The 253062-nt window shown below is 45.9% G+C and overlaps 1 protein-coding gene across 6 annotated transcripts; it reads left to right on the forward strand.

Annotated features, from left to right (window-relative positions):
• The first annotated feature begins 15543 nt into the window (after positions 1-15543).
• On the forward strand, positions 15544-230906 carry SAMD4A (sterile alpha motif domain containing 4A). 6 transcript variants are annotated; one of them, XM_036307654.1, is made up of 14 exons: positions 15548-15830; positions 17015-17110; positions 17204-17645; positions 146954-147472; positions 179231-179494; positions 190731-190840; positions 193471-193557; positions 200045-200378; positions 203100-203185; positions 208613-208731; positions 212892-213174; positions 214458-214584; positions 221149-221232; positions 226591-226795. In XM_036307654.1, the coding sequence occupies exons 3-14, from the start codon at positions 17450-17452 to the stop codon at positions 226617-226619; spliced, it is 2238 nt and encodes a 745-aa protein (XP_036163547.1). In that variant the 5' UTR covers positions 15548-15830; positions 17015-17110; positions 17204-17449; the 3' UTR covers positions 226620-226795. The 6 variants fall into 6 exon arrangements, with proteins under 6 accessions (XP_036163556.1, XP_036163547.1, XP_036163537.1 ...); XM_036307663.1 differs by lacking the exon at positions 226591-226795 and adding an exon at positions 230381-230906 and having other exon boundaries at positions 15544-15830; positions 17015-17645; XM_036307644.1 differs by having other exon boundaries at positions 17015-17645.
• Positions 230907-253062: the final 22156 nt, after the last annotated feature.

The following is a 253062-nucleotide window of genomic DNA, read 5'->3' on the forward strand; positions in this document are numbered from 1 at the left end:
GTTTGTTTTTATTACAAACTAGGGGCCCAGTGCATGAATTCGTGCACTTTGAAAGGAACTGTGGGCCGCGAGGCTGCTGTGGGCACAGGGTGAGGTCTCAGCCTATCCTTCATGCCCCCGCCCAGCCCCTCCTGCCACAGCTCTCAGTCCCCTGTCTGCCGGCAGCCCTGCTCCTGCCACCCCTGCTCCCGCCACCACCGCTCACACGCGCTGATGGCACTGGGCCCACTCACACCTGCTGATGGCGCGGAGCTACTAGGGCCAGTGCCAGCAGCAGTGCGAGCGGTGGCTGCTGCCCCAATTGCCCCTCAGGAGCAGGGAGCGGTGCAGAAGCCCTCAGGGGCAATCGGGGCCAGCAGCCACTGCTCGTACCCGCTGACAGCGCTGAGCAATCGGGACCGGGACAGCCGGGTGCTGGCAGCAGGTGCGAGTGGCAGCTCCGGCTGCGGGTATGAGTGGGGCCGGCGCTGGCAGTGGGTGTGAGAAGGGCCGTTGCTGGCAGCAGGTGCAAGAGGTGGCTGCCGGCCCCAGTTGCCCCTTAGGAGCAGGGGGAGGTGGAGAATGGTAAATTACTTTGTTTATTCTTTGTTATATTCTTGGAAGAGTTGAGGAACCTGATGGGCAAAAAGGCCCATCCCCCACTCTTTCTAAGATGACTAAGAAGAAAAAGGTAAATCAGGTGTCTTCAGCAGAAATTGCATTCAACTCACCAAGAAATCAGATCATAGCAAATAAACTGTGACATTCAGGGAGAATTTTAAGTCTTTTTCATCTTGCTTGTATTAAGAATAATGCCTTATCGTTGTGTTAGCGTTTTTACATAACATCATTTCATTCTAATCAAATATAGCACTCTCAAAAAGACATTACCTAATCTCCATTCTATAAACCAAATCAAACTTTTATCTGCATTCAACAGCTATGTAATAAATACCTTCTTGGGGCCAGATACCTTTGAGGAATCTGGGCTACAAAGAATCAGGAAAACTCCTGGCCTTAAAGTATTTGTGCCTAAAAGGAGCATTGGTAGCTTATTAGGAGCACATCCCACCTCAGATATTCCTAAGGCCTGTTCTGACCCTGCCACCGGAAGCAGGGCGGTCAGAAGCCACAGCCCCTCTGTGATTAGCGACCAGTATAACCGTTCATCTGAGAAACTCACTTTCTGGTGTAAATTGGGGAATATTCAGAGATCACTTCCTCCATCCCAGCCATCCTGCTTCCCTTTACAGATCTGTTTTTACCTAAACTGTCCACCTGTGCTCTTACTCCATTTTTCAAAACTTTTTATTGTGGTAAAGTATAGCATAAAATTTACCATTTTAACCATTCTGAAGTGTACAATTCAATATGAGGTACATTCATATTGGCGTACAACCATCACCATTATCCATCTTCAGAATTTTTTCATCAGCCCAAACTGAAACTCTATACCCATCAAATAATAACTCCTCACTACCCCTCCCTTTCCCCTGGTAACCACCAGTATTCTGTATTTATGAACTTGACTCTTCTAGGTACCTCATTTACATGGAATCATACAGTATTAGTCCTTTTCTCTCTGGCTTATTTTGCTGAGTATAATGTTTTCAAGGTTTATGCTGTAGTATGTATCAGAATTTCTTTTTAAGGCTGAATATTATTCTATTGTGTAAATATAGCACATTTTGTTTATTCACCCATCATTTTTCATAACTTAAAAATGACTCGCCCTTAGCTTCTCTTGCTGCAGTTGAAAGAATTATTTTTCCTGCCCTTGGAAATCTGAGGGATTTGGTAGGTAGTCAAGTAAAAACAAGCAAACTGACTCTTAGAGGCTTATGCCAGAATTTTCCAATAACAATGAATAGCGACTTTGTGCAAGAATGTCAACAAAAACATTGCATTTGAATGTATTATTAGACAAAATAGTTGGTTTATATCGATTAGTTGTTACTTTCCAAAAATACAAGCAGGAATGCCAAATAAACAGGTGAATATAGTAATCTGAGGTTCAGGGGAGAGGTCTGGCTGAAGTTATACATTTGGGAGTCGTCATTGTGGTATTTAAAGCCATAAGTCTGCATGAGATTGCCAAGGGAGTGAGCACAGACCGGGGAAGACCAACATTCAGGGAGACTGGGAGAAACCAGTAGATTGAGAAGACTGAGATAGGAAGAAAACCAGAAGAGTGGCCTTTACAAACCTTCTCAAAACGGAGTGGTATAAAACAACCACTTTTATTTTGCTCACAGAATCTGTGTTCAGATATTGGGATAGGATGTAGCGGGGTCGGGCCTACCTGGGATTCAAATGACAGATTGACTCAGAGGGCTAAAGGCTTCTTCACTCATGTATTTGGTGTGTGGGCTGTGGAGACTCAAAAGCTGGGCTGAGCTAGGACAACACGTGGCCTCTCCATGTGGCTTGGTCTTTGTCACAGCCTGATGGTCTCAGGTTAGTCAGTTTCTTACTAGTAAGTGGAGGCTCAGGATTCCAAGAGCAAGTGTTCTAGGGAACAAGGCAACAGCCGCATGGCCTTTTTTTGTTTTGTCTTTTTCTTTTTACCAGCTTAATGGAGATGCAGTTTACATACCATACAATTTCCCATTCAAAATGTACCACTCAATAGTTTTAATGTACTCAGGGTCTTTCAGCCACCACTATAGTCAACTTCAGAATGTTTTAATTACTCTTAAAAAGAAATTGTGCACATTAGCAGGTACCCCCAACCCCCACCATGTTCCCCAACCCCAGGCAACCACCAATCTACTTCCTGTCTCTATAGCGTTGCCTGTTCTGGACATTTCATGGAATGAAATCACATGTAGAATCACAAATGGGATCACACAATGCAGCCTTTTGTATCTGTCCACAAACATCACTTAGCACAATATTTTTAAGGTTCATCCATGTTATAGCGTGAATCAGTTTTTTTTCTTTTTATTGCCCCAAAATATTCCATTGTATAAGGTATACCAATACCACATTGTGTTTACCATTGATGGACATTTGGGTTTGTCTGCTTTTTGGTTATTATGAATAAGGCTGCTGTGAACATTGGTTGCAAGGGTTCAGTTTTAGGCATTTCAAGTTTGGGATGTGATGTTAAGCCTGCCTTGTTTGTTTTATTTTTAGTTGAACCTCCAGGCATTTAATCTCTTCTGTCTGTTTCATAGTCATTCCTACAGAAATTCTGCAAACATATGCCAAGCACAGGACTGAGTCGGTCAGGTTAGGAAGAGGACTAGCTGCCCTACACTTTTTGCACTCTAAACTCTTTGTATTTGTGCCAGCGATCAAGCCGTTGTCTCCCAGCTCCGAACCCACCCTTCTATACTCTGCTTTGCAATGCTGGGGTAGACTCTGCAAACACACTTATGCTTTACCAGCCCACTCCCTATGAGGCTTTGCAAATCAGAGCAATAGAAGGAGAGAGGAAGATAGGAGGAAGAAGAGATCTGCTCCTTCCTGTCTCCTGTGGCTTTTCTGTTCCAGTGAACATCACCCCAACCTGCCTTCTTTACCTTGGCAGTGGCGGTTGATTCCAGGAGCAAAGATTGAATCCAGAGTGGAACCTGCTTCCTCACCCCCACCCGCCTCAGGACACCAGCAGCACCCCATCCTCAGAGGTCCGAGTATTCCAGCTCTGTAGAGCCCCTCCTCCAGACTTCTAAATTTTTATGATTGGAACTTCTTCACTTTGTCTCCCCAGCCCTGTGGATGGTAGTTGCTTCCTGCATTGCTGCCTATGAGATACCCTCATGTTCCTCTTTCCACTTTTCAGTAAACAACTCTATTAATATCTCGGATAAAATAATCATCGTCTTTTCAGTCTCCTGACTACCCTAAATTGATCCAATTGAATGTTATCTCCTGTAATCCTGGCTCACTTTACTGAGGTAGACAGAAAACTGAGACCAATTTTGGTTAAATAGCCCATATTGTACAGCTCTGAGGCGGTAGAGTTGGGATTTGAATCCATTTTGCTTTGCTTTATTTTGCCTGAAGCTTGTGTTCTTCTTAATCACTAGTCACCTTCCTACAGAAAAACACATAGTTTTTCAACATCGAACTGTAGGTACAATTTTAAAATTCTTTCATCATTTGTATTGCTTCTCTCCAGCCTATTATCAGACCCAGCATTTCCCAACACACATCCCAGGCAGCAGTATATACTCCAAGACCTGCCTGGAGCCTGCCCGTATCCTGTATTCACCAGAAAAGGCATCGTGAACATTAGCATAACAAAGGCTCTGAGAAATTTTGCAGTTTCTCGTGATTTTTTTGACTAGGAGCATTTCCAAGGATGAGCCAAATGTAGGATTAATCAGTATCTGACCTAATGTATCCTGTGCAACAGTAGTGCCTGCTTAGGATAAAAATGTCAGTGCCAGCAGTTGTGGGCACATACGGAGGTGGCTCTAAACAATATTGGGGAAGGCGGTTCTGATCTTTGTTTAGTTTACTAAAATATGACCGTAGACTTGTAAACCTGTGGACACATTGCAATTGCACTTTCAGTTGAAAAAGAGATTTGAAGGTTTGGTGACTTCTAGAACAAGTAAGTTTTACTTTGTTTCTCTCATGCCAATCTGGGTCAAGTTATCTCTCCAAAGGCCTACGGGGTACCACTCTTGTAATCCTGACCCACATAAGGCCTGCAACTAGGAGTAGTTTTGCAATGCTTACATTTAACCTTCTTTGGATTTATTTGAAATCTTATCTATGACACCTTGTAAGATGTTTTACTGTAAAAAACCATAATTAATGCTTAACATATTTGTTTCTTTTTAAGAAGTGTGAACTCATCTGCACTGTGTTTGAAATTGTGAATCATTAGCTTGTGTTTAAAGTATATTTAAATAACTGTACCAGTTAATTGGTTTGGATTATACTGTTTAGAAATCAGATAAAAATACAGTGTACCCGACTAGGTGTTCTAAAAACTAGAGTTAACCCTTCTTACCTAACTCCATTCTGGAGAAAGCTGTCCCAAAAGTTTTCTTCATGGAATATTCATCCTTCAAAAGGAAGGAAATTTCAGCACATGCCACAACATGGATGAACCTTGAAAACATTATGCTAATTGAAAGAAGCCAGACAGAAATGGACAGTATTATATGATTCATGTATGTAAGGTACCGAGAATTAAGGCAAATTCCTGGAGACCGAGAGTAGAATAGGGGGTAGTAGGGACTGAGGGGATGGGGAAATGGGGAGTTATTGTTAATGGACACAGAATTTCAAATTGGGATGATGAAAAAGTTCTGGATATGGTTAGTGTTCATGGTTGCACAAACAATGTGAATGTACTTAATACTACTGAGTCTCAGACTTAAAAATGGTTAAAGGGTAAATTTAATGTTAATTATGTATATTTTACCCCAATTAAAAACAAACAAACACAGTTTCTTCAGCGATTCAGCAGCCTTGTCCAATTGGCATTCCAGTTTGACTCTGGACAAATAATCCTAACTGCTCATGGCATTTGGATAGTGGTATTCTATGTACCTAAAACTGGGGTTTAGAAGTCTTTTTTTTTTTTTTTATGGAAGAATTCTCTAAACTGAGGAACTGAAGAAAATTTGAAAACTCTCCTGAGTGTGGTAAGAACTTTAGTGCAAAGTGAGAGCAGAGTCCTCAAGAGTCCTCCAGTTCCACCTGACGCTCGCCTGGCCGCTTCACCCTGCACCAGCTTCTGGCTCAGCCTCGGCCGTGATTCCATCCGTGTAAAAATGTGCTAGGGGTAGAGAGAATTGGCCAGGCAGTTACCAGGCTGCCCTGGCGAACAGATGCCAGCTTGCTATCTGAATGTGTGCCCCTGCCAACACAGATATTTCTGAGCTGCTTCTAATGAGATCTGAACTCAAGTTTAGTCTCTGTAAGCCACGGCTCCGGGGCCTTACCCAGCTTGCCTTTCACGGTTGCTATCTTAACAGACCTGAATCCTGATTTAGCCTTCCCACAGTCCATCTGTCATCAGTTCTTCAGTTCCTTCCTCCACATCTCTTTCTTCATCCCCTTGAATCCTGACTCAAGCCCTGGCAATCCTGTCCCAGACCTTATTACAAGGCTTTTGAGAAAGCATGTCTTTGAAGAGTGAATAAAGCATGTTTCTATGTGAGATGTACCCAAGATGTAAATTAGCCAAGGTGACACACTCTAACCTGTGCATAAAAAGAAGGAAAATTATTATTTGTCAAGTTCCTACTATGTGTCAAGTGTCTAACAAGCGTACGAGAGCCAGCATTGCAATTATTTTTAAATAATATTTTTAATCCAGAGGCTACTTTGCCGTAGCTGTGCCTACTCTTCAGGAAGCACACTAGATCCTAGTGGCAAATATAGAGTTCTAGCTGATGTACATGCCAACTTGGCCCACTTTAAATCAGTCTTCACGTTCCCTCCATCCTGGGCACCTCTGTTCAGCCACTAAGTCTCATCTTTTAATAGTCAGGTCCTTCTCCACAACTTGACCTGAATAGCCTGCGCTCGCCTGGATGCACACTCGTGGTTCTGCACCTTTCCTGAGGACAGGACACAACCATCTGGGGTCTCCTTCAGCCAGGAAGGTTTCCCCGCCTGCCAGCCATGTTGGTAGCTCACCTCAACCATTTCTCCCAGCTTACTGCCTAATCATCTGCTCTTTGGAACTCAAAATTTACACTGAAACTCATTTTACATTAGATTGTCCGATATTACACATTGATAACCCTAGGAGGCCTTCAGGCCCTTTAAGATATGCAACTTTCAAAAAATCTATGCTTTTGTTTAATTTTTCTTTGAACCTATTAAATATTTTCTTTTTTATGAATCAGAACAGCTTTTTTTTTTTTTTTTTTTTTTTAATATTTGTATTGATTTCAGAGAGGAAGGGAGAGGGAGAGAGAGATAGAAACATCAATGATGAGAGAGAATCCTTGATGGGCTGCCTCCTGCAGTTCCCCACAATGGGGAGCCTGCAACCCGGGCATGTGCCCTGGCTGGGAATCAAACCATGACCTCCTGGTTCATAGGTCAACACTCAACCACTGAGCCACTGTGGACAGGGCAGAACAGCTTTTGAACAGACATTTCAGCTTTCTCACAGTGGTGATGGGTGGGAGATAGATTACTACCATTTATTGAGTGTCAGGCACTGTAAGGCATGTCACAAGTTACTCCCTCAAGTCTCACACAACCCTGAGATGCGTAGGAGTATCTCCATTTTATAAATGGTGAAATAGATTACATTACCTATCCGTGGTTGCATAGCTGCTTCGATCACACTTGGAATGCCTTGTCCAATTCCCAGGGTCATTTTAAGCCAGTGGGTCGTATGTCTGGTCAAGAAAATACTCCAAGAATGGATACCAAGACAAGAGTAGATGTGCAAGGCATTTATTGGGGGAAATATCTGTGAAGGTTAAGTGCGGGGGGGAGCAGACCCAGGCAGGGAGAGCCTTCAAACTAGGACCTGTGAAAGGAGAGAGGGAAGGATTGGGTAAAAAGAGCCTAGGACCACAACACAATTTGGAGCACAGAGGCGGTAGCCGGAGCTGGCACCACCACACTGTAGCAGACTCTTGGAGGAGAGCTGCTCAATATGCTTCCATGGCTGCCATGGGCGGAAGCTACAGAGAGACAGACCAGAGGCTTTTTGAAGAAAGCACGTTTTAATCACCAGTGCCAACCAGGGATGCAATGGCCACTCCAGCACCATCTACACAGCCTCTTAGAGGGATGGATGTGACCTGTGACTTCCAGACTTCTGAATTTCATGGGCTGGGAAAAACAGGAAACCCACTCAAGTTGCCAAGTTTTAATTTTAATTTTTCCAAATAAGGACATTAATAGCCAGAGAGCACTTATATCACCGTAATTTAATATGGATACCTTACTATCCCCAAACAGGAAGAGCATAGTCTCCAAGCGAAGTCCTTCAGGTTGAATAAATTCAGAACAATGAAACAGCATTGTTCACTCTAGTCTTGTTTTGCTGCACTTTATTTTTTAAAATATATATATATATATATATTTTATTGCCGATAGTATTACAAATGTCTCCCATTTGCTGCACTTTAGGTGAAAAACACGCAGGCCCTGGATTGGGTCTAAACATTGTATGAGGGTGTTTAAGTACAGGATGGGGTGTTGGATCTGGGCTCTTCTGAGGTACCTTCCGATCTTGAGATTCTTTCATTCAACTCACAGATATTTACTGCGCATGCCTATGTGGAAGGCCCTAGCAAGACACTGAGGGTCTTAAGCATGAATGACACAGGCCCAATCCCTGCACTTGTGGAGCTTAAAATCTGGGGAAGGGAGAGAGATAACGAAGAGATAAACGGATGAATAAGCAATACAATTTCTGCTTATGGTAAGTGCTACCGCGTGGAAAGGGCCACTACTTTAGGTAGTGCGGTCAAAACAAGCATTTCTAAGAAGGTGACATTTGAGCTAAGACCTGAGGGAGGAGTCAGCCTTTTGGAGCGCTGGATGAGGAGCTGGAAAGACGTAATTTTCCCGGAATAGTAAGTGTAAAGGCTTCGAGAAGGGAATGAATTTGGCACATTTGAGAAACCGAACGCAGGCCAGGGGGCAGCAGCTTGCTTAATGAGGCAGGGAGGCACTGCAGGCGAGGTCAGGCAAGGCCTATTTCCAGTGTCTGGCTGAGAGTCCACTATTCCGCTACAACAACCTTATTTCAGTGACAGATAATTCTCTTTGTCTGAAGAGGATGTCTGGGTATTTCTGCCAAAACATACAAAGGGACATACTATCCTTAGCAAATTCGCCAAGACTCTCCTTTCTGCACCAAAATAAATAAATAAATAAATAGATAAATAGATAAATAGATAAATAAATAAAATAAAAAATAAATAAATAAAAGAATTGGTCCATCTTTCAGGGGTGGACACATATTCAGCAAACTTGTGAGATGTTGGCATACATCCAGCATGACAGAATATTAATTGACAGTGAGAACTCTAACTTCCCAGGACACCAAAACCCTGTACACCACGCTAGCACACTTCCATCTGTAGGTACTCCATGTGGGAAGACAGCTTCCGATCAGATTCTCGGGACTAGGACACTCACAGATGGACATGAGTGCCACCTAGAAGAGAAAGGTGCTGTCTCTCATCTAGAGAGAGCTTGATGGGCACTGCCTGGGCATCCTCCTTCTGTTAATGATGTGCTAACTAATATTGCCCAATATCAGCTCATTCCCAGTCTATTTTCAAAATGTCCCCAAATGTCCTTTATAGCTATTTTTTCAAACCTGGATGCAATCAAGGATAACACATTGCATATGGTTGTTATGTGCCTTTTTGTCTCTTTTAATCTAGAAGTCTTTCCATCAGTTTTTCCAGGCCAGTTGTCTTGGAGAATGTCCCTCTATCTGGAGTTGTCTGATTGTTTCCTGATGGGGTTATACTGAACATTCAAACAAGCAAAGATTTCCATATATATATATTGATTTCAGAGAAGAAGGGAGCGGGAGAGATCGAAACATCAATGATGAGAGTATCACTGATCGGCTGCCTCCTGCACACTCCCCACTGGGGATTGAGTCTGCAACCTAGGCATGTACCCTGAACGAGGAATCGGACCCTGACCTCCTGGTTCATAGGTCGATGCTCAACCACTTAGCCACACTGGCCGGGCTAAATGTATATATTTATAGAGAGAGAGGTTTGTTCGCTCTTTCCCATCCACATAACCTTTCCCCCTCTCAGACAATCATAGTTAATCATAACATTTATTGGACACATTATATGCCTGGCATTGTTTTAAGAAATGTAAATGTATTAACTTATTTATTCTTTTTTAAAAAAATATATTTTATTGATTTTTTATAGAGAGGAAGGGAGAGAGATAGAGAGCTAGAAACATCGATGAGAGAGAAACATCGATCAGCTGCCTCCTGCACACCCCCCACTGGGGATGTGCCCGCAACCCAGGTACATGCCCTTGACCGGAATCGAACCCGGGACCCTTCAGTCCGCAGGCCGACGCTCTATCCACTGAGCCAAACCGGTTTCGGCAACTTATTTATTCTTCATAACAGTGAGGTATGTTTGTTGCCAGTGAAACTGAGGCACAGAGTGGGAAGTACTTGTGAAAGGTCAAAGGGCTAGCAAATGATGGGGCTGGGTCCCAAGATTCAGGAGCTGGCTTTCTTATCCACAATAATGGAATCATAGCATAGACATTATTCTACATCTTTAAAAAAATATATTTCTAGGCCAGTATGTACATATAAATTTGACTCATCGTTTTTATTGCCAACAACTTTTTATAAATGTTAGCATACAGAAGTTGGAAGAACTGAATGGTGAATACCTACTCATCATCTAGATTCTACATTAACATTTTGCTGTACTTATGTTATCATATATTAACCTATGTATCCACCCATCAGTCTATCATGTTCTGATGCATTTTTCCAAGTACAACTCATTTTTAAAAATAGGTGTTTAAGATTTATAGAAAGGAAGTTTCATAATTTATTCATGCATTCCTCTTAGAGATAAGTATTCTAGTGTTTTGCTATTACCAACAATGCTGAAATTAACATTCTCATATTTATTCTTATACCTTAGTAAACTTTATTTTATAGTAATGATGCTTCTACTTCAGTAGGATAGATTCCTAAATATGAAATTACCTTAAAAGATATGCCTAATTTAGTGGATACTGTTGGATCTCTTTCCACTAGTGTATCGCCACTAGAGAAATCTGGGAAGGCCTGTAGGGTGCGGCTATGGAGTTAAGCCTCAGACAAGTCCCAGCTTAGAGGGCACAGCCCTCTTAGCATAATTAGGCTTGACCTTATGATGCTCCCTAGATCTTATCTGGGTAGCTAATGGGCTGAGGGAGATGCAGCAAGTGCTGCCAAAACAAGTGAAACTCACAAGAACATTGTAACTACGGTTACCACTACCTTATTTACCTCTGGCTATAAAATAAAGGCTAAGCTTGCCTCTGGATCTCTCTCTGTGGCCTCAGCCAGGCACAGTAAGATCCACCTAGACCAGGGGTGGACAAACTTTTTGACTCAAGGGCTACAATGGGTTCTTAAACTGGACCGGAGGGCCGGAACAAAAGCATGGATGGAGTGTTTGTGTGAACTAATATAAATTCAAAGTAAACATCATTACATAAAAGGGAACGGTCTTTTTTTCTTTTTTAGTTTTATTCATTTCAAACAGGCCGGATCCGGCCCGTGGGCCGTAGTTTGCCCACGGCTGACCTAGACCCAGCTTATTCTCTTTGTCTGTCATTTCTTCATCCATTCGCCGGCCTCACTCAGGCGTTCGAACCCTTGGCTGAGCTGGCTCAGCACAAAGGCCTGTATTTCTTCTCCTGTTTTATCTTCCTACTGCTAGAAGAAATATGAACTGAAAAATATAAACATGGAGTTCTTAGGATGCTTTATTGAGACAAACACGTATACTTCTATACATCCTGGCCTCCTGGATGCTATCTGTGTTTAAATTTTGTGCACCTGTTGAAACTTTTCATCTAATGAGTGCCAATTCAAAATGTATTCTATCTTTCTGAATTTTCTGGCAGAATTTTTGTTTCCTCTGATTTTTCTTGACTTTGTGTGTGGCCTCCCCCTCGACCCATTGCTTATTGTACCTTTTAGTGAAGTGTGTGTGTGACAAGCATACTTTGCACTCTCCAATAGAGGTTGCAGAGACCATGCCTCCTCTTCTACCTTTGTATCTCCTATTTGCCTAGCACAGTGATTTATACTGAATAAATACTTCTTATTGCATGAGTTAGTAAATAAAATGTGTGACAGAGAAGTCGAGAGCAGCAGGTCGTGGCCAAATGATGGACTGTATGTATTTCAGGTCAAAGTGCTGGGAGTGTATTTAATGTTGAGTCAGAAACCACAGAAAGGTCTGAGCTGGGGAGTGGTTAGGCTAGAGCTGAGGCAGAGAGACACAGTAGGAGGTGAGGACAAGACCCAGGTAGGGAGCAAAACAGACTCATAAGCAATTCTTGGTAGTCACAGACCTAAGTTTTATAGTGCAGTTTCTTTATGATACTTTCTAAATTTAATTTTAATCAGTGGTCCTGAGCACATGCAGTGTTTTGTTTTGTTTTAACTTTTTAATTTTTGGTAGAAAAGTTAGAAAATATAAAGAAAAAAGATAATAATCCTCAATAATTCTACCATACAGGAAAAGCACCAGAAGTTACCATTTTGGTATGTATTTTCATACCTTTGCCTGTGCATAAACATATAATAAAAAATATATTTTAATATATGCTTCTATGAAATTTTATTTATAATTTTATTTTATATATTAAATTTAAGGAAAATAAATATTAAATGTAACATTAAAATTTTTTTATAAGTTAAATATATTATATTTAGATATTATATCAAAAGTATATATATATAGTGTATAGGCTTTTATGTTAAATAAAACCACTTATCTTCAACATGGTAAAATATATAGACAAGGGCTCCTTGCGGTGCCTTTTTGATACAAGCAACACTTAGACATCTTCTTAAGCAGTGGTTATAAACAAAACATTTTTATCTGAAATGAGTCATCTTTGAAACATTTGAACATTTGAGTTATTTGACCAAAAGTGTTATTCACTGAGCAAACACCAATTTCTCTCCTTCCCAGATTCTAGAAAGGAGAAAAGCACAAAAATGTTTTGAATGTTAATTTGTTTGATAATCTGATCTATTGGTTGGTAGACCATTGTGGACTCAGTACTGTACTCAGTGTACTCACTGTCTAACCCAGTGCCAGGCACAACATAGGTGAACAATAGGCATTTTTAACCCTTTGAGTGCCAACCAATATCCTAGGAACTATGCTAAAATTGCCAAGGCATTTTTGCTGATTTTACAGCAGTTTAGGAAAAAAATTATGAATAGCAAGTAAATGAAGTTACATATTCAAAAACTTAAGGGAACCTTTATACATTGACATATTTAGCAATATCATCATCACTAATAAAAGCAGACTTAGAACTGGACGCCATTTCGAAGCTTTGATAGCGCTCCCGGCACTTTTGGCGAAAGATCCGAGGAGCGCGATCGCGCTCCCCGGCACTCTAGGGGTTAAAATGAGCAATTAGGAATATAGTGAACATAGACTTATTAATAATCTTCTTTATCCCTTCTTCTCATTCCTTTTCCAAGTGGTGTGGATATTTAGCACTTGTTAGCTACTTCTTCATTATCCATAAAAATGGGGTACAAGTTCACATAGGAAAAACTCACATTTGATACAAACACATATATTTTGTATTCCTTCAGAGTCCTGACTTCACTTTCTATGAGAAACGGAGCAGTGTCACTGGATTTTATCTGCACTCCCTCTCCCATCAGGGACAAAACCAAGAGGCAAGAGACATCACCAGTATTATGAACACACAAACAAAGAGGACTGGCAACTCATGTCAGCCTCATAATTGTATTTCTCAAAAATAATTGAAAGCTTGGCCGGTGTTGCTCAGTGGTTGGGCATCAACATATGAGCCAGGAGGTCACAGTTCCATTCTTGGTCAGGGCACATGCCTGGATTTTGGGCTCCATCCCCAGTGGAGGGCACGCAGGAGGCAGCCAATCAATGATTCTCTCTCATCATTGATGTTTCCCTCTCTCTCTCTCTCTCCCTCTCCCTTCCTCTCTGAAATCAATAAAAAAATATTTTTTAAAAATAGCTAAACATTGAGCTAAACCAAGATCTTTTCCTAGGTCAAAGGCCTCTGTAAAGACTACATTTTCCCAGTAGGTGGCAGTATTTTCTTTCTTCAGCATACGTAGAATGCTTGAAGATTTGCCTCAAGGTTTGTTGCATTTGTTTTTGTTTTACTATTTGTTCAGTAAACTGCAGGTGACAATAAACAAGTTAATAAAACTTACATTTCTTTCACTTTCTTTAAAAGAAATCGCTCTTGGAGGTTTGCAAACGCCCCAGGTGGGGAAATTTATGCTTTGGCTACATTCAGTAGCAAGGTGTATGCGGAGGGAGACCGTGCTGTAACCCTCCTCCCCATTTCCTGATAGAAGTTACTTCTAAAGACTGGCTAATTGATAGTAATGTCTTGGAGAAAACATGTCATGTTTTTCTGCCTCTATAATGGTAAAATAATACATAGACTCTAGAATTCTTGTTTGTAGGGCAAACTATTCATTAAACTATGAAGATGTCTTTCCTAGGTGGTCACTAATGAACTTCAAAAATTATCCGCACACCCTATTTTAATGGTAACACCTACATTTTTGCAACTGTTCAAGACCTCTCAGTACCCCAACAGATGGTTAGGTGCTGTCACACGTCTGACATGAATTAAATGCCAAAACTAGGTTTGAGGAAGAAAGGATTTAAAGTCCACGGACATATGTTGGAGTTGAAAGACGGAGGTGTTCGTTAGTGGAATCATATCTCAGGCACTTTATCTTCAAAAAAAAAATACTGTGTTAGAAAGAATGGGGAAGGCTGCGTTGGAAGCATGCGTTGCGCTGGTTTCTCAGAAGTACTTTTCCATAAACAACGTTGCTATGTTCAAGAGCTCAGTGTTTTCACTGGAAATAAGGAGCTAGTCCGAATTTTCTCATCCACTCCATCTGAGAATATTCAACTAATATCAGAAGGTAGGTTTTACGGTATTTTTAAACAATTCTCTGCTTTCGAGAGGAGCCACCTCGTGCTGCTCCTCCCCTCTTCAGCGCCACCAGGACCTCGGGAGCCCCTGCCGGGCCTCGGCCTCGCACAATCGCCAGGTCCAGGTGAGGCTGCCCAGCCCGGCGACTCCGACGCGCTGACAGGTGGCGTCGCCCTCCTCCCAGCCGCTCAGGGCGACGCTGGCCTCCGCTCCAGGCCCGCAGCCGCAGCCCGCGCCCCAGGCATAGCTCCCAGGCTGGCCGCTTCCCCAGGGAAGAGGGAGGCCCGAGAGGGGCGCGGGGCCGGGCGCGGGGCTGCCGACAGGAGCAGAGGTCCTCCAAAGCCCGACCCGGCGAGGGATGATCGGACCAGGCGTTCTTTGGGCTCCTCCAACAAGGGACCCACCGAGCCTGGCGCCCGGGCACGTCCAGCTCTGCGTACCGCCCCTCGGCCTCCTCCGCCCTTCGCGTCTGCGACCCCCGAACCCGTCCACGCCCCCAGCCGCAGTGGCCTCAGGTCTCCACCGCCGGCGGACCCAGCCGCTCTGCCACCCCGGGCCCCAGGCAGGCCGAGGGGTCACTAGGGTAGGCGAACCACATTCCCCAGGACGAGCAGCCAGTGACAGGACCGCCCCTACCCGCGCTCAGGCGACTCCAGCGCCCCAACCCCCCCGAACCCAGAACCCGCAGGCGGCCGCGGTGAGGAATTTATTCGTCCCCCTCCCCTTCCCCAAACTTCTTCCGTCCGCGCGGCGGTTCTCCCAACTCGACCCCTGCGCGCCATCTGGCTCCTCCCACTGCGCTCCCCTCCCCTTTCCTGGTCCCCACTTAGGAATCCGCTCCCCCCCGGCTGTCCCCCCCTCCCGCGGCGGGCCGGGTCCGGGATCCTCCCCCGACTCCCCCTGCCTGCCGCCGCCGCCGCCCGGGTTCCTCTCCCCCCGCGGGCGCTCCCTGCCAAGCCCATGATGTAATGGTGTATGTTAATCAGTAGCATGTGGGGAGCTCCGGCTTGGGCGGCTCAGTCCTCCGCGAGCCGACACTGGAGGCAGCGGTGGCGGCAGCGGCCCGGACTCGCAGCGCCGCACTCTCCCAGCGCCGCCCGCCCCGACGGCATGGCCCGCAGCCCGGGCTCCGGGCGCCCCCAACCTCGCTGACAGCCGCCGCGGGCCCGGACCCGCGCGCGGGGCCCCGAGCCGCCGGGATGAGCCGCGCCGAGGTGAGCGCCCCTTTCCTTCCGCCCCCCGCAGGGGACCCGCGGGCCACTGGGTCCCCTTCCCGGGGGACGTCCCTCTCCGCTAGATAAGTTCTGGGGCCCGGGAAGCGGGATGCTGGGAGAGAGCCGCCTCTTCGAGGGCTGAGCCGCTGGGCTCCCCTCTTTGCCCGCGGCGGCCACCCCGACAGTGAGAGGCCGGGGGAGCCCCAGAAGCCGAACTTTGTTTGAGGTCCTGGGGAGGGGGGGCGGCGTGTGCCGAGGCCTCGGAGCCGCCCTGCCCGCCGGGTAAGAAGTGCTGTGGACCCGCGCGGTCTCCACGCTCGGCGTGCGCTCGGGGCCGTGCCGCCCGGGACGCGCGGACCAGGCGCTGGGCCGGACAGACCCGCCCGTAGGAGGCGGCGGAGCAGGATGCCTAAAGCACACACGCGCGTGCACACATTTACACACGCACACAGGCACGCACACATCTGATCGCTCTGGGCACCGCAGGCCCCGGAGACCTCCCTGTGGGCTGGAGCGGCGAGGCGCGGGGGAGCCGGGCTCCGGCTGCGCCTCCGCCCGCTGGGCGAGGAGCTTTGGGTGGGGAGAGTTTATTTTTGTCTCGAGCTGCTGCCTTGGCTGCTCACGGCCTAAATCCAGAGGGGCGCCTGGCGGTGGAGATGCTGGCTGTTGCTGTAGATGGAGCTGCAGCCGCTCGGCTGCTTCTCTGGGAGGAGGAGGAGGAGGAGGAGGAGGAGGAGGAGGAGGAGGAGGAGGAGGAGGAGGAGGAGGAGGAGGAAGGAACTCGGGCTGCGGCTGCCTCCGCCTCTGCTTTGCATTAGCCCCCACCCCCGCGCCCCTCGCAGCCGCATTGCAAGTTTTCTGCGCGAGGAAAATCTGTTGCTGGTGCTGGCGTTCGCACCAGCCCCGAGGCCACCCCGGGTGGGGTGTGTGGGGAGCACCAGCCGTTCGCAGCGGCAGCAACAGGAAGCCGTGGGGTCTCCTCCCGCACCTGGGAAGGAGGCTTCTTGCCCTTCCCAGAGCGGGAATAGCTCGTCTCCCGCATCCGGGTGCGGAGGGGGCGGCCGGATTTGGGGGGACCGAACCCCTCGCGGGGCGCCCCCCGTCCCCACCCCCTGATGCACTCGTTTCCCAGGCGTGCTCCCTCGCCGGCCGAGGTCTCACTGCAGCCCTTTCTCTCCTTCCAGTGGTGATCGCCGCTCGGGAATGCGGGTGTAAAGGGTCCGAGCTGCCGCCCAGCGGGAAAGAGACCCCGGGACGCCGGAAATCACCATCCTGAAGCCGTGAGAAGGGGGAGGGAAGAGAGCATTCTTCATTCAGTTTGTGTGCCTTGTGGGGATTTTTTTTTAAATCGTTATATTTTTTTTTAAAAAAAGAAACATTTCCGTGCTACTGTCTGTCATCATCTCTGGGGAAATCAGCCAGAACCACCGGAACGTAACTGAAACCAGACGAGAAAGGCAGCCGCCGAGGCAGTACCTGCAGCGTCCGAGCGCCAGAGCCACCTTGGAACCGGAACGCGCCTCCGGCGGCCGCGGGGCTGCGGCTCCGCCAAACTTTGGGGCGGGAGGGCCGGGCTGGGGCTCCGAGGGGCTTCGTAGACAGAGGGCCGCCCCCTAACCATGATGTTTCGCGACCAGGTCGGGGTGCTGGCGGGTTGGTTTAAGGGCTGGAACGAGTGCGAGCAGACTGTTGCGCTGCTGTCGCTGCTCAAGCGCGTGAGCCAGACCCAGGCCCGCTTCCTCCAGCTCTGCCTGGAGCACTCGCTGGCCGACTGCGCGGAGCTGCACGTCCTGGAGGGCGAGGCCAACAGCCCGGGTAAGTGCGGGGCCGCCCGCGTCCCGCCGGTCCCCCCCCCCTCCGCCCCCTTCCCAGCCTCGGGCCCAGGCCCCGCCCCCGGCCGCGGTTCCGCGGGGACACGGTCCGCGCTGTCCCCCGGGCCCTTGGCCTCTCCACCTCTTCCGCGTCCCCGCCCCTGCCGCCCACTCACCTCCGCTGGCCGCTTAGGGTTGGTGGCCACGGTCAACTCCTTCAGTCCATTCCGTGTGGTAGCCACGGTAGCATGAATGATTGATTTTTCCCTCATGCAGTTTCCTGGGAAATAAGTAAGTCAGGTCACGTAGAGTCTGGATTTTCTGGGCTTTTTTTCTTCTTGGTTTGGGCAACGTGGCTCTCTGGGTTTCAGCAACACACGAGGCAGCCCGGGACCCCTGCCCTTTGGAAGTCAAGCTTTGATTAGGCTGTCTGAGCAATCCATGAAAATCTAATGCTGTTATTAATTCCCCCCCCCCCCCACGGGGAGTACAGTTTTAGAGCTCCGTCTTCTGAATAATATGTAGGTGATGCTACAGACTATTAAAATAATACTTGCAGTTTATATGCTATTTGGGTCTGCTCCTCTATGCTGACGCTATCCATATGGATATGCATCTTGTAGATGCCTGACAGCAGGCATGAATCAGAGTTCTTGCTGCTTTTTCTTAGGAAACTTTACTGAATAGAACAGAATTGCTTCGTATTACCCTGCTAGTATTTTACAGGCACCTCAACTAGTATAGAAAGTGAATGTACACGAAGGGTCCAGCGATTTGCTGTTTGCTAGCATGGGTGGTGACAGAATGAAATGATATCCTGGGGTGTGTGTGTGGGGGGGGGGGGGAGGCGGTGGTGGTGAGGATGGGGGATGGGGAAAAGGTCTGTTGCTTATAATTTTGGATAGGGGAAATTCTTTAGTTCATGCTGCAGCAGGAGGGTGAACAGAGCCCCCAGTGTTTATGCAGAGAAAAGAATGCAGGGTCCTCTTCCAGCTGTTCCATGTTAGGGCCGCTAGCCTGCCCGCCTCAGCAGAGGTCTGGGCTGCCATTTGATGACAAGGTCCAGTCCAGGACAGCAGGGCCTGGGAGACACGAAAATGAGTGTGTTGGGGCAGTAAGAGGGGAGCTGGCCTCCACCTTACTTCTCCTCCCTGGTGTGGTGCTCATGATGCTGCAAACACCAGGATGGGATGTTTCCATATATAGAATCACAGGCTGGAAGTGACCACTGGAAATCCTCACAGTCCCTTTCCTGAGCAGACAGGACTGCACCCCGAGGATCTCCTGTTGCCAAGGATGGGGGGCAAACTGAGAGGGATCCCACAGGCCTTCTGGGATTCGCTGGAGCCCAACAGCCCGCCATGTTAGGCACAGGGTCGTGGTGGCAGGGTCCCTTTGCCCAGCCCCACATTTATAAATAGCTAAAAGGCCAGCCTCCTTCATAAGGGTGTGGGAGCATAACTAGATTAAGTGATGTCCACTGTCTTTATTCCCGTCCTTAATGTGACAGGGTAGCCTGGTTCACCTGCTTGAGTTTGCTTTCTCGGTTTGACAAACAAGGTTATATAAACTTTAGCGTCTGGTGGAATGCACAGGATTGATGTACAATCATTTCTGTTGAACGCTTGACTCCAGTGCTTGTAGGGACTGTTCAAAAATGGTAATTAATCTTTCGGTTACTCAAATATTAGAGCAACATTTTTTCCTTCTGAGTAAAGAAGACTTTTCCCAATAGAGCAGCGGTTTAGAAAGGGAGGTATTTAAAACATATGGTATTAAAAGAAGTTGCTTACTTAACAATCTTGTAATTTAATAAGCCAAGAAAATGTTGACCTTCTGTGAATCAGTATGTCATTTAGTGGTTTTTTTCCCCTCAAAAAATTTCCCCCATACTTATTTGTGTAAGACACCTACCTGTTCATGCTGCTAAGTGCTATAGACCTACAGCCTCTAGACCTGTTATGTAAGATAGGGACCATTTTCCAGTTTCCGGATTAACCTTTCAACCTGGACAGTTTGCTTCCTTGGAAACCTTTGTACTTGGTATGTTGTGTGGCCAGCGCATAAATCATTAGTGAGGTCGTGTGATGGTTTGCTCTACTTCTGCAGCGTGGGGACCACAAAGAGCATCAAGATGTGTTATACATACCGGAGTGTGGAGTGCTGCTCTCTTACCGACATTGGAACCTCGCCAAGAACGAGGAAAGGGGCAAAAATGCCCACTCAGCAACCAGAATAGATGGCATCATGTCCGGGAGAATAGTTCAGACCCCGTCTAGGAACATAATTACTCTTATTTTAGACAACAATCCTAACATTAAAAATTTTTGAATAATAATCCATTGCATATTATGGTTAGCACATTGAGAACGAGGTGAGCGTGAGCAGCTGCTGTAACCAGGAGTGAAAAGTGATCCCTGACAGCTTGACAACCAGGGAAGAGACAAAAATTTTCAGGGCAAAAGCCCCGAAAGTTTTGGGAATGTTAGAGTAGGACCCTGCGGGCATTACTCTATAATAACTTAAATCAGTAATTGCTGTTTACCATTAATGAGAGTGAACTACCAAAGGGATACATTTTTAAATGCGCTCTTTGAGAAGGGAAGAAAATAGAAGGTCATAAACTTTGGAAATATTGACACTCAAGATAATTGACCTCCCGAGCTGTTTCATTCTGTAAAGCTCTTAGCCATTCAGAAAACTAGGCTTGTGTATAATGACTCATTCATTGGCTGGCTGAGGTGTCCTATACCAAAGTCATCGTGTATTACTTTATGTTGTAATCATCAATTCAACAAGCACACGTATTTCTTCTGGTAATGAGAGATTTTAAAATGTGGTGAATGGGGATCAAATTCATATCGGGCTTGATTGCGGGATAATTAAAAAAATAGTAATAGGTAGTAATAGTATGAACTTGGCTCTGTTTTCTCCAGGACTGACTTTAAATAGAGCTTTTCACATTGAACCTAGTTGATTTTAAATCTGCGGGATGTATTTTGATATTAACTTCTCATTCTCTTAAATTTAGCATTTATTGAGAATCTAGTGCTTCACTGGTTCAGTCTTTGCCTCAGATTCATGGCCATCTGAGACTTAAAAAAAAAGGTTGAGTCCGTTCCTGTGGATTTATGAGTGTCACGATCAGCTCTTTACGTAGAGGTTTGTTTCCAGAAGCCTCATGCCCTTAGATAAGTACCCTTCAGCCACCAGCCCAGGTTAACATTGAGACTTCTAGCCAGTCTCAGTTTGTAGATGACTGTTTCTGGAGCTGATATTTCATTCAATACTTCAAAATGGCAAAAATGGAACCCACAGGCGTTACCTGCCATTTCCCAAAGAAAAAAATAGGTTGTGTGGCATTGTTTATTTCTGACTTTTATCATTTGGATTTGAAATATATTTTCCAGTGGAAATAGTGTAATAAATGGAGATTTGCAAGTGAATCCACAGCGACTTATTAACTCACAAAACAGTGTATGTTTTGTGGAGATATTGCATATGTTTGCAGTAAGTAAGGGGCAAAAAGATGGTCGCTTTACTTACAAGTAAATACAGGAGAAAGTATTATCTGAAATGGTGGTGCTTGAAAATTACAAAGGACTTGTGGGCGTATTTACTCTCATTAGAGGGTGAAGATGTTGGCTCTATAATTTTTATGGTTTTTAATTTTCATAGTGTAAGTATGCCATACCCTGAGTTGCATTTTTAAATCACAAAGGAATAAAAGGAAAGCAGAAGAATAGAGATTTTCCTAATGATGCTGGGTAAGATGTTGTTTGTAGTACTTACTTTGATTTATTCATTCCACATGCATTTTCTAACTATTTTCCTAGCCCTGTGTTAGGAAGTGGGAATACAAAGGTAACTTACTATATAGTCCAGTGTCTGGTACACAATATCATGGGTGCTCAAGCATAGATATGGGTGGGGGCAGTGGTTCTACACACCCACTGTGAACCTAGACTAGAAGCTAATTGCCTGGCAGAGTCAAGGAAGACTTCATTGAAGAAGACGTATGTTTGAGTTGAGTTTTGAAGGGTGAGTAGGAGTTGGTTCAATATGTAAAAAGGATTATAGAGAACAGTCATGAAGGTGTTTTATAAGCAGAAAGGATCATATTTATAAAAATACTGCTTTATGAAAAGGCCCAGTTGTGTGCAGGAAATGGTGAGTTTAGGGTACCTAGAAAGAGTGTAGAATGAGCTCGAAGAGGCAGAAGTTATAACAGAAGCTATGGGTATGCAGGACTTCGTCTTTGGATTTAACCCTGCAGAGATGATAGAAAACCCAAGAAGACTTTTTGAAAAGAAGTTTAAAGATGAAGTGTGTGTGTGTGTGTGTGTGTGTGTGTGTGTACACTCTGGAGAAAGAGAATTCCTGTATATATATGCATGATCTTCTGAGAGGCAAAAAATGGAAGAAGTAAGGCAATTTGGGTCAGACAGGTTCCATTTTGGCCACCTGGTGGCATCATGAGCTCAGGGTAGCTTTGTTACGGTCAGCATTGACGTGTGGGGGAAGAAGAAAGGATTGAGATGGAGAGGAAAAGAAAATAATTGTCCAGGTGGCCACTTATTTATATCTACAGGAGTCACTTTCTGAGCCTCCGTTTTGCCATCTGTAAAATGGAGCTAATCGAACGGCGTTATTGTCCAGAAGTTACTTATTAATCATCAAATGAAGACCTATTCTATTCCCCAGGTTTAACATTGCCTCTGATGGATCTAGAATTTATATTAAAATGTTTGCTTAAATCAGGGGTCCTCAAACTACGGCCCGCCGAAAACTTTTATCCGGCCCGCCGGGTGTTTTTGCCGCCGCCGCCTGTCCTGCTGAGCAGCCGACTGTCCGGGCCCGCAGGGCGCATGTGTGGAATGTCTGAGGGACAGTGAACTGGCCCCCTGTTTAAAAAGTTTGAGGACCTCTGGCTTAAATGGTAGGAGATCTTTTTCTTTAAAGATTATCAAAGAGAGATGGGGGAGGGCTTGAACCCTGAAAAGGTATGAACCTACTTTGCTCCACCTTCTGCATTGTAGCTTTGCTGTTCTCTATCATTTCGGGTTCTAAAAAAATGCAGCATTGACCCAGTTTTCCTAAATTACCTGTCAACATTTTTCCCCCCTTCAGTTGGTGAAAGTGAAAAGAGGAAATTTTGTTGAATGAAATATATTGGGACTTTGTACCTGAAACACTTTTTACTTAGGGTGAGGTAATTTTCTTTGGGTTGGTCAAACACATCCATACTCTTTGTTGCAAATAACTTGGATTTGATTGTTTAGCTTGGGTGTTCAAGGGCTTCAGCAACTGAGTGTGTTATAAGCAGGTCCCATCAAAGCAAGTACACGGCAGACAAACTTAACAGCAGTCAGATTGGTTTATTTATGTTTAAACAAACAAATGAGGGTGAAATGAGAGTCGGAAGGGCTGAGAAATAACTGAAGACTCCAAAGCATATCCTGTAGAAGTGCAATTCTAAAGAGAATTGGCAACACGAGAGAAGAGAAAATATTTCTCCTTCTTAACCTGGAGAAATTGGGAGGTTTTCATCCATGAGCAAAGTGCCTTGTGTAACTCATTTTCTAGGAAAGGTGTGGTGCTCATATAAATCTTTTTTCTTTTAAAAATATAATTACTTCTTGAAGTTTTTCGCTCATTCCTTTCTTTCCATCCCTTGTAATCATTCCAAGGCCTTACTGAGTTCATCCAATTCATGTAGATTAAGATGCAGAATTAGATGTCTCCTCTAAGCTATTTTTTGCTTCCAAGGAAGCTGTGTGAGGCAGGAATCTCCCAACAAAGCAGAATTTCCAGAACAGGAGTCAAGCGTTCTTTCTCAGCATGACTTGGGCTTTACTCTGAAGGTTGTAGCCCAAGAGCCAGCTTGGAGTTCTGAGGAACTAGCCTGGTGCAGAACATGTCATTCCTTGGGACTCATAAGCTAGCTCTAGGGTTTTGTTCCCACTCTGTGTATCAATATTTTAATACGCTGCTCCTTGTCTTGGTTTACTAGGGAAAAAATCAGTCAAATGATTCAGTGGTTTCTTTTACACAGTAGATAATACATACCATTAAATTGTACCTGGCACAGAGTATGTAGTACGAAACTGTGGGACCAAGTTCATATTCGCCAAGTACACCAGCAGAGAGCTGGGTACTGTGTCCGTAGGTGAAGCTGGTGCAATGATTCTTCTCAAGGAGCTTGCACTCGAGCTGTAGAGGTAAAACAAACCACCCCCACCCCTACCCCATATGTGTGTTTGTGTGTGTGTGTGTGTGTGTGTGTGTGTGTGTGAGAGAGAGAGAGAGAGAGAGAGAGAGAGAGAGATTCGACCATAAGTAGTTGCTAAATGCTATGGTTTTGATGAGAGAACAATACTGGAGTGAGGGGAAGGGAGAGAACAGGATGGGTTGGGTAGTTCAAGAAGTAATGCATGGTAGAAGTAAACTTGAGTGTGTCATTTGAAATGGTGCTTTATGACTTGCAAGTTCTTGCCTTTTTTAGCACTTTTAAAGTGAGTTTCACTAAGGAAACCACACATACAGGGGGCTTGGTGCATGGACCGTGTTAGGGGCAGGTTTCCTGGACCTCTGAAGGATGAGTTTGAGTATGTTAGAGTGAGGGGAGCATGATGCATGTTGTCCATAAGGAATGATTTCTTGAATGGAAGAAGGAAACATTTAAACACTCCTTTGATTTCTAATATTTAAAGGTAGGAACACAAAAATTTTTGCTTACCCAATATTTTGAGTCCTCGTAAGTATCCATAAAATTAGGAGACTTAGTAATAGTTCTCTTTACTCACAGTAAAATACTTTTGTATTAGAACTAGTGTTAACCAGGAAAATCTAAAACACAGGGAAAGATAAAAGTGTTTTAGACTAGTTCTCAACATTTTCTGTATATGTAATCACTTGGGGATCTTGCTTAACCTAGAACTCATATAGAGAAGATCTGGGTAGGGGAGGCCGGAGCGCCTGCACTGGTAATAAACTCCCAGGTGGTGCTGTGCCGTCTGTGGACCACACTTTGAGTAGAAAGATCATGGACTACTAGGGAGGAAGGTAATCTGGAGGTCATTGGTGCACCACGTTTCAAGTTTTATGAATGCATATCAGAAGATTTTTGTTTGCAAATGAAAACTCACCTGAAAGCTTACTGGAAGTGGATGGAAGCCGCCCCTCACCCCCACCCCATTTCCACCTCCCAACCCTAACTCCAGGGAGAGCAGTTTGAAAATCTCTGGCCTAAGTCTGTGGTTTCCTCAGGCCCAGAGACATTCAAACTGTCTCTCACAGCTTCTCCTAGCCTGAATGGAGTCTGGGTTGGAGGAAAGCAGAGCTGGCTCCTGTTGCAGCATTTCCCCAAGCTTTTTGGACGTGTCCCTGCTGGAATTTCCAGGCATTCTAATGGTCAGCCTCCCACGGAAAATCAGGCTCCAGGAAAATTTATTTTTATTTTATTTTACTTTTTGCTGATGCTATGGACTGTAAAGTTGAGCTGGAAAGAGCAGGAATGTTCATTCCAGAGGCCGGATGGGAGAGATCTCTTCCTACTTCCCCAGCACACTCCCATAGGCACAATCATCGGAATTTCTGAAGCGGCGTATCCATCTTCCAGTGGAATGCCAGTGCTTGTGTGTGCAGCTCAGATACACAGAGAGCGTTGACTTTGCCTGTACACGCTGATCTGTGTGAGTGCAGGCACCAACGATGTGACTTACATGTGTGACTAGAATGATAGTGCTGATCCACTTCTGAATTTCTGAGGAGTCATAAAGGAACAGGGGCGCCCCCTGAAGCCTCCAGAGAGAACATTGTCTCAGTATGAAAAAGAAAAAAGGAGGGGAAAGTAGGTCTGTACCTAGTAGGGACCCGGGAGGTTAACACCGTCCTGGGTAAGATACCAGAAGAGTTTTTAAAACTGCATTTGCTAGTATTTGGACAAGGAAATAGGAAGAAGCCGGGTTTTCCTAAGAATAGGAAGGATGGGTCATAGAGAACGAATGTCACTTCTTTGTTGATGTGGGAAGGAAGGGAGACAGCATGCACAGAGAGGCTTCTGTTTGTGGGCAGACCACGGAAATTCAGATAGGCATCCCCTATTTCCTGATGAGTAAAATGGAGACATGGGGGCTGCAGGAGAGTCTAGTTCCATGGTGTTCCATGGCATTAGAGTGGTTTTGGTGACTGACAGGCCCAGCTTTGGCGACTGTCAGCCCTGAGGAAGGTCTTTGGTGCTTTGCTCGGGGCTCACGTGTTCGACATCATCATTCATATTGATGTGTGACAGCCTGGAGTCTCCAAGAAATCAGAGTCTGAGGCAAGGCCTGACATGCAGGTAGTTTACCTTGGGCACTGACCCAGGGGATAGGAAGGGGGCAGGGAGGAGAGAAACGAAGGAGCCTGTGGACTGTGGCGAGGGACAGGCGAGGTGACGTTTATCCACAGGCTCCCTCTGACCTTGGCAAAGGGTTTCCCAGGATGCTCAGGCCCTGCACTTGCAGGTTTGCAAGGCTGAGCCTTTCCACTGTGTCCCGCACTGTGGAAGGCAGAAAGCTAGAGAGACGTGGGACAACCGAGGCAGGATGCTGTCAGGTTATACCTGCTGGAAGCCAGTGGCCACAGCAAGGGCTGCAGTGTGAGCTGGGCTGAGAAGGTGTAGCTGAGGGCTGATGACAGAGTTACGATCCAAAATAGTATTTTTAATATGACAAGATGACTAGTAAACCACTATTGCATCCCTTAGACCTCACTTAGCAGAGACATGGTTCAGTAGGAGCATGCATGAACAGGACTTCTGGCTTTTGGTAGACTCAGAGCTTAGTATGAATCATGTCACAATGTGGTTGCCCCCAAAGCCACTCAAACCTTTAATAATACATTAGATAGATGATACACTATATAATAATATATTCAGAACAGGTCTCCTGCTGCAAATAATAATACAATACAGGGTCTGGCCTTTGAGTCTGGGTACGCGCTTTGAGGAAGATGGACAAGCCAGGATGTGGCAGGAGGAAAGAGCATGGTGGTCCACTTGAGGACCAGGGAGACATTTTGGCGGGAGAAAAAGATGGAGAACAGGACAGCTGTCATTGGTCCCTTGGGAAGGTTGGCTTGGAGTTGAGGGGTTCAATTCTGTATCCATGTAGAGGGCAGCGTGTGGAAGCTGCAATACTAGCTGAAGATAAAGAAAAACTTCAGTGATTAGAGTTCCTAAACAATGGCATAAGCTGTTTTGCAGCAGTGGCTTGGGGTTCACCAGAGGCGGGTGGGCATTTAGCACTGTGCAGGGCCCAGACTGCTCCTTCCAAACAAGTCTGGCTCCTGTTCACTGAGCACCTGCTTTGTGGCAGGCAGCTTCGTGAATTCTTTGCATACATTATCCCATTTACTCATCCCAATCACCCTGTGATGAGGTGGTCAGGGAGGAAACAAGCAGTCTCACCCGAGAACCACTCCACGTGCCTCTCCACTGGGGGAATTCAGTGTGAGTTCCTTTGGAAGAGAAGCTGTGACGTCTTGGATGACCTCCAAAGTACCTCCTAACCTTAAGATTCTATGACTTCTCTGAAACAGGAATCTATACTAATAGAAGACAAAGATGCTAATTGACCATACCTTCACTACGCCCATCAGCCAATCAGAAGAGTATGCAAATTAACCCAACAAAGATGGCCGTTAAATTTGCATACTGCAGGCGGGGCGGGACAGCGCGATCCACCACCTGTCTGCCGCCATCCGGGCCTGCCGTGGGCGACCCGGGTAGGCGGGGCAGGCACCCCGGGATCAGGCCTGCCATCTGCCACCCGGGAGCGGGCCTAAGCCAGCAGGTGGTTATCTCCCGAGGGGTCCCAGACTGTGAGAGGGCACAGGTCGGGCTGAGGGACATCTGTCCCCCCCACCAGTGCACAAATTTTTGTGTACTGGGCCTCTAGTGAAGATAATAAAACAGAACTTTTGGGGACAGTGTGAGTGAATGAATAAGGGTGGTCTTAAAAGTGTTCTTCAAATTATTTCCAGTGTATTCCTCCTGTATGTCATGGCCTGTTTGGGCACAGGTTTTAAGAAATACACTTTACTGGTAGAGTGATTTTCTGTACTTTTTTGAAGTAGACAGTGAGGTGAGGCTAAGTGAACATGATGAGTAGGGGCCAGCACGTTTAAGAAAAGATGTAGCCCTAGCTGGTTTGGGCTCAGTGGATAGAGCATCGGCCTGCGGACTGAAGGGTCCTGGGTTCAATTCCAGTCAAGGGCACATGCCCAGGTTGTGGGCTAGATCCCCAGTAGGGGGCGTGCAGGGGGTAGCAGATCAAAGATTCTCTCTCATCATTGATGTTTCTCTCTCTCTTTCCCTCTCCCTTCCTCTCTGAAATAAAAATCAAAGAAACAAACAAAACACACACACACACACACACACACACACACAGATATTAAAGAAAAGATGTAAACTGAATCTTGCTTCTTTTGGTCATCCAACAGCAGTGATAAGCCCTGAGTATCAGTCATTTATTAGCAAAGGCAACTCATAATTGCAGTCTATATCTCTGAATCCTTTTGTTCCCTCCATGTAGTTCTAAAAGTGGCCATGGGATATTCTTTGTATGGTAGTAACTGCCTTTTCTTTCTTTCTTTAGCACGTTATGAGTGTCAGTCCCTGTGCTGATACCTGCACATACACACAACTGTTATCTCCAGTTATTAAATAGGTGAATGACACAAAGAAGCAGAACGAATGGTTGTGAACATTAAATACAATAATTAGAAAATGTGCTTATTACTACTCAGACTTTTGCACATAGTAAATGCTTCATAACTGGTTTCTAAATTATATAAACCCCACAAGTAGATATTATCTCCATTTTACAGATGAGCAGACTTAGGTTGAGAGTGGTTGGAAATGTGCTAAGCTCACCAGGGTGTCTCTGTGTTGAACCCTTACCACCATATGAATGCTGCAGATCGCTTCCAGCTCTTAGGTAAATGAAAATGTTGGCATTTAAAAGTCCTTATGGATATTTAATGGCAGTTTTAATATGTTTCACTCTAACATTTTATAAAGTTGGTCTTGGAAGAACTCTTTGCAGCTTGTCCATTTTAATGTGCGTCTTATTTATCAGATTTTAATCCCGTGAAGCTCGATGTGGCTTGGCCTCTTTCTTATCCTGGCTTCTTTTTCTTCTTCTTCTTTTTTTTAAATTAAGTGAAAGCATGGATTCAAACATTTCCCTTCCTGTGAGGGAGACTCAAGGAACGGAGGCTTCTGCTGCCTCTGCATGATCGGGCAGGACTTGGGGAAGGAAACAGGCTTTACAACCTGTAGAGAGGAAAGAATGAGGAATGTGTTACCCAATAGCTCATGGTATCCTTGACGTGGACACACTAGCGATCGATGTCAGGGTCAGGATCTCCTTAGGATCTAGAATTGGGCAAAGCCCCAACTTGAGGGCTGCAGATGAAAACAAGCTTTCCCATTGTTTGTAAATGGAGGGGCGGGGGATTATGAAGATTGGTTGTAGCTGGCGTAAGAGTAAAGAGTGAATTCTTCTAATTTCATTTTCTAGCAGCATGAAATTAAGGAGGTGGAGGAGACCTTACCTACTACAGCCCCTCTGTTGAAGATTTGAGAAGACTGGGGTCAGCTAGGGTACCTGCTTGTAGGGAAAGGGCTGGTGTTATACCCTCAGTCGCTTCCCAACCATCTGTGACATAGGTGTGTTAATGCTTCCATGGTTGACTTGGCCAACTCGGTCACCATATTGAATGCTTATTAGTGCTGGGCATGAGTGAAGCTGTACTTTCCTGAACGTCAAAGGCAGGATTCATCAGGATGATCTCAAAGGGTTTTCCAGACCACCCCCTCCTTTTTGTGTGATTCTTCACGCACACTAAAGTGCAGATTTGTTTTTATTGGAAGATGATTACCGCTTATATTTTGAAATTGTCGTGTAGTGGAGGGAGGCTTGACTTTATTTTGGCAGGTTTTAATCACAGTTCCAGTAACGGCCTCTTGATTTATGCGGAATCTGACTCAGCCACTCTGGAGTTACCCTGAACCCCAGCGGAGAACTAGGAGTCATTCATGACTGCCCCGGGCTGGTGGGAGGGACTTCACTCTCAGGCTGTTGAAGCGGTTCCTTCCCGGGTGTTCATCTGCCTGGTGTGGTGGGCCAACTGCAACTCCTCCAGAGGGTGACCTGACCCCGCAGGCTCGGTGGCGCCCTACAGACACGGTTAGAGTGCCAGGCGCCGTCATCCTTTGCCTTCCAGACTAGTCTATGTCCTCATCACTTTGGTCCTCCAGAACTTCATATTGTTCCTGGCTCATAGGTGATCTCAGCATGCTCTCTTTGAAAGAATGGATGAATGAGTACAGAGAAATTTAACTCATCACCCTAATCCACAAGGGGTTTACATCTTGGTTGTGAAAAAACAAAACAAAACACCTCAGTGCATAAAGATTTCATAGTAGAACAGGACAAGATGATAATCCTAGTGCTGTTACCAACAGGTGTGTGATAAAGGCCAGATGTGAGAAATAGATTCTGTTACTTTTCAGTGCCGTATGGAAGAGCGGGGCTGGGGTCTTGGCATCCTCACTTAGAAGTGTCACCTTGTAAAAATTATTTAAACTCTCAAGAGCCTCCGTTTCCTCATCTGTGAAATGGAGTCACCCTGCAAAAGTCACAGAGCTGTTACCAGGACGAAGTGGGATCCTGTATATGTGTAAAGTACTTTGTAAGCTGCATCATGTGGTATAAATGCAGGGTGACATTATTCTCGAATGAACAACTGAAACAGTGTGTGTGGGGGAAACATTCAGGGATGTGGGTGTTTAAAAGGTCCAGGAAAAGATAACCATGGCTTCTTTTTCAGAGCTTTCTGCTCATTCACAAGAGCTGAAATAGCACTTGGTTCTCTGGGCCTGGACCGAGGCCTGGATCTGATGAGTCAGCCGGGACTTGCAGCTGTGGGGTGGAGAGTCCCCACAGGCTGGCTTGGCTGTAATTTGTCAAAGTTCATTTTGTGTCCACTTTCATCCTTTTAATTGATTAGATCACTGAGGGCACTTTCTTTGGGTAGGAAGAACTCAGATGTCAGTGCTAAAGAATTCCTTTGGGGAAAGTGACACAAAATTCTGTGTTGCGACCACTGTACCCCCCTGCCTGCAAATGCTCCAGTATGAGTGTTCATGGAGCCAGTGAAAGCATGCCATAGGGGTTCCCTACATAAACGGGCAGGTCTGGATTCTTTAAAAAATGTGTGATAATGAAGTCTTTAAACTTTTATTATTAAAGAGGTAACTTCATAAACGTTATTATCCAGCTTAAGACCATTCAGTGGGAAACCTTTGAGTATTTTTGCATGCCTCAGCTAAACAAGAAAGTAATTATGCTTTGCTTTTTATTCTTCAATATTATTTCCACCTTTACGTTTCATTGAATAAGTTGGAAAAGGAGAATGGTTTTTCGTCATTGTTCTTGCTTGTTTGTTTGTCTTTAACAAAACCTCCCTATTTTCACATTTTCTTTTTGTGGTTGAATTTGCAGATTTTCCACTTTATTGTGGTATTTGCAGATGATCTGAGCACAGTTAAAATATTGAAAGTGTGAACTGGAAGGTCAAACTTGAACCTCATGTGTGATTCTGATATTAAGCTGCTGGTGGGTTACATGGAAATAATTGCGGTGTGTATCTGTTTAGTTTGCAGTATTTTAGAGAGGAATAATTAGGACAGAATCGCTGTGGCTGGTTTTCTTTAAGACTTTCCCCACTTCTCACTGAGAGAGGGAAAAACCCCCAGAGTTAAGACAGGAAATGCTTGCCTCGCCGGTTTGCTTCAGTGGTTAGAGCGTTGGGTAGACTGAAGGGTCGCAGGTTAGATTGTGGTCAAAGACATGGCAGGTACCTTGGTTGCAGGCTCAGTCCCAGGCCCGGTCCAGCACATGCAGGAGGCAACCGATTGGTTTGTCTCTCTCACATCGAAGTTTTTCTCTCTCTGTCTCCCTCCCTTTCACATTCTCTACAAAGAGAAAAAGTCAGCCTGGCTGGTGTGGCTCAGTGGTTGAGCATCAACCTATGAACCAGGAGGTCATGGTTTGTTTCCTGGTCAGGGCACATGCCTGGGTTGCGGGCTAGGGACATGCAGGAGGCAGCCAATCAATGATTCTCTCTCATCATTGATGTTTCTGTCTCTCTCTTTCTCTTCCTCTCTGAAATAAATACGAATATATTAAAAGGAAAAAAGAAAGGAAAAGTCAATGGGTGAGGATTAACAAACAAAAACACACACCAGGAAGTACTTGGGTATTTTGTTGAACACCTCAATAGTTAAGATGGTGAGTAGTGTTCACCAGCTGGTGTTCAGTCCTCGGGCAGAAGATACAGAAGGAGGTGCCTCGTCCACACCCCTCTGCACTCCACCAGCTCAGCATTTAGCACACTGGGTTGTAATCACCGTGTTAGCCGAGCAAAGGAAACTACAGAGGTGACAGCCTAGTGGAGCATGGTGTTTGGGACTGGATCCAGTATTGGGACAGCTGGTGAAATTTAAATGTGGACTATATCCATTATAGGGGATAATATTATAGCATTTTTAAGTTTCCTTAATGTTATCATTATACATTGGTCATGTCAGAAAATATTCTTATTATTAAGCGATGCATACTGAAGTCTTTTGGGGTGAAGGGACATGATGTCTGCAACTAATTCAGTGTAAGGTGGCAAAGATTAAGAATTGGTAAATCTTGGTGAAATGTATATGAGAGTGCATTTTTTAAAAATAAAAAGTTCAAAATGTTTATTTTTTAACATCGATATCCTGTACTGGAACGTTAGCTCCAAGAGGGAAGGGCCTTGAGTAGGTAGGTTGCCAGACAAAATATAGGATGCACAGTTAACTGTGAATTGCAGATGCACTATGAATAATAGGGATACTGGTATCATTACAAGAACTATTTGTGTGTATCCACAATCAGAGTTAACGGGGGGTTCTATACTTTTATTCTCTGATCTGGCAACCCTGCTCTGAACGACGGAGTGCCCCTAGTCCCAGTAGAGAGAGTGACACCTAGGGGGTGTTCCGCTGCTATGGGAATGAATGACATGGCTTCCCAGGAGTTTGTTCTGTAGCTCCTATTAGACAAAACCCATTGTGTCTGAGCTCGGAGCTGGGACTTACCTGTCCTTGGACACGATCTCCTCCTTGTCCTTCTCCCTTTGGTTATCTTTTCTCTTTGAGCTGATTCCCGCTTTCTTCATTTCTCTGTAGTAGGTGGAGTCAGCTGGGCTACATGTAATACTAAGTTACCCGCATCCTGACTCTCCTGGCAGTTTAAAGATCTTCTTCTAACGCAGTTGGGTAAAATGGATACTGGAATCTATTTTGACAGCTGTTGAAAATCTCCACTGTTGCGACAGCAGGTTAAAGAGGTTATTTGTAACTCTGGTATTATTCAGTGAACCTTTTGAAAAGATGTGCACGCTGTTCCGTCAAATAGTATTTTATAGAATTTAAATGATTTTGGTGTTCACAGTGAAATTATCAAATAAAATGCTCTTAGGGATTAAGTGTATTACACTTAGTAATATTTCCCCACCAATGTAGTAATAGTAGTACATTACAATTTTCTCAATTACCAGTGCCTTTTAAAATGCAGGTGTAGAGTCTAAATTCAGCTAGTCGATGCCAGCTGTCCCATTGATAACCTTCCCTTTAAAAGTGACCTTTGAGCAATTTCATAAAGAATGAATATTTATACTGTTTTGTTGTTGAGCTGCTAAAAGAGGGGTCTGTGCAAGGAACAGGTGGCTTTGGTTGGCCTGCTTTACGGAAATTGATGCAAAGAAAGCATTGCATTATTTTATCATTGGAATTATGAGTGTGAGACTGACTTCATTTTTGGAATTGCATTTCCGTGTTGAGGTTTGGGATTAGGGTGGAGTCTATTGCATGTACATGAGTTGGAGAGCTTACAGATAAGACATAGCAGCTGAAGGATCAAACGTCCAGGCGCATCTCTATGCGGCAGAGGAATTTTTACCAGAGGATCTGTTGTTCTACTGGGCTTGAGGTTTGGGGGGCAACTGTTCAGATTAACTCTTCAGACTTGAATTTTTCCTTTTATCTCAGGTCCAAAGCATGGAAGAGGACCCTGGCAAATTAATTATCAGTACAGTGCTTAGCACAGAGTAGGCACTCACAGTAAAGTTTGTTCAGTAGAATGAACGTGATAATTATGTTTGGATTATTATTTCACTTTTAATATGATTTAATTACTTGAAATAGAAGATCTTTTAGTCACTGTCCTTTACCCAATTGCTTGGCAACACAACTATTAACATGTTTTCTGATTAAAATAAATGTTCCCATCTAAGTTTACACTCGATAAGATTATAATATAAAGAATTGGGAGCATTAAATGGATGAGATAGAATTTGACACAAAAGCTATTTCTGAGAAGTCTCTTTTATTAAACATAATTTCTCCTGTGTCTGAAAGGATTTATCAAATTGTGTAAATTAGGTCCTAGCAAATAGGGTAAAAGAGTTTTTTGAAAGACAACATTTTTATAAAAAGAATTATATTTCTATTGTAGAAAAATTGAAAGAAAAATCACATAAGTGAGACCTATAATCCTATTTCTCATTTTTACTGAATATATTTAGAGTCTTCTTTCCTAACATAAATACACAAATAATTTTTTACACAAATACACAAAATTAGGACCATATGAACATGTTATACACCGGTACATATATGTTTATATGTTGTTTTGTGAAAAATATATTTAAACTGCCTTAGTAAACTTAATTTAGTCATTCATATTTTAGTGCATCACCACTAATTATTTTTGTAACAGTATTTTTCAAAACACACTTTTATTGATTTTAGAGAGAGGAAAGGAGAAGGTTAGAGAGATAGAAACATTCATGAGAAACATCGATCGGCTGCCTCTTGCATGCCCCCCACTGGGGATGGAGCCCACAACCCGGGCATGTGCCCTGACTGGGAATCGAACCGTGACCTCCTGGCTCATGGGCCGATGCTTAATCACTGAGCCTCACTGGCTGGGCTATAACAGTATGTTTAATGGCTGTGTTACATTTATGTTATGGCTGTGCTATAATTGCTTAAATCAAACTCTTACACTTGGTCACGTAGATTATTTCCAGTTTCTTACAATGCTGTGGTAAACACCTTTTAAAGCATGGTTATTGCTTTGGGATCTGTGCCTGCAAGTGCAATTTCTGGGTCACACATCCTTAAAATCTCGTGGAAAGTATGTTAACCATATTGTCCCGAAAGGTTGGACCAATGAATGCTCCTGTGCACATAAATGTTACTTTTTGTACACTCTTTTCTACATTGGGTATTAATAACAAACAAAAGAGCCTGGCCGGCATGGCTCCGTGGTTGAGCATCAACCTATGAACCAGGAGGTCACAGTTTGATACCCGGTCAGGGCACATGCCCAGATTGCAGACTCAATCCCCATGGTGGGGCATGCAGGAGGCAGCAGATCAATGATTCTCTCTCATCATTGATGTTTCTCTCTCTCTCTCTCCCTCTTCCTTCCTCTCTGAAATCAATAAAAATATACTTAAAAACAAACACACAAACAAAAGAAACCTTCATTTGATAGGTTCTTATTATTTTCAGGTGCATTTCTTTGGTGGCACTCTTTCCTGTATTTACGGCCCTGCTGTCGTTTTTATCCTTTCTTTCTGTCTCCTTTCCCATTAGGGCATTTATTTTTACTTACTAATTCATGTTTTAATTTCCATTTTTGTATGGTGTGATTTGATGTCTGGAAGTTTTAAATTTTGATTCTATTGGCAGGAAAAGGGCTTTTGAGAGCAAGTGTATTTCTGTCAAAAGCTTACTTTCTCCCCCTCTGGGGGACATTTAGTGTTCAGCAGGAAGGAAGAGGTTGCTGCTCAGTTTTATTTAATCATCTCAGAAGAGTTTTAAGTTATTAAAGCTTATACAATGTATTAAGAAGCAAGACATTTCCGTATTTGCATTAGCTGTTGGAACAGTATGCCAAAAAGCTCAAATTAGTACTTTTATCCTAGAAAGTTTTCATTTTGGAGTTTGGTCTGTTTTACACTAAAACACATTAGAGGTGAGACAAGAGTTAAAATGGAGAAATGATTCATTATGTGTGAAATTTTTTGAAGACGGAGTAATTTGCATCCTCATCTATGAGGCATGCCTAGAGCTGGGGATGGAAACAATGACTGCTTATAGGTCTAGGAAAGCTGATGGTTTTCTGATTCACAGACACCTACTGGATCAAAAAGCCTTATGTTTTCACTGCAGTGTGTTGAAATTTCTTAGCCATATGTGGTATGGATACTTTGTTTGGATTCTCCATGCTGATATTTTTCTGGTACATGCTGCATTAAATTTATGTTATCAATATAAGTAGCAAGATTCAACTCCAAGCAAAGCTATTTCAGAAGCCAAGCAATGCTAACATCATTAGAGCCAGTGATTCTCAATATGGGGAGGGTGTATATCTTTCCCGGAAGGAATAAGGTGGCTCCCATCATCCATTCATTCACAAATTTTTATTTTGTGCTTATTCGGAACTGTGTTTTTGTAGAAAGGAACGCAAACGACATTAGAAGTTGAAGATACAGCTGTATACAAGACATAACCCCTTCCTTCATTTGAAAGCAAAGTCCATTGCTCTGACTTGTTTTCATCATGGTATCTTAACTTTGACTTTCATATAAGGCAGGAGTTCCCTCTGATTGCTCTTTTTCTCGGTGTCTGTGTGGCTCACTTCTTCACCTGCTTCATTCAGGTCTCACTCAGCTCATTGTCTCCCCAGAGAAGCCTTCCCAACCATCTTCTCCGAACCCCTTACCCTGACTTATTTTAGTTTATTCATGGCGTCCATCACTGTGAGGCATGTTACATTGCGTGTCTATTTGTCGTCTGAACCCCCTCACTAGAATGTAGGGTCCATGAAAAAAGGGTGATGCCAGTTTGGTTGATTGCTTCCCCCTCCATAGGAAACAGAACATGGGATTAGCAGGAATGCAGTACGTATCTGTTAATTCACTGAGCATTCGCATGCCTACGATGGAGCTGGCATTGTAGGTGGTGATAAGTGCTATGAAGAGAAATAAAGCAGATTAAAGAGTTCTTAAAAATGTCCATCTTCAGAGGGCTTGGGTTACAGAAGGTGGAAAGACACTGATTAGGCAGCCTGTCTCCCCTTTCTCTCTCCTGAGTGTCTTTGAGTCCTTCCCTGTCCTCTCTCTTCCAGCCGTGCCGTAGCCACTCTGTCAGCTGTGCTGGGACTTTGTAAGGAGGGACAGTGCATTCTTTTCATGCCTCACTCCATGTGACCTTCCCACTTGAGTGCATGGACGCCCAGATGTGGTCAACGCTTGAGCTTTGTATTTCCCAGACTCCCCGGTAACACGCCTTGGAGTGGCCTGCTCCTTCCAGGAGTAGCCAAAGGCTGCCTGAGGGTTTGAGAGAGAGTCAAAGGTCAGTGAGAGTTCCAGGGTGCTTTTCTCATAGTTTTCATTTTCTGCTTTAATGATCACATGATTCTGAGCTTAAATTCTTCGAGAGATGCCTCATAGAAAGATGAAACAGTGTTTTTTTTTAAATTAGAGTGCTTTATGTCAGACCTTCTTTTCCCTCAGTTGCCTCCATGGCTTGACATTCAAACCTTCCAGGCTCTTGGCCAGTGTCTCTCAAAGCGGGAGTGGGAGGGGTAGCTCCTGAACAGGATAGATGAGGGGCTGCTGATGGTTGTCACCATGCCTGGACTTGAGCACCTGCTGATAGGGATTCCCACATCCTGCAGTACAGGAGGCGGCTGTGTCCACGGTGGATCGCCCTGCCCGAATGCCCCAGTGTTGCTCCCATGCGTGGCCCCTGGAGGTACTTTAGAAACTTGTGGGATGTTGTCAGTTTTCACAGCGTTAGGGGTGCTTTGCTGCTGGCAGTTTGTGGGCGGGGCCAAGGATGCCGGGAGTCCTGCAGTTGCCCACCATGGAGAATTGCCCCACATCCCACTCACCCTTCCAATGTCCACCAGGCAACAAAAGTGAAAAACCCCATTGATAATTATCAGAGCCTCCAACCAACTCTGTGATCAAAAGGTGTTTTCGACACAATTTAAATGAATAGGGGTCAGTATTTTGTTTTCCTCTGGACTTTACCAGAAGTCGCTGCCCACATTGGCACCATTCCTTGTGTTTTGTAACTGGCGTACCCGTCTCCATGTTGGCTTCGTAGTGACTGCAGTGTAGGGGCAAGGATCTGACCACTTCATTGTCTTCTACAGATCTTGTGCCTGAAAATGTACATATTGTAATGTATATTATGCCATTATAAATGATTTCCCTTTTATTTCTCCTTTATACTGAAGCTTGTTCACAACTTTAATTTAGAACAATTATATGTAGATTAGGTTATATTATCTGTGATTTTCATGACAGGATTCTAAAGGGGGCATGGAGTTTGTGAGGTTGAAAATCTTCACTCTAACCTAACTTGACAGACGCATTTCTCACCAGTTTTCTACATGAACCCTGTTTCAACCAAAGTGATTTGTTCTGTGTCTCACAGTTTCTTTTCATCCAGGTGTGCCTTCAACTTAAATTGCCCCTGGTCCCCCAAGTCCCTTCCATCTCCACCTCTACAAATCCCCCCTTTGGAACCCCATTCCCCCGGCAGCCTTGTGTGTGAGGTCATCATTCCTCCACCACTGCTGTTCTGTGACTCCCTTCCCTCCCTTCCTCCTTCCCTCCCTCCCTCCCTTTCTCCCTCACTCCCTCCTTTCCTTTCTTTCTTTTTGAACTATTATGGCACTTGTAAGAACTTCTCATTCAACTCTTGTCTACAGCCTGGTAGTATTAGATATCTTTTTTTGGGTCAAAGTTATCTCCTCGAATAGCTTGTAAGCTCCTTTCAGATGGTCAACTTGATTTAGTCTCCCCCCACCCCCCCAGCAGTGTCTAGGAATGTATATATAGCCAGCTCTCTCTCATGAGTAGGCGTTCTTGTTTTCTTACTTTCTCAAACAGGAATCCTTTCCTGCCTGTCCTGTCATGTTGCTGATTACAAAAGTAAAACATAGTTTTTGTTAAGACATTTTTAGATATGGAAAAGTAAAAGAAGAAAAGATTCATCATCATTGATCTATTACCCAGAGCCACGCATGGCTTATCATTTTATTTATTTTTTATTTTTTTCAAAAGACATTTTTATTGATCTCAAAGATGAAAGGAAAGGGAGAGATAGAAACATCAATGATGAGAGAGAATCATTGACCGGCTGCCTCCTGCATACCCCACACTGGGGATGGAGCCCGCAACCCGGGCATGTGCCCTGACTGGGAATTGAATCGTGACCTCCTAGTTCATAGGTCAATGCTCAACCACTGAGCCACACTGGCCGAGCCATTGCTTATCATTTTAGAGCATTTCCTCCCAGCTGTCTTCTCTGTGTACATATGCGTGGTTAACAAAATCAGAACTTGTCCTTATTATAGTTTGTACTTTGCTCCCCCACCCCACTTCACTTAATGTTTTATGATGAGCATTTTCCTGTGTTACTAATTTTAGAAAACATATTTATGTAAAACATGTTTTTTGGAAAATTCTAGACATACAAAAATTAGAATAATATAATAAACTCCTAGATACCCAACATTTCTTTAATTTCAGTAATTATCAGTATTCTGCCATTCTGAATATGTGGTTTATAATGGATGCATACTATTCTGTTCTTTGGATACATAATTTATTTAACCATTTTTCTGTTATTGAAAATTTAGATGATGTCTAGTTTTCTATAATGAAATATGCTTATGTATTTATCCTTCTGGTCATAATTATTATTCTTGCTTCCTGGAGAACCCAATTAATTTCTTCATGATTAAGTAATTCTGATTATTAGTTTTATATTCTAGGAGTTTTACTGTAGTTCATATCTGTGGCTGGTTTCACTGTCATTTTTGTTTTCTTCATCCATCAAGTATTTCTCGTATTAGCCAGAATGGGTCTCAAATGAATTGCAGTAACAAGTTATGCTTTTCTATTCATTTTTTTAAGAGAAAATAACCAACCCCTGAAAAACTGGCAATGTAAGAGGATGGTGTTTGCTCTCTAGATAACTGAAGGGGCAATCACAAGAAGGAAAGAGAAAAGGATTTCAGGAGAAACACTATCTGGTAAATTATAATCTTTGCCCAATGGAAACTATTTCACGAATGCTTAATTTTGATTGAAAATGGCCTCTTCTTAAAGGCTGAAGGAGACCATCTCAAGTAAGGGGAACTTGAACCATCAGCATGTACATGTTTTTCTCCAGCTGAATAAAGTTTATATTTTAATAAACACATTTGCTATTTAAAACCAAAACCCAGCATCTTTAAGTGAAGAGTTCCTGTATGCAGCCTCCCTTTTAAAGAGGTATCTCAGGCAATAGAGAGAGATGGTTTGCTTCTAGCTGGCCCTGTGAGCCATAGGAGGATGAGCGAGGGGGAGACTCAGATGGGCAGTGACATTATGGGTTCTCTGTGAAAACGAAGTGAGGATTACTGTGCCTCTGTTCTGCTAGGATTTCTTCTGCAGTATCTGCTGAGATTTCTCGACCAGATCCTGTACAGGAAGATGACTCATGTGCTACCTACTCTAAGAATATGTCTTTGTTTCTTCTCTTACAAAGTAAAATATGGTTGCCATAGATTTTCAGAGATGTATAATAGAGATTCATAACATAGAAAGCAAAAGTCTCCCGTAACCCACACCCATCCCACTAGGCGACTGCTGTTGCTGTGCTCTGTATGCCCATCTTGGTTTTCTCTATGCCCATATTAGCATATGTTAGCTGAATAATGTACAGAACAAAAATGTTACCTTTCCAAGTGCTAGTGTAATCAGTTTCTCCTGGTTAAAGGTAAAATGATAAGTACAGACAACAGGACAGAACTGGCAGGTACGGGAAAGGGCAGCAGGAGGGAAAGCTGAAGGAGAGGAAGGAGTAAGAGCCCCAATTTTTATTATTCAGAGGTTAGATTTTTATCACTGAATCAGATTTAATTGATGGTTGTACTTTTTCCCTGGGGAACACATTAAAATAGTCATTATGACAAGATGACTAAGTCATGAATGAATTTAAAATACGTAACTAGTCTCAGCCCCTACTAACATACCAGCAGCTTGTGGGAGCCTACTTTTTGCATTGGAATTTAAGGGACAGGAGTGTGCGTTGCTAATGTGAGGACATTTTTCTTTTCATTTTGGGAACACTACAAATCATGCATTTTATAAGGCCTACGATTTCCAGTAACCATGAATGATTACTTGTGTTGCTTACAATAACAGGTACTTAAATAATGAAGACAGTAGAATTTTTCCGTGTGAAATCCCACTTTGTTCATTAAAACGCCTACTGTAGGGCATGAACTATACTCAGTATCAGAGGCACAAACTTGTAAAATTTCTGCTGTCGCTCCCTGGTGTTTGGCACATGCTTTCCCATCCATCTGGAATGCCTCCTTCTCTCCCATCTAACCACACATCTCTCATCCTCTGTAGACTGACTTAGCAGATCCCTCACTGATGTGCTTCTCGCATTTGAACTATCTTCACTGAAGTGTCATCTCATTGTCTTAAGTACACAATAGCATAGATGTGGAGTTGCTTGAGGTTAGAGTCCTCATATTGTCATAGTCACAGAGTAAAAATGGGTACCTGGCTGGTGCTAAATATCTAGAGAGGTATAGATATGTAGATAGACATTTGTTGAATAAGTGATTACATGAACTAATCATTTAGTAATGATTAAAATCGTTACATTTCTCACTACAATACAAGGAGTCAAGAACAGTCTTAAGAGGCGTACAGGTGTAGTGTAATGTCCCTCCTAATGTAGACTGTTAGTGCCAGATAATTGGATATTTAGGTATTTGGATTAAGCAGGGCATCTAAAAGTGTTTAGTGGGGTTAAATGGGAGGAAAAGTTTTAATATAACATCTTAATGGCCCATCTCATTCAAAATTATTAAAAATGTGTTAACTGTCTTATGAGGGCATTTCAGGAAAATATAAGATAAAGGTCTTTGCCTCATGGAGCACACATATTTACCAAATTGTATTTTTAGTGGGAGGATACTGGTTTTTTGCTTTCCATGTTAGCCGTTCCAGTGTGGGACTGCTAAACTACGGATTTTAGTCATTCAGAACTGTGATTTAGAAATTAGAGTTCATGTAAGGTTCAAGAAATAGTATCTTTTCAACCTAGAAAAAAATAGGGTCATGGGAGCCTCACCTAGCAGATCTCTTTCCTAGTGGAATTAGGCTCCCAGGTCTAGAAGGGAGGGATCATGATCGTGCCTATTTAGGATCAGGATTAGATCATGGTATGTGATGTGGGAAGATGTATCAATTCGATCCTGGCAGGAGAGAGAGGGGTAATGGGGGAAAGAAAAGGACTGTTAACAAAGCTGAGGACAGGGGTCAGAGAAATAAACAAGACTTGGCAGAGTTAACTACAGAAAGCCATTACCACTCCTTAGTCCTAAGGAGACAGGGAAAGGGAGAGTCTCTTGGAACCTTGAAAGGGGTTTAGCTGCAGGAAAGGGCCACCTGATGGGAGCTGAGGCCTTTGGGGGAATAGTGCAGTCACCTGGCAAAGCAGCCTGGCAGGGCAGGAGCCAAGGGGATAAACACCCCAACCTTTCTCTCTGCCCTCTCCTCAGTTTCCTGCAGGCCATTGATTGGATGACTCCAATGAACCCCAGAGAGCAGGATACTAAGAGATGTAGTCTGAGGAGGCTGGCCTTCTGGGACCCAGAGCAGAGTGAGGAGGGGAGAGAGTGGCTCTGAGGAGCAATTGGACAATATTCAGCCAAAAAGGACACTCTTGGTTATGAAAAGTAGCCTTCCTGTTCATAGTATTCCTGTGTCCATTGAGGGGTTAAGTGGTTACCTCATTCGTTAGGATTGACTTCTAAATCAGATACCCTGAAAGGGAGCCCCATGCAGAAGTGTTTTGCTTGGCTTACACAGCCTTTTTGTAAACAAACCAACTAAACAACAGCAACAAAAATACTCCTATCTTGTCTTTGGGGAGATTGACTTCAAAAATCTGAGTTTCATACCTCTTTTAACAAATGGAAATTGGCAGCACTGAACATGTACCGTATTACTATGTGAGAACAATCTGCTGAACTTAGTAGGAGCTGCTCCTTTAAACAGATAGGAACTCTTCACTTTGCCTCAATCCCCACCACTCCCTCCTGACCCACACTGCTTCTGCCTGATCCCTTTAGATATTCGGGTTTGTGGCCTCAACAAAGCACTTTAGAGGAGGAAGGACAGATGAGTCACACTTAATCTAGAAAGAGAATGAGTTCTTTCTTGGAAGGTGTACCTCTCCACAAAGGGAATAGAGACTAATCTGGTCCCTGGGGCCACAGCCTGAGTGTTTGTTAGACTAGAGAGGAGAAAGCTTCGCATAGATAAGTGAAGTTCAGTTTGAATCTTTAGGTCAGTCTCTAAGTTTACCTTTAAACTTTTCGTTCTTGTCCACAGAGCAAAGATTGTTGGATGGATTATGTTCCCAGCTTATTCCTTATTTCAGTGCAAGGGCATGCTAGGGAGAGAGGAAGGCTGAAGCGGGTCAGAGCGGACTTTGAGCAAGAAGGAAGATGAGGATGTGCAAATGGGGAGAGCAGCCTTTTCACTCTTTGGCCCCCTCTTTCTCTAATGAGAGAGAGGACATTTTCTAACTTGTTGCCTTGTCCCTTCACGAGAGCTGAGTCTCAGAATTCTCCTGTCCTTAAGCCCAAAGGTTGTCTAGCTATGTTATTTTTAAAAATTGTGTAACTATCTATAATAATAAAAGTGTAATATGCTAATTAGACCGGACAGCCGAACGACCTTCTGGATGTCATTCCGGATGTCCTTCTGGATGAAGCTGCCACGGCAAAGTCTGAGGCAGAGGTGGTTAGGGGGCAATCAGGCAGGCAGGTGAGCAGTTAGGGGTGATCAGGCAGGCAGGCGAGTGGTTAGGGGCGATCAAGCAGGCAAGCAGTTAGGAGTCACTGGTCCTGGATGTCCGAGAGGGATGTCCGACTGCCAGTTTAGGCCTGATCCTGCAGGGATCCGGCAGTCGGACATCCGCCCGAGAGGTCCAGGATTGCAAGATGGTGCAGGCCAGGCTGAGGGACCCCACCACCCCCCATGCATGAATTTCATGCACCGGGGCTCTAGTACATAATATAAAATTTACCATTTTCTCCATTTTTAAATGTACAGTTCAGTGGCATTAAGTGTATTCACAATATTGTGCAGCCATCACCACCATTCATCCATCTCCAGAACGCTTCATCTTCCCAAACGGAAACTGTATGCGATGACCATGTACTTCCTTCCCATTCGCCTCCACCCCAGCCCTAGGCAACCAGCATTCTACTGCCTGTCTCTATGAATTTGACCACTCTAGGCACCTCATATAGCTGGAATCATGCGATATTTGTTCTTTTGTGTCTGGTTTATTTCATCTGGCACATTGTCTTCAAGGTGTATCTATGTTGTAGCAGATACCAGGATTGCCTTCCTTTTTAAGACTGAACAATATTCCATTGTTTGTAGTATATCCCAGTTTGTTCATTCTTCATTCATCTATCAGAATTTGGGTTGTTTCCACCTTTTGGCAATTGTGAGTCATGCTGCTGTGAACATAGGTACACAAATATCCATTCAAGTCTCTGCTATCAGTTACTTTCAAATATTACATAACTAGTCCCACACAGACTGTAGAAAACTTGGAAGATACAGGTTAAAACAAGCAAGCAAGCAAGGAAGCAAACAAACAAGCAAGCTATGGATGACCCTAGCATCAAGGACGATGGTAATGACAATAGCATGTGTGTGGCCCTCACTATGTGTCAGTCACTCTGCTGAATAAGTGCTTTACCTGTTTATACGTAATAATGGCTCTATGAGGTGGGCACTATTGTTCTCCTCATTGCATATGAGAAAAGGGAAGCACAAACAAGGTTGAAAGCTAGAGAGTGCCGCCATCAGGGTTTGAACTCAGGCAGTCCAGTTTCAGAGTCATTGCCTCGCATGACTGTTATCTTACCCTGTTCACCAAGGCTAATCCCAGTATAGCCATAGCCTTCTAAAGCTTTTTCCTCTGCAAATACATATATAACTATATGTACATATACAGTGAGGTAATACTATATATACATCATATTTTATCATTTGCTTCCTTTATTCAGTAATAAAAGCAAGTATCAACAGTTTAAATAACCATAGTGGTCAATTTTATGATGATATAAATGTTAATATTGTGATGATAGAAAAAAATTAGTTTTGCCCAGTTTTTCACTATTATAAAATACTGTGCTATACATACACATTCCTTGGAACACTCATCTGAATCTTTTCTTTAGGAAAAAAATAGATTTGCTGTGTCAAAATTTATTTTTTCCTCTCATTCCCTTTATTAAAAACTGCTTTGTTTTTTTGATTTTTAAAAGAAATACCAGCTTATGGCAAAACAAAGTAGAGAAGATAGTAGATGACCTGTAATTTATTAATATAAACAGCACTGTCAGGAACATCCTGTTACTTACATTTTTGGGCAGTGGTCCTGATTCTTTAGCATAAACTTCTAGAAGGGGAATTGCTGGGGTAATGCACATTTATATATTTGATAGACATTTCCAAATAGTATGCCTGCTTTTACAACCTTTAATTCCTGTTATCAAATTGCCCTGCATATTTGAAGCAATAGCTATTGTTTGAAGGAGTAAGGACTGAAATCAGGACATTTTTTTAACTTAACATAAAGGCAACTTGTTAGATGTTTATGACAGAAAGAGATTACATTTTTATCTGCTAGTGCCATCCATTGAATATAATCTAAGCACCTTAACTTGTTTTACTAAACTATAAATAGGATAGTTAGAGCCCACAAGTTTTGCATGAAAATTTTTTTTCTCTGCATTATGAGAACATTAAAAAAAACCCCACCTCTACTGCTTGGATTGTGTCAAGACAAATGAGCTCTAATTTCTATGATAAAAGATTTATGAGTTAGAAGTGCTGAGTTCTAATTCTGTCCCCAGTGTTTCTTTGTCTATATGATCTCGGAAGGTTACTTGTCTTGTTTTAATCTTCTCATCTATTCAGTGGGCAGGGGGTGGGGGGCAGAATAGCATTCACAATATTTTTGTAAAAAAAAAAAGACTCAGTATTATTTTAAGAATTAAATGGGATAACCTCACACCTATGAGAATGGCTATTATATAAAACACAGGAAGAAATAATAAGTATTGGAGAAGATGTAAGGAAAAGAACCTTTGTGCACTGTTGGTGGGATTATCAATTGGTACAACCACTATGGAAAACAGTATGGAGGTACCTTATAAAATTAAGAATAGACCCACCATATGATCCAGTAATTCTTTTTCTGGGTATTTATCCGAAGAATAAAAAAACACTAATTCAGAATGATACATGTACCTCTCTGTTCATTGCAGCATTATGTACAGTAATTGAGCTATAGAAACAACCTAAGTGTCCATCAGTAGATGAATGGATAGAAAAGAATGTGAACACACAGTGGAATACTGTACTACTTAGCCATAAAAAGGTGAAATACTGCCATTGTGACAACATGGATGAATCTTAAGGGTATTATGCCAGTGAAAAAAGTCCGATGGAAAAGGACAAAAAGCCATATCATTCCATTCATATGGGGAGATGTAAAACAAAAAGCAACCGGCAAACGAAAACAGACTTATGGATACAAACGATGGAGTGGTGGTTACCACTGGGAATGGGAGATGGGAGGAGGGTGGATTGGGTAAAGGAGGCTCATATATATGGTAATGGAAGGAAATTAGACTTCAGGTGGTAAGCACCCAATACAGATGTTGAATTATAATGTTGTATATCTGAAATTTATATGTTATTAACCAATGTTACCTCAATAAATGAATAAAAAGAAATTAAATATGATAACAACATAGGTGAAAATGTAGAGTGCTTATTAAAGACAAAGTGATATACAAAGGTGTTATCATTAGTGACAGTAGTAATCCTTTTCCTACAATTTTCAGGTATAGTTCCTTCTGATCACTCCTCAAATTATAGATCAATTACTCAGGTGGGCAGCTCCTTAAAACTCAGTGCCTCTTCTTAAAACACTGGGAGTTCTCTATGGAAAGAAACTCAGGAGGATTTATGGACTTGTAGTCTTGGGTCTTGGAGAGAAGAGCCATATTTCTGCAGACTCCCAGAGTACTCATTCTACTTTTAATTCTACTCCAAACCTCGTACCACATCACTCCTAATGCCAGACCGGGGTGACTAATAACCTTTTGGCAGATCAAATTTCAGTGTTAAAATCCAGGAAGCAGAGCTCTGTCCTGGCCGTTTCTTCTTTTAAAATTACAGCTAGAAATCTCCTTTCTGTTTTTAGGCAAGCTGGATGCCTGGTTTCTGCCAGAGCAAAGGGCAGCCAGGCCCCTCATTTGTGCACATCACTGTCATAAACCCAGGCAGTCTGGTGAGGCAGCTCCTTAGGAAACGATATTTCAGCGTTAAATGGCCCACACCTGAAAACAGGCTCTTTGGAAGACATTTCCCAGGGTTTTACGGTTGTTACTGGTTTTGTTTTTCTTTTTATGTTTTGTTCCTAAAAGATCTTTATTAATGTTTATCCAGTACTTCCATTGACCCAGCTGCTTCCATTGACCCAATCTGGTGAACTGTCAACAGGATATAATTTCTCTCAGAATTTGTTATTCTGCTGAAACCGTGCAGCAGTGTTTTTGTGATTGAGTCAACCACCAGATAACCTCTGCCCTTAACTTTCTAGACTAAAATGGTTTGTCTCTGTTTTCCGGAACTTTGGGTTGGTATCGCTCGAGTAATAGTTTAGCATGTAAAGCTTATTAAAAGCTTGTGACTGGCTCGGCTGGCGTGCTCAGTGGGTGAGCGTTGACCTACAAACCGGGAGGTCACGGTTTGATTCCTGATCAGGGCATATGACTGGGTTGCAGGCTCGATCTCCAGTGAGGGGTGTGCAGGAAGCAGCCAATCAATGATTCTTTCTCATCATTGATGTTTCTATCCTTCCTTCTTCCTTCCTCTCTGAAATCAATAAAAAATATATTAAAAATTTTTTTTAAAAAAGAGCTTGCTACTAACAGCATAGATGGACTTGGAGACCGTGATGCTAAGCAAAATAAGCCATTCGGAGAAAGATAAATATCACATGATCTCACTCATTTTGTGGAATATAATGAACAAAAATAGATCCAGAGACACAGAAGCATGGAACAGACTGTCAACCTCAGAGGGAAGGCAGTGGTGGTGGTGGTGGGGTGGTAAGAGATCAACCAAAGGACTTGTATGCATGCACATGACCAAAACCAATGGACATAGACAGTAGGGGGATGCGGGCATGTGCTGGGGGGTGGGAGTGGCCGGGGAGAGGTCAATGGGGGAAAAAAGGAGACTCATGTAATACTTTAAAGTGGTTCTCAACCTTCTGGCTCTTTAAATACAGTTCCTCATGTTGTGACCCAACCATAAAATTATTTTCGTTGCTACTTCATAACTGTAATGTTGCTACTGTTATGAATCATAATGTAAATATCTGATATGCAGGATGGTCTTAGACGACCCCTGTGAAAGGGTTGTTCGACTGCCAAAGGGGTCGCGACCCACAGGTTGAGAACCGCTGCTTTAAACAATAAAGATTTAAATTTAAAAAAAAAGCTTGCTAATGAAAAATAACAGGGGTTTTGCCTATAGGAGTCATCGTGGAGCCCCTTTCGTGGTAGGATTTCAAGGCAGGGTCCTTTGTTTTGCTAACAGAACATCAGCCAACAGTATCTATAGGCAGTGCTGCAGATGCCCACCAGCAACCTTAATTCTTCCGTGAGGAAGACAGTGTGCAGGGCAGGTGAGTCACAAGTTCCTCCAGGTTCTCTAGAAGCTACCATTTTATCAGAGCGGCGCCAGGAAACAGCTCGCTCAGACTATGTTCACTCAGCTATGCACAGGCTGCCTTCTCTGAGCTGCATTTCAGCAACTGGGCTTTGCCTGCTACCAACAGTTGAAGGAAGAAATGGCCACCTGGCTTCAAATGAAATCTCCATTTCTTATTTCTCAGTTTATTTTGTGGAGGGACTGTGCCATAAATTCCTCCTGGAGCTCAGCAGTAGAAAATGGATGGTCTCTTCTGACAAACCCATCTGCTTCCACATTTATGAAATTGAGAATTTGTAACCTATCATGTTTCCCTTTTCGCTTTGGTTTCCTAAGCTCAGAGCCAAAATTAGTGCTTCGTTACAATAACTTTCATCTGTATTTCCTGGTAGTTATCTCCCCTTTCTTCCATGTGGATTAGCTCGTCTCTTTATTTCAGTGATCCTGCACACGTGTTTATTTTAAGCAATTTTAAATCCTTTATGGAAGTAGGTAGGGTTCAGCTTATAAATAAAATGGTAGCGCTTGTATTATTGTCACAGTCACATTATTGATTTGTCTGTGGTGTTAGTCTCCTGCTTCCCTCTGAACTTCTCCTTTACCCTTTTTGATTCATTCATATTTGGCTGGGAATGAAAAACAGGAATATGAGCAAAAGAGGAAGATGATCCTAACAGAAACCCAGCAACATTTTTATAGTTTAAAGTTATAGAGCCTTCTGTACAAATATTTTCATTTTCTTGTAAATCACAAGAGACATCGCTTATCCTAAACACAGTATAAGAAAGAGAGTAATTGGTTAGTGAACTTGGTTGAGGTTAAATAGTGGACTGTCAGTGTTAGAATTTATAAAGTACATTTTAGTTGAATCTCATGTCTGGGTGAGGTGTTGCTGTTTGAGCCAGAACGTAGGCTAATGACTTGGAGAAAAGATGCTCACTTCTCAGACACTCTTACGTCAGTATCCATAAAAACTGATAAGGACACTGGGGTTGTAAAGCCATAGTCTGTCTGGAGTGACTTCAAGACTTTAGGATAAGGTGATGGTTCTGGGTCATTGGAGTAGAAAGAAAACTCTGAAGGTATTTGGAATTAATGGTGGAGAGACTATCAAGGAAAACAATATAGAAACAGAGACAGTGGGATGCTGGGAAGCAGGTGGTACCAGAGACTTTCCTTCTTCTCTCACTGAGTCTCAGCTGGACCCAGAGAGGGCTAGTGGAGTTTTCCCTTCGGATTAAGTGGAAAGTTACTGTTCAAAGGGGAAGCACATCTATTTGCTGCTGCTTTATTTTAAACCTATAATAATGCATTTGCTTATTGCTAGAAGACCGACCCCACACCCCTTTTAAAAATGAATGAAGCTGGTTGTAGTGCCATTACTTTTCTTCCCATTATGCCATCTTTAAATTTTTTTTTTAAATTTCTTATTTATAGTTGGCATTCAATATGGTATTAGCTTCAGGTGTACAGCATAGTGGTTAGACATTTATATAACTTACAAAGTGATCCATTCAGTAAGTCTAGTTCCACCTGGCACCATTAGTTATAATTATTAAAATATTATTGACTATATTCCCTGTGCTGTACTTTACATCCCCGTGACTATTTTGTAACTGTCAATTTGTACTTCTTAATCTCTTCACCTTTTTCACCCAGCCTCCCAAACCCTTCCATCTGGCAACCATCAATTTGTTCTCTGTATCTATGAGTCTGTTTCTGTTTTGCTTATTTATTTTGTTTTTTAGATTCCTCATATAAGTGAAATCATATGATCTTTGTCTTTTTCTGTCTGACTTATTTCACTTAGTGTAATACCCTTCAGCTTCATCTATGTTGTTGAAAATGGTAAGATTTCATTCTTTTTTTATGACTGAGTAATATTCCATTATATATGTACCACGTCTATTTTATCCACTCTTCTATCAATGAACACAAGTACAATATCTTGATTATTGTAAATAATGCAATGAATATAGGAATGGACATATATTTTCAAAAAGTTTTTACACAGTGAAGGAAACCAACAAAATGAAAAGACAACCTACTGAATGGGAGAAAATATTCACCACTGATACATCTTAATGGGGTTAATATCCAAAATTTATAAAGAAGTCATACAACTTAGCACCAAAAAGCACAAATAATCCAATTAAAAAATGGACAGAGGACCTGAATAGACATTTCTCCAGAGGAATTACAGATGGCCATTAGACATGAAAACATGCTCAATGTCGCTAATCAGAAAGATGCAAATTAAAACCACAAGGAGATAATACCTCACACCTGTCAGAGTGGCTGTCATCAATAAGTCAACAAACAAGTGTTAGGGAGGATGTGGAGAAAGGGACCTCTTGTGTACTGTTGGTAGGGCTGCAAATTGGGGCAGTCACTGTGGAAAACAGTATAGAGGCTCCTCAAAAAATTAAAAATAGAACTATCAGATGACCCACCAAGCCCACCTCTGGGCATTTACCCGAACAAGTGCCATTGCTATTTTAAATGTCATTGTTTTGTTTGTATCTTACTTTTCAGTAGCCCAGAAATAATTAAACCTGAAAATACTGCAGAATACGTACAATTTAGGCAATTGTATGAATATGAGTTTTTAACTCTGAGATAAATGAGCTGTCTGGTGACTTAACAATAGCGACCTCTCGCTTGAAGCAGAAACTGATCAGTGCTAGCCTTTACAAAGCTTGTGGTGACCAACTCTGTCTGGAGTCCAGTGTGCATAGCTCTGGCTCCCATCATGTCCATTAGCCTGTGAAATTGATTTGTTTTTAATGGTTGTACAGGCATTTGGCTTGTAGCTAACTGCACGATTGCGCAAGGGAGCCCTGTTTTCCGTACTGTTCTGTGAGTAAGCAGTGAGACCATTCAAGGACTGGTGTGCCTGGACTAGTCATTCCCCGGGACACTTACAGTTCTTTTACAACTTGTTCCATTCCACATCCTAGAAGGCATTTAAAAACCAGGGGGGGGGGGCTTTTCTACTTTCATTATTTTATTTTAAAGAATTTCTTGTCCTACTTTTAAAAACTTCATTTTTATGTTTTATTTTGACCATTTTTAGAGCAGTTTAAAATTCACAGGAAAATTGAGGGGAAGGTACAAAGATTTCCCCTATATTCTACCCCCACACTATTATTTTATTTGAATATTTCATTCCTGAGCTGGCCCTTGGTAACCATAGTTGTTTAAAGTATGGTTAGCTGTTTGCTCTTTGCTTGGCTGTTCTAGTTTTTGGTATTTCAGGTGCTGATTTATTCCTGCTTAAGTAACTGTTCCAGCAAGAATGGCGTATTTCCACAATGCCATTTGCTTATTTAATTTTTTTAAAAATGTAATATATTTTTATTTATTTCAGAGAGGAAGAGAGAGGGAGCGAGAGATAGAAACACCAGTGGTGAGAATCATTGATTGGCTGCCTCCTACAGATCCTTCATTAGGGATTGAGCCTGCACCCTGGGGAATGTGCCCTGACTGGGAATGGAATCGTGACCTCCTGATTCATAGGTCGATGCTCAACCACTGAACTACACTGTCCGGGTATATTCAATTTATTAATTAAAGTAGAGTTGGCATACAATAGTATATTAGTTTCAGGTGTACAACATGGCAGTTTGACATTTATATACATTAGGAGGTGATCACCACACTACGTCTAATAACCATCTGTTATGCCAAGTTATTATGCCATTATTGACTTTATTCCCTGTGCTATACACTACATCTCCGTGGCTTTCTGTTCTATAAGTGGGAGTTTGTACCTCTTATTTCCCTTCACCATTTTGCCCATCCTCCCACTCCCTCCCCTCTGGTAGTCATCAGTTTGTTCTGTTTCTATGAGTCTGTTTTTGTTTGGTTTGGTTTGGTCATTTGTTTTTTTTAGTTTCCATGTGTAAGTGAAATCACATGGTATTGTTTGTCTTTCTCTGACTTACTTCACTTAGCAAAATATCCTCTAAGTCCTTGTCACAAATGGCAAGACTTCTTTCTTTTTTATTGCTGAGTAATATTCCATTGTGTGTGTGTGCTTGTGTGTATGACATATCTTTTAACCCACTCATCTGTTGGTGGACACCAAGGTTGTTTCCATAACTTGGCTATTATAAATAATGCTGCAATGAACATAGGGGCGTATATGTCTTTTCAAATTGGTGTTTTTGATTTCTTCAGCCAACACATGCCTTTTATACAGAATTTTTCTCCTTAAGGCATATTGTACATTTCTCTCTGAATTTATTGAAGACACACGATTAAATCTGTATCGTTATTGAAGCAATTCAGGTGTGGGAAAGAGACTCTCAGATCAAGAAGGAAAGGAAGCACCAGGGGTGATGTCAAATGCAGAGAGACTTAGGGCCACTCCAGTGGCATTCAAAGTGAGCTGCCAGTGGATGAAAACTCCCCGTTCTGAATAAGGAGTCAATGGGCCTCTGTGCAAGATGGAACTTTATTTCAGGGGCTTCATTGGAAACCCATTAGATTAGATGGTCTTCAGTCTTTTGTAGTCTGAAATTTTATGAACTCTCATAAAAGTTGTTTATAAATCCTAAATGAAGAGAAAAAGGGCTCCCTGGTTTAAGTTTAGTTTCTATCTAATATGCACCTTTAAAGGTTGAGTTCCCATTGCACTTCTGATCTTTTTTTAAGCAATGAAATCTATCACACATACAAAAGAGTATGTCACGTTTTATGTACCGTGAAAGATTAAGACGATGTTGAACACTCCTGTGCCTACCACTCAGCCTAAGAACTAGAACATTCCGAGTGGCTTTGAAGACGTCTGTTAATGTGCATTTCTGGGTTGCTTTAAAGTGTTAGATTTGTACACCAGTGTTGTATGTGTAAGCACTAATATTAGTGAGTATCAAGTGAGAGTGGCTCAGCCATTTTTATCTCCAAACTCTTTTTAGATTTCCAATCTCTCTGATATTGGACTGAAGAACAGTTAAATTTTCCACTTAGAAGCTCATCTTTAACAAGCTAATTATCCTGCTTAAAAATAATAGCATTGTTCATGATTTTAGTTTTCCTGTTCACATGATGATCACAGCAGTGGGAGCTTCCCTGAGCACAGGATGAGTATATGTCAGTTTGAGCTTCCGCTGTGGAGAAGGCCAGGTGTCTGTACATTGAAAATTTACTCAGCCCCGAAGGACGTGGGAGACCAGGGAGCATAACTATGGGAAACTGTCTTTAAGTCACCAACATTAAATCCAGACAAGGTGGCATTATTTCCTAGGTGCCTGATAGAGGCATTTCTGATATGGATTTTTTTTTTTTTGGTTGCCATCTTCAATTCCCAAGAGCCAAGATTGGATGCATACATTTAAAAAATCAGTGCTTTGGTGAAAATGGGAGTTTTGAAGAAGTAACAGTGAAGGACATTGAGTAGCCAACAAATTGCGTCCTTTAAAAATGGGCAGGGAACCTCACAGTGATGCAGATGCCTAACATGACAATTCTCAGGAGGCCCCATGGAATGCCCGTCCTGCTGGGAGTTTGGGCTCATGGCCAGAGGCCCTGGTTCTCTTTTAGAAATGGCCCTATCTGACACTGAGGGCTTACCCTGTGTCAGGCCTTGTGTTAAGCACTTTGTCCACAGGTGCCATCACACAATAACTCCACCGAGTGGGGAGTGGGTACTACCATAAACGAGGAAACTGAGGCCCACACGAGCTGGCATTACTTTAATCAGCATTTGTGTTGAGTCCTGTAGAGAGAGCGTTGCACAGTGGTCAAGAGGATGAGCTGTGGGGCAGACCATTTGGGTTCACGTTACACTCAGCTACTTAACGAGCTCTGTGATCTTGGGCAAGTTTACGTAACCTCTGTGTGCCTGTTTCCTCATCTGTGAAACGGGGATAATAGTTTTGCCCTCCATTTAGGAAGGTGCTTAGGATTAAGAAGTAATGACTGCAAAATACTTGGTCCAGTGCCTGGCACATAGTAAACGCTTAGGAAAGTCTAGCTGATTGTCAGAAAAAGGAGAGCCAGTGTTGAGCATTTCTCTAAGTCTGGGACTACTTAAATATTTTAGAAATAATTCACTTTTTATACAAGCAATAATTTTTGTTTTAAAGCTGTTGGAAAATGAATAAAAAATAAAACAGGTAAAAACTTTATTCCATTCTCCAAAAAGAATTTTTATTAATTTATGTTCTATTTTCTTCTGTGCTGTTTTTAATATCATTGTAATCATAATCATACTATTATAAATAACTTTGCATCCTTTTACACTTAAAATGATCATGTAATGATTGTTTGAGCCTTATCATTGTACTGTCTTCATAAATATCATTTTAATGGCTCTAATGATTTCTATATTGCTCCATTGCTTGATATTTGACTATTAAAATTAATGTTTTCATAAACATCTTTGGGAATTAAATGTATTTTCTTAAAATAGATTGGGGCATTGAGCACACACACATATGTATATATAACTTTAAAAAACTATTTTACAGAATCACCACTTTCCACAGCGACTAACTTTTAAAGGAATCCATGCCTTTACAACAACTTTGTTAAGCAGTTAAAAGCGACTCATTCCTCTGGCTACTCTGGTGGAGAAAGACTAGAGCTTAACTTACAATAAAACAGTATTGAACTCATTTCCATAGGTATTTATCAGGTGCCGATGTTTACCTTAGGACTGTTCTAAGTACTAGAAGGGTGAGGAAATGGTAAACAGAAGTTTAAGGATCAGCCCCACCGTTTTAGGAAATATGAAGCATGTCCTTTCTGCTGAAAGGAAAAGAGCCAGACCTCCATATGCTTTAATTACGGTGTGTGTGCGTGCGTGTGCGCGTGCATGCGTGTGCGTGCATGTGTGCGTGCGTGTGCGTGCGTGTTTATGAATGCTCTTGTTGCTTCCATGCCACGGGCTCTCACTTCATGTGGTTTCCAATAGTGAGAGTTCAAGATTGGAGAGCACCCTGCCATCCTGCTTGGCCATCACAGATTCGTATGTCATTCGTGTTTACAAGCTGTTTGCAAAATGTTGCTTGGTGCTGCTTAATCTGTGGCATGTGCCTGCTTCTAATTCATCCCTTTGCGGGAGGCAGCGCTGAGCCAGGGGAGGGCGTGTGCCCTGCACAGTCAGGCCGGGCATGAGGCTGCTTCTCTGAGCAGGCACAGTAACCTCAAAAGATGAAGGGCACAGGCCCTGTTTGGTCTCCGTGTTCCAGAAATCATCACTAGGCTGTCAGCATTCACTCAGCACATTTCTTTGGGGTTTTCGGCGAAATGTCTTGTCAGAATGTCTGTTTGAAAGGTTTAGTTTTCAAAGTCTGGGGAGATTTAGCCACGCAGAGAGTCTTCATCCAGGAAGCTGCATGGTCCTTGGCACCGTGTTTCTGATGCTCCCCACCTCCCTCGTTTAGACTTTTAGTTTGGTGGCTGCAGGCAATCTGTGGGTTGGCTATTTCCTTCCCTGTGGCAATGCTGTGGCAGGTGTGTGGGTGGTTAGCCCACCTTCACTTATTTGCCAACACTGTCTTTGGTGCTATCCAAGAATACAGAGGACCCGGGTCTACGTTAGAAGGAAATTCCTCTCAGGGCCGTGCAATCCTTCCTGCCTGGGGAGGAGGCAGAGGTGGCTGCGAGGGCTGGGTGTCCCTGCCCAGTAGCGATTCCACAAAGAATGTGGGCAGCCTTTGGAAGCTGGAAAAGGCCTGAAATGAGAACTGTCCCCTAGAGCCTCCGGAAGGAATGCAGCCCTGTCAACACCTTGATTGCAGCCCAGCAAAGCCCATTTTGAACTGACCTCCAGAGCTATAAAATCAGAAGTGTGTGTTGTTCAAACCACGAAGTTTATGGTTATTTGTTACAGCAGCCGACAGGAAACTCATACAGTCCCAATATGGTCACCAAAGGCAGGCTCTGTCTGCTCCTCGGAAAACCACCAGGAGCGGATAGTCAGTGATATAATAGTTGGACTCTGACACAACCTTACAGTAGCTCAGCTCCATGCTCTTTGGGACCCCAATGCTTTCGTGGGGGGCTAATTTATGCATCTGGAGAGGGAGGTGCATTTAAAAGGACCCAGGTTTGAAAGAGGTAGCTGTAATTGACTAGTACATCATTACAGGTTCCTTTTGCCACACTGTACTTCTAGTCCATGCCACATGATTATTTTAAGTGAAAAATGTCAAAGAAAGCGAAGCTAGTTAAGTCCTCCCTGCGTCAGAGTGACAGCAGTCGTTAGTAGAATCACTCAGAATACCTTGTTGGAGGATCGAAGGCATTATTTAGTCTTTGAAATAAAAGTAAAATCGCCATCTCTTTGTGGTTTTCTTTTCCCAGGAAGGAATTTATTTGCTCTCTTGAAAATAGGGGCCCTTGAGGACCTTTGCAAGGTTCTCCCTTAGCTAGGACTGCTGACATTAAGTTGCAGTATCTCCAATGGTGACTCCACAGGGTGTGTGTGTGTGTGTGTGTGTGTGTGTGTGTTTCTAACTTTCAACTCATTAGTTAATTCCTTTTGTCTTTTGATCTTTCTGCAACCTGGTTTCTGTTTTTAACTGTAAGCATGCCCCGTCCCTTCTAGAACTAGATCACTTTCATTTCGTTCTGAATATGAAATAAGAATTTCAAAAGGAAACCAGAGCCCTTGGTCGCATTTTCTCTTCCAAACAAGCTAGGACACATTTCTTCCGATGAGAATGAAATGGAAATGGGGCTGAATCTGCATCTTCTTTGGGAATGATGACAATGTATTTCTACAAAAATATAAATTGAACTTTACAATGTAAAGAAGGAACAAAGTCATCTATAGAAAAGCAAGGCCTGGCCCCAGAGCTCACAGAGTACCCATTATAGTCGGTCCAGAAAAGCGTTTTCTTTACCGGAGAACTTACAGCCAGCCCGGCCTGGCACTGCGGCTGGCTGACACCAGTCCTTACTATTCTCTCTCCTCGGCATCTGAAAAGTATTTCTTTTTGAGCACGTTTTTCTGATTTTTGGTTCTGTGCCTCTGCAGCTGGATAGTGCTCACAGCTAAATGTTTTCTGTGATAAGGTTAATTTACGAAGCTTTCGATATTTTTTTGAGCGAAGTCACTGTTGATAACGTCCTACAACTATAAAAGTCCATTCTGATTTTTTAAAAAAGTCAGTTCAGTTCTCCTGTGAAATAGCTGATAGTCAGTGATATAATAGTTTGACTCTGACGAAATCTTACAATAGTTCAGCTCCAGTGCATTTTTTAGGGGTGAGTGTGAAAAAAATAAGCTATGAAAGGCACTTGTGGCCAGATGGGAAAAGAGACAGTTCTTCTCTCTCTCTTCTAGCCTCTCATCTACAAGCTACTCATCTCTCTCTACCCTCTCCTCTCTACCTCGCCTCCCCTCTCCCCTCTCCATCTCCCTCTCCCTCCCTCCCCTCCTCCCCTCTCCCCCTCTCCCCTCCTCCCCTCTCCCCCCTCTCCCCCTCTCCCCTCTCCCTCTCCCCTCTCCTCTCTCCTCCCTCTCACCTCTTCCTCTTCCTTTCTCCTCTCTCCCTCTCTCCTTCTCCTTCTCCTTCTCCTTCTCCTTCTCCTTCTCCTTCTCCTTCTCCTCTCCTTCTCCTTCTCCTTCTCCTTCTCTTCCTTCTCTTCTTCTCTTCTTCTTCTTCTTTCTCTCTCTCTCTCTCTCTCTCTCTCTCTCTCTCTCTCTCTCTCTTTCCCCTCCCTCTCTCTTTTTCCCATTCTCTCAACAGCAGATATGCCCCAAACTGTAGAATTAAAATAAGAATCTGTTTGGGTCCATGATAATGTTTTTAAAAAATATTTTTATTGATTTCAGAGAGGAAAGGAAAGGGAGAGAGAGATAGATACAGAAATGATGAGGGAGAATCATTGATCGGCTGCCTCCTGCACACCCCCTACTGGGGATCTAGCCTGCAACCCGGGCATGTGCCCTTGACCTGAATCCCTGTGAGACCCTTCATTCCTCAAGCTGATGCTCTATCCACTGAGCCAAACCAGCCAGGGCGGTTTAATTTTTTCTGATGTTTCACATAATAATAATGAATAAAAATCAGTATGGTGATAGCTAGAATTTATAGCACATTTCATTTGTGCATTAAGAATCTTATAAAAAGAATCTTATTATAATTGTGATTACTCAAGGCTATATATAATAATGGCATAGAAAAATAGTGTACTTTAGTTTATAAGAGGAAGCCTTTGAATCTAGGTGCTGGGCATATGGGCCTTAAAGAAAAAGAAATTAAAAAATTCAAAGAGGAATTATGAATGAGTTAATAGTCATAGCTCACTTCCCTTTTTATCCACAAAGCCCCATTTATTAATAGTAACAGCATCAACAATAATGAGCACATTCCTTCTTTACCCTACAAGCAGCTCTCCATGCTGGGTGGTGCGCAGAATACCAGTTGCCTTGCAGACTGGGCAAAAATTCCCTGGGTAGCTCCTGGCCCCAGCAAACCACTTGGCCAACCTTTACATGGAAATTATAGCTTTAGAGGAGGCATTTGAAGATCCTTCCTTATGCTAACCTTTTCCTCTCTGGTTTTGACCTCTGGGTTCCTTTGTGGTTAAGAAGAGACTGGTTGATGGGAAATAAACCAGCAATAACTGTTGTCATAGGTAACACAAATCTATTCCATCTGTGGTTAGGAGCCCTGGAACCTCACTTTCCCTGGTTGACCCTGAAGTGCAGACCCCTTTGCTGAGGTGAGCAGGGTGGGTGGTAGCAGGTACCTTGACCACTGGAGCAGGGTTTTGATTGGTTTCCAAATTACATTTCTGAGTAACACAGGATTTAAATGAAATCATTACTTTAAAAGTTGGTTATTTATGTCTGGAAAATAACAACTAAAATTTACCTGGAAAAATCGTTCTATGTGCTTCACTTGCGTATAGTTAGCCAGTGCTAATGTTTCCACTTACGTTAGCCTATCAGTTATTGTCCATATTCTCATGATAGGATGCCATTATTGTATTCACTTCAATATGATGGACTCTGCATGTCTCCAAGCCTTCTCTGAGTCACCAGAAGGTCTTTCCTGCTCAGTAGAGTTTGGGCTGCTATTAATTTTTTTTTTTACCTCTTATTTAAAATTGGTATCTTTCTCTGAATGCGAATGTCTTTATTTCCCCTAATGCTTATTCAGTAGTCAACTCTAATTGCTGTTTCTTCAGTCTAGGGGCATCTTCATTAGTTTAATTACTGTGGGAGCCTGTTTCCTCAATGTGCTAATAGCGTGAAAATGACTTATTTCCATGTTCTCTGTTGTGCTGTGCTACAAAACAGACAAAAAGAAAAATTTGTACAAGAAAACCGAAATGCACCCGTTTTCTCTAACTCCCCCATTCAGAGGAGCTGCACCCACCCTCATCTACCTGGGTGTCAGGGGCTCAAACTGGGATAGAGGGTGGGGTGGGGGGTGTGTCCCTGAGGCGGCAGGAGCAGAAAGAGCAACAACCCTCATAAAGAGTGAAAGCCAAGGGAAGCAAATATTCTCGCCAGCTCTAACAACAAGAGCAGGGATGCATACGGGAGCAGAAGGCCTGGGTCAGGAGATGGGTGGAGAGCCTAAGTGGGAGCAGATTGGGATGGAGGGAAGCAGGCAGCAGGCATTGCCAGGACCCAAACTGGGTGATCGTGATGGCCCCTGCTGGTAGGTAGGCGCGATGTGTGTGCATGCTAGGCTGGGTTAAAGAGCTAGGGCTGGTTGTTACCAGTCATGATGCAATAAAAAATGTCTTTACAATGTACCCAAGGGTATGCACATATTGCTGAAAAAGTCACCCTGTCTGAAATATTTGGGTCATTATGGTGCAGCTACTATTGCTAGGGTCCAGCTGGGGCCATTTCTCTCTGTGCTCGTGCCTCACAGTGCCTGTATCAGCTCCCATGTCCTGATGAAGATGGACCATGGAGTGAATGGTGTGTTTGCACTTGCTCTTTCTTCCACTTCTTTGTGAGGTTACTTCCCCCTGTGTCTTTTTTTTTTTTAAAATATATTTTATTGATTTTTTACAGAGAGGAAGGGAGAGAGATAGATAGTTAGAAACATCGATGAGAGAGAAACATCGATCAGCTGCCTCCTGCACACCTCCTATTGGGGATGTGCCCGCAACCCAGGTACATGCCCTTGACCGGAATCGAACCTGGGACCTTTCAGTCCGCAAGCCGACGCTCTGTCCACTGAGCCAAACCGGTTTCGGCCCCCCTGTGTCTTAATTTCACACAGTATCTCCCTCACGCCACCAATTGTACATCACAGGATGATTAGTATCTTTAAAGCAGAGGTTGGCGAAGTGTGATCTGGGCAACCCAAAGGTCCCAAGGCCCTTTCAGAGGATATGCAAGGTGAAATGTATTTTCACAATAATACTGAAGTTATTTGCCTTTTCTGTTCATGTTATCTCATCAATATACAGAGTACAAGTTTGTCAACAAGGATTCAGATTTTCCATGTTGCAAGTAACCTTTAAAGAAACAAGTAGTTGTCGAGTTTTCGTGTATATCGAAGAATATTGCAATTTTTAATTACTATTAAAACACTCCTTTCTTTTCCAACTTCATTTCTGCGAGGTTAGGTTTTCTTCATATCTTTAACTGAAAGAGTGTATCACCACAGACTGAGGTCTGAGAATTTGGCTGACCTCCATGAAGACAGACATGAAAGAGATTTGCGAAAATGTAAAACCTGTGGCTCTTCTCACTAAAGTTTTTTTTTCTGGAAAAATTACTTTTCATAAAAATATATTATTTATGTTAACATAGAATGGGTTAGTTATTTAAAAATAAATTAATGAATAAATATTTTCAAAGTCTCTTTAATTTGTAGTACGGTTAATCTGGATAAATATGCTCTATATAAAAGTTCTTTGGGGTTCTCAGTAATTTTTAAGAGTGGACTGGACCTTCAGACTAAGAAGTTGAGAGCCACAGCTTTAAATTAAGCATTCATTTGGGTAATGCAGAAATTCAGGTGTTCAATGACATGAGTGTATACCATAATGTCAGGTACCAGTGACAACAGGGACTGTTAGAGAGTCCTTGGTCAGGGTCTGTCCTGTTTTCAGTGTCATTTCTCTTCTTTCCTCCCCTTACATACCAGTCAAAAGCCCATAAACGTAAAACCTAATGTAAACCTCGGATAAATGTGTGGGAAACATTTAGTTACTATTTATTCTCTTTTCATAAAATACTTCAAGTTGCCAATAATACTTTAATAAAAGCAAGCAGTTTTGCCCTTTTTGCCTAAGGGACACAGCGCTTTACAGCAAATTTCATTGATTTTCCGTTATTTATTCAATAACACAAAACCCAAAGAACAGAAGAGGACTGGAGGAGCCACAGTATTTCTCCCAATTCAAAGAGAGAGAAAGCCTGTGAAATGGAAAGTGACTCTGTGATTGTCTAATAAAGTCCTAGAGTCAGAGGTGAGGTCAGGGTTGGGACCTTGTTCTTCTGAGTTCAGCTTTGTCATCTAAAATTGTACCATTATTACTGTCACCTTTTTTTTGGTACTCTGCCCAGTGTGTGTTCAATAAAGATTAACTACCTAAGAGTGTGTTAGATACCACATCTAGTGCAGAGGGAGGTAGACCAGAAGTCCAATGCCCTGGCTTCTCATGAGCTCGCATTGCAACCTTGGACAAGTCACCAAACTTCCCCATTGCTCTGGGTCATCTGTCCCTTGAAGACTTACCCACCTGGAGAGGAGTGAGGCACCTTTATAGTTTATAATGCAATTTATTTGTACTCTATCTGTGTACTGTATTTAATGCTCAGAGCAAACCTCTGAAGTAACTAGGGCAGCTGTCATACTTCTCTTTTTATTTTTTAAATATATTTTATTGATTTTTTCACAGAGAGGAAGGGAGAGGGATAGAGAATTAGAAACATCGAGGAGAGAGAAACATCGATCAGCTGCCTCCCGCACACTCCCCACTGGGGATGTGCCCGAAACCAAGGTACATGCCCTTGACTGGAATCGAACCTGGGACCCTTTAGTCCGCAGGCCTGCCCTCTATCCACTGAGCCAAACCGGCTAGGGCATGCTTCTCTTTTGCAGTTGAGGAAATACCTGAGATTATGTGATTAGTGAGTGATGACAATTCTGTTCCTAACAATACACAATCTCTGCCAAGATTCTTAGGCCTGAATACTGTAAGTACTATGTTTTAGGAACATTGTGGGCTAAATGGATATCTGTGGGTTGACAGATACCCCTAATCACCTCTGATAACATTGTTTCTTAAAAAAGGTGTCTCAAGTCCATACAACTTATTCAGAAATGAGCTTTTAGAACACAAAGCATTCTACAGTTGAGTACTGTCTGTACTCTATTTTAATGTTTATCATTTTCATTTTGTGACTTATTTGAAAATTTTATCTGAAAGTAATAGTTTTAAAAGTATAATATTTTAAAAAGCTTTACTTTATTTTATTACATAGAGGAAGCCACCCCTTCCCCATAAAAGGCGGATTTAATTATATAAGAGAGGGCAGAATTTCTCTTATCAGAAATTTCTTATGTAAAGGTAAAATTTTGTTGTAATCCATCCTCTTTTAAATGAAATTTACTTGTATTAATTAATTAACTAATTAATTATTATTTTTAATCCTCACCCAAGGATACTTTTCCATTGATTTTTAGAGAGAGTGGAAGGGAGTGGGAGAGACAGAGAGAAACATCAATGTGAGGGAGACACATCGATTGGTTGCCTCCTGCATGCACCCCGACCAGGGCCAGGGAACCTGCAACCAAGGTACGTGCCCTTGACCGGGATTGAACTGGGGACTCTTCAATCCGAAGGCTGATGCTCTATCCACTGAACCAAACCAGCTAGGGCTGAAATTTACTTGTATTTATAAGTGGCTCTGTAATTTGTGCTATACTTCATGTGACTGTATACAGCCACACACAATTTCTAGAGAAAATAACGACAGTCAGATAGCTGCCTCTGTTTAAGTGTATGCTAAATAGAGAATGAAAATATAAACCATTCCACAGGAAAGATTATAAATTGCCTTGATCCCTCTGCTCATGCACATTTCATATATGTCTTTATTATTCTCTTGAAAACTCTTCAGTTACTCCATGCTTTCTTATATTCTGTGGAAAATATTTTCATAACTCTCTATTGAATTATGGGACAATGCCTATGTTTTGTTTTTGATTCTTTAGAGCTTCATAAGTCTTTATCAACAGGCACAGCCCCCCAAAAGATCACATACTAATATATCACTTTTATTTGCTTTTCTTATTACATTAGAAGCTTTTTCTGCTCATTGTTGCTTTGTGTCATTGTGTGACGCTGTGTACATCTTAGTGGTTGTGTCAATACTCTTTAAAGCATGAGATCTGAGCCTGGGAAGGCTCCCTCTGGGGTGAGGCCCCAAGCTCTTGGCAAGGTGATACCCTAAGTCATCCAAAACAAATCGCTCTGTCTTTAGATAACCAGATATAGTCAACATAATCTCTTTTACTAGCTCGTTCCAGATTTTAATAATATGCAACTTTACTGTTGTGAATTCCTTTGGTTCCTAAGCTTTTAGAGAATTAAACTTACCATCAATGTAGTATTGCTAAATTGATGTAATTATTTTGTTTTGACAAATTCAGAGCCTTTAAATGCCTATCTTGTACCAGCCTTGCCATTGTTGTTTTCTGAAGTAACAATGCATATACCAAGAATTCTGAATTTTTTTTAAAAAAAGTAGAATTTTATTTTATAATGTAGCATCAGAGAAATGATGTTCTTTAACTACAAAAAAAAATAGTTTTGAATGTGAGCAAGTGAAAGTTGGAGCCAGAACTGGTATTTGTTTTCACCTTTTCAATTCACCTTTGAATAAAAATTTTCCTTGTTTCATTTAGGTGTCAAACAATTTATTAAAAACCCTGAAGAATAGCAAATATATATTTATAAACCAAAGGATTTTTAAAGATACTGATATTAAATACTTGTAAATGTGGAGATGTTTAGATGTGTTACTATTCTTTGCAATTCTATGAGAATAAGGGAGGGGAGATGAAAGGGTCATTCATTTTTTTGAGATAATACGTTCCCTAGGATGTATAGGGTATTTCTTTCTCAACTGTACATGGAAAGATTGTGCCCGCGCGTCCTCCCGCCCCCCCCCCCCAACACAACAGGCTCTTTCAACAAAAAATAAATATAACTGCACTGTCGTACATAAGCAACTGATAAGTTGAGTATAAGAACATGCAAACACGAATTAGCATGTCAGTCATTTCCTTGAAAGCACTCAACCATCTTCTTCATGCAAGTGGTTTGCTAAAATTATGTGAGGAAGAACCTGACAATTCGGAGGAAAGTGGTGTAGGAAGATATTTTAGGTTTGTCTGGTTCCCTGGTGGCTTCACATTTTGTCTTCTTTAAAGCTGAGAAAATGAACAAGCGTCTGGTATTCCATGTACTGTAACTGCATGCAGTCATTCTAATGAGTCATTAGATTTCATGATTAATTTTAAGAAGTCATCCAACCTTTTTTTCTGTCAGAGTTCTGACTACTACTGCTCCCACATTATCTACAGAATTAATAGTCAGGTCCTACTGATGATAGCTTTCAACAACCAGAATCACCATTCAGCCAGTGTACTGAGGACAATTCTTTTTTCTGCCGCTCATAACGATGCCTGCCTAGCTCATACATTTCTTGAAAATTGGGTACCTTATTTTAACCACCATGTAAACTATGTTTTCACAAGTTTATTAATGACTACATTGTGTGGGAAAGACCCAAAGCCTTTCTGACATCACTATGGATGATGATACCTTTCAGGCCTGGCCCTGCGTTATTGGAGGTTAGGATGATAGGATTTGTTCTTTAAGGAGCCATTCCATTCCTTACCCTGTTTTTTCTTCAAGGGGAATGCAATTGATTGTGCCCAAACATTATCAGTCTTTGGCTGAAAGACATTATAAGAATAAAAAATTAAAATTTTTCAACTTGGGTGAAGTGGTTTCTAGTGTAACTCAAATTAAAACTGGCCTAGAGCTGTATGGTATTGCTGATACAGTAATTATTTCCAGTGGTGTGCTGAAGCCAGCTCAGACCAGCTGCAACAGGGCACAGCTCTTTCCAGCTACACTTTCAATGATGTCACCTAGGTAGCCTGAAATCAGCCATGTTGGGTGTATTTACACCAAGGAAATTGGCACATGCTATTAACCCTCCCCTCCACACATCATCTGCTCACTGAATTGTTAATACAGGTACCAATACATTGCTGCTTCAAAACTAAGAAATACAAAACTTATAGTTTGATATCTTATTTTTAATTAAATTTTTTAAAAATTACAGTTAACATTCAATATTATATTATTTCCAGCATAGTATTTTTATAACTTACAAAGTGATCCCCTCGTAAGTCTAGTACACACCTGGCACCACACATAGTTACTGCAATATTGTTGACTGTATTCCCTATACTGAACTTACATTCCTATGACTATCTTGTAACTGCTTTTTTTTTTTGGAAGTCTTTTTGTTGTTGTTAATCGTCACCCAAGGATATTTTCCCATTGATTTTTAGAGAAATTGGAAGGGAGGGGGAGAGACAGGAGAGAGAAACATCAACGTGAAAGAGACACATCAATTGGTTGCCTCCCACACGGGGCGGATCAGGGCTAGGGGTGGAGCCTGCAACTGAGGTACATGCCCTTGACCAGGATCAAACTGGGACCCTTCAGTCTGAGGGCCGACACTATCCACTGAGCCAAACAGGCTAGGGCTGAAGTCTTCTTCTTTTTTAAAAAAATAACTATTGATTTTAGAGAGAGGAAGTGGGAGAGAAAGACATGGATCCGTTGCCTCCTGAATGCTCCCCTGCTGGGTATCAAACCCACACCTGGGCATGTACCCTGACAGAATGGAACCCACCACCTTTTGGTATATGGAAGGGCACTCCAACCAACTGAGCCATACCCGCCAGGGTTGTAACTGCTGCATTTTTTTGAGATCAGAAACAGTATCTACCAAGGTTCCATCACAAAAGGAATATCAAATAAGGCTTTTGCCATAGAAATCACAGTGTTAGCCAAACTACCTCCACTCAAGCCCTTATCAAGCTTACCTCCCTTCACACCTGAAAATGAATAAGAGAATTTAAGCCTAGGTTAGAATAGGTAAGTATGTCTTCCCGTTTATTTTTAAATGTTTGATGTAATAGAGCCTTCTTGGGGCAGGTCTTTTTCCAGTTTGGAGAGAGCCAGCTACAGTTACTAAAGTATATTTCCTCAGGGAGCTAGTCTTGCCTGGTATTCAGAGAAGTTGGCCAATCACTGATAAGATGCTTTCCTTTCCTTCCTCCACCCTTTGTTTGTTTTCTTTTTAAGCTAACACTTGTCCTTTGGAAAATTACTGAAAGATATATTGGGCAGGAAAGAAAAGTGTTTTACTTCACTCTTTATGGTATTGGATCTCTATAAAGCAAGGTACTTTTTCCCAAGGCTAACTATATCATAGGGCTAGAATCCTATAAAACAGTCATGTCTTTGAAAAAATATGTAGTTTTTATATAGAAAGATAAGAAAGACCCCCTTTATGGATCAATATATCTCTTTAATATGTTTGGAGAGTAGATCCGTAGAATCATTTACATGAATACTACTGCCATCAAATAAGTGCTTAACAAGATTTAAAATAGAATGAATTATAGATGAAAAAATTGCTAAGAATGATAATCCACTTATTGGTGTAATTAATAGGTAATTATTTCAAGTCAAAATGTTAATTAGCCAAGATCAGTTTCTGGTATTCAGATATAGTTGTAATCAAGATTTTCAAAATGATAACTTTCTTCTCACTGTATCCTGAACTGCATTAAAGATGATTTTCTCTCTCAGGGGGCAGGAGGAGGAATCTTGAGCTCCTACTTTCTCACTTGTATTTTTCTTTTCTGGCTGTGTCTATAAGCTGCATCTTAGCACTTGGTGCATTACATAGCAGGTGTTCCTCCCCTATGTCTATAAGATGCATCTTAGCACTCAGTGCATTTCACACAACAGGTGTGCTTTCCCAACGTAACATATACTAGGAGAAATGACTAGATCAGGTTTAATATAGAACACGTTAAGAAATCAGGAGGGGGATCATGTTTGTGACTAGGGATACCCTTTTTCTTCTAGCTGGAAGACAAAAACAAAGCAGGCAAGTCAGTTAATTTTCACAAATATTGTTCTTTGGACTTGGGAGATGTTTTTACTTTTTTCATTGATCTGCAGAGAATTTCTATCACCTGAATGATCTTAAGTTTAGCCTCACTAATCACTCCCAGCATCTCCCTAATTCAGCCTCAGCTGTGATGTGAGGTGATACTTAGCTGTTGAGAGAGGGGTGAGCACCCCTTTGCACCAGGCATTCAACTAATACTGCTGGCACTACCCTTTGGTGGGCAATACATAATGGTTTGTGCCAGGCTGTGTGGAGAGCCTTGCTATATCATCTCATGAGGTTGGCATCATCATAATCCTTGTTTCAGATGTCGAAATGAAGGGTTTGGAAGGTTGACTGACTTGCCCTCGATCTTACAGCTGCAGAGCCTAAATTCATTTGCAAAGGGACCTAACCCATTCCATGGCATTGTTCTGAGGATTAAAAGAATTAGCAAATGGAAACTGACTAGAACAGTGCCTGAAACAAAAATAGGCACCGAGTAAGGGTTAGCTACCACCACATCATCATCCAAACTAATCTGATCCCCAAATCAGTGCAAACAGCCCTGCCTAAAATGCCAGGTGAATAGAAGCCTCATTCCCTCCTCTTCACAGGACTGTGGTCTGCCCAGAGGATTCCCAAATGAGGCAACTGCTGATAAATGGTGCAGATGTACATGGCACCGACCCTACCTTCCCAGTTCAGAAACGGCTTCTCTTAGGCAGAGTGATTTTGGTTGTTTTTAGGTCTGGACTCTTTCTCTTTAAACTGGCATTTCAACCAGGTAGGAAAGATGTCTTGAGGAATATGTATGTGCCAAAGCTACGGTGTTTTCTGAGCAAACTTAGGTGTACTTTTAAAACGGAACCTAAAGGGAAAAAATCATTGTTCCATTTCTTTTTCCTTATGTGCAACTGAAGTTTCATGTCAGATCAGGTGACAAAGGGAGAAAGAAAGAACTGACATCTGAAAGCTCATTGGAAGGCCTGACCTCTCGCCGAAGGTTTGGTGCATTGCAACCCCCAGGTTTCCTGTTTGAATGTTTAAAATAGCAGCTCTTGAACTCAAGCGGCATAATCACAGAATAGCTTGCCCTCGCCACAGCCAGCCCAAGAAGGCCATGGTGAAGCAAACCTGTGTGGTCAGAAATGCCTGAGACTGTTCAGTCCGTGTTTATTTTCAGAATGCCTTTCTGAAGTACAGAGCATTCTTAGGCTCTACTCCAGATTCTTTCTTTCTAGTCTCCTCTACCCAAAGAAATCAGATCTGTCCCCTAAAACTTACAGGACATCCATGCTTCCTAATGCATTGTCTAAAACAGTGGTTCTCAACCTTCTGGCCCTTTAAATACAGTTCCTCACGTTGTGACCCAACCATAAAATTATTTTCGTTGCTACTTCATAACTGTCATGTTGCTACTGTTATGAACCGTAATGTAAATATCTGATATGCAGGATGGTCTTAGGCGACCCCTGTGAAAGGGTCGTTTGACCGCCAAAGGGGTCGCGGCCCACAGGTTGAGAGCCGCTGGTCTAAAAGACGAAAAAGGAAATCTCCTGATTTTGAAAGTGTCCAACCAAGTACAACTAGACTCACTTCTGATATGCCAGTTGAGCAGAGAACAGTTTTGGGGGAAGAAGCAATTAATCTTTAAAAAATGATTTTTATTCGCAAGTGCTCCAAGCGTGGACACAGTGGACCTTACAGTGAGGAGCTCGGCTGCCACGGGCAGCGCTTGTCTCCCTGCAGGGGAGTCATAACCAGACAGGTCCCCATGGGTATGGGATCAGAACAAGGGGAGCTGGGTGAATGGGAAGGGTTAGACTCTAGGATTGGGGTGTTTTCTGTGCGGACAGAAACCTCTTCACGGCTCTTCTTCCACTTGCACGTCTCTAGCAGCTCTTCCCCAAGGACGTCTCCGGCTCTAGCCCCCTCGGCAGGCCGACTTCTTTTCTTTTGAGGTCTGATGGCCCTGCTCTTTAGTCCCAGTCCAAGTCGTTGCTGTTCTGCGCATCTACCGCAGGTATCGCTCCTGTGTTTTCTCTCTCAGAAAACCTCTGACTTCTGTTTCCAGCTTCTTGGCAGAACGTCCGTGTAGTCCTTGTATAGTTTCCAAATTGTTTTTAGTACCGCAAAGCCCACTTCCATGCTTTAAAGAACCTGAGTAGGTGGGAAAGCATTTATGTCAGTGAATTTTGGAGCATGGGTGGGGGCCCAATCTGTTGATATAACTGCTAACTATGATGACAGCTCTGTTAAGAAATAGCCTGGTCACTGGTGAAAAGGAGGATTCCAAAGTATTAATCCTTGACCACTAGCAAAATGATGGATAATTCCATTGGAGAAATAGAGAAACCAAGGTAGGGCTCAATTTTGGGGGAGGGAGGGGGTAGAGATTGATTTGGACTTGCTGAATTTAAGGTAAGGGGTGAGTATCAATGTAGAAATGTAATGAAGACAGTTGGGGGTAACAGCATGAGAAGCCCTTGTTATTACAGCCACACCTCCTTTAGAATCTCTTGACCTGGAATGTTCTTGTTTTTTTCCACTATCCCTGAAACATTGGAAGGAAATGGATTATGGCTGCCCAGGGGGCCTTCTTCTCTAGCTTCACAACCAGGAAGAAAATGAGAAGGATATTTCATAATCACCAGGTTTTCATAAGAACTTGGTGTGAGGAGACCATCTACTGGGTGGTACTGAGAGGAACTGGTTTGATTTCATCCACTCCTACTTAATTTCCGTTGTGTCCTCTCCAAGGACATGCTGACTTCCATGTCGGTGTGCGATGTGGGGAGGAAAAGGACATCAAACATTGCTGAATGTACTGTACTTCTCTTCTGGAACCACTTCCATGGACTCATTACACAGACTCTCACTGAGCCGGGGAGCCCAAGCATTACTGAACTCAGAGCTTTTGGATACCACCTGCCTTGACATCGATTTCAATGCTAGCGGGACATTTCAGAAACAATTTAACTGAGTGCAAATGATGTGATCACCAAGGTTTGGTAAAAAGCCTACAGTTGAGACCTAGAAAGTAAATGCCCTCTTCCTCTGAGTCACTTGACATTTTTCGGTAGACTGAGAACTGACAGAATTCCCAAGAAAGCAAATAGTTTTATTCATATGACAAAACAGTTATTCTCAATAAGATCAACTGATGGGCACCACAAGAACTTTGTAATATAAAAGACAACCTGCGAAAAGAGATTGGAAAATGACCATAAATGACTAAAACATTAAGGACACAGATGTGCAGTAATTTTTAAAAAAAATATATTTCTTTATTGATTTCAGAGAGGAAGGGAGAGGGAGCGAGAGATAGAAACATCAATGATGAGAGAATCATTAATCGGCTGCCTCCTGCACATCCCCTACTGGGGATTGAGCCCACAACCCAGGCATGTGCCTTTGGCCGGAATCGAACCTGGGACCCTTCAGTCCGCAGGCTGACGCTCTATCCACTGAGCAAAACCGGCTAGGACGTGCAGTAATTTTTTTAAAAAAGTATCAGAAAAATAAATATAACCTTCCCAGGTGCCTTCCATTGTAAGAATTTTGATGGCTAATGGGAGTTCTTGGGTCACATGTCTGAAGTTGACAGCAATAGGCAGTCTGCTTCTTCTTTGAGACGAATTATGACATGGGTTTGGTTTCCCATGCTTTCTTTAAGCATTGCACTACTACAGCAAAAAGCACAATCATTTCTTTTTTGCTCTTAGCATCTTGGTGGCTGGCTTCCCTTGTTCCTCCTTCCCACCTCCCCAACAAAGGCTTAAAATGCTTTCAGGAAATTGGGCAACCCAAAGAAACTGCCAGTGATAGTGTTTTGTTAATTCTATAAATATCTCTGTAAACTTGACTCCACTGAGGCATAATTTCAGCAATTGGAGTAATGGGCTTTCCTGCTGTTGCATACATCCAGACTGCCAGTGCTCCGACTGGCTCAGCAGTTACTCCCACGGATCTGCTCGCAACACTGTCATTAGTCTCCCCTGCCCTAGGTGTGAGGTTGGAGGGGATGTGAGGTAAACATTGCCTTTCTGAAATTGGCTGCCCCAACCGATCAGCAGTGAAAATAGCAAGAAAATGTTCCCTTCCAGACCTGGAAAATGTTCCCTTCCAGGCCTGTTTTGATTTGTTTGTGAACCCAGGTGGGGCTTGTTTGTTGACAAACTGTTCTTCTTCTGATCAGCAGGTGATGTTTACACAAGATGTTAAATCCCTTCACACCTCTTTAAAAATCTGTTCCTATCATTGCAAGTCTTCTTGGAGCAAGGGTCCTGTAGTTAAGTGGTTGCAAGAAGTACCTAAGGAATAGAATTCTATAACAATAATTTAAATTTTTTATTTATTGACTGATTTTAGAGCGAGAGAGGAAAGGAGAAACATTGATTTGTTGTTCCATCTATTTATGCGCTCACTGGTTGATTCTTACTTGTGTCCTGACTGGGGCTTGAACCTGCAACCTTGGAGCATTGGGACCAAGCTCTCACCAACTGAGCTACCTGGCCAGGGCACACAATTGAAAAAAAAGTTCTCAAAATCACCCAGTTCAGCTTTGTTTATTGGGCATGTTCAGCTCATGATTAATGATCTCCTTTGCCTTATTTTTCCTTTCTTCCCTCTTCAACTTTCCATACAATGCACCTCTAAATGATCCCACTAACATTTGATATATCTTTGACTTTATGCTAAGTGAAGTCTGTGTTTCACGCCTGACCAAGATTTGGTAGTGACTGTGTGTTATACTGGGTAGCAGCTCTACTGCTAGGTGTGTGTGTGTGTGTGTGTGTGTGTGTGTGTGTGTCTGAGTCACCTTGATCTTTTATATCCTAGGTCCAGGCGGTCAGGAAAGGTAGTTAGCACCTGATACAGAGGATCACTAGTGCACTAAATGTTAGATGTTAGAGTTGATCTCCTTCCCATCAGAATTTCACTTTCCAAGGATACTGTATTTCTTTCATGCTAATCTATATTTTAACAGCTTGTAATTGTCGATTGAGAGGGTAATTAGTTCTAATTTAGTGCTAATGCTCTGAACATAGAGTAAGAAGCTAATTGACATGGCATGCTACCAACTTAAATTTTATGAACTAAAACTTTTTATCTCTTGGGCAGCAGTGAGTGATTTCAGTATGGCGATGTCATTTAGGGGGAAGAGCTGCTTTGCCCATGGGTGTTCTGTGCCTTGTGGGTGCATCACAGATTGTTGGCGATGGCCGATTTCCTTGATTTTCCAAGTTGGACAGCTCTTCCTTAAACCTGCTTTTGGGAAATTGGTCTAAACACCTATACGCATATTTCGTTAGCACATTTTTGGTTTCAATTGCATTTTTTTCCCTACTGGATATAAGGAACTCCTGTGGAGGCCGAAGCATATGCAAAGCAGGAGAACATCCATTCCCTGCATCCAATAAATCTAGATTTTAGCGGAATTAGCAACACATTCACAGAGCAGTACTTAACAGTCTATAAAAGGCTTTCATGTATATGATTTCATACACACACACACACACACACACACACACACAGTCATTGAGGTCAGGGCAAGTATTGTGATACCTATTTTGTAGCTAAAACAACCACAATTGAAGGAGTTTCAGCAACTTGTCTGCAGTCATGCGGCAGGTGAAGTGGTGGAGCCAAGCCAAGGACTCAAACCTCTGACTCCTGCTCCGGAGTTGTTTTTCCCACTCTCCGACCTGTTTACCCAGATCCAGTTTATATTCTTATTGTGTAATTCTGAGCAATTGCTATTATTCCCTTAAAAATTCAGAAAAATTACACAATCATAACCCAACTAACTCATCACCTTTTTACTTCCCAACCCTACTCTGTCCTCGCACAAGCTAGGAAAACCGCCTTGGAAAAGGAGGTAAAAATGCCAGAAAGTAAAGGGGATCAGGCAGAGGGTACTTCTGACTTTGTTTTTCCTTAAAAAAATTTCAATTCTTGTCCTAAGATGTCAGTTCTCAGTTTAACCTTGAGTAGTTTTTCAAAGATGAAGCCGGTCAGTGACACTTGCTGCCTCCTGGCTGGTCCTATCCTGGGGTAGCGAACCTACCAGAATTTTCTTTGGTTCATTTGAGATTATTTAGCGCCTGCATACCAGGTACACAATCTTCATCCATGGTTTGTGTTCAGGTGTTGGTTTGACTGTGATTTGCCTTTTGGATAATTTACTGTCCCTTAGGATCCCCTCCAGAATGTAGACAGGAAGACAAAGGCGTGGAGACGGCTGTGCTGTGTGTGAGCAGCTCCCTGGCGGTGTGGGCAGCAGCCACTGAGGTCTCTGGGTTAGCAAGGCAGTTCTTTCATCTTCTCTCCCCTCCTCCTGCTCCTCTAAACCCCTGGGAGATGAGAGGGCCCAAGTTCTGTTTGTGTCCCTCTGTTAGTTTATTTGTAAACTGCAGGTCAAAAAGTAATATTATGTATAAAATCCAGACTGGACAATTGCTCGTTTCATGCAGGGAGAGAGCGAGAGCTTTAAAGGAAATCAGCTGACTTCCTGACTTGCTGAATGAAGTGTGAGTTTTAGTTTCTATTCTGCTAGGAAATGACATGTGAATAGAATACTTGTATAAGCAGGCCTTTATTTTTGCCATTGGCTGGAAACTTGTAAAAAGAGAAGAGGGGTCTGTTTATTGTAGCATTTCAAGATTCGTTTCTGTGAAACAAGGCAGAAATGGGTGTTTCTGAATCCTTTGGTGGTCTCAATCCTGAAATTCCATTTCTTCTGTCCTCCGGCCCAGAGTTGTTAGGTTGCCATAGCAGCATGACTCCTCCACCACAACCCTGAAAGATTAACTGGATACAGATATAGCAGCAAGTGAGGCCAAGATTAAAATCCAAATTTAGGGCGCTGATCACAGAAAGCGGGAGGTCTGGGCAGAGGACTGCTCTGCGTCCCTCTAGGGGCTGCATGTGAAGCAATGGGCGTTTTGCCCTGATGGTTTTGGTGGCCCTGCTCAGAGACGGGGTCACTGAAGAGATTGATGGCCACACTGCAGACTGCCCCCAGGAGGTGGGTGGATCACTGCATGGATGAAGAATATTTAGAGCAGCAGGGTAACCCTCTATCGGATGAAATTGCTGGTGTTCTGAAAGTCAAGCATGAGACTGTTGGGCAAGGACTATAGAGAAAGGCATTGAGTAGGCGCTGCAAAAATAAAGGCTCTTTGTCCCCAAGAATGCTTTCTAGGGGAGTCTTTGGGATCCTGTAAAGAGTGATCATCATAACACAATTACTCATGTTAATTGAGCACTTAACTACATTCTAAGCACTTGGTAATTCATAATAACAATGTAATTCTCCTCCTTTGAGCTAGGTGCAGTTATTTTAAAGATAAGGAAACTGAGGCAAGGAGAAGTGAATGGACTTCCCCAAGGTTACATAGTTTGTAAGTGACTGACTGGGATTTGAACCTTTGCAGTGTGGCTCTTAAATCCAGTCTCTTGATTCTCACAGATTGCCTCTAAAGGATATTTATTTTCTTCTCTTGAGGGTGCACAAGTGGAGTGTTCTAAGAATCTTAATTGTAATTTTAAAAAATACAAATATCACCCTAGGTTGAATAGTGTTCCTTCAAAAATGTTGAAGTCCTAACCACTAGAGGCTATTAAATGTGATCTTATTTGAAAATAGGATCTTTGCAGATGGAACCAAGTTATGATGAGGTCCTTAAGGTGGGCCCTAATCTAATATGCCTGGCATCCTTATAAAAAGAAGGAAATGCCAAGTGAAGAGAGACCCACAGGGAGAAAACATGTGATGACAGAGGCAGAGGCTGGAGTGATGCAGCTGTGAGCCAAGGAATGCCAAGCTAGGATTGCTGGCCACCACTGGAAGGGAGGATTCTACTCAGAGACTCGGGAGTGTGGCCCTGCTGGCCCCTTGATTTCAGACCTCTAATCTCCAGAACTGGGAGAGAATAAATTTCTGTTTTTTAAACCACTCAGTCATTGGTACTTTGTTACAGTGCCTCTAGGCTTCCTCTTGATCTGCCTCAGGCAATTGTCCACAGGTGTGGCAAGAGTTTTTTTTCAACAGGGTTGGGTAATTGTTTCTGCCTGCAGGCTAATTGTTATTCTCAGTCTTGTAAGAGTCAAGGAGTTTTCCAATAGGGTGGGTCAACTGTCTTCCCTCCAGGCAGAGCTGCCTGTATAGCAATTGTCTGCGGGAGAACGATAACCTCTGCAGTGTGAGGGAAGGGCTCAGCTCCGGAAACCCGGGCGTCTGTCTTCTGAGCTCTAACCCCAGAGCCTTTGATCCTGGCTTCTGCTCACCCAGCTCCAGTCCACTCTGCTGTTCCTCTGCCAGAGCACAAGGTGGGTAGCTCCACAGGGAATTTTATGTGTTGGCCCTTTAAGAGGGTGTCTGAATTTCCAGCCGTCTCCCCCATCTTCCACCACAGAAAGCAACCCGCTGCTTTTCACAGCCGATGTATGTGGGTGCCCTCCTCAGTTTTGGTGCTCTCTGCTGGGGGCCCCAGCTTGGGAATTAGATCCCAGAGTTCTCAGTGGCAACCCCCCACAGCTGAGACCTGGGAGCATGTCTGTGCAGCATCCACTTACTCCGCCGCCATTTTTGTTACAGTGCCTTTAAAAGCAAATACAAATATGTTGTTCTTGTACCAGGTTCACTCAATACAGAGGCACACGGTGTGATAGGTGAATGTGCCCATTCTGCTTTATCTCCCCTTCCCATTGTACTGCTAGTGATTTCTATGCATATATATTTACAGCATTTTTTACATAATGGGCCTGTATTACTTGCATTTTGTTGCAACTTAAAAAAAATGTACTCATGTATCTTGGCGATCTCTAAGCCTTTAACTTTGTTTTTAAATAGTAAAATACATGTAGCATGAAATTTACCATCTTAACCATTTTTAAGTTTACAGTTCAGTGGTATTAAGTACATTCATACTGTGGTGCAGCCATTACCACTATCCATCTGCAGAACTCCTTTTATCTTATAAAACTGAAACTTCATATTTATTAAACAAAATCCCCTAACTCCCCATCCTCCCCTCCCTCGCTCTGGGCAACTACAATTTTAATTTTTATCACCATCAACTTAACTACTCTAGGTACCTCATATACGTGGAGTCATACAGCATTGGTCTTTTTGTGTCTGGATTATTTCACTTAACATGCCCTCAAGGTTTATCTGTGTTGTAGCATGTATCAGGATTTCCTTCCTTTTAAAGGCTGAATAATATTCCATTGTATGTCTATATTACATTTCATTTATTTATTCATCTGTCGATGGGTACTTGGGTTACTTCCAACTTTTGGCCATTGTAAATAATGCTGCTATAAACATGGGTGTACAAATATCTCTTCAAGATCCTGCTTTCAGTTCTTTTGGGTAGGTACCCAGAAGTGGAATTGCTAGATCATCTGGTAATTCTATTTTTAATTTCTTGAGGACTTGCCATACTGTTTTCCATAGCAGCTACATCATTTTACATTTCCCACCAGCCGGCCACAAGGATTCCAATATCTCCACATCCTTGCCATCTTAATGGGTATGAGATGATATCTCATGGTGGTTTCGATTTGTATTTTCCTAATGATTAATGATGTTGAACGTATTTTCATGTGCCTATTAGCCATTTGTATGTATTTGGAGAAATGTCTGTTCAAATCCTTTGCCCATTTTTATAATTGGGTTGTTTGTTTGTCCTTTTGTTGTTGTTGAATTGTAGTCGTTCTTTATATATTCTGGATATCAGTTCCGTATCAGGTATATGAGTATAACTCTTTAGTTTTTAGACTCAAAGCTCTTTTGATTCTCTCTTCACCAGCTGAAAATGTGCTCATGCACTCTCATGAATGGGGTGTGTGTGGGGAAACATTGCATTCCCATCTCAGGCTTCTAGTGATGGTGATACCAAGCAAGGGTATTTCACTCTGGCAAGTTTCCAAACAGAGGAAGCAATATGTATTAGTTGGGTTTATCCAGAAACAGAACACACACACACACAATATTATAATATATTTATTATAAAGAATTGGTTCACATGAATATGGAAGTCCCAAGACCTGCAGGGGAGTAGACAGCTTGAGATCCAAGAGAGCCCTAATGATATAGTTCCAAGGCCAAAGGCCTGAGAACCAGAAGAGCTTGTGTTTTAGTTTGAGCCCAGAAGCAGAAAAAAGCTGATGTTCCAGCTCCAAAGCAGTCAGGCAAGAGGAATCCTCAGTTAGGGAGGGTTCAACCTTTTGTTTGAGTCACGGTCTTCAGCTGCTTGGAAGAGGCCCACCCCCATTAAGGAGAGCAATCTGCTGTAGTCAGTCTACTGATTTAAATGTTAATCTCTTCCAGAAACACCCTCACCCACCACTCAGAATAATGTTTGACCAAATATCTGGGCACCACCTGGTCCAGTCAAGTTGACACATAAAATGCAATATCTCACAACATTAATAAACGATCCTCTCCTCCTCTGCCTTGTGAATTAGTTTGACAATGAAGAACAGCCTCAGGATCATAATTTTCCTGTAGGGTTTGTGCTTTGGGTCTGTTAGTGAGCTTGTTCCTTCGCATATGAAGCCATAACCAGACAGGCCATCTCCGAAGGGCTCCTGGAGGCTGTTTCTAGGGCAGATGTTCTCCCCAGCATTGTGCAGCTTCTAAAACTCTTAGAGGGAGTTTTCCCTTTACTGAATCAACAATTTTTATGACCTAAAATTGCTTAAATAGTGACTGAAGCTTTGTAGTTGTATGTGTGACTTCTAAATTATTCCTGTTTTTAAGGTTTGAGCTATTTTCCTTTTCTTTTGTAACCTCATCACATGCTCATTATCAGCATTTTCTCACCCTACAGGAGCACCAGTGAAATCCCATGAGAACTAGGGCTTATCTTTGTGAGTATTGCTTATTTAGGACCTCTTTGTTGAGTGTTAATAGTATCGTAGATTCTTTGAAGATCTTCATATTTCAGGAAACTTGTTGATCTAGGCAGGGGTGGAGAACCTTTTGGTGCCAAGGGCTATTTGGATATTTATAACATCATTCATGGGCCATACAAAATTATCAACTTGAAAATTAGCCTGCTATATTTAATCAAACATTGAATTAACTCACCCCTAATGCCATGGAAGGGCCAGACCAAATGATTTTGAGGGCCTTATATGGCTCGTGGGCTGGACATTCCCTACCCAAAACTTCTGTGCAACCCAGGCCAGTGTGGCTCAGTTGGTTGGGCATTGTCCTGTGCACCAAAAGGTTGCTGGTTCAGTTCCTGATCAAGGTACATGCCTGGGGTTGTGAGCTCGATCCCCAATAAGGGGCAAGCAAGAGGCAGCTGATTGATGTTTTGCTATCACATTGATGTCCCTCTCTCCCCCCGCCCCCTTCTCCCTTCCTCTCTCTCTCTAAAAATAAAAAAGAAATCTTTAACACACACACACACACACAACTTCTGTGCATTTTTGGTAAAGGAGGTTCTTACTATTTGACTCTAATTACTTAAGCCCTAGACCAGCGATGGCGGACCTATGACACGCGTGTCAGAGGTAACACGCGAACTCATTTTTTTGGTTGATTTTTCTTTGTTAAATGACATTTAAATATATAAACTAAATATCAAAAATATAAATCTTTGTTTTACTATGGTTGCAAATATCAAAAAATTTCTATATGTGACACAGCACCAGAGTTAGGGTTTTTTTCAAAATGCCAACACGCCAAGCTCAAAAGGTTCGCCATCACTGCCCTAGACTCTTCGGCACTAATTGTCAATTCATTCACTCATTCATTTATATATATATATGATAGTATGCTAAATGTTGGGGCTCTGGCACGGAACTGTACACGCATAGTTCTTGGTTTCATAGAGCTTACATCCTAATGGGGCCTAGTGAGCTTTTATACCTAGTACAATAAACATGCAACTGTTCCCCCTGCCATACTGCAAAGAAGAACCAAATAATCTTAGGTCATAAGATAATCTTGTATTAAAAAATAAATCACTTAATAGTAGATACATAAAAAAATACAACAGGTGATACTATAAAGAGTGACTTGGGTGTCCTATATTTTTTATTTGGAAACATATCAACCTAACAGTCTGTTTGTTTTTAATTATTTAGTTCTTTGATTCAATGGGCAGTGTGCATATGTTTGTGCATATCCAACAAAAATAAAAAGGCAAGAAAGAGTATGCAGTGAAATGTAATCCACCTAGCTCCTCTCTGCAGAGTAGCTGTTATTTCTTACATATTTTTCCATGGCTTCTTATTAGTCTTTGTATAGAAATATGCAAATACATATATTTGCATTATTTGAAAAAACCTCTAAGAGATTAAACTCTACCTGCTATTCTACACTTTTTTTCACCCAACAGCGTGTCTTGGAGATCAGTCCATATCAGTACGTTCATAATGTCTTGTTCCTTTTGATGGTTGCATAGTATTTCACCATGGGAATGTGTGTGGGGAAGCATTATAGTACAGAGACGAAGAATCCCTACTTTACCACTTACTAGCTGTGCATCTTGGGTTAGTTAACTAAACTTTCTACGCCTTAGATTTCTTCCTTAATATAGGGTTTATAACGGTATACCTCACTTTACTGTGCTTCGCTTAATTGTACATTGTAGATATTTTTCATCAACATCAAGGCAGGAGCCTCTACTAGCAAAAAGATTATGATTTACTGAAGGCTCTAATGATGGTTAACATTTTTTTAACAATGGAGTATTTTAAAATTAAGCTATGTACATGTTTTTTTCCCAATATCAGGTTATTGAACACTTAAAAAACTATAGTATAGTGTAAATATAACTTTTATATGCACTGGGAAACCAAAAAATTCACATGACCCACCTTATTGCAATATTTGCTTTATTGCGGTGGTCTGGAACAAAATCCATAGTATCTCTGAGGTATGCCTGTAACAGTGTTTAGCTCATAAGACTGTAGTTAGGTACCAATGCATTTTATCTATTACTTTGTACGATAATTTATTTAAGGAGTTCCTATTGGTGACATTTAGATTGTTGTCAGCATTTTGCTATCAGAAGCAACACAGCAATAAATAATCCTGTAATATATATCATTTCACATTTGTACAAGTTTATATTTGGAATGAATTCTTAGAAGTAGAATTGCTGGGTCAAATGGCTACATATGTTGATGGATATTGCCAACTGGCTGTCTGAAGAGGTTGTACTAATCTACAGTTCTAGCTAGAGTGTGTAAGATTGGGTATGTGGGGTAGAGACAAGGCTTACTTCAGATTGGGTGGTTGAGGAAGGCCACTCTATAGACATGAAATTGAAATTGAACCACAGATGATGAGACAGAGCCAGCCATAAAGATCTGGGGTCACAACAGCTGGGGCTTAAGCTACAAGGCAGAATTGGCCCTGGTGTGTTCAAGGCCCTGAAAGCAAACCAGGTGAGTGAGGAGGAGGGTGCCTGGCTGTGAGTTGGACAGAAAGGCAGAGCTCCTATAGACTGTGCTTAGGAGTGTGTTATGAGCAATGGAAACCATGGGTTCTAAAGGCTGGTTTTGTAAGATCACTCTGGTGGTAGGGTAGAGAGTAGAGAGGGGCAAGTGAAGGAAGCAGAGAGATTAGTTAGGAGCTATTGCACTGACGAGAGAGAGAGAGAGAGAGAGAGAGAGGGAGAGAGAGAGAGAGAGAGAGAGAGAGAGAGAGAGAGAGAGAGAGAGGGAGAGAGAGAGAGATGGGTGCCTGGGGTAGAAATCGAGGAGGTGGAACCTGTAGGCTTTACTGATGGCTGGGTGGGAGGAGAAGGGAAGACACGGGGGGTGGGGGGGGGAACTCAAGGATAGTGGATATGTTGACTAAGCAGTTGGATATACAAGTCTCGAATTCAAGAGAGTGCTCCAAGGTGGGGATATTATACATTTGGGAATTGTTTCCTTTAAATACCATCTGTAGAGCATGAGATCATGTAGGGAGTGAGGGCAGATAGAGAGGAGACAGGGACTAAGAACTGAGAGTCCAGGAGAAGTATAGGAACTAGCAAATCAGATGAGTAGGAGCCACCAGTGAGGTAGGCTGGAAGCCAGGAGAGCGTGGAGCCCTTGAAGCCAAGTGAAGAGGACTCAGGACTCAAGGAGCGTCACGGAGGAGAAAATGATGAACAGTGTCCAAAGCTGATGAAAGGCCAAGTAAAAGTCTTCCCCCTTTCACATGGAGAAGAGGTAGCACTCCGCCCTGGGCGTCCACACAGAGCAGCAGTGGAAGAGTTCTAGCGGATGCAGAGCTGTCAGCAGCATCCTCACAGGAAAAGCATCTTCCTCCATCGGTTCTGGCTTTTCCAGAAGGAGAGAGATGAAGAGGGGCAGAGGGTAGCTTTGAATGTGACACAGTGATGCACTTCTTCACCCTTTTTGGACACTGGTTATATTTAATTGATTCAGATGGCCTTTTAAGATCCCCAGCAGATGAAATGTCTTTCCCTTTTATTTTACATATCACTCAGGATCTCCTGAATTCTTGACATTTTTATTAAGACTTCCTTATCCACCTACAAATAGTGCCCAGACTCCATAACCTTTCTGGTAAGACATGACTTTTATGTTTAAGGAAAGTCTCAGGCTTCAAAACTGGTCAGTTAGTGCACCAAGGCCCAACCTTGGTAGCTTTTTGCCAAATGGTCACCATGCATACAACCTTCCTTCCGGGAAGCGATATAAACCCATAAGGCTATTTTTGCTACGAGGAGATTATGGCACAACATATGGAATTTTCACTGCCCAGGAGCAGAAGAAAAGTCTTGTCTTTGCTTGAGCAAGCCACCTGGTGAATGCCTCAGGCTTAGGGCAACTGTGAATGGTTGTGATTCATGAGGAGTGTACCAGGAGCTGCAGCTGGTCCCAGGAGCGTACCAACCTGATGTTTCCCAGGACGTTGTGTGTGGAATTTGCCCCATTTGTCAAGCCGAGTGGGCACTGATAATCCTCTACAAATCTCTGTGCACATTAATATTTTACCTTGAACCAAAGGAAATAGAATTCTAAAATATTGGCATTTTGAGGGCGAATATTTAGTGATGGGTATTATAAACTCTAGTATTGTAGATATTCTGTCTTGACCAGAATAAACATGAAAGAAAAAGGGGAGTTATAATAAGTTACCAGCGAATTGTTCAATTCCCTGACTTAAAAGCATATTCATCTTTAAGTCCTTGTTAAAAGCAGATTTGCCTGTAAGTAAAACCATTGAGCAACAAGAGAGGATCCTCTAGGACAGTGGTTCTCAACCTTCTGGCCCTTTAAATACAGTTCCTCATGTTGTGACCCAACCATAAAATTACTTTCGTTGCTACTTCATAACTGTAATGTCGCTACTGTTATGAATCGTAATGTAAATATCTGATATGCAGGATGGTCTTAGGCGACCCCTGTGAAAGGATCGTTCGACCACCAAAGGGGTTGCGACCCACAGGTTGAGAACCGCTGCTCTAGGAGATTAAGCCAGTCAGTTATTGTATTGTTTCAGGACAGATTATACTCTCAGTTCTAATAGGATCCTGAAATTAATTTCTGTTATCATGGAAAGTATTTATAATAATTTCTAGCCAGGCTAGAAATTGAGAAGTTAGTTTTATTATCTGGATCTTGTGTCCCCCGGTGTTCCAGGAGAATGGACATATGGCAGGCCTATTTTAAATGCTGTTGTTGAAAAAAACACCCTTCCCCAAATTAAACAGGGTTGATTTTGCCTTTTGGCATTTATTATTGTTTTAATCAGACTAAGTTTAGGCTTATTAACCTTAGGGCACAAAATCCCATTTGTCTTCCTGGATGCTTGAGCACGGTTGGCGAGCGAGAGGGTGGGGACATGGTTTAGCAGGTCTGCGGACCAAGCCACTTGGTACTTACTGACCGCAGCGAGTTAATCTTTCCAAGCCTCTGTCTCTTCATCGCTGTTTTGGGGGAAATAAGTTGCATCGCGGAGTTACTGTGACAGTCACATCACCTATTTTATGTAAGGTCTTAGCACAAGGATGCGTGGGGGCGCGGAGTAAGTGGCAGTTCTTGTTTTTGTTGTTATTGCTGCTGTGGTCTCCCCCAGCGCGCAGTCTTGAAGATGGAAGAAACATGGTGGTCGAGCCTTGGTGAGATATCTCAGCATCTTTGCTCTCACTTGTGTGCTGCACCTTGTCTGAAACATCTTGCCCTCACCTCACCCTGCCTTCCGTTTCAGCTGAGGCACCAGGGTTGGGGGTGAGGGGGTGAAGGAGGCCACCCCTCACAGCCACCACCAGTCAGGCCACAGGAAGCAGGGCTGCGAGGGGGACCTGTGAGGGTGGGATCCGTGGTTCCCTCTCCTTCAGGGCTCTTGTCTTGCTCAGCCTCTCAGCACTTCTGTGCAGACCTGCTTTCCCCCCGTCCAAGGGGTTATGAGGTGGCTCCTCCTTTGTGTTGGGGTTTCACATAGGCCACTCACATCCCACTGCTTCCATTTGCCCTGGGTGCGACTTGATTAGATGTTTTGAATGTCAAGTGGGTGGTGAATAACACATACACACACACGCGCACCCTTCCATGCTCCCAGTTGCTAGGTCTAGCACACATGGCTCACAGATGAGGGTATAAAGAGGTCTAACATTCTGCTATTGACAAACTACTCTCTTACAAAATGCCAAATCCTTGCAATTCTGTTTATTTTCAATAGGACCCGTTTGGCCAAGAAGTCATGAATTGGTCAATTAAAGTGAAATATATTTGTGTTTGATAAAAAAAAATTAACTTTGGTATTTTGTTTTCCATGTGCCTTCAAATTACCATATGCAAACCTGTCACCCCACGCAAGTCAAGGAAGAGAGAGTGACTTCTGTTGGCCTTTCCCCGATTAAACAAAACAAACATAATATAACCACAGCCTTTCCTTTTTCCTTGGAAATGTTTTCTCTTCCTCTCTCTCTTTTTCTCCCTCCCTCTCTCTCTACCTCTTTTGGTCTCTCTGTGTGTTTTTCTCTCTCTTTCTCAGAACAGTACCTGGCAGTTTTGGGGCCGTGGGATTTCTGTGTTTTCCTTTGCTTTTATACATTTGTTTTATGATCATAAAGATCTGTAGCTAATCTCTGAAATCTCCTACCAAGAGGTTCCCACTGGCACAGAATCAATTATTTATTGATTCAGAAGAAGAAAAATACAGAATGGCAAAGACATTGTCAGGCTTTCTGTATCTCATTTTGGTTGATCGTCTCTCAAACAAACCTCGGTAGGGACTCGCCGCTGAGGAAACCTGCTCCCAGTGGAATAGTATACATTTTCGAATTTCTGCTCTCCTGGGTGGTCATTGGATGGTGAAGACGCTGGCAGTTTTTGCTTGCAGACGCCCTGGTTTTCATTAGCAGTCTGGTGGTGACAGCTTGCTCTAGCTGCTTCCTCCTGTCGTTGCTCACAGGAATGGTGCCGAATGCTCAGAGGTGGCACGGGCTTCGGGGATGGCAGCGGCTTCATCAACACGCCCTCGCCCCGGCCCTCAATTGTCACAGCGGCAGGTCGTGCCTCTGAGAAGGAGAACATTGCTGATTAGTGTGCCTGGCGCATTGGGCAGGCTGTGAGGAAAATGCCACAGTATGATTTCTGTTGATTTCCCAAACAATTACATTCTCCTGGCTCCCTGCTGGCCTCCCCCTTCCGCACAGACCTCGCTTTTGTCTTCCACGATAAAGATTGTCCTTTTGGTCTTTCCCACTAGGCCTCTTGCAGGCTTCTTCTCTGTGTCTATGACTTCATTCCACCCCTGCTCGTGGCTTCACCCTTTCAATCCTGCTGCAGAAAAGGTTGGCTTTTATTTCCTGGCGCGTTTACCCTCTCAATCAACAGTCTATTGAAAAGAAAAGTACGCATCTAATGATGAATTAAACTCTCTGGGCCTTAGTTGGTTTTCTGATCTGTGAAATGGGGGTAAGCGTGTTACTTACCTCAGAGCGTTATTGTCAGGTTGAAGAAGAAAAGCATGCAAAGTGCTCAGAATATGCTCAGTGTATGGTCATCACTCAACACAGGTGGCATCGTCGTCTCCTTCATCACCGGCACCCTAGGAACACGCTGGGTCTACCAGCAGGGACCACTTGTACTCTTTTTATTTTTAAATATATTTCTTTATTGATTTCAGAGAGGAAGGAAGAGGGAGAGAGAGATAGAAACATCAATGATAAGAGAGAATCATTGATTGGCTGCCTCCTGCATGCCCCCTACTGGGGATCGAGCCCACAACCCAGGCATATGCCCTTGGCCGGACTCGAACCTGGGACCCTTCAGTCCGCAGGCCAATGCTCTATCCACTGAGCCAAAACCAGCTAGGGCCACTTGTACTCTTGATACCATGATTACATGTTAGGTCCTGCAGATCACAACCCACATCTCTTCTAAACTCATTTCATATGGTACCAGTTGCCTTTTCTAGCTTATGTTCTGCATCTTCAAGGAATAGTCTTCTTGTCCCTTCTTTTCTGCCTGTTTCACTACACTCCTTCATTTACTGCATTAGCACCGGCAAAGCAGTATTACAATGTCATTGCATTTAATCCCCATGGCAGCACTATGCTCTCTGTTTTACAGAGGATATCATTTCAGATCACAGAAGTAGGTACTTGTTTGGCTTAAGATAACCAGCCAATAGGCAGACCAAAGACTCACACCTGAGTCTTCTGACTCCAAGTCCAGTGTAGTTTCCCTGGGGAGCCATTTTGTGTGTGTGTGGAGGAGCAGTGACTTTTCATTTTCTATCTGGAGTTTATCAAGAAGTCAGTACATTTAACTTGGAAGGTAGCTAAGTCTCTCGCTAAGAGGCATCCATCTCATCTTCTCCCAGCACCATGGCTTGATCTTATTTACCAGGTTTCTTTTCCAGTGTTCACTGAGGGCAGAAGACTTAAGGACAAGATAATATGGATGCAGCTTTGTCTAGGCTGGAAAAGGGGTCCTAGAATGAGTACAACACAAGGAGACTTTGTTCAACGAGGAGGGCACAGTTATCCCTGGGCAAGTAGAGGCAACAGCAACATTAAAGCAAGAGCTAGTTTTGCAAACCTGACAGACACTGCTGTGGATGGCATTGGATGTCTGTAGAATAATTCTGATTGAATCCATCTGGCCCTGTCTTTGGCCCCAAGTCCAGGCAAATCTTTGCTCTACTACTTGGGTAGAGTAGCAATGGGCATCAGGTCCGTCCATCCGTCCGTCCATCCATCCATCCATCCATCCATCCATCCATCCATCCGACACTCAATACCAGCTGTGTGCCTGGTGCTGTGTTAGGCACTGAAGTAACGGGGATGGAAGATCCTGTGCTGTGGATAATCCAGCTTCCTGGTTCCTGGGAGGTAGGGGAGGAGGGAAAGAAATGGGCAACAGTTAGAAAGTCATATGAAGAGAAAAGCATTCTCAATCAAAGGGAAGCAAGTCTACTTTAGCCAAACCTACCACCCCTGCATTTTTGAACATGGTGTCATAAGCCTGTGAGCATTAGTGAATATTAGGAGATGCATCACACAGTGTACTGGCCCACAGAGCCCCTGAACGATGGAGAACCCAGCAGTGAGCCCCACATGTGGTTGGGAAGCCCTGGACTATGAAGGAAAATAACTCCCTTTCTTGCACGGTCTCAAGGAGATTAACTGATTCAACTGCATCTTTAGTTCCTTTAACATCTGGATAGGAAGGCAAATATTTAGTAAGAATAAAGCATTGAGCCCTAACCGGTTTGGCTCAGTGGATAGAGCATCGGCCTGCGGACTGAAGGGTCCCGGGTTCGATTCCGGTCAAGGGCATGCACCTTGGTTGTGGGCACATCCCAGTAGGAGGTGTGCAGGAGACAGCTGATTGATGTTTCTCTCTCATAGATGTTTCTAACTCTATATCCCTCTCCCTTCCTCTCTGTAAAAAATCAATAAAATATATTTTTTTAAAAAGAATAAAGCATTGAATCAGCAAGGAACTTGGTAAAAATTATTAAGACAACAGGCAGGGGAGTTAGAATCCTGCTCCAAGAACTCCATCCCTTAAAGAAGATATGGTAGATATAAACATGTTTCAGCCCTAAGACAGGGAATCCTGCCATTTGCTACAATATGGATAAAAATGGAGGGTATTATGCTAAGTGAAATAAGTGAGACAGAGAGACTAATATTGTGTGATCTCACTTATATGTGGAACCTAAAACAACAACAACACACACAACTGAACATATAGACACACAGGACAGATTGGTGGTTGCCAGATTGAGGGCTGGGAGGAATGGGTGAAGGTGATCAAAAGGTATAAACTTCATTGTAAGATAAATAAGTTTTTATTATAGATTTAATGTAATGTACAGCACAGTGACTTAGTTAATAATATTGTATATTGGAAAGATGTTAAAAGAATAGATCTTAAAAGTTCTCAAAATAAATTCTAAGTATTTGGTGGTAATGGATGTTGATTAAATTTATCGTGGCGATCACTTCACAGTATATATTTATATCAAGTCATTGTTACACACCTAAAACTAATTAATTTTCTATCCCCTGTTCTACTCCCGTTCCTTCTGCTCCCCCTCAGCAGATCTGATTTTGAAAAAGAAGAATGAGAGGAAAGGGCAAAAAAAGGAATACACCCTTTAGAATTGTTTGCCCTAATTGTGAAACTCACTGAGTAAGCTCATTGTTGGTCTGACTCCATGCAAATGAATGGACTGTGAACCTTCTCAATCCCGTTGTTGGTAACAGCAAGTGCAGGCCTCACACTCTTAATTGTTTGGTTTAAAAATCCAAAGCTGTTCTTTTGACTTTGTCACTAAACCAGACGTTGGCAAATGTCTGCCCTTTTATAGAAGTACCAGCCTCGAGCTAGGCAGTCTCCTATGTCCAAAGATTTACAGGGTGTGCTTTCAATAGATCCTCCTTATCATTCCCAGTAAGCATTTGAAAATATCCTCGAAATGCCTTGACAATGGGCTAAGATCATTTAATTTCCATTTAAGCCAGTAGGCAGGGGTTGGTATGCTGCTTGAAGTTTTGTGGTGTTATAAGACACTCCAGAAATATGTGTGGGGAAGTATCCCAGGTATGTTTAAATTGTCAGTTATTGCTTATTCTGTCGTGCCTTCAAAGAATGTTTTTGTTAAGGAGGTCACAGGGATTTGACTTCTTTCCTCTTTACGGAAGAGAATAGTGGAAAACTACCTACTCCAGATTTGAAAATAAATTAGTCACAGGGTGTGTTTTTTGTGTGTGTTTGCCCCCCGCCCCCCACTCCCTTTTGGCTTAGAGAAGAGAGGCCTCTCCACCAGTGGAAAGGGGAAGGCCCAACGGAGAGGCAGGCCCGGGAGAGGGCCCGGGAGAGACCCATTAGAACAAGCCCTCATGGCGGGCAGCTAGCTGGGCAAAGAGTCGAAGGTCATTTGGGTGATGGGAGATTTGAGAACAAATGACTATCAGCTATAATTCAGAGTAAGCGACCAGCAAAGCATATCATTTGTTTAGGAAACTTGGCCATTCCACAGTGTTTCCACACACATTTATGTAATCCGCTTTCTGGCCCTCCCTGCTGGGGAGAACGAGGTGAGGAGGTGTGTGTTTCCTAAGGTTACTAACGTGCAGTAAATGCAGATCTTCTCAAAGATGAGCCCTTATAATCAAATTTGGGGGAGGACACTGTGATTCTCATAGATTAAAATCAGCCAGGCATTAGTGAGGGAGGATCTGAATTGTATCTAGTTTGTGTGGTTTTTTTTAATTTAAATTTGGATTGGTACTAGCTAACTTTTATTGACCACTTACTATGTACCAGGCATTTGGCTATGTACTTGGCATATATTACTTCATTTAACCCTCACAGTTCTATTAAGTATCGCTTTTAATTGCAGTATTACAGACGAGAAAAAGAAGGTAGAAAGAGGTTACATGCAATTAGCCACACAATTAGTAAGTGGAGGACTCACATTCAGGAAGAAAACCGCGGACTGCCTGACCGCCAGCCCTCCCACCACTCTGCCTTCATACAGGTAGGTCCTTGGCAAGGACTGCCGTGAGGTGCAGGGTTTCATTAGTTCTGATGGAGTTACGTTTTTGTAACACTGTCGTAACGTCATGACTGTGATTCGGATCTTAGGTTAACACATGAGTGGTGTTGTGGAACATGTGATGGGCAACATGAGATGATTGTTGTTCAAAAACACAGCATAAACCAAGCAGCCCAGGAGCCGAGGCGAGCCTGGCCCCCAGTGTCAGTGAGTTTGGTGGCACGGGCAGATTATTGTTCAACCTCTCTAGGCTCCCAGTCCTTCCTTTGCAGTTTGCCCCACTGTCACCTGGGACAGCTACTCCAACGTGGAGAAAGGCAGCAGAAACTGTACCGACGTTAGTAAGTGACATGCAATGAAGTGGATGCCAAAGGCTCACGCTCCAATAATGTGGCTTTATGATTTTTAAGTTAATGATTTTATCTCTAACGAGTACAGTTAAGAGAATGATACAAAATGTGTACGAAAATAAACAGGACTCAAGGCTTTACAGTGAAAAAGTAGACGTCTCATTTTTCTGTCTCTCCTCCAGCCCCCCCGCCCACACATAACTCCTGTGAGGCTTTCCCTTTTCAGAAATGGGCTGTACATATACAGCTATGCAATATATCTTTAGGAAAGACTGCTAGTTTCTTTAAATGATCTGAATGGCAAAAACAATATGTGACTGTGTACATCTTGTTTTAAAAAATCTTCAAATAAAAAAGCACGAGACTGCCCTGGCTGATGTTGCTTATGATGGCCCACGCACTGAAGGGCCTCGGGTTTGATCCCCGAACCCAGTCGGGGCCTGTGCAGGAGGCAACCAATTTGATGTGTCTCTCTCACATCAGTGTTTCTCTCTCTCTCCCTCTCTCTCTCTCCCCCTCCCTCCCCCTCCCTCCCTTTCTCCTCCCACTTTTTCTAAAAGGCAATGGAAAAAAGATCCCCAGGTTGAGGATTAGCAAAAGAAAACAAAACAAAACAAAACAAAGAAAAGAAAGAAAGCACAAGACTTTAAATTTATGCACATTTTCTTTCTTTCCACTGGAAACTGAATGAGGTGCTCTGCTAGAGAATGTATTTGAATTGTGAAAATATAACTGTCAACATTATGGAAGCATCAAAGCATTAAAACAAGCTTTCATTTTTTTGTTTTCAGATCTTTAAAAAAATGACAACAAAAGTCATTTAAGGCATTCTTGCTTCTAAGTTCTTTCACATGATGATTCAAGCTTCTGAGATCCAGAATACTTCTCCATTTCCCTCTAAAAGCGGTTTGACTCTTAAGAAGTGCTATGTTTTGAAAACCTCTGGGGAGGGTTTCCTGTATCTTTCCTTTTGTTTGTTTTTCATATATTATATAATTCTGTGATTCTTTTGTTTTCCAAAATGAATTTAAACAAGAAGTGCGAGGGGATTTCCTAGATTAGCTGCTGCAGTACTCCATCCTCTGTCTTGGTAGTCCGGGTCTCACTGCAGACCAGTGACTCTTCCTACAGAGGCCAAGTAAAGTACGCTGTGTGATTTTGATTCCGTTCTACGGGGCAAGACAAAATGTGTGGCTCCAGGTTTAGCTTGCTCCGCATGACCCAGCCTCTTGGTCCCTTAGAGCTAAGGGACACCCCCCTTCCTGGGCTCTGCTTAGCAAATTATTAATGATTCATTACTTTTCCTATCAGGGAACCAAGTCTTAGCGAGGGAGGTGGAACCCACATCATGTTTCCATACAGGTGGGAGCCGGTTAAAGATATTTTTGATACTACCTGTCTAAGAGGAGGCTTAAGGGCTCTGGCTGGAGCTGCCCCAAATGGAGGGCCCAGGTGCAGCCCAGGTGTACTTCCCAGCCTCTGGCCCTACAAACATCTGGAGAGCTTGTTCAGACACACATGTGTGGGTCCCAACCCTAGAGTTTCTGATGCAGTAGGTCCAGGGTGGGGCCCAATAATTTGCATGTTCCCAGGTGATGCTACGGCTATTGGTCCAGGAGACACACTTTGACAGTCCCTGGCCTAGCACCTTCAGAAGCCGTAGCAAGACAAGACTGGATGACTGGTTTGGCAAAATGAATGTAATGGCTTTGGTTATTGAGTACCCACAGCTACTTCTGAATTTCAGCCACTGAGGGCCGGGAGAGAGAGCTCATGCTATGCAAGTGTGGGATGTGTGTGCCCACCTTACTTGTTCACTCGGATGATGGACCTTTAAGCACTCAATGCAAACTAATGTCCATGTGTGCTTTGAATTATGTCTTTCTTCTCTTTCTTACTGTTTTGTTTTTCAGATTTTTAAGAAGACTGGTATGATTAGTTATATCCTACCCATTTAACCATTTTCCACATTTCACTTTTAAATGAAATCATCCTTCTTGCATTTAATGGAAAGTTGTTCAACTTGCCAAGCAAGGTTCCACTGTTCCTGAAGTAAAGTTTCCAAAGAACTGGAAACTCTATGCAGCTTTGATACAAGAAGCAGAATGGAAATGTTCACATTTATGTTATTCTGATACATATTTTCCACGGTTTGATATTTAAGTAACACCCGTCACATCATCTCTGAAGACACTCATTTGACTTTGTACGACAAGCAGTTGCATTCGGATTTCTTTTCCACCCTGCCTTGAACCTCCTCAAGTATTATTTAAATTTATTTTGTTTACAACTATTTAAAATAATCTATATGATCATCAGCTGACATTAATGAGTGGCCATTATGTGTCCATCATTGCTAAGAGCTTACAGGTCTGACTGAGCTCATTTAATTATCACAAAGATCCTATGAGGAAGACAGTTATCATTTTCTTTGTCTTACAGATGCTTAAACTGAGACTGAGGAGGGATTAAATAACTTACTTAAGGTCCCTGGCTAGAAAGTGGCAGAACAGCAAATCAGATGTAGGGTGATTTCAAAGCCTAATGCTTTCCCACTATGCTGTCACCCTTATTAAAACATACTTATTAAAGAGCTATCTATGCTTGGCGTCATTAAATATTGACCCTGCCCCCAAGAGCATTCAGTCTAAAGTAGTTTACCTTATTGAGCAAGATAGTAAAGGCCTAACAGCTGAGCAAGCATTGAAAAAGACATAAATTGAATATTAATATGTAAATATTTACTCTGCACAGAAAACAAATTTTATGAAAGGAAAGGCATGTTTATGTGAGTTAGGGCCAGAGCATGTAATTTGTTTTTCCCTTAAAACTAGCATGGATCTCAGGGAAGAATGTTTCAGGAGCTCCCTAACATTGAAGTGTGAGGTCTTGGTACAAATTGGTTTGAAAGGGCTTGTTGGGTATGGGATTTATTCTCACAGAAGATTTGGTTGTGGGAGTTGAGTAGTTTTCCAGGGAGGATGGGTTCCGGCACTGCCCAGTAGAACTCTGTGATAGTGGAATGGTCTACAGCTGTGCTGCTCAGTGGGGTGCCCCCAATCACATGGCCATTGAGCACTTGAGATATGGCTCCTGCACCTAAGGAACTGAAGTTTTAGTTTTATTGAATTTTAATTAATTGACATTGAAATAGCGACATGTGACCAGTGCCTATCGTATGGGACGGTGGAAGGCAATGGAAGGATTAAGTAGCAGGAGGCAGGAATGGAGGCTGACATGTGTGGACCTGAACTTGGGTATAGAAAGAAGTCCTTGTCTGGCCTCTGGAAGGACACTTGCTACAGCAACATGAGGAAGCGAGGGGACAACTGGAGCAGGTGTGGGGTTTCAGACATGAAATGAGCAGGACAGACACAAGACTCTGAATAGCGGGAAGAAGAGGAAAGGGCAAACTGAGACTTCTGCGCTGGGGGACGTGGCCAGATCAGGCAGCTCACTGATTGTGGGGTGAAGTACAGAGGAGGTTGGCAGCTACTTCAAGGCATCCAGCCTGGTGACGGAAAAACAGATCTTTTTTGCAGTCTAATTTGTGTTGGCACAGGGACATCTAACTTGAGTTGCCTTATCCATAGAGTGTGTACCCTGAGGCCGTACCAGAGATGCAGGCTGGAAGGTGGATAAAGAGATTTAACATTGGCATAGACATAATATTTAGTCCATGTACACAGATAATATTCAGAGTTGTTGTGTGTTTAAAAAATAGTAGGAAAGTCTGTGACTAGAGGGGTTGAGCAAGGCAAAGTGTGGTAGGAAGTGACTTTGGAGAGGTAGCCTTGCGGGCCGGGGGGCGGGGCACCAGGAGCTGTGCAGTCCTGGAAAGCGTTGGGTTGTAGTCTAAGTGTGATGGGAGGCCTTTGGAAAGTCTGAGGAGATTGGAGTTTCTTTGGACTTTGTAAACAACCACTCTGAGTGTGGTACAGACAATAGATTTGAGTGAAAGAGTGAGGGTGGAAGCTGGGAGCTGGTGGGTTAGTTAGTATTCCAGGTGGGGAGGTGATGGCTTGGGCCAGCACCAGCAATAGCAGTGGTGGACCTGGAGACAAGTGGTTGGGTCCCAGAGACACCTTTTCAAGGAGAGCCTGCAGAATTTGTTGTTGGATGAGATGTGTGATATGAGAGAGAGGGGAGTTCGGCGTGAGTCCAAGCTTTTGCCCTAAACAATTGAGTGGTGTTGTGCATCGACACGGGGAACCCTGAAAAAGAACCAGGTGGGCAGCCGGAATCAAGAATTCTCTTTTGGCCCTGGCTGGTTTGGCTCAGTGGATAGAGCACTGGCCTGCGGACTGAAGGGTCCCGGGTTTGATTCCGGTCAAGGGCATGTACCTTGGCTGTGGGCACATCCCCAGTGTGGGGTGTGCAGAAGGCAGCTGATGGATGTTTCTTGTTCATCGATGTTTCTAACTCTCTATCCCTCTCCCTCTCTGTAAAAAATCAATAAAATATATTTTAAAAAATTAAAAAAAAAAAGAATTCCGTTTTGGGCATGTTAAGCTAGAGGTCCCTACCAGGCATCCTACGGGGCGGTCAAGTAGGCAGCTGAACATGTGACCCTGGAATTGTCTCCTCATTCGGAGAGTTGTGGTTTCTTAGGGTTTTTGGGGGAAATGTGGGGCCAGAAGAGAAAGAGAAGCTGAGGGAGAAGAGCATTCGAGTGGGACAGAGGTCTGCGGAAGTGGGAAGTCACAGGGTCCTGTACTGGAATGGAGGCATCGACCCAGGGGAGGAGCCTGCCACTCTGGTTATGGTATTGTTGAGACAGAAAAGGTGGTTTTTGAAAAAAGACTCACATGATGTGGTGGTGATCCCTGGGGATAGCCCATGCTGGGAGCCTCTGGTGTAGTTCTCAGAGAAAGGAGAAGGGAGGGGGAGACGGGAGGGAGGCGTGGGGGGTTAGTGGGAGGCCTACACAGCCACTGGGTAGAAGTCAAACTACAGCGTGACTTCGTCACAGCATGTCAGTTGTTGCCTGATCTTGTGCATAAAAGTACTTTTAAGCAATTTCATCAAACATTTATGCCTCAGGGCTGGATAACAAAGTGGGAAGTGTTGACTAAAATTGTTTTTTTTAAGCAAGCATACATCTCAGAATTTAGGAGAATTGTATGCTGAGAAAAAAATTAATTTTAGAAGGGGGAACCTTTTTTTCTTTTTCTCATTTGCCTATGAGTATCTGTCACACACAGTCATCTTGCTTGCTTTTACAAATGTAGGATTGCCATTTACATGAAAATCATGTGTTTTATATTTTTCCCATTAAAATGGCCAGTCTTGATATATTCAGTATTTGTTTCTCGTCTATTTAAGCTTTCAGCCATTAGAATGTTTGCTATTTAAAAAACCCCACAAGATTTTCTATTATAGTTACTGACAATGTACCAATGGGACAATGGAAGAGGTTATTGAGAATTCTTACTTAGGGGATGATTATTCCAGAGAGAAGTCTCTCGTCTTTCCACTTACCCTCAGCTGACAAATTGACAGAAGAGAAGGGAATGGAGAGTGAATTATATCAATCAGACTCAGAACTTTTATCAGAGAGAAGACTTGGAATTGAGGGTCTACATGATGTTTATAAGTAACCTTTGCATCATTTATTGAGTCAGCACTCCATCCTGTTCCTGAACCTGTATAAGTAATTAACCATTGCTTAAGTAGATAAAATTAGAATTCCTTCCATGAGTCCTGTTTATGGGCCAGGACCCCCATGTTATTGGCTAGTGCTTTCCCCCTTCTTGCATTTGCTGGAATGATCCCATTGTCAAAAGATCTCAGGGCATTAATTGGCAGGACTCAGTCTAGTCCCCTTTGTCTCATTATATATAGTAGCTCCTAAGACTGGGTTACAGTTATGCCTTGTGGGTTGGCAGAGGGGAAGAGGACTTCCTTCCGACACTCGTGCTCACACAGCTGTTTCTCTTTCTCCAAAAACACCAGTTTCCCCAGCCCCCAGCTGGTTCCTCCTGCTGAGATGCCAACATATGCCCCAGGCACTGCTAGACCAAGTGCATCCTGTAACAGTGCAAAGCACTGCGATGCCTTTTCCTCCCCCCAAGCTTTTCCCAACATAAGCTTTTATCCTCTTTGTCAAGAGCTTATTTTGTCATCTTGCTTCCCTTCTCCTATAAATAATCCATTTCCCCCCACCAGACTCGCAGAACAGAGGCGTGCCCAAGTCATGTGCCTGCCTTGAGCATTCTTTCAGTGTTTTCCCCTTGCTTCACCCGTTAGTTCTGTTCTTTTATCCCTGTCAGGATCTCCAAACGGAGGTCACGGAAGGTCAGCGTTTAAGACGATATTGACTGAATGCTTTTCAGCGGAAAACCGAACACCACCCTTTCTGGATATTCCCAGAAGTTTTCCCCTGGTGGCATTGACCCTTGCCACACTTTTGCTTCTGTTTTCATTTCAAGGTTTAGAGGCCCTGGTGATAGGAAGGAACTATAAATAAGAACAACCCCGAGAGTGAGAGGATGAGCTCAGATGATCCTTAGCTTTTGGCCTTTCTCTGGGTTTAGAATTCCTCAAGACCTATGACAGTGACTTATTTCACTTGACTCAGAATACCAGGGGTTTGGAGCTCCTGAAATCACTTACGGAAAGGACTCGTGGTCACGGTGTCTGATATTGAAATTCCTTTTATTCCTGTGCTCAGAGTAAAGAGGAGTGAAGTGGGTACTAATTTAATGGCATTTTACAAACACGACTGCCACTTAGGGAATTCAGCGTTACGTGAGTGGTAACATAACGTGGCTAAGTTGTCTACTGCTCTTTCGTTTGACAAGTTCAGTTGTCATTTAACAGATTTTCTTCATGGGAGGCGAGCTTATGGTTTTTCAGGATGAATGAAAGCCTTGCAACTAATGGTTGGTATGTTGGAATTTAGGCATATTAAAGAGTTAATGGTTCTTAAGGAAACGTACTCTAAATGTGCACTACCCACAATAAGATCTTGAGAATAAATCTCTTCTGTAAGATTAGTATGTATATGTAGTCATGCTGATATCTTATTCTGAGACTTTCATGATATAAATATGGATCCAAGCTCCTTTAATAAGGAATACTTGGTAGTGTGTGTGTGTGTGTGTTCTAAAGTGCTAAATACATTTACCCTAGAGTAGTTCTGCTTAATCTTTATTTGACCCCTGAAGGCATCCCAAGTTTGGAAGGGCCATTGCTATTTCCTCATAAATAGACTCCTAAGTGTGGCTTTTCGTAGACAGCCAAGGAAATGCCGCCATAACCTTTGTATGCTCACGGTGGCCATTGTATTCACCATCCCGAACCTTATTCCATATGTCTAACTCATCTCCTTCCTCTTCGCCTCTCTTTTCGGTGGGAGTGGCTCTCAACCTTCCTAATGCTGTGACCCTTTAATGCAGTTCCTCATGTTGTGGTGACCCCCAACCATAAAATTATTTTCGTTGCTACTTCATAACTGTAATTTTGCTACTGTTATGAATCCTAGTGTAAATATCTGATATGCAAGATGTATTTTCATTGTTCGCGGCCCACAGGTTGAGAACCGCTGGTTTAGAGGAAAAATGACACTCAAGAGTCAGAGGTCCTCCCCAAGGTCACACCACAAGTGGTAGAAAGAGAGCCAGAAAGTGGCCCTCTGCCCTCTGTCTTCATTCGTAGCCTGTGCTGAACCTCTTCAGGTCTATATCCACCTCGTCTGATGGTCCACACTCATTGTTTTCATGGACTGAAGGTAGCCCAGTGGCAGTTGTACCTCCGTTTGCACGTTGCCTGGCCGTAGCGTAAAAAATGGTAACAGAATGAAATGGTCCGCTCCCTAACCTTTCCATTTCTTTGCTTTATAAATGAACAGTGATCTACCAGTGAAAGAATGCAGCTAACCAGTGTCATTTGGGATCTTCTAAAGTAGTACGGAAACTCTGCATTCTTCAGGCCCCGCTTGCGGCCCGCCAGCACATTCCTCTGCGATGAGGTGGAGGAATGCTGGTGGCCGGGCTGGGATTTGTAGGGCTGGGTGGGGATCTGCTGTTTAAAAATACATTTAATTATATTCCTTCTCTGCAGTAATATTGATACCATTTTTAGCCCATTACAAATACTGTGATTTTCATTTAAATCATGTCCATTATCTTATTGACCTAGTTTTTATTTTGTAATCAAAATGTTCTATTTCTGGAGAGCTTAGCCCAGAATATATATATTTTTTCCTTAAAGGTTATAACCCCCTTTGGGGAGTGTTTCTTTCCTGCCATATCTGCGTACAGATGGGCTGCCTCAGTGTTCGCTCTCTTCTAGAAAATGATACTGTATTGTTCTCTTTAAGAGTGCGGCTTTTCTCTGTTTCATTTGGCAGGATGCCACGGAGCCTCACATCTGGGACTTTTTTTGGTGAATGGATGGTGGGAGAATTAAGAAATTCTCCTTCTATTTAAAATGTATTTTAGAGATCTTGGTTCTCTTTTTTCCTCTTCTTTCTCTGTTCTTCTGCCTGTTCCCTCTTCCCGGCTTTCTCTTGTTTCCTCCTCGCCCCTCTGCCACACGCTGTAAATCTTACACTCATTCATTTTGATACTCTTTAAAATCCCACTTCTTTGAGGCCTTTGCCTCTTCTGTGCTTTTTGCCTCCTGGCTTCTTCCTGTTCTCTTCCTTACTTTCTCTTTCTCGCTCTCGGCAAGATGGCCCACTTCTTCATTTCTCTACTCAGGCTGGAAGCTCCTGCTGGGAAGAAGTCCCCTGGAGATGTTGGCGGGGGGGGGGGGGGGGGGGGGGGGGGGGCGGGGGGGCTCCATCCGCTCACCCTTCATCAAGGTTGAATCAGGGTGTGGAGATCCCCACTCCCCCAAGAGCTGGCCACTCTTCCTTCATGGTTTTCTTTCAGTATTGTTTCTCACTGTTCTTGACATAAAGATACCTCGCCCTTTTCTTCAGACAACGAGCAGAATCAGAGAATGTTAGGATTTAGAGGGACCAGCCATCTTATTTTGCAGGCAATATTGCCTCAGAATCAAGTCAACTACCCCAGCTCTGTTTTGGGGTCCTCCTCTCATCACCCTCTATCTTAGCCAGGATGTCAGAGCGATGTGTCTGGTCCCTCTCAGTGCTCATTTCTCTCCGTCGCCATTAGCCTTCTCAAATATTTATTGTTCGGTTCAAATGTGTTTTAGAGTAACCGAGTCTTAAGTGCATCACTTTCTTGTCCGCAGAAAGCACAAATGATGTCGCGGAGAGGTAAGAGTCTCTAGCTGGGTTGTTGGGGATTTTCTCAGGAATGGTAGTTTGCCCGAGGTCATTTCTGTTGATGTATTCATTCCTAACAACCGGTAGATGACTATGACATATAGTATGCAAGCTTAAACTCCTTCCTGCCTTACTGGAGTCTCTCTGCTAATCAGGAAATCACATTTAAAGCTGTGTGCTGAACTCTGCCCAGCATGTCAGCTTGGCCAGGAAGGATAGGGAATTCCTACTGGTAGCAGCCGCTGGGGACTGAGGGAGTAACTGGAGGTCAGATAGGAGCTCAGCCAGGAAGACATCAGCAGCACAGGGTATATTTCAGCCAATGGGGTTGTCTCTGTTTTCTACATTCTCTTTGTGGTTGATGTCAGTGACTCTACACTTGGGGGTTTTATGACTTCACAACATTTTTTTTTTAAATTGAGGAGGCCCAACATAAGTTTTGTCTCAGACTTTCCTTATTTAGCCACAGGCCAACATAAGTTTTGTCCCAGAAGCAGTGTTGACCTTGATACTCGGGTACCACCAGTGTCTGGCGTCTGCATAGTAAAGTGTTCAGTAAATGATCTTCATTTTTACTCTCTTTTGGAAAAGTCAGTAGGCTGGAAGACTGTTCCAGTTTGCACTTCAAGGGACACTGTCCTACTTTGGCTTTTTTTCATTGTAGACTAAGATCTGACCTTCAGCTTTGCAGATCTGAAGCTTGATTTGGAAAGACTTACACTTCCAAGCTCGCAGGGGGCTAATCCATAAGCAGAAATGTAGCTCACGGGTTTTGTGTGTGTGTTTTGTTTTGTTTTAAAGAATTTTGTGAGTTTATTTGAGCCAAACTGTCGACAATTGCCGGGAAGCAGTATCTCAATGGATTGGGATAATGCTCCCGCAGCTCATGATTTTGCAGAGAGAAGAGACAGTTTTTCAGAGACCATATCCATGAGTTGGTCTGGCCAAATCCCATGTCCTCTCTGCAGTGGGGGAGAGGTGGGATGGAGGGGGGGGGGTGGCAATCATGATGTTCACTTTCCTTGGGGAACACAGAATGAAAGCACTAGGAATTGCTTGGTGGAATTTATTCCAGCAAGCTGAAGGTAGAGCCCATTTTATGTCACTGGCATTGTTTTCTCTCCCTTTCCTTTGGCTATTCCTCCTTATTGACGACAGACGGTAAAGCATAGTGGTTAAGAGCAGAGGCTCTACCAAGTGTCCAGGTGTGAAGGCAGGCTTTATCTTTCACTAGGTGTGACACTGAATGATTTATTTGCTCTCTGCTTCGCTGTTGTCATCTGTAAAATGAAGGTAATAACAGAATTTGCCACAGAGGTTTGTTTTGATAAGGTAAGGAGTTGATACATCTGAAGTGCTTATGGGAGTTTGGCATATAATAAATGATCAACAAATATTTATTACTAGAGGCCTGGTGCACGAAATTCATGCACTCAGGCGGGGATGGCGGGGGGGGGGGGGGGAGTCCCTCAGCCCGGCCTGTGCCCTCTCACAGTCCGGGAGCCCCGCAATTGATCACCCCAAAGAGGTAGGCCCTGCCCACCTGACTGGGGCTCTGCGATGGATTGCCCCCGCAGAAGGAGGCCCTGCCTGCTGGTCGGTGGCCTGGGCCTCCCTCTTTGGAGTGATCATGGAGCCCCCCAATTGATAAATTACCCTGCTGGCTGGTGGCCTGGGCCTCCCTCTGCAGGGCGATCTGGGGCAATGGCCAGGCCCCCGACCAATCGAATTGCACCTGCCTTGGCTGGCCTGGTGTCAGTGAGTGTCATAGTGTGGTTGTCCAGAAGATCATCTGGAAGGTTGTCCGGATGGTCGTTCTGCTGTTTGGTTGTTCGGTTGATTTGCATATTATGCTTTTATTATTATAGATTATTATTAACATCATGGAGATACATCTGAAACTAATATAAAATGATATTGAATGTCAACTGTAATTGACACATAAAATTAAAAACATTATGGAGGAAGTTAGTTTTGTAGTGGACATGGAAAAATGAATAAAAATCAGATGGGAAGAACTGGTTAGACGTTTAAACTTTCCTTTCTGTAGAATTCTGCTTTTCAATAAACATTGGTTTCTGATTTTACTCTTTACCATTTCGCTATTATTTTCTTATCATGTCTCTCTCTCTAGATTGCTTTTCACTGATTACTTTTTTGGTTGACTGTGCTGTTGATGTATGAAGAGATACTTGGCTCTGATGCTGTTGGAGATTGCCTTCCCTGGGTGCATCTTTGGAGGGGCTTCTGTTCTTCCTGTGGTGGATGCTTTCAGGATATCCTCCCTAGATCACCTCTTCCTGGACTTTCCCCTTTGGCCTTGGACTTGACTTATTTGGAAATACCAAGCTCCTGAAATACCAAACATGAACCTGCCTGTTAAGATGCTGAGATACTTACCGCAAGTGTCCTTTAAAATAACAGTGAAGCTGGGTCTTTGACTAGCTTTTCATGTGCTTTCACCTATTTTGCCAAGTCTGGAGGGCAAGGTGGCAAATAACCCGATTTTTCCCATTCCTCTATTCCCTCGAGAAGCTTAACAACTACTTTCCTGGGGAAGCCAATGCCAAATTGGTGTCCAGGATGCCTTTTCTAGGAATGCAAGCATTTCATCTAATCTATAGACACGTCTAACAGCTGTAGTGTGATCATTTTTCAATTCCTCACTAAATTTACAGTGATAAATTGCAGTTACTATTGGCCATTATACCATTTACCATAAAATATTCCAGGTACATTGGCTACTGATGCAAATTAATCTATCCACCATCTATCTGTAGTGTACAGGCAGTCCTCAGGTTACGCCGAACTCAACGTACGTCGTTTCATCGTTTCTCTGTCATTTCGACATATGTACATGTGTGCTTTATGTTTTTTATTATTTATTTACCACAAGTAAAGGTCAGGAATTATTTTTCTTTAAAATTATTTTTATTGCCTCACTTCATTATTGCTGTGTATGTGCTCCATGTGAGTGACGTAGGTGCTTATGTAGGTGGGTTCCGACTTACGGCAAAAATTGTGTTACCTCATGCCGTAGGAACGGATCTCTGACATAACCTGAGGACCTACTGTAATGAGAAACTAAAGCTGATCATCAGCTAATACTTTGCTCTGGAAGTAACACTACCAATTCATACATTAAAGACCTTTCCTCGCTGCTCTGTTGCGTTCCTGTTCCTTTAAGTGCAGGTTTTTCACTCTCCAAGGCAGCTAGAATCAACATGGTGATTGGGCTGTTGGTCTCCCTTGTTCATTGCCAGTGGGGAAATCATAGAGATGCTAGGTTTTCGGAGGAGAAGAGGAGAGGTTGGGTGGAAGTACTGTTTCCAGCGTTGTCGTCAAGTTTTCTGCTGAGCGTGTTGCAACCTGCTGTCCAAGTTGTGTTGTATTCTCTGCTCAGTCTGCTTACCTGTCCGTTGGGAATGCCTCGCTCACAGGGTGCTTGGGAGGCTGATGTCATACATGAGGAATCAGGCAAGGGAAGAAATGACACCTGGCATGCAAGTATCCATTTTACCTCTGGCTCTCTGGAATATGGAGAGGAGAGGTTTGGGATCGCAGTTCCACATGTCTACGGCTCTTTCTCTGTCCCTTACATTCTGGGCCCGCAGAGGAAGTGCTAACATCAGTTCAGCACAGTGGGGTCACCCAGCTACCCTGGATCATGCACGGCTACTCAAGGGCTGAGGGAATCAATCTCTCCACAGGCCTGTGACGCTTTCGAGACGTGTCATGGTTGGGGACTCAGTCTCACAGTTCACAGGAGACCTGCCCTCTTCCCTGGTGGTGGCCGTTCTTTCCAGGGCTATTTAAAATAATATGTGTGTGCTGGTTTTGCGGGGAGGAGGATTTTCTTGGCTCTTTTGTAGCCCTCTCTTTATCTGGACCATGAATAATCACTGTTCTTATTCTTCAACAAACATCTCTTGGAAATGCTCTACTTGGTGCTCTGGGGAAACAAAGATGGATGGACATCCCCCGCCCTTACCCTCAGGATTGAGGGGTCATGAGGTAGAACATGACACCTAAAGACAAACAGTCAGGGAACCGGCTGTTAGAGTGCTGGCCGACTCCGGACTCTGGAAATTTCCTTTGGAAACTACCTGTGCCACATCATCGCCTGGGACTCCACTTTGGACCCTCTCAGAGCCCTGTTAACAGAACACACTGGGACAGTTTAGGTGGCCAAGGGTCCTCATGGGGTGTGCTTGGGGCTGGGAAGAAGGAGTAGAGAAGGGAGCCAGGCCCACTCGAAAGGTCCCTTGTCAGTCTCACTCCCCTCGTTCCAGGGTCTTGGCGAATCTGATTGCCCAGAATTCACTGATATCTAAACTCTTTGTATAGTGCCATGTTGTTCTCAAACCACCTTATTTCCTTTTATCCTCCTGGGAGCATAGGAAGTAGAATTTATTTTTGTCTCTCCTGTATTTTAATGGAGCAGGAAGGAATCTTCTGAGAAGCTGGTAACTTGTTCCAAGAAGTTGATGGGCCAGGGACATAGGCCCGGCAGTTGTCACTTGATCATTCACTTCTCTCTCACTACATTTCCCCAGCATAAGTTTTGCCATAAGTGTCTTCTGTTTGCAAAGAAGAGGAGAAAGTTCCTTCTAATTCTATAAGGCATGGGTACAGGCAGCCAGCATTCCCACAAGGAAAAGCCAGGCGCATGGGGTTGGGAGCACCGGAAGGTGGTCAGATTAGGAGCGACTCTCAGGCACAAGGTCCTCAGGGACTTTACTGCCACCACCTTGAGGTTCTTCACGCACCTCTGGCTGGTGTTCTCATCGCTGTGGTATAGATCGGTGATTTTCATCCTGTGCGCCACAAGAATTTTAAACATGCAATACCTGACTACTTAGTCAGGGGCACTCTTTGCCCCTTGATTGTAAAAAAAAATGACATCAGCCAACACAACAATAGCCGCCGGTGTGAATGAATCAAAATTATACCTTTTCCCCCTGTTAGATTGGCAAATTTTATATATATATATATATATATATATATATATATATATATATGAAATTTTGTGCAAAGGGCTCGGCTCTTGCAGCCCCACCTGCCCCGGCCGGTCCTCACAGCCCCGGCTTCGTCCGGAAGGTTGTCCAGAAGGTCGTCCCGATGGTTGTTCTGCTGTTTGATCTAATTAGCATATTAGCTCTTTATTACATAGGATGTTTGGTGTGCTGCAGAATTTTAGTAACTAGTTTATGTGTGCCACGAGATGAAAGGGTTGAAAATAGCTGGTACCGATGCTTAGTAAAGTTCGGTGACCTGTTCAGCCCAGAGAGGTCAGGGCAGATTGAAATTGCCCCTGTGGATACTTTGCCCCATTTAGTTGGAGACTTGTCTGGTGTAGAGAGCTGTAGGCGCTGAGGTCACCGCTTTGCCCTTATTCTTGTTTCATTCATGAGAGCGAGCATGTGATGATTGAACATATTGGTGGAGACCCCTACTGGATGGGACACTTACTGATGCTGGACATCCTCACTAGGGAGGGACCTCGGGACCACTCACGGTTCAGCTCCCCCGCACAGGGTGTGGAGCTGCTGCTGACCTTGTGGGCCCCACACCCACGCCATCCCCTGGAGAGGACTTGGACACCAAAGGGGATGCCCTGGGAAGTTCTGCCAGGATTTCCTGTGCTGCTGGGGCAGCTCCCTGCACCGGGCAGTGAACCAAAGGTCATAGTCTCTGCAAACGCACCGCCTCTGCGGCTCAGGAATGCCAGGACCACGGGAGTCCCAGTTAATTGATTGCACTGGGAAAACAACTTCATTGAAGTCGGATGTAGCAGGAAGAGGGAGAAGTGACGGAAAATGATTTAAAATGGGCTTAACTGAAGAGCTAAGCTGCCTCAATCCTTCATGGAAGTCGGCAGGATGTAAATAATAAATCATAAATAAATAAAACTCAAGAGCTAAATATAAATAAAGGCCTTTTAAATATACCATCCCTCACAGCTGCGAGTGTTGCAAAGTGGAATCAGCCAGTGTGTACGCTTATGGGTGTTCCCTCCTTGACACTAAGACTGGATTCAGTCTCAGATTCTTTTTATCCAAAGTATTTTTATCCAAATCCTATATATTAGCAATGATACGTAAAATGATGGACTGAGGTCTAAAGTGCTGAGCCAAGGCAACTAAGCCAATTTTTCAATCCCGCTGAAATTTTAGGGATTAAAGCTTTTAGTCAAAGGATCTTAAATTACAATGTGAACCTTCCTACCTCATGAAGCACCATCAGATAAGTATATACACACACACACACACACACACACATATACATATAGCATAGGCATATGTACATACAGTTATATATACATATATATGCATAAATACACACACATACATAACTAAAAGGGAGAATATGTATTATGTATAGAAGTGTATATATATATATATATATATATATATATATATTTATTTATTTATTTATTTATTTATGTACTTTTATAATATACTTATATACTTTTACTAAGGGCCCAGTGCACAAATTTGTGCACCTTGAAAGGAACTCTGGGCCAGGAGGCTGCGGTGGGCCAGGGAGGGTCTCGGCCCATCCTCCCAACCCCTACCCGGCCCCTCTTGCCACGGCCCCCCAGTCCCATGTCTGCCGGCAGCCCCACTCCCCCGAAGCCACTCCCATGCCTGACAGCGCTGGCCCTGCTTGCACCTGCTGACAGCGCGGAGTGATTGGGGCCAGTGCCAGCAGCGGGTGCGAGTGGAGCAGGTTCCGCCAGCGGGTACAAGCAGCGGCTGCTGCCCCGATCTCCCCTCAGGAACAGGGGGGAGGTGGAGAAGCCCTGAGGGGCAATCAGGGCCTGCAGCCACCACTCACACCCGCTGATGGTGCCGAGCGATTGAGACCGGCGCTGGGCCCCGCTTGCAGGTGTGAGCGACGGCTCCAGCACCAGCAGCAGGTGCAAGCACCGGGCAGGACCGTGGTGTGCAGGAGCAAAGAATTTTCAGTAACCACCAGAGGCTCACCTCAATGACAGTGACCAGTGCCCCGCCTTGGTCTGGCGTCCCCACTCACCTGCTCCACCATCCCACCACGGCTGACACCCGCCCTGTTCTGTACTCTGCCACCTGCTGCTGACACCCGCCATGTTCCGCACATGCCCCCTGGTGGTCAACGCACATTATAGTGACCAGTTGTTTGGTTGTTCGGTTGTTCCACTGTTCAGTCTATTTGCATATTAGCCTTTTATTATACAGGATAATGTATAGTACATATTTATATACTTTTATAATCTATACTTATATTCTGCCTTTTTGTTTTTCTCTCTGTTTAGCATGGCTACTTTTCCTTTCTATTCTGTTTACAGCAGTGATAACAGCCTCTAAGAGGTTTATCCAATAGTCTGTAAGATAAAAATTGAGCAGACAAAATTATCCTTCAAAGCTTTAGAAAGGCACCAGCTTAGAGACCAACCTAGAGTCCCTCCCAATGTCCAACCTGGTCATTTTCCCCTCCAGCGTTGGAATAAGGTTTCCTTGGTTGAGCCTCAGGTGAGGTGCAGAGGCGCTCACTGGATCCACTCAGCACTCAAGCTGCGCCCGATTTCCCCTGCAAGTGTACCAGATGGCATATGGATGGCATACTGCTCTCCAGTGGGCCCTCCCACTTCTGCAGTCAGTTCCTTTGGGAGCCAGTTGTGAGTTGTTTGTTCCCAAACCTATTCATGCCTCTTGCACTTTTTCCACTTAAGGCATGTAACTGAATATTATGTAAACAGTTGATATGAATGTGAAAAGGAGAGGTGTTTCTATGAAAGCTACACTGTTGTCTTATGTAGTTTGACAATGATGAATTTTCTTAAAAAACAAAAATTATGGTGAAATTAAATATAAATAGATAACTCTGTAAGATTGGGGAAAGTCATAAAACTATAGGCAGATCCCATCGTCCAATGGATTTTCAGCTGTCTTTAGTTTTTCCCCTCTTCTTTAAAGGAACTGAACCTGCCCTGTCGGTATTGCTCAGTGGTTGAGCATTGACCTATGCACCAGGAGGTCGCTGGTTCGATTCCCAGGCAGGGCATGCCCAGGTTGCCTGCTCAGTCCCCAGCATGGGCTGTGCAGGAGGCAGCTGCTCAATGTTGATGTTTCTCTCTCATCAATGTTTCTATCTCTCTCCCTCTCTTTTCCTGTCTCTCTAAAAATCAATAAAAATATTTTTAAAAATATTTAAAGAAACTGAACCTGAAAATCATAGATTTCTGGTTTATACAAGAAAGACAATTGGGAATTCCAGACAGTGGGCCCATCTTTAAAGCAAGGTGTGGCTCCTACACAGAGCTTGTGAATAAGTGTACATTTATTTAACTATATCAAATATCCATATATCAAACATCAACTAATACATATATATATATATATATATATATACACACATATACTAGAGGCCCGGTGCATGACATTTGTGCACGGTTGTGGGGGGGGGGGGCAGTGTCCCTCAGCCCAGCCCAGCCCTCTTGCTGTCGGGGACCCCTCAGGGGATGTCTGCCGAGGGGTCTTTAGCGCTGCTGCGGAGGCAGGAGAGGCTCCTGCCACGGCTGCTGTGCTCACCAGCCATGAGCCCAGCTTCTGGCTGAGTGACACTCCCCCTGTGGGAGTGCACTGACCACCAGGGGTCAGCTCCTGCATTGAGCATCTACCCCCTGGTGGTCAGTGCACGTCATAACGACTAGTTGTTCTGCAGTTCAGTCGATTTGCACATTAGCCTTTTATTATATAGGATATACATAATGAGAGTATCATTTTTATGATTTTATGCTTTAACCAGTTTTTTTCTTAGATTAACTGACTGTCAGTTCAGTTGTCTTGGTTTAGAGAGTTTTGTGGATTTTTTTTGTAGTGGCAGCATGTTGTGTAAAATATACATGTCTGCTGAGCATGTCCTGATGCTTATTCTATGTAAGTTACAAGAGAACTGAGCCAGGCTGAGGAGAGAGACACACATCTCCCTTATCCTGCACATCAGGGAAGGACACCTGCTAGTTGAGAGAACTTGTGGGCAGAACCATGTGCGCCAGCTTGTCTCTCTCCCACCGTTCTCTTCCTCTTCCTCTTCCCCTCTTCCACTCTTCCCCTCTTTCTCTCTCCCACCTCTCTTGTTCTGTCTACCTCTTCCTCCTTCCCAGTCCCTAAGCAATGTAGTTTAGTTCAAAGAATTCTGAAATCAATAAGGTAGAAACCATTCGGAGTTGAACAACAATATATTTCAAAGTACTTGTTCCAAGAAAGAGATGATCTTTGGCTTTAAAAGGTTTGAAAGATATGTTTATTTATGCAAACCCAACAGAGGTGGGGTAGGGGGGGGAGAGAGAGAGAAAGGGATGATACCCTTAAATAATGAGCTTTGATTTATTAAAACGTGACTTACATTAGGTAATATAGGAACATACCTATTTCTCATGAAGTGAGATCAGGATATAGTGAAAGAAAACTTATTTGAAGTGTCTTAAAATCCAGTGTGTTTTAAGTCATCTTTCTATTCTCTTTGGTCTAAAAACACTTTGGGAAGGCCTTCCCTTCTCTCTGTGCTGTGTCTAGACCAGCAGTTCTCAACCTGTGGATCGCGACCCCTTTGGCGGTCGAACGACCCTTTCACAGGGATCTCCTAAGACCATCCTGCATATCAGATATTTCCATTACGATTCATAACAGTAGCGACATTACAGTTATGAAGTAGCAACGAAAATAATTTTATGGTTGGGTCACAACATGAGGAACTGTATTTAAAGGGCCAGAAGGTTGAGAACCACTGGTCTAGACCCTGGGATGTGTTCATAGACACATTTGAGAACCCTCAGGAAGACTAGTATTTTACTACACAGTGAGAAGGTGGTTGTTTTTAATAATGGAAGCCATAGGAATGTCCTATAATTTGTGCTAATGGGGAATGTTTAAAATCATAAAACAGGGATGACTATTGAGTTCCAATTCACCCAGAGAATGCAGACCCCAAAGATAAGAAGTCCAGAGCATGAACTTCATGGGAAAGCATGAATCCACCCACCTCCAACAAATAAGAAACAGTTCTTTGTTTCAGTAACAGTTCTTAGGGGTTTTATTTTGATTGATTGTGAGGTATTTTATTCTAGAGCATAAACCAGATGCTTCTCTCTGGTTAATAAGGAACAACTGATGGCTGCCAGATTAACTAGGAAAAAAAATGTTTCTCTCTGCAGTTCTGGACAGTAACACGATTTAGTGGCATTTCACCTGAGTGGACATGTAAGATGGATGGATTTGTCTTTTGCCTCTCAGGGCATAGGTCCAAATTTGGAGTTGGTGGCAGAAAAGATGGATGACCACAGAGATCTCCTGGTGAAATTGGTTAGATTTCCTCATTCCTCATTAATTCCTTGTTGACCATCATCCATCTCCATCTCTCTGACCCTAACCTGATGAACTCTGATTGCTGGGGATTTCCTGGGTCTAGAATAACCAAAACATTCTGACTGACCTCTGAATAGATTGAAAGAGCTACTCGGGTGACATCCCAGACTTATGGATGGAAGAAGGCGTCTCAACCGGAAATCTTTCCCTCACGTTGAGCAATAATGGATTTTGTTTTTTAGTAATAAGGAGACACAACTGGGCAGAGGTGTGAAATCTAAAGCTCAAGGGGTGAGTTTAAGAGACAAATTGCTTCCACTGTTGTTCAGGTAAAACCTAGCAAAAGAGAGACTTTGGTTCTTAGATTAAGTCTGATGATGGAACTCAAAACCTCCCACGACTAAGTAAGACTGACATTTAGGGGCATAAGAAGAAGCAGATGATTGTGGGAAATGCAGAGGCACCATTCGGGCCACTGAGGTGAAGAGGAGACCCCCCAAATCAATAGAAGGAGGGACAGCAATGCTTTGTGCGTTTCATTAAAACAGTGCCCGTGTGCTTGCTGATCGCTGGCCTGGTAGCCTCATCTACTTCCGCGTTAGGTAGGCATATTGCCTTCATAGTTTTGGCCCATGCTTGAGATGCTTCCTGGTCTCAGACACAGGTGTACCACATGTTGGGAATGGAGCATTCCAGTAAAGCCCCAAACTGGCACATCACAGGTGAGAAAGTGCCCAGGAGGCGTCCATTGGCTTAAAGAAAAGCTAAATAAGTGTGACATTTTTGATAGCCCTCTTCTGCACTTGAGCAGAATGACAATATTTTACTAAGTCAACCAAGAGGTAAATCAAGATTTAAGCCAAATTCTCAGCTTGCATGCAAAGCCCTAACCTCTTCTAAATAAATGGGATTAAAATAGGTGTAGAAGCACCTAGTTTCTTTCCAATTTCACGCTCTTGTATTTTGTAGTGCAGTTTCAGATCCGTTTGTGAAGGCCGATTGGGGGTGAAAACAGCCCTGAGAGACAGCTGGGAGAGGAACAGGTTTGCAAGTCCGAGACAAAGTCCTCGGCTTGGGGTTCAGCTGTTTCCAGCTCGCCAAGTGACCTCAGCCCAATTTCCTCACCTTAAAAATGGAAACAATAATGCTGACTGTCTCTTTTGTGGGATGCAGTGATGTCTGTGACCAGCACCATTGGCAGCTTTGGGCTGGGAGGCTGAGGGAATAACCTCTCCTCTCTTTCCCGGGGACATGTGTGTAGGGATGGCACTGGCTTTATTTTCTCCCTAGTCTACATCTTTGTTGAGCCCAGCAACTGCACTGTCCAGCTACCCCAGGTCATTCTGATTGAATAGCTGAAGAGGTGCAGGCCATTCCTCCACGTTCAGGAAGTTTCATAGATGGATGATGGTCAACCAGGAATTAATGAGGGTTGAGGAAATCTAACCAATTTCACCGGGAGATCTCTGTGATCATCCATCTCTTCTACCACCTGCTCCAAATTTGGACTTATGCCCTGAGAGGCAATTCTCCTGGACTCCCTCTCTTTATCATCTTCCAAATTGCCCCAGCAGCCAGTGCCGTGGGGGAAGTCTCCACGTCCCTCTCTCTTACAAGGCCACCCGCTATTTGTTTCACCAATAACTGACTCCCAGGTGAATAGTAATTCTTCATTCACAGCGTTGCTCACCTCCATGACTTTAGTTTCCAGGTAATGTTTACTGAATCCTACCATGGGTCAGGCACTGCTGGCACTTTGCTGAGTTATCCTCCTGCTAACTTGAAAGCACTGTGGATAAGAGAGGTTGAGAGCTCCCAGACCGACAGCTGTTCCACAGAGGGCCCGCCTCCCCCTCCCGCTCTGTGTCTTCATGCCTTCCTTGTGCAGTTGTCTCCCAACTGTTCTCCCCCCGACCCGTCCCTCCTTCAGGCCACCACCAGATGTCCTTCTCCATACCACCATCTGATATTCTTTTCTCTTCAAAAACATTTTTAATTGAGGAATAATTGATAAAACATTATATTCGTTTCAGGTGCACAATGTAATGATTCCTTATTGAATATTGCTTTTGGCATCAGTCCTTCTTTGGAAAGCAAGGACTATATCCTGTCTGTATATTTTTAATTGCTTTTTTATTCTCACCCGAAGATATGTTTATTGATTTGAGAGAGGGAGAGAGAGAAAGGAAGAGAGAGAGAGAGAGAGAGAGAGAGAGAGAGAGAGAGAGAGAGAGATATGGGTTACCACCTGTATGTGCTCCGACCAGGGATCAAACCTGCAGCCTAGGTATGTCCCCTGATCAGGAATCGAACCTGCAATCTTTTTTTGTAGGGGATGACACTCCAACCAGCTGAGCCACCCAGCCAGGGTTATCCTGTCTATATTTGAGGTTCATATAGCATCCACTGTAGAGTTTTGGTCTAGTGGATATTCAGTATATATTTGCTGAAAGAAAGCAAAGAAGATAGAAAGGAATAAGTAGTACAGTGGGGCCTTGACTTACGAGTATCCCGACTAACAAGTTTTTTGAGATACCAGCTGTCTCTCGGCCAATTTTTTACATTGAGTTGATAGAGTAATTTGAGATAACGAGCTCCTTAATGAGCTTGGTCTCGGAATGAATTAAACTCGTAAGTCAAGGCCCCACTGTATCAATAATCATTTAATCCCCTTGCTAGCTTGCTTCGTCTGACATCCCTGTGCGATAGGCGCTATTATGTTTCAGCCCCATTTTACAGGTGAGGAAGCTGAGGCAAGAGCAGTTAAGTAACTTGCCGAAGGTCACAGAACCGGCAAGCGCCAGTCAGGACCTGAACCCAGGGCGTCTGGCTCCCGAGTCTGTGCTCTTCCTCTCTCCCCTGTTGTGCTGCATCGTCCGGAAGGATTGACAGACAGGGAAAGACACAGAGAGAGGATAACCTCACATCAGTGCCCACGATGAGGGAGCAGAGAAAATGCACTTAGGCTGCCATGCGTGGTCTTCCTTTCATTTACACTGAGAAGGAAGTACCACTGATCAGCCAGAGCCGTGGCCACTGCCTGGACTGCTGCTAGAAACGGATCACTGTGAACCTTCCTGCATACCATGCCCACGTTTCCTTCCTTAATTCCGTTCTTTACAGGAGCCTGCTACAAAGTCCCCATGCCCCCAACTCGGAGTCGCTCAGGGAAGGGAGGGTTGCCACTTTCTCTCGGAAGCTCCCTCCCAAACATGTGCTGCCCACAGACCGCTCCCTCACAGGAGGGAGTCATGGACGTGACTTCCCCGTGGCCAGAATGCAGATGTGTCAGGTGTGGCTGAAACGAGCAGATAAAGAATCTTTAGTGGTATTTCTCTTCAGAAGCAAAACTCTTATTTAGCCCACTGTTCTGTGGTTGGTTTTTAGCCGGGCCCCCTGGCATTTCTGCTTATGTTAGCACCACATTTCTCTCCCACACGGGGATGTCTATCTTAAGCATATTGTGAGGCTGAGAGCGTGTAAGAGGAAGTGGTCTCTCCTGTAAGAGCAGGGAAGGACGGCTGTGCCAGCGTGAATTTCAGGGAATGCTTTGCACCAAGAATCCGCGAGTAAATAGAATCCGACTGCAGACTCGGTGAATCAGAGCTGAATCATATGTAAGCGTGTGCTGCATCCTGAGGGATTCCCTCTGCCCCTGGCCCCTGTGGGGTGAGAAGCTTTCCCTGTGTGAAGAAAAACCGTTGAGGACATCCAGGCCACTGGCATGTCTTTGTGGTGATGTCATGGACGCACTGAGTCTTTATTGTGGCTCAACTAGCACAACTTAGCAGACTAATGAAAAGTGATTTATTCTTTCTAATACACAGAACATTTAGTTCTGTCTCTGCCACTTTGAGTCCAAGCAGACCTGCCTGGCCCCAGCCCTGCCCTCACCCCTACCCCCACCCCCACGTGCACCACCCTCATGTAGATCTCATGGTACATTTTTGTCCCGCTGCCCTGCCTGTTCCTGGTAGTTAAGGACTGTCTGAACAACGTGAGAGTGGGTTACTCTTCATCTGGTTTCTTGGAAGAACTGTGCACAAGGGTAGCGTTTCACCTAAAAGACTAAACCACAGAGAGAGCGTCCAGGAAGCAGAGAATGAATGGTCCAGGTGACTTGCTTGTCTTAGCTCCACAGGACTGTAGGCACTGCTGTGCAGTGGATGGAGCCCAGACAGACCCCAAGCAAAACCCCGCTGGGATCTCATCTCTGTGCCATGTTTTACCAGCTCATGACTTTGGCGAAATGGATTCACCTTCAGAATCTCAGTTCCCATCTGTGAAATAGGATGATAAGGCCATCCTAAGGGCTGTAGACACTGAGTATAAAGTGCCTAACACTGGTGTGCAGTAAGTGATTTGTTCTTCACCTCATCACCACTACCTTTCCAAGACGCTCTTGGATACGGGAAGAACCAAGGGGAACTTGACTGCTGTCGGCCTCCTATGCCCACTGAACGGAGCTTTAATCTCTAAAACTCCTGCCTTTCTTACTATAGCAGCTGAAATTGCTCCTAAAACAATAAAAGTAAACATAAACATGGCAGCCACAGGGTGATGAAAACAAAGGATGAAGTTCCCTCCCTCCAGCAGGGGGTCTGTCAGTTGAGTGGGTTCCTTCTTCCTTTCTTGTTTGCTTCCTTCTGCCTATAAATATTGCCAGGCACCCACTGCTCGTACGCGGGGCTCAGGGCTGAGCCACAGGGGCCAAAGTTGAATCAGACATGGGTTCTGTCCTCGAGGACTTACCATCTACCAGGAATGAGGAAATGTCTGCAAACATCTTCAAAGGTAGGTAGGAAATGGTAGGACCATAGAGAGAGACCACTAAAGGGCTGTGGACTTTAGGAGGAATTTTAGCTGGAGTTGAGCATGCAGGTGTCACGGAACAGGCAGCCTTGCATCATCAAGAACAAGATCCTGGGGTCGGAGCACCAGGTGTGAACCGTGGCCTTGCTATCTACATGCCAAGGCTCCTTGGGCAGGCTAGGCCCCATCTCTGTGCCTCTGCTTCCTCGTCTTTAAAACGGGGATAACGCCCGGCTGGTGTGGCTCAGTGGTTGAATGTAGACCTATGAACCAGGAGATCACGCATGGTTCGATTCCTGGTCAGGGCGCATGCCCGCTTGCGAGCTCGATCCCCCAGTAGGAGGTGTGCTGGAGGCAGCCGATGAATAATTCTCTCTCATCATTGATGTTTCTATCTCTGTCCCTCTCCTTTCCTCTATGAAATGACTAAAAAGACATTAAAAAAATGAATACATAAAATGGGGATGTTACTCTCATGGTTGCTATCAAGATTAAGTGAGATATGTAATGCGCTTAGAGCAGCGCCTGGCATGCAGTGAGTGCTATGTTGGTGTGTGTTAAATGCATTTGCCAAAGTGCAGGTATGGATTTACCCGTCGAGCAGGGTGGGCAGTGTTCCTCCCGATGGAGGGTAGAGGTGGAGGGTAGATAAGCCAAGGCGGAGCCTGCAGGGAGGCACAGGGTCGGGACAGGTGAGAGGGAGGGAAAGGCAGCAGGGACAGGAGTGTGGTGTCAGGCCAGGAAGCTCAGGCTTCCCTGAAAATGTGAACAGAACTCCGTCTTCAGAATTCCTCAGCCCGTGTGTGAAGCCGGAACCTGAACCTGTGTCGGGGCAGGTCTCTGCATCTCAGTCCCAGTGAGCAGGGTCATGAACCCGATGCCAGCAGACACGGAACCGAAGCTTGGATTATCAGGGCTCAACACGTAGGCCTGCGGCGGCGATGCCTTGGGGGGACATGCAGCGGGGGGCCCTCGGAAGCTAAACTGGGGGAGCCATGCTTGGGGGTGGGGGAGGAAGCATCACACGTTGCCCCCATCCTCTGCGTCCTTTGCAGGTTACAGATGTTTTTCCTTAGGGCACAGGCAGCTGTTGGGTGTGGGTTTATGTCCTTGGGGCCTCACGGTGCCTGCAGTCATCTTCACTGTCTGGCGGGAAGGGGATGATAAAGCCCATCCCAGGCGGCTGTGCTTTTGGTCACCGACAGAGGTGCTGGTGGGGATGGGGACTCTGGCTCGCCACCCTCTGCTGCACTCAGAGAGGATGTCTGTCATCTGGGATTTGTTTCTAAATGAAAACTTGGAGGGTTGGAATGCCTAAGGTTTGACATGCTTTTAACTTTAGCTGAGTAAAGGCTACCTGTGATTTAAACAAAATCATCCAAGTTATCTCTGGGAGCATAGTACTGCTTTTTAAGTGTTATGGGGATGTGGGGGCAGTTCCTAAGGTCTCATGTGAGTCATTGCAAATCCTTTTTGGAACAAGGTAGTATATAATATATCTATATCTGAACCAAGTCAAGACCAATTACCATAAAATGTCCTGTAACGTGGGAACAGAGTAAGGATTAAGTGCAGCTATGGAGTCATTTGTTGCTCTGGGGCCCACTCTGCATCTTCCCTTGGAGGGTCTGGGAGTGAAACAGCACCCTATTGGCAGCTGGAAGAGCCACTTTCTGGCCTGGCCGCATCTGCCAGCAGTAGATGGTGCCCGAAGGATCCCCAGACTGGTGCCTGGGGCCCTTTCTCAAAGGTCACCTTGCCTTCTTTGAAGGTAGACAGCACCTTTGTAAAGAATGGGAAGTTTTCGCCCTAGCCAGTTTGGCTCAATGGATAGAGCATTGGCCTGTGGACCAAAGGGTCCCAGGTTCGATTCCAGTCAAGGGCACGTACCTTGGTTATGGGCTCCTCCCTGGCCTGGGCCCTGGTTGGGGCGTGTGCAGGAGGCAACCAATCTAAGTGTTCATCTCACATCGATGTTTCTCTCTGTCTTTCCCTCTCTCTTCCACTCTCCCTAAAAATCAATGGAAAAATATCCTTCGGTGAGGATTAACAACAACAAAGAAGAATGGGAAGTTTTTGCTGATGTCAGCTTGAAAGGCACTTTCCCCCACTCCTCCAGTGGCTCTGCACCAGAGCATCCTAGGCCAGACTTGGAACCCATCCCTGACCCATCACATCCTTACCAAGGAGGGAAGCGGTCCCCATCGAGTCACACCAGCTTCAATGGGAGCAGCACATGTTTGTCCAGAGGCAGAATTTGGCTCCTGCAAACGTAGGCCTAAAGCGCCTGTTTAATATATTATGTAAGAAAGAGTGAGGTCATATAAACAGTCATGCCTCCTACCTTGAACCAAAAGTCGTCCTTATTTGGTGCTTCCAAAGTTAGAAAACAATACAAGCAACAGACGCTCTCTCGGGACCCGTGAAGCAATAATGGCTCCCTTGTTCCCACCGTGGGTCCTGTGACGGTGTCAGCAAAGCAGGCTGCTGCTGCGGGGAGCGCTTGAAGTGTGGGCTGGTGTCTTTCACCCGCTCCGCCTGCTTAGAAGGATCACTTTGGAAGCCCACTGAGTCCCCCACTTGCAATCAGGATGCCCAGGCATCCTTGGGGGGAAGTCTACACCGGGCCCTGGGGTGAGGGTGGGCAGGGGAGGAGGCAGCCCAGCACTCTGCAGGGCCCTTTGGCAGTGGAGTCTCAGAAGAAATAGCATAACACTTCTCTCGGATCATCATTTTGGCTGAGCAAAAGGTAGATCAAATTTCACCCTTAAATAACTGTCTTCTGTCTGTGTAAACAGTCACAGCCATTAGTCTAAAACTTCAGACCTCAGCCTTGGATGGGTTTCTTTTTCAGACCTTAGCTCTGGGGGCCACTCTTATCTGCTTTCGGAAGCCTCTGGTGCCTCCATCCGAGCCTGCAGCCTGCTCTCCAAGTCTTAAAAAGCCATGCTTGGGGCACATGCAGTGGAGGGAGATGGTGAGTGAAGAAAACCCATTTACTTCTCCTCTTGGGACCTAAATCCATTTTAGTATCCCACTGGCATCAAACAAGAAGTACCAGCTCAGCCAGTGTTGCTCAGTGGTTGAGCATCGACCTGTGAACCAGGAGGTTACAGTTCGATTCCTGGTCAGGGCACATGCCCGAGTTGTGGGCTCGATCCCCAGTGTGGGGTGTGCAGGAGGCATCCTATCAGTGATTCTCTCTCATCATTGATATTTCTATCTCTATCCCTCTCCCTTCTTTTCTGATATCAATAAAAAATATATTTTAAAATAAGAAATGCCAAAATATTAAAGCATGGCACTCTTCTCAATGAGAAGAAGAGGTTATGCGAAGGAGGCTTGGGTCCCTGCAGAGTGGGCGAGAAGTCCGCCCAAAGACTCGTCTCCCTTAAGAAGTAAACATATCCAGTGACAGCAAAGATGTTGCCAAGGAAATTTACTCCAGTTTTAGGGACAGAGAAGGACAGGAGTGTTGCTGCTCCTTTACGTTGCTTTTTGGATATAAATTTCTTCATGAGTTTCTCTAAAGCGAGAAGAAAACAGCAGCTTGACTTCTTCAGCATGCCCACAGATCTGAGAAGCAGCAGAGAATGCAGTGGATAATTGATTCTGTTCTCCAAAGACCCATCCTGACTCTGAATGGATCCGGGCTTGTGTTCTACCATACAGGTGTTTAGCCTCTGCCTGCAGGAGGGCACAGATGGAGGCTGGCTTTCTGCAGATGCCTTTAAATGTCAAAAACATGAGAAGAAAATCCATTGACACTCCTGTCACTGTGACAATGTAGGCATGCCCCAAATGACACTCACATCAGTGAGATGGGGAGAGATTTTGAAAGACAGCAGAGAATCCCCTACCATGGAGAGCAGCTTATTTTATAGCGGGGAAGCCACGGAATCTTTCTGAAATTTTTGCTTGAGGGCCAAAACTCTCAATTTATTCTTTAGCCACGGATTACGTCTGATTAAGCAACAGTGTAAGGACATGAGAATCTATGTTTCAGCAAGAAGTGAAGTTTGTTACTAAATGTAAGTTTTAGGAGCTCTGTGATTTTAATCAAAGCGATTGCTTCTGGTAGCAATCCAATGGTGTTGTCGAATCAAATTAAGTTTTATCAGATTCTGTCTGATAGGGATATTCACCAGACTGGTTCCCAACATAATGTGTGCTCCCTGCCTTTAAGCAAGTGAGACTGGAGTCACCCTGTAATATAAATGAGGTCACCTTAATTGGCCTAATTTTAATGCTCTGCCACTACAGGGGACATCAGAGCGCCAGTGAGCAAGTGAGTAGCCTGTTAGGGGGAAGATCTCACGGCAGAAATTCCTCACTTGCAAGGTTTAAAAAACTCAGCTTTTCAGTCGGTGTTTTGCACGAGCACAAACCTTACCCTAAATATAGAGAGCTAAGAAAGAACCTTCCATGGTACAGCTCCCTTAAGTGAGCTCATTTAATCTGTTCATCCGTGTGAGCTGACTCGTGCCTCAGTATTGGAGGCCAAATCCAAAAAAAGAAAAAGCAAGTCTGTGGCTCACTCCTAGGAAAGATATGGAACAACTGAGTAGAATCCTGGGCTGGGGAGCCACTGACTACGCCGCAGGCCCAGAAAAGAGAGGTGCTGGCGCCTCCTAGTCATTCTCGTTAATTAGCATCATATTTTGGCTTTACAAGTGTCTTTGGCATATTCAGATTTCTCCATTCATCGTGATTCTAATCAGTTTCCAGTCATCTTACGGGCCAAGTTTCCAACTTCCGATGAGGTCATAAGCTCCGAAAAGATGTTACTGGCGATGTTCTTTAGTACTTTTCAATATTTCCACCTTGCCAGGGTTCCCCAAAGCACGCTCCAATAAAAAATCTTCACCCGATGGCCAGGATGACAATGTTCTAGGCCTTCATCTCTTAACATAGGGAGCAATTCTTGAGAAAGAAGAAGGCTGAAGAGGTTTGGACTCCAGTTTCCATACTGTGAATGGCCAAGGGCCATGACAGGATGCAGAAGAGGTCTCCACAGCCCAGTGTCTCTGTCTCAGGTATCTGCTTCCTGCTGAAGCCAGAGGCCCATCGGTGCAGTCGAGTTTGTTGTGCTGCTGAAACTCCCCTGGTGCTCTGCCTGGATTCCAGCTGCACGTTTGTGCACCTCATTTTGTTAGCGACTGGTGGCTTCCCCTTTCTCCAAGAAAGCCAGCTGGTGGAGGACACCTGAAGAAAAGTCAGGACAAGAAAAGGTGTTTGGAAGTGGTGCAGAGGCTAAAGGGACTGTGGAATTCTCCCTGAAAAACCAGCATTGACCCCAGCAGTTTTACAACACTATATCGTGTTTGGGTAACATTTGGTCATGGTGCTAGAATCCTTGTAACGGGACGGATTTATGCTTTTTGCTGTCTTTGGAGAAATGAATTTTATGAATGTTTCTATTTAAAGAGAACAAAACAATAACAGGAGACACCCCAGTCCCGATTACCCTGCCTCCTCCACACACATAGTATTCTAATGTGGTTTATTCCTGAAACTGACTCATTCAGCTTTTCTCTTGGAAGTTGTCAGTATGGGTGCCTAGTTAATGGAGAGAACCAGCGCAGTGCCCAGGCACAATGCCATGACTCATTCCTGGCATTTCAGGGGCTTTGTAATGGAAATCATCATTCCAAGCGACAGTTCTCACCAAGTGGATCTGTGAATGTTAATGAAACCAAGTGCAGTCTCCACAGCTCCCGCATAACTCCCGCCATAGCATCCTGTGTCTGCTTATGAAGTCATAACCCACGCAGGCTTGAATACCACAATACTGTTCTAATTAGTCTTTTAAAGCACAGCGACATATTTGGCTTTGGTGAAAGGAGGAAATTCTCACAGATGTTGGAACTGTTTGATTAAAAGGCATTTTTGACTACTGAATTTGTCTCCTGGGTTTACACTAGTATCTAATGGCTTTTTAAATCCTCTCTGATGACCTGCAACCAATTCTCATTCATTCATTCATTCATTCATTCTCTCTATCTCCCTACCTACTTTCCTACCTACCTACCTACCTACCTGTCTGTCTGTAATTCTGTGCATGTGCATAGAGTGTGTGTGTATATACTGGATAATCCCAACCTTTAATTTTACCTTCTGCTTGACCCAACTTTGTCCCAAAACTTCTTTCAAGTGTCATTCCCCTTACTTTGTACTATGTAAGATTTAAAAGTAATAAAACAACCAAGAGCCCTATCCGGTTTGGCTCAGTGGATAGAGCGTAGGCCTGCGGACTGAAAGGTCCCAGGTTCAATTCCGGCCAAGGGCATGCACCTTGGTTACAGGCACATCCCCAGTAGGAGGTGTGCAGGAGGCAGCTGATCGATGTTCCTCTCTCATCGATGTTTCTAGCTCTCTATCCCTCTCCCTTCCTCTCTGTGAAAAATCAATAAAATATATTTTTAAAAAATCATTTAAAACAACCAAGAAATAGATAGAAGGAAGAAGTGGGGGAAACAAAGAAGACGTATTTCAAACGCTTATTTTTCACTGACTTGGGTCTGAATTTCGTGACTGACAGACTGGTAGGATTTTGTGCAAACTCAGATGAGCCAGTTTCTCATCGTTCTTGGAGATTGGGATGCAAGGTCAAATATTTGAAGTTGGTTTTTGGTGATTCCTATTCTATAGAACATTGAACCAGGGATATTTTGGAACTGCTAATTGGAAAGTAGACAATTTAGAAGATTATTTTTAGCAAAAGAAAAGAATGAGCAATATATCCTATCACTCAGCCACTTTATTCTGATCCAGTCTTCTCTAACAATAGCTCCCTGCTACGAGCTCTTGAAACACAAGTGCTAATATCATGAGAAATGAATTACATGGAAAACAGTCTGATTTGTCCTAAAAGTGCTAAAAATACCATTCTGCAACCAAGAATGTTTAAACTTTCTTCCCTTTTCAGATGATGCAAGATTCTAGGCAAAGACTGGGTTTCAGAAGACACCCTGAGGCCTGGGCTTGAGTAGGGTTTTAGCTGTAGAAGTAAAGATCTTTAGACAAGGGCTTTCAAGGTGTGTCTATAGGTGCACAAACCATTGTTTTCCATGTCCTTCTTTGGAGATGGCTGGTGATGAAAAGGTATTGTGTTTATTTTTTCCTCACGAAGAGACTACGGCACAGGAGATGACATTCCCAGACTTAGAACCTAGTGTTCCTGAGGTCCCATCTGCCGTGGGGAGACAACTCTGAACTACTCCATTTTTGTGTCGCTGTTTTCTGCTTGGTAACTATTCCCCGTGCTTGTCGTTTCCAGTTCACCTCTCAGAATATGTGGAGGGAAATACTTCTGTTTGGGAGCCTTTAAGATTTGACTAGAGGATCTTGTCTGGGACCTGGGACAGAGAGGACGGGAGGAGGTAGTGATCTGGAGGATATGGAGGCAAAGTGATGGTGAGACAGGTGTGTGTGTGTGTGTTTGTGTGTGTGTGCGTGTGTGTGTGAGTCCCACTGAGGCCACACTCCCTTATCTTCCGCCATCATTCGTTCCCCTGTTGTGTCTGCTAGGAAATCTCACAAGCATGTCTGAGTTCGCCGTTTATTTCTTTATACAGAAATCTTTTTTTAGGCTTCATGTCGTTGTAGAATAAGAACTATGCTGGTGAAACTAAAGTATTGGTCTTAATACAGCTGCCAGATTTTCTGTTTGAAAAAAATTTACTTTGCCCTGGCAGGCATTGCTCAGTGGTTAGAGTGTCAGTCCATGTACTGAAGGGTCTCGGGTTTGATTCCCAGTCAAGGGCATGTGCCTGCGGTGCAGGTTCTATCTCTGGCCCCTGTTGGGACATGTGCAGAAGGCAACCAATCAGTGTGTCTCTCTCACTTGGATGTTTCTCTCTCTCTCCCTTTTTCTCTCTTCCCCTTCCTCCCTTCTACTCTCTCTAAACATCAATGGAAAAAACACCCTCGGGTAAGGATTAACAACAAAACTTTTCTTTATAAAGTACTTCTCAGGAAATAAAAATAAGGCAGTGCATGGTGAGTTGGGTGTTAAATGATTGCCACTCATTTTTTTTAATGCTTCCTGTTGAGGGGTGTAATTTTCAGGTCTCAGAGAGACTAGGATTGCAAATGTCTCTGGACTGTGAGCAGAGAGGATGGTTAGGGTTGTACTGTGAGTATTGAGGCTCTTTTTGTGTATGATTACTTTTTGATACGGTTATTTGAAAGGAAGGTTAACTAAACTGAAGTTACCTAAACTTAGCCACATTTGTTAAATCTTCATCTCTGGAAAATTGAAGGATGACTTAGTTGAAACAAGATCCAGAAGCCTCCGTTTCAGCACATTCTCCAGTTTATAATGTTAAGGTTTAAAGAAAACTTAATCCAGGAAACCAGCATCCCTGAGACCTAATGAAGCAGTTTATATTTTTACTTTAAAAAAAAACAACAAAAAACACAAAACTTTTTAGAAGCTTGTTGCCATGAAGAGTAAAACAAACCTCATGCTTTTAATCTTGTCCGTTGACATTGCCAGTAAGAGTGTTATTGTTGTTAGATAATCATAATGGTATGTTCTGGAGGCCCTTCTCCCCTCACCCGACACACCCAGTTCCCTCACACCAGCCAGCAGAGCCAGAGAAAGAAGAAGAAAGCAGCATCTTATTTGCTTTCAGAATCGGATTCTCTATTGCTTTGGAGACATGCTGGGATTTGCTCCTAAACTATTATTACATTTCTATGTCCATCCAGGTTTAGATTCATTCGTAGGAAGAACCATGTAAACAGAAGTGAACGGGTCAGGCCGTGTTGTGCGGAACTTGCCTGCAGGAGCCTGAGCTCAGCCTCAGCGTGAGGAGGACGGCGTTCCCCAGGCCGGGCTGGGAGCGGGAGTCAGGGTTGCCCCAGGGCCTCGCACGCCCCTTGCCTACACCAGCCTCAGTTTCTCACCACCTGCCCAGTCAATGCTTGTTTTCGGCATTAGATGTGGTAATGTTTAGAAAGATTTTTGAAAACTTTTTTTTTATTGATTTCAGAATAAAAGGGAGAGGGAGAAAGAGACAGAAACATCAATGATGAGAGAATCATTGATCAGTTGCCTCCTACACGCCCCACGTTGAGGAAGGAGCCCACAATCTGAGCAAGTGCCTGACCGGGAATCAAACAGTGACCTCCTGGTTCATAGTGACCTCCTGGTTCAACCACTGAGCCACGCCGGTCAGGCTGCAAACTTTTATAAAAGTACTTCACAGATGTAAAATACGAATGTTAGAAACTCCACCAGAGCTTACGTAGGTAAATGTAATTATGTGTGTGTGTCTGTCACTATGTATGGGGACACCGGTAATTCTGCAAAAGCTTTTAGTCACTTCTGGATGGAGCCCCAAGTGAAAAATATGCAGGGAGACCAGTTCAGCAGTTTCACGAAGTTTAAATAAAGTGAGAATTGGAAATCTCCCAAGACAAGCAGAGGAGGTAAGCGGGGTCAGACCCCTGCTCCGGATGGTGGTAAGATTAGTGACCGATGGTACGTCCCGGGTCAAGAAGAAACACAGAGCTAGTGACGACAGCTGTCCTGACGTTCATGCACTGTGTGGTTACAGGCTGGCCCCATAGGAGCGGTAGGGACGAGTAGATGAACATACTGAGGTGGGTCCGTTGAAGGACTGTGTGGGTGAGGAGTCCCTGGATGAAGAAGGGCCCTGCTCTGATCCCACAATGTGGCCTTTTATGTCCGGGGTCGTGGGGAGTCTGCCGCTTGCGTGACGGACTCTCAAGGTATGAGTTTGCAGGAGAAATGTCTATAAGTTGAACCTATTCTCAGGACTCAGAAAGCAGCAGAAGTAACTGGGGCTTGCTCAGTGCCCTGTGTCCTCGGTTTCATTCCATTTGCTCTCCTCTGTGGCCTCTCCAGCTCCCAGGCCTGGACAGGTGGGAGTCGCAGGAAAGTAAAATGAGGTGGTGTCCCAGGGGTAATGCCAGTGGAAGCCAAGCGACAAAGACATACCGTACCTGGGTCCCTACCTCTCACCCATGCCCCTCTCAGCACACATCCCATTGAAGGCTCCTTGTGTGCATCTTTCTGACATGTCCCAATTCCTGATATTAATGCTTACTGATCATTGGTTATGTTTGAAGCCAGGGGTGGGGAACCTTTTTCCTGCCAAGGGCCATTTGGATATGTATAACATCATTTGCAGGCCGTACAAAATTAACTTAAAAATTAGCCTCCTATATTTGGTCAAACATTTAATTAACTCCCCCCTAATGCCTTGGCAGGGCCAGACCAAATGATTTCAAGGGCCTTACTTGGCCCTCCGGCCGGACGTTCCCCGCCCCTGTTTTAAGCAATTACTCTTGTTCCAAAAAGTATTTAAGATAGAGTTTCTCAGCACATAATCGGCTTCCCAAGGTGTTTTGCTCTGGATTTATACTCTGTGGCTGGACTCTTCAAATGATAAATAGAAAAGGTAATGCGATGGGGAATAAACACGTGCCAATTAAAGCACAAAAGGAAACATGCTAAGACAAAACTTCCACTCTATTAACCATATAGGCCAGCCCTGTTTTTTAGGCATTCAGTGGCTTCTGCTTAAGCAATGCTGCCTCGTAGCTAGGCCTGCTGGAAAGGAAAAAAAAAATGAATGAAGAAGGAAAAACATTGTGTTCAAGGTTGCTGGCTACCTGGATGAGCAACCCTGTGCTCTCGGCAGCCAGCATATCATTTTCTTCCGTTGTTAGCCACTCCTCAATGCTGTTAAAGGTGGGCCCTCCCTCCCTACCCGCGCCCCCCCCCCCCCCCCGAAAAGCTGAGGACCTGGTGAGAGCCTGCCCGGCTCTCCAGGGACAGAAGTGTGTGCCAATGCTCCGGCCTTTACAGCTTGGGCTCTAGGACCCTGCGAGAGGGCTGTCATCTCTCAGAGTCACAGTCAGCTTCCTCTGGGGCTCCCCTGGGAAGGATGGACTAGCAGGTAGATCCATCTGATTCCAGGCCCCCGTGGCTGTGAGGAGGGACAGATTGGTGCCAGGGTTCAGGAAAGTCAGGGAAACTCCCATTTCTGTCTGGGAAGCCCCACGTGGGTGGCGGTGACGCCGGAGCCCAGCGCAGTCACTTTATTCTAAGTGAACTTCACCTGAGTCCTCGTTCCTAGAAAGGCCGAGAAGGGCTGGGGGGAGGCTGAGCTGGGGATGGGGGATCCAGAAGGGCTCTCTCTCTCCCAGACTCATAAACTGCTATGAGTCTCCCACAAACAGTCACTTCTCCGCTTGATTTATTCCTGCAGCAGAGCCCACATCCCACACCCTTCCCCTCCTCCCAGCACAGCTCCGAAAACACTCCCCTGCCTGCATATTTTTCATCAGAAACTTTAGATGACTTCCTGCAGATTGCCTGCTTCACGCAGAGGAGGGGGAGATGGCACCCAGCCTTTTTGAAAGGACTGTTTAAGTGATCATTTGAGCCGAAAAGAAATCACCTTTTTATTCTTCAAAACAAAAGGCATTTTCAAGCCAGCTGATTGGAGTCTGAATTGTTCCACACAGCAGAATGGGGGTGGAGGGCATGTCTCCAGGTGTATCCAGGTGGGCACAGTCTCCTAGTGAGTGGCGGGTGGATGAGATCTTCTGTGTGGACCCCCTGGGGCTCACAGAGAAGGGATTTTTCAAATCCTGTCATTTCAAAGTCCAGGTAAAATATTGGCATAAACAATGGAGTTTTGCAAAGTCAACCCGCCATTGGCTCAGATAGTAATAGAAAATCGGGAGTCAAGAAAAGTGAGAAGGTAGAGATTTTAAAGTCATTCTTGGTTTTAATGTATATGTGGCTATTGTAATCAGACAGAGAAGCACCCCCACGCCCCCAAACCCATCCTAGGCATTAAGAAGCCCACCGGTAGAGGCGAATTGTTTTTAAGGGTCCCACCCTAAGGGTCACTGATCTTGCAAATTAACTGACATTCCTAGAAAAGCTCCATGGTGTGCCAGTAAATATTTACTCCGTTCGTGACACTTCAAAGGATACCCCGAAAAGTGCTGGTCTGCTTCCAAAGGGTGAGCAGTTTACTCTCAGGAAATGGATTACACACTTGTGGAATCAGACCAACACCCAGGCTGCTCAGTTTCAACATACTTGAAAATGCAAAAAAGGGAGCTTTCCTGCCTCCAACTTTCAAACCTTTTCCAGATGGACCAAGACTGGTGGGCGAGTGGGTGGAGCCCAGCAAAGCTGGTTCGGCACCATGATGGTGGCCACAGGCTGGTGGTGGGTGGCTATGAAGGGGCACCCCTGTACCTGTAGAGAGATGCCTTCCGTGCCTGCTCTGTTTGCATTTGCCAAACACCCACAAGCAACCAGGGAAATCTGTGGAAAGGCCAATGTGCTCAGCTGAGATGCTACCCCCTTATATCCTCCCCGTCCCCCTCCCCCCAGTTGCCTCTGCTGGTTTCACTTCTCCGCTGCAGCTGCCCACAGCTGTCTGGGAAATGGATCTGGGCCCAGGGAAGCAGCAGTGGGGGGTGGGAGTAGAATATGGCATGTTTTTTGAATCTGGACCTTTTTGCTTTAGCAGCCAAAGCAGACTCGGTAGGCCCACTCTGTGCAGCCTTTGACGGGGGCTCAGCTGGGGGCCTTGGAGGGAGACACTTGGGAGGAGGTGGCTGAGCATAGTCTGCCAGTCAGGTCTGGGCACCAGGTTTTCAAAGAGGCATTGAGTGGAGCCAGAGGAGGGTGGCGAGGAAGCTGTGGGGGTCTAGAAATCGTCCTATCTAAATATTAGTAGAAGGAACTGGATATTTTTAGCCTTAAAACATTAGGGGGGTGGCTATCTTATGAAAGGGAGGGGTAGATGTTTTGGTAATTTTTAACTGTAGTAAAATATACATGAAATTTGCCACTTTAATCATTTTCAAGTGTTCAGTCGTTTCACATTAATTATATTCACAATGTTGTGCTACCACCACTGGTGTCCATTTCCAGAACTTTTCATCACCCCAAATAGACACTCTTTACACATTAAACAACTTCCCCCATCTGCCCCCTTTCCTCCCCAGCTCCTGGTAACATCTGATCTATTTTCTGTCTCTATGAATTTGCCTCTTCTAGGTTCCTTATATACGTGGGATCATACAATATTTGCCCTTCTGTGTCTGGCTTCCTCCACTTAGCATAATGTTTTCAAGGCTCATCCATGCTGCGGCATGTCTCAGAATTTCAGTCCTCTTAAAGGCTGAATAATATCCCACTGTATGTATTTAGCACATGTTGTTTATCCATTCATCTGTTGATGGACATTTGGGTTGCTTTTGGTTATTGTAGATGATGTTGCTGTGCACATGGGTGTGCAAGTATTTGTAGATTTATTCTTTGTGGTTTCGGAAGAGCTGACCTTAGTTGAATGGGAAGAGGTTTCAGAGAGGCCAATTGTGGCTTCAGGAATCGTAATTCTCTTTGACGGTGGAAGTGGGCTCCCTGTGGCCAGGGAGTAGCGCAGCCCAGTGACCATCAAGGAGGAATCGTGTGGTAGAACCCCCACAACTGTGAGGAAAGGGCCAGAAAATCTCCGAGGGCCCTTCCATAAGCAGAATTCAGTGAGCCACAGGCGGGTGGCTGGTGCCTCCTAAAGGAACCACCTGGAGAAGGAAAAAGTGGTGCCTGATTAACTTTCCCCTGAGAAGAAGGGAAGGCAGTAGATTGACTATTTACTAGTCAGGAGAGGTGACTTGTTAAACTCTCTCTGGCCTGGACTTGAGATCAGAGGTTGATGATGCTGTTACACTCATACAAAGGTTCTGTCTAGTCTTGGGGGGACCTTCACAGAGTTCCTTAGAAAACGTTCTTGCATGCTGGCATCCTGGGATGGAGGTGAGGTCCAGGGTCCTCAGCAAGGTCCCCTCTTATCTGCCCAGAAAGGAGGGTTGCCCCCTGGAGACCGTCTGAGCCCCATCTCAGGGTAGATTATGCTGAGTCCAGGTAGGGGGTGAGGGAAGGGGGAGAAGGCTGGATTGGGGTGAGTGCAGGAGTGAATACCAGCTGAGGGGGGGATGCCCTGGGATCCAACACAATTAGCTTTGTTCTGTTACAGTTGGGGGTTTTCTTATCATTAGCTGGGGAGGCCTAGCCAGAGAATTCCAGTATTCCAGAGTGAGTTTAATTGTGGGTGATTTCATTCTGCCCTTTTTATGTCGAAGCCAGGGGCTTGCGTCATGTAACAGCAAATTCAGGGAGATTTTTATTTGCATGTGAATCATAGCTTTTCCAGCTGAATGTCACTTACTTGGAATTTTCGCCTGATTTTGTTTTTGTTTTTGTCTCTTGGTGTTTTTCCATCGGGCTCTTTGGCTAACCAGAAAAAGAAGAAGAAAAAAATAGAGGAAGGGCTCAATCTGACTGGAGCAGGGTTTGAGTTGGCAACTCAAAAAGGAGAGTATTATGAATGTGAAAAAAAAAAAAGAAAACGGATGCTTTATTTTGCTTTGAGGGAGGGACTGAGGCCAAGTCAAATTGAGAGCTCTAATTTGGGAATGGTGTTATTACAGGTCATTGGGAGTTGGTTACGCTCTAAATTGGGAGGCCAGTCACATGAGGAAGCAGCAAAGGCGGGTCACATGGGGGACGGTCTGGGCACTTTTACAATGAAGTTTTATCTTATTTACTACACGGTAGAAATGTACATCTATCGTGTTGAGAAACCAAGTCACCTTCTTGGCTGGTGAGCGCTCCCTGCCTTCGCCCATCGGTTGTTTTATAAATCAGCCAATTCTTCTGATATGTGTGCTTTCCGGGGCTCTATTTAGGTCCTGGAATCTGTTCAGTGATTAGTGGAGCAAGCCATGTGCTAATGGTTATATATCTGTTCTTCACCTTCACCTTCAGATCTTATTCTGAGGAGCTGCTTCCCTTTTTTTTCCAAAGGCTCTACCCATTTTAGATCGCAAGGTCAAGACATGCTGATTACTTTTCAAAATAGGGATATATTACATGTTTAAGGCCATATTAAAAAGTGATGATAATTTATTCGGTAATCTTTCATTTCCTCAGCCCTGTTACTGTCAGCTTGCAAAATTAAAATTAAAAAAAAAAAATGGGTCCTGCCCCACCATGGGCATTAGAAATAATGTCTTCTTCTTATTCCAAAGCTAGCTGTAGGCTGGTCTTTCTTGGTGTCTTAGGGACCAGGAAGGGTTGTGTGTGGTAAATTGCTGATTTTTCTTGGAGAATCAAAGTCGGCTTTGTTGATGTCTGAAGCCCTGATTCGTTAGCTGTGTTTGAAATAAAAGCAAAACAGCCCAAGAATATCTAGAATTCAGTCTTCGGTACAAACAAGTTGTGCTCATGGCCTAAATGGGGCACGTTACTAAGCCTGTGACACAGAGATCCTGCTGATGCCCGAAGCATGTGGATGGGCGATGCTTGTGATCGAGGTTAGGAATAGAGGCGTGTGGAAACTTTCTATAAAAGGCAGCCGGGTCCCCTGGACTGGGGTGGACCGTGGTCAGGATGCTCTGGCACCGTTCATGGCCCTTCCAAGGTATTGCCACCTGACCTCGGGTGAGTTTCTCTGTGCCTCCGTTTCCCGAAAGCATCCTGTTGGTTTGGGGAGGGGAGGATAGGGGCTTCCGGAGATGGATGAGATGTGAGATGTTATCGGGTACATGGATGGAGGGTGGTATCACAGGAACACAAATCAGGGCCACGTGTCTCCATACAGGACTGGGCTGCTAGCCTCTCCTCAGGCGTCGTCCACTGTGGGTGATGCCTCTGACATCACAATACCCAGCAGGACACTCAATAATGACCAGCTGTGCCCAGTGGACACCAGAGCAGGGAAGAAAAGGAGGACAAAGTGGAGAGGGAGGAGATGGCGCAATCCCCTGTGTGATAATTCCATCAACTCACAACTTTTTCACCTAACATCTGGTTCAACTGTAATGTGTTCAGCTCCATCCAACCTGCACAGCCTCTGTGACCTCCCCCCCGAACGCAGCGAAATATTATGGTCCTCTAATCAAGAGAATTTTACGCCCGTTGCTGCATGTCTCGTGGTTCATCGTCGGACCCGTGAGTTGATACTTCACCCAGCGGCTCTCCGGAGCAACCATTTAGAGGTAATGCTCTGGCTCTGTGGTCCAGCTCCTCCTGCTAAAGCAGCACAGCATCCCGGAGGCCATGGCTCTGTGGTAAAGATGCTTTAAGACAGCAAGTCTCCCTTCATTTTATTCCTCAGCTGCCTCCGGCGTGGTCAGACTTTATTGTGGGCCAAATGGTGGCTCCCCTGTGTAGCCTTAGTAGATGTTATCACTCCTTTGGCATTGCTATCATTGGGAAACTTGAAAGATCAGCCCTGTCCTGGAAATATTATGATATTTTGCTCGCTTATTCTTTCTTTTTAATCCAACAGAAGCTTCCTCTTAAAAGTAAGTTCTTGCCACTCTTTGAATTGATTTCTCTTTACCATTCTCTTGGTAGAAAATTATTTTTCCCACCTGCTTTTCACATCAGCCTCAACCTGCTGATCTTCCCAAAGCTGGAAATTGGATGCCATGATTTTCTCTTTGTTCCTTGGATCAGTGGTTCTCACATTTAAGTCTGGATCCGAATCACCTGAGGGGTTTGGAACACAGTTTCTGACTCAGAAAATCTAGGGTGGGGTCCCAGAATTTGCTTTCTAACAGGTCCCAAGATGTGTTACCTCCTGTACACTTTGAGAACCAATGCCTTAGACCTTTCTGGCTCTCCCATTCTTCCCTTCCCCTCCTCAGAGTATCATCCTGATCCCGTAGGTGATAGTAACTGTCAGGAGCAATTATATAGTATCCACCATGGGCCAGGCAATGGCCCCCATGCTTTATGCAGATCAAATAATCCAAATAGCACAACAATCCTATGACATATCCCACTTTCCAGAGAGGAAAGCGAAGTGTGTGGAGTGGTTAAGTGAATTGCCCAAGGACACAATGCTAACTAAATGGCAGGTTGGGTTCAAACCCAGACGATACAGCTAGAATCTGTGCTCTCAATCACTAGAGGCTGTATTATCTTTCTTTTCCTTCCCCTCAAGCCACTTAAAGCACGTGATACCCCTACAGTTCTTGGATGTGAGTATCCCAGAAAGGAGCCCCAAGACCATCGAGGTACTTGTCACCTGCATTTTGGGGTCCAGGTGTGAGTGCAGATGATGGGGGCTTTTAGAGGGCCACGGCCTTGGGAGGGCCGAGGGAGGGGCTGATGTGAAGACAGTGGGGAGCACCCACTTGTGAAGAGAGGCTGGTGCTCACTTTCTGTCAGTGTCCCCCCCCCCCCCATTCTGCCTTGAGCCAGAGCCACGGCTCTGCTGCTGACACTAGCACCCTAACCAGAGGCAGAGGAAGCTGTGTCATCAGCCATGATGGAAAAATGCGTGTAATCTTTGTCCAGTCTGGCCCCGTAAGACTGCATGATCAGGCAAGCGAGTAGGGGACACAAGTGCAGACACTGTCCCTGCCCTTAAAGTGGGGTCTGATTGGGGAGACAGTGTTGCACAGGCATGTATGTCATCGAGCTAGACTGTGTGGTGGAGAGAAGGCAGTGAGGCCAGACTAGATCAATAGGATCTACGGAGAGAAGTAGATTCTTAGACCATGTCATGGGTAATGGTGTGGGGCAGGAGGGAGAGGGTTCGGATGTCTAGGGGTGTATCTACAGCAGAGAATGTTTAATGATAAGTAATTATCTCTTTTAAGATTTAAACAGCTAAAGGTTAAGACTCCATTTGTAATGGTGATCATCAATGAAGCTCTTCATGTTTTTCCTATACCTTATATGTTGGCTGCTGGCTGGAGGTCTGCTGTAGGCTCTGGGGTTACTCTAGAGAATGCACTTACTCCTTACAGAGCTGCCTGTTAGTTCTATAAATAGAGACCTTCTTAAATTATTTCTCTCCCCCTCTGGTTTGATTCGCTCCAAATTCTTTGTATTGCAGACATTTCCATGGGATACAAAACTGTTCCCATGGCTATTTCTGACCCTGCACACCCCATCCAAAAGGCATATCCTAGCCATAGACATTGATAAGCCCTTAATGATAAATATCTAATAGATGAATAAATATATCCCCCTCCAAAGGTGGTGGTGGAAAGCCAGGTTAAAGCAAAACAGGTCACTGCCGTCACTCCCAGCTCTGGACCAGTGTGGCCCGAGTCCTCTCACTATTTTTGTCTTCCTTTGGTTTAGAATTCTAGCTAGTATGTTTGAGATTCAGGAAGAATGAGTGAGAGGCATCATAGCTCTGAGCTCTGGTCCCCCCTGCAACATTCCCACAAAGTCTGCTAAAGCTACAGGTCCTCATCTGGTTAGTCCTGATTCTGGTCTAGCCACTGACCTCAGGGTCTGTTGAATTTCACGGTGGGATGCCTAGAAGGAGGGAAATGACCTCGGCCATTCTCATTCCAGATTATAGAACTTTATTCTTTACCATCGTCCTTTCTAACTTTTCTCCTACTTACCCCACTGTCCCAAAGGACTTCAGATACTAAAAAAGTAGCTCCCCATGGAGGGACCTGGAGAGTCTTATGCTAAGCGAAATAAGCCAGTCAGAGAAAGATAAGTATCACATGATCTCTTTCATATGTGGAATCTAATTAACAAAATAAACTGATGAACAAAATAGATCCAGAGACATAGAAACATAAAACAGACTGTAGAATCTCAGAGGGAAGGTGGCGAGGATGGGTGGGTGAGTGGGAAGTGATCAACCAAAGAACTTATTATGCATAACCCATGGACACAGACAATAGGGTGGTGAAGGCCTGGGGTAGGGAGAGAGGAGCGGGTTAGAATGGGTCAATGAGAGGAAAGAGGGAGCATACGTAATTCTTTCAACAATAAAAAAAAAGTAGCTCCCCTTCTCAAAAAATCAGAACAATCATATTCTGATTGCGTCCACAGACCTACTAACCTGAAAACGAGTTGGGTGCACAAGTAACAGGTGATAGATAATAAGCTGCTTTTCTGCTTACTTTGTGTAAGTTCCTGGAATTGGCTGATGGCTCAAGAGAACCAGAAGGGAGGTGTGCCTCTAACTCCCTCTGCAGGGCTGTCCTAATGAGAACGAGAGAGAAGGACTGGCTATATCCTGGGGCAGGTCACCCAACTCTGTCCTAGTGCGGTTGACTAGGCCCTTTTCTCAAATACAGTAACAGTTAATTTGTGGCCATGGATTTGAATATCCTGCCTTCACAACACTGTTCGTTCTCTCCTCTGTAGAATAATTTGTACATGTATTTCAGACTTCATACCTAAATGAGTGATACGTTAATTTTACTATGAACTATTCTAACATGCATATTTTTAGGAATATATATATATGCTATTCCTTGGTGACAATACTTACATAGTTACACATTACAGGGCCCTTACATTCACACTTATACTGTAGATTCTTATCCCTCAAGTGGGAAATCTTGTCTGTAAGTTGTTGAGCAACATCCTCATTATTTTAGAAAGTGTGGGACCTGGTGACTTAATAGTCCACACTCATTTAAAGACGTAGAATGGCTCCCTGTTGTCAGAGGTGAAACTTGCTCACGCTGACCCTTTCCCAACTTTGGGAGGTTTATAAAACCGTTGTGTGAAGTGGCTGTGTTCACTTTGGCCTGTTGGTTTGAGCACGAACTACTCTTTTGTGATTTGACCTGTTTTTATTCCCCCCAAGATGCTCCTTTGTTGACTCTGTCTGGACATTGCCAAGGATTTTGGTCTTGGAATTCCTTAACAAATATTATTGCAATTAGGCTACATGGACCACGGTGTGCCCCTCTCCAGCCTCGCATTTCCAGTGCTTCTCATGGAACAAGGCCCAAATCTAAGTACACAGCAGGTCCTTGAATAACATCATTTTGCTCAACATTGTTTTGTTATAATGTTAATGAGGAAAAAAAATCAATTCCTGGCCGGGGCCACCATCTGAGTGGAATTTGCGCATTCTCCCCATGTCTGTGTGGATTTACTGTGGGTACCCCCACGTCCCAAAGACGTACAGGTGAGGTGAACTGGTGTGTGAATTGTCTCAGCATGAGTGAGTGTGGGTGGGTATGAGTGGGAGTGACCCTACAGTGGAAGGACGTCCTGTCCAGCGTCGGTACCTGCCTTACACCCTGAGCTCCTGGGATAGGCTACTGTCACCCATGACCCTGAACTGGAACAAGCAGGTTGGAAAAAAATGATTTTGCTTGTTTTTAATAATGTTTCTTAAGTGTATGGATAGCTCACATTTATTTCAGTATTTAATATGACAAGCATTTTGGGTCTTAATTTAGAAGTTAGTGATATATTTGTGACCAGAAGCTTGCCATCAGAACTTAACTCTTGTTTATATCAATTAGCTTATGGTACAGTTGGTTTCATTATACGTCATTTTGATTAAAGTTGCAGTTTCCAAGAACCTATCAACCATGTTAAACGAGGACTTACTGTAGTAGTACAAAGCATGCTTTTCTCCTTTGAGAGGACGGCAAGAGGATTGCAAATTCATCACTTTGAAATGCTGTTGGAGAGTCATTTTGTGGTCTGTGGGGTTTTGTTGATGGTGGTCTGGGCGTGAGAGTGGCACTGAAGATTAGAGAGTGGGAAAGCGTCCTGCTTTTACAACATTTATAGCCTCTCCTCCGAGGGGATATGGTAGAAAAAACTAGCTGAATGTGGTTTACGAGGATTCGTCTTGCATTTGTCAAGTGTAAGGTAACCTGCTCTTCATCTCTAATTTAGCTGACCCTTAGGAGACCTGCTCCTATGAGGTTTTATTCTATATAATAAAAGGCTAATATGCAAATTAGCCAAATGGCAAACGACCAGTCGCTATGATGCACACTGACCACTAGGGGGCAGACGCTCAACGCAGGAGCTGCCTCCTGGTGGTCAATGCACTCCTATAGGGGGAGTGCTGCTCAGCCAGTAGCCGGCTCATGGCTGGCAAGTGCAGTGGTGGTAGTGGGAGCCTCTTGCACCTCCTCAGCAGCCATCGGACATCCCCCAAGGGCTCCCGGACTGCAAGAGGGCACATGCCAGGCTGAGGGATGCACCCCCCGCCCCTCCCCCCAGTGCATGAATCTCATGCACCGGGCCTCTAGTTAGAACATAATCATTTATGGCTAAAAACATTTGGACACTCAACTGTCTTAACACAAGCTATTGGCATTGGTTTTCTTTCTTCAACAGATGTTTGCAAAAGAGTGTATTAAATACATTTAATTCTGCTGTCTCAGACACTCAAATCTTTGTCATGTAGATTACTTTAATTGGTGTCAGTTACAATCAGGAAAAGTACCCATTATGCTTTTGTTTTCTAGCACACGGGGAAATTTTCCATCCTAAACAGAATATTGAGAAGGGGGGTGTAGTAAAGATTTTGAAAATCATTTTATTTTCCTCCTTTGTATGTTCTTTGTTTTTATCTGACTTCTAAAAGTAATCAGAGTTCTCCAGAGTTAAACGAGAAAGGTGACTGAACAGTTTTGGGTGACAGTTGGTACCCTTTATTTGCAGGTTACCCAGTCAGTTGGTCTTCATTTAAAGGAAATTTCTAGGAAGTGCCTAAGATTTGGAGTAAGAAATCCTAAAGTCTAATAAACCACTATTGTACAAAATGCCTGGCATGATTTTATAGGGCCACTAAAAATGAGATTAATAAGGAAATGCTAATACATGGAAAAATAGAGATAATTCTACTACCTTCATAGAGCTTATGGTCTAATAGAGAAAAACAGAAAACAAATGGTCCACAGCAGGTCACATGATCAGTACTATAGAGAAAAATAAAGCAGGGCAGCGGGGATGAGGGAGTGTAGGGTGAGAGGGTGATGTGTGGACAGAGGAAGTCTCACCAAGAAGACAGACGGGGGGGGGGGGGGGGGGGCGGGGACTAAAAGAGCAGTCCAGCTAGAGGAAACATCAAAGGCAAAGATTGGGAGGTAGGCATGTGGCTAGAATGTTAAAGGAACCTCAGGGAAGCCAGGATGGACTAAAATGAATGAGGAACATAGCAGGGATGGGGTCTAGATCACAGAGGGGCTGATAGGCCATTGTATGGCTCTTACTTAGTATAGGATGGGAAACCACTGGAATATTTGATCAGAGAAATGGCATGGCTTATATTCTAATATAAAAGGATCATCTGGTTGTTACATTGATAATAGACTGTCGGAGTGGGTGGAAGGCAGAAGCTTGGTGAGAGGTAGACAAATTCTGGACCTGTTTTGGAGATTGGGCAGACAGGATTTACCAACAGATTAAACATGGGATATAAGAGAAATGATGGACGATGGTCAAGGATACTCCAAGGTTTCAACCTGAGCTACTTAAGAGATGGAAAAAAATCATGTGCTGAGCTAGGGAAGAAGAACAAAGGAGCATATCTAGTGAATAAGAGCAGGAGTTCAGTTTGGACATGTTAATTTTCAGATCATCTGAGTCGAGATGTAGAGGATGCAGTTGGGATAGGTGAGTCTGAAGCTCAGAATGAGACCTGGGCTGCAGGTACAAATGTGGGAGGCAAGGCCAGAGGTCAGAACTGAGGCAAGTGGGTTGGGGAGCTGGCCTATTTCATGTGCCTGCTGGGAATGGGCAGCCTCAGACCTACAAGAGTTGGTCATAGCCAGAGGTTAGAAGCCTGAAGGTGAATCCCAACCCTAATTTGAGCCCTTAGATGAGATCTCAGGACTAGTTCACTGTTGGCCTGGGGTCCTTCTGGAGCAAAAGAGCCACCTTGATCACTCAACCATGCCAGTAATACCCAGGAGAAAGGTGACCAAGATGGAAAATCCTCATTAAAGAGATGACCAGATCCCTCTGGAGCAGTGAGTGGGTCACTGTAGGTGTCTCTCGGGACCAAAGTTGCCTGGTTCTTGCCTTTTGAGGACAGTGAGGTGTCTTTGAATGACCAGCACCTAACACCTTCATGTTCTCAGAGAAAGATCCAGTGGTTATAATGGGCCTTGGAATTCACTACATAGATCCCTGCCTTTTCTAGTGAATTCAAAGGGCAGTAGCATTTTGAGTGGTTTTTTTTTTTTTTTTTTAAACAAGTTAACTATTTTGTTTGTAACAAATTACCCCAAAACTTAATGGCTTCACATAATAACATTTATCTTAGTTTTCTGAGGGCCAGAAATTTGGGACAGTCTAGCTGGGGAGTTCTGGCTTAAGTTTCGTCTTTCACAAAGTTGTAGTCAAGAGAATGACTAAAGCTGGAGACTCTACTTCTGGGTGGCTCACTCACATGGCTGGAGTTGGTATTGGCTCTATTAGCAAGCCTGAGTTCCTCCCTCAATGGCCTCTCCCAGGGTTCCTGGTGTGGCTAGCTTTCCCCCAAGCAAGTGAACCAAGAGAGCGAGATAGAAGCTGCAGGGCCTTTTATGACCTATTTCAGAACACCCCCGCCATACTCTACTGATCACATGGACTTGCTCAGATTACCCAGGGGAAGAGAGTAAATACACAGGGTGTGAAAACCAGGGAGCCGCCTCAGAAGCCAGCAATCACCTCCTTGGAAAAAAGGGAGAAGGTTCCTATCTTCTTAATCCTTTGTACCTGGCTAAGCACTGTTTGCAAGTGCAGGAGCTGTGTCTGTCAGTCCATAGCATCTGGGTCCCTGTCACCACATCTCTTGCAGGGATCCACGAAATTATGGGGCTCTTTCTTTAGTCATCTCTAGCTCAAGAGAGTACCTTGGGAGACAATAGGCAAGTAAAGGTGCCATCATAAGAATTCCACTGTTTGCCATGGGCATTTGCCATTTTCCCCCTGATTTTTTTTTTTTACGTGTCCTGTCAACTCCAAATACATGGTGTGAGGTGTTACCGCTGGCCATCTGTCTTGGAATTGTGTGGAGTTGCACTGCTTAGAAGCCTTTATTACAAGATATGTCTAGGATTGTAATACACATTCTTCCAAGGAACATTTGACCATTGAAGACCCATGAGTATTCCTTCCTTTTAGCACATTTATTTAATATTTATATACTTCTTGATGTGTGTACTTAATTTCCAGACATTTCTCATATGAGCAAATTGCCTAAATACACTTGTGAGATGCCAAATGTTATTAAACCAAAAACAAGGGTATAATAAAATAGCAATTTAAGGGTAATTTACTAACAACTGGAGCCCTTAAACATTGACATAGTGTTGTGTAGTGCCATTGTATAATAATAATACCAGACTTGGTATTCAGACACACTCTTTGTCACTCCAAGAATCATTGGGACAGTTTCCTAATCCTAATGGCCTTTAATTATAGCTCTTTTAAGATTTTCTTTTTAGTATTCCTGTGTCCCTAGTTTATAAATTATAAATCATTAACTTTTACCTTCATAAAACAGCCAGCAAGCTTATAACATCTCTGGTCTTTATCCAGAGAAATAATAAAGTATTCAGAGAAAGTTAATAGAGGTGAGTTGGCATCACTAAACCTTGCTGTTCTTGGGCTTCAATGTTTCCAGATTGTCTGCTGAACAGAACAGTGTTGGGGTGGATAATAATAGACACTGCCTCACAGAAGTGATCGGTTAATTGACCATTTTGAGGATTCCTGGGTCTTCTCCAGTAAGGAGAATCCATTGAATGCACGTCTCAGTAAAAGCTCTTTTCTCTCTGGAAGATGGTGTGGATGCCACAGAGAAGGCCAGTGGGCAGCTGGCAGGACTGAGCCATTATGTACCAAGTCTCCACATGTGGGACCTGACTTCTCTTTGCAGGTGGAGATACTCCCTCTCGTCAGTGCCCTGGGGATGCTCTGAGAGACTGATTGATTCTGTACTAACTAGAAAGCAAGGAAGTAGAGCCTGCAATGCTGGCTTATTAATTTGCCAGGAGGAGCCATCATCAGAGGGACCAAATGTACTCAAAGTCCATATAATCAGCACAGCAAGGCCACCACAGGAAGCCAAATCATAATCAGAAACCATTTACAAGTATTAAGTTGCCCTGAAAAATCATCATCACAGAATCTAGAAATACATCAAGTCTGTGTGATCAGTTCATTCTCTCCCTGAAGGTACCTGGGAAGCTAAATCATAGACCTAAGGTTGTTTGGTGAATGGATAATCAGGATGAGGGAGGCTAAGTGAGGCTAAGCAGCAATAGGTTAGCTTCATGAGTTCATCTCATGGTGGAAATGACTTTGCCCAAAGGACTGAACTACTCAAAGCCAAATGCCTTTTTCCTAGAGGGGCCCTCGGATAGGTGTATTACTTATCTCTGGCCACATAGCAAAGCACCCAAAGCATAGCAGCTTAAAACAACGATAAACATGTTACACACACAGTCCGTGGATCAGGAATACGCATGGTGCTGGCTCGGGGTCACCTGGAGGCTGAACCAGTGCTGGGCCTTCTGCTTCCAAGATGGTCCTTTCCCATGGCTGCCGGCTGGCACTGGACGGTGACAGGAGGTCCCAGCTCCTCACCAGCAAGAGCTCCCTCCCTATTGGGCTGCTCCACACAGCATGGCAGCTGGCCTCCCCCAGAGTGTGTGACCCAGGAGAGCAAGGCCAAAGCTGCAGTGCCTCTGGTTACCTAATTCGTGATGTCACACGCTGTCATGCTACTTTCTAGTTGAGGGAAGTGACTCACTAGGTCCAGCCTTCCTTTAAAGGGAAGGGAATTAAGTAGGCTCCACCTTTTGGAGAAGAGTGTCAAGGAAATTGTGCACATATTTTAAAACCACAATAGGTATCACCTACCTTGTCTCTGTAACTCCTTTTTTCCTCTATTTCCATAGCTGACCAACTCTTCTGATCTATCTACTCTATAAATATATTTGTATTATATTTATAAAAATAATACTAGTACACTAATTTTATACTTAATCATATGTTATATGTGTATAATTATATATTTTATGTATTATGTAATTACATCCTATCTAATAAAAGAGAAACATGGTAATTGGCGTACGACCGCTACCCTTCCCATTGGCTAATCAGTGAGATATGCAAATTAACCGCCAGCCAAGATGGCGGCCGGCAGCCAGGCAGCTTGAAACTAACATGAGGCTTGCTTGCTTCAGTGACAGAGGAAACCAACGTTCCTTGCCTGCCTTGCGGGCCTCTGAGCCTGCAGTTTAAGAAACATTGTAACAAATATAGAAGCTAAACCAAACCCCAGAAACCTGCTTTCAGTGAGCCCGGATCTCAGAGCTGGAGTTATACATTGTTTCAATTATAGAACCAAAACAAACCAGATACCTGCTTTCAGCAGCGGAGGCCTAAGAGCTGGAGCCTCAGAGCTAAAGCTGGCCCAGAATAAAAAAGAAAAAAGAAAAAAAGGAGCAGTTGGGAGCTTCAGTCACCTGTCAGCCTGAAAACAGCCCTCAGCCCCTCACCCAGACTGGCCAGGCACCCCAGTGGGGACCCCCACCCTGAAGGGTGTGTGACCAGCTGCAAACAGCCATCATCCCCTCATCCAGGCTGGACAGGCACCCCAGTGGGGTCCCCCACCCTGATCCAGGACACCCTCAGGGCAAACCAGCCAGCCCCCACCCATGCACCAGGCCTCTATTCTATATAGTAAAAGGGTAATATGCCTCCCAGCACCGGGATCAGCGGAGCCGCGAGGCCTCCAGGCACCGGGATCAGCGTGACAGGGGGCAGCGCCCAAACCCCCTGATTGCCCTGTGGCTCTGTGTGTGACAGGGGGCAGGGCCACAACTTCCCTATTGGCCCTGCTCTGATCCTGACAGGGGAAGGTGCCCCAACCCCCTGATCAGCCCTGCTCTGTGCCTGATAGGGGGGAGCTCCCCAACCCCCTGATCGCCCTGCGGCTCTGTGTGTGACAGGGTGCAGCGCCCCAACACCCCCCCCCCCCCGCCATGGGCCCTGCTCTGTGTGTGATGGGGTAGAGCCATAACCTCCCCATTGGCCCTGCCCTGAGTGTGAGAGTGGCGGCGCCCCAACCCCCTGATTGGCCCTGCTCTGTGGGTGATAGAGGGTGGCGCCCCAGCCCCCTGATCGGCCCTCCTCTGTGTGTGACAGGGGGCGGTGCTCCAACTCCCCTATCGGCCCTACTCTGTGAGTGACAGGGGGAGTTCCCCAACCCCCTGATGGGCCCTGCTCTATGCGTGACAGGAGGGAGCTCCCCAACCCCCTGATGGGCTCTGCTCTATGCGTGACAGGAGGGAGCTCCCCAACCCCCTGATCGGCCCTGCTCTGTGCGTGACAGGGGGGAGCTCCCCAACCCCCTGATTGACCCTGCTCTGTGCGTGACAGGGGGGAGCTCCCCAACCCCCTGATCGGCCCTGCTCTGTGCGTGACAGGGGGCAGCGTCCCAACCCCCTGATTGGCCCTGCTCTGTGCATGACAGGGGGTGGTGCCACAACCTCCCCATTGACCCGCCTTGAGTGTGACAGGGGGTGGTGCCCCAACCCCCCAATCGGCCCTACCCTGAGCATGACTGAGGGTGGCATCGCAACCTCCTAATCCGCCCTGCTCTGTGCATGACAGGGGGCGGCGCCCCAACTCCCCAATCGGCCCTGCTCTGAGCCCGACCAGGGGCTGCACCTAGGGATTGGGCCTGCCCTCTGCCACCCGGGAGCAGGCCTAAGCCAGCAGGGCATTATCTCCTGAGGGGTCCCAGACTGCGAGAGGGCACAGGCCGGGCTGAGGGACCCCCCCTCCCCCCCGAGTGCACAAATTTTTGTGCACCGGGCCTCTAGTATAGTATAAATATAATTGCATTTAGCATGTTCAAGCTCTTCTAGCATGATAACCCTTATGCATCTTTATGCTACTTTGCATACTCCCGTTCTGCCATCTCACCAGCGAGGGGGCCTGGGACAAGTTCCTTGACCTCTCTGTGCCTCTGTGTCCTCATCTGTAAGAGAAGGCTGTAGGACAGGGGTGGGCAAACTTTTTGACTCGAGGGCCACAATGGGTTCTTAAACTGGACCGGAGGGCCGGAACAAAAGCATGGATGGAGTGTTTGTGTGAACTAATATAAATTCAAAGTAAACATCATTACATAAAAGGGTACGGTCTTTTATTTCAATAGTTTTATTCATTTCAAACGGGCCGGATCCGGCCTGCAGGCCATAGTTTGCCCACGGCTGCTGTAGGACCTACCGCCCAAGGTTCTGGTGAGGATTCAGTGAATAATTATATGACAGCACTTAGAAGAGTACGTGGTGTGCAGAAAACATTCAGTCCTGTCAACTGGCAGCCTGGCCTCTGTGGCAGTGACAGAAACAGTTTGATCCAGTTGATGTAGCTGGCCCTCGGAAGGCAGTCCTATGTCCATGTTCCCAGCGGCAGGTAAACAAAGTCATAGTTGTCTTCCTGGTCACGTCACAGCCCCACCCCGTCCCAGCACTGTCCCACGGACAGAGAAAGAACTGATTCAGGCCTGGACGGGACCGGGCGGCGGCCCCTCGTGTCCCTTTCCTCTTTACGGTGCTTGTTGCTCCTCTGGAACCCAGGTTAATGCCTGGCAGAGAGGTTCACGGGCATAACATGTTTAGTTTGTACTCTGAATCCTGTTTACGGTTTGTTTTTGTTCCTGATTTTTTTTTTAGACTGACCTTTTGCGGAAGGGGACAGTATCCAAACAGGGAAGTGACCTAGCAGAAAGCTAGGGAGTTCCTTGAGCCTCGTGCATTTCTATTCAAGGTTGTTCCCAAATTGTATTTTTAAACACATCTGATCAGTGTTGGCGTCAGACGTGGGTTCATCTTCCTCTTGGGCCCTTTTGCTTCTTGCCAGTGCCTATCGAGCAACTTGGGCTTAGTGAAGAGATTTTGTCTTCATCCCAAGCATATTCATGATTTATAACAAGGCAGGTTTGCTGAAAATGTATTGATGAGAAAGTTAGAATTGGTGCTTTTTCCATCTCCCGGAGCGACTTTAAAAGGGACGCTATACCTAATGGGATGCATGAAGGTTGTCTTGTGTCAGGTGGCAGTTAGCTAAATATAGTTAGGGAGCTGGGAGGGACCTGCCGAGGTCATCTCTACCCTCCCACCCGCCTTCCCATCTGAATGTCTCTTGTACTGTGCAAGCCAGTGCAGTAGCCACAGCCACGCATGGCTTCTGAGCCTTCCGGCTGTGGCTAGTGTATGCTGAGTTGTGCTGTTGGTGGTAAAATACACCCTGGATTTCAAAGACTTCATACAAAGCAAAGAATGGAAAATGTTTCATCCATAACTTTAGATTAATTACAAGTTGAAATAATAATATTTTGACATATTGGATTAAATAACATTTATCATTAAAATTAATTTCACCTCCTTTTTTAACTTTGAATATATGTGAAATTCCATAGTCCATATCAATATCTATCCACTTCTGTAGACCATCTAGTTCTATTCCTCGTGCCCCCAGGACAGACTGTAGAGCCTTTCTTAGAGACTCCTGGGTCTTTTGTCGTTCTGGCACTTGGTTCTTCTCCACATCCCATTTTAATCTCTCCTGCCTCAATTTGAAGACTTCCACTTCCAAATGACTGTTCATCTCCTTTAGAGATCTCTACTGGAGAGGAGTCAAGCATCCTATCTAATAATAGACAAACATGGTAATTAACTGTACCTTCGCTACGCCTTCCATTGGCTAATCAGCATGATATGCAAATTAACCACCAACAAAGATGGTGGCTAATTTGCATACTGCAGGCAGGGTGGGTTCGCGCCATCCCACCTTCCCCCCCCACCATCCGGGCCTGCTATTTGCCACCCGGGGCGGTGGGGTGGGACAGTGCCATCCCACCTGCCCTGCCGCCATCCGGGCCTGCTATGTGTTACCTGGGGCAGCAGGCGTCCTGTGTGCGACCCGACCCGGGGCAGCGGGGCGGGACAGCGTGGCTCCTCTGTCACCCCAGCTTCCTCATCACAGCTCCCTTGGGGGCCTAAGCCTTTAGTCAGACATCCCCCAAGGGCTCCCTGGCTGCTAGAAAGATGTCTGACTGCAAGCTTAGGCCTGGTCCCCTGGGGAGTGGGCCTAAGTCTACAGGTGGACATCCCCCAAGGGGTCCTGGACTGCAAATGGGTGCAGGCCAGGCTGAGGGACCCCCCCCCCTCCTGAGTGCACAAATTTTTGTGCACCAGGCCTCTAGTCTTTTCATATTGTTCAATTGTAAGCTCAATAACCCCATAGCCTTTCACCTTTTTACTTTGTCCCCCTTTTCCAACTCTGATGAGGTTTTGTGACCTTTGCTGGGTCGTCTTTGGTCCATTATTTTTAAAACTTGGTATCCAGCTCTAGCTGGTTTGGCACAGTGGATAGAGTGTCAGCCTGTGGACTGAAGATCCTGGGTTTGATTTCGATCAAGGGCATATGCCCGGATTGCAGGCTTGCTCCCCAGTAGGGGGTGTGCTGGAGGCAGCCAATCAATGATTCTCTCTCATCATTGATGTTTCTATCTCTCTCTCCCTCTCCCTTCCTCCCTGAAATCAATAAAAATATATTTTTTTAAAAACTTGGTATCCAAAACCACCCAATATCACTCTACTGTGGGCCTGACTAATATAGAGACAAGTAGAAGGACTTATTTCCACCATCAAGTACTTGAATGGTTATTTTGATACATTACCTCATTTAATCCTATAACACAAGGAGAGCAGATGCTCTTGGTAACACTCTTGACTGATGAGAGAGTTGAGGCTCAGAGACGTTAAGTAATCAATTGACCAAGGCTCCACTGCAAATTAAGTGGCAGATCTGGGATTTGTGCCCAGGTTTGCCTGACTCCAAAACCCACATTTTTTCATTACATACCTTGCCGATACTTTTCTCCGAATACACCCCTGTGGTCCTGAGAGGCCTTCAGAGTACGTGGCTGTTGCATTTGCGACTTAGTCAGTGATGCCTCTGGAGCTTATTCTGATATGTTTCTGCCTTTCTAGAATTGTGAAGCCCTTATGCTCAATCCCAGAAACCCCTTTTCAACCCTGCAGATACTGCGTGAAAGCCAGTGGGACTGCCCCTCCTGGTAGGGTCATCAAGCTGAGTTTTTCAGGTATCAGGAATGACTTTTCTAGAAGAGAGCTTTCTTTCCTGTGGCCGAAGGTCCTGTGGATAGCTCAGTCCCCAGGACAAGCTACTTCTCAAAGGCCAGTCAAGGCGAAGTGCATTGTATATCCATGTTTACCTAAAGTCAGCAGGTTTGTTTTGATCTGAAGAGATCCTTTTGAGTGTGTTAGAAACAGATCTTCATATGGATGAACCTTGAAGGCATTATGCAAAATAAAAGAAACCAGTCATAAAAGGACAAATACTGTGTGAACCCACTTATATGAGGTACCCAGAGTAGTCAAAGTCACAGAGTCAGAAAGAATGGTGGTTGCCGGGGGATATGGTGAGGAGGGGATGGGGAGTTACTGTTTAATGAGTATGGACTTTTGGTTTGGGAAGATGAAAAAGATCTAGAGATGGATGGTGGTGATGGTTGCTCTACATTGTAATGGACTTAATACCACTGAACTGTGCACTTAAAAATGATTTAGCCCGGCCGGTGTGGCTCAGTGGTTGAGCGTCGACCTATGAACCAGGAGGTCACGGTTCGATTCCTGGTCAGGGCATATGCCCAGGTTGCGGGCTTGATCTCCAGTGTGGGGTGGGCAGGAGGCAGCCAATCAATGATTCTCTCTCATCATTGATGTTTCTATCTCTCTAGCCCTCTCCCTTCCTCTCTGAAATAAAAATGTATTTAAAAAATGGTTTAAATGATAAATATGTTACATATATTTTACCACAATAGAGACAACCAGACAGACCTTGTATACATAGAGAAAGCTATCTTCCATACGTGATCAGCAGTGGAGCCTGAGCTCATTGCTCCTTTGAGACTTGAGCTCACAGTCGTTTTCTGAGTCAGCTTCTTAGGAGCAAGGTGCAGGCTTACTTCATGAGGATGAGGGGAGTCATTTTTTTTTCCTTGACATATTTCTCCATCTCAGAAGTCTTACCAACTTCACACAACTGCCTTTACCAGGAAGTAAACCACTTTTCCACAGACATCTGGAGGTGGGGAAGGGGTGGGAAGCAGCCTTATCCTCAAGGACTCCAGTATATAGACCCTTGATTAAACTTGCCTCTTTTATAGAGATTTTTGTCTTCTGTATCTCCTCCTCCCCCATCTATCAGAAGATGTCTAAGAAAAAGAAAACAACAACAACAACAAAAACCAGGGCTGTAATTCTGTTTGGTTGCACCAAAGTAGTTGCAGCCTCTTTGGAGACCTAAGTGAAAAGTAGATTAAGGACCAAAAACATCTAAGAACGTTTGTTCCATGTTTTCCTGAAGGCACTGCCCTCTGACAATCTGAGGTCAGTTATCCAATCTGATGCATGGGCTGTTTTGAGAAAATTTAGTCAGAGCACCTGGATGGGGACGCTAACCCACAGGCATTCTCTTTGCCGTGTGGTGTTCTGTGTCATTGTGGCCTTGTTTACTTATGTGCCCTGTCTGTTTTCCTTTCCAGGAATCATTAACCAATGGCAACAGGAATCCAAGGATAAAGTGATTTCCCTCCTGTTAACTCACCTGCCTTTGCTGAAGCCAGGAAACCTCGACGCAAAAGTAGAGTATATGAAACTGCTGCCCAAGATCCTGGCGCACTCTATCGAACACAACCAGCACATCGAGGAGAGTAGGCAGCTGCTGTCCTATGCGTTGATACATCCGGCCACCTCGTTGGAAGACCGCAGTGCTTTAGCCATGTGGCTGAATCACTTGGAGGACCGCACATCAACCAGCTTCGGTGGCCAGAACCGAGGCCGCTCGGACTCTGTGGATTATGGGCAGACACACTACTATCACCAAAGACAGAACTCCGACGACAAGCTCAACGGGTGGCAGAACTCTCGGGATTCTGGGATTTGCATCAACGCCTCCAACTGGCAGGACAAAAGTCTGGGGTGCGAGAACGGCCATGTGCCCCTCTACTCCTCCTCATCCGTCCCCACTACAATCAATACGATCGGAACCAGCACAAGTACAAGTAAGTCCCCTGGAAGCCCTTTAGCGCAGTCTGGTTTGGCGACTTGCTGTGTGTGGCATGCCTGCTAGGAATGTCTGCTCTGAGCACAGGTAACCCCGGGAGAGAAGGGCTGATTGGAATTGGCTGTGGGAAGGGATCTTCGGACCCCGTCTTTGTTGCTCTTTTGACTCTGGAAGGATGAAATGCTGGGCAGGTAAAAATGATTGATGGTCCAAATTTGGGTTACAAAAGAGATTAAAAAAAAATTTTTTTTAAATAACTTGGTGAAAGAAGGAAACTTCCTGTTTCCACTAATAGAAATGCTTTCACCCACGTGTCTTTCACCCCCGGGTCTTTGGATTTGCCAAGATGCTGTTATGTGTGAATTTCCAAACCTCATTCTAACCCCTGGTTAACCAGGCAGCCTCATGGGCTTTGTGCATTTTCCCTTTTTCTTTCTTTTTCCTTTTTTTTTAAAAAATTTTCCCCTGGAATGTTCCCTCCCTTGCATCTCCTGGTGTTATCCACAGTTGTTGGGGGGCACGTTTCCTCCTGGCCAGGGGGAGCAGGTTTGCTAACTGAGAATGCTGCTCTGTGCTGTGGCCTGGTGTGAATGCTGTGGTCTTCTCTCGCTCAGTCTAACCTCTTAGGAGATGTGGGTCGGGACCTGCTTTGCAGGGGCACAGGGGCAGCAAAGGACAGCTTTCTACTCTTTTGACCATGAAAGCAAAGTGCCCTGCCCGCAGCTGGGACGAGGGCCGGAGTCTTCTCAAAATGCCATTGGTGCTTCTGCAAAGTAGCAGCTTGGGAGAGTGGGCGGTCATCAAACAGAGCTCCTTGATGCTCGTTTGCACGAGTCTGTGAATACAGTCTCAGTGCTGAGATGACTTCCTCAGGGGAATGCTTCTGCGTTTAGAGCTTAGATGCCAGTGAACATGTGGGAACCCCCACCTAAAAGATAGGAGAGTATTAAGAATTGGCCGTGATGGCTTCGTGGCCTCTACCACCACTTGGATTTTTTTTTGGCAAATAGGCCTTTTAAAATGGCCTTCTCACATACGGAGGGGTGCTGAATTATAACTCCATCAATTGAAACAGTACCTTCGTGAGGTAACCAAGGAAATAATTAAGATACTGCAGTGATGATGCTACAACATGACATTTAAATTCTTTCTACATTTGCAACGAGATACCAATAACTTGCACATTTGGAGAATTGGGTGATTATTGCATCATTAATTTATTATGTCAGAGGTTCTGGTGACTGTCTTTCTCACAGACTAGTAATCCAGGGAACAGTTTCGCTACCCTCCAGTGATGAAAGTGATGCTGGGACTGTTAGAGCAGATGATGCAAGCTGGGGTGACAGAACTTCTTGGCCCAGGTTTCCTGGGTCTGGGAAAGAACCTAGAAATCGTTACAAAACTCCTTGATAGCGGGACAGACTCAAGCTCAGAGCCACTTGCCTTCTCAAAACTTGGTCTTTTGTGTTGTAAGGGGTTGAGTTGACATCATTAGTCTGAACCTTAGTCTTGGGCCACCACCTTTCTGCTCCACTGATTTAAACATTCAAGGTTGGGTCTTGACAAGATTTGTGCCTTCAGGATGGTATCAAATTGTAGTTAACAGGTACTCCTATTTTTCACTGTGGCCACCAGCCTCACCGAGAGGAGGAAGTGCAGAGATGCTATCATGGCCTCCCAGATCTTGTGTAGCACTTGAGCAGAAAAGGACTTGAAGGTTTAACAAGATAACGAGATTACATATCATAGGAAGAAGAAAGGGGTTGGAGCCCTGTTCCCGAGCAAAGAAGATAAGAGCTCAGCTCTTTCCTCCGTAAAGTTTCATTCAAACACTTAGGCCATGTCGACACTTGTATTTTAATGATATCTCTTTAACAAAACATAATGTCATTGCTTTTTCCCCCCTCTGCATTGTCCACAGAGCAGCCCACCTGGCGTGGCTCAGTGGTTGAGCATCGACCTATGAACCAGGAGGTCACGGTTTGATTCCTGGTTGGGGCCCATGCCTGGGTTTTGAGCTTCATCCCCAGTATAGGGTGTACAGGAGGCAGCCAGTCAATGATTCTCATCATTGATGTTTCTATCTCTCTCCCTTTCCTTCCTCTCTGGAAAAAGGAAAAAAAAAAAAAAAAAGACAGTGAGGAGCAAAGTGCAAACACTGATACTCAGACAGTGTCCTCATTTGCATCTTCTGATGGTCACCTGGTAAAAGCACCTTTCCTGGGCCCCAGCCTGGCAGAGTGGTCTCGTGGGCCTTGTGGCCATTTCACCGCAGTAGAAAAGGGCTCAGACTTAAGGCGTCAGGGTCCCGTCTGCTGCTCCGAAGAGCTGCATTTTCCCCCTCTTTCAAATCGGAAAAAACATCTGCACAAAACAACCTGATTATACTAGTAAGTAAAGAACTGAAATCAGTTAGTGCTTCATATTCTCAAATTACCAGCCACATTAATGATGGTTAATGAAAAGAAACTAACCCTCCTTACACAGTTTTTTATTTTTAACCTTGGTTGACTCCATTATTTTATTCCTTTGATCATTGTGCTCCAGCAACATGCCTTAGCATTTGTGGCCTCCTCCCTCTGTGAATTCTGAATCATTCAACTACCCCGCAAACACTTGTTTCATCCACAGATGCTTAGTGCTGTGTTTGAGCCTATGGATATAAGGAAGTTTAAGGGAAGTGTTTCCCCCTTCAGGGAGCCTATAATATAAACAGAGAGAGAAAACGTCTCAATCAGCCTCACAATTAAAAATTAAATGTTCCCTTTCCCCCAGACTTTTATCCACAGAAATTTTACATAACAATTCATGAGTTTTATAAAAATGTAGTTAAAAAACACACACACACACCTCTAAGAGCTGCCACAAGGCAGTATAGGGCTGTTTCAGCTGAGGGGGGTGTGGTGGGGTAGAGTCCGTACTATAAGGACTGTGAGTGTAGGGAGTGGAGAAATCTTTGTGAACTGGAGGGTCAGGAAAACCTTGCAGAGGAAGTAGGAAGTGCACTGGGATGGACATCTAGGGAGGAGCCGGGGAGGGCACTGGGGGTAGGGATATGGGTTGTGGCAAAGCAGTGGGGGTAACAGTGTGCAGGCAGGTTATAGTATGAGGAGGAAGCATAGGTTCACGCAGGACATGGCAGTGAGTAAAGACAATAAGAGCAGACCAAGGGGAGGGGCCTGAAGCCCTAAAGTGGCCAAGCATGACAGCATGGGCATGGGGATGACATGAGCAACATTGTAAGAGATACTGGTCTGTGGACAGATAGCAAGTGATGAATGCAGAGCCAGTGAGTTTCAAAGCCTCAGTGGTGAGGTAATAAAAGTAGCATTAGCTGTGGAGCAGAGGAATGTTCCCAGGTGGATTGCTGAGGATTCAGTATTGACTTGGGCATGCATCACTGATTCGCATATTTGTTTGTTCATTCACTTAGGGAGTGTTCACTGAGCACCAGTATATGCCTCCCCGGCTCAAGACACTCAGGCTATGTTAGTGGACAAGACAAAGCTGTCCTTCCTTGTGGAACCTGCAGTCTAAGAGATTAAGCGACATGGAAATAAGAAAAAGTAGAATCAGGAGGATCAGACCTACTTGGTGAGGTGGTATAGGGTGATCAGAGTAGACCTCATCGAGAAGGTGATGTGCAAGCAACGACGTGAAGGCGAGGCTGTTTAGGCAAGTGGTGTCTGAGGGAGGAGTAGTCCAGTCAGAGGAGAAGCGAGAGCAAAGATCCCAAAACAGAGGAGTGCCAGCCTGTTTGGAGAAACGCAAGAAGGCCGGTGGCTGAAAGGGAATGAGTGAGTGTGATACACAGTGGTCGGGGTTACGGAGGTAATGGGAGGGACAGATCCTACAGGGCATGTAGGTCATTGCCAGGATTTTGGCTTTTACTCTCAATAAACCAGGAAGCCGTTGGAGGATTTTTGGTGAATGCATGACGTGGTCTGACTCACATTTTAAAGGGATCACTTTGGCTGCTGTATTAAGAATAGATTATAGTAGGGCGAGGGTAAAAACACAAAGAATAGTTAAAAGGCTGTTGCAGTAATCTGGTGACTCAGACCAAGATAGCTACAGTAGAGTGGGGCAGGGGGAGACAGGGTCAGAGTCTAGATATACTTTGGAAGTAGAGCCAACAAGTTTTCCCGACAGAAGAAAAGAGGGTGTGTGGGAGAGAATTCAAGAATGACTCCAGGGTTTTTGCTTATACAACTAGAAGGATGGCCTTGACATTAGTTGAGATAGGGAAGTCCCTATTTACTGAATAGGTTTCAGGGTAAGATTGGGAGTTCAAAGTCCTGTATGATGAGCTTGCATGTCTGTTAGACAATCAGAGGTGCTTAGTAGGCAGTTGGATTTATGAGTGTGTAGTTTGGGAGAGAAAACTGCTCCGAGATAGACATTTGGGAGTTACTAGCACATTGGGTGGTATGTAAAGCTATGAAACTAATTGAGATTACCAACATAATGATGTACATAGAGAAGAAGACCAAGGACCAACCCTGGGTACTTCAACAGGAAGGCTGGAAACAGAGGAGGGAGCAGCAAAAGACACTAAAGAGAAATCACTGACGTTGGGAAAATGTCAAAAGTGTGTGTGTGTGCCAAGGCAAATGAAGAAAGTGTTACATGGAGGAAAGAGTGATGAACTGAATAAAATTCTACTAATTGATCAAATAAGGTGAGGACCGAGAATTAATGAAGGATAGACAGTAGATGTAAATTGGGAGTGTTACACACATGACAGGCATTTAAGGGATGAAGAAAGTTGTGATTCCAAAGAGATAAGAGCGAAGATAGGGAGAAAAACTAGCTACAAGCTTGATTCAGAATATATATTGACAATGAGAAGGTGCAGGAGGAAAACGATGTTTAGAAGGTTTTGAAAATAGATGATGGAACCAGAGTTTTTGAAGGAAGGGATTATGATAAGATTAAGAAAAGGGGCAAAAACTAAGCCCTAATATAACAAGGAACAACCTATTTTCATCCATTTAGATATTAAATCAAGTGAGATCTATTAGAGCTGGGCTTTTTCTTCTGAGATCAGAGAAGAATGGGTTGGGGCAGATTGAGAAGTCTATTGAATAGCATCAGAAGAGAGGGAAGAATGTATTTTCCATACCTTATTACACAGGAGTCTGATGGCTGAGAGCGAGAATGTGTAGATTGTTCATCATATACCTGTGGGGCCAGAAAGGACCAAAGTACTGGCAGTCACAAACCATACACAAGTTTTGGTGAACTTTGTTTCAGCCATCACAAGTAATTCAAACACAAGGTGCATAGGACCTGGCTTAGCATCTCTAGGTTTGCTTCTTGTATGGTCTGCTACTGAAAACGTAAACCATTCAGATAAAGATCGAGCCTCCTGGTTTTCTTAAGGGCCCACAGCATTCCCTTTGTGAAGGTCAGTGCCGCCATCCTGGCCCCAGACTTCCTGTCTAACCATTTTCCACTCTTCACTAGCAGACCAGGACCTGGAAAGAAAGTTTTTTCTATCAGATCTCTGCAATACTTGATTTTCTTGTTGGCATTCTTTACATTTGGATTTGAAAATATGCTGACTTTTGCTAGCTCTGAATGAGGCAAAAACTCAGAAACTTTGGGTAGCAAAAATTATTCCAAAATGCTCCATTTGAACTGCTCCCTTCTACAATTTAATGGTACAGTATGGAACCTTAGAATTTCTTAATCTCAATGGATTTTTCTGAGGATAAAAAATAATACATTTATACATTTAACAAATTGGTGCCATAGTTCATAAAATGTAAATCAACTGCAATAGCATACAACGACATAGTGTTTATTACATTCTGGGTGCTGTTCAAAACCCTTTACATAAACATTAACTCATTTAATCCTCATAACCCCATGCTGAGTATTATTGTTATCCCCATTTGACAGATGAACAAACTGAGGCACAACACAGCTAAGTAACTTGACAGATTCACAAAGTGGTTGAACTGGGGTTTGAACCCAGGCAGTCAGGCTCCAGAGTCAAGGTTACTGCTTCTCCCTCCTAATCCCATCCTCAGAGATTGACTGAATTAGTAGCTAGTAGACCCTTGTTTTATTGTGACCCTGAGTTTGCCCCACATAGTTCCGCCACCCCACTGCATCGGTGTTCTCCACAGCACACAGACCTAAGACCGGCCCACGGCTGTGACTCCCTGAAAAAGAGGAGCTGTTCCTGTGCTTGCTTCGCACTGACCTGTGTACCTTGATGTCAGGCCTTCTCGTTCTGTGTCTCAGCTTTTGATTTGTTTGCTTCTCCTTCCTGATTGCAAACTCCTTGGGGACAGGGGTTGTGTCTTTTGAACAAATATATTTTTATTGATTTCAGAGAAGAAGGGGGAGGGAGAGTAAGAGAGAAACATCAATGATAAGAATCATTGATCGGCTGCCTCCTACACGCCCCCTACTGGGGATTGAGCCTGCAACCCTGGCATGTGCCCTGACCAGAAATCGAGCCATGACTTCCTGACCCATAGATCGATGCTCAGCCACTGAGCCACACCGGTTGGGCAGGGGTTGTCTTTATCCTTCTTGCCCAGCGCCTAGAACACAGAAAGTTTGGAGATGGCACATTCTTGGCATGCATTTAGCTGCCACTCTTCCATGGCCGAGAGTCTCTGTTAGATAATATCTGTCTCTTGCAAAGCCCAGATGTGGCCTCCGAATCCTCCTCAATATGCCCATTGAGGCAGCCACTGTAATTCAGTAAGAGATGGCGTGTGAGCTAAGCCTGTCTGCCCACCCTGCCATAAATGTTTGCTGAAAGGCAGGGACTTAATAAATTCCTGGCTCACTAGGCAGATGTGCATGAAGTTAATGAATTTCCTAAATAAACGAGAAAAATATCTTTGGGAATTCAAGAAATATTTGGTCATTTAGCCTTCTGTCATAATCCTCATGGAGACATTTATTGTTACTCTTGCTTTTTGTGTGACTTATTTTACCAATTTGGTCTCAATACTAACAGATATATACTGTGATCTTGATTGTGGAGGTAGGTATTTGAATGTGTACAACACCCATAGAGTAATGCATGAATTCAAACAAACAAAAAATTAATGTGTACAAAAACTGCCGAGATCTGAGTATGATCTATCATCTTGTTTAATCCTATTGTGTTAAGGTCAGTTTCCTGATGTTGATAATACACTATAGTCATGCAAAATGTCACCTTGGAGGAAGCAGGGGGATGGGTACATGAAACCTCTCTGTGTAGTATTTTTGCAATTCATTATAAATCTATAATTATTTCATACTTAAAAGGTAAAAAACAAACAACAATAACAACAAAAAACCAGGGACATCCAGACCCTGGATGTTTCTTGAGCTTTGGTCCTTGTTTCTTGGCCTTTCTGGGAGGTGGGGGGTCTGTCCATTTATGGAAAGGATGGCGGCTCAGCCCCATGGAGCTCACACCTGAAACAACACTACTTCAGCAGGCGAGGTGAGGCGTGGGGCCACGTGGACTTCAGGGAAAGTGGTCCATGGATCATCCCTCAGGCCGCCAGGGCCAGCTCTTTCAGAGATACCTGTTTGGCTCAAGAAGTCCTTCCCTTTTCCTCTGCCTTCACATTTTCTTTCAAGGCCACCAGCCACTTGGGACTCCTTCTAGTCAGACTGCGAAGAACCATCAGAACACGTAGTCAAGGGAAGGAGAGAGACCGCACAGCACTAGGCAGGCCTGAGAAGGAAAGACGTCTTTGTGAATGGCCCCTTGGAAACTGAAAAGGGGACTCATTCTGTCTTGCAGGCTGCAGGTCATCCCATCCCAAGCTTTTAGAGCCACTGGTATCATTTGGAGTGCCAATCTTCATGGAATTACTTTGTCTTATACCAGCAGACTTTCTCGGTGGAAAATTTCTTTCTCCCCCAAATCTAGCCAACCTGGCATGCAACTGAAAAATTCCATTATTGCCTTAACCCCTCATTTGCTCTTCAAAGAGGTAACTCTAGTTGCTTTGCTTCCTTTGAAAAGCATTTATAACAGCTGGCATGAGATATATTTAGTTCAGCTTCCTTCCCCTTTGGGGGAGACTTTTTTTAAGTATGCCACTGGCCTTCCTGACACTACATTGTGAAGATATCTCAGTGGTGTCTTGGAGGACCCAATATTGCCCCTGCCTAATCCTCCTCCCGTTTCCAGAGTCCAATGGTGTTGCAGGATTGTGCTTTTCCTCACCACGCCTAGTGTTTGTTTTCTGGGGCATGGGGAACAGTTAGAAAAACACTGTAGTAAGCAAGAAGTCCACTAGTTGATTGTGAGTCGGAGATCCCAGTGCTTGAGAAAAGTCAAAGGCCCGCTTGGGCTACATTCATTTGGGGTCATGAGGCTGTGCCATCCGCCCCCCATCCAGGAGGATTTTTTTAGACTAATAACAGTGAGGTCTATTAAATACTAGATGAGCTACAGAGGAAGGCAGTAGTGTTTCCAATTCTCCACTGTACTTCAGAAATGGAATAGATTCTGGCTGGAATAAATGGCTTACATGGGACTAGCCTGGAAGAGGAGAGGAACAAGGCTTGGAAATGGATAGGGAGGCTTCTTTAAGACTCTGAGCCCTATAGTCTTATGATTTCTGTTATTTCATAAGATTTAGTGTCACAGCCTAACAGTGCCTGCTCCACAAACAACTCGATAAGGAATAATCTAATCACAAGTAATTGCATTTACTTATTTTTTACTTGTCTCACTTTTAAGATGTTCAGGGACAAAGTCAGGTTACAATGAGGAAAGTTGTATTATGAATGTAACATATGTATATATGTGTGTGTGTGTGTGTGTATGCAAAGATATTTTTGATAACTTTAATAGCAAGCAAATTAAACCCTAAATTTCATGGTTTCAGATAAGGGTAAATCTTAGTGGCAGCAATTATTGTCAATTGAGGATATACTTTCTCTTAAACACTGTAAATATCATTCCCGCCATTCCCTTACCCCTGCCCTAGTCTTCAACATTCTATTAGGTAAAATACAGCATTAGAAAACCTCAGATATAAGTTAAGTAAGAGAAGGGTATGGAGATAGGGAAGCGAGGTAGGCAGAGGGTTCCAAAATCTTGAGAATGCTAGGAAGGATTTTTGTGGAAGGCTAAAATTCCCAACATACTGTGGGGTACTCGTTCTTCACCAAAATTTGGATCGTTTCCACAGACAAATTCCATGACTGGAATTAGAGAGCAGAGCCATGAGAGCACAGTGCTCGAATTAGAAATTCATTCCATAGCCGACCTGGCTGAGGTGCATCGTTTCGGAAGAGCCCAACAAAACCCGAATGGCGCTAAATGTTTATATCAGATTACTTTACACTTTGGTTTTCTCCTTTGCACAGTTAGACACTGCAATGCAAAGGGAGTTCTAAGGCCCACTGTGGCATTTTACATGTTCAAGTTTGAGGTGTTAATGATGAGGCAGTCTTGGTCAAGAACAAGAACATGACTTTGGAGTCAGATGACTTAGTTTTAAATTCCAGCTCCAACAGTAACTAGGTGTGTGACAATGGACACATTACTTGGCCTCTAAACCTCCTTCCCTCATCTATAAAATTAGAATTGATTGCAGTAGAAACCTCTTAATTACCTTGATCAGGATGGTTAGTTGATGTGGTTATTGCAAGAGCCATTTAAAGCAGGATGTTGTTTGAAAAGGAAAAGACCTTATATGATTTTAACTTAACGGATAAATACATACATTAATGTGTGGTCTTTTGTGAAGAGTTATGACCCTTGCTTTGGGCTCCTGACTGTGGCAGGTCTTGGTCTTTACTGCATAAATCACATCTTTGATGCATTATTGTCTGTGATTTCTTTAAAATGGAGCGGGCATTTGAGAACATTTGCAAAAACAATCAGGGTATAGAATCTAAATTATTTTTTTTCTTTTAAAAATTTAGCTTATAGTTCTCTCACACTGAATTCAACAGTAGATTTTTAAGTAAAACAATAACTATTTCTAAAGCATGTAACAAAGTTTTTGTGTAATTAACTTTTTTATAATTCATATGTCATCACCGCTGTTGTACCTTTTAATTTAACATATTGACCATAATAAGTGCACTGGCATAAACAGGTTTGGGAACAAATTCAACTAACTCTTGGTACACCCACAAATCAGCCGGTGGGAGCAGAAACACAAGTAAATTACAGTCCTTAAGGAGCCAATGAGCCATGGGCATCACTAAGTAGTCTAAAGGGACTGGAGAATGCTGGGTTGGTCCAGCAAGTTGTTTAAAAGGAGATGAGTAAAGAGAGCTAGTTCTAAGGGTTATTGTGGGGATTAAATGAGAAATGTGTGTAAAGCACTTTCCAGGAGGGAGATGCTCAACAAGTGATAGCCCTCATTATTATTTCTCGCTGGTTGTTAATGCTGATGCAGTAAGGGGTGCTTCTCCCACTGAGCAGGCTCTGCAGTAAACTAGGGTGCAATGGGCTCCCTCTTCCAATATGCTAACTTGGATATCAAGATACTTCATTCAACTCTATGGAGAGGTGAAGAGCCAGCCTTCCACAAATACCACCAGTATCCCTTTAAGGACTGTTCCAGTGATGCATCTTACTAAATACCTTAAAATGGACCAGAAATTAAAAAAAAAAAAAAAAGAGTCAAGAAGAAGGTAAAAATTTGTTTATGTTGCTTCTATGGGATCCATTGCTAACACGAACAATTTTTTTTTAATTAGTACTAAGTATAAGGATTTTATTTTAATTTATAAAAATGACCCTTAAGTAACAGAATAGGATTGCCTGCAGATAAGTGACACATAGATACAGGCCAGGGGAATGTGTCCAGGGAGAGGATGCCACAAGTTAGTGCCAAGGTGAACGGAGCAGTGGATCAGGAAAGTTGCTGCCCCAAACTCAGTGTGTGATCTCCCTCTCCCAAGGACTGCTACTTCCTTATGAAGGCATGATGTGGGGTGGCCCCTAGAGACCCTCTCTGGCCTTGCACTCTATGCTTCCAAGGTAGAAAAATCTCCAACTCCTTGTGCACTGGTGGTGAGCATTCTGTGCTGTTATACTGGGCTGAGTGGATGGAGGAGAATGAAATGTCAAGCAATGTGTTGGGCTAGTCTAGGAGAATTGGCACCCGCCAAGGCCAGGAGGAGATCCCCCTGCTATTCTCTGAATTAACCACACACTCAGTAAGAACATTATATGGTTTTGGTCCCCCACATTTTTAAAAGAATGCGAACACCAGTAACCAATACCTGGAATGTGGATCTGGGAAGTCTGCAGTCAGGGCTTGGGGGAATTACTTTCCCTCTATCTTTTGAAGGTAGTGCCTTGTTAATTCCATATATTACCTATGAAAAATAAAAGGGAGAAAGAAGATAGTCTAAAAGAAAAGACAGGGTAATGTAGCCTGGAGTAGTATTAATAGGAAGGGTACTCCCATGAGATCCTTGGTCATGTAGAGAGAATAGAACACTGGCAAGGATTCCAGGTAAAGATCTTAGTGATGGTGAAATTCCAAGGCATGTGGAATCCAAATGTGGATTTTCTGTCCTTTCTGAGCTTAAAGAGAGAAAATTGTTTTTAAAAAAAGAGGAGTTACCAGGTTCAGTTGCCTGGTGCCTAGATCGCAGGCTCTTGAAAGCCACTCTTGTGATGGGAGTCTGTTAGAAGAGGACCGTTTGAAGGTTCTGGTTTAAGAGATCTGATCAACATTTGGCAGGTTACTAGCTTGTTCCCATACCACTATGTCAAACATTTCCACAGTGGAAGCAGGGACATGCAGCTTTGGGGCTCTGTCCCAAAAGCTTCTACCCATTTTGGATTAAAAACCCCCACAACTTTTGCTATATCCAAGTTAAAATCAAATTAGACGTGTATCTCTTAGTCCCAGCTTCCCAAGAGGCAGTCCCCGAGTAGCATCAATGGACAAGGGGTGATGGTGACAGGTGTTAAGAAACTGAGCACACTCTCCTGATCTATCACTAGTCTCAAGGTGTGAAGCTTCTGGACGAGGACACATACTATATACAAGTCTCCTTGGAAGAGGACACATACTATATACAAGTCTCCTTTAAACAGTGCTGTATTCTGAAAACGATGCCGGAAATAACCTTATTTTGAAATGACCTTTTTTTGAATCAGATAATTCTTCTATGACTTGGGGTACAAAGTCTTGGTTTTTAAATGATCTTCATTGATAGGAACTCTTAAAATCAGGTAAAGGGCCTCAGCTCCTGAGATTCTCTATCAAAGTTAATGTATAAAGTATTTTTAAATAACAAATGTTGAAGGATTTCATCGGGTGGTTTTATTTCGGGATAGGTATCATAGTTCTCTGATTAGTACATTGGCATTCTTTAGGTGACTTTCTTGCTTTTGGTTTGCTGTTTTTAACAAGTCCCATTCATGTCTTTGGATGAACCGGGTGGGTAGTGCTGCTCATTTCCACCTCAGGCTGAGTTTGTAAATGCAGAGGGAAGTCTTCCTGAATACTTTCAGGGGCTGGAGAGAGAGCTTGTTGAGGAGAGAGCCACGTAAGGGCGTGGCCGGAATGATGCCTGGATCTGCATCCACTGGATGCGTTGGGAGAATGCTCAAGATTGCAGCACACTTGGAAAGCTGCAAGAATTTCATAGTCAAAAAAAAAAAAAAAAGAATTTCATAGTCATTTGGCCCCAAGGAGATAGGTTGTGAGAAAGGGAATTCTTTCTATATGCTCATTGTTATCTGAGGAATTATTCTGTGCCTGTGATATTGTTATTAACTCTACTAGGTTTAGCAGGATAATTTTAATATCCCAACTTAACGTTTGTTATTCTAAAAGTCAGAGCGTACGACAAGTACAATAATGGCATCTTTGGGTAAAAATGACTACACTTGTGTGTCTGTTTACTTTTGACAATGTAGCTCCAAATTCACCTGGAATCTCAAAGTATTGTGGGCTTCGCTTCAAAGTAGGGGAGTTTTTTTACTCCCAAGAGGGTCTCTGCTTTGGTTATGAGGCCGACAATGTGGTTGAGACCAGCCAAGTCCCTAAATCTGGACCTGAGCTGCAGATCCTAAATTCAAGGCCAGCTTGTTGCATAGCTCCCTGCTGTTCAGGAATGAGTATTGTCAGTACTCAGAGAAGGTAGATGGCTTGTAAGCAAATAATGCATTGCTTGAGGCTTTCTTTTCAAGCCTGTGAGATCTGTGAAAAAGAATTTAAAGCTCCTTATGGTCCCAGTTCTTTTCCTAATTTTCTGTTGGTGACTTCTCTCTGGCTAGACAGCTGCCTAATTTGTATTTGCTTCTAGAGTTGTTCTCTTGCTCCTCTTCCCCAGCCACTCCATCTGTATGCAGTCCAGAGAGCAGGCTAATTATGGGGTGCTGGAGGAGCAGTTGCTCAGAGAAAAGCTCTTTTAGGGCTCGACTGGGATAGCTCAACGCTGGGGTCACACTCATGACCATCTCCTCACTCATGTCTATGCGCCTGCATGTGAGCTGCCTTCCATCCTTTTGTAGTTGCGTGAACAAACTTCGTAGAAATGTCAATACAAGAAATAAGTGCTTTTTCTTAAAGGACAGAGCCAGTGAAGGATTTCATGTGTACTTCTTGGGTCTTCACACTGAAAATAGCCACAGAGGTGCCAGGAAAAAAAGATAAGTTCCTATCCTTAACTAAGGCTTTTCATTTTTGGCTGCCCCTCTAATGGCTTAGGAGCAAGAAGCTTTACACACACTCAGGGGTCAAACTCTCAACCTGGTGGGATTCAAGCAGAAAAGGGTGCTGAAATTCCTTGACCCAGGAGATTGCTTTGGCTGGCACTTGCTCATATTGGGTAAATGGTTTACTTGCGGAGAAGTTGACCCTGTGAAACCACCGTGCCACCCTCAGTGGTATGGACTGGAAGAAAGGAAGCACTTGCGAGGGTGATTCACTTAAGAATCCAGGCTTTGGGGAAGAAGAGGGCAGAGAAACATCTTTCCGCTCTGCCTCTCACTCTTTTCAATCAGTTAGCTGAGACTCAGCCCCTGGGAACGCTCCAGACTGGCAAAGATCTGAATAGATTTGGCTGAGCTGTTGGAACGCTAGAGGAAACCTGCTTGACAGCTAGATTTATCTTCAACTTAAAGACTCTATAGAGTGCCAATGCCAAGTCTATCTAGAAATTAGTGAAATTTCTACCTCAAACAAGTCCGCGACAGTCCTGAGGATTCCAGTGGGAGTCCTGTCCCTAGCCCATCACAGAGTGGAGTTGGGGTCTTTGGTGCTAGAGATGTCTGCTTTCCCTCAAGTCCTGTAGTTCAAAGATTTGTCTGATTTTCCAAAACTGCCCCAACTTGGATCCACCTCCTAAAGTTTCTCTTCCAGGAACTTCTTTTAATTATGTAAATAACTCTTCTTTATCAATCCTCTAATTTCCTTAACTTCTTCTCCCCTACTTGCAGTCTTTTTGCTCTATTTTCTAGGTGATGTCTATAAAGTTATCTTCCAAACTTACTATATAATGTTTAAGTTTTTGCTATGATATTTTCAAATTGCAAGAGTTCTTTCTTATTCTTTGAATGATCTTTTTTGTCTTGCATTCTGTTCTTATTTCACGGGTGAAAATTTTTTCTAATATCTCTGAAGACATTACAATTGATTTTTGAAGTCTTTTTCTGCTCCCATATTTGGAGGGTTTTTTTCTCTGTTTGTTTTGGACCCTGTTTCTCAAATAAGAGTTCTTTCATTGAAGAGGAAGGCACTAGAACCTTGTGTGTGTGAATTTCATCACAGAGAGATTAGGTAGGGACCTGGCCTGGCTGTTTGTTGGGGACTCACACATATCACCAGCTAGGATTCTTTTTTTCATGTAGTGTCCATTTCCCCTGGAGCCGTGGTCGGCAAACCACGGCTTGCGAGCCACATGCGGCTCTTTGGCCCCTTGAGTGTGGCTCTTCCACAAAATGCCATATGCGGGCACGCACGCACAGTGCAAGTGAAACTTCGTGGCCCATGTGCAGAAGTCGGTATTTTGTGGAAGAGCCGGTATTTTGTGGAAGAGCCACACTCAAGGGGCCAAAGAGCCGCATGTGGCTCGCAAGCCGTGGTTTGCCGAGCCGCAGTTTGCCGACCACTGCAGAGGAATCCGTGTCTCCTCCTGAAAGATATAGGCCTGATTTCCTGGTTCTAGGGGCTGTTAGAAGAAAGATGCTAAGAGGAGACTCACCTGGTTTTTGTGGGGTGGGAAAGAGAACCCAAGGATCTCTCTGTACCTTCGACATACTTTCTATGAAGCCTCCTATTTTCGACCCCTCTCTGCACTTCTGCCTTCAGAAGTACCTGCTGTCTGAGTCCTGAAGTTCTTGGGAGTTCTGCCACATGAACTGCATGATTCCCCTTGCTATGGGCATACATGCTACCTTTCTTTGGTCTACTTAGTTATCCCATGTCCTTCTCTTTTCCAGTTTCCAAAATTATGTTGATACCCACTGTCATCTCCAGTCATCTTTCTCCTGCATCCTTTTCCTTGTGGGTTTATGTCTTTGCTGTCATTTTAGTGAATTTGCTGAAGGAACAGAGTAACAGCTGCATAAATTGAAAGTCTAGTTTAATTTACTTGTTTATTATCTAACTCCCCACTTGAATATAAATTCCAAGGGGTCAAGGACGTGATTTTATTCAGTGCAGTCTTCCCGTTGTCCAAAATACTGCCTAGCATATTGTTAGATGTTGAATAAATACCTGTTGAATGAATAAACTAATGAATGACATGTAATATAGATCTCCTTGTACAATGTCTATAGCTTGATAATAACTATCTTAATTATTTTAATCATTGAGGTTTAGGTAATGAAAACAAACTTTAAGCTACTGATAGCCATTGATTTTAAGTGGGGGGAAATCTGTCTCTTGAACTTAATGGAATTGCTTCTCAGCCTTTTGGCTAAGATCAAGTGTAAACTTAATGGAAAGTATTTGAAGTATCTTTACCTCCTCTATAACTCCCTCTTCAACATGGAACTTTTCCTGATAGTTACACTGTTTGCACTGTTGTACAGATCTATAGGCCTCAACATTTAGATCCTGCAATACATTGCTTTGGAGTTACGTGAGGGATTATCTGTTTTATATCACAGATCTATTTTTCTTCCCCTCTCTATCAATGGCATTGATATGAAGACTAGTGACCATTGATATAATATGAATCGTGAAGACCAAAAACACTGACATTTCAGTCATAGCTTCAATATCAATTTTGTTGAGTTAGCTTGGGAATTGCTGTATCTTTCTAGGTCTCTGATAGAGAGATAAAATGGCAAGGGGTGGATTAGATGATTCCTAAGTCATATTTTCAAAGTTCCTTCCAGCTTTAAAGTTCTGGAATTCTGAGATAATTAGGCAGTAAATAAATGGGGGAAATAAATTGCAGTGCTACACATTCCAGTCTTCCGAAAATAATATTTTTGGAAACAGAGCTCAAGAAGGTAGCACCATCATTAACATTCCATCAGGACCCATTCCACTGGGCACTTAAACAACGGCATCTATGTACTTTTCAATAAAACATTGGCATTGCTCTCTGCCAATTCTTTTGAGGGCTTGACTCAAGAATGAAAAGCTCAACACCCACCGCACTGAGCACTTGGTGAGTCAGTGTTCATTTCAGGAGGGACCATTCTTGAAGCACAGCTTTTCATTTAGGGAAATATCATGGTTATCTTACATCTTTGAAGGGGGAGGGGACTAGGTTGTTTCTCTTAAGTCTGTTGCTCCTCCAGCTTCTAATTTAAAATGAAAATATTCTGGTTTGACTTTTTAGGCAGATGCTTGCCTGATTCTGCCCTCAGAACACCCACACAAGACCAAAACCATAAGCTTTGTGAGCCATCTGGGGAAAGCCCAAATGGAAAAGAAATGCAGGTGATTTCAGATTCAGTGATAATCTTCATGCTACTTAGAGCCATGGATTTTAAATTACTGCATGCAATAACCAGCTTGCAAGGAAACAACATATTTACCACAGAAACAAGAGAGGAGAGCTTTTTTGACTTTCATATCTTTCCCCTGATACTGTCATCCTGAAATGGAGGGCTGGGATTCAGAGAGGCAGCTTGTCCTAGTGCATTACCACCTCCTCAAAAGCACTTATGAGCCCTAGACAGTTTGGCTTAGTGGATAGAGCATTGGCCTGCGGACTGAAGGGTTCTGGGTTCGATTCTGGTCAAGAGCTTATGCCCAGGTTGCGGGCTTGATCCCCAGTGTGGGGCGTGCAGGAAGCAGCCTATCAATGATTTGCTCTCATCATTGATATTTCTATTTCTCCCTCTCCCTTCCTCTCTAAAATCAATAAAAATATACTTAAAAAAAAAACACACTTATGGGTCCTTGAGATATTGTGACAAATTAATTGAAATTGAAATCACCTAAAATTTTTACTTCCTTCAGCAATTCTTTACCTTCATGCAGAGTGTTACTTAGAATATTAACACTGCCTTACAACTCCTAGCTGCTGTGTGCTTCTAAATGATGAAAGGTGATGGCTTAATCAATGATGGAAGATATTTTGCATCTGTGCAGTTCTCTCTTTTATTATACTCTTTTTGGCATCTGCAGCCCTAATGACTAACGCAGTGCCCTGTACATAGAGATGCTCACTGTTGAATGAGTGAATGAATAAGGAGGTTAGCTTAAACTCTTTCTATAGGAAGGTAACAACTCATATTTCAAAAGTATTATTTCATACATCATCTTAGTGGGCCTTCATCATTGCTTATAGTGTCCAGCATATGTTCAGCAAATGGCAGATGCTTAGCAAAATTGGATGGATGGATGATGCAGGCAGCATCTGATCCCACGACCACCATGGGAGGGAGGTAGAAGAGGTACTACCATTGTTGTAACTGTTCTCTAGCACACTGAGACCTGGAGCCAACAGACTTGCTCAGGGTTTTGCATATTGAGAGCTCAGTGTCAGGGCTGAAAGCCTAAGCCCAGAGTTCTTTCTGCCACAAGGAACCATGTGGTATTGGGCTTAAGAATGCAGGCTTGAAAGTTAAAGAACCTTAAGCTTTGAACCTGATTCTCTCTTGCCCCTTCCTAGTTGTCTGATCTTTGATAAGTCCCCTACTCCCTGCACTTCAGCCTCCTATCTGTGAAGTGTGTGTGTGTGTGTGTGTGTGTGTGTGTGTGTGTGTGTGTTGGGCAGGGGAGTGGGGGGAGAAGGGGGGAGGGGGCAGGAGAACAATGATGGACCCTACCTTAGAAGGCATTAGAGGAGGATTATATGGAGCAATATGTATACATATTTGGCCGAGTACCTGATACTTACTCAGCACTGGCAAATGGTAGCTAGGGATGTTGTGCTCAGTCTCATATGGCCTTCTCTTCAGAGGAAAGGTAGTCCTTAAGGATGAGTCTTTTAGGTTGCATCTGGGGAAATGACAGTACAGTATCCCCAGCCCCGGGCAGGTCAAGAAGGAAAACAGAATAAGGAGTCTGAAATTCAGTCAGTCAGTCACACTTTGATGAGAGCCTAAAATGTGCAGGAGAAATGAGAGCATTGGGCTGAGCCTGGAAGGGGGAGGAATGATCTAATTTAGTGCCTTCCCTTTTCCAGAATCTAGCCTGCGGTGAGCAGCTGGCAGCTCCTTTACCCAGACACCCTGGCTGGCTGTTCTATTGGTGTTACAAGGCAGACTTTTAAAAAATATGGAGAAATAAATAATGTGGGGACAATATCTTATCTGAGTGAGAATGGCACTGCATAAAGTTGCTAATAAATAGCATCAGCGCAGAGCGGCTCAGCAAGGGGCTGAGAGATCATCCACTGGGCTGCAATGGCTTTTTAACATTGTGCTCTCAGCTCTGAGAGCATGGCACATGATGGGCACTCAACAAATGTCTGATGAATGAGTGAGTGAATGAATGAATGAATTAATCTGTTCCAACTCCTTGCTTTGCATGTGCAGAACCCAGTGTCACCCACCCATGTAATAGGTTCTTGGCTTAAATTTCTAATTATCACGGAGTCCTTCAGTAAGGACTTCGGTCTATCAGTGCTGCCTACCAATGTCAGGACAAAGAGAAGGTCTCATGAGAAGTTCTGAACACTGAAATTCAATGGAAAAGAAGGAGATTTGCATACCCTGACCCTTCAGAAAATAGAAATGAAATGTGAGAACTTAAAATGCGGGGGAGGAAAGACCGGGTTGTTGAGTCAGAATCAAAGGAAGATCATTCTGATTGGGATGGAGGAAAGTCTGTCCCTGTAGATAAGGATTTTGAAAGAGCATGGAAGACACTCTTTGGTATGAAAAGGATGGAAAATTAATCTCTTGTACATCTGTGAAACACTATCAAGTAAGCAGAGATATTTTCATACCACATGTAATATGCTGAAAATGCTCCATGAATGTCCTTAGATTGGCTAGTACTTTGAGTTGATTTTTCCATTAGCAGTGTTGGTTTATATCGGGTTATTCTTACTCTGACAACTAATGACTAATATTTCTATAGCACTTTAGAGTTTGCAAAACATTTTCATGTACATTAAATAATTTGACATTTCCCCATTATCTACTAATGGGGGAAACATATCTACTAAACGTGGAAACTGAGGCACTGAAAGGTTATACGGCTTCCAACCCAAATCCCAAATTCTTCTCACTTCAGTAGGCTGATTTTGTTGTGGTTGGCTCCTACCCCAACATCAAGAGAACGCGTGTCCAACTGGCAAGTTGGGCCGGTGCACTTCACCTTGAATGTGCACACCAATTTCCTAGGATCTTAAAATGCAGATCCTGACTCAGTGGATCTGGGGTGAGGCCTGAGAGTCCAGCCTTTCGAACAAGCTCCCAGATGATGCCAGCGCTGCTGGTTCATGGATCTAGAGCACAAGTTTTTGTCTTTTGGGAATCAGAGGTGCTCTTACCAACCGAGTTTCCAGACTAAGCGAAAATGTGCTTGGAGCTTTCTGAAGCCAATTCACAGCCAGAGAGGACCTGGGCTGACCCCTGACTCACTCTTCCTACTCAGCTAGCGTGAATGGCCACACCAAGAGGTTAGACACTAACCTCCAAAGTCCAAACATTTGTCTAGGGAGTCATTAGAAATTTCTGTCCAGGTATTGTTTGGGTTGGAATTCTGGTACCAGAATATAATTTATTTTACCTGGAGGGCAGGGCAAGAGTGTTAAAATCCTGGGCTGAAGAGTCTGAGCAGAATTCTGCATGTGAGCCCAAAGCAAGTAAGATATATTACTGGGTGAAGCGATGATTTGTATGCTGTATTTTAAAAACCACTTGCAAAGTAAAGAAGATGCCTCTAATCGCTGGGGGCATGTTCGTAAGACCAGGCAGAAGCAGCAGCCAACCTGGGGAGGTTTGAGATGTCTAGGATGTGGGACAGAGTTTGGAGGCCACTGAGGCAAAGAGATAGCCTAAGACAGTGGTTCTCAGCCCCGGCTAGCCGTTAAAACCACCCCGGCTCTCCCTAGCTGGCTTGGCTCAGTGGATAGAGCGTCAGCCTGTGGACTGAAGGGTCCTGGCGATTCCAGTCAAGGGCACATGCCGGGTTGCGGGCTCGATCCCCAGTAGGGGGCGTGCAGGAGGCAGCCAATCAAGGATTCTCTCTCCTCACTGATGTTTCTATCTCTCTCTCCCTCTCCCTTTCTCTCTGAAATCAATAAAAATATATTTAAAAAAAACCACACAAAACAACCAGCCAGGCACATCTAAAATTACAGATGCTCAACCCCATTACAGGGATTTCCAATTACTTGATCTAGGATGGGGCCTGGGCATCGGGATTTTTTAAAGGCTCCAAAGAAGTTGAATGTGCAGCCACGGTTGAGAACAAAAACATGGCAGATGTGAGAAAATGTCCAGGCAGGGAGGTGGAATGAACAGTTTGTATCAATATATACATACGATCAATTCCCATTACTTGCAATAGTTATGTTCTATAAAGTCACTGTGAACACTAAATTCACAAATATTGAATCATTGCTCCTGGAGACATGCAGGGTGGGTTCCTGCAAGACTCACATTTTCATCCACTGATTAATACATAACTTAGTTTTACGTGTGTTTCTGTTTAAAGACATTTTATTTAACATATAATGTTGGATTCATTAACATTGAACTCATGGCCAGCACCACTATAACTCATGGGTGAATGGAGCTAATCTAACACATCCATTTTCTCTGTAAAGCACATCACAGCCTCCTTGCACTTGGGAACACCGGCCAGCACCTCAGCACTATGCTATATATTATTTTTGGTATTCTTTAACCCTCGCCTGAGGATATGTTTTTTTATTTTAGAGAAAGGAAGGGAGAGAGAGAAACATCGATATAGAGAGAAACATTGATTAGTTGCTTCTTGTATGCACCCCACATGGGGACTGAACCCACAACCTAGGCATATGCCCTGACCGGGACTCGAACCTGCAACCTTTCAGTGTATGGGATAATGCTCCAACCAACTGAGCCATACAGCCAGGGCAGCACTATGCCATGTTATTTTATTATTTTTTAAATCTTTATTGTATTACATATGCCCTCCCTTTCTCCCCCCCCCCTTGAGCTCTTCTAGCCTGACCCTGCCCCCCAACCCAGGCCTTCACCACCCTGTTGTCTGTGTCCATGGGTTATGCATTACTGGTATATGCATACATGTTTTTTAGTTGAATTCTTCCCACCCACCCATCCTCCCCCACCTTCCCTCTGAGATTTGTCAGTCTGTTCCATGCTTCTGTGTCGCTGGTTCTATTCTGTTCGTCAGTTTATTTTGTTCATGAGAGTCCACATATGAGTGAGATCATGTGATACTTATCTTTCTCTGACTGGCTTATTTCGTTTAGTATAATACTCTCCAGGTCCATCCATAGCGCTATGCCATTTTAAGCAGCAAATTCACCAATAAAACGCACGTAAATTAGACAGATGGGACACTAAAAAGACCTCGGAGAGGACACTTGTTTATAGTGTGAGAGCTGAAATGGGAAGGCAGACCAATGTCTGCCCTGCCTCAGTGAGGAGCATGTGCATCAGGGACTCCGATTTTCGCCACTCTGAGTGCATCCAAGAATGACCATGAACATGCTGCGAGTACTGATGTTGAGGCTACAAATACATTTTAGCAAACAGGTGAATTTGCAAATACAGACTCTGTAAATAATGAGGATCAAGAGTATATAAGACATGTAATAGGACACGCACACTCTACAGTTTGTCTGACAGGTGAAGGAGGACCCAGAGTAGACGAGGAGCCGACCTGTGGACCTGTGCTGGCCTTGGGAGCTTAGCCCAGCCCTCCTCATAGTCCAACTGCTGTTCTCTTTGCTGCTGGGATCTGAAGGCTCCTGATAGCCCTGCCATGTCATATCCACTAAGAAATTCATGCTCTTCAAGCCTATTCTTAAACTAGACCAGTCGGGGGCTGAATTATTCCAGGAACCTCATGCTTGCAGTGTCTCTGGAAGTCTTTTATTCCAGGACTGATTTATAATACCCAAGTAGATGAGTTGAGAGCAATTACGTAAACGCTGATTCTCAGGGGTAGGGAAGAACGGTATGGTTTAAATGAAAAATGCAGTGCCAAGTCAAACATTCAAATCGTTATGTGTAATTACAGACCACAGTAAATCAATTTTACAAACGCAGTACCAATCTCTCCGTGTTCCAACACCCACGGGGTCAGGTTGTGACAGTTCCGAATTCAAGAAGAGGCTGAAATAGAAACGAAAGCGGGAATTGGGGTGTGTGATGTCTCAAGAGCTTGTCTTGAATCACGTGGTGATTCAATCAAATATAATTAAGAAGCCAGGAGACCCTAAGCCATCCGGTTGCTCTTAATTAGCAAAAACAACCACAGAAATCATCTGATTAGCAATGTACGCTCAAACTGTGGGGTTTTTTTGAATGGTCATTAATGTGTATTGTTACAGTTGACATGTAGATGGATGCTTTAATGAAAACAAGAACCAATTCACTAATCAGTAAATTGCCCTACTAGCCACAGTGCTGAGAATCTCCAGTTCTCATTCTTCTATCAAGGAACTCAGTTAAGCATTAATCAGGAATACGTAATACATTTCCAATTAGTTACAACCCTTCTCCTGACACTGGAAAGGAAAGAAAAAAAGAATGTTGCTTGATTGAGGCAAAGGTTCAGAGTTTCATGCTCAGAGAAATCCTGGCACCAGTCATGCATTTGGCTGGTGCTAAGTTGAGACCCTCATGGCAGTAGCTTCACGCATCTGCTAATGATGCCGGCCCTTGCCTACTCAGTGCCATTGCTTTTAAAAGCCACTTTGCCCTTTTATCTGGGAAACTTGAACCTCCAGAAACCATGAAGGCTTTGCCTGGAATTCAGCTCAAGACAGAGTTAGTAGACAAGATTGTAAAATATTCCTTATTAGCCCCTTTCAAGTGATTGACCCACCTCTCCTTTGGATAAGTGTTGCTAGTGGTGTCAGGATGTAAAAGGATGATACCCTGATGATTTGTTCAATGACTCTGACCGTGAATTGAGACCGATGCTCTCGGGGGGGCTTGGTTGCTCAGTCATGAAACCCTGGCTGTTTGCCATTCCAAACTTGGATTGCTTTGCTGGTACCCAAGCTCTGTTAGCAGCCTGGGCGGTGTTGAACACAGATGGACATTGTATTTTGTAAGCCTAAGAAGGACTCCCTGGAGAGGCATGTGAGCTGAGGTCCCCAGTTACATTTGGAGTTATCTTCTTAGAAAGGGGTAAGAGGGAGATTTTGTCATCAAACATCTATCTTTCTGAATTTCTCCACCGCCTCTCTTCCTTAAGCATGGTGACTAGAGCATTTTTTACAGATACATTGGAAAGCAACAAAGGAAATATCCACTTAAATCCACTCCTGGCCACTTGCTTAACTCAATTATTTTCTTGGTGTCATTAAAAAAAAATAATTCAAATTCTGCAGCTTTATTGATGCTCATTTCTGGACATCAGTTCACTCTCTATGTGAGTAGAAATTCCATGGACAAACCTCAGGGTTAAGTGCATATAGATATAACTAGGCACATGAAAAGAAACATAATGCAGGAAAGTAGAAGTTAACCCAGTGCACAGGAACTTTAGAAATGGCTGGGCTGATCCCGCGGTTCCTTGAATTGGCTTAAACATCTGCTTCAGTGGTGTTAAATTATTTCCATGGTTGATGTCATTGGTTTTGATAGAATGGAATGAGAGGAGTTTCCTTTTAGGACTGACTGCTTGAGTTGAAGTTAAATTTGTGAGTAAAATTCTGCTATTTTCTACAAAATGTACGTAGATTGCCTTCTGGTCTAACTTATTTCATAAATAATGACAATGTAACGTCAAAGAGCAGTTATCTAAAATAGGTTTTCTATGGGATGACACCCAGTTTTGCCATTATAGAAACAGACAAGAGAGGACAAATGAAATGTCCCAAAGATTAATGCAGCTATAAAAGTCTGCCAGAAACATTCTAATTTGCTTCCTAAAAGCCCAAATGTTTAAGTGATAATGTGAAGGCAGAAACATACATCTTTGCTCTGCCCAAAGGCTGAGCCGTCCTTAGAGTAATAAGAGCTGACACGGGTGACAAGGACTCAGGTTACTGGGAAAGTCTCTCAGGTACTTCTCCCTGCACCAGAATGCTTTCGCTTCAATGCCATATGGAGATGAGGTTTCAGGGGTGGGGGAGGAGATTTCGCTGTGTGTATTTGTCAACCCCGTTGTGATGTTCTTTGCAGCTTTCTCCTCTTCCAGGGTGTCCATTTGTTTGGCTTTGTTGCACCGGCAAGCATACACTTTATCTTCCCAGGGAGCGTGGCTTCCTTCCGGCTTGTCGGGAACTCCCTGTCCACCAACCACATCTTGGCTTGGTAGCATGTTCCCTGTTCTTCCCCCCAGAATGAGGTGGAGTCTGAAGCTGTGTGGGGGAATCATCTTCTGGTGTCCAGATGTTGTGAGCACTGGTTTTTCAAACCTTTGGACAAGAAACAAAGAGCAAGCATGCAGCGTTGAGGCATATAACCTTCCAGATTTGCTTTTAATCTGTTTCCTGAAGCCACAAGGGCAGAGCATGTTAATTTTAACCTTAGTAATTAATACTCTTCTCCCCCCACTCCCTACACAAATCTATACTTGGCCATAAATGCGACTGGTGTTACTTTGTCTTTTTTGTTTTGTGGTGTTTTTTTTTTTGCATGATGTCACTGATCAAATATTCTGGTTTTGTTTGTTGTTGTTGTTGTTTTTAAAAAAATGTATTCTTGTACTCCTATTAATCTTTTCTTCCCCAAAGATTCCCACCACAGGGCCCCAGATTACTGGTTGTGGTACCACAAAACCAACTAAAGAAGAGGAATCGGGGCCTAATGTCGTTTCACCACTGAGCCTTGCTAAAACGTCAGTTGTTTTTGTTTGTTTTTAAGCAAATGCCTGGAACATTCATACAAGTGGTGTTAGCAGAACTCTATTCTTTGAACATGGAAAGCCTTTAGGAGCAGTTCCTTCGATGCTCTGAAATCGGTGCTCTTAGAAGAAATTCTTGGGATGGCACCTGAAAGATGCTTGATGAGCAGGCCAAACCCAAGGGCAGAAACGCTCCCCCAATAACTTTGAAACAATAGCAGCTACTGTATATTGCAGCTGCCAATGGGTTGATCATTTTTTGCCTTTAAACTTGAAAATTATCAAACCATATCCTGCAGCAAAACTTAAGAATCATATGTTGTGAGCTCGTAGACTGGTGTATTCGCCAAAGGTTCTACTGATACTCCTGAATGTCTTTAGGGAGTAGATCTAGAAAAGATTGTTAAAATACACCATTAGCAACATACAAGTAGACTATTCCCTGTGTTTTTTCTTTCTTTTTAAAAAATATTTTTTATTGATTTCAGAGAGGAAGGGACAGGGAGAGAGAGATAGAAGCACTGATTGGCTACCTCCTGCACACCCGTTACTGGGGATCGAGCCTGCAACCCAGGCATGTGCCCTGATGGGAAATCGAACCATTACCTCCAGGTTCATAGGTCGATGCTCAGCCACTGAAACACATCAGCTGGACCCCCGTGTTTTTTCTTACTATGTGGACATGCAGCATACCTCACCAGAGTAGAAAATTGGCCAGGACCTTTTAATTCAAGAAAGAAATCCTCAGGTAATATTTTAAAATCATATGCAAGTGCTTAGTCCCCTCATTCTACTTTCTAAAATCCCTAAGTTAGAATGAGTTCTTTTTGAAAAGTTGAGTTGTAATAGCAATTGGATTGAGTTCTATCACATGAGCATCTCAAATTTGAAAAATTTACAAAGCACACATTTTTCTGCAGGTTAGGAATGGGGAGACTAGCTTAAGAAGAAGAAAGATTAAAATGGCAAATTATGTCTGTGCGGCTGAGCTCATAAGGTCCTGATGAGGGTGCAGAACCCAAGCTGGGGTTGAGAAGGCAGGTTATTTGGTTTGATGAAAGAGGATGACATTAGGAGTTTGGGGATATTTAATGTCCTTTTTTTCTGAAGTCAGTTTCAGCAGTCTAGATAGACTCTAGAACAAAATGGAAATAGATGGAAAATGCACTGTTAGCAATAAGAAATAATGGTTTAAGGCAGGGGTGGGCAAACTTTTTGACTCGAGGGCCACAATGGGTTCTTAAACTGGACCGGAGGGCCGAAACAAAAGCATGGATGGAGTGTTTGTGTGAGCTAATATAAATTCAAAGTAAACATCATTACATAAAAGGGTATGGTCTTTTTTTTCAATAGTTTTATTCATTTCAAACGGGCCGGATCCGGCCCGCGGGCCGTAGTTTGCCCACGGCTGGTTTAAGGAGATAGAATAACTAGGCAAGGCACACAGAAGACTTGAAGCCCACAAGGTCCTGAGAGCATCAGTATTGCCTATAGAAGCCTCACTCAGTAGAGAGAGCAGAGAGCAGCAGTCATCTTGGTTTGCTTATTGAGTCCATGACTCTATTTTTAACAACTAAAACAATTGGGAGTAGGGCATGGCTCAGTAGTTGAGCATTGACCTATGAACCAGGAGGTCACGGTTCGATTCTGTGATTAGGGCATGCAGTGTGGGGCATGCAGAAGGCAGCCGATCAATGATTCTCTCTAATCATTGATGTTTCTGTCTCTCTCTCTCTTTCCCTCTCCCTTTCTGAAATCAACAAAAAACTATATTTTAAAAAATTACAAAGAAAGGTATAAATTCAGCAACATTTAAATTTATTTTTTATTAATTCTATAACTCTTCACATACATGTGAAAACATACATTGATAGCACAGTATTTTATCTGCTAACAATGCTGGGTGCACATAGGGACTCTCAGGTCTTTGATAACCCATTGGGCCCATAGCGCACAACTTGGGAATTACTGAATTATGTTGTCTTTCAGGGTGCTTCCAGCTCTAAACCACAGTTATGACTCTGTGCTCATAACAATAATTTTTAAAGCATAAGTTGCATTCAATGTATAAATTTAAAGAGAACAGAAAAATGTGTAATGTGTCTTTAAAAGATCTCCATTGAAGTTTATTGTGATAGAATTTGGTGTAAGATCAAGCTTCAGTAATCTGGACTGTTTGCTTATGGGGATCACTTCCCTCTTTGACAGTGAGGTATAACACTTAACCTGACTAGTGGACCAAGGCGATAGTTGGACCAGTTTCCCAAGCCTTTCTCTTTCTGCAAACCCTGTTATTTGTCATCTTAGAAGGCAGAAAAAAAGTAGTTATACCTCATTTTCTTAAAAGAGCACTAAATATCCTGAAAAGCTTTTTCCTAAATCTTATTTCACTAATTGTAAATGGAGACAGAAATCAAAGATAGTCAAAGGAAATGGGAAATAAATAGATGTCCAGGCTATCAAGAAAATACTTAAAGGAACAGCACCCAGAGCCAGGCATTGCATTTTCCCCTAAAAAGGCATTGGAAGGAGTCACAGTAAAGATGCTAGGAGATGAAAGGAATCATGAAGTGTGATGAGGTCAAAGGATGGTCCTGATGGTATGACAGACTTCATTGCCAGATTCTAAGACTCTCTGTGCTTGCATCACACATTATTTTTAGCTGCTTTTTCATATTTAAATTAGACTTTTATTATTTATTTTTTAATGTATGAGTGCCCCCAACATTACAGTATTCTGCTGACATATATACATGTATATGCATACATACGTGTGTACATTCCTGAACTTTCTTGTAGAGGCTTCTAAGAATATAAGCAGTATTGAATCTAAACTGTACATAAGATTAAGTTTAGCTTCAGTTTTCCCAGAGCAAAAGATGCACAATTTTGCCGCCCCGGGTAATTTTTAGTCTGATTTCCAAAACGATGAATCCATCCTGAAACACACTGGCCTTGTGCTCTCACCTTTAGGAAGTCACAAATGCAATATGAATTTAGGACCTGAGTCCTACTGGAACCTGCCCTTTACTAGTATATGCTGAGATTTTTTTTCCAAGGTGTACTTCATTCTGCATCATTGGAATATGACTTTTGGGCAGCCTATAGGGGAATTAAGCATTAGCTGCTGTCTGCTGCACAGTGGTCAGCGAGCGAGAGCATTCAAAAGGTCTGCCTCTAGCTGGAGTCGTCCTGGGGCCACAAACACAGCGCTGCAAAGCTTCTCAGGTGTCTCTCCACTACCTCTCCTCCCTTCTCATAGGAAAACGAGTTTATTTTTGCCTGATTATCAATTCTCCCTCTATTGATCACCACTTCAGATGAGTTCTTCTGGTTAAAAATAATAATAAAATGGAGCAATGGGCCAACCATCGATCCTGTGCTGCTGGCCACCTCTTTAATTCCACAGCCACGTGGCCTGTTTTCCTGCACTCTTCCTGCCATGGCATTTATTATTCCCGTTGCCACTTTATGCCAAAGTACTCCCTCACACAAAACAATAAAAATCGGCTTTGAGGTCACTATTACTTGTACTTGAAGATCTGTCTTCACCCCAAAGTGGCACTATTGGCAGGTCACCTGTCACCTACTTCAGTCTCCTTCCCAGAGGTAGACAAGCCTGTATCGCCTTGGTTCTCTTTAAAGAAATCGGGCCTTTGCCCAGCATGACTTTGCCTTGATCGAGGTGTCTGTCCAGCCTTGCTCTAATCCATGGCCCTCTCTGAAGATCAGAAGTGTCATTGAGGCAGTTTGCTTGGTTGCTATGGCTGGGTGATCCTAAAGAGACATTTCTGAGTTTGGTGCCAGCTGTGGGAGTCTTTATGGTTTAAACAGGGAGGGGCCTTTAGTAGAAAGTCATTGGGAAAAGGCCCAGGCACCTGAGGTGTAACTGATGTTTTATTAGAGGCAGAGGCCAAGTTCATACCATATCCCCTGTGACTTCAGTCACGCTCAGGAATGTGCAAGGGAATAGGTGTAGATTTCAATGAATAAATCCCTATAAGTCCCATTAAGTTGGGTAAACATTTAGTTCCACTCTTGGTAGCTAGTGGGTCCCCTGGATATTCACAGCTTCCCCAAGGATGCCCATCAGTCGGGAGGTGACCTGGCCTTTAAGGAAACTTTAGATGGAAAGAAGCAAATGGGCTCCATCCAAGAATGAAATTCAGCTACATATGTGTGTTGGTGTTCTTAGCATCTAAGGATCTTAGCAGGGTTACCACCCATGGCTATGGATTCAGTTACTGCTGTTAACCAGGCGGTTCCACCGGCTACCAGCTGTATATCTCTCTTTGGCAAAGTCCGTTTCTATGGTTTCAGGCTCACTCCAATCCTGGCTGGGAAGAGGAGCACCATGTCCACTTGGGGCATACTTGGCTGGCACCATTCAGAGCCTCCACCAAATAGTCTGAAATGACTGCAAAGGTAGCAGAAAGCAAAGATGTCTAAGCTGAAACATCCCAGCACTTGGGTAGCCCTAACAAAGCCTACCCAGTTTCATATAAATACTTAGACAGGCATGAAATGGATTTTCTGGATGTCTGGCTTTTCTTCCTATTGGCTTCTCTCTTCATTTTTGCTGCTGCTTCCTTTTTTTTTATTTATTTTCTTTTTCTGAGGGTTTTTTTTTTTTTTTTTCCTTTTTCTCTTGCTAATTCTGATCCAACCAAGTAGCAATGCATTTTCCAGGGAGCCTTTTAAATAGTGTCTTCCCTAGTCTATTTAGTGGAAATACAAGCTGTTTCAGCCTGTTAAGGTAAAAAAGAAATTTTTTTAAATATTCCCTTTTCATATTTTTAAGTTAGATAACAATTCCTTGCCTTTGATAGACTACCCAAATTAGAAATTTTTCAGATTACAAATACTAAACTCAGCAGTTCCTCCCCCAACCCCCCTTTTTTTGTTGTTGCTGAAGAAAGTTCTAGCCCTTTTGCCTATGCCCCTTTCACACACAAGGCTGCCCTTCTGGCCACACAAAGCCAATTGGAAACATGGACAACAGCGGTGTGAGCCCGCTGCTCTCAGGGCCTGGTTCATGCCAGCTGACCACGAGAGCCAACCCACACCACTACTGTCCCAAACACACTTTTTGAAAACACCCAGCCTTTTTGGCTCTGGTGTTTATCTTTTTAAGTGGGAGCAAGGCAATCTGCTGGCCAGGTCTTCGGGTGGGTGCTGCCCCACCCGAAATGCAATTTAACAAAAAGCAGAATTTCCTACATGGGGATGGCAGGTCTGCTTCCCCCAAAAAACACAGAAAGATTGACGCCATCAAAGACGTGCTGGTCTGGCCTCGGGACAGCCAAGACCTCGCTGGAGGGGCTAGAGTCTGAGATGGGACTTAATGGCTCCCCTGAAAAATGTTTTAAAACGCATGCGGCTCAGTTCCACGTTAGCCCTGCAGAGTCCAAATAAACTGGACCTGTCAGGAAGCGGCGCGGAGCGAGTGTTATGAATAGACTCCTTTTGTGAAGCTGGCGCTTTCCACGCCCAGAAAAACCAGCCGAGGGTAACGTCGGCTCCCTCGGCGTTGATTTTGGTCAAATCCCTCCCTTGAATGACCTCAATGTAATTTGGCTAGTTATGTGAGACGTGTTGCTTTTTCCTAGTTTTCTGGAAAAGAAATTAAAAACGGGGGCCGCGCAGATGTTGCCCACGGTGCGGAAGGGCTGGACATGCCGGTGGAAACCATGCCCGGCTTCCCGAGAGCACCCCGCTGGCTTCTGAATGAAAGCCTTGTTACCTGGAAGTGTTTTCAATATAAAGTTTGGCACCACCCTGTGGAGCCGCGGGAAAGAATCGGCCCTTTCACACATAGCTGCCGGTCCCGCTCCCTGAGATCCGTGTTAGCGTCGGGGCCCTCGCTAAGCCTGTGCCCCTTTGAGAGGGAATGGTCCCCTGATTCCTGGTTCAGGACTAGTCCACCTTCTTCTGGTTCAGCCCAGCAGAGGCCCCTGCTGGCCAGGAAGTCCACCCTCACAACACGGGTAATGCCGGTTTTGTGTGTTTAAAAAATTGCCCAGCACATGTTTTTGCCACTCTTGGCAGATGGCCGCTTTGCCAAGCTGTCAAGTCTGTCCTAATTAATGGCCCGACTGCTAAGAATCCTGATTTCTAGAGTCAGAACCAAAACCAGATCCCAGCCCATAAAGGCTAAGGTCACAGATGTGAGCACTGTAGGTGCAGCCTCCCTGAAGAGACCCAACCCCCCCAAGAGGTCCAGGCAGGACCCTTATATCCACCCACCCCCAAGGGAAGGACCCAGCCAGGCCTGCAGCCTCTGTGACCGCTGATAGAGTTGTGAGACAGCTAGCAGCTTCTCTCAGGGGTATTGTGGGTTCTTCTGTGGCCCAGACTCAAGGGGGGGCAATAACCTATTTCATTTTATTTTTATTTTCCAGTTCTCTCAGGCCAGGCACACCACAGCCCTTTGAAACGATCTGTGTCCCTTACCCCACCCATGAATGTGCCAAACCAGCCTCTAGGACATGGATGGATGTCTCATGAGGACTTGCGAGCTAGAGGACCCCAGTGCCTCCCATCCGATCATGCCCCCCTGTCTCCACAAAGCAGTGTAGCCTCTTCAGGAAGTGGTGGGAGTGAACACTTAGAAGATCAGACCACTGCTCGTAACACATTCCAAGAAGAAGGTAGTGGTATGAAAGGTGAGTGACGGAATGAGAAACCACTGGGAACAGAGCCCCTCTCTGTCTGGAGTCAGAGGGTAGAAGGAGAGGGAGTCATCCAGAGAGAAGGAGCCCCCAGGCCCGTGTGTTGGGCTCCTCCAGGGCAGAGCTCCTGTCCCGGGTTGACCATGGAGGAAAGGGCTCAGATTCCCCTTCCAGGGCTTCTTGCCAAAACCTGGAAACAAGACCAGAGCAAGAGAGGTCAGCGCCCTTTTGAATGAATTAAATTTTTTAAAGCAGTGGCTTGCAGACAATCAAATGAGTCACAGCCAACGCTGGTAGGACCTACTGCTTGCGCATACATTGCTCAGCCTGCCCTGTATGTAGAGATGCTGAGCCGCTCCAGCCTTCTGCCTTCTTGGCCATGTGTTGCTATGGCCAGGGAACCGCCAACAATTTAACAAAATAAACCATAGGGTCTTTTTTTTTTTTTTTTCCAACCTCTCTCAATGCAGAACTGTAGCAGTGCTTCCTTTCCCTCTCCCTTTCCCTTTGATATCCAAAGAAACCTTTCAACCCTTTTCTCTGCTTCTGTTGAAGGGATATGAAAATATCACTGGGAATCTGACAGTGTTTTTTAAGCCTGATAACAGGTTTGCATACAGATGATAAAGACCTTTTGTGCAGCATAAATAAATGTTCCTACATTGCCCTCTAAATCTACCCTCTTCTAAAAAGACTCATCAGGAGATAAAGATCTCCAAATTACCCACGATAGGTTCAAAGAGGATTCGTGCGTCCTGTATTTCTAGACACCAGCTATTCAAGGGCGGGCAAGTCCTTAGGGAAAGATGCTCATCGGAGACACACTCAAAACAATTGAGGAGGGAGAAACAGTAACTAGTCATGTGTCTGGGACTGGGAGGCTGAGGGGAGGCTCTGAGAACACCCCCTTTGCTGGCTTTAGTAGTCCTGAGGTTTTGCTGTTTCTCATCTTTCCCTTGAAAAGGATCAGTGTTGACATAGGAGGCTCTGTACAGGGTCCCCTCCCTGCCATGGAAGCCTGGCACAGAAAGCTACCCACAACTACCCAGAAAGGTGCCAGTTGTAAGAAAGGACCAGACTGGAAATGGAATGAAGCCGGTGGGAAGCGCTGCCCACCCCATCCCCGGTGGGCCCTGTGCTGAGTGTCCAGAGCATGCGGGGCGTGTCCTGATGTTTTCCTGTAAGGATATCATTGGGTCTTTAAACGTGTTTACAGGCTCATTGTAAAAGCGTTTACAATGGCTCATTTGGGCATGAAGGGGATATGTGTCCTCTCTCTCACACACACACAGTTCTCAGGGAAATGTGCCATCATTTTGGAGACGTAGCAAAACCCATTTCTGATCTTATGCTTCGTGGTTTTGTGCTCACGCAGCTGATGCCCAGGGGAGGGGTCGCAGGTGAGGCTTGGCTGTGCCTTGGGTTAGCCAGCAGGGCAGCTGTCCCTGGGGCAGCGAAGTGCCTGAGGGGCCAAGGCGGGCAGAGGCAGCCGCTTTGGACCAGACTTTTCCAGGCGAAGTGGAGTGTCCGGAGGGCATGTTTCCAAGCAGTCGCCTGTGTGGTTCTAGCTGGTGACTGGGAAGGAGGCCTTGCCTTTGTATTGAAGGGTGAGGAAGGTCTGTGAGAAGGCCGCCCACCAGGATACAGACCTCTCCCTGAGAGGAATGCTGGTCCCACAGCTCTGTACGAGAGGTTTGTTTGCTTTTCTTCCTTTTCGTCCTTTTACTCCCCTTCTTTTTCTTTCTTTTTTTTCTTCTTTTGGAAGCCTTTCGCACACCTTAGACATTCTCTCAAAGTAGGCAAAGGTGTGCTTGCTCATGGTGTGCTGGCCTTTTGAGCTGAGAAATGAGTAAAGAGAGCATGTTTTTAAAGAGAAATAAATGAAAGAAAATTTACATAAATGTCCTATCCCTGTATTAGAATAAAAGCCAAAATATTCCAGAGTTCAAGGTCTATCCCATATACTGTCTACGCTTCTTCAGTGCCTTCCTTTAGAGTTGATGAGAATTGTCTCCTTGGAGCTTTTTCTTCCAAAAGATCTGACATCCAGGATTTTCTTTATCGGCCCGAGGGCTACTGGTGACTGGGTGACTCTCTCCCGTGTGTGCCCACCATCTGCTGACCTATAGAACTGTTCTTCTCTTAAAGAGCTGGATTGGGATGTACAGTATAAAGCTCTTAGCAAACAAAAGGGCAAAACATATTTGAAGGACGGAACATGGGAGTTAAGGAAGGATTCTATTTGTGGGGAAAGTATATCCTCAGTAGAAAGGTCCATGCCCGAAAACAGCAGCATTCCCGAGTTGGGGGCCAGTGTTTGTGAAACCTGAGTGCCCCTCCCCCAACCCTGCCTGGACAGGTCCTCATAGGATGGCCCCCGCTGGGATGGCCTCCTGGGACAGTGCTGGAGAAGCGGCCTGAACAGGCCTGTCCCAGGAGGGTGTCATTTGATTCCCAGGTCCAAGAGCAGATGCTGGTTTAAATTTCCAAATTTAATTCCTACTTTCTGAGAAATGAAATATGAAATCCGATGAAGTGCTTTTAAAAAGAGCCAGCACTTCCTCACGGATTCACAGCTCTTTTTTCTTGTGAGTAGGCCCTTTGGCGAGAGGGTCAGCCCCTTCCCTCTGCTCGCTGGTCCACCTCGGGACGCCATCAGCTAAGTGCTGTTTTTCTAATTTTTAAACGCCTCAGTTACGGGAACAACAAGGAAGCTATAGTAGAATTTGGAGGAGTTCCAAATCTCCAGGGGACGCATGTCAGCCCTCACCCCACACCTTGGGGAAAGAATAAAAAGTCACCATAATTGAGTTTAATTTAGTGTGAATTCATCGTTCTTGCCAACAGCTTGTGCGTACCTTGCTGAAACACTGTGTTCATCCGTTTCTCCCTTTTCATCTAGACAGAGCAGCCAGATTTGGCTATGAATTGTCCCTGAGGAATGTGCCTCTCGGGTCAAAAGTGTGAAATAAAGCTCACGGCCCCGCATTCTTGCTCTTTTTATTTTTTCATAAACATTGATCTCACCCTTTTTTTGTCTCCGAATCAGCACTCCCTGCCAGGGATTCTCACTAAATTCTCTCCCAAGTAGACCAGCTCCTGCTCTCAGAGGATCAGCATCATCTGCCAGCTTTGATTTGTTTTTCCTTTTATAGTAAATAGCCATCCTGAAGGTTTCAGTCAGCTCCAAAGCACGGATTGGCTGGCCCTTGGGGCAGGGATCTCAGAGGAATGTCTCAGGCCACGGGAAGAATGGGATCATCTACTCATCTAGAAATTAATGGGCAGAAGTGAGATCCTGAATGGGAATAGGAAAGCTTCCCCCGTTGACATTCCCTGGGGAGGGTGCTGCTTTTGCATGTTTGGACTAAATATGCTGGTTGTGGTTTCTAAATTCAGTTGCCCTTGTTCTTTGCAAAAACGTCACTGTGGCTTCTCCCAGGGGAGCAAGTCTTGTGAGTCGGTACTCAATGATAATATCCCCCTTTCCCTCAGCATCACGTGAGTGGAACCTTCTCTCTTACCTCTTCTCTCATGCAAAGCCTTCAGGTGGCCAAGAGGGGAAAAGAAGACATTTCCATATTTTCCTAGAAAGAAGAGAAAATATGGAAGAGAAGCCCATTTGTGGTAGAATAAGCACATTTGCCCTCGTATTAGCGGCGTGTTCTCAGAAATGTAGAGACTCAGCAACTGAAGACTTATCCAAAGGCCAGGGCTGTTGACGGGTGAGGTGGCCATGTGACATGGGAGCAGAGAGAAGGGGAGAAAGATTGATTAACAGGTTTGTTTTGTCCTCATTCAAGTCAGTGGGCTTTTTTGAGCACCTGCTGAGAGAGGCTTTGGACTAGCTGTTGGGGAGACAGAGGCGGAAGAGATTGTTCCTGCCTCAAGGGACGCACTATCACCTGAGAAACAAACATGCCTGATGCAGGTGCACAGCTGTGAAAAATATCTTGTCTTGGAGACTTGCTCTGGATCAGGGTTGGTACCAAGAAGGGCCCTAAGTCAAGTGGACGGAAGCCAAGGATGGTTCCCAGAGGAGGAGAGGCCTGGAGCCGAGTCCCCAAGTATGATTAGAGGTCAGCCAGGTATAAGAGGTGAGGGAAGGGCAGAGGGAACAGCAAATGGGAGAGCATGGGACAGCTTGGCCAAATAGGTCCGATAGCTTGAGTGTTAAGGACACATGGGAAAGGGGTCTGTAGGGGGAAGAGCCAGATGCCAGGCTTCATGAAGGATTTTGGCTTGTATCCTGAAGTTGGTAGAAGCTGTTGGAGGAATTTCAGCAGCAGAATGACCTGCTTAGATTTTCATACTAGACATAGGACCCTCGCAGCAGGGTGGAGGATAAATGAAAGTGAGAAGGGGACGGGGGATTCTGGATTTGGAGGGCAACTGAAAGCTGGAAGAAATTTCAGTAATTGAGGAGGAAAAGGAAAATAGATCAAGGCAATTGGCAGGGAGAATGCAAAGGAGTGAGTTCACAGGATCTTGGTGAAAGGAATGTACACTAATGGAATGTCGACTGATGGAGTGGGTGGAATCTAGGATGATGCCTACATTTCTGCCTGGGGCATCTGCGCAGCCCATGATGTCATCTATAGCAAAGAGTATATAGGAGAAGAAAGAGTTTGGGGGAATAGTGTGGGGCAGGGTGACTGTGGGAACCTGTAGAACATTCCAGTGGAGGCGAGCCATCCAGGACCACAGTGGACCATGCTCTTCGCTGGCCCTCCCTTTTATAAAGACCCCTGTCTTCTCTCCTCACCTGCACAGTTTAAACATTATGCTTATCTGTATTCAACTTCATTGGGGGACTTCATTCCAGATTTCTGGCTAGGGAAGCCCATAGCTTTGGGCCTAAGAGTGAGACTTTCTTGTTGCAGTTGTCAGTGTGAGAGGGGTAGAGATGGGAGGTCTGTTTCTTTTGAGATGAGCTTCGGCCTCACCATTACAAATTCACTGGGTACACCTATGATGTGAGGTATTATGTTAGGACAAAAATATAGAGGTCACTGAAATTGTCAGGTAGTTTGGATTCAGACATGATAAAGGTCAAAAAGGAGCCGTGACTCCAGTAACCTTGATAGAAACAGCAATTAAGAGCGGAGCCGACCAGTGACTATGGAAATATGCTCGGTTTGCCTTTTCTAAGGAGTTTTTTTTTTTTTAGATGAAAATTATGTAAACATATTTTTCTCCATCGCGAAGGAAATATATTGCCTGTTCTGAAATAGCTGGTTCGTGGTTTTGAGTTGTTTTCCTTTGAACCTCTGCCTTCCCCAGAATGAGATTAGAAAAAATTATTGAGAATTATTAAGAAAAAGGAAACCGTCAGGAGCCTTTGTGAGAAGGCTGGGAACACAGCACGTCTGAGGGTCATAAAGGGGAGTGCGGAGAGGGAGTGTTAGAGCTCCACACGTTGGGCTGGGACGCTTTTCAGCATGGCTGTCATGGAAACGAGTCACTATTTTCTGAATGTTGACTTTCTAGGCACTTGAATTCATGTGACTTAGAGGCCAGGATTTAGTAAATTTGCTTTACTTTCTCTATTCTCAAATGCCAAAATACGACCTGCACAGCTAGGTCTTAATGGGCCAGATTTATGCTACCTCTTTCAGACAGGCTGAGAGGCCTGGTGCCTTTGAAAAGCAAATCCCCAAGACTCTCCCACATTCTAAGGTCCTGAGACTTATAGGCAGCATTCCTGAGCAAGTATGTGATGTGCTGTAAGGACTATGCAGGCACGCAGAGGGCAGCTTTTGACAAGGAACCCAACTGCTATTTAATGATGCAAAGTAGGCTCTGTATAGAACCTATGAACATCATAGCTCACGGAAGCTGCGAGGAGAAATTTGGTCCCTCCTGTTTGTATCGAACCCTTGTAAGTGAGTATTTTACCCCAAAGTAGGCCATCTCTGTGCCTTCCAAGTCCTACATGTGCTCCCCATGGAGCCCCTCCCAGAGGCCACTATGGACACGTTCCAGGGTCAAGGAGCATGCTTACAGCTCCACAGGGACCAGAAACCAAGGCGCCTTCTTTCCTTTGCCCAGAAGCTGGGACAGAATCGGGCTCCTCGTTCTGCTCTGGCCAGAAATACAGTCTTCGGTAATCCTGATGGTGTTGCCAGACTTTAGAAAGGAATGTTCTCAACACTGAAGAGTTAGGCCCTTCGTACCCCTCAGTTGGCAGCTTTCCTCTTCTCTCCCTCAAAGACCAAGGATGCTGTCGTATCTTGGAAGAGAGTTGTCTGAGATTAGCCTGGCTGGCTAATGGGAATTTCTCTTCCATCTTCAGGTCCCAGGACCACCACAGGTGAGGCCTCATCTGGAAAGCAAGGCTATTCATGTTCCTCTCTTCCAGGGATGCCTTACTCCCTGCCCTTCTCATTGCTTCCCATATTGGGCCTTTCAGCAATACTGATGCCATCATTCTCTCTTGTGGGGCCTCCTTGTTGGTGGGGCGACATGACCTGTTGACCTGACTGGTATTTGCAGCCATTCCCACAGCAGGCATTTGAGAAAAGCAGCCTGAGTTCTAACTGGAACCCAGCTTCTGGGTGAGCTGTTTTACACACCACAGAGCCTCTCTGTGGCTGAGTCATCCGAACTCTAAAAGGGAAATAGAAGTCAGCGTAATTGGAAACTTCATCCCATTGGTAAAGATTAGCAGGTAAATGCAGAGGATATAAAAGATGGGTGTAGCATTATTATCAAAAATAGCCATGAGAAGATAGACTGCAGAAAGATCTAGCAGGAGCTTGACAGAGGATGGACATTGTGGTACAGGGGCCCAGAGTCTGCATATGGATGGGGCTGCTTTCTCCCAGAAACCTCCTACCCCTTGGTCTTATCTTCTCAGTTTTCTTCATGGACTTCTCTTCTCACATCTTCCCCTAAAAGTCTGGCACTCCCAGGGCTCCCACCGCCACCCTCCTATTCTCACTTCATGCTCTTTCCCTAAGTAACCTCACCCATTTTCACAGCTAAAATAACCGCCATGTAGCCCTGACCAGTTTGGCTCAGTGGATAGAGCATCAGCCTGCGGACTCAAGGGTCCCAGGTTCGATTCCAGTCAAGAGCATGTACCTTGGTTGCGGGCACATACCCAGTGGGGAGTGTGCAGGAGGCAGCTGATCGATGTTTCTCTCTCATCGATGTTTCTAACTCTCTGTCCCTCTCCCTTCCTCTCTGTAAAAAATCAATAAAATATATTTTTAAAAAAATAAAATAACTGCCATGTGCTACTGACAAGGAAAATGGTTGTCTGACTGACCTCTCTTCAGAGATCTTGAGCAGTTGACGTCTCCACCTGCTGAACCAAATGCAATGACACTCAACGGATCTAAAGTGGAGTTCACCATCTCTCTCTTCTCACCCCAAACCTGCTGTTCCCCTGAATTTTCTGTCTTCTCTGTATTTTCTATCTCCCCAAACCTGAATCAAAGGAACCATTCTGATTAGGCTCCTTTCTCTCTCTGACTCCCTGTTCTTCCCTTATCTTCACGGACTATCAATTCACTTCCTTTCCTTCTCTGCCACTGTCCTCCCAAGCTGTCTCCAAGGGCTTGGACTCATCGCCTGGACTCCATCCTCACAATCCTCCAGTCCAGCCTCTCCACTGACAGTCGTCATCTTTATAATACATTCATCTGACTAAGCCTCTACTGCTCCATTTCAGCAGCTTCGCATCACCCACAAAATGAAGTCTACCTTCTCTGTTTCAGAATTACAGATCTCAGTCATCTGACCCCTGGCTATTTGCCCTGCCTTGTGTCTAGCCATTCTCTATCATTCACCCAAGCATTTGCTTGACCCCAAAGGCTCTCTTAGACATGTGCTTTATTTATATACTGTTCTGACTTCCTGTGATGGCTTCCTCAATATGGTCTGCCCAGTGATTCCAGTTTTATTGCTACTGTGAAGCTATCCCTCACTCCCCAAGCCAAGTTCCGTGCCCCCTAGAACTTGGAGTAGACTTAGCATTTGTTCTGCAGCTGTTATAATTTTGTCTCTCCAGATTAAAAGTTTCTTGACGGCAAGGACATGTTTTCTTCACAGAGCTCGGCCTCTATAGCAGGCATTCAATAAATGTAGAGTGAGCAAATATCAGGATGCCCACACCTGGCAAGGAAGTCATCCCAGCACATAGCAAAACATCTTTCTCTCTCACACTGCATGAGAGTGACTTTCTAGTCTGGGACCTCCACTGGGGTGTCCATCAGAAGCAGCCCAGATGAAGCTTAAACGGCGCTGTGCCAGCCAGAAATGGGAGCCCAGGAGGCATGCATGCCTTCAATCACACATCAGCTCCTCCAGGAAATAGTCCCGCTTCTCCCCACTTCTCTGTGTCTGCCAGCCATAGCCCCAGCTTTGCAGAATGAAAAAGGAAGGTCTGAGGTGATGCTAGGTGGTTCTTAGCTTTGCATCCAACCATGTAGCACCTGGACCATGAGAAAGGACCTGAGCTTTTAGTTAGAATTCATTTCTGACCATCATCTTACAGAATCTAGCATCCAAGTAGTGGAATGAATTCCTGGCTTGGGAGGAGTCAAATAGGGAGGGCACTCGGTTCTCTGGTTTGTTTCCCCTTTAATGGTGTTTTGTTTTAATCCTTGGCAAAGGAAAGTGCCTCGCCGCCAGCCCGCGAATGAAGGTTAGTAGGCTGTGTTCTTGGGAACTGGGATTTCCTCTTCTTTGTTCATCAGGTCACATTGCAGGAAGGGAGAGCTGTTTAAGCGCCCAACACTGAGCGAAGCACTGAGGTGCTTGCTGCACAAGCCGAGGCACATGTACCTGCTCCAGAGACTAGAGCCAAGAAGAGCTTACGCTTCCCACAAACATATCCAGAAATAAGGCTTCAGGAAGGCCTACTTCTCCATGCTCCGAAGTTGTGTGGGAACCTTTTCTAGAAAAAGAGCTCCCAGTGGCCTGCATTTTGACAATATGAGTGAGGCAGGCTCTTTCTTTCCTCTAACCAAGGGGATTCTGGCTGTCAAATACTTTCATGGAAAGGAACTAGCTCTGATTAAACTGAGACTTGCCAAGACTTGTACCCCACTCTCCCCGACTCAAAACACTATATTGTCACCTTGGCTTATAAGGCACCCAGTTTAAAAAATAATAATAATCATAAAGCACCCAGTTTTCAACATGATTTAGTAGCTCAGGATTCTGTTTGTTTAATCGTAAGTGGGTTTTGCATGATTAAGCTATAGGGCACCCAGTGAAAATTTGGCCCAGGAAGTTGCTCCATATTCTTTTGTGATGAATTGTGCCCAAATGTGGCATAGGTGTACCCAGACTCCTTTAAGTCATGATCATTGAGTTTTCTAAGTAGCAACTTGGGGCTTTTCAATGATGTAAGTAGCAAACATGAACCCTGGTAACAAAGTGGTGACATGTCATTGGCCTAAAAGCTGGTGCTGTAGCTATTTGCTGCTCACTCTGCAGAACTATGAGCATTGTTTTAACTGCAACGAAAATACGGTGAAAATAAAATCTGATAAAATAGCTCCAGGATGTCACAGGAGGAAAAGCACCTTCTGGGCTGGCAGGTCCTGGATTCTTGATCCAGTCGCAGTTTGAGTTGAGGAGGATGTAAGGGGTTGGTACTATGTGCCTGAGGAAGACCTTTCTGTTTGTGGTTAATGATGATCCCAAGGGGGCTGCATTTGTCACAGTAGAATGAAGGGCTCCAAGCACAGAATCAAGTGATTTCTTGCCTGAGATGGCTGAATCTGTTCTTAAAATGCCATTGGATACCCAATTCTATTTCTCCAGAAATTCTCCATCTTTGGCCTTCCCGTTACTGCAAATCAAAAGGTAACCTCACCAGACGACCCTCCCCTCCTATATCTTTGAGTTTCAGGAGGTCATCCTATACCCTCATTCCCTAAGCCTAGGTTTGGCTCACCTAGGAGGCAGGGCCTGATTTCAGAGTAGGTCAGGCAGGCCTCTTTAATCAACCCCAGTTATCTGCTTTAAACATTGAAAAATTGGGAAGTTTCCACTTACTTGGGAGTTTTTGTGGTCTCTGTCAGTGCCTCAGAATAAAGCACTTAGCAATAGACAGTGTCTTGTGATCAACATGGTTAGGAATGGCTAGTACTTTGTAGAAAGCATGAATAACTTTTACCAGTGCTTCAGCATTTCAGAGTACTTTGCAATCACTGTTTACTCAGCCCTCTCACTGATAGGCTGTTTGGTCCTCATTTTACAGGAAGTTGATACACTGTAGGAAAAGCTGGGGTTCAGGAGACCTGGTCCTCTTCCCATTTCACCATACTCTGTGATCTAGAATTAATGACTTAATTTTGCCATCTGTCTGAGTTAGGGGTGGGAGAAGATGATTCTAGAGACTTCTCAATTTGTTCTGGTTGTAGCAAGGTAATAATTCTCCTGTGGATTTTCAATAGTTACTATTTAATTTCCCTAATTCTAGAATCCCGAAGTTGGGGTTTAATTTAGATGTGTTTTGGAATTTCCATTATCCTATGATCTGGCCAATCTTGGGACCTTTCAAATCCTGATATATAAGTGGTTGACATTCAAGGAAAATGTCAGAGACATCCAGATGCATCCCATAGCTTGGAGAAATGCTTTTGCCACGGGAGTATAGGAAGGAAGGAGAGTGATCAGGCTAAGAATGAAAACAACTCCACCCATGGTGGTGATGGGGTGTCTTAGCTGCCTGGTTTTTCTCTCATTGGAGAAGCGGAAGAAACAGTATGTGGACATCTGCACTGAACTTCAAAAGAAATTTCCTTGAGGATGAAGACTCATCAAACGGAGTTTTAAGATTTTAAGTCAGTTCTTTCCAAATCAGTAATGAAGTAGTCCGGCTAAAGCAGTGGCCAGTTTTGGGGTCATGAACCCTTTTTGGAAATCTTACAGAAACTATGGATGTTTCTCTGCCAGAAAAACTACCCACATATTCACAAATTGGGATATACTTTTAGGGAGCTCCTATATGCCCTGAAGCCCATGGACCCGAAGTTAGCAATCCCCTGATCTAAAGTGGTGAGTCAGCAGGGCTAGACCGAGAAGGTCAGGGCTAGACCCAGACTTCTAAGCCCATAATTTGCTGCCAAAATTAAACTAGTAACAAAGTTTTGTGGTTTTTTTCCCCTCTGACCATCACCCTCTTCTTTCTCTATCCCCACACCTTTTGTCATCTCTTCTCGTGCCCTCCCAATGTCTCTCCCCACCTCCTGCGCATCTTGCACCGCAGATGTTCCAGCCTGGTTAAAAAGCCTCCGCCTTCACAAGTACGCTGCGCTGTTCTCCCAGATGACCTACGAGGAGATGATGGCCCTCACCGAGTGCCAACTGGAGGCTCAGGTACGTGCTCCAGGGACCGTCCCCTGAGGAGGTGCCCTGGGTGGAACTCGAAGTTCAAGTCCAAGACAGATCTTGTTTGGACCCATTCCTATACCTTCCTGGTAGCTGTCTTCTTTGAGGAATTGCCAGGTTCTGGCCAGGGTTGCATGGTGAGTAAGGCTAGGGTCTTGCCTCCAGGGTCCAGTAGGAAATGGAAGACAAGCAGATAGCCACAGGGCAAATGAGGGTAAGATAGAGTATCATGAAAAAGGTACAACCTAGGTACGCTCACTAAGTTCAAGGGTGCTAGGGAGGAATCGGTGGCATCTCCTAGAAGCGGAACATTTGACCAAGGTCTCAAAAGAGCCTATGTCCTGCTTTTGCTTTCCTTTCCTCCTTCCCTCTGTCCAACCAGGGTGTGTTCGGGGAATGATAGAACGGTTGGTTGTCTGTTGTCCGGTCTGGTTACAAATCAACTGAGTTCTAGTAATTACTGAGCAGAAGCACCAGGTCACGCCTCAACACTTGTACAAAAGCATGTTCTGACTGGTCTTAGCTGAGATTGGAGTAAGCTGCACAATATTTTTTCCCTCTAACCACCTTCAATAACGCAGGACAGTTATTGAGATGGGATTCCCTCAGGTCTCAGATTTCATTTCCCTTCTGCGTACCACAAAGGACAAAGCTCCTCCTTCCTTCTAAGGCATATTTCCCCAAGTGCGGTTGCCAAAGGCCAGGCCAGTCAACAGAACCCCCGAAACTAAGCATGTTTCCTTCCACGCTGTGCTCGAGTAAATAGATCTGACTGATGTCTTTGTTTCCCTTGTTTAAAATGCTATTTGCATGTTTTAAATTGACCTCGGTTTCCTTTGAGCAGTGACTTAAAAGAATTAATGGTCTGAACAGGCTAATAGTATTTCCCCTGCAGGAAGAGGAGATTGTGCCATTTGGGGCATAGCTGGTCTGAACACATACCTCCCAGCAGATCGCTGGACTCCCAGTACGCATCCAGTTCCCTCAGTTAACCTCTGCTGGCCTGGCTGGATACCAATATTGAGATGCAAGGCAAAACCCAAAGTCACTGCACATTCTCTGAGAATGAAAGGCACTCGTTTCAACTTCCTAACGCTTCTCCCTCTGCTTTTTCATCTCGGTTGCTCCTTGAGGTCCCAGGAATTGATGAGAACTGCTTCTAAGAGCATTTTTTGTCTTTGGGTCATAGTTGAGAAAAAAATCTAAGTCATCAAAGTTGTTTGACTTCAGGAAAAACAAAACAAGGAATAATTGATGCAGAGGGCAATGCCAGAGGCCAGCACAAACTTTTCAGAGTGATTTCATTCACTCTAACCAAAAGTCAAGGCTAAACAGAAATATGTCCCCGGTGCTTCATCTTGAGAATGAGTTCAGTTGTCAGTTGACAACTTAATTTTTCTAAGTAAAGGAGATGTCGCTGGGGTTGCCATGTTTTCCTGTTTTAAGAGGAATGCTATGAAGAGTTGTAAGAAGTTTGTATTAGAGACCTCATTTCAGAAAGAACCTCCTATTTGGGAATTTGCAGTATGCGTAGTTAACAAGTGTTAAACTAAAACCTTCGGCTCATCATTGCTGCACAGTTAAGAAGATAAGATCCACCACCCTGTGAATCCTAATCATTTACCTGAAGTGAGGACTGAATTGTAGGTTTAAGTTTCCTGACAAAAACTGCCTGTGTGTTGTGACACCAGGTGAGACCTGTACTGGACTTCACATCTTCTGGAGATGGGAAGCATAGGAAAGATTAGAGGAAGCCATGAGTATCTCTATGGGGTTGGAACTCCAGGGAACCCTTGGGGGGGGAGCCTGGAAAAGAGAAGTGTGTGACTTAAAAATGATCTGTTAAGACTATAAAGATGCCCTGGCTGGTTTGGCTCAGTGGGTAGAGCGTCGGCTTGTGGACTGAAGGGTCCTGGGTTCGATTCTGGTCAAGGGCATGTACCTCGGTTGCAGGCTTCATCCCCAGCCTTAGTCAGGGCACATACGGGAGACAAACAATTGTTGTCTCTCTCATGTTGATGTTTCTCTCTATCTCTCCCCTTCCCTTCCACTCTCTCTAAAATTCAATGGAAAAAATACCCTCAGGTGAGGATTAACAAAAAACAAACAAGCAGCCCTAGCTGGTTTGGCTCAGTGGATAGAGCATCAGCCTGTGGACTGAAGGGTCCTGGGTTCAATTCCAGTCAAGGGCACATGCCCAGGTTGTGAGCTGGATCCCCAATAGGGGGCATGCAGGAGGTAGCCAATCAATGATTCTCTCTCATCATTGATGTTTCAATGTGTCTCTCCCTCTCTGAAATCAATAAAAATATATTTTAAAACAAACAAAGAAGACTGTGAAGGAATTTCATGCGAGGTGGGGTAATTAGCTATTCCAGCTTTCTCTCCCTCTCCTGAAGGTTACAGCAAAAGACACAGGCTTGGGTGGAGCCAGATGGAGTTAGACTCTTAAGCAGGAAGAGGTTTCTAGCAATAGGTGCTAATGGGAGAGACAAGTAGAGGTCTACTAGTCTGCAAACCTGTAGGAACAAAGCAAGCAGTAAAGTACTAAATAGCCTCCCAGTCTCTAAGCTAATTCTTAAAAATGTTTTTTAAATATTACTTTAATTTAATTGCAGAATGTTACCAAAGGTGCAAGGCACAAAATTGTCATCAGTATTCAGAAGCTCAAAGAAAGACAAAACCTCCTGAAGTCTTTGGAAAGGGTAAGTTATTCCCGGCCGAGGGGACGTTCCCACCTTCATCACAGGGAAATGGACCCGGGACTTTCCTCAGTTGGAAAGTGTCACTGGCAGACCTGATAGAGTGTGTCATGCTGTTTCCTTATCAAAGTTAGGGAAAATGGCATGATTTTGAAGCGAAGCCTCATGGCTATTCATGCTTCCATGTAACCTGACTACTGAAATGTACTTGTTCCCGGGGTCCAGGCAGCCTGTAACTGGCCATTCCAGGCACAGAGGAAGTGCTGTCAGATGAATTCTTTGTGTACATTCCCCTCTGCCTTTTGTGCATGTGGAGAGATTAGAGAAGAGTTCAGCCCACAATCAGAGGCTGAAATCCTGACAAAACAGTGCAGGGAGTGTGCAGATCTGCCTCATGCCTGCTCCGCCCCCCCCCCCCCCCCCCGCCCCAGGGAAGGACCTGGGTTTGAGGAAAGCTGCCCCAGAGGGGCCAACACAAACAGGTGTGCCCCAGGTCCCACTAGAGAGGGGATCAAAGTCACTTGGCAGACGGCAGCGCTGGCTCTCCAGAGAGTAATTTCACACTTTCACTGAACAACAGAATAGGTCCTCATGACTCGGATAGGAACCATCTCAAAAATGCCAAATGCTGAAAAAGAGTTTATTCCAGTGTTAAAAGCAGTTATCAGCTGCTACTGTCCCTCTGTGTTTGCTGTCTAAACACATTCTCGTCCTATCTTTGTATCTAGACATCACTCTGGAAACGATGTCATTTTTAGGACTTGGTGACTTTATGATTTCATCTAAGGGCCAGAGGAGAGCAGGCCTGGTTCCACACACAGTGAGCTGTCTGCTCTGCCCCAGAGTCGCTATTCCATGCACTACTGTTGGGTGGCGGTGGGAGTTCAGTAGTTATCTGCTGCCTGCAGAGCTCCAGTGGTAACCTCGTTAGTTATCTCCCAGGCGCCTTTGGAAGGGAGCAAAGTAGAGGTAGGTAGGGCTAAAGTGAGGTTTGTGAGCACATACACATTTTAATGCAATGGGAGGTGTGTTTTCTTGACTTATTCACAAAATGTGTGTATACTTTTACATGCCGTATATAGTTATAGTTAATGCATAGCCCACACCATAGAAGGTAAGGTATATTTATAGAACATGCATGTATGCTTTCTAAGGAAGGTTGCTTTTAAAGCCTCTGGATGGATACACAGAGACTACTCACATGCACATCCAGGCCCGTTCACAATTAGCTCATCACGGATGACGGTGACCTGTGCAACTGACCTGGAGGTTATTGCTGCTGTTCAAACTTCTACGCTAACTGCTTTACTAAGCAGCTTGTCCACCAGAGTGACTGTTGCCATTTTTAACACAAGAAAGCATTCTCTTTTGGGAAGCATTGAAAAGGCCAGTTTTGGCCTTATCTGTTAGGAAGCACAGAGAACATTTTGCGTAGGGATTGCATTGCTAAGTGTTACGGTGAAAGAGTGATTTACCCCCTTTGTTTCTGGAGCATCCCTCAGGAACTCATTCCTGTCCCGTCACTGAGGAAACACACGCAGAGACAGAGAGGTGGAACTGCTGTGAGCTGTGCTCCCTGTGGCCTGGGGCCGAATCAGTGTGTGGAAGCCCCAGGGCAGCCAGGTAGCCCGTGCGGCCCTGACATGCCCCTGACTTCCCATCTAACCTTTGATGCATCAGTGATGTTTTCTGCCTCCCAGACTTCACACCTAGAATAATATTGACTCTGCGAAATGACTCTCCACTGGAATGGGAATGTCGAAAAGATGACAGGTGTGATACGGGGTCTGAGGGCAGCTACTGGGCAGGAGGAGAGCAATGCACAGTTTATCTGGTTTGACTTCTGTGAAGAGGAAAGCTTGTGGGTCAGACCATCACGTTGAGCTTGCTTCAGAACATCCACGGTCAGCCACCTACTTGTCTGTCCCCTCAGGAGCTCGTGGCCTAGGGGTGGAGGTGAACCCCAACTCAGCATCCATCAAGGACAGCCCCTGGCTCTGTTCTCTCTTCCCTGGGGCCTGGGTCTCTCCTGCTCTTCAAGGGCTGTATCGTCCATAACCTATCGCCACTTGGACCACCAGGACACCCTGAAATCAGCCATTTCTCTGGCCTTCCAGGCATCCTCAGCTGATTGTGCTGTTGGAAATGCTGTCCCCGTAGCCTGGCCTCCCACAGCATTCTTACCTCACAGAGAATCTGGGGATTTCTAAGGAGATCGTGGGACCCCGCCCGTGGCTAGTTCACAATCAGTAGTCACTGCAGATGAGCTCTGTGTCCAAAGCCGCTTCACTCAGTTACTGAACACTTACTCAGCATCTGCCTTGGACTAGATTTACCCCGGCCACTGGAGGCGAATCCTGAGTAATACGCAGTTCCGGCCTTGGGGGCTCCACGCATAGCCAGAGCTCTCACACTCTACTGTGATCGGGGGCGTCGTCCCCGAGGCAGGTGGGGACGCCTTCCTGGACTGAACACACCTCTCTGCAGGGTGAGGAGAGGAACCTGAAAGGGGCCAGTGCTGGCTGGGAGACACATTAGGAGCCTACAGCCAGTTTCGGTGGACCCTTGAGCCACGGCAGGGACCAGGAGGGTGAAGGGTCAGAGGACATTTAGCAGGAGTCCAAGCATTGGTAGGGGGGCTTGGACCTGGATGCCGTGCCATTTGGGACAGAAAAACATAGGAGGGTTCCCAGTGTGGGGAAATGAAGCTCAGTTTGACGGATCGAGTCTGAGGTGCCTGTGGAATAGCAAGGCAGAAAGGCAGGTCCGTGGCCAGAGGAACAGTCTAGAGTCCACAAGGGTTTGAAAGACTCAGTTGTGGGTCATCTGTGTATAAATGGTAGTTGATACCCTCAAAAGTATGTTGAGTGTTAAGAGCTGAAGACAGGCCCTGAGAAGTCACAGGAGGTTTGGAGGAGCCAGACACTGCTAAGCCTGCCCCGAGGGTCAGAGAGAGAGTCTGAAGGAGGGAGTCTTATCGGGCACCATGCATGTGTCACACATGATGAGGCGTGAACTCTCCCCCTATCATTGGTTATCAGGAGGTCACCAATAGCCAAGAGAGAAGGGTTTCAAGGAGTTGGGAAGAGACCAAAGCTAAACCCATGAACTGGGGAGTGAAGGTGGGTGATGAGGACATGTAGACTTCTCAAGATATTTGGTGGAAAAGGGAAAAGATTAGAATGGTCATTGAGGCAGATTTTTTTTAACATTTACCTTGAATAATGAAATGTTTATTCACCATCCTTTTCAGCTGACTCCCAAACTGTGAAGCTCAATCAGACATACTGTGAGCCTGGGACCCTGGGATGGAGAAAGGACACACACACACACACACACACCTACACCTCTTCCTTGTTCCCACACCCCCCTGCCCTGGCAGTACACTCACACCGTATGGGTCCCAGCAACTGTAAGCTTCTTAGGTCAAGGATTCAGCCATATTTGTTTCTAGATCCCCTATACCTAATAGTGCCTGACTCCAGGTAGGGCTCAGCTGATGTTTGGTGAATGAAAAGGAGAGAGGATGGATTTAAGTAGATGCAGGAGTTCTGTTTATGGTATGGAAGTCCAGTTCTTCTCACAGAAAGACAAGGATGGAGCCACGGACAGTTGCATACGTGTCAGGGACACTGGCTGCTGAAGCTCTCTCCCATATGATTTGCATCTCATTGCAGTTCAATGCCCTGGGAAAGGCTTGTCCAGTCTCTCAAAGACCTAAAAGAGCCAGGCCAAGAAGGCTGGGATGATCTGAAAGTAACTTCCTTCCAGCTGGTCCACCTTCCAGCTGGTGGCCGTGCCATGGTGGACCAACCTTCCTATTACTTGTTCTCATGTGAGCTCCTCAGCTTGGCACATTAGTGAACACGCAGCTTCATTTTTGCTTTTTTGTTTATAATATAGGATTCCATTTATGGCATGAGGATCAATAGAGACTTGGGTTGAATCTCTGTTTTTATCAACATGGAGAATTAATCCCAACAGCTAGTTGAGGGCACTGGATTGAATTCCATTTGGGCGGTTTCCTACTTTCCTGCTCCACTTGGGCACTCCGTGTTGAGTTCTGGAATTCATTTTGAGGAGGCAGCATGTGACCTGATGGTCTTGGTGCCACACCGTGGAAGCTGATGGTTAAGCGTTATCTTTGAGTCAGTGGCTTGAAGTCTGTGGGGGAAACCAAACCAAACCCTGCATGATTCCTGTAAATTATATTTCCCGAAAGTGTCCAACATTATTCATTATGTGTATAGTTTCCCTTTTGGTGTGGTTGTCTCCAATAGAATAAGAGAAGATTTGAACTTGGGGCAAGTATATGTTTCCTATTTGAAGGAGTTCAGCTCTTAGCATAACCCATAATCTCCTTCCCCGTCACTGAGTAACTACAGAGACCTTCTTGCCACATGACGAGAGCAAACGAAGGTCTGGTGGCAGTTGACGATGTCACAGGCATGCATTTGCTCGCCTCCGTGGCAGGTGCCATGTGGGATGGCACGACAAGATGCATGCGATGCCCTTCTGCTTTCATGGGAAGCCTCCCTGCTTTTCTGTCCTTCCCCTTCCCCACCTCTGTCAGGAGCTGGACAAGGAAGTCAGAACCCAGGTGCTGGTTGAGTGGTTGGCAGGAACTGGAGGACCTAGAGGCAGGAGTCCAGTTGACACATAGTTGGGTCGGAAGGGGCAGCAAGTGCTCTCCTGGCCTGGGTCAGCTAGCTCGCCTCCATGTGCCTTGCCCCAAACCAGATTACCAAGTCCAAAGTCAGAGAGCCAGTCACATGACAGGATCAGATTCTGGGAAAAGGCTGGTCCAGTCTGGGCAGCAGGAAAACTGGGAAAGATCAGGAGCACCCCAACTCACACATCAGGCTTGCCAGCACAGGCTGCGGCTGGTCTCGCCATGGCCATATCCACCAGGTGTTGAAAGAAAAATGGACTCTTTCCCCTAAAGAAGGCCGGACAGTGGTCCTGGCCAGGACTGAGACAATTCTGGTGGCTACTTAGCATTTCCCTTCCCTCAGGAACCCCGGGTGCCAACTAGGCGAAGGCACAATTCAGGCTCTGCTCCCAACTCCCCGAACAAAGCGGGTTCCCGCCAATGACAGAGCAGGGCTCTTGGTGTTCTGCTGCCCAGAATTGGAACACATCTGTCCGGGGCTGCCGCCCTCAGGTCTCCTCTCACTAACAGATTGATTGGAAAGTCTGGGTGCAGAAATGATCACATCCCAAATCCTTGTGTTCCGTGACATCATCAAGCAATTTTTCTTGGCAAGAGAGGATCCCAGGAATGGATTGGTACTCGTGCTTTTAAAATTGTCCTTGCTATTCTGGGTTCTCGGAAGATTGAATCTTCATTAGTAATCAGGGCACTGCTTGTCAGTGTCCTTCTGGGATCCCAGGGCATAAGCACAGGGCAGTGCTGGGGCAGAGGCTGGGCCACCCACTATGCCAGGGAAGAGCCCTGCCCTGACCTCCAGCCACGAGTGCCTGAGCCTGTTCAGCACCTCTGGGAGCACTTGGCACGTGGGTAAATGTCTGTCGGAATCAACTTCCATTCCTTTTCCTAATAAATAATCCCCACTATATCAAACTGCGTGTGCACAAGGATCTAACTTATCAAGTCATATATATATATATATTATATGCAATTTTATACATTATACTACACATATATCTTACATGTCTTTCTCTCTCAAATGATACTTCTAAAACATGTTGTGCCCCTGCGACAAACCTTCCCTCATTTCCCATTCATTTAGAAGAAATTCTTCTTGCATCAGGCCTCTACACTCAGCCCCCTGTGGCTCCTCGGAACTCATTTCCCACCCTCCTCCCCTCACCCACTCTGCTTCACGTGACACAAAAATAGACCTGCAGCATTACAAATATTAATATCATTACAACCACCTGTGAGGCAGGTACTATTGTTATCTTCATTTTATACACAGGGAAATAGGCACAGAGAGGTTAAGTCATTTACCCAAGGTCACACAGCAGTGTCAGAATTTGAAACCCCACATCCATCCTAGAATCTATGCTTTAAACCACTACCCTGTGTTTCCTGTACCATGGGCTGAATGAAGGTTCCTTCACTTAAAACCACTGATACACAAGACAGGAAGCCACCATATGAGCCAGCTTTGTTATACAGCTTCTGAAGTATGTGAGTGTAAGCTATAGAAATGCATTTTCTAGAAAGGCCCTGAAGAAGCCAGGGAAGGAAATGGACCAAAATCATTTTAGTGATCATCTCTAGATAGTGAGGTTTTCAGGTGACGTACATTTTCCTCACTGTACATATCTGTATATTCCAAGTTTCCTACCTGGGCTAATATTAGATAAAATGGAAATGGTTGCTTTTCCAGTGAATGTATGATGAAGGGCCAACAGCTGTGTGTCCTGTCTGGGAAGAGCTCCGGGCAGGGCAGGGGAAGCATTGGAGGTGGGGCACCCCGTCCCTGACCCTAATGATGGTCTTCTCCCTCTGACCGCCTAGGACATCATCGAGGGGGGCAGCCTTCGCATCCCACTCCAGGAGCTGCACCAGATGATCCTGACTCCTATCAAGGCCTACAGCTCCCCGAGCGCCACCCCTGAGGCTCGCCGCCGGGAGCCCCAGGCCCCACACCCGGCTTCGCTCATGGGCCCCGAGAGCCAGAGCCCCGACTGCAAAGACAGTGCCGCGGCCCCGGGTGCCACAGCCACCACCTCAGCCGGCGCCAGCGGCGGGCTCCAGCCACACCATCTGAGCAGCTGTGACGGGGAGCTGGCTGTAGCCCCCCTGCCGGAGGGGGATCTCCCCGGGCAGTTCACGCGTGTCATGGGGAAAGGTAGAGCCTGAATTCCCCCAGTCTCCCTTCTCTTCTCTCAACACCGCTAACCAGAACTACCGGTCCCCGAGGGGCTTCCCCTGGGGGCTGGAGAAGCTGCCTGCCAAGGTCGATGTCATGAGCCCATTGTACAGATGAGGAAAGTGTGGCTCTGAGAGGTTGAGGAATTTGGATCTGAACTCAGATCTCAGATCTGACCTCCAAAGGTCCCTTCCTTAACCTTGTATCCTTCCTCTCCCACTCCAGACCAGGGCTGCTGGCCCTCCTGGCAGCGTCACTGGGCCTTGGACCCTCAGGCTGAAGCAGCGATTTCAACCTTTTCATCGCAGGGCACACACCAATTACCAAAATTCTGCAGCACACCAAATATATATGTTCTGCCGATATGACGAAAAATGGGTATAATTTTTATCTGTTCATACTGGGCAGCTATTGTGTTGGCTGTTGTCATTTTTCCCTTCGGCAATCTTAAGAGAAAGGAGGTCAGTGCCCCTGACTAAGTGGTCAGGTACTGCATGTTTTACAGATTCTTGCAGCACACCAGTGTGCCTCGGCGCATGTGTTGAAAATCATTGGGCTAAAGTCAGCCCTGACATCAGATCATGCCATGTATGTGTGTGCGTGTGTATGTGTGTGTGTGGGGGTGGTGGTGTGTGTGTGTGTGTGTGTGTGTGTGTGTCTGGAGGGCAGGACAGAATTCACACGTGGTCCTGTGGGTAAGAGCACCCTTTCTACATGGACTGCCGTGGCTAAGCTCCTTGTGCACATATCCTGGTCCAATGCCAGAATAATTTGTGCTTGATAAGTATGTCACAAGAAAACTTGATTATTTGAAAAATGTAGTGAATATCGGTACTTTACTTTCAGGAAGGGGAGATAATTTTTTTCTTCTTTATTGTCCAATATTTTAGACCATTTTAAAGAACAAAGTTTTTACCAACAGATATGGACACTTGAGTCTTTTTAAAAATTATATATATCTTTTTGTTGATTTCCAAGAGGAAGGGAGAAAGAGAGATAGAAACATCAATGATGAGAGAGAATCATTGATTGGCTGCCTCTTACGCGGCCCCTTCTAGGGGTCAAGTCTACAACCAGGGCCTGTGCCCTGACTGGGAATTGAGCTGTAACCTCCTGGTTCATCGGTCGATGCTCAACCACTGAGCTACACTCACCGGGCTAACACCTGAGTCTTACAGTTGCACTGAGAAACTTCCCGTGGTCCATGTCCTACAAAAGACTTAAATCCTTAAAAATCTGATTCAGAGGAGATGACCTGTGGCCTCCCTTGGGGCTGAAATGCCAGTAGCCTGGTCTCCTCCCCTTGCCTCCTTGCTCTCCCCCACCCCCTAGTGGGCACTTAGAGCAGATGACCAGAGCCCATGGATGAAGGGCCATGTGGTGTGGGGGTGGTTACCTGAGTGTGAGGTGCCTCACCCCACCTCCCCTGTGGCGAGAAGTACAGGGGGCTCTGCCCTCAGGAGGCCTGCACTTCTCTGGCCCAGCTTGTTTATAAAGTTTAAATGCTTTTAAATAAATTATAAAATAATTGCAAGGTCAACATAAAGAATCAGAACTACACAAAATGGGAGACAGTGAAAACTAGCCCTCCCACCCCAAGCCTCAGAGGCAACCACTCTAAACAGATTTGGAATATGCCCTGGGTAACTTTATACACGCACATGAGTGTCCTTTTTACACACAAACGGGTCTTGTTTACATGTTTCTCTGCAGTTTTTTTTTTACATTATATAGTTTTAACTGTTCTATCAATACAGTAGCACCAACTCTTTTTTAATAGTTCTATCCATGCAGGAGTACCAACTCATTCTTGCATGCTTTCCCACAGTATGTGTAAACCATAATTGATTTAATGGCCCCAGTGAATGGACCTCAAGTGGTTTCCAAGTTTCTGTTGTTACAAACAACGCTATAATCTTGCGCAAGATTAAGGAGAGAGGAAAAAAAAAAAAAAGTCAGAATGCCCAGGTTTCAAGTGTGATTTACGGAGTGCCAGGCATTTTCACTTCTCATCAATGTCTTTTGTCATCAGTTAGACGTGAGCAGAGTGGGTTCCACTAATGTGGCCATGACACCCAGCAGCGTGTGTCCTCAGCCCACAGACTCACTCTGCTGTCAGCCTCAGCACTTACCTGAGTGTGCAGGTGAACCTGTGTGTGTGTAAGTGCGTGGATCACTTTGAGAAATAGCCCTCCAGTGACTGAGCACCAGGCTTCCTGCTCATGTGTGCACCCACGCACCTCACGTCCTAAAGGATGTGCCAGCTTGATTCCTCCAAATGAGGTGCGCGGTTCATTCATAAAAATCACGGAGACTGCTCTCTCATAACACCGATGGCCTTTGCTGCCTTTAAACTCGCTCTCAAAAGGAGCCTCTTGCAAAGACAGAGCTCGGGACACTGCTGCGTTCTTCCTCCCCCAGCGTGTCTGTGTCAGGCTGGGTTGCAGAAGGCTTAATATAGAATGGTATGCCTGGAATTAATCGACGGGGCTCCTCGAGGCAAGGGCTCCCGTGGTGCCCGAGCCTTTGACTTCAGTGGAATGAAGAGCCTCCTGGCCTTTTTTGTGAGCCTTATGTACAGCCACAGGCACACAGACCTCTCAAAATACTGGTCCTGAAAGGAAATGAGAAACAGATCTCAAGGTTAGGAGATGGATGTGCATTTTTCTAATTCATCTTTTTTTTTTTTTTAATTCACAGTGTGCACACAGCTCTTGGTCTCCAGACCCGATGAGGAGAATATAAGTTCCTATTTACAGCTCATAGACAAGTGTCTAATTCATGAGGTGAGTCATGATAGAGTTCACAACGCCTTTTTCCTCATTGCTTAGAAATGGTTCCTGTGGCGGGATCATTTGAATCAGCAACAACTTGTTTCTGTGGGGTAGATGTCCGAATAGCTCGGGCAGAACTTGGCGTGGTGGCCTCAAGCCTAAACAAAGCTTGTGTATGACTTAGTTGTCCAAGCTCTGATGTGAGGGTGCATGCCTGAGAGGAACTTCAGACTCCAGAAGAATCTCTGAGTGACCAAGCCTGGGAGGTGTGCACACAGTCCTGCCACCCAGCCCCTGGTGTTCTCAAGTCTTTCAATGCTTTGCCTTGAAACGTTTTGCCTTTGGGCTCAAGGAGCTTTGAGGGAGGGGTGGAGAAAGAGTCTGCAGCAGAAACAATGTGGGGTGGGGGGATTGTGTTTAGCCGTGTGTCCTTTGAAGAAGGACCGAGGCAGGCGGGAGCTGTGCCTACCAGGCTCTCAAAGCTAGCACAGGCTCCACCACGGGGCAGGCAGGTGCTGGCCATGGCTGCCCTGAGCGACGTGTGTGGACAGGCCGTTGTGCCTCAAATCCAAGACTCCAGTGGCTACTTTGGTGGCTCTCCTCCAGAGAGTTCCAGTGACAAAGTCTAGGCCTCAGGAAACATAGGACTGGATAACCCTAGGGCCGTGGTCGGCAAACCGCGGCTCTTTGGCCCCGTGAGTGTGGCTCTTCCACAAAATACCACATGCGGGCGCACACGGACAGTGCGATTGAAACTTCGTGGCCCGTGCGCTGAAGTCGGTATTTTGTGGAAGAGCCACACTCAAGGGGCCAAAGAGCCGCATGTGGCTCACGAGCCGCGGTTTGCCGAGCCGCAGTTTGCCGACCGCTGCCCTAGAGCATTGAGGGTTTTTTGTGGGGTTTTGACATGAGAATAAGACGGTAAAGGCCTCCAAGTCTCCTCACCTTTGCTGTGGTGGCGGCCAGAACCCTGGGAGTCCAGGGGCCCCCAGTTTGGGGGGATGGCCAGTGCAGAGGCTGGCCCCTCACCCACCCTCCCGGTGTGGTTGGCTCCCTGGGGCCCCCACCTCCGTGCTCTGACTCCGCCCATCCTCGTGTGCAGGTGCCCAGTCTCCTGCTGGGTTTCCGCTCCAGCCGCGCCTCCCCCACCCCCTAAAATCTCGTTTTTGCAATTTTCTCTCGCAGAGGCATCCATTCTTTTATATGCCTCTCCCCAACTCCCCCCACCCCGCCCCCACTCAGCCTTTTCTATTTCCAGTCCTGGCCCTGCACTTGTTTTGACCAGCAAAAAGCCACAGACAGAAGACAAGAGCGCAGTGACGAATTTCTGAACTCATTCATTCCATAGATACTTATCACGCCCCCTGGCCCTGGCCAGGCAGCTTATGGTGAGGGTAGTGGGTGAGACGCAGGGAAAACAGGTTGTCACGTACATGACGATAAGACCTCTGAGAAGCCCCCCCGGGGTGCCCCAGAGCCCAGATGAGGAGTGGCAGGCACCTGCCCGAGCCGGAAGCAGGTGTTCCTCTGAGGGGCTGCCCCCAAAAGGCAGGCAGAGTCTCATGGCTCAGGGAGGAAGGAGGCAGGAGAATGCTGCAGGCAGACGGTGCAACGTTTTGGGGGGTTCTGTGTCTTGTTAGGGAAGACCATTGAGGAGGATTTCGAGAAGGGAGCCTTTTAACTTCTGAGAAAGCAAAGCAGATCCCTGCTTCCTCTCCCACGTTCACTCTGAGCAGTGGAGGACAGGTTGCCTCCACCAGCCGGCTGAGCCCAGGAGGCAGAATGACCGCCCTCCGGCCGCCTCTGCTTCCTTGTTGGACCACACCAGCCCCACAGCTGTGGCCTGAGGCTTATCACTGGCCTGCCTCGGGTGTGCCCTCCCTGGGCACCGTGGCTCTTCTTTTTGCTTCTTCCCACTTTTTCTCCCTGATGCCCAGTGACCCAATGCAAAGATGACACTGAGGGCTCCTCTGCTGGCAGGAGGCCCAGGCAAGGGGCCTCTTGGTACCGGGAGTCACGGCAGATAGGAGCTCAGGACGAGTCCGTTTGCCTGAATTCAGGTCGGGATGGAGGGCCTGCGCTCTGCTTTGGAAGGGAAAATGTTGTGCAAGCCTTTTTATTATTTTAGTTGAGAAGGCGGAAACGGGTCTGAATAATTTTCCACAGGCCTGGGTTGTGTGTGAGAGAACGCACCCTCCCTGCGGCCGGAGGGGAGGTCAGCCTGGGCTCCGGACAGGGCTGCCTTCCTCAGCCCCCAGCGCTGCTGCTGCTGCTGCTGCTGCTCTGCCCACTGCAAGGGGAGGTGTGGTTACTTCCAAGGCACCTTCCTTCCCGGGGATGAAGGACCGACTCCGTAGAGAAAGAAAAGGGAGGTTGGGAAAGTTCTGGATTCTGTATCTGGGACCAACCACTTCCTCATGGATTGTAATCCCAGGCATATTGCCTGCTTGCGGTCTTGACAAGGTTCTGGGAATCTGAGTGCTTGTCCCCTTAATGAGGCTTTTAATCCAGCCACCAAAGCTGCAGGACACATCTTCCTCCAGACAGACGGATTGGTCTGGGCCTGACAGGGACAGAAGACGGAGCAGTGGCTGGCTGGCTGTGTCTGGGCAGCCTGCAGTGTGGAATCTTCCTTCCACTCCAGCCCAGGGTGGAGGAGGCTGGGGTGTGGTACCAGCCGTCCCAGCCGATGGCGGAGCACAGGAACCAGCCTTCAAAAACCATTGGGAGTCCGCCATGGCCCAGTGCTCCTGCTCCCAGCTGCCCCTCCCAGGACTGAGAACCGGCCTCCACACTCACTCGCACTGCTGGGGGCTCGCTCCTGTCTGCGCCCCAGCACTAAATGAGCCTGTGGAGGTGCCTACATGTCCTTCTTTTCAGAGGCTCTTTGCCCCCGTGGCCGAGGTCATGTGTGAGCTGGTGTCCTTTGAAACACTTTAAATGCACATCTATCGAGTGAACCATTAACTCCTTTGTCACTTGAAATTCAGGCTTGTCCTCCAGTCTGCCTCCAGACCAGCTCAGGACTCTAGTTTTGAGACCTTGAAGTCATTTGTTGGGGCTAAAGGTGGCTGTTGAACACCAACTGTGACAAACACGCACATGCTACCTCCCAAAGGCTGGTCCACGCAACTGAAAATAGCCGGTTAGAGTATCTGTGAGTGGCGTGGGTTGAATCATTACTAAGAGCCAGGCATGTTCTTAAGTATTCTGAGTGCTTTTCGTGTGTTATCTCCTTTAGTCCTTACAGCGTCCATTAGAGGGAGACATTATCACCCTCAGCTTTTAGAAGGAGCAGAGTCTCAGGTGGAGGGATTCGCATAAGGGAGTGTGGGGATTCGCACCCTCCCGTGTGCATCCAGGGCTTTCCTCTGACCCACTGGCGGGGCCCTCCTCCTCAACTCATCTCGACCAGGGTGCCTGCATCTTGTGTCCTCACTTAACATCTGGCTGAATGAGCCCGTCAAAAGCAGAATCTATCCATCCCTTTGTGAGTCCAGCAGATGTGTTTGCCTGTCGCAGTTTTCAGAGGTCCTCGTGTGTAGTTGGACACTCACTGAGCATCACCAAAAATGAGAGGGACCACGGAGGAGAACCAGGTCCTCGCCTTTCAGCCATGAGACCATCTTGCCACTCACCTGAGTGGGGGGTCTGCACCTCTTTCTCTAATGGGGCACTGGGTCCCTTGATTGGTAGCCCTCTTTGATGCGTACCCTTAATGGTGTCTGGCTAAGGTCACCCAGGGGGAAGCAGTTTGTAAGTCAATAACTTTTCTGCAATATGACTGATATCTTTTTGCTTTTGTTCACATAGCTCTCTTGTGTTTAGGTCCTTAAAGATTAAATGTCATCAGGAGAAAATTAAGCTGTCTTTCTATTCTCCCCCCTGTTTCAGAAATCTGTTTCCTTCATGGAAAATAATCATGTAGTCTGTTATTCTAAGTAATAGCTTATTGCTTCTTAAATTTCACGCCTTATTGACAAAACTACCTAGGCGTGCTATCTCCATCATTGTTAATGCTGATCTGTCAAACCCGATGGATTTCCACAGCGTGTGGACCACAGTTCTAGATACTTGACAGGATCCCTGAATTGTGTGTGTGGTCCTCATCATCTCGAGCACTCCACGTCCAAGTGCTGCCTGCAGCAGAATTACCAGGGCAGTAGTCGGCAAACTGCGGCTCGCGAGCCACATGCGGCTCTTTGGCCCCGTGAGTGTGGCTCTTCCACAAAATAACACATGCGGCCGCGCATGTATAGTGCGATTGAAACTTCGTGGCCCATGCGCAGAAGTCGGTATTTTGTGGAAGAGCCATGTGGCCAAAGAGCCGCGTGTGGCTCGCGGGCCACAATTTGCCGACCACTGTACCAGGGCACTTGCTGCAAACACAACACCCCCCACACTCCCCTCCAAATCTGTCAGGCTCTAGGTGTGTGTGGGGGGGGGGGGGAGGCCTAGGAATCCGCATTTTAACTGGTCTCTTCGGGAAATCTAATAGACCATGACAAATAACCCCTGAAAGTCCTTCCCTGGGCCATGGTGCACACAAAGAACACATGATGTAGATGACAGCATATTACAGGGCAGTAGGCACAACATCCCCCAACACCAATTTTACTAGAAAAGACTCAAGAAGCAATCAAATCTACCCATCTTCCTAAACTTCAATTTAGGTTAGGACGGGTGCAGTGGGGTTTTGGTAGGGCACCAGATCCCTTAACTAGAAGTTTCTCAGCCCAGCCCTGAAATGCAGAGACTGAACTCCATGTTCTGAAGCCCAGCTGACCACTCAGGGTGTCCACACACTATCAAGCATATTGATTTTTGGAGTGGTTTAGCATTTCCATTGATTATGAAAATGCCGGGGGCCTCCAGAAGCCAGAGTATTCAACAATCAATTTTGCAAATTATTCTTGGTTAATAAATAGAGTCCAGAGTGCAGTCAGAGGCAAGAGAAGGTGGGTATGGACCTACCAGAAATGCAACCAAAACCAAGGGCTGTCAAGAGTTTGCCCGGCTGGCTTGGCTCAATGGTTCAGCATTAACCTATGAACCAGGAGGTCACAGTTTGAGTCCCGGTCAGGGCACATGCTCAGGTTTCGGGCTCCATCCCCAGTGTGGGGCGTGCAGGAGGCAGCCGATCAACGATTCTCTCTCATCATTGATGTTTCTGTCTCTCTCTCCCTCTCCCTTCCTCTCTGAAATCAATAAAAATATATGTATTTTTTAAAAAGCTTAATGCATGTACCGTACCAGGCACCTCCAATGCCAAGTAACTTGAATTTTCAGTTATGAAACTGACTGCTGTTTGAACCAGCTTGGAAACAGGTGGAAAAAAGGCAACCACAGAGACGTCAATGTTTTCCCCTATTAATTGCATGTTTCTCCTTCTAATGCTAGGCTGCGTCACCCATTAAAAAATCCTGTTTGTTTTTGCAGGCATTTACAGAGACGCAGAAAAAAAGATTGTTGTCATGGAAACAGCAGGTGCAGAAGCTCTTTCGGTCTTTCCCTCGGAAAACCCTTCTAGACATATCAGGATATCGACAGCAAAGAAAGTACGTTGGGATTTCATTGTTTGTAATGCATGGTGGCTCCCAGGTGCCTCATTTGCCTGCCTGGGTTCCCGGGGCAGGACAAGGCAGGGCATTCCTTGGTCATCAAGGTGCCCTGTGGCAAGTTCCAAATCGCCGTCCTTAAACAGGTGGGGTTGGGAAAGGCTGTGGAGAGAGAGCATTCCCAGAGGAAGGGCTGAATGCGATCTTTTGTAACTCAATTGACATTGTCAAAGTGACAGCGTTCGTCCGGATGCAGAGAGTGGATATAATTTAATGAACGCCAGCAGAACACTTGGTAGTTTATCCCCAAAAGGGGGCTCTGAAAGGACAGAAACGGATTGTTCTCTTAGCACCTTAAGTGGTCGTGTAATTTTTTTCTCTCTTCTAGCTGCAGACAAGCTAATTATAGTTGGTGGCAGGGTGAAGAGCCCAGTGCTAGTCTATTTTGGTCTGAGTTGCAATCTAAGAGTGGAGCAGCACCGTTCTCGATTTCTCATAGTGCTTCAGGTTCTTGGATGCAGTTAAAAATAAGCCGTATTGTACTTGAGACCCCCCCTTCCCTTGATCTGGCTTTAAATTGAGGAATCCAATAGCATATGAAAGGTGAATTACCGTGCCAGTTAGTTAAGGGGAGGCGTGGATTAAGCCTTGTACAATGACAGGGAGTTTTGGGGAGACAACAGAATGATGATGCGAACATCCTCAAAATCCACATTCCATTTATTTTTGCATTTTTAAACATGAGCACATAATGTTTTCATTTGCACCTGAAAAGTTCTGAATTCATTTCTCGGTGCATTTATTTGCATAAGTGTGCCTTCCAACATCACTGTTGGATATTATTTAAGGGGGTTGAGGCCCGTTGAAATTTGTGAAGTCTTTGTTAAAGATTAATGTAACATGAATTATCCAGCCTATACAACACGGTTACTTATTAAACAAGCATTTAACCCTTACTATGTGCCAATTATCCAAGCACGATAAGAATATTAGTACATTCAATCCTGCAACAACCATGTAAGGTAGAGGAGCTGCTATCAGCCTCATTTTACGGAGGAGTCGGTAGGCAATGGCATCCAGGATTTGGTTCAGGCAGGCCAGCGCCAGCGTCAGTGCTCTTAACCACTGTGGATGCCAGGCAGCTCTCATGGTCTTTGTGCAGAAAAGATGGGCAGGTCAAGCAACACTCTTTATTTCCCACTCCCTGGCCCCATGCCCTCTGGGGTGCCTCCCTGGTGGGTTGGGCTGGATCAGCTCTGCACCCTGATGAAAGGCCAGGCCCCCTCCCCTGGGGCGCCCCCCCACACCCGCCTCTCCTCTTGTATGGATAGCAACACTTCTCCCAAGGAGGAGGAGGAGGTGCCAGCCCCTCTTGCTACACCGGCCCCTTGGGAGCCAAGTTCCAAGCGGAAGAGGGAAGTTAGAAGTTGACCATGAAGATAGAGCTTTTAAGGGCTTTGCTTCTCACCCCCAAGTTTCACCCCCTGCCTCTGTCTGCCCTGCCTTGTCCTTGGTTAACCTTGACCCCTCTAGAGTGTGACTACCTAAAGCTTGTTTTGGGCTAACCTAAGGTTTGCCAGATTGGAGTCCCAGTGGACCTCTTTTTATGGATTAGATAAGAATGAATTTAATCAATTGTAGATGTTCAATTGGAGGCTGCTAGAGCTCTAGAAAATAATTTGTTCTCCTACGTATTACCTCTGGGATCTTCTTATGCTATTAATTTGCTTTGAAGACCCGTTTCTCCAGTAATACAAAGGTATCTGCTGCCCACCCCCTGCTTGAATTATCCCAAATCCCAAATTAATTGGTTCTTATTTAGTCTTTTCACGCATTTCAAGATAATGAAATCAGTTGGTTAGATTTAGGAAGGCAAAGAGAGCCGCAAATGGGCAGAGGAAGAGAATGAAAAATGAAAATTTACTTTTGTCGCTTTATTCTCTCCCCAGAAGAAATGATTATCTCATTAAGCCTAGTGATCTTAAGTAACCTAAGCGTTCACTCTGGTTGCCAGCAGTGGCACTGCTCAACAACCCTGGCTTTGTAATAACCTATGAAGGACACCACAGTAGAGCCCCACCATCATTAGAAAGACGGCCTAGTCAAATTCTCCCCACCCACCCATCCTGTCCCCAAAACGTTCAGGGCTTTCCCACCACATCCAGCCAGCGAGTCCTCACTTCTGGAGTGCCTAGAGCCCTTGTTCCTCCAGTGGCCCATAACAGAACCCTCTGCCCACATTCTATTGCTCAAGATATACTCTGTCTTCCTGGAAGCACACATCCTTTTAGCATCGTTCACTGACTACTGTATTTTGCATATGAAGTAACTTTTAAAAAATCCAACTGAAAAGGAAAACGAGAGGGGAAAAAAAGCCATTCGCACTAAATAAGGAAAAGTCTTAGCAGAATACTGAATCATCTACCAGGTGGCCAAAATTCTGACTCAAAAACCAAAGGCCTCGTTTTCATAGTTAAAACACACACACACACACACACACACACACACACACAACCGCCGCTTGCTCTCCACCTGTCAGTCACTCAGACGGTCCTTCCTCCAGGGGAAGTCTCTGGGACCCCATGAAAGGACTCCTACCCCACCTGGCCTGAATTTCCTCTTTCAAACCAAACGTTTGAAACCTTAGTCAAAGAAGAAAGAGGGGCAGAAGAGGGAGGAAGGATGAGATAAACAAAGAGACCTAGAACCCAGGAGTGCCCCTTCTCACCGCGCGTAGAGGAGCCACAAAAGCCTGGAAGTGGAAAGACACAGCCCAGAACTCAGTTCAGCCAGCTCACCGTGGAATTCTCTTCCCTGCCCTCCCTCTCTCCCTGGGAAAAGAGGAGCACTGGGGAAAGAAGCATTTCCTGAGATCTGCTGTGCTGATGGCTTAGGGGCCCCTTCCTGAGTCTAGGCACACACACAACTCTCCCTCAGGAAATGACTGTTTAGCAGGGCCCCCCACCCCCACCCCACCATCCTCAACTGGTGAAATACGTCAGCCCTGTCTCCGGGAGTCTCCTCACAGGCTTGGCACAAACCTCCCCTGCACGGTGGGGAAAGCGAGTCTGTTCCATCTTGTGGCCATTGGAGGTAAAGCATTTCGACCTAAACATCAGTGAATGACTAAAGCTGACTCTTCTTGGAAAGAATGTGCTGGTTCCTGAAACCCCGCTGGCGGCCGCGCGCCCTCCCAGAACCTGAGGCGTGTGAGAGAGGACAAGTGCTTTGGAGATGAGGTCACAACAGCAACGGCAGCACAGCCTCCGAGTGTGCCGCCTGGGTCTCCGGCCGCTGTCCTGCGTGGACCCAGGGGGGACACGCAGCCTCTGGTCTCTCTGCAGGGAGGGTCTGCGCAGTGGGGAGCAGTGGGTGTCCGGGGGCCAGACACCACCATCTCCATTCTCCTATCCCTCCTCCATACCCTGGAGTCAGCGCCCCCACCGTGGGTCAGTCCTGCCATGTGGAGAGGCGCCCTGATGGCAGAGGCGAGTCCATTCTTTCATTCATTCAACATGCCTTTACCGTGTCAGGAGCTGATTCGGTCACGGAACACGTAGGCTTGATGAGGACAGACGTCAACCTTTTTTTCAGGGGGCTGACATCCTAGGGGCCTCCCAGGCCACTGTCCCCGAGTCTCCCACAGAGCCAGACGGACATCAGGGAAGACTTTGGTTTGATGGCAGGAACACTGAGCCTGGCTGTGCAGCCTTCTCGCTGTGTGGCCTCTTGACAGGCGTGTGAGTGCTCTGGGCGCTGTGACCAGCTTGGAAGAAGGCCCAGGAGCGGCCTGGTTAAAGCTCAGGGCTGCCAGCACTGCTCCCTGCTGGCTGAGTGACGTTCGAGAAACTATTAAGCTCTATGTACTTCTCCAGCTGTAAATAAAAGTGGGTAGAGCGCCTACTTCAGTGGGTTGTCGTGAGGATGGAAGAATCAATGTAATAGTGCCCTGATGGTGCACGTAACCTTTCCTCTCAGCCGTCAGCTGTCGTTTTAATCATAGCCCTTTCCTGGCTCAGACCCCCCAGGACCCCATAGGCCTAGGACTGTCAAAATGCGAGCAGACCGCCCCCCTCAGGAGGCGTCCCACAGGCAGCCTGGGGGGTGAGATGGCTGCAGGGGACTCACGCTCCCTGGTTCTTCTCTGTTCGCTCCCACAGTCGCGGCTTTGGGCAGTCCAACTCCCTCCCGACGGCCGGCTCTGTGGGCGGCGGCATGGGCAGACGGAACCCACGCCAGTACCAGATCCCTTCTCGGAACGTCCCTTCTGCCCGCCTGGGCCTCTTGGGCACCAGCGGGTTCGTCAGCTCCACCCAGCGCAACACCACAGCCAACCCCACCATCATGAAACAAGGAAGACAGGTTTGTTCTGCACCGGAGAGGAGGGTGGGCAGCCAAGCTCAGCGCCCGAGCCTGCAGGATGTTTCCCCAGATGACCCCAAGGTGAGGGGAGAGGCTGAGGGGGGCTAAGCTGAGAGACAGTGTCCCTGTCCTCTGCGTTACCGACGTCGCTTGCGTTGTTCTCCGGGAGATAGACCAGGGCTGAGGCTGCGCCTGGCCTCACGGAGGGTGGCTGAGGAGGCCCCTGGGGACCACTTCAACCTTGGGGGCCCCGAGCAAGGGTGCCTTTAGAAAGACATGTAATACCTGTTTATTGTTTGCCCCGACCCTTGACTTGCCCCAGCAGACCTCACCACTTCCCAAACGGGGTTCCAGAGGAACCTCTGCCTCTAAGGAACTTGCTTAGCTTTTTTGTTCGTGGCAAGTAGCTCCTTCGTTGTGGTCCAGCTGTGGGGGAGAAGCCACAGGAGGGAGCTGGAGAGGCCTCCAGAGGGAGGGGTGAAACCCTCTCGGCCAGACAAAGCTGTGTGACCTAGATGTATGACCTAGAGCTGACCCCTGTCCCGCGGCCCCACGCCCCTCTGCCCCCGTCCCACACCCTGCCCAGTGCCCCCCATCCATGTACCTCCAGCTTTGTGGGGCCGTGTAGGTTGGGGCTGAGACTGCAGGGACACAAGTGGGCCCGAGGTTCTGGGTTGTCTTGAGAAATGCAGGGGTGACAGATTGGTCTAAAAACAGGAAAACGGCTCCAGGCACAACAGTCGGGATTGGCTCCCCGGGGAGCAGCACAGGGTATGAAAAAGCCCCGTGTTCTGGTCATTGTGGGCAGCCCCCAGGTCAGTCCAAGAGGAAGTCACCACATAGTAACAAACACAAGCCCAGCTGTGCCAGCTCATTGCTGATCAGGGCTTCTCCCCCTCGCCCCCCACCCCCACCCCCCACTTTGTAGTAACTTGTAAGAATCTCGAAAAAATCAAATGAGATTAGTTGGCACCTGAAATGGTGCTCTTCATGGCAAATATCTATAAACGCCCTCTCCCCCCCCCCCCCCATTTCCAAGAAAAATGACAGGAAAAGCAAAAGCAACAAAAGGGATAATAGGGAGGGGGAGAGGGAGAGAGGTGTCCAGATTGAACTGAGGTTTAGAGAGGGGCCTGGGGCTCAGGAGGTGGGAGCAATGGGCATGTAGCTAAAAGGAACGGAACCTAAAATCCCTCACTATAAATAAGCAGATGGGCAGCGCTGGCCTGCAAGCCCCATGCCAGAAGTTAGAGTATTCGTCTCCTGAGCTCTGGGGGGGGGGGGGGGGAGAACCCTGCTGCCTACCCCCAGCCCCCCACCCAGGGTATCTGGACTCACGGTCCCCCTTTTGTGTTTCTCACTAGAACCTCTGGTTTGCCAACCCCGGGGGCAGCAACAGCATGCCAAGCCGCACCCACAGCTCCGTGCAGAGGACCCGCTCGCTGCCCGTGCACACTTCTCCCCAGAACATGCTGATGTTCCAGCAGCCAGGTAGGGCCCGGAGCCTGCTCTCTCGCTCTGCTCTCCCCTGACACACCGGCGAGGCCAGGACGCCAAAATAGATGCCCCGGTGAACCCAGCTGGAAAGTGCTTAGCCCCGACTGTCACCACGCATTCTTTCGAGCTTATAGAAGCCTTTCTTTTTTTAAACTGTGCCTTGCCAGCATGAATAGCGGCTGGTTGGCTGGAAGCCAGTGCGAGGAGCCCCATAGTCGTTGCAATCTGACGGGGATATTTTTGATACTAGTCATATTTCTAGGTTGATTAAAGCAGAGATACCACTGGAGGGCTTGGTGGGGCGGGGGGATGGGAGGGGTTCCCTGTGCCATGGGGGCGGGCGGTGTAGAGAGTAAGACAGATAAAGAGAAGGCTTGGCAGCGCTGATGGTAAGGGACCCCTCCCCCACCCCCGGTTTGGGAGTGCCTTGCAGACATGACTGCTGGACCGGCCATCTTTCCTGCACTTGGTCAAAGAGCATCTTAGTGTAACTCAGGTCCATTTCACCTTTCACCTTGCCCCTGAAACAGGCAGCCAGAATTATGTACAACCAGCAAATACTCGCACCCTTTCTCTATGCACACAGGGACCTTAGACTCCACAGAGAATGCAAAGCCACACGAACAGTCACCACTGCACCTACCTAGATGCCCCCCGCAGGCGGGCAAACCCAACGTGCACCTGCAGGGAATGCCCAGCCTGGGCAGTAGATGCTCTCGCTCTGGGCATAAGTCCTCCAGGAGGTTAGGAGGGGCAAGGTGACTGTGGCCTTGGGTGGGCAAGGAAGTGTCTTGGAGTTGGGGCTGAGTTTCAGGGGACAGAGGGTGAGGAGATGGAAAGAGGAAGACGGCACCGCAGGCCGAAGGGGAGCAAGCTTCAGTGGTACCTAGGGCCATGGTGCGTCCCAGAAGCCATTGCTGGGCTGAAGTAGCAGAGGGTTGACCAAGGGAGCTGGGAAGATGGTGCCCGGTGGTGGGGACTCTAAATCCAAGGCCAAGGAGCTCGGAGCCCAGCCGCTGTCAGTGGGGTACCTATGGAAGGTATTGAGCAGGGGGGCCGGCAAGAGTGTGCGTGGACTGTGACGGGGAGGCAGGCTGTGGGTGGGGAGGCCACTGAGGACGAGGAGGGGGAGGGGGAGGAGGAGGAGGAGTGGAGCTGCCGTGGGGCGAGGTGTGCCAGGAAAGGAAGGGGCGTCCACAAGGTCCGGATGCCTGTGTACAGTTGCTTCTTGGCTTCTAGAATGCTCCGTATTTGTGCACTTTTGTTTTAAAGCTCCTTTTCTCTGTTTTGATACTTGTAGCTATTTTTCTTCCCAGGCAGAAATACTGGGTAAAATTCAGGGGTTGTGCATGTTACCCCTGGGTTGTCCAGTCCCAGCCTCTGCTACCATGCAGAATTGTGGGTAATCCACTCCCAGTGACAGAGAATCTGGGCAGGACTTGAAGGCATCCTGGGCACCAGGTCTGTGACCTTAAGCAAACATCCCACGGCCAGGCTCAGACAAGGACTCACCCTCCAGAGACAGGGCCTCGGAGGTGAGCCAGGCGCTGGGCCTCCTGTGCAGGTGGGGCTTTCCTGCAGGAGTCAGGAAGGCAGAAGGCGGCTGTAATCGTGAACACAAAAGGGAACAGAGACGTGACCAACCCAAAATTAAATGCTCAGAGAGCCGCGTCACAGGCAACATAGTGGTTTCTTCCTGGCCGGCGATGGCTTCGGATGCCACTGGCAAAGTGGGATCCTAAAGGTTTCCCTCCTAACATGCCGACCTGTCTCTTACTCTGAAGTCCTGAAGCCATCGGCCTCCTGCCTCAACCTCGATGCCTTGAGAGAGATGCGCAATTGCACCCTGGGTACCGTTTTAAACCCTCTGGGCAAATCTTGGAGACTGCAATGCATTCTAAAGGAGCTTTGATTTATTCTGTTAACTTAAAATGATTCATTGAAATCACGGAAGACTTTACATAGCTCCAAAGAATATAGAAAAGGCTGGGGGCTAGAACCAGCACCAAGTTGAGCATCAACTAGTCAGTTGCCTCGCTCAGATGTGCAAGAGGCTCCCCTCTCTTCTGGACCCAGAGTCTGGCCCCTTGGCAGCCACGTCAGGGTGGTTTTCACCTTATTCCCACACACGCAATTTCTAGACGCTTCCCGGGACGAGCCAGGAGAGCTACGGGGGATGGTTGCCTCTCGCTGCCTCAGGATACACGAGTAGGAAACACGAAGCGAGGGGACAGGGTCTCATGGACTCACCCCGGAGGGACTTGAGCTCAGAACACGCATGGCGCCCGGTGAGAGGGCTCAGAGTCCTCGCAGAGGCACAGCGTTTGCCCAACTGCAAAACTCGTCTGGAAACGGCTTGCAGAACGGTGCCCTATCTTGGAAGCAGCTCGATTCCTGTTGATGCGGCTCAGCCACCCTTGGGGTCCAGTCCTGGAGCAACACTGGGAAGCTGAGGCTCCCGACACCTGGAGGGCCAGAGAGTGAAAGGGCAGAGGGCGGCAGCAGCAGGCCTCCAAGGACAAGCACGGCAGAGGGTCGGCTGGCAGTCCCACGGAGATCTCGCTCTTCCCTTGCACAAAACCATGTGCACACGACCCCTGGTGCTGGGCCACCAGATGTGAGATGGATACGGAGTGCCTTCTGTGGCATTTCCTGGGAACATACCTGTTCCCATCATCCTCCCCTCTGCACCAGCTCACGCTTGCACTTCTCCCACCATTAGACTGCTGCACGTCTAGGAGCCGTCACCATTCATTTCCCCCTTCGTGTGAGTGAGTTTCCCAGTTCCTTTCAGAGAGCTGCCTTCGAGAGAGTGGGGGAAGGGAGAGGGCATAAGAGCCCTGGGTGCATGAGGGGAAGGCAGGGGCTGCCATGCAGAGGCAGAGGCCAGAACAAGGACCCCCTTAAATAATAAACATTTGCCCTCTGCCCTCTAGTAAGTAGGCCAACGGCCCTGCTCAGGGAGGTTGGTGAGTTGAGTCCATTCTATCACAGCCAAGAACCCAGCTGGGCCCGTGCCCCCCTGCGTCTAAGAGTCACATGCAAAGAGACCAACTTGCGGCAAGATGGGGCAATATTATTGTCTTGCACCATATTCCACTCATCAGTTTTTGGTGAAACTGTGGGTCCTGGAGGATTTCCACAACACTTCCTCCGCAGGTTTAGGAGTGAAGCCACCGGAGAAAAGCCTCAGCCACCATCACAGACTCGGCGTGCGACTCATTCATTACTCATGTTCCCCCCTCCCCGACCAAGACTCTCGGTGATCACCAGTCTGCCTGCCACGCTGACCCCGTTTCCTGCCCACACTGCTCTCTTTGCCTTGTGTTACCATCCTCCCCTTTTCTTCTTGGTTCCGGCTTTGTCTCCCTCTCTTCCTTACCTGCCCCCCCCCCCCATCACAGTGATCCAGGTCCCACTTCCCATCCTCTGTCCCTTCCTCACCAGCCTGTCTTTCCTGAGTTCTCTCCAGCCATTGGCTCTGCTTCTCACTTCACCAGACTTTCAAAGCCTTTCAGCAGAGGAGCCTCAGCTGTCACTGGCAAAGTGGGATCCTAAGGGTTTCCTTCCTAACATGCCGACCTGTCTCTTACTCTGAAGTCCTGAAGCCATCGGCCTCCTGCCTCAGCCTCGATGCCTTGAGAGAGATGCGCAATTGCACCCTGGGTGCCACAGGCGTGAAACTCAGCAGGACTGCCCTGTGGTTGCCGTGGGAAAGCCACCTGGGCCACCCAAGTGAAAAGTCCCAAGTCAGCCTAGGCCCTGGGCATCTGAGAGCTGGGAGCCACACTGACTCCTGGAACGGTCTGATGGTGAGGGAAGAATTTCCAGTGCACGGAGGTGGCATCTGAGCCGAAGAGACAGCAGAGGACTCAGGTGCAGAGTCCTTCCTTTTTGCCTTCTAGGAGACTAGAAACCGCATCTGCCTGGTCCATTACAGCTGGGGGCCCAGGATCACTGCGATGAATCGTAGGGACAGCAGGAACAATGGCAAGAGTTGGCTGGTGGTTACTGTGGGCCTGTGGAGCAGGAGCTGCCCGGATGCTCCTCTAAGGTTCTGAGAGCTGCACCCACCCACCCACCCACCCACCCACACGTGGCTGAGGCAGGAGGCTGGTACCCACCTGTCTTGTATGTGCAAAGAGATGCAGCAGATCTGTTTTTATCAAATACCCAATTAAGAAGTCACACTATTAGGAAACTCGGGAATATGAACATATGTGTTTCTCCAAGACTTGGAGCTTTTCAGAGCCATTCTGAGAATGGAGCGGGTCATGACTCCCCGGCGCGCCGGCGGGAGGAGCTGGAGGAGGAAGAGCAAGCACGCCCACTCTCCGCCTAAAAGAGCAGCCACGGAGGTTTGGAGATTCTGGAGCGTAGAGCCCTGCACTTCTCAGCCCCCTTTTGGAACACGCAATCCCAGGCTTGGAAAATGTCATTTTGCTGCGTGTTGGCAAGAAATCCTGCAGCTGAGACACTTCTCTCCAAATGTCGAGCATCTTTATTTATCCAAATCTCTCCACAGTGTTTGTTTAAAGGGAAGTGCTAGAGAGTAAACTAAATTTTACAATGAGCATATGGATGGCTATAATTGCTGAGGGTGTTTTTTTTTTTCATATTTGCTAACTGGCTATATATAAAACTGTGTTTCTCTTTTAGAGATTTCACACCCTGAAGGCTGCTAATTTTTGCATGCATATGATTTTCACATGAATGGATGGAAACACTAACATACTCTCCCCCCTGGATTGTCTAAGTGCCCGGGCCCCACGTTGAGAGCTGCCAGCAAAGGGGGCGGGGGAGACCCTTGCATTTTCCCTCTCAGTCGCCCTGGAAGCTCCATTGGCCTCCTGATCTGGCACAGAAGTTCCACTGATGCTGGCACTTGTGTGCAGAACCCTTTCTGCTCCCCAGTGCTTTCTGCGTCGGTCCGTTCTGCCAACCTTCTCTTTGAGAAGTGTACGTAACGGAAATGACATCTGCCTCTGAATGAGCTGGTCATGGGGAACCCAGATTGCAAAGGGCATTTAAATGTACAGCCAACCAAGGAAAACAAATGCGTACTTTGGTTTAGCCATTGGTTTCAACTTCCCATCCCACCAAACCACCAGCGCATTTGTAATCCTCGGCCCAGGCCCTGAACGCCCCCTGGTGGAGATGTGAAGGAGCAAGGACATGGCCTTAAGTTTGGGACACCGGCGGAATCTTTACGGGGAGAAGAGCTAAGGCCCCAAGAAGAGAACAGCTTCCCAGGGTCACGTGTGGAGGCAGGGGCAGTGCTGAGACTCCCCAGGCACAGAACACACCCCCTGGCTGATGTTTCTCCTGCCTCCCCGCTCTAGGACTTCAGGTCTTAGCTGTCAGAGTTGCTGTGTCTTGCTCCATTTCTGATCCCTCAGTGGGCATGGACGAGGTGTGCAGAAAGCCATGCCGGGGTATTATGGGAGATTCCGAGGACTATGAAAGCATCGTCGCTGTCTGCAAGGCACTTCCAAGCTAGTCAAGGACGTTCAGGAGCGCCACAGGATAAGGGGCCGGGGAGAGGCTGACCACAGGGGTGGGACCGAGGAGGAAGGCCCCAGGGTCTGGAGCCTGGGGAGACAGGGAGGGTCTGCAGAGCAGACATCTCAGCCCAAGGCTGTGTTGGCAGGGAGAGCACGGGCTCTGGGTCCAGTCCCATGTGGGTTCCTGGCCCAGCTGTGTGTCCGCTGGCTAACCTTGGCGGGTCACTCAGCTTCACGGAGCCCCACCTGGGAACCTGGCGCCCGGCGCAGGCTCAGGCGCAGAAGAGGTGCTTTCCACGCTGTGGTTCCCATTTCCTGCTGCTCAGAAGGAAGCAGACATGGGCCTGCTGGGCCTGGGGCAGGCACGGGGAGCAGAGCCACGGCCTGTTCCAATGAAGCGAACTTTCAACTGGGGAGGCATCAGATAAATGCATATGTCAGGTGCTGTGCCATCGATGCAGTGAAGGAAAGCAACAGAAAGGGATGGGGCCGAAAAGTCCTGTCCACATACAATGAACAGAAGGTCCTTTCTGGGGAGACAGTAGAGCAAGAGACCACATAGCAGGGAGAGGGAGAGCCGTGGAGACATCCAGACCCAACATTCTGGGCAGAGGGAACAGCAGTGCAAAGGCCCTGGGGCCGAGGAGGACCTGGGGTAGACTGGAGGAGGAGAGAGTGTACCAGGGCAGGAGCTAACAAGGAGCCAGACTGTGTGGGGCCTGCAGGCCATGGCAGGAGTTGGGTTGCCTCTGATGGGAAGGCGCTAGCTGGTTCTGAGCAAGGGACTGACAGACGATTGCCTCTGAGCAGCTATTCTTAGTCCCCACTCTTCTTCCAGCCGCCCACATTCACAGTGGACTCAGGGAGTGTGACCTCGGGGGGTTGGTTGAACCCGAGTGTAACCTGGCCTCCATGCTGGCCCGACAGTACCCCCAGGTCCTCCCAGGGAGGCCCAGCAGACCCTCACCCTGGCAGGTGGAGCCAGGGGCACTGTGCACACTTTCTCTTTGTTCTTAGAACCCCCGTCACCAACATAACCCTTTGCCCCCTGCAGAATTCCAGCTTCCCGTGACTGAACCTGACATCAACAACAGGCTGGAGTCCTTGTGCCTCAGTATGACCGAGCACGCCCTGGGAGGTGAGTGTCCTCCTGGTGTTTCTCATGCCCGGAAGAGCCACTGGCCACCTGCTCTCTACACTCTGGCAGTCATCTGGGGGGATGGGAAGAGCACAAGAAGGGGAAGGCAGGGGACCAGAGAGAGAGGGGCCTCAGGGGCTACTGGACTGTCATCAAGCCACCCCACACCCACTGGCCCACGTGCCCACTCGTCCTCCTTTTTTTGGGAGGTGAGTCAGGAGGACCTGGAGCCGAGCCCGGTCCCCTTTCCCAGAGGCTCGCCCCGCAGTGCGCACGGGAGTCCCACCACGGGCCAGCCCAGCCCAGCGCAGGGAGCACGTGGCTTCGAGTGGGAACATGCCCACAGCACGGCATTCTTTCCTCCTCGGCACTAGATTCCCCAGCCTGGTCCAAGCATATCCCAACTTGCTCTAAAACCAGGAGTTTTGAGACAGAAATCCCTGCTTGCTTTTATATCCAAATGGCTCCACAGTGCCTGGCGCCCCGGCAGGCCGAGGTGTCCTTCACAGTGAGATGGGGTCATCTAGTCGGATGTGCCTGTGGTGGGCAGGGCTGTGGCCGCGAAGAGCTCCCAGAAGCAGCGGGTCCTCCCTTCATCTGTTTGAAACCCTGCATTGTCACCGCAGCCCCGGGAGGACTCCGTGCCCTCCTGGTACTAACCGGGTGCCTTTCTCCAGCCGGGACTCGCCGCCAGCCCCGGACGTTTGGCAGGCAAAGGAGAGCCGTCCGCTCCTTCCTGCCAGCGTCCGGGGCGGCTCTGAGTCATGGAGATCCAGAGAGGCCTCCTGTGACCCTTCCCTTTGGCCTCGGTCTGGGTGCACTCACACCGCCCCCCCCCCCCCCACCCCGCAGAGGCGGGCCAGCAGCACACCTGGGCCAACATTTGTGTGTCTGGGGGGGAGGGGGGGCAGGGCCGGCAGGGAGTGGAGGGGAAGCTCCACCAGCTACTCTGGAGAGCGTTGTCCTTCTGCCCAGGGATTTTTGAATTTTAGTCTCTGCACACCCAGCCTTACCCTGAAACCAAATGAGGCAGATTAAAATGCTCTGCACGGAGCAGAGCGGAGGGTGTGTGCGCGGCTGTCCGCAGCCGGAGGAAGTGTCCGGTCAGTGCCGGAGGGAGGGGACCCGAGGCCTCTGGGGCACAGCTCCTCCTGCGACCTCCCCGGGTGCCGGGAGCGCCATGTGCACACACTGCTCTCTCCCTTGGCCATTCGGATCCTGGAAGCTGCACAGCCTCCTTGGTCCATCCCTGGTACCTCAGGGATGAGCCCCCCCACACACACACTTCTCCAGCTCACGGAGGAGACGGGGTCAGCCCACACCAGTAGCCCCTAACGAGTAAAGAGAAACCACCTCAAGTCCATCAGCAGGTGGAGATGGATGAACAAAATGTAGTATAACCATACGGTTCAGCCTTAAAGAGAATGAAGTACTGACACAGGCTGCGACCTGGCGGGGGGAGGGCGGCGGGGGCGGCAGACATGCGCTAAGTGAAAGGAGCCACACGGAACAGGATTCCACTCGTGAACTGATGACATGTCCAGAGCAGGCACATCTATAGGGACAGAAAGGACAGACTGTGGTGGTCAGGGGCTGCAGGGAGGGGGGAGTGGGTGCCAGAGTTGTTCTTGGGGACGACGAAAATATCCTGGAATTAGATGGTGGTGATGGTTGCACAGTTCTGTGAATATACTTAAAACCGCTGAACTGTACACTTTAACAGGATGAAATTCATGGCATGTGAGTCATATCTCAATTTTTCTCATAGAGGGAACCCCCATAGACCTGAGTCATCAGGCCACTGCGGGCGGCCCGGGCACCCTCCCACCTGCTGGTGGCTGGGGTGCTGGGGGGCGGGGAGGGGGGGGGGCGGCGGGAGTTCTCCCTGCCTCTGAGCCAGCAAGGAGACTGGCCTTTTCCCCCAGGGCTGGATATTTATCAGATAATTGGCATATTGGAAGCTCTTACCCAACTGCTAAGGACTAACATTATCATCATTAGTAACAAGAATGCCGAATGCTCTTTATTAAAGGGAGGCTTTTATTCCAAAGGCTTCATTTTTCAGCCCATTCTTCTGTTGTTGTTTTTTTACAGAAAACCTCTTTCTGAACGGATGTGTTTTTGCTAATGTTTCCATCTGATTAATCTCCTAAGCTTTTTTATTGCTGTGTTTCTTCTTCTCGGTAATCCTCTGGTGGGAAGCCTCATAAGCAGCTTCCCCGAGCAGGGAATGCAGATTACGTTCCGGGTGGCCCAGCTGGGCACAGGGGCCGAGTGCCCCCCTGCTAGGGCAGCACCTCTCTGCCCACCCACCCCTTCCAGGTGCCAGGGGAGGGGACCTTGCTGGGGACAGAATGGCGATGGATTAAGTCATTTTACAGGAAGACGAATAACCAGGGAGAGGAAAGCAGACTAGGAGGTTCCCCTGCTCGCGCCTCCGGAAAGGCGAGATGTTCGGGCTCCTGGGGCACCGCGTCCCCAGATGGACGTTCTGTGCGGCTGGTCCACGGCCCGGGCCCTGGGAGCCCATCCTTCTGTGCCGATGTCTCTGCTCTCTGTCTCCTCCCCCAGTGCTGCCCTCCTGGTGCCAGTCTTACCCCGCTTTTCTCTTTGGTGCTCCCTTTTCCTCTCCTCTGTTCCCTCCAGCACAGCCCCCTGAGGAAACCCTGGGTGGGTGGGTTTGTGAGTCTCCAGTAAGGCTTAATTACTCTGGCTGTTTGGGGCTTGCCCCTGCCTGGTGGCCCAGGTTTCAGGAAGTCTCAGTGCCCAGCCTGATTGTTATTTTCTGACAGCGGAGGGTTTCTATGGGCAACCAGTACAAAATCGAGGTTCCTCCCAGCAGAATGGAGTCTGAGTGAGGTGTACCATAGAGAGGAGTGCGCAGTCCCTCTCATGTGCCGGGGTTCGCGCTTCCCCCATGACCCCTGCCCTTCCCATCACTGTCTCTCCTGGCTCCGTCCTGGGTCTTACAGCCCCACGCCTAGCCGACAGGAAGATTTGCGCAAGTTAGGAAATGGCTCCACTTTCTCAACCTGCCGTTCTGCCTTTTATTCGAAATATGTTGTCCCTACTGTAAATGCTATGATGGTGGCATGTGAATAGCACCCCCTGGAGTTGTGCAAGGCACAGTTTGCCCAGCAGTGAATGGTGAGTCTGGACTTGCCTGTTGGTCCTTTCCCTGCAGATGAAAACCGTCACCTTTGGGTAGATGAGGTTTATGGCTGGAATTCCTGAAAATGTGACTAGGGGTTGGGTAGTTGAGATTTCCAGGTTTCCAGCTCCCACTCCCGCAACTATGAAGGGTTGGCAGTAATGAGTGGGCCAGGGAGCTCTGGCAGGAGTGTGCACTGCGGATGAGGGAGTGACCGATGCACCCCCACCCCACGCACACATGTGTGTGTGCACACACACCCTCCTGTTCTCCCATCACCAGTTCCCACTGCAGAGCCACCACTGGAGGTGCAAGTAGACACCCACAGAAGGAGGGGAGAGGTTATGGGTGGTAAATTCACATCTGAGGGCCTCTAGGATTGGCGATCTGATACCACAGATGACCTTAGGGGGTATCTGCTTCCCTCATTTAAAAACACTCCAAATTTTGGATAGAATTTACACACACACACACACACACACACACACACACACGTCCAAGTAAAACTGGGGAAATCTACATAAGATGGGCAAACTGTGTCAATATCTTGGTGGTGATAATGTACTAAAGCTTTGCAAAATAATACCATTGGGGAAACCTGGTACTATTTCTTACACCCGTGTGTGAGCCGACAGTGATCACAATCAAAATTTCAATTAAGAAATCTTTCTCCTCCAAGTCCCTGCTGGTGAGACACCGGCCAGGCACCGCCAGGCGGGGCCCAAGAGACCCCTCAGTGGCCTCAGGACGCCTCCCCACCACGTAGGTCCTCCAGCTGTCCCTGAAGCATCCTGCCCTCCCCTCACACCTGAGTCCTGCCCAGGGCATCTGGAGGCTCCATCTGGTAGGCCAGGTTTGCGATATCTAGGCTGAGACTGGGACATGTCTGCTGGCGTTTGGATATAAGCAAAACCAGGCAGGCACCCTGCACCCCTTCCCCCGACCCCCGTGGCCTTCGGGTCGTGGTCACTGAGCACAGCCATTGGTACCCCTGTGATGACGACTAGCCCTTGCCCCTCTGTTTGCTCACTGATGAGCCCTCGTTGGCTCCAGCATGGACCATTGTAGGCGCCTCTTCACTGGTGGTCCTGCCACCAGCCTTGCCGGGAAAACCATTCTAAAATCAGACCAGGCAGCTCCCCTGCTTATATTCCCTAACCCCCCACATCCAAGCTCCCGTTCATAGTACCAGACCCTAACGGTCTGGTTCCAGGCACTCTCCTACAGTCTATGTGTAAGCGGGAAGCCGGGAAGGGGTCAGGCAGCCCTGGGCCCCTCTGCCGTCTGTCCACTCAACGGCTTCTCAACTCTGGCGCACATGCCCCCACTCCCCCCCCACTTCATAGCCCGCAACCAGACACGGCACATCCTGGCGGCCTCGACACTGTCCGTCTTCCACAGGCTCCACCGTGCCCGGTGCCCACCACTCCTAACCGTGGTGCCTGCCCCTGGTCTGGTTCTTGAGACAGAATCCGAGTCAGTTTGGGTCCCATGCGTCCCCCAGTTCTGCTCAGCTGTGATCAGGGCTCAGAGTGACACCACCTCATTCCCAGTCATTTTCAGCAGAGCCTCAGGATGGGAGGGAGAGGCTCCCAGAGAGAGGGATGTGAGTGAGGTCCACCTGCAGGTGCATTGTAGGCCGTGCCTGACTGTGGCTCCTCTCCGGCCACTCCTCCGTCCCCGTCCTTCACCCTAAACCCCCAGCCTGCCCGCAGCTCACCGTTTGATGGCCGTCATCATGCCTATTGGTGAGCTGTGTGCCCTCCCCAACTCATCCTCTCCGGCTGCTCCTCTCTCCTCCTGCAGCAGCGTCCACGAAAGTCATGTTGTATCTCTGGGAAACGGTCCCTGGTTTCTAAGGGTGACTTAACACTGCTTCCCCGTGTTTCTGCCGTGCCTGGTACACACTGCATTGCAGCACTTGCCACTCACACACCACCGTGGGCTTACCTGAATGAGTTGGGACTAGGATGTGAGCACCGGGACGGCGAAGGTTGGGTCTCTACGCCTTGGCTGCCAGCTCAGTATGGTTACCGGCCAAATAGCTCCTTCCCAGCTGGTGAGGGGGTGGGTGTGGAAGGACTGAGTGAGTGACTGTAGCCCTGATCTGTCCTCAGAGACTGAGAGGCCCGACCTGCATGGTGTGGGACCAGGTGGCTGCTGGGAACTGCTTTGCTCACGGTGCCCGCTGTGTGCTCTCTCTCCAGACGGGGTGGACCGGACCTCCACAATCTAAAGCTGAAGATGGGGGAGACCGCGCTGGCCGTGAAATCGACTGCTGCGGGTCCAGTGTCAGCCATCATCGGGCTGCACGGAATCCTCCGGGATCCTTCGCAGCCCTCCCCTGGTCCCTCTCCCACTTTGATTTTGTGAGAGCGTAGGTCATCCTTGTAAACGTATCAGTAGACCTGGGATTGGTTATTCTGTCATTTGTTTGTGTCCTGGGGTGGCTTGGTGGGGGAGGGCGGGGGTGGGGGCCTCTAGGGGAACGTGGGACTGGGGGGTGGGGGGAGGTGGAGGGAATGCAAGTGGCTTCCTGAAAGGGAGGGGGAAGAAAGTCCTGCCTTGAAAGAGAGAAGAGAGACCCAGGAGGGAGGCCAGAGCCCAGCCCTGAGAGCCGCTCTGGAGGCCGGCCTCACCGCCTGGCCCTGGGAGGAAGTCACGGCTGCGTGTGACCAAAGCAAGACGGCGCTCGCTCTTCTGTTCCCCATTGGACTTCCCTGAAGCCCCCGCTTGGGATCGAGCCCCCAGAGAGGGCCACCGGGCAACGGGGGCAAGAAGGGAGAGCTTCCCTCCAGCGAAATTTCAGAGAAACTTTGATTTGTGTATTGTTTACATAACAGCTCTAAAGGGTACATGCCATGGAAAGCCTTGGATGGAACTTCTCTTCATGCTGTGGTTTTTGTGAAGGGTCTGTTGTATGGATTCATTCCCCTCTATTTTTATACCAGCAGCAGGGCTGTCTGTTCCGATGGCTCTGCTCCCGGGAGGCGGCATGGTCTCGGTGGGCGGGGAGCGTGCAGGTGGGTTTGAAGGATGAGGTGTGCTGACCTGGGCCCCGCGCTCGCTTGGGGGTGCGGGGGGGCCCTCAAGGAGGGGTTTTTAAAGGCCCTGAGGCCCTTTCTCTGCTAGACTTGCTCTCACCCGAGACCGCCCCCCGCCCGACCACAGGCTCTCAGCCCGTCGCTGGCTGCACACACAGGTGGGACGAGTGCCCCTGGAGAGAAAAGGCAAGGATGGACATTGGTTTCCTTGCAAGAGGCCTTACTACCCAGATAATGAGCTCAAAACGCCTATGACGTGGGTCCTCCCGGGACCCTGCGCCTGGGGCCGCCCCCTCTGAGCTGGTTCTCTGCTGAGAGGGAGGAGGAGGCCCCGGCCAGCAGCCGTCGGAACGGTCAGTCCGCAGGTGGCAGAGGGAGCGGAGGCAGGTGTACGGCCGGCCGCCCACCGTCCGGCTGGGCAGTGGGAGGCGTGGAAAGGGAACTGTGTGATGGAAGCGGCGCTCCGTCCGCAGGGTGTTCGTGAGGGATTTGCTGTGTTGTGGGCTTTCCCCTCCACACAGAAGGGAGAGAGAGCCACTCTTTACCTGGCGGGAGATTAACAGACACTGCCACGGAGTAATAGCTCTATGTCTTAAGGGCAAGAAAGACTCCGTCTGGGAATCCGACTCGATGGAGGGTGTCCGGGGGAATGGGAGAGGACTGCTGTGCGCTGGAAACCGGGCTGTGTCAGTGATGGAGTGAACGCTCAGCCGGAGGCGGGACCGGGGAGAGGGTATGAGGTCTGTTTAGTAAATGGGCGAATCTGGTGCCTTTTTTTCTTTTTTCTTTTTTTTTAAGTGAAGTCGGTCAGAATTGAAAAGATCAGACCATGAAAATTGCTGCACTTGCTCATGGTTATTGAAAAGAAAAGTGTTAATGAAATAAACACCGATGTCAAAGGCCTTAATGAAATTCAAACAACTTCCTTTCACCTTCAGGATTAAATATGTACCCCCCACGCAGCCTTGAGTGGCGTTGGAGGTTGTGATGAGATTTTTCCAGTCCCTTTAAGGTCTAAAAGGGTGAGGGCATCTTAACTGTAGAGAGCCTTTCGCAAGCCAGCGAAGGCTGGAACCTACAAAATCATGGAGAGAGAGAGGGAGAGAGAGAGAGAGAGAGAGAGAGAGAGAGAGAGAGAGAGAGAGAGAGAGGGGCTCTCTTTGGGTGGCACATTCTAAAGACGCAAATCCATGTGCAGAAAGAGGCGGCATTTTTTAGTTGATTTTTTTTTGTAACCAAGTGCCATTAACATTCATCCTCCACATCCCTTTTCTAAATAAGCCTGGTGTTATTTGAGGAATGTGTTGGGATGGACGATCACATGTAAGGCAGGAAAAATAGGCTAAAAATGTTGAAGGCCAAAGGTAGGACTAGAGGGTTTGCGGAAGTGGTTTTTGGGTGCTGAGGACGTTAAAGGCGACGGCACCACGCATCTCGTGGAGAAATGAGAAAGCGTCCGGATCTGTGCAGAACACATGCATAGAGACGGCGGTGGTTCAGAAACCAGATTGTGAATACAATCACACTAGCATGACTCCTTTAAAAGGAAGACCTTACACGTATTTGCAAATCTGAATTTCTATTTATTCCTTCACTGAATATAGAAACAATGGTTATCTGATTATTAGAGATATTATTTTGGATATGTTACTTTATTAACTTGCTATGGCTGGTAACCATGATAAAGTCTGTTATTAATAACAACATATTCTTTTTTTAAAAAAAGAAAAGAAAAGCTTATTTTTATTGACTGTGTATAGATTTATCTACTTAGTTGTGTTTTGCTCTTAGTGTTTTAATTTTTTTTTTTTTTAAGTTGAGTGTTCTGATCAGTTTTAGGAGCCTAGCCCCACTTCGTTACGAGTCCTGTGTTGACTGCAGGTATACAGCTCAATTTGAAAATCTTAAAGCAAAAGAATTTTATTTATAAGAGAGTCAAACAGTTGCATGCGTGAGGCTGTGACGTCGGATGTTTAGTACTAACGCGGCAGTGCCTTTTTTTGTAACTACCCATTGACCCACAGATGCGACTGTTTTATATTAATAGTAAACATTCAAGATCTCCGAGTAAAATCTATTTCCCATGTTTCCCCCCACTTGTTCTGATTTAAGCAGTGTGTGTGTGTGTGTGTGTGTGTGTGGCATCTCTACACTGTCCCAGGGACAGTGACGTTCTACAATATTGTTATCATGTGTGATGTTTTACTGGTGCTTTTTATTCATAGTGGTTTCTTAACAGAAACGATAGGAAGACACACATGAACTGTGTACAAGAAATGAAACGTTGCTGCTGATACGTCGTCGTTTCCACATGCTTTTTGAGTTTCCCTTTCTAACCGAGGGCCAGCAAGCAAACTTGACCTTGCTGGGCCTGCCTGCAGGAGGCAGCTGTTTGCACCGAGCTCTCCTGTCCTGGGTGTCGATGGTCCCTGTTGGGTGCTCAGGAGGGCGCCACAGCTGGGCCCCTGCCTCCCACTCGTTTGAAGAGACACTGAGGGAAACGCGGTTTTCTTTTGAGGTGTCACTGGTTGCCTTTTACGGGGTGGGAGGCTTCTCCGGGTCTGCTGTCCTCCTGCACCTCTTGGAGCTAGTGCCAGGGCAAGGTGTGCAGGCCTGCACGCCCAGCTAGCGTGAGGGTCTCACCCAGAGCCCGGGCTGCGCCGGGCTGGGGTGCACAGGCCTGCGACCAGAAGGGCAGTGAGGGGAGGACAGCCGGCCCCGGTCTCGCTGGCCCTCTTGGAGATGCCCGCGGCAGGCCCTCCAGCTTGGGTGCCAAGGAGCAGCCTGGCCCAGGCGCTTGGCGTGCCTGTTACGAGGAGGACCGGCAGAGGAACATTTGCACATGGGGCTGTGATAACACTAGTGTTGATTTTTTTTTTTTTACAAGTCATCTGAGATGTTTGCAAAGTGAGTTTTATTATTTTTTTTGTAATTCCTTTATCTTTACTTAAAGGTGAATGTGTATTCCTCTGGGAGGAATAGGAAGAAAACAGGAATGTTAATAGCGTCCAACAGAAGACTTCCTCCCTTATTAATATATAACCCTCATGTATTTATGCCTAATGTAAGCTGACTTTTAAAGAGCTTTCTTCTGTTGCATGCCCCATGCAGGCATCTCTATTGTACATGCATGCCTTTTGTCCTGTTTTCCTGTATAAAGTTAGTGAACAAAGAACTATTTTTGCCTAGTTCATGTTGCCAAGCAATGCATATTTTTAAAATTTGTCATATATGGAAATAGCATGTTTGTTACATGTAAAAGCTTTACTGATACACAGATATACTAATGTTTGGAGATGCTGTTCTTTGCAAGTGTACAGTTTTCAAATGTTGTTACCAGTGAAACACCCTTGTGGTTTAAACTTGCTACAATGTATTTATTACTCATTTCCTCCCATGTAACTAAGAATCATGGCTATATTTCATATCAACGTTATATTGAAAGTGAAGGGAAATGATTAATACAAGGTTTTGTAACACTGGTGTGTGTGAGTGTCGTTTTTTTTTTCCTTTTTGTCAATATGATCGATTAGAAAACAAGAACTGATTCTTAGGAATAAGCCAGCAAGGAAGAATGAGCATGACATCCCTGTAAACTATTCCCACCTGGCCATTCTATGCAAACAATGTCTTCATCTATGAACTGCTTTTTTTTTAAGCAGTTTTATGCAGTTTGATCTGCGCCCAAAGTAGCCAATAAATGCATCGCCTGACCAAGGGGCATGTATCTAAATAGAAACTCTAACCCTATAGATCAGCGGTCACCAACTGGCAGTCTGTGGACCGCTGGTGATCCATGGACCACTGGTGGTCCGTGGACCGCTGGTGATCCGTGGACCGCTGGTGGTGCGTGAGGTCCGAAAGGATGGTGACCGCTGCTGTAGATGGTATTGTTTATAACTTGCTCTCCACCCTGAATGCCTTTGAAATCATATTTTACTCTTTACCGCTTAAAGAAACAGCAACCTCCTGGGAGCCTTGGGGTTTGAACTACAGTACACATAATGTAAATCTCATTTTAATACTTCTAATCCCACTTTGATATATAAAATATATTAATATAAATTCTAAATAATGTTGGCTAAGCATATGGCTAAAGAGACTAACCTGAGTTTGAAATTTAGCTCCAGCATTCTCTGGCTGTGTGATGTTAGGCTAGGTACTTAACCTCTCTGAGCCGTGAGTTTGGTTTTTGACCTATTTTTACTCAAGGTTTATATAAGTAAATCTCTAATCCAAATAATAATAATAATGTTAAAGACAAAAGAAAACAGAGGCTATAGAGGTTATTGCCACCAAAACCTAGTAGCCCAAGATTTCTCTGAAGCAACCACATTTTGACATTGGGACAATGACCGCGGGGCAACTCCCTGCTCATCAGCTCAAGCTACTCAGGAGACATGTGAAATTCAAAATGCTCCCTAGAAACACAGAGAAATGCCTGAGACATTGAATGAAATTCTTCCTAAAGTTAAATTCGTATAACCCAACTGAGCTGTATATCTCAGTGTATGACAGAGTATTTTAAAGGAGGGAGGGAGAAGAGTGGACAAGAGAAAAGTCCGGCCTCCCTGTGGACGTGTGTGGGATGAGGGTACGTGGGAGAGCGAGGGAGAGGGAACATAAAGGGCTCAGCATGGTGCCGGGGCGGGGCAGGTTAGCAATTTTGACCCACAGCTGCAGCTCCTTCCCAGCGAGCTTTGTAACAGAACGTTCAATGCCGGAGACAAGGCTGCTCGCCTTGGTAAAGGTGTAGGACTCCCCCTAACAGTCCTTTCCTGCCCCAAACAGATGGAATTCCATTATTAAACGGATGACGGACACCTGTGTCGCTTGCTGGCTTGGGAGAGGCTGGCGATGGCTTGAGCCAGGAGCCCAGATGGGTGCTCTCCATCCACACGCTCCGCCCTAAGGAAACAGTGGAGATCGAAACTCGTGAACGCACCTTGGCTTGGTGCCTTCAGCAGCCACGAGTGACATCTACTGCGGCCTGGGCTCCCCCTTAGCCCAAGACCCACTGTCCCAGGGTTTGAGGGGAGGGTTTGGGGTTCCCCCATGGCCGGAACCTGATCCTCGAGGAAGCTGTGGAGCAGCCGGGGTGGGGCTGGCCCGCCCGGAGGCACAGCGCGGCCCAGACTTTGACCCTCGCCCCTGGCCCCTGGCCCCTGGGCTGTGCTGGCATGTCACACTCCAGCACCGACCTCCCGGGTACCATCCCCCGGCTTCTACAGGCACTTCCGCTTTCTGTCCTCCATCCACCCATCTCAGTCCTTGAGAGCCGCCACCTCTGGGCCCGGCAGCCTCTGGGTCCTCCACAGGAGGTGGGATGCCGGCTCACTCTGCTTCTCACCCCCTCTGGGAGTCCCACCTGTGGAGGTGGCTGTTTATTTCCAGCCCACACAGTTCAAGTTTCTGTAAAATACAATAAAAGTAAAAGAAAAGTTTTAAGACCCTGATATTGTACTAGAGCCAATGGATAAAATTACTCTGTCAAGTTGCTATCAAGTTCTAACTCCTTGAGCCGTGGGGTCAGCCTGCACAATCGCCTGGGAGACGGCCCTCAGGATGAGACGGTGAAAACCCTGACGCCAACTGTGGTACATTTACACCCTGGAATACTAGGCAGCAGTAAAACAGAAGGATCTTGTAGCCTTTGAGACAGCATGGGGGGGAGGAGGGGGCTGGAGGGTAGTATGCTAAGTGAAATAAGCCAGTCAGAGAAAAACAAGTATCACATGATCTCACTCATATGTGGCATCTAATGAACAAAATAGATCCAGAGAATAGAACAATGAACAGACTAATGAATTTCAGAGGGAAGGTGGCGGGGCAGGGGGTGGGAGGGATGAACTAGAGCACTTATATGCATACTAGAGGCCCAGTGCACGGAATTTGTGCACTGGTGGGCGGGGCGAGGGGGGGTCCCCTCAGCTCAGCCTGCACCCTCTTGCACTCCGGGAGCCCTTGGGGAATGTCCGACTGATGGCTTAGGCCTGCTCAGTCAGACATCCTTAGTGCTGCTGTGGTGGCTCCCGCCACCACCGCTGTGCTTGCCAGCCGTGAGCCTGGCTTCTGGCTGAGTGGTACTCCCCCTGTTGGAGTGCACTGACCAGCAGGGGGCAGCTCCTGCATTGAGCGTCTGCCCCTGGTGGTCAGTGCACATCATAGTGACCAGTAAATCCGCCGTTCAGTCGATTTGCATATTAGCCTTTTATTATATAGGATATGCATGGTCCATGGACACAGACAAGAGTGTGGCAAAGGCTTGGGAGTGGTGGGTGCAGGGAGGGGGGGGATCAATGGGGAAAAAACAAAGTGGACACCTGTAATGCTTTCAACAATAAAGATAAATTTAAAAATAAAGAAAAAGAAAAAAACAAAAACCCTGACGCCAACATTTCCCTCATCCAGGCAGGCGGTGCCTACAGTGCACAGGGAAGTGACTGTCTGCTCTGAACAATGCCCACAAATTGGCCCAACAATGGCGAGTGCTTTGTTCACTTACCATTTATCTATATATATATAAAGCCTATATGACTGTCTGACCAGTAGCTATGATGTGCAATGACCACCAGGGGGCAGATGCTCCAACCGGTAGCTATGCCACACACCGAACACCAGGGGGCAGACGCTCAACGCAGGAGCTGCCAAGCGACAGCAACTTTGCAGAGAGCCCTCTCACACTCCAGGACCTCATTGGAGAATGTCAGACTGCCGGTTTCAACCTGATCCCCACAGGCCAGGCTGAGGGACCCCACCTGCCGGAGGGACCCTGCTCACTCTGCAGACGCCTTTTGAGCCCTGGCACCGCCCCAGGTGTGGCCAGCCAGGGGAGAGACCGCAGGAGGTTGGCTCCAGGGCGTGTCTGGCCCATCTCGCCCAGTCCCGCCCCACCGGCCACCTTCTAATTAATTTCCTTTCAATGTGCATGAATCTGTGCACACGGCCTCTAGTAAGAGATAAAAAGGAAAGAGTTGGGAAAGGGTACATGTTGGAAGGGAAGGAAGAGGAGGATCCAGAAGGTACTGGGAGGTGAGAGCCCAAACCTAACGTCCACAGCAACCCTGAGCCCGTGGTCTTTCCCCCTCCCCCCTCTCAGCTCCAGGCCCAGAAGGATGGAGAATAGAGGGTGTCCTCTGGGTGTGTGTCTGTCTATACCAGCTGTGGGCAAACTACGGCCCGCGGACCGGATCTGGCCCGTTTGAAATGAATTAAACCAAAAAAAATAAAAGACCGTACCCTTTTATGTAATGATGTTTACTTTGAATTTATATTAGTTCACACAAACACTCCATCCATGCTTTTGTTCCGGCCCTCGGGTCCAGTTTAAGAACCCATTGTGGCCCTCGAGTCAAAGTTTGCCCACCCCTGGTACACTTGGGACACAGGCATGTGAAGTAGGAAATGGGGTGCCTGGGAAAGTGGGAAACTGGCAAAACTGAAGCCTGCCATCGGGGTTACTACTGAGGAGCTCCCCGGGAGTGGGCGATGGCTCATCGTGTCCTCCTGGCGGCACCCTGGCTCGGGGCTCCCTCCCACCAGCCTTACCCCCCCTCCCCGGTGCCAGACACTGAGTCCTCTGTGATGTAAACCTGGGAATTCTGTGTCTGAGAATTTCCTCCACGGAATATTTTTTCACTCTTAAGTGGTTTCTACTTCAATTTTTAAAGCCAGCGGAGAAACACTTGGCAACTTTATAAAGCTCAGACTTTATAACAAGACAGCTTTGTGTTTATGCTTGACTCAGAGTGCATGTTTTTAAATAGTGTGTTCCACAGTTTTTTGAGGTTTTATTTTTTTTTTTTAAGTCCAATCCAGGAGAAACAACATCGGAGCTTTGGTGAGGGCGGCCCCAGCAGCCCTGCGGACACTGGAGGCAGCTGAGGGGGGTCCCAGGTGCAGCCGCTGTGGGACCGCAGGCGGGGCTGGTGTCCCCGTGTGCACCAGTGTCCTCCGGAGATACTCCAGCATCCCTGTCCTCAGATTCTAACGGGCTCCCAGGGAAATCGGATGAGCCTTCAAACCCCCCACCACCCACCCCGTCAAACCTGCCCAGTCGGACCTCACCACCTTGCTTTTTCTTGGGCTTCTCCCTGGTCTGTTCCCTGGGAAAAGGCTAAGTATGCACTTCCCCTCCCTGTACCGACTGAGTCCCTCTGGCTTTGACCGAGGACCCCATCCCTCATCCATGGAATCTGTACAAAGACAGCAAGTTGTGGGTGAGAGGAATAAAACGCCTACTCCACACATCATTTCTCTCAGCCTTTGCCAAGCTGGGGAGACACACCCTTCCTGCTTTCTTCATTCCTGGGCTTGGAGTTGGGATTGCTTCCCCTCCTCCCCTCTGCTCTCCTCCCACAGAGTCCCGCTCTCCTCACCTGCAGCTTCCCCGTCTGTCCAGGTGTGCTTCTAACAGCCGTGGGCAAACTACGGCTGCCGGATCGGGCCCGTTTGAAATGAATAAAACTATTGAAAAAAAAGACCGTACCCTTTTATGTAATGATGTTTGCTGGGGTCCAACCCCAGCAGGTCCAGGAGTCCCCAAAGGTGTGGACGGAGTCGGCGAAGATGGAAGGACAGGGAGGCAGCGTTCAGTTGATCAGCAGCCTAGCCAGGATCTCTAGCCAGGATCTCCAGCCAAGTTCTGGTCTCGATCTCCAGCGAAGTTCTGGTTAGGATCCAGCCAGGTTCTGTGTCCAGTTGTCTTGCTAGGTTCTCCAGCCAGGTTCTCCAGGTTCTCCAGCCAGGTTCTGTAGCCATGTTCCCTCGCTAGGTTTTCCAGCCAGGTTCTGTCTAGGTTCTCCAGCCAGGTTCAGTCACCAGGTTCTAGTCAGGTTCTCTTGCCATGTTCTATCCAGGTTCTGTAGCCAGGTTCTGTCTCTAGGTTCTGTCTCCAGCTTCTGTCCAGGATTTTTTGTCATGTTCTCTCCAGCGAAGTTCTTCTGTCTCTAGGTTCTGTGTAGGTTCTGTGTGTAGGTTCTGTGTCTCTTGGTTCTGTCTTCTAAGTTCTGTCTCCTGTTGTCTTGTTACATCTGTATTTATACCAGTTGATTCAATCCTGTCAATCTCTAGTACAAAGGTTAGGGCGTTTCTTATCTCCATTCCAGGGAGTAAAGATTATGTAGCTTAAGCATGATTGTTTGTAGTTAAAGTGATTAACTACCCGCCTGGCACTTAGTTAAGGAGTTTTATCCCCTCTCTGACTTCAGGGAAAAATCCCTACCTGGGGAAACAACCTTTCTCGGAGAGATGACCTTGGTTAAAACACACAGCGCTAAGGGGAGCAAACATATTAAGAACAGTATGCTATATACGCCAGGTCCTTTGAAACATATGCTGTGCAGATGTTTCTTTCCTGCAGCGACTGTGTCAAGCAGCAAGGATGGACCGGCTTCCGGCAGATGTTTACTTTGAATTTATATTAGTTCACACAAACACTCCATCCATGCATTTGTTCCGGCCCTCCGGTCCAGTTTAAGAACCCATTGTGGCCCTCGAGTCAAAAAGTTTGCCCACCCCTGTATCTAGCATGTTCAGATGCACCATCTCCCAGCAAAGACAAGGGCAGGCCCCAGGCTTAGGGCCTTCCTCCTCCAACAGGACTTCCCGGGGACCGGGGGCTGGCCAGCCCATGTCTGAGACAGAGTATATCTTCCACACAAGCTCCTTCTGGAAACGGTAGGTGAGGTCCAGGTACAGAGAGGTCTCTTCCCCTGTGCGCACCTTGTGGGGAAGGGGAGTGGGCGCAGAGGGATCTGCTCAGTCTTAGCCTGAATGGCCTGAGGCCAGGGGCCAGGTGTCCCCAGAGGGCAGGAGAGGGCAGGGACAGCGGGCTCCTCTCCCCAGAGCCAAGCCTCCCGCCGGGTCCCTCCGAGAAAGGGAGCAGCACAGAGGACAAGCAGGAGCTTGGAGAGGGCTCAGGGGGGCCTGGATTTGGGGTGTGAGAAGCACGTGAGTGTGAGGAATTAGAGTGAGGACAGGGCTGGGCGGAGAATTCAGGGAGTGGGCAGGAGTGGGGTCAGGGTGAGGTGGGATGGAGGCAGCCGCGGGGTCATAAAGGAGGCCATCCCAGGACCACAGCCGCCTGAGCCGGCCAGCAACAGGATCAGATGTGAGGCTTTTGGGTGTGTGACACACAAGGACGAAATGTCCCCCTCCTGGCCCATGACCCAGTGCCCAGTGCCCCTCCCTGACATTTTCAGGGTTGGTTTCTGGTGTTCCCATCAAGAGATATTGTATAAGTTTACAAACTCTAATACTAGCATATTTTCACCCGTTTTCCACACAAAAGAGCACAGTAGGCACATTGCTATTCGGTGTGTGTGTGTGTGTGTGTGTGTGTGTGTGTGTGTGTGTGTGACATCAGTTTGGGAAACTATTCTGCGTTGTTGCCTCATCTTTTTGGGTGGCTGCGCAGTGCCCCACTCTGTGGATTAACGTGACTTCCTGACCAGCTCCTTACTGCTGGGCCTCAGGGGGCCTGCATTCTTTCTATTACAAACAAGGCCCCGTGAAATGAGTTGCACGTGGGTGGTTTCACATGCGGGACAGTGGGGTTGCTGGAGTAAAGGGTAGTCTATCAGTCAGCGTTCTCCAGAGAAACACCATGAACCATACACACACGGGTGAGCAAAAGTAGGCGTGCAGTTGTCTGTATGGACATGCAGGCTATGATGATTACACAGCTTTATTAACTCAAAAGAATGTCACACTAGCACAGCGCACTCATGTACAACCGCATAAGTGCTCAAATTGCCGGTGTTCATTATTTACAAAGTCTTTTTTGTTGTTGTTAATCCTCACCCAAGGATGTTTTTTCCCATTGATTTTTAGAGAGAATGGAAGGGAGAGGGAGAGATGGAGAGAGAGAGACATCAATTGGTTGCCTCCCGCACACGCCCCAACCAGGGCCTGGTATCGAGCCTGCAACCAAGGTACATGCCCTTGACTAGAATCAAACCCACGACCCTTCAATCTGATGGCCGATGCTCCAACCACTGAGCCAAACCAGTGAGGGCTATTTGCACATTCTTGTAGTCTGCTGGCCATACTCTGTGTTTCGCATACTCACAACTATAAACCTACTTTTTCCCACCCCTGTATATGGGAGAGAGGCGTTTTAAGGGATTACTCAGATGTGGGGGCTGGCCAGTCTGAAATCTGGAGGACAGGCCAGCAGGCTAGAAACTCAGGCAGAAGTTGATGCTTCAGTCTGGAGGCAGAAATTCTCCTCCCATTCCCCCCACAAACTTCAGGTTTTCCTCTTGAGCCCTTCCACTGATTAGATGAGGCCCACCTACATCATCAAGGATGTTCTTTACTTAATGTCAACTGATTGTAAGTATTAACCACATCTACAAAACACCTTCACAGCAACACCCAGGTAAGCGTGCGGCTAAATCACTGGGGACTTAGACTTGCCAAGTTGACAAAAGAAACTAACCATCACAGGTATTATCTTGTCATTTTGCCAAATTTTCACTTTCAAATGTGCTTTAATACCTGGTAAGGCGATTTAGGAAGGTGACTCTGTCTTCATTTTGTGAAATGGATTGAAGGAGAGGCAAAGGGGGCTGGGGAAACCCACCAGGGCTTACTGCCTTAGTCCAGACAGTGCACACCCTTGAGGAGTGACGGGGGAGTAGGGAGAGCTGGCAGATCTAGGAGGTCATTAGGGGGCAGCATCGGGATTAACGTTGGGCGGAGCGTGGGGTTGAGGAAGAGACTGAAGAGTCCAGACTGACTCCCCACTTTCTGGCCTAGGCAGTTGGGATGCTGGGGTTTTATTCACAGGAAAGGAGTGGGCTGGGGGGAGGGACAGCAGATGGAATTTGTTGTGCTACTTGACCTGCATCATCGTTTAACACAAGTCACCTGGGAGATATAATAAATAACTAGCCATGATGCAGAGGCTATTGTGTTCAATGAGTAAGGCTGGTATTAAGATTATCCCCACTTTGCAAATGGGGAAACTGAGGCTCACCGATATCAAGCAGCTTGTCCAATGTCACAGAACTGTTACAGGGAGGGGCGAGGCAGGGGCTCAAATCCAAGTCTGCCTATAGCCCCAGATCCTGCTGGGAGGGACCATGGCTGGCTGTCTTGGGCTCTGAGAAGCCCCACATGAGCCCTCGCACGAAGGAGACTATGGTGAATCCCCAAGCCTCTTCTTTCCAATGTGTGTTGCAGCCCGAGACACAAGGTTACACGAGGAGTTAGAATTCTGTAAAAAAGGGTCATCTCAAGACATTGGCTAAAATGTGTCCCTGGTGGAGGAAGAGGAGCCCTCGGAGCTGTGGCCTGATGCTGGCCCAACCCGAGAGACCAGAACGGCCGGAGGCATGGCCTGGGCCTGAGGCATTTAGCTCCCAGGTGATTCTAATGTGCACCCAAGTGTGAGAACCACACATTAAGGCAGTGGTTCTCAACCTTGGCTGCACATTAGAATCTCCTGGGAATCTTTTTAAAATCCTGATTTCTGGGCCTCATCCTCCGGAAATTCTGTTTCTTTGTTACTAATGTTGTGGCCTCACCCCATAACAAAGAAACAGAATTTCCAGAGGATGAGGCCCAGAAATCAGGATTTTAAAAAGATTCCCAGGTGATTCTAATGTGCAGCCAGGGTTGAGAACCACTGCATTAGGTGACTAGCTTCTCCTCTTCTATTGAAGTGGTTTATGATGTTATGGGCTCCTGCCTCTTTGATAGATGAGGGTAAAGGCAGACCACCCCCCCACCCCCCACCCCCCGGGAGCCTCTAAACCAGGTGGAGTAAGCAATCCCAAATGTCTCCCCCTGCTGGCTTGCAGCGGTGCCTGCAATGCCTACCACAGAGACTCCCGTTTTGGAAAGTTTGTGTACTTCAATTAGGGTAATGAATTTTGTAGCTTGGGATGCCTAACACATTAGCCGAGTGATCCATTAGCCAGAGTTCATTTATCTGATAATCCATGTATCTGTCAGCATGAGTTAGGTTATGCTGCATTAACAGACACCCTCAACAGTTCACTGGCTTAAGACCACAAAGACTTATCACTCACTGGGCTGCATGTCTATCCCAAGTCAGCGAAGGCCTCTGCTCCATACAGACCACTGGAACCCAGGCTGGCACAGCGCTGCCGACTCCAGGAAAAGAGGGAAGTGCTTCCTCCACAAGCGAGCTCCTACATCCTTAGCCCAAGCAAGTCTCACGGCCACATCCAACTTCAAAGGGAGTTGGGAAGGGCATCCTTTCCCTGCCTGGGCCCAGCTGGGTAAGGTTCTAGGGTCCTGTCTGGCCAATGCCCATTCTCCCTGTTGGGGAACCTGGTCCCACTACAAGCAAGCTCTGGTCACTTTATCTGGGTTCACTGCCTCTCTGCAGACCGTCAAAGCCTGGAGGAGCTTGCAGGGGTGTCATCAGATGAGGTGGCGTCCTGGATGGCTGGGTGGCCTCCTGTCCCGCCCGCCCTGCTGTGGAATTGCTGGGGTCTCAGAACCAGGCCCAGCCTCATCCTGTCACTCTGAGCAGCCCAATTCCTTTCTCCTTCCTTTCCAGCTGGGCTGCAACCTGTGGGTCACTCGGGGTTCAAAGCCTCGGAGCAGGGGAGTTGACTGCTCTGAAAGGCCTTTCATGAGCAATTGTTCTCAGCATTGGGGAACGGCGGAGGCTGCTCTGGCTCAGTCTCGTTCAAAGGCTGGGTTCCGTGGAGAGCCAGCAGGAAGCTGGCAAAGCGGGACTGACTCAAAAAATAAGTTAAAAGGAACAAAAGTGCCCGCAGTGGCTTCCCACCTGCCTCCACTTCGTGAGGAAGCTTCGAAGCTTCGGCTCTAACCCGCCCTGCAGCCACGGGAGGCCCCGGGGAGAGCTACTCCCCTCTCCTGCTGCCAGCCAACCCCTGGGGCCTGCTGCCTCCGTGGTCTCAGATGCACCTTAGAGAGACAGCCAGGGAGCCTGGTGGTTAAATAAACGAGGCATGCAAGTCTGACATGCTTGCAGACAGACCACGTCTCCATTCCCCTCAGAACCCACGCGGTTGCTGTCGGCTGGGAGACTGGGTCTGAGAGTCAGGAGCCGTGAGCTCCTGTGGTGATGTCTCAGACAGGCCGCTGAGAGAAATGACCCTGCGCCCCCCTCTGTCTGCTGTGAGTGGAGGGCGGAGGCAGAGGGCACAGACAAGCCCATTAGGTGCCTGAGAGGGTTGGGAGATGCCATCCTGCAGGGAAGAGCGCTTGAGGCTGGGAAATGGAATTCCCCGGGGATTTCTCCCTTCTGCTCTCTGGGGAGAGGTTGCTGATAAAGCCACAGGGCGCGAGAAGTGACGGTGGAACAGGACCGTGAGAGACCGTGGTCAGGGTGGGTGGCGGGGTTTGGGATGTAAAGCACTCTGCAAATGCAAGTGGTCAGGCCGTAGGACCCTGACCACTCGGGGCAGAGATGCCTGGGCAGCTCGGTCCATTTCAGGGCAGAGTCACCGTCCAGGCGGACTAACTGACCTGGAACTCACAAATTGGGGTCCTGCACACACACGCATGTGTACGTGCACTACGAATGCTAATGCATGCACATCATACCACGCACACTGAATACAACTCACACACACACACACACACACACACACACACACACACACACTTGTGCCTGTGCATACACACATGTGCACATGGCCACCATGCAAGCCCATACCCACACAAACACACCCCCGTTCCCAGGGATTACACCAGCTCCTGCAGCCCCTTTGTGGCTAGGAATCCCCCAGGCTTTACATTTACAATGTGTTCAGTGGCCATAGCAAGGAGGAAAAGGTCACCTCAAACATCTTCCCTGGCAAATCTCCTGTCACATGCTGGCAGCCCAAGGAGAGGTTCCAGAAATGAGAAGGAAAGCAATGCAGCAGCTGGCGCCCTCTGGTGGACAGTGTTATCTCAGCGATTCAACAGTTGCTCTGGGGAGGCAGCTCTGGACCAGCCCAACTCAAATTAACACAAGTTTGGGGCAGGTGGGGGCATGGCAGTGGCTGGAGAGAAGGAAGATGAGGAAGAGACCATCCTGGCCCTTGAGGTGCTCAAGGTCTCCCCCACCCTGTCCCCTAGCCTGGGATTGTTCTCCCTGCCTGGTGTCCAGAGGGTAACAACTTAACCATAATCATAAACAATCATGGAAGCTCCACTCACCGAACCCCCTTGGTGTCCACGTCCTGTGCAAGAGCCTGCTTATCCGTCAGTTCGCATCCTCCTTGCAGCACTGTGTCTTAAACTGAGATCCCGATTTCACAAACGTGGCTTGCCCCAAATCACAGCCCATAAATAAATATACTTTATTTATTTTAAACACATACAAATGGTAGAAAACTCAAGTTTTAAAAAAGTGTTTGCAGTAAAAACACATCTCCCTCCCACCACGTTCTCCCCAGGTCACCACCCCAGGGACAACCTTGGGTTTTAGTTTCTTGCACCTTGTTCAAACATAGTCTTTGCAGATAAAAGGGGCTTTTTAAAAAAAAGCACCAAGAGTGGGATACCAAGAGGTATCATATCTCAATCTTTCCCTTTTCACTCAATAATAATCCTGAAGATCATTCTGTGCAGTCACTGAGCAGAGCTGCCGCCTTCCTTTCAGAAGACTATTGTACTGAGTAACCGCTACCGATGGGCATGAGCTGCTGCCAATCTCCTGCCATCACAAACACTCTGCACTGAGCCTCCGTGTGCATATGTCCCTTTGCACAAGAGGAATTGCTGGGTCAGGGGATGCGGACGGGCGTTTGTGATTTGAGAGACGTCATCAAACTCCCATCTATTATGGTTGTGCCATCGGAGCCCCGTCCCCTACCCTGGCAGGGGATGGAACTTCCTGACCCCAAAGCCAAGGCCATCTTCCCCACAGCATTGCTCCTCCTCCACAAACCCCCACCGTCGAGACCAGCATTCACCAGGCAGGTACCAGACAGGTTTGCAGCAGTCGCCCCAGCGAGCTCTTGTGAACACCTCGCAGCCGGGGCTTGGCAGGGAGGGCAGTCTTCCCGGCTGCAGGGGTAGAGCGTCCAGCCAGCCATAAGCAACAGCCTGTGGACAGGCCCGGCTCTGGGGGACACGCCTTGGCCTCCCCAGACCTTCGAAGCCACCAGCCCCTCCGGAGAGGGGAACACGATCTGGCTGGGCGGTGGGTAAGTGAAGGGATTGAGAAGTACAGGTTGGTAGTTACAAAGCAGTCCCGGGGCTGTAAAGTCCAGCGTAGGGAATATCGTCATCAATATGTGGCAACTCTGTGTGTACCAGTTGGGTACAGGAAGTGTCAAGGAGGCGACTTTGTAAAGTATCCGATTGCCTAATCACTATGCTGAACACCTGAAACGAATACAGAATAATACAGGATGTCAACTGGAACGGGAAACAGTCTTACAAACGCACACCCTCCTCCAACACGTCAGGCGTGGCTCCTGCCACCGCCGAACTGGCCTCCCAATCGGACAGGGGGCCTCACACTGGACTCTGCCCAAGAAACACCCAGAAGCCTTTGCTCAGTTTTTTAGATGGGATTATGATAGCAAGATTTTGTCTTTAAAATACAAAAAGCCCTTATCACAACCATACCTACCGACCTGTCTATGGATGAAATAATATGATGTCAGGGATTTGGTTCAAAATAACATGCAGGGTGTGAGCAGGGACAGAGATGAAGCAAGAGTGTCCCTATTGGTTACTGTTGAAACTGGGCTGTGCGTACAGAGGGGTTCATGATACGATTGCACCTACTTTGGTAAATGCTTAAAATTGTCCACAATAAACGTTAGGAGGAGGAGGAGGAGGAAGGAGCGTGCCAAGAGCCCCAGCCTGGGGAGCTGAGTGAAGGTGAAAGCGCTGGGCACCTGCTTTCCTCAGGCTTCACGGGCACACGGAGAAACCTCCGCGTCGGCGCCTGGGGACAGAGGTGGGAGACCCACAGCCCACGGAGGGCAGGAGGCGCCCCTGGAGCCCTGCAAAGGCACCTCCGTCTGTCGCCAGCCACCACGGAGGCTGCCCTGGGCTGTCCGTGCCAGGGATATGAATCGCCTCCGGCTCAGCCTTTCATTTTCCACCTGCATCACTGTCAAGATCGCAATAAGAGGAGTGGCAGGATCTACGCACGGAGCCAGTTCAATCTTTATTAAAATCTCTTCCACGCCCAGTGTTCCCACTTTGTTTCTTTGTTCCCGGTATCTGGAGTTGCACAGCCTCTGATGTTTGTCTTGGATGCAGTAAGGTTGACTGACACGCCGTGGTGGGAAGGGAGCATCCAGAGGCTGAAAGACCCTTTTGGTCCAGCAAGAAGCAGCATCGCCATCGCCAGGCCTCCAAGGAGCCGCCTCCCAGCCAGCTCGATGGCCCTGCCGAAGGCCTTCAGCGCAGCTGGCAGAGAAGTGGTGGCCCAGGCCTGGGCAGTCTCTCTGTGACTCTGGCAGGCCCAGAGCTCAACTGCAAGTGAAATCTGACTGAGCCTGACCCAGGTTGTCACCTAGAGCGGGGACTCCTGTCTGTGCTCCCCGGGGCCCTGGAGCGGGCAGAGGAGCCTGGGGCTGCGGGCTCCACACACTCCGACCCGCCAGCCACAGTGTCTATCTCCCCACCCACTTTATTTATTGGGGGTCTAGGTACGACCATTTTTATGCTTTAAGGTTCTGCTTCTTAAAAAAAATACATGGATTTTTTTTTTTAAATTTGAAAGGCACCAACTTTGATATATGGGGAAGAATAAAAAGTGTGGCCGGGAGACTGCACAACTGGACTTGGTGAGAAAGTGAAACCGAGAGTCCTGACTGAATGTGTGATTTTGATTTAACATGTTGCACCAGCACTCATTTAGTTTCCTCACTGCCTGTCTGGTAAGCCTTGGTCCTTCCCCTTCCATCTTATTACTCCCTCAGGCAGCCAGGCGTGAAGGCCAGGCCCTGACGAATGGTCACAAGGTGTGGGTCTGTGAAGCTGAAGATAACATCAGGCCTTCAATTGGGCGTCAGCTCCTGAACCCTAAAGAGGAACAGCCCCCTGGTGTGTCCCCATGCAAGCAGACTGGGGGGCGCTGAACCTGACCTCAAGACCTGCCCTTACCTCGTTCTCGATCTATCCGTTTCACCCACGACTCCAAGCCCCTTACTCCTGACGACTTACGGTTCGTGCTCTATGAAGCCTCTTATCCGGAAGCCCTGGGGGAGCTCGGGTTTTCCCGGAGCATTGAGTAATAACGTCACCTTCTGTCGCTGTGCCCGGCGTCTGCGTAATTGGCTACCGCTGTGCCCAGTGGACCAATGCTCTGCTGTTACTATGTGAACTGGTACAGCGACCTTGGACAACAGTTGGCAGTTTCTTAAAAGAACTAAACATGCACCTACCGTATAAGCCTGCCATTCCACTCCTAGGAATTTGCCCAGTGGAAGGAGTCGATGATGAGGAACATTTGCGTACAGGCACCTCCTAAGCCTCAGAAGCCCTGCCCTGATCACAAATGGGAGCCGTGCCACGCCCTGTTCCGGGGGCTGCGGACACGTGCAGAGGCGGGAGGAGCCGGGCCCGGCCCATGTGCACCCGATGTCTCCACGTGGACAACCGCCAAGCACAGGGGGGTAGGTCCAGCCAACGTCAGGGAAGTCCTGTGTTAACAACTTTCTTTTTTTTAAAAAAAATATATATATATTATTGACTTTTTACAGTGAGGAAGGGAGAGGGATAGAGAGTTAGAAACATCAATGAGAGAGGAACATCGATCAGCTGCCTCTGCACACCCCCCACTGAGGATATGCCCGCAACCAAGGTACATGCCCTTGACCGGAGTCGAACCCGGGACCCTTGGATCTGCAGGCCGACGCTCTATCCACTGAGCCAAACTGGTCAGGGCTACAACTTTCAAGGTGAGGGAGAGGACCACCCCAGGACAAGTCCTGCTGTGAAAGTAATCCGTCCCCTGAGTTGGAAACTGTAAACGGTAAGGCAGCTTGAAATTATAAGCATGTATAATAAACATAATTGGAGCAGGGGAATGGGCTTTTGCTGAGCCCTCACCAGGTTCCAGGAACTTAACTCTACAGGTCATCTGAGTTAGTAATTCCAACAACTGTATGAAGTATGATTCCCAGTGTGGGGGTTCAGAAAGAGCCCCCGCACCCCAGATCTGCAGATTACTTTGCGCTAACAGCAATCTTAGCCACAGGCTCAAGAGAAAATTCTGTCCCTCTCTTCAACTACCTTAGAAGACCTTGAATCAGGAGCCTTGCCCATAATGAGATTTTCAGAGATAACTTCTTTTCAATTTTTTATTTATTAATTCTAGATGGAGAGAGGAAGGGAGAGAGAAAGAAACATCAGTTTGTTGTTCCATTTATTTATGCATTCCTAGGTTGCTTTATGTCTGTGCCCTGACTGGGGGGGTCAAACCCACAACCTTGGTGGACCGGGACACTGCTCTAACCAACCGAGCTACCTGGTCAGGGCCCAGAGATAACTTTTTTTTATCTACCTATAGGGCAGGCAAACTTCTATTTACTAAATGTCTGTTCTTCTTCTCATCCTGCAGTTGTTGTAGGCAGTTAGACAGACATGAGCAGAGCAAGGACAAGAGCCGGGTACGGAAGGTCACCAGGGCTGAAAACCCCAGGAGCCTAGCAACAGGCAAACTGGGAAAACAAGGACCGCACCTCCAGGTAACCTAGCCTCCCCTAGCAGAGTGCTGGCCCTGTGGTTCAGACCCTCCCCTGACCATTCCTCCCCTGGCCTGTTGCTAGCCATGCGGTTAGATACCTTAGAGGGGGAACTAACAAGGGGACTGGAGAAGAGCCTTTAAGCATTAAGCCCCCAGGACAATGAGGTTATGACCCACATCAAATACATCGAGGCCTCAGATGTGTTTCAGCTCCAGGCCCAGAAAAGCAGTAAAACCAGACAAGCTGACCAGCTGCATTGACTAATGGCCCGTTTCCCTAGTGCCGATCAGTTAGTGGAGACCATGACCCTTCTTTTGCCTCTGTAACTTGTCTTTTGAGCCAATTCCTTCTACTGATCACTTCTTCTACCTCTGTGACTTTCTAAATAAACTTTCTCTTATAGTTTGAGTCTTGTCTCTGAATGCTTTCTGAGCCAGAACTCAAGTATCGTGGTTGCTGAACCAAGATCCGGTCTGACTCCACTGTCCCCTGGCCCAGTACCTGCTGCCAACACAATGACCCTTTGAAGCTCCCAAGGTGCATCACCTCATCCCTAGCTCAGAATGTCTTCTCTACTTCAATCCCCTTCTCTGAACCTCTTCTGTGGGAGAGGGCTCTGACACTCATGTCTGCGGGGTTCCTATACATATTTGTGTATTAAATGTAATGATTTCCCCTTGCTAATCTGTCTCATGTCTATTTGATTATTCGAACATCCAGAAAAACCTTGAGGGAGAAGGGAAGTTTGTTCCTCCCCCATACCATTTTACAAATAAAGAAACTAAAGCTCAAAGAGGTTAAGCAACTGGCCCAAGGTTACACAGCTGATAACCGGCCAGGCCAAGAGTTAGAGGACATCATTCACTCCTTCAGTTCTTGGGGGGTTTCATGTGAGAAGACATGTCTCTGCTGCCTTCAACATAAAGAGATTAATGAACTTTTCAAGGTCAAGTTTCCCACTTTGACCTCTTATCTCATAAACTTATGGTTATTTTTTCATCAACCCCTTTCAGAAACAGAAGAGACAGAGACAGAGAGAGAGAGAGAGAGAGAGAGAGAGAGAGAGAGAGAGAGAGGACCCAAGGGAAAGAAGGAGATGGGGGAAGGCTTAGTGTGTTCCATAGAGAGCGCCACACTGGGTCCTCCATTCTGAGGGCCTTTACCTGAGGTCTCAGGGGAGGATCCCAATAGAATATACATCAGCTTTCCAGCTGCCCCACCAATTGGTTGGCACCAGGGGGTCATCAGTCAATGCAGCTGTTCCTGATGTCAGCCATGGCGTCATTCCTTCTGATGTTGCTGCTTCTCTGGGCCTGGACTTGAAACACAGCTGAAGCCCAGATGTCACCTTCTAGGAGTTCATGCTTGAGGGTGTGGGCGTGTAAGGGCCCATAGTTTGCCTGTTGCTAGGCACTGGGGCTCTCCACCCTGGTGACCCTCTACATCCACCCATTGTTCCTGCTCTGCTCATGCCTGTCTAAGTGCCCTCTAAGTTACACACAGATCCCAGGACAGAAAACAGGGCCTGGATGCCTCCAAGGGGGAGTGGGAGCGAGGCCTCCAGGAGGTCTCCTGTGGTCTGACTCTGTGATCTTCACTCTGCCGTACGCAGCCCACATTGCCCCCACTGCACCCACACTGGGACTGGGGTTCATGCCCAACTCCTCCGACATGGGCTGCCACGGCTTGTGGAACACACTTCCTTCCTCTACACAGCTATTATAAAACTGCCCCTTCTGTGAGGCTGAGCAATTGTTCAAATATCGACTAAAAAATTGAAATTCAAGTAACCTCTGGAAAATAGTTTGCATTCTGAAGATCAAGTCAGCTCTATGAAAAACACAAAGCGATTTCGCTGTGATGAGTAATAAATGCGGGCTCACCGCGAGGTTCAACCAAATACATGTCTCCAGATTCTTCCAACAGGCGGTTCTCCTGTGGCCGCCAACTGTGTGTGCCACCCACCCTCCCGCCTCGCCTCTGCCCTCAGCGCCAAGAGACCCCAGTCCCTTCACAGCAAGGAGGGCTGACGGACATCCCTGTCAGGACGCTCTGATAGTCTCAGCCTCAACTCTTGGAGACCTACGGGGTGTCCAGGATTATCACCTCAAAAGAGTTTAAAGCCCTGGCTGGGTCAGTTGACTGGAGTGTTGGCCTGTACACCAGAAGGTCGTGGGTTCGATTCCCAGTCAGGGCACAAACCTGGGTTGCAGTTTTGATGCCCCGTTGGCTCTCATGCTACAGGCAACTGGTCAATGTTTCTCTCACCTCCCCCTTCCCCTTCCCCTCCCCCTCTCCTTCTCCCTTTCCCTCTCCTTCTCCCTTCTTCTCTCTCTAAAATCAATAAACATATCCTTGGGCAGGGTTTTTTTGTCATAGCGAAAGTCTTGATCCCGGTGGCATGATGTTACCTTGCAGGGCCTCTTTTGTCAACTGACTACAGTTAGCTTTGACCAAATTACTTCAGAGTCAAAACCCAAAGTGGAAAATGCAATTTGAATTCCTCTCCGTTCCCAGCACCTTGGAAGCAATAGGCATTCATGTTGGATTCTACTGCCGGTTGTCTCTCTGAGCTTGTTTATGACTTTGTTGGATTCTGAGGACAAGAAACTACACATAAAACCTCTACCCTCTTTCCCACATTCCAGGTAACGATGCCATTTCACACCTCGGCAGCTCTTCTGGGAGCGCCTGCCAGTTTGAGGTGATGGAGGGGCCGTTCAGCCCAGCCCGCACAGGTGCGGCTCTGCGGGAGGGACCAGCGTCCCCTCAGACCTCCTCACAGCCATTGCTTTCTCCTCATGAACGTGTTACTGAAACAGGCAAAACTCTTCATGATTTTGTCTTCCAGATCCACCTCTGGACCTTCTAAGGAATGAGTTGGAATAAGTCATTTTTGTATCATGAAGGGAGCACAGATCAACTTCTCCTCAAAGCCCAGCCACAGCCCCCAGGATTGCTGGTGCTCCCAACACATTGCCTGTAACGTCTTACAGATGATACCGGTCTATCTCTGTGCATATCTCAGGCCTACAATGACCACGTCCCAGACCCGGCTTCCCCTCTCCCCTCTCCCCTCACCTCATCCCGCAGGCCTGCACCCCTGGGAAGAACAGAAAGCTGGCACCTACACCCAGCTGGCCCTAAGCTGCCTACCAGGCAGGTAATCCTCCCACCTCAGACTGAGTGTCAACACTGGCATCAGACATTGTAGTTACCCCATCATTTAAGGGAACAGACACCACAAAGCACAGTGAAAGATATTCCATACATGATTATCTGCAAGGAGGGGAAGGAAAAGGGCAAAGATGGGAGGTGGGAGGTGGAGGAAACCAATCCACTAGTGAGCCGGGCACCCTGCCTGCAGGAAGCCTCCCCAGCCTTGTGTGCCCCAAACATGCTCCGCCCAGCTCTGCCCCGCAGGAGGCCTGGAGGAGGAGATACCCTCAGAATAGAAGGTGCACTAAGGCTTGATTAAAAAGAAACACTTAGGACAAGCATGTCAAACTCAAAGGCTAACACGAGCCAAATAAACAAGGTTTAAGCTTATGTGGGCCACAAAAAAACCCAAAGGCTTCAATTTTCATAGAAATGTAGGTTTATTTTGATAGAGACATGCTGAATACAAAGGGCTGGAATAATGAGTAATAGTTAACATAAAACAATAGAACATTTTAATAAAAATTAATATTTTTGCTTGAACATTAACTTACCTGACACTGAATAACTGCACAATTAATAAGCATAATGCAAATAAACCTATTTTTCTTGTTCTCTGAAAGCGAAATATTTCCTGTTGCACACACCAAACAAATCAGCCCAAGATTAATGATGTGGCAATCGGCTGCTAAAATATTCGCTGCTAGTATTAGTGGAGAGAAATGGTGCACCTGCGCATAAGGCATGTAAGGGAAATGAATGCAACATGATTACAGTAATCAGTCATTAGTGAACGTTGTAGTCCGTTATTAATAATACTATATAATAAAACCTTAATATGCAAATCGAACAAATGGCAGAATGACCAGCGGAACAACTGGTCGCTATGATGCGCACTGATCACCAAGAGGCAGATGCTCAACGCAGGAGCTGCCCCCTGGTGGTCAGTGCACTCCCACAGGGGGAGCGCCACTCAGCCAGAAGCCAGGCTCACGGCTGACGAGCACAGCAGCAGTGGCAGGAGCCTCTCCTACCTCTGCTGCAGGCAGGCGGTACGGAGCAAGGGGTCCCATACTGTGAGAGACTCCGACTGAGAGAGGGATGTCTGACTGCCAGCTTAGGCCCGATCCCTGAGGGAATTGGGCCTAAGCTGGCAGGCAGACATCCCCCAAGGGGTCCTGGATTGTGAGAAGGTGCAGGCCGGGCTGAGGGACCCCCACCCCTCCAGTGCATGAATTTCATGCACCAGGCCTCTAGTTGTGTATAACAGGATATTGTAAAAATTAAGTTATGAAATTTTTATTAAAACGTTTCTTACATACCATTATATTGGCTGGGCCGCAAAAATATTCATTATGGGCCATATGCGGCCCATGGGCTGTGAGTTTGACATGCTTGACTTAGGAAGATTGGCTTTAGGCTCTGAAGGCTAACAGCAACTACTTTAACTGCCCTCGGCTCCTGGCAGCATGCCCCAATTTCATCTTCTTAAGTTATAACTAAAGACACTTAAACGCCATCACCTGGAAGCAGGGGAGCTCAAGACAGCCCTGCCGGCTCATTAACCACAAGGAGAATGTTTAACCTCCCATCATCCAAGACAGTGAAATTAACAAGATGCTCATGTTTCACCTATCAAATTGACAGATATATTTTAAATTGCAATAAGAGGCATCCGTACACAGCTGGTCAGAAATGTGTACACACTTTCAGGAGAATCATTGGATAGTATCAATCCACGCCTTTTTAAAACGTGCTAAATTTGGGCATAAAGAGGAAACCCCAAAAATGTTCATTACAGCAATGATTTTAACGGCAAAATGAAAATATTGTAATCAACCAAAAGGGCACATGGTAAGGAGGTTGTTAAATAAAGCAGAAAGTGTCTACTCATGAATGATAGGCAATCAAATGACGATGTAGAATAATGTAATGACACAGGAACATGTTTAAAATACCACGTTAAATGAGAAAAGCAACTTACAGAATAGTATGATCTTATTTTTTTAAATTTATACATATACTAGTAAGCATACATAAAGGTGTGTGTATAAATCCTGAAATAGATGTTTCAAGAAGTAGTGGTTATCTATGATTTAACAGTGAGTTCTGAGTTATTTTTACCTTCTGTATAGTGTTTTTCTATATTTTCAGCATTTTCCACCATGAATCTGCAATAGTTTATTATCAGAATTTTGGGAAAGGCTATCACTGTTAAAGGTGCCCCACAATCTCTAGGGGTCTGACCAGCCTTCACTTGGAAGGAAGGAAAGGAAGGGCAGGGACCCTAGACTCAGCCAGGACATTCCACAGAAGCAGAGATGGAAACAAACCTGAATGAAGTGGGACTGTCACAAGGACACAAGGCTGCTCCATTATGTTGCCACAGTCCCCTAGCAGGAGGGATGCCTCCTGCTCCCCTCCCCCATCTTTATACCAGCCCAGGAAATTCAGCTGGGGTTGACGCTCTTGGAAATGGGCAAGTATCTAGACGTGCAGATATATGTGCTTAGCAACTCACCAACCATCCAGAAGAAGGTCAGCCAAGCCATGGAGATGCTCAGCTTGGAGCCAACTCATGCTTGGGAAGTCTTTCGGCAGCCGGACCGACAGGAGTCATAAAGGAACCCATCCAAGAAAATGCACATACTCAACCAAGCAAGCAATGGCCCTCCAGAGAAATGCAATTGGCACTGTTTAACTATTGCTAGCACTTCCTTCCGTGAAAACAGTGGGAGAGGAGATAGAAATCGTGCAGCCCTTGATTTAACGTAGTAAGCCTCCAAGCAATAGCAGAACTAGTTATATGAAAACGAACCAGTAA

The sequence above is a fragment of the Myotis myotis genome, unplaced genomic scaffold (assembly GCF_014108235.1).
Source record: "Myotis myotis isolate mMyoMyo1 unplaced genomic scaffold, mMyoMyo1.p scaffold_m19_p_1, whole genome shotgun sequence".
NCBI classification, from domain to species: Eukaryota; Metazoa; Chordata; class Mammalia; order Chiroptera; family Vespertilionidae; genus Myotis; species Myotis myotis.

What these genes read in the sequence shown, in the direction of transcription:
- SAMD4A (XM_036307663.1), top strand. Translation starts at nt 17,450, where the DNA reads ATGATGTTTCGCGACCAGGTCGGGGTGCTGGCGGGTTGGTTTAAGGGC. An exon ending in GGGCGAGGCCAACAGCCCGG is followed by an intron (nt 17,646 to 146,953) that starts GTAAGTGCGGGG and finishes TTTCCTTTCCAG; the next exon opens with GAATCATTAACCAATGGCAA. An exon ending in TTTCCCCAGATGACCCCAAG is followed by an intron (nt 213,175 to 214,457) that starts GTGAGGGGAGAG and finishes GTTTCTCACTAG; the next exon opens with AACCTCTGGTTTGCCAACCC.